This window comes from Aulonocara stuartgranti, assembly GCF_965226115.1.
Source record: "Aulonocara stuartgranti genome assembly, chromosome: 6".
NCBI classification, from domain to species: Eukaryota; Metazoa; Chordata; class Actinopteri; order Cichliformes; family Cichlidae; genus Aulonocara; species Aulonocara stuartgranti.
Genome location: NC_138944.1, coordinates 38,301,690 through 38,519,367, shown reverse-complemented (window position 1 = coordinate 38,519,367; position 217,678 = coordinate 38,301,690). Strand labels below are relative to the sequence as shown.

Genomic DNA, 217,678 nt, shown 5'->3' with positions numbered 1-217,678 from the left:
TTAGGGACAAAGGCTGGGTTAGGCCTCAGGAGTGTTTTAGTGAGTCCCGGGGCCAACTGTAGACAAGAGGGGTGAATAGACAGAGACTGTAATTCACTAACTCGCTTGGCTGTGGTTAGAGCCAACAGCAGAGTGGTTTTAAGAGAGAGAAACTTCAACCCCACTGCCCCAATAGGCTCAAAGGGGTGGTGGGAGAGGGCGTCTAAAACGACTGACAGATCCCATAAAAGGGACCAGTGGTCTAGAAACTGGGAGCGTTCGACGTGCCCCTCTCATGAAGCGACTTACAAGGGAGTGCTGCCCAGCAGGTTTATCACCAAACCCCACGTGGCAGGCTGAAATAGCTGCTAAATAAACCTTTATAGTGGAAAAAGCTTTCCTTTTGTCCAGCAAGTCTTGAAGAAAACACAACAGCTCCACCACTGAACACTGAAAAGGGATAATCTGCTTTTCATGGCACCACTCTTCAAAAACATGCCATTTACTGCTGTAAATGGAACGAGTGGAGGAGGCTCTGGCATTCTGAATGGTTTCAATAACCTTCGGAGGCATGCCTGCTGCCTTCAAATTCCACCTTTCACGGGCCAGGCCCAGAGAGCAACCTGGTCTGGATGGGGATGGTATATCTCCCCCCGCGCCTGAGACAGAAGGTCCCTGCGGATGGGGAGTGGCCATGGCTCGTCCACCAGAAGCTGGATGATTTCTGCTATCCAGTGTTTGGATGGCCACCGTGGAGCTATTAAAATCAGAGACAGCCCCTGATCCCTCACTCTGATCAGTGTTGGGGAGATCAGGCTGAGGGGAGGGAAAGCATACAGCAGAGTTTTTTGGCCATGGATGGGCCAGCGCATCCACGCCCAGTGGCGCGTGTGCGTCTGACAGGGAGAAAAACAGGGGGCACTGTGTGTTTTCTCGCGAGGCGAAGAGATCTACGGCAGCCCGGCCGTATCTCTGCCAAATCTGCTCCACCACCTGTGGGTGAAGCCTCCATTCTCCGAACAGTGGATTTCCTCTGGACAGGAGGTCCGCCCCCCTGTTCAGAATTCCTGGCACGTGAGTTGCCCGAAGGGAGAGGAGCCGAGTGCTGCTCCACATAATTATTTCCCTGGCTAACCTGTGTAGCTGCCGGGAACGGGTGCCGCCCCGGCGGTTGATATAAGCAACTACAGTGGAGTTGTCTGTTTTCACTAAAACATGTTGACCCCGGAGATACGGCAGAAAATGCCGTAAGGCTAGGAGCACCGCGCGGAGCTCCAGCACATTTATGTGATTCAGAGTAAGTCTCTGTGACCAAACGCCATTCACTGCTCTGCCCATCATAGTTGCACCCCAACCTGACAGGGATGCATCTGTGGTCAGCGTCACCCTGGATGATACTGCCCCGAGCGGTGCCCCCGCCGCGAGAGCTGTCGGGCTCCTCCAGGGCCGGAGAGCTGCGATACACGGCTGCGTTATTTTTACACCACGACTGAGATGTCGGCGAGGGCACAGCTGCAGAGAAGCGACCCACCGCTGAAAATCTCTCATCATAAGCAGCCCCAAGTGTACCACCGATATCACCGAGGCCATGAGGCCGAGGAGGCGGAGACAGAGTCGGAACTGCACGACTTTCCCCAGCTGAAAACGGGAAAGACAGTGAGTGAAGGATGCGATCCTCCGCTCTGAACGTGCGATACGATAAGAGATGGAGTCTATTCTGAGCCCCAGATACTCTGTAGACTGTGCGGGTTCCAAGTGGCTCTTTTCCAGGTTGATAGTGAACCCAAGCTCCGTGAGGTGATTCACCACCACCCCGGAGTCTTTGATCGCCTGCTCGCGCGATCGTGAGCATATTAGATAATCGTCTATGTAAGAAAATATTCTGATGCCGCTGTTCCTTAACGGAGACAGCGCTGCCTACACACATTTGCTGAACACCCTCGGAGCTAAGGATAGCCCGAATGGGATAGTTTGAAACTCGTACGCTACGCTCTGATAACCGAACCTGAGATATTTCCTGTGTGGAGGATAAATGGTGATGTGAAAATATGCATCTGATAGGTCGATTGTAACAAACCAATCGCCTGTGTGAATTGAACGACAAAGCGTCTTGTGTGTGAGCATTCTGAACGTGTACTTTCTTAAATGCTTGTTTAACACACGCAGATCCAGAATAGGACGGAGCGACGTTCCGTCCTTTTTCGGGATGAGGAAATACCGGGAGTAAAAGCCCTGCTGAGCTTCTTCGCTCGGAACCGCTCCGATCGCCTGTTTGTGTAACAGGGAGGATATTTCCTCCTCCAGCACATTCGCTGAATCGCGACTGGCCACAGACGCTAACACTCCGCCGAATCTCGGTGGTTTTGCCGCAAACTGTAGTCTGTAACCATGGGAAATGGTTGACAAGACCCAGGGATGAACTGCGCATGCGCGCCACCGCTCCAGCTGCGCTGCGAGCGGGCCTCTGAAGAAGCGGTAGCGTGACGTCACCCCTGTCTCCCGGAAGGAGTTGGGGCTCTCCCCCTCGGGAAGAGCGTGAGCTCCCCCCGCTGGGAACAAAGACAAATTGAAGTGATTTTCTTTTGTTTTTATTTTGAAACTGGGGGGACATTCTGCCCTTGGCAAACTGCCTGGCTGCAGAAATGCACGTTTTATTTCTTTTGTTACCCCCAAACCACAGTGAAGTGTCTGATGACTCTGGGCAGTGCTTGGTGACACAGACAGAGTGCTTAGAAGTGTTTGGTGACACTGCGCCATTTGTCCACAAGTCTGTCCTCCCTGAACTGGAGGAGGAGACTGAGAGGGTGCTCCTGGTGAACTGGAAACTTCCGGAGACCCTGAACTTTGGAGTGATTTGGTTACCCCTTCTAACACCTTCCTTCTCTTTGGGGAAGAAAAGAGGGGTGACACAGAATGCTGCAGGTGTGCTAGGCTGACCGCTTCTTTTTCCCCTCTCCGGGGTGTGACGGCTTGTTCTTTGCAGCAACTGCTGCAAAGGAATGCTTGCCCCAAGGTCTTCGGTTCTCTACCTTGGCCTGGTGGGCACCCTGCTGGTCTCCTGCTCCTCTCTGCATTCTGACCCCACTCTGTCTCCCTCTCACAGCTGCTGCTGTTGCTGCAAAGCCAGCTCTTGGCGCCTGCTGGGGCTGAGAGTTAGGTTTTCTGGGTAAGCAGAGGTTGAATGCTTCACCCTCCTGCTTTCTGCGGGTGCTTGTTTCTCTCATTCTCTCCAGGGCTGGGCCAAAGAGACCCTTGGTTGGGTCATAGGTTGCATCCATGACCTCAGCCTTCTGAGCATCACCTAGGCCTGACAGGTTTAGCCACAAGGCTCTCTCACCCGAGACTGCAAGGCCCATAACGCGACCACACCCTTGGACTGCTCCCCTGGAGGAGCGAAGAATGAGATCATTAACCACGCAGATTTCATCCCAGAGGGCTGGGTTCGGGGAACCCGAGTCAAGCTGACGGCCCATGTCTTCCAGAATTTCTGCCTGATATGCTGATAGCAGTGTGACTGCATTAAGCGAGCATGCTGACTGTGCAGCATATTTGTATGTCCTTAGATAAATAGATGCCGTGAGGCGATCTATCTTGTTGGGCAAAGAAATGCTAGAAGAAGCTGAGATTGCCCTGCGGTTAGGGTGAAGGTGATACGCCACTGAAGGCTCCACTGCTGGGGGTTCGGTCAGCCCCAGTTCACCCATCCCCTGGATCTCAAGCTTAGAGCAGCCCTTGGTCGGAAGCTTGCTTTTAAAAGGGCTTGACCAATTGCGACTCATTTCTTTCATGCAGGCTGGGACTGCTGGCAGAAGCTGCTTTGATGGCGGCAAGGCTGGTGGGAGCCTCTTGCCGTCATACAGGTCGCGTTCTGCCCCTTCGGCATCCTGGGCGGCTGGCCATGGGATGCCTAGCTTGGCAGCAGCCCGTTTGCAGACCTCGTACAAATTGCTGTCCACCAGGGGTGCAACTTCAGCCCCACTCGGTGGCCTGGACTGCTGGGGAGGAAAGGTAGAGTCATCCTCCTGTTCCTCATCCATGTCCTCCAGGTCGAGGAGGTCGGAGTCGGCATCGCCCTCCGCATCCTCGCCACCCGGCTCGCCCACGTTTTGATCGAGGAGGTCCTCGAATGATGGGGGCATGAGCGGGGACTCTTCTTCCATCATGTCCGCCCAGCTTGTGGAGGCTCGTGGATGACGGATATCGCTCGCAGCAGTAGCAGCATACAGGCAGCAGTGACTGTTCATTACTGCTACTCTCAGCCTCATTTCCAGGACTTTCTCTGGCATCAAAGCACAGTGTGGGCATCCCTGAGGGTCCGCCAGTGAAGCCTGAGCATGCTTGGCACCCATACAGACGATGCACATTGGATGAGGGTCCCTGCCCGAGATGGTGGCACCGCATGATGCGGGGCACGGGCGGGATGCAGCCTCTTTAGCCTTCGGCTCCGACCTTTTGGCGGGAGTAGGAGCCGTAGACATGGTTAGCAGAAAGGGGTGAGACTAGGCTACACCAGGCTCGTCTCGACACGTTAGCCCGTAAGTAGCTAGGACTAGCAGCGGGTGTTAAATCCGATCTAGTCGCGGCGGGAGTCAGCTCGTCGTGACACGTTAGCTGCACTCCGCTAGCCAATATCGTTAGCAACTTAATGCTAACCGAACCCTAGGTCGACCAACAAGCTAATGCTAGTGAGACGCTAATGTGGTTCGTGGCCTGCTAACAAGTTAATGCTAGCCGGACACTGAACGAACAGCTCGCCGTAATGCATTAGCCCGAGTCACACAACGTCGGCTACCTCGCTAACTAAAACCAGGAACCGCTGGGACAGCTCGCCTGACGCGGTTGCTGTTCCACAGTGCAACTCTAAGTACACTTCTTTCGAAGGACTTACTCAGCACGATCCAAACTGGAACCGGAAAAACTGCGTTCGGCGACGTACTCCTACACGGGACACCTGAGAACTGTTAAGCAGCTAATCAAGTTAGCCTGGATGCGCTGAGGGAGCTCAAAGTAGTTTCTCATGGGAAGAAAGCGAGAATGAGTTAGGAGGAGCTGGTCGGCCGTGTTAGTACGAGGGGGCGGAGCCCTGAGCACGGCTCGACAGGTCTGTCATAGACAGACGTGGTGTCATTGGAGCTTCCGTAGTTGGTCACGCCGAGGCGATTCCCATAGTGAAACACCGAGCGAAGTTAGAAAAAGAACCACCAACATTTTGTCTTTAGATTAGATTGTCTTTTTGGGAATTCCTCAGTTTACTCTGCCCAGTTAGCTGGTCCAGTAGTCTTCCTTCCTTCTTTTCAGGCTATTTCACATGTATATTTGGCATTTTTGGCATCTCCCTGTCAGTGGACGAAATGTGATCCTGTAGTCCACAAAAACTTGAAACACAACAGTCAACTTAAATCCTGTCTTGAGATTGTCTTGAGAAGTCCAACTCCAGGTCCAGTCTTGTCTGCTGTAGAGGACTTGTTTTTGAGAACCTGCACTTTATTGGAAAGCTTTTTTTCCCCATCTAATCCAAATATCACTTTTTGAAGAAATTCAGATGTGTATCACAGGCTCTTAGGCTATCTCAAGTTTAAACCGTAGATCAAGTGTGTGTGTGTGTAGACAATAATATGAATCAAAGCCAAGTGATGATACCAGCATTTTCAGGGAGATCCATCTCATCTGCTGCCTCATGCCTCACAATGTAGGTGCCCAACACTATTTTCTTAATTTGTCTCACAGCGCCAGAATCAGTACTGCATGGCAGAAAGTGCACACACATTAACACTTATACCTATAATATAAATTGGCAGTATTAATGAAACAATTTACAAATGATATAAGGTTGGTAATTATCTATATTTTCCATTTTCAGTAAATCCTAAGAGAAGATCAGAACCATCAATGAATAAACAGTAAGTAAGATTTAGTGTATATTAACACTCATAACTTGTTTGCACCACAGATCTCGTCTTATTGTGGTTCATGGAGAAAAAATTCCATGGTTTACTAGTGGAGAAAAATGGCAGTATTAATAGCACACTGATAATAGTTCCACCTCAACCATAACTCAAAAGTCCCATTTTCTGTATAAACAATGTGGACAGGTTTTTAAAATCAAAAAATGCTGTGTAAATTTTTTTTTTACAGATTTTCTTTGTCAGTTGGGCTCCAACGGTGTTGCAACTTACAAGAACTCTGTAATACGGCTGTCAGGATCTTCATTTAATTAGAGCCGCAATGCTTTCAGTATGTTGCCCCACCTTACTTCAATTGTGTGAAAGACGGTTTTTAAACTAATTATTTTATTTACACTATCCTGTAAATGTACATAAATTCTCTGCACAAGACACATTTTATATATGCAACCTGTATAGCTCTTGTCCTATTTCCAGGATCATTGTTGCATTATTATTATTTTTTTAATCAACATTCTGTGCAGAAGAAAAATGAAGCATCAAACGCTCCTTTTTAAGTCCACAGATCCTTAAGCAGAAACCCTGGAATAAGAAAGTTTAGAATCACAGACATGATAGCTGCTACCTCTGGGATTTTACATTTCATCAAGCAGACTAAAAGATATAAAGCCTGGTTATGTCAAACTTGCTTCCTGAGGTTTACACCTCAGTGTCAAGAGCTTAAACAATCACAAACTCATTCAACATGCACACCTTGTGCATGGTTGCCATGCTCTGTCTGATATTGTGTCCTGCTGTCCCCCCTTCTTTCTAAACACCCATAGTAGTTTGCTGGAGTAATGCTCCAGTTGGACCAAAAAGATTTAGACTAGAGGACTGTGGTGATGCGGGTGAACTCTGCATTAACCTGAAAACACATATTAGCCAAGTGTATCTCAGAGCAAGCTAAAACTGATGTTGATCAGCTATAACATATTCTAGGTAAGAACATCTGGTTTTGGTTGGAAGTTTTCAGGTGCAGAGTCACTGACTAGTATGTTGTATGTTATACAGAATGAGTATTGTAATATAAGCAGAACAAGCGTATAATGCCCACTCTTTTTATCGTATTCACAAGAATTACAGCTACAATCAATTTCTGATGCCAGCCCATGTAGTATGTCTCCCTTAAGCTTGGAGCTTGGACTTAGAAGTGTGCTGTAGAACGCTCGATTCGCTCTCTCTAAACTAAATCTGTATCTCATAACTGAACTGAGATATTTTGAAGTTTGATGGCCATGGATGGGATCTAAGGGTAGAGCTGTGTCTCCTCCAACTCCTCCTCTTGCACTGAAAAAAAGGGATTGGCCAGCTCTAGGATTTACGTGAGCATCATGTATTTAACACAAGTGCCTCATGCTTTAAAGTTACGTGTAACTGTATAGCGTAGAAACTACATGATATGCAGAGAGGCTAGATTAAATTGTTCATATCATGTTCGAGTGAAGTAAGTCAATAATATAGCAATGTTAAATCCGGCGACACTGCACGGTATTTCAGTCTTGCGCGCTTTGGATCGTGGTCTCAGTCAAGTCGAGCAGCCACCTCTACTTTTTTTGGTATACCGAAAAAAGTAAATTGGCTGGTTGTTACATTAAAAAAGTCTAACTTGTAATTTGAACACAATAATTTCATGTTTCTATGAACGTAATTAAATCATGAAGGATCTGTACGAAATTCAACAACTTAATTTGTTCTTGTTGCGATGACATGATACAATCTAGTAAGAGTGGTTAGTTGCTGAACTCATGAAATTCATAAGATTGCATGCGATGTCAAACTACAGGAAAATCACTGGAGTTAGAGGCAGACAACCATACACACACAAAACAAAAAAATTCTGCATCAAGCCTCGAAATCATAGCTTTCCTACTTTTGTTAAGCCTGGATTGGTGGCATCGTGGTTAATGCTGTTGCTTCACAGTATGAAGGTCCTGGATTCAAATCCGCAATATGGCTAGTTTGTAGTGGTTTCTCTCTGGGTCTACTGGTTTCCTCCCACAGTTAAAAGTCATGCAGTTATTATAGTTAAGTTAATTGGTGATTCTAAATGACCTGTAAATGCAAATGGTTGTTTGTCATGTGATAGACTGGTGAGCTGTCCAGGGTGTACCCTGCCTCATAACCTATCACTTCAGGGTTATTTCCCAGCCAGGATAAAGATAGGAGGATGGTAGTTGTTGTAGATCCATTCAACTTTCATGGTAACCAGACTCTAGACTTTGTTGAACATTATGTAGTATTTAGGTGACCAAGTAGTACTGCAGTAAAAGTTATTGAATAGTGGTGAAATAAAATGACAAAATTGTGAAGGATTAAAATATTCCAAGAGCTCAACTTACTTCATCTAAACATGTTTCAATTGCGTTTTTGAACACAAAATGCACAGGTTTATTGAATATGAAAAAATTGTGTTGATTTAACTAAGTTGTTTACATTTCTGCCAAAGCAAAACATTTGTGTGCAACCAATGTCCACTACTGAATTAAGTAAATCCAACATGGCCTTTATTTCAGTGTGTCTGACTCATTCTGAAGGTAAATAACTTTAACCGTGCTCTTGTCTTTGATCTCTGAAGTTGCTGACAAGTTCACAAACTCATTGTCAAACTCACTGTCTCTATCCTTCAGTCTGAAATTGCCAGACAATGCAAAGTTCCTTCTAATCTCTTTGTTAAGGACTTCAGCTGAATCAGGTATTCCAGTGGGCAGAATTAACTTTGATGCATTGTCAACTCCAAGGACAACTCTCAGGACTGCAGCCATCTTGTGTTCACTCTGATAAAAAAGGACACATTTCTTAAGGAAACTGTTTTAATTTTCACCAGTTTTGTATTGAGTTTAAATTTGAAATGAGAAAACCATTGCATTTCTATATGATCTAAATTTGTTTTATTTCTTGTATCTTTCCTCTCTTCCCTCTTTTTTCCCCCTTCACTTTCATTTCTGGCATTTCCCCCTCTGCTTTAAAAACAGGTTTGTATGACAGCCAATAATAACAATATCATAATAATGACAAAAATATTGGCATTGGCCAGTGGTACCTCTCCACCTCCTAGTAGATAAACCTTTCAATTTCAAATCAATTGCAATATTCTATGTTGCTTTAGGCAAGTTACCTAAAATCCAATAAATCAGACAATATTTATGTTTCTTGCATGAAACAATAGATTGCAAACCTGGAAGTCATTAATATGCAAACACAATGAAATCTTTAAATCCTCACATGAAAAAAAGGATTGTTTGACCATCAAAACTTGTATTTGGTGTAAATTTGCAGAACAGGCTATATGACTACTAGCAAGCTTGTCCACTATATCATTGTAGTCTGTCTGTCAGTGCGCCCCAGGGTGGCTGTGGCTACAATGTAGCTTGCCATCACCAGTGTGTGAATGTGTGTGCGAATGGGTGGATGACAGGTTGTGTAAAGCGCTTTAGGGTCCTTAGGGACTAGAAAAGCGCTATACAAATACAGGCCATTTACCTTTTTTTTTTTTTTTTTTACCATTATGCCCAAGTAGCTGAAGAGACTTAAGTATGGGAACATATTGAAATGTTTTGTTGAACCTTGCCTCTAGAACATACTCAACAGGTTCCACAACATTAAACTTTTCCTCACAGAATTGCTTAAGTTTGAAATCTGATGCTAGTGGACGTCCCTTAGATTTAGCTTGGACCAAAGGACTGTTGCTAGAAATGGCAAGGCTGAGTTCCTTAATTATAACCTGAAGATTATACTTAAAAAAATCTCAACCGTTGTATTATGTGATATCAGTGCTGTAGCAGAGGCAAAAATGAAACCTTCAAGTAACTTTTGAGAAATTGGACAAGCCAATTTTTTAATCAATTTTTCATTTGGTACAACTTCACATAAATTATGTAACTTCTATGTCAGAGGCAATTTCTCCAAGATAAGTTGACTGTTCTTCGCATAACTGAGGTGCTCAATTTTCATCACCATCACAAGAGTTTGCAGTTCGTCTTGTAATCGGAAGGTTGCCGGTTCGAGCCCCGGCTCGGACAGTCTCGGTCGTTGTGTCCTTGGGCAAGACACTTCACCCGTTGCCTACTGAATCGATTCTAGAACGTAAATATCTGGTATTGGAAGAATCAAAATTTCAGTATCAATCCACACACCACTATTTTTCAATGTGTTTCCAGTCTGTGAACTGCAGGTCCTGAGCTAGTGATGAGCAAATGAAGCTTTCTGAAGCACTGAAGCTTGTATTGAAAAACTATTTCAACACAGTTCCCCTTGGTGACATCTGGTGGCCAAAAATATGAAGAGCAGCTTGAACCTACAACTTGTAATGAACTGCTTCATTATGCCCAGTTAACAGAGCTGAATTGACAGCCTCTGTTTGATATCATGTGACAGTTCTGTCTGATATCGGGCTGATATGGTGTTTTGAAGGTGTATTTTTTGTTGAAAAAATGATGTTATACCCATTTTAATAATATTGATGAATACATTTTCCTTGTTTAAACATGTGCCATGGTGTGTTCTCCTTTTGCTTGTGACTTCTTGATGGTTTTTTACTAATTAAAAAAAAAAAACCCACACAATAAATAACAATGTACAACACATTATAATAGCTTGGGAGTATGCTTGTACTGTGAGGCCACGTGATTATGCAATTACCAGCAGACAGATTCGTTTATATAAAATATACCAAGGGCGTAGATTTGGTTTTGGCATTGGTGGGGACGGATGATTCAACCACCGAACCCTGCCCTGTTTCTTTTTTTCCCCTTTTTGTCTTTGCTTCTTGATAAAAAGGAGAAATATACTTGCCTACATATGCTATTCTACATGCTTTTAAACCATTTAAAATTACAATTCATAGTTTTACATTTGAAATTATATAATGTTAAATTACTATTAAACAAATGACTGACTAAGTATTTTAGGCTTTAGTTTACTTCAGCCATATTTCATATAAATCAGGCATCATACAAACATAAAAATAGCTTCAAATACAGTCATGGCAATAAAAGAATATGACTTTAAGGAATTAACAACATTACTTCAGTTATAGTACACCAACATATCTTATACATTAGCACTAAGGGAACACTGAATGACCTGCTGGTTTTTGTCCATAAAGCTACTCATCTAAGATTACCACAAAGTAAAAGATCTCTCAGCAAAATTATGCAACATTTTAGGCACTGTTGCTCCGATCAAATCAGTGAGCTGGGATTTTTTATTCCAAACATGAACTACTGTTACAGCAACAGACATGGACTACTAGTGTCCCACACAACAACTCAATGTGGACTATGTGAAGGGGCCACACACATGCCTTCTCCTCTCGTTAACTGAGGTAAACTGCTGGCATATTTGTTTTACATCTATACTGTCCAGTCTCTCCTGGTGGACATGGCATACAGCAGCATTGTTTAATCTCATTCGAGTCACTGTTAATGATGAAAGATTTTTTAATTTTGTGATTATCGTCCATGTGTGCACATGTAAAAGATATCTTGAGTCTGAGTTCCTTTGCCTTCTACAATTTCTCCTCACAGTTAACCTTACCCATCTTTTTAGTCTTCTGAGAGCACTGAAGCTTCTTTTAGCCTCAGTACATGCGTTTTTTTCCTCAGATTAAAATTATTATTATTATTATTATTATTATTATTATTATTATTATGTGCTTGATGTGCCTCAGCTTTGGCCCTGGCTCTTCCCCTCTGACTGCACTAGGACATATTGCCACCTGATAAAATAACACATTGATTCATGCCATATAAAAAGTGAGACGTGTCAATTCAGATTCTTTGTCAAATAAACACTAATGAATCAATTTACATCAGCAGCTGACAATTGTCATGATAATAAATACTAGTTAATCTACAGCACCAAATCATCAGTCAGTCACCTGTGACCTCACCTCTTCACCTCTGTCTGAGCTACAACATGGCAGAGCTGCCTGTCACCTGATGAATAACAGTGAGACATTCCACATACATGCAGTCACACATGTGCTTCAAATACAGTAATTGAACCATCAAGTCATCATCCAATTTCACCTGTGATCTTGTGTCACCATTGTTGGTTGGAATATTTGCAAAATCATGACTACCATGATATTTTGTCTCAAAAATTAACCCTATGAATATGTCAGCACCATTAGGATGAAATTATTGTGTCACCAACATTTAACGTTAGATATATAATTTTAACAGCCTCTGTAAACTAATATCCTGGCTGCTCGAGGCTGCCGTTTTCTCTGACAGTTTCAATCAAAATTAGAAATGCTACTGTGGGAGACTGAGGTAACTAATAGTGCCGCCTGCATAGCCTGTAACGTTATTGTGACGGACACATTTTATGAGTGAACTTTGCTTTAAGTGACTTACAGGTAGTGATGTGTTTATGGGAGGAGCTGAAAATGATGACGTCCGAAGCCTCGCTGCCCGGCTGTACCACGTGACTGGTTCATGAAGTGGTTCGAATTTGCCGCGAGCTATGACAGCGATACAAACCCCTCAGACTTCATTCTAAATGTGGGTGTTTGATGGAGAGTTGCGGTTAGTGAGAGTTTGGAGACAGTTTGGAGGTTTATGAGAGTGAGGAGAGAAAGTCAGGAGAGAATGGAGCCAGCTAAGAAGAGGAGGATGTCCTCCCCTGTGTGGGAACATTTTGATCTTATATCTCCCAACAAGGTATGTAAATTTCTACAGAAGATGTATTTTCATAATACTGATGGTGCAATACAATTTATGTTAAGCGGCTTTACTTTTGTACAAGGTGAAGTGTTTGCTATGTGCCAGGGAGCTGGGATATAACAACAACACCTCATCCATGCTTAGGCACTACAGAGCTTTGCATGAGAATAGGGGGAACACTGATTGTGGAGCAAGACCAGGTGAGCATCAAATGCCATGATAATACAGCATGCAGTAATGTTACTAAATGAGATAACGATATTATACAATGCAATAAGTTACGTGTGTGATATTTATATTTGTGCTTTGTTCTGCTGAGGAAAGACAATAAAGACAATCTCAAATAGATGAAGACCTGGTTAGCATGGTGATTGAGGACTCCCAGCCATTTAGCATTGTGGAGGACAAAGGATTTAAAAGATTTGTTAAATCATTAAATCCTACCCATGTTCTCCCCACTAAAGGTTATAGAAGCAGTGAAAATTTAGTTTTTACAGAATAAAATGTGGGCAGGACTGACGCCTCAGTGTGTAGCTGTCCATACCTCAACGTTACAAAAGCACCACCACTGTCCACACCCCAACCACACCTCACCTCACAGTAAATGATCATTTCCATTTTAAGCATTTCCAAATGATCATTTTCCATACTGCCAGTATAAATATACACAGTATACTGCCATCACTACAATATAGATGCTTTACACCAGGGCTGCCCAATCCCAGTCCTCGAGAGCTACTATCCTGCAGCTTTTAGATGCATCCCTACTGCAGCACAGCTGAATCAAATGGTTTCATTACCTCGTCAGCATGCCATCGTGTTTGGCAAAGGCCTGATAACAAGCCATTCATTTGATTCAGCTGTGTTAGAGTAGGGATGCATCTAAAAGCTGCAGGATAGTAGCTCTCGAGGACTGGGATTGGGCAGCCCTGCTTTACACACTCCTTTTGTTGTTGACATTTACAGGCTGTGTGCAAAAGGCCACACTCTTCAAATTCATGCCAACTAATATTTTTACGTCCAGTAGGTGTCCTACTAGAGCAAATGAAGCTTCAAGACGCTTTGCGCTGGGGTGAACCAATTGGATGAAAAGCTTCAGTGCTTCATGAAGCTTCATCTGCCCATCACTACTTACAGGTTTCTTTGAAAAATACTTTCTTATATCCAAGTTCTTCCTTTTTGCTGCCGTCCTCCCCGCAGCGGAGGCTTGCCGCTGCTAAAACTAAACAGAGCTGCCTGAAAGGCACAGCCAATCACATTGGCCATATTTGTCACATGACGTAGGACTCCAGTAGAGAACGTAATTTAACTCTTTCTGCACCGCTGGGTGAATGAGACGTCGACAGATGTTTTTTTTTTTCTTTCTATCGGGTTTGTTTTTCTTTACTCGAAGAGATCAAATTATTGGTGGGGACAATTCAATAATCGCTGGATATTGGTGGGGACATGTCCCTTCCGTCCATGCCAAATCTACGCCCTTGAAATATACTATACCTTCTATAACTATGATTATTTCTTATCTAGACTTTAGACCTGGGAGCAGAAATGCTTATGAACTGTTTTTTATTTAGGAATAGGCAGAGCATCCTCTTTTTGTCTGGCTCCATGTCTCTGATTACGATGGACGGCATTGATCACGTGACTCTGTTGAGAAGACCTGAACCTCGACAGTTTCTGAAGCAGTGTTGATTGTTTTGACACATGTGCCGGAGCTTTGCCGTCATTATCCCGAGCAAACTGCCCCTGCCCTTTTCTCTCTTTCTCACTCACAAACACACGGACGTGCCACAGTCCAGCCGTGCACGTTCCTCATTGGTCCCAGGAAGCGAAAAACAGGTGACGCAACACGGAAGTATCGGCAGCAGAGTCTTCGGGTTGTGGTGTGTTTATCGAGGCTGTGTGTGTGAAGGCTCTTGGAGAAACAACGACGCGACATGAAGGTGTTTTTTTCCGGTGTACTGCTGCTCCTGTGTGCGCGGCACACCGACAGCTGGGATGACGGTGGGTTGGCGTTTAGTGTCCGCTTCTTTTACGCTGCTCTTCAGTTCCGGTGAACTGAGCGATCGCCTGCCAAAACTGATTTCCGGTATTTGCCAAAAACGGATTGTTCCTATTTCAACTGATATAAATAACTTGTTGATCTGTAACATGTCAAATGTATCCCCCATAAATGATATCAAGTCACAAACAACGCTCCTGTCACAAGTTAGAAGCCGCAATCAGTCTTTGGCCGTGACTTTTATTTATTTATTTTTATTTATCCAGTTAAAAAAAAAATCTCGTTGACATTAAAAATGTCTTTTTTAAAGAGTAATCTGACAAAGAGGACAGCAGAAATTGCAATAAATATAACAAAAAAAACCCTAATATAAACATATTTTAAGTGGACAAAAAGGACCAGATTGGTTATAATGTAGGTACAATACTAGGACGTTATAAAGATACTTGAAAAACAGGTAATTTTTAGATATTATATATAACCCCTTCGTAAACTCTGTTCACCAAAGTCTATTTACCAACATATGTAAAGATATTACACGTAAAAACAGAGGGAAACACTGGAAATCAATTTTTGGCAGACAATCACTTTTTGGCACAACACTGGTTACCGAGATGCTCCCCTGTTTAGGAAATACACCACAAACTAGTGACAAACACGCTGTGCATGCATGTTTGTCAGCAATGGTAGGTTATATGATGAGTATGGCACTACATGATGTCATAAAGAACAGCGTACAGAAAATGCTGGTTGATTCAGGACTAACGAGTCAAAGTTTGTTCCCGAAGAAGAGCTTTAGTGTGTCTAAAGCGACATGACTGTGATTTGTGTAATCCTAGTGTGGAAATCAGCCCTTGCCTTTTGTCACCTGCAGGCAGTGTACTGCTGCGGGACATCCAGGCACTGACTCTGTACAGGAACCGGTACACCACAGCCAGGCGCTCTAGCCCGATCCCTCAGCTCAAGTGTGTTGGAGGGTCAGCGGGCTGCCACGCCTTCGTCCCAGAGGTGGTCCAGTGTGTGAATAAAGGCTGGAATGGAGTCGATGTGCAGGTGAGGGACCTACTGGTGCTGTACTGTGTGAAATGAGCTCAGTAGGACTGATTCAGCTGCTTTATTTCAATTTTTGAAGAAATGACTCCTGTGTGTGCTGTGCATATTAAAATGTTCATCTCAGACAGTGGTAGGCCAACCCAAACTACAAGGACATTATTTCTACAGGCGACAACGAGGAGAGGTGGTTTGAGCCTTAATCTTTATTGTTGTTTCCATGTTTTTTTGGCACCACTGGCTGTAGGATGGTCTGCATGTTCAATTTCAGTAATATGTATGTGTTGACGGGCACATTCTGTCACATTCAGGCAGTTTAATCTTGTCAGCACAACTGCTCATGAAAAAAACAAAATCTGACAAATTAAATTGGGACTTTTTCTAATCTGAAATTTTGCACTTCGAAACTTGAGCAAGATTTGAGAAACTTGTGTGGGGAATCTCATCCTTGACAGATATGGGACACCTGCAAAATAGAAGACCTCACATTTTCCTTTTATTTTGTCTCTTTAAACTAAGTTCAAATGCAAGAATGTCTAAGTGGTGAGAGTGAAGTTTAAATGAGGTATTGTACCGTGTGTATGAGTAACCCTCAAACTTGTTATGCTTAAATACATTTTAGACTGATGGGGTGTCTCTTGTTCTGCTGTGTGTCACAGTGGGAGTGTAGGACTGACATGGACAACACACATCGATTTGGTCACATTGAGGTGAGCTGTGAGGGCTACAGTCACCCTGCTGATGCCTACATACTGAAAGGGTCTTGTGGGCTGGAGTACACACTGGAACTGACTGAAGAGGGCCAGAGGAGGTCTCACAGTAGTAGGGGTTCCCGTGATGGGTTTAAAGGTAGGAGGATTAGTGATGCAGGTTTTCATTTTTACACAAGGATTAGTTGTTTAAGAATGTTCTTTGTTGTTTTGTCTGTCAGATCTCTGGGGATTTGCCTCCAGTTTCTTTACTGGTTCATCAGAATATGGGCAGCAGCATGACCGTCAGAGCTCTTACACTGCAGGCACTCAGGACTCAGGAGGACTGCTGGTTGTTGCTGTGCTTCTGCTCTTAGCCTATGGCATCCATAAACTGTTCCTAAGTGGGAACACCACTGGGGGGCAAGATGGTGGACCAGCTACACATTCTGGACACAATTACCATGGCTCCATGGGTGGACCACCCCCACCAGGATTCAAACCAGACTACACAGGTAGTTGATGCAAAATGACGACGTGCGGAGATGTAGACGGTGTGGTCTGCACATTTGTCAAAGCAGCACATCCTTTTGGTAGAGCGGACCTTGTATTCTGTATTATTTTAGGGTCTTTACTGAACAACATAAAGCACCTTGAGGTGACTGCTGTTGCGATTTGGTGCTAAAGAAATGAGACGAGTCTTATTTTATGTAATTTAGGCTGCATTGCATGAAAAAAAAGTTTTGATCAGTTCTTGTTTTCTGCTCAGACTACCCTGGAGCCAACCCCAGTTATGGTTTCCACAGTGATTACACTCACAGACACCAGTACCCAGGAGGCCAGGCAGCTCCCGGCACAGGAGGTGGTTTCTGGACTGGAATGGGAACAGGCGGGTTGCTTGGATATCTTTTTGGTGGTCGGAGGTTAGTAAAGGGGTGGAAGGAGAGAGAATAATGGAAAACGGAGACTATGGACTTATGTTTCACCTTCCTGTCTTCAGGACATTCATGCTGTGTTCCATCTCATGTATTCTGCAGGAGCCAGCCCTACAATTCTAACTACTCCACTCACACTAACAGACCTGCCAGAGAACCTCCCTCTTCCGGGACACGCATTACTTCAGGTACCAAGACTGTATGTTATTAGAAGGGACACAGAAACAGTTTGCACATGTTACCTACCTACCTTTGTGATTCTTATAGCCCTTTTCCATTAGTACCTATCCGGGTCAGCTCGACACGGTTTGTCCAAGAAATCAATTTGTCCTATCTTTCCGATATAGTGTGTTAATCCTATCCATCAGAACTTTTCTGTGGTCATACGCCATAATGTTTTGGAGAAAGACACTTTTTTTGGTCTCTGTACACCACCACAGTGGATTGTAAATTAAAAAAAAAAATCAATTCATGATTGAAATGCAGACTTTCAGCTTTAATTGCAAGGGTTTTCCCAAGATTTGCATTAGAGACAGTTTTATAGACAGTCCAAATTAATGGAAGAATTGATGAGTACTTTCAGGGCCAGGTGAGACCTGGTCCCTTCTTATTTCATGACAAATGAAGCAGACATGACCATTCTGACGTTGATTTAGAGCGTTGAATTTCTATCTTTAAAATTACTGCTCATGTAATTTTAATGCATTTGAAATATGAGACCCACAGAGAAACTTGGGTAAGATGTGGCGTAAAAATATTGATAGTTGATAGTAAGGAGCCCAAAGTGTGCCAAGAAAATACCCCCCGCCATTATACCGCCACTGCCAGAAGCCTCAATGCAAGCAAGGGTGGATTTATGCTTTCATGCCAAATTCTGACTCTACCTTCTGAACGTTTCAGCAGAAATCAAGACGCAGGTTATTCCAGTCTTCACGTGAGCTGTAGTGTAAAACTTGGAGTGGTCTTCTGCTGGTTTGAACTTCAGCCTGTAACTGTCTGATTAGATACCTGGTTTAACGAGCAGTTTGAACATGTGAACTAGGGCTGCTCAATTAATCGAATTTTAATCACGATTACGATCTGGGCTTTCAACGATCATTAAAAATGACTGAGCCGATTATTAGCCCCTCCCTCATTTATCCGCGACACCTTAAAGGCCGGTCCGTGAAAATATTGTCGGGCATAAACCGGTCCGTGGCGCAAAAAAGGTTGGAGACCGCTGATTAAGAGGACCCGAGGGAAGCTCGGAAAGCTAAGCAGAAGTTATTTGGAGAGGAGAGTGACTGCCGTTGGTTGAAAAGAGAGGTAAAAAAAACTTCAGTGGTGTTGCACACTATTTTATATTATTTTTTAAAGTCATTGTTAACCCTTTAAAGCCGGTCAGAGCAGCACGCTCCGTTTTGTGTAACTATTTTTAAATCCCTGTAGAACCTGAACCGTGTAAGCTAGCGCAATAATTTGTTTTGCATATGAAACCGGAGGAGTTGTACTTACATCTTATGCCATCAGCTTGTCCTCGGTCACGGTTTCCTTCCACATAAAGCTTTGCAAAAATTGCATAAAAAGCGCTTGCAGGAACAAAAACATAATATTCCAGAAACACGCTTTGCCGATCCGATCAGCTGTTCGTAACACTTCCCACAGTGTAACAGACGTCAGCGCGATCACATGTCCGCCATTTCCTGGCCGAAACCGGAAGTGACGTCATTTTCGCGGAAATGTAGTTTTTTTTTTTACTTGTAGGCCTTAAAAGCCTATACTGGTCATGTTTGACTTTTCTGAATAGGTTCTGGGATGCTTAGAACTCGAATTGCACATCTGGAAATAGTTAATTTTGATGCACCTGCTGTTTTCTTTGCAAATTTGCATCATAGGATTGTTTTTTTGTTTTTCCTGCTGTATCTCCAAAATAACACTATGAAGACACTCAAAATAAATTTCTTGTTGTTGTAAACTATTTTTTGCAACTTTTTTGTATTTAACGTTTTGAGGGATAAACCTCTTAAATTTCTCCAAGTAGAAATATATGTAAAAAAAACAAAAACGATTTTCAATTTTTTTGTAGTTTATTGCACTTTTTTGCAATTAATGTAGTTACTGTGGACTTGATACATAGATATTATTAAAATATGGGCTATAACAGTTGTATAGCAACTTGAAATGCTCCCACAAATGGCACTACAACATGTAAAAAAATAATATATATAAGCTCTGGCGGACTTGGTTCTATAGTAGGTCTTAAAGGGTTAAATAAATATCGTCAAATAATCGTGATCTCAATTTCAGTGAAAATAATCGTGATTATCATTTTTGCCATAATCGAGCAGCCCTAATTTGAACCTAATAAAGCGTCTGAGTGTGAATACCAGTCTTAGCTGATCAGAGCAGGATATTAAATGGTTTTTAAAGCTGTGCCTCCATGCACACGGTCACATTGATCTGCTGATTCACCTGCTTAGTTACGTGAATTACATTTTTTTTTCTTGGTTTAAAAACTAACTGAGAGAACCATTAGTGCAATTAATGTCATGCTCATGTCAAGCTGCGTACCACAGCTGATGCTAGCTAGTTTGATAAATGATGTTAGACCAGTTGATACATTTTGCTGCATGGCTGTGTGTCTGAGCCATTAAGCTGCTGGTTTAGCTGCTCTTAAGTGAATGAAAAACACATCAGTTACATCCATACAAACAATCCCAAACAACTTTATATTACATGTTATAATGATATAAGCATTAATATCTCCAAGCACAGAAGCAGGATCACCGCACCCACAATAAAAGAACAATTCCTCCCTTTTTTCAATGAGCATGCCAGTAAGTGTTCAGTGCAAATGGCTACAACTGACTGACTCCTGTTTGTTTTTTGTTCTTTAGGTTTTGGAGGAACCAAAAGAAGATAGAAGCCCCCCCCCCCCCCCCCACACACACACACACACCCCCACACTTTCTGCAGTGGACAGAATATGACTAAGTGCATTGATCTGTTTGCTGCTTGCAGGCTGTAATCATTTCTTCAAGCAGAGACGTCCAAACGTTACTGCTCGGTTGTGTGTTTCTTGGAGAGCTTGCTGTGGTTCAGTAGTTTCTGTCAGCGTGTGGTTTGGATTTTAGCCTAAAAGTTTTAACGTCCAGCATAAGAAGCTTGTAGGGCTTTATTAAAACAATAATAATGTTTCATTGATAATTACTAGATTTGGGGGTTTTTTGTAGGCAAGTTAAATATTTGAACTCTTTAACTGCAACCTTCTGCTCAAATGTTTGTATCTGTTACGGTGTTCCTCTGCTGATGCACCTTTTCCCTTCCAGTAAATGAAATATTAGAATTGACAAAATGGTTAATAAAATGGTGTGTACTGCTGCTCTCTGGCTTTGTGCATCAGCTAAGAAAAAACCTTAGTCTTTAGACTCATTGAGAAAATCCACCTTTCAATCATCTGTGCAAACTCATCACTGGATGAGTTTGCACTAGGGCTGTGCGATATGACCAAAATCTCATATCCCAATATAAAACATTTCTCATCCTGATAAAGATATATATCACAAAATAGTGGTTTTTGTGTAAATTCTGTGAATCTCAGGCAACTCGACTTGTTTTTAGCTAGGCGTCGTGTACCTGGCATCGAGTGTTTTGACAGATGCATGAAACTATATATTTTTAGATATACGTTGTAACGGCCATCATTTTCTTTGTATTTATTACATAGTGTGTTGCGGGGGAAAACCTGGCGGCTCTTTTTTGCTTCTCATCCATAAACTCTCTCCATACTCTTTCACGTGATTCTTGCATAGGTGGTAGAAGAGGTTTGTTGTGTTTGAGTCTGTGGTGGGGACTGGTTTGCGGCATAATTTGCACAGTACAGTTTTCTGGTCAGACTGTGTCAGACTTTTGCATAACCAAACCATGTCCCCTTGTAGAGCTGGGCGATAGAACGATAACGATATGTATCGCGATATAACTTTTACTCGATAGAGAAATTAAGCTATCGCGATAGACCTCGCCGCTCTTGTCCTCAAAAAAAAAAAAAAAAAAAAAAAGGTCAGCCAATCCAAATTAAGTAGCGCAGAGCCGAACCAATCACAGCCGCAGCGTCACGTCGCGCGACTTGTTACGTACAGCACAAGTGCCAAGCCGCACGTGTGTTTGTTTGGGAAGCAGCCAGCGGGTAATGGAGCCAGCGCGTAATGGAGGAAATGAGTGTGCCGACTAGAAAAATCAACCGAGCGTGACCGAAGAGAAAACAGATGATGGTTCCAATGCCGGAGAGATTGTCGAACGGAAGAGCCATAGAAGTTCCGTAGTGTGAAGGTATTTCGGCTATTTCAAGTCTGACAAAAAACAGAGTAGCGTGCACTGTAAATTGTGCCGAAAGCAAGTCTGGAAATACACTGCGCCACGTTATTGTTTCGGTGAAATTAACTTCTACAATACTGTTAATTCTACTCTCTGCAGTGTTTAAATGCTTACATATACACACAGTTACTGTCCCTCCACACATACGACTCAGTTCTGCTTCTATGCCCCAGCTTTGTTTACGTTTTCCCACCGAGGCTTCTAGACTTCTGATTGGCCAACATTTCTGCACGGTTAGGAATCTAGCGCCACCTGCTGCTTTGGCATGTTCATAGCAGCGTTTTCCTTCATTTCTCCCTTTGTGTGTGGACGGGATTATTTTTTAAAACGAAAACGGAAAATCTCAGTTTTCAAAAATACCCGTGTACGTGTGGACGTAGCCTCAGTCTCTGACTGGAAGCGCTAATTCGTCATTCGGCTTTTGTCAGACTAAAGTAACTGTTAAAACTGTTTGAAAAGCTAAGCTATACAACAAGGAGAGATTGAGAATTTCCTTTTAGTTCTCAGTTTATTTGATATTGACAAAAGTTAGTCAGTTTTGTCTGTTCTTCTGTAAAACAAACTAAGATTTATTTTTAGAATTAATATTTTGTTTCTAAGTGGAATTGACAATTTAGTCTGTTTCGTTTGTTCTATTTTGAAACTTAAACGCTTTAGCGGCTGCCTTTTGTGTAGTTTGCAATATTTGCCTTTATTTATCTGAAAAAGTCTCATGTTCCTTAAGTACATCTACCCTGTTGAACTTATTATGGGAAATAAATATTTAAATAAAAACAAGCTGCTGATTATTTCACATTTTACTTGTGAGCAACGGCACATTTAAATCTTACAAATATAGTTATTTGGCTTATATCGTGATAGATATCGTTATCGCCTGAAATGAAAAAAACATATCGTGATATGAAAAAATCTCATATCGCCCAGCTCTATCCCCTTGTAGGAATAAGGTCCTCGATCGGTTTTGACTGGTCCTTCGGTTTGGAGCTGCCTGGTTCTGCCTCATCTTCACTGGCCATGCTGGTATTCTCTGTGAGTGTAAGCGCCATTTATAGTTCATGTTTTTATTTGAGGTAATTTGTTTGATGCACATTCTGAAATTTGATGTTTGAGGATAATGTATATCATTTCAGTTTATTTTGAAAACTCATCAGGATCTTGAGCTTTATTGTGAAAGGTTTATGTGGAAAATAAACGAGCGGACGGCGGAGCCACACAATGGTTTTACCGTCGCTGTTGCTAACGAACCAACGGCTAAGAAGTTGATTGTCCGTCTGTAGTGTGGTTATTTTAAATATAAGAGAAAGAGAACTTAACATATAATATGAAATGATCAATGTTTTCATATCGATATACTTATTTTGATACATATCGTCATATCAAACAGCCTTAGTCACTTGATAAGGAATCCCTTGTCATCCCCCCAGCCGCTGTTTGTGAGGCCCTGGTTGTGCCTTTATAAAGCTTCACAGGAAAAGCTGTCGATATTTAAGAAATGTTTCTGATCACACTCAACAACACATCAAGGTAGAAAACTGATTTCTACAATCCTCATTTTAATTGCATATTTAAAATATCAAAACAAAGTGTGCATACTTCCTGCTTTCCAGAACGTATGAGACGTACAGGCACAGATGGGCCCACACTAAATACAAATAAATACAGTGCAGGGCACTGGTGTGCGCCCTGGTGCCTGTATTATGTGAAAAAAGGTTAACATTGACTAGTAATGGATCACTTTTATTCAGAGTAGTGAATAAGTATTTAGACTCTTTACATAAATTATAATCCTACAAAACAGTCTTACATTAATTTCATATGAAAATATATTCAAAATAGCAAGTAAAGTAAAACATTCTTTAACATTATGTTCCTTTTCACGATATATTAATTATTCAATGATAAATGCTGATTGGCTAATGTACTTTAATGTTTCATATGACACAATACGGTCATATTAATATGACAGCACTGGTCACAATGATGCAAACGAGCTCCAACATTTAATGTTACACTGATGATCTGACACAACAAATGTTAGCTGAAAAGCATCAGACACAAAGTCTTTTACAATTGTGTCAGCCTCTCACATATGTTCTCAGGCTGATCTGCTTTCTTGCAACTTGTGAAATTTGTAAGAAAGCAAAGTTGGTTGCATTTAATAGACTTACATTTGTTTATATTAGCTAGCTACTGACGGGACTAAAACTAAAAATTAGTCACTTTCGTACTGCCCCTCACTGCAACAATGAGTTTTATGTTAAGAAACTAAGGATATACTGTTTACTTTCACTGTCTGTCTCTTTGGCAGTTGGTGGTTCATTACATTACATTAAATACATAACATTACATCTACGGGTGCAGCTAGTCAAACAATGACACTTGCTGTTTAAGAGATCATATGACTGATGGGGTTTTGCTGACTAAGTGCCTTTTTTTATTTTGTGATTTAGGGCTATATAAATACAACTGAATAGTAGAACAAGACAGAGAAATACTTCTACATCACAGCAGTCTTTTGCCCTCACTATGTCCAAAAGATTAAAGTGTCAGAGGGCTTATGTTAGCAGCTGTGCAGAGATTCTGCACAACTGCTAACATAATATGGATCGCACGAGAGCCCACACAATTTGCAAATCATGTTCAAGATATCAAATCATCCTTTTTGCTGCTGATTCCTAAATCAAATAAGAAAATTACACTGGATCTTGCGGGAAGATTTATTTTTAGAGATTAATAGAAAGATGTGGATGTAATGCATCTGAACGGTTGCTTTGGGGATCCTCATCCTTATGTACAGGTCAAGAGAGGAGTTGACTGTATGTATGTGACAGGGAGAGAAATTTTTAGAGCTGCAATGTCTCTAAAGAGATTTTATTTATTCTCAAGGATCATTAGATTTGATGACTGGGAATCAAGATCGGTTATAAGGCAGGGATAATCTGCACTGTGGGACAACTTCATGACACTAGGCCCACGAATGGTTTAAAGGCAAGGCAAGGCAATTTTATTTGTATAGCACACTTTCAGCACAAGGCAATTCAAGGTGCTTTACATCAGCGGTCCCCAACCCCCGGGCCTCGGACGTTTGGTACCGGCCCGCGAGAGTTGAGGCTCAGATGTGAAATGTATGGTTTTCAGGGTTTTTATCGGTTTTCAGCGTTATTTTGTTATCGTTTTTATCGTTAACTCGGTTTTCCTGAAAATAATGTCGGGCATAAACCGGTCCGTGGCGCAAAAAAGGTTGGGGACCGCTGCTTTACATGATTAAAAATAAAACACTATAAAAGTAAAATACAAGAAAGCATTTACAATAAAACAATAATCAAGACAATAATTTATATGAAAAATTAAAACAAACAAGTAGAGAGCCATAATATGATCAGTTACTCATAAGCAAGTCTAAATAAGTAAGTTTTAATTTTAGACTTAAAAGAGTTCAGTGTCTCTGCAGCTTTGCATTCTCCCGATAATGTGTTCCAGATGTGATGAGCATAGAAACCAAAAGCTGCTTCTCCATGTTTAGTTCTGGTTCTAGGGACGGTCAATAAACGAGAGCTGGAGGACCTAACTGATCTGGATGGTTTGTACCATGATAGCAGATCCCTAATGTACAACCCATTCAAGGATTTATAAACTAATAAAAGCACTTTAAAGTCTATTCTCTGAGCTACAGGGAGCCAGTGTAATGACTTTAGAACTGGAGTAATGTGCTCTATTTGCTTGGTTCTAGTGAGAACACGAGCAGCAGCGTTCTGAATCAGCTGCAGTTGTCTAATTGATTTTTTGGGTAAACCTGTGAAGATACTGTTACAGTAATCAAGGTGGCTAGAGATAAATGCATGGATGAGTTTTTCTAGGTCTCCTTGTGTCATCAGTCCTTTAATCCTAGAAATGTTCCTCAGGTGATAGAAGGCTGACTTTGTTATAACTTTTATGTGGCCATGGAGGTTCAGGTCTGAGTCCATTATTACACCGAAATTTCTGGCCTGGTCGGTAGTTTCTAGTTGGACCAGTTTGAGCTGATTACTGATATTTAATCGATCTTTTTTGGGTCCAAAGATAAGTACTTCAGTTTTGTTATTGTTCAGTTGAAGGAAATTATGAGACATCCAGTTATTAATTTGCTCAATGCATTTATTAAGAGTTTGGATAGGTTCAACATCACCTGGTGACATTGAGATATAAAGTTGAGTATCGTCTGCATAATTGTGGTAGTTAATATTATTGGTGGTTATAATCTGGCTTAATGGGAGTATGTAAATGCTAAATAAGAGGGGCCCTAGGATGGAACCCTGGGGGACCCCGCATGTGATTTCTATATTTTGTGATGAAAATTGGCTAATTGACACATAGAAGTTCCTGTTCTTAAGGTAGGACTTGAACCAGTCGAGTGCTGTACCAGAGAGTCCGGCCCAGCTCTCTAGATGTTCCAGTAATATATCATGATCAACGGTGTCAAACGCCGCACTAAGGTCCAGTAGTACCAATACTGTGGATTTCCCACGGTCATTATTTATACGGATGTCATTAAACACTTTGAGGCTGTCTCGGTGCTGTGGTGCCTATGAAAACCAGACTGATAAATATCAAAGCGGTTGTTCATTGCGAGAAAGCTGTTTAACTGCTGGAAAACAGCTTTTTCAATAATTTTACCGATAAATGGAAGATTAGAGATTGGTCTGTAGTTTTGCATTAATGTGCTGTCTAGGTTCTTTTTCTTTAATATTGGTTTGATAACTGCTGATTTTAAGGCTTTGGGAAAGACACCTGATAGGAGGGATGCGTTAACTATTTGGATCAGATCCTCCCTGATGGCTGGGAGGACCTTTTTAAGAAAACCTGTCAGTAATATATCCAAGCAGCAGGTGGCAGAGCTTAGATTCTCAATAATTTTATCGAGGCTTGATTGATTTATTGTTTGAAAGGGAGTCATTTTCTCTGCATAAGTGCTAATTGGGCTTAACGTCGGTATTGGGGTTGAAACTAATGTTCCAACTGATCTTCTGATTTTCAAGATCTTTTCAATAAAGAAGCTGGCAAATTCATTGCAGGCCCTGGTGGAGCTTAGTTCAGGGGCTTTTGCCACTGGAGGAGTAGTTAATCTTTCCACTGTAGCAAATAATGTCCTAGCATTATTGTTGTTTCTATGAATACTCTCAGAGAAAAATGACTCCCTTGCATCCTTCAGGGCTAGTTGATACTTATTCAGCCTCTCTTTATATATCTCGCAGTGAACCTGGAGTCGAGTTTTCCGCCCCTGACCCTTCAAGGCAGTATATGGCTGCATGTGATCTTACTGTATTTTAATGTATGGAACAGAACATTTATACACATAAGCCAGATGGAGGAGCTGCTGAAAGAAACTAGGGGGACAGTTTTTCACATCATACAACCTCGGATAGTAGCTTCTCAAAACAAAGCTGACAATGGTTGGAACGCATATTAATGCTAATGAGGACATTGTCTCAATTCCTTTTCTCCAAGATAAAAATCCACTATACTGAAAGCTTAAAATAAAATATAACCTTATGACAAATCACGAACCATACATCTGTTGCTAATTGTGTTCCAGTAAAGACTGATTGCAATCATTAAACATGCTTTTTTCTGTTTAAAAATGAGATACAGACATAATATGTTAATGGTTTATGAAGGGAAATTTTATTTCAGACTTGTTACTAAAACCCCAAATATGTTCAGAAGAATACCAGAAGGTCCCAAAAATGAAGACCATACACGGGTTAATCTGGAGAATTTCTGCATTTTAGGAAATTTAAAAAGGGTGAGCATGTTCAATAGTTATTTCTGTTAGATATTTTATGATTGATGAGACCCATGTGGGCCACTCAAGTCGTCCCATGATCACCATCACATTTCTATAAAAGTAATCACAGTATACTGATTAACTATATATTACTACTATCACGGCTAAAGTACTGATATTTCACTACCCTTATCATGTAACCAGCAGGCCACCTCCAGTCAACTAACTGCACCCCATGTTAGCCCTGATGCTGTGCTGTAGTGATGTGTTTGAAGTGCACAGGATACAGCACTTTATGAATGTGTGGTTGGGCTGATGCAGCTTGAGCAAGTATATAAGTGCTCTATCAATTCCAGTCTATTAGGGTACAAATCTCGGTGGGACCTTGTCCTTTTTGTTCTTTAATGTGTGCTTTTCTCTTGTTTTGCATACATTTCTCCAGGGGTCCGTTCTTCGTACGTCGCTCACTACATCCAAGATCAAATGACACATCCAAGACCAAACCATCGCCCTAACCGTGAGCTCGCTAATCCGGTTCCCCGAACACACCTGCTGTTGACGATTAGTACAGCTGGACGCAGTAATGTGACATCACTGGGTGTTGTAAAAGGGGCTACGCATCGATAGTAGAAACATTGATCGGCAACCCTCTGATTGGTCGGCGAAAATGTCGACGGAGTGCGCTCGGCTCGGTATTTTTCGGCAGCAGAGCAAGAACTCTTGAGTGAGGGATTTCAGGAGTTTCAGAGTTTAATCAGAACGCAAGGGAACACTGCAAAGGCTGCAAAAGCAAGGAGAGAGGGCTGGCAGAAAGTTGCTGACAAATTAAACTTGTAAATAATTTAATAATAACAATAATAATGGAGTGGATTGATATAGCGCTTTTCAAGGCACCCAAAGCGCTTTACAATACCACTATTCAGTCACTCTCACATTCACACACTGGTGGAGGCAGCTACAGTTGTCGCCACAGCTGCCCTGGGGCAGACTGACAGAAGCCAGGCTGCCATATCGCGCCATCGGCCCGTAGGCGGTAGGGTAGATTTATTATATTACACTATATTATCCAATATTATATTACATTATATTATAATATGTTATATTATATCCCCTTTCACATTAGAGCCACAACAGGACCCACTAGAACATGGGAACAAGTAAAAGTGAAATATAAGAATATTCTACAGAATGGTAATATTTATCACTTATATTGCTTTTCGTCTCTTGGAAAGAGACCCTGGAATAATCTGTTTGTTTATAACAGCAACCAAGAAAAGGGCAGAGCAAAAAAAAAGACAGGTGGTGGTCCTGCACCCCCTCGTCAACAAGTTGGTTAAGTAAATAATACCCTCACGGGAAAATCGATATCTCTCTATGAGCACAGTCGCGCTGAGCTAAAGGATCCTGTCTGTCCCGCAATATACGCTGAATTCTGAAAACTCTCCTTATCAATCTTGCACCTTCCGCAATGGGTGGCTCGCGTATACGGACAGGACATGGCTGCGACAGACTTCCCAAATCCACCTTCGCTTTTATAGCCGTGGTCTCTCATCTTGATTACACAAAGTAATTTGCAATTGCTACTCTGAAATATGAATTACATCTGTAATAATCACATACATGTGATAGAATGTTAGTAGTACATTTCCCTTTTTTAGGAAATGACCTGTATGTATCTGTGTGACATCAATAAAAGGATCAAGTGCTGCATTATCTTTAGTTACATTGATGTTATTTATTTATGGTGAAACAGTGGTGGAATATCGCTGTTGCTTTCGTATAAATGAAGCGGACATACCTGCGTGGCCGCGATCTAATCCTGTTTACATAAAGTAAACCTGCTCCCGAGCAGGTTTACGCTTACGGCTCTGTTGCTATGACAGCAAGTCCCGGATGAGCTTCGGGGAACCGAACGATCCAAGATCAGGCGAAATCGTCAACAATCAAATCCAGCTAACCTACTTAGCGAGGTACGAAGAACGGGCCCCTGGTTGCTGCTTATTCCTACTGTCTACTATTTATGTTTTATCCTGGCAAAGTTACTGTGGAGCACCCAATTTCATACAATGCCAATAAAGGGCTATTCAATTCAATTCAATTAAGCAGGTGACATCAAAAGTCTGCTAAATTCAAAGAAGTGAATCTTTTCACTTCTTTTTTATTCAAAATAAAAAGCTGGTTTTATGGTCCTGCAAATGTGTCCGACTGCATACATTTTTCAGTTGGACAGAGCAGGAAGAGGGGTTTTTAGAAGCTCCTGGGCAGTCTCCAAGATCCTGGCTGTGCACAGCTGGAAGCAGATGATGTAAGCAACTCCCAAAACTTATTTGGTTGACAAGTGGGCAGGTATAGAGCAGGGATAGCGGGTTTAACCGATAATAAGAGAACCATGAAAAACAAACAAACAAAAAACTTCATAGAATTTTAAAAAAGAAAAAAAAAAAATCTAACTAAACATGAAAAGCACAGACAGTGGCCGTTTTCCATGGTTTTTAAACACTCATCAGCTCTTTCTATGTTGTGAGTCACAAACCAACAACACATACTTTATATACTGCCTCCATCTGACAACAGAGCTCTCCTCAGGCAGAGACGGTCAGGCCCTTGATTGGACCCAACAGGCCTAGTGGTCAGATCAGATTTTTTTGGCTGTTCGCATTAATCTTTAAATGTGGCCATTAGTCTGGCCATTATCAGATTCTAGTATAAACCAGTATTGGCCCTGTCATCACCTACAAAAGAACAAAGGTATCACACGAGATTCCCAAAAGAGTCCCAAAGATAGCTCCAATAACAAGGTGTCCAGAGCTCTTATAGTGTGGGGGACATTTTTTTTCCCCCAATCCACTTGTCCCTTTAAACATCCTCTTTATCAAAAAAGTTCTTGCAAGTTATCAGCTTTGTCTAGGTATTTTCATCATGTCAGACATGTTCATTTGACACGTACATTAGTTTGTCACCTCTTTCTGTAGGTTGGAATTGGTCGAGGAGCAGCTCACCTCACTCTCTCTCTCGTCATCGTCATGTATTACAGTGCAGCGATGAGTCTTTAAGGACTGTGACCGAGTGAACAGTCTCTTGCAATGTGAACACCAATATGGTTTCTCTCCAGTGTGAACACGTAAGTGGCGGTTGTAACTGTATGAGCTATTGAAACATTTCCCACACTGGTCACAGCTGAATGGCTGCTCTCCAGTGTGGATGCGGAGGTGGCGAATATAATTGCTTAGACGACCAAAACTCTTTCCGCATTCTTTACAATTATAGGGTTTCTCTCCCGTATGAGTGTGAATATGTTGCTTGTATGTTTTTGAAATAGAGAAGCTTTTCTTGCATAATTCACACTGGAATGGTTTCTCTCCCGTGTGTATGCGTAAATGTGATTTATAATTACCCAGCTGAGAAAAACTCCTGCCACACTGGTCACAGCAGTATGGCTTCTCACCTGTGTGGACACGCTGGTGTATCTTGTAACTACTTAAGTCACTGAAGCTCTTTTCACATTGGCCACACTCATATGGTTTCTCTCCGGTATGGTTCCGCAGATGAAGACTGAAATGGCCTGACTGAGTGAAACTTTTTCCACAAAAATCACACTGGTAAGGTTTCTCTCCACTGTGGCTCAGCTGGTGCCGCTTGTATGAGCTTAAAAAGCTAAAACTCTTGGGACACTTGTCACAGCAGTATGGCTTTTCTTTAGTATGGACACGCATGTGTATTTTGTAAATACTTAAGTAACTGAAACTCTTTTCACACTGCTCACACTGATACGGTCCAGTGTGATCGCGAAGGTGTTTTCTGTAGGAACTCTGGTCACTGAAATCTCTCCCACACTTGTTGCAGCAGTATGAGGTGTCTTCAGGGTGAGTATACAGGTGTATCTTGTAAGCATTTAACTGGCTGAAACTGCTGCCACACTGTTCACAGTGGTATAGTTCCTCTGATGTGTGACTCAGTTCGTGTCTTCTTAGACTACAGATCCGAGTGAAACATTTCCCACAGGTCAGACACTGGTGAGGTCTGCTTCTGTCTGGATCTGACGGTTTCAGCTAAGTGGGGAAAAAAGACAAATTAAGGTCAGCTGAGAACTTGCTCAAATAGTCCCTGTATATCATGGAGTGTTAACATATAAAAGATGCAGTTTTTTGAGGTTTGTTAGATACAGCTCAGATTGTAATTTTAGGGAAAGTTACATAGGTTTTTGTGCTTAAATACGCTACTGCTTATTCTGAGATACAGTATGAGATTTGCTATTGCAGTGCTTAAACAATTATTAAAATGGAGGAAACACAAAACCTCTGTCCTGTCCATTGTGCATGCCACCTCTAACCCAAAGTCAGGTAGAACAGACCAGATGGGGGTGAGGGGTAAGAGGGGAGAGCAAAGAGCCAGGACACAATCAATCAATCCATACATCCATCCACTCAGAGAGAAATTAGCCACACCTCTGGCCAGTTTAGACTCACTAGTTAACCTAACAACATACATGAATGCGAGAAGAACCTGAAGTACCCAGAGAGAACCTACATTGAGGAGCCCATAGCAATTATTAAGAGTTAATAAATAACTTAAAAACATATTTGAGAATTGTTAACAGCACTTAATAATTTATAAAACAATATAGAACTTTAAGTAATTTATATTTCATCATTAACTACAAGCTTGGCCTGGAATCATGAGGTTGATATTCACAGGTGGGCAGACTTGAGCAGATAAGGTAAAGCATGTACTGGAGCCTGCAACAGGACCTGTGCTCGTAGGAAGTGGAGATAGGAGTGATTGAAATAATGCTGACTAATGGACCAATCAGAAAAATAATTAGCTGATTTGTCAACCCTCTCGTGAGGGTTTTTAAATCGGCTTTCCCACTCACTCCAAAAGGTCCTTGATTCTATGGCTCTGTAAAATCCCACTCTGTTTCCTTCGCTCTGCTCCATGATTTACCTCTGACCTCTGAGCATTGAAGGCCAAAACTCGGGAACTAGAGCATAATGCAGAAATCTGTGAACTCCAGTATAAAGATTCCATTAACCAGGCCAAACAAACCTTTTATTGTATTATCAGTTCAATTCAATTCAATTTTATTTATATAGCACCAAATCACAACAACAGTCGCCTCAAGGTGCTTTATATTGTACAGTAGATTCTACAATAATAAATACAGAGAAAAACCCAACAATCATATGACCCCCTATGAGCAAGCACTTTGGCGACAGTGGGAAGGAAAAACTCCCTTTTAACAGGAAGAAACCTCCAGCAGAACCAGGCTCAGGGAGGGGCGGGGCCATCTGCTGGGGTGACAGAAGGAAGACAGGATAAGGCATGAGGATAAGGCAGTTCTTATGAGGGTAACACCAGGATCCTGTTTTTGCTTTTCTACAAACTTCTTCAACCCCTCTGACGCTTTACCACCACACTTTTATTCATCTGAAACCTGTAAGTCCTTGATGCTGTTCTTCACTACGAAAATTAACAACATTCACCACCAACTCAGTTCAAATGTTGTGTCTAACCCCACTTCAGAAGGTTTTCTCCATTTTGAGCCTTTTTCCACCTTTCATGTTCCTGATATATGTGATATTTCTGAGTTTATATGTAAATCAAAGCGGGCTACATATCATCTTAATCCTATGCCTACAGGACTTATGAAATCCTGCCTCTCTTCCTTACTCCCACTCATCTCTGCTATCATTCACTCACCACCGGTATCGTTCCCTCCTTATTCAAGATTGCTTCAGTCACTCATATACTGAAAAAAAACCTTCTTTGGAGCCTGACAACTTTAACATCCTCTGACCAATTTCTAATCTACCCATCATTTCTAAAATACTTGGGAAAAAAAAAATAGTCATAGCTCAGCTTCATTCACACTTGGTTAATAATAACATCTACGACAGAATTCAATTTGGCTTTCGCTCATGTCACAAACTGCTTTATTTAAAGTTACTGATAATATTTTACTCAGAGCTGACTCTGGTCTTCTGAACATTCTCATCCTTTTGGATCCGAGTTCAACCTTCAACGCCATCTCTCACTCAGTCCTTCTAGCTGAACCCTGGTTCAGCTTTGATTTTCTTAAGCTCAATGAGGATAAAACTGAAATCCTTCTTATAGGCAATAAATCCAACCTACTCAAGGCAAATCATTTCACCCTCACTACTGATAACTCCATAGTTCTCCCATTAGAGCCTTGGTGTCATTCTAGACAGCTCACTATCCTACAAATCTCATATCAATCTACGGAACGTTAACCGATTACTAGGGATGGGTACCGGTATCGGTTCTGACATAAACGGTAGTAACCAGACCGAAAAGCAGCGCACATTTCGGTGCTTTTTTTTCCCTGAGATGTCACACACTTTGGATTCTAGCCAATCATTTTACCTTTTCGAGGATAGTAGGCGGGCCCAGTTACGTACGTTCTTTTAGAGCAGAGCTACAGATTAAAAATGCCCAAGGCGAAGCGGTCAAATTCTGGCTGTACTTCACAGCAAAAGATGCAAACTCAGCAGCCTGTAACAAGTGCTTTAAGGTGATACTGTGCATAGGAGGTAACTCCTCGAATCTGATGAAACACCTGGCGACGTATAGCATTTTGTTAAAAGCCGAGAAATGCGCCGTATTTCATAGCTTGCTGCGAGACCTCACACCGAGCACATCTACTGCAGGTGGGTTGTCTGTTATCGGGCCCGGAGTTAGCAACATCCCCCAAAAACCCAAAGAGGAGAGTCCTGGCCCCTAGCCCTGCCAGTGTAGCAGAAATGATGACGGATGATGATGCAGCAGCAGCCGTTCTTCTCTGCGTGAGTAGCTAATTTACGTTGAGTAGGCTAACCACGTTATTACATTAATGCATGTAAGGTGAACTAGCAAACATCATCATAGCTACATGCGGCTGTCCTCTTGTTTGATGGAAGACGCTCCTTTCACCCTGGCCAAAAAGGCTAAAATGACCAAAGAAAAAGTGGAAAACAGCTAAACATGAGAGGTTTTTGGACAAAGTTTGTGTTTTTTTTTCCATTGTTTAAGCACTGCTTCCAGCCAACAGTGATACCATAAATCCCCTATAGCTGCAGAAAAGGCACACATTGTTATATTTTTACAAAAAAAAAAAAACACCAAAAAACCCCCCAGCTAAACATGAGAGGTTTTTGGACAAAGTGTGTGTTCTCCATTCTTTAAGCACCGGCACCGTTTCAAAAGTACCGGTTTGGTACTGGTATCGGATAAAACCTAAACGATACCCATCCCTACCGATTACGTCCATCTCTTTCCACCTAGTCTGCGTCCATTCTTGTTCATAGTCATGTTACCTCCCACATTGACTATTGTAATTCTCTCTTGCATGGTCTCCCCCCAAAAATCCCTCCATAAGCTTCAACTGGTTCAAAACTCCACTGCCCACATTATTACCAGAATCCCCTCATACCAGCACATCACCCCTATCCTTCAGGAACTTCACAGCCTACATGTGAAATTCCAAATAGTGTACAAGCTTCTTCTGCTCATCTTCAGGGCCCTTCATAACCTGCTCCTCCTTCCTTTTTTTATTGGTCTTTGTTTTGTCATTTTTTAATATGCGTTTTATTCTATTGCTAGGCATTCTTGGGTGTCTTCAAAGGCACTTTTAAATAAAATGTATTATTACTATTATTATCACTGATCAAAAGGCGTTTCAGTGCATTATTGAACACCTACTGTAAAGAGTACCCTGCACAGCAGATAAACACCCACCCATATTTGTCCTGCAGGATGTTTGCAGCCAGCACTACATTGGAGCCATTGTCACAGACGCAACTTTGCTTGGTGGAATCTCAAACTTGTCTACAGTATGCTCAATCCAAGGAACAATGTTTGGCCCAGTGTGCAATTCATCAAGTTGCATGTTTATGAGGCAGAAGCTAATGTTATCACTTAGTGACTGATTTAAGAGTGTTTGATTCAAGAGCACCTTTAAGCTTACAAAGAGCAGTTTCATACTTCCCCTCCATTAGCCTTGTAAAATAAATTCTGGAAAGCTGTGTAAGCTGTAACCTGAATGATATGTGCCGATTATCATTTTTTAACTATGGATATTGGTCTCATGTTGTTGCCATGACAGAGAATCCTCTCTGTTAAGATGTCAACCATTTGCTGGTTGCGTGAGCCTGTCCTTCAGCGCAAAAATCATCTAGACACCCTTCGCTTATTACTATCAAAACAGAAAACAAACAAACAAAAACCAACAAAGCTGTTACTAATCTAGTAAGGCACTAAATTAAGTGCCTTGAGGCAACTGTTGTTGGGATATGGTGCCATCTAAATAAAATGGAATTGAATTAGTTATCAAAAACTGATGTCAAATAATGTTAAAGTTAATGCAAAAAAACAAACCAAAAAAGCCAAACCACACACACACACACAAAAAAACAACCCCAAAACAAGAACAACAACCACATCAAGGAAACAGCAACTCCAGGTCACTGGTTTACTATCGCAGTTCACCTGTTAGTTAACATAACTGAACTGGTGTTCACTTGGCAAGCAATTAGCTTGTTTCCAACAGGTAAACGAAGATACATTAACAGTAGGGATGGGTATTGATAAGATTTTCACGATTCCGATTCCATTTTCAATTCTGTTAAACGATTCGATTCTTTATCGATTCCGTTATCGATTCTTTTTAAAAAAGGAGAACACTAAGGTCGATTAGCTTAGAACTTTGTTTTATATCTTCTCTTTGAACAAGATAGAAATTTAGGAGTAACACGGCCTTACAAACCCAACAGTGAGATCTTAAGAGATCCAGCCTATGGCTCTTCAATGGGTGTCACAGGGTCCCCAGGGGAAAAAAACAAAAAACAAACTGTAAATGTAAACTATTAAAAAAATAAATATTCTTCTGGAGCAATAACAAAGTATAACATAAATTATTCTGTAGCAATTACACAAGAATATCCAGTAATGTCCCTGCCTACAATTAAACACATTCACTTACCGAAAATCATCTGCTGTGGCAAATGGATGCAAGCCTTTTACCCCAAACTTAGTCACTGCTCGGTGACATTCGTCTATCCTGGCCTGAAAGGAGACGCTACCTGTAGACTGCAGCGAGAACTGCCAGCGAGCGCCAGCCAAACTCTGTCTGTCTCTCTCATCATGGTCACCTAAATGCAGCGCACAGTAATGGCAGGTTTTGTAATAAGGCAGCTAACATAATATGCATTGTTAGTTGATTATTTACCTGCCGCATTAACGGGAGAGGACGTGCAAACGTTACCGCCGCTGCTGGGTTGAGATTCACGAGTCCGGAGCGGATTTAAAAACACGACATTCATTTAAGGTCATCGCGTGTTTTGTGAACAAATGCTTTTGCATATTCGTAGTGTTTCCTCCCTTAAATGAAATATCTACTTTGCAAGTTGACCTGTTGTCATCCGTTCTCGTGAAGTATGACCAAACTTTTGAGCGTTTGAGCCGCTTAGGCGCCGTGTTCGTTGCCAGGTAAATGACGCTCCGCAATGTGGTGACGTCATGCGGGGCAACTGGAATCGATAAGGGAATCGTTTGCAAAAATGGCAAACAATTCCAAGGAATTGAAACAGTGGGAACCGGCTCTCAACAAGAACCGGTTTTCGATACCCATCCCTAATTAACAAGGTGTCAAACTGACGCTAAATTGAAACAAACTTAATTCTCTAAAACTCTAGCGTTGACATGACGGCTCCAGAGTTGCTTAATGCTCATGCACTGCAGTCGCGCTACCATGCAAGGAACGCTCTGCTTTGCACAGTTTGCATTCAACTTTGTTTTTTGTGAAATGCTCCCACACTATTGAAAGTCTCTTTGAAACATCCACTATGTGACGTGTCAACATTAAAAATTGATCATTGCAGTAAAACATCATCAGAATGGTTCTACAGACATTGCAAACACTAATTACATTGTACAATGCCAAGAAAAACTCTACAGCAGGGTTAGACAATCATCAGATATGATGAGCCATACACACGAATCTGCACTATGTGATGCTCATTCTTATTTTTGTTGCCCATGTATCCTGAAACATGTTGGTTTCTTTTTGAGCTCACCTCTTCTGAACAACTCATTTTCCCTGCTCACTGGTAAAAGATTACGAACTTTTCCTGCTTCTTCTCAGCTGTGCTGCATCTAAAAATCACAAAAAGAAGATTATTTATCACTCAAACACAGGCATATGACATAACATTAAAATAGACATTTAATTCCACTATGCTGAACTTGAAATTGCTCTAAAGCAATTAGCCACATTCCACATGCTACTTATTTTCAACAATTCTTTTATTAGTGGAGATGAGACACTATTTCATCAAAGCCTTTTTGTCATTTCAAAAATACTCAAATTTTTGTAAATTTTGATTCAAATTTGCTGAGGACACGCTTGAAATTGAATTGGTGTTCATCAGATGCAGGTATGATCAATGAGAGCAATGCCTGAACCACAGGCAGATGGATGACAACGCATACGTCTCTTCCACCCTGTTGTTTGGGCCAACAGGGACAGCTTTCTGTGAGTGGTGGGCAGAAGGGAGGGGGGCTTGCTATTCTTTTTAACACTGAACTGTGCACTGCTGGAATTTACCCAACAGTGGGGGTAGGGGCTGGACAGGTTGTCAGTCTGTCATAGGACCAACACATAGAGACAGACAACCGGAGAGTGCCCAGAAAGAACCCACACAAACACAGGGAGAACATGCAAACAGAAAGGACCCAGCTGGTTGATAGAATCAACAGTGCTAATCACTGCGCCACCCACAGCCGCATGTGACATTATTCACTTTGCCACAGCCCGGTTATGGACTCAGCACCTAAGTGCCTTCATTGCTTTGATTTCAACTGTCTCAACTTGGACGCTACACTGCAACCTTTACAGTTTATGGTCTGATCCAGGAGATCATTTTATCTATCTTGGACTTCCCCAAAACATTTTCAGAACCTGGCTTTAAACCAGAATGAGTGGTCAGAACTCATTCTGATTTTATTTGTGTTATTTTATTATAACACAAATATACACGATATAATTTAGTCTTATTTGTGTTGTTACTCAGGTTCTCTCATTTTATGTGCCCTTTCTTAAATTCTGTCATCTTTTCCTGTGTTTTTATGTCAGTTGATTCTTTGACATAAATTTGACTTTGACCTACAGTATGCTAATGCTATGGATGCATACAATCTGACCCTGGGGTCACGGGTATAAACAGACTCAAACTCATCCACAAGGCTGGTTATGCTGTAGGGAAGGAGCTGAATAACTCTCCACCACCTCCACTACATTAACTGTACACCTTTAATACGTTCAAAATGTAAACTTCAAAACTTGCATTTGTTTTTTGGTTTGTTTTTTTACAAAATATATACAAATTTGTGTATATGTCTAGATGACCACTAAGTGATTAAAACCATTTAACACATCAGGTTTGAACTATGTCATCCATCATAAAAAAGTTTGAATGAAGACATATTTTCAAAAAATATAAACATATAAACAGCCATGAATCATTTTATTTGAATAAACTAATACTACTGATTGGTGGGAATGAGACTTAAAAAAATCATACAAATTAGGACCCGATTCAAGTGAAAAACTTCTCCACTGGGAAATACAAGAACGATCAGTCACCCAATCAGACATGGTGTGTTCCAGTAATGCTATATGGTGATGATAAATAAATACCCAATAAAACAAATTTTGCACATACCTCTGTTTTTCCTTGCCGGTGCAGTCCGAGGCCTGCAGAGACAACCTGAGCTCAGAGCGCTCGGAGCTCCGCGCAGAAGATCACTGTGCAGATCCCCTCCCTACTAGGAGTCAGTAATCGCCCAGATTTAGCCTAGCACACCGTTCATTCGGTATAACGCAGATCCTTTCAGGCCCTCATCTGTCTGCTAACGTCGAAACGCAATTGCCACCATCTTTAACAGTGACGTCAGCTTCTTCATCTCTCCGTTTGTGGGAGCTGTGACGTATTAGAGCAGCGCTACTGCCCCCTTGTGCGGGCCCCTGGTTTTCAAAATCTATTTTTTTTTTTTTAAAGTTGAAAACCTTTTTTTTTTTTCAATTTTGAATTCGAAAATGGTTTTTCAAATGAGGATTTCTTTTTTGTGAAACTCTTTTCTTTAAGTATTTATTAATGGAATGACAATTCATTTTTAAAATATTGATTTAAAAATAGTGTTTTTATTTTAAATTTAATTATTAAACAATAAATTACTTTAGTAATGTTTGAACAAATGAAATAATAAAAATGCAATTTACTAATGCATATTTGATTGATTGATTCATTCATTATTTAAGCACAGAATTGATTATTCCAAACCGTGTGGCTCTTGTAGTCCTACATACCTGTCATATTCTTAGGATTCAGCTGTTTATAATACTTTTAACTTTGGATTTGTAATCAAGAGATTTCAATGACTTTTTAGCCAATACATCTACCTCATTTTTCCAGACCAGCATCTGCTTGAACCCAAAGAAATCCAACATTTATGCCACCATTGCACAATCTTGACCATTGTTCACCTGTCCTTATTGCAGTCTGCAAGTTTCATTAGCGCTGATAAACTGTCAGATGCAATAACTATAGCTTTCTGAATATTTATGCCCACTGCAAACCTAGCATTATGGCTTCCAGCTCTACTGTGTTAAGATTGATTAAATGTCTCTTTTTAATAATTACTCTAAGTTGAGGAATGAAGACCGCAGCACCGGTCTTTTGATCCATCTGTAAATATTAGGACTTCATGTGTATATTGTTTCTCCAAGTAAATCTGTGCTATATACTGAACAAGTGTATGACTGGACTTTCCGTTATTGCCTTTTGAATGTATAAGTCGCTATATAAGTTGCTTTTACTGTGCTCATAGCACTCTTGCGTGAGCTTATCTCTTCTACTTTGGAAGGACATTTCTCCCATTTCCACCTGCATGGCTGTTACTGGAGATTTAAATGCATCACTGCAAATTCTGAGGGCTTGGCTTATTCTGCATCCAGAAATTCACCCCCCCCCCAAGTCCAACCTGTTAAACATGTTAGTCTGAGCCTTCCTGATCTCTGACTGCAGGCATAGCAGAGCATCCATTGCATTTTTACCTCTACTGAATCCATTTTGGTATGATGAAAACAGGCACTTGCTTTCTAAAAAATAAGTGAGTCTTTCAGTGACCATCTTTTCTATAGTTTTACCTAACTGAGACGTTAATTGGTCTGTAATTTGATGGATCTGATAGATCTTTTCTGGGTTTTAAAATCGGAACAATTGCAGGCTGTTTCCATGTAGATGAAATTATACCCGTTTCCCAAGCTGCATAAATAATCACAAAACAGCAACAACTCAGTCATTATCCATGTACTCCAACACAGTATAACATTTACTGTCTTTACCTGGAGAGGTGTGACGAACATTTGTTAATGCTTTCTTAATTCATACTGAGCAGTAAGTCCAAACTGCCTCTGAATTCATTTCTTTTTACATTTACCCTGCATCTAAGGTTCTTTGCCAGTGTCTCATTCCTGCACTGTTTAGGAATATCTGATAAATTACCAGAACTATGAATCTTTACAAACATTTGAACATTGAGCTCTGCCTTGTCTATATTATTAATCGCTATTCTGTTCTCTGTTTGTCCTCCTCACCACACCCCAAATGTCCACTAACCATGTCTCTCTGCCTATACTATTACAGTACTATTACATTGCCTCCAATATGTATGCTTTGTAGACCTTTTAATTCTTCGCTTGTGCTCTTGTAGTGAATCAATGCTTTTATTGAGTGGTAATTTTTCAGCTGTCTAAATGCTCTTTTTCTGTTCTTTACCGCTTTACTTACACTCCTCATGCCACCAAGGTACATACAGATTATTATATCAAGTTCCTTTACCATTATTAATACACACTAGCCCCACCCTATCCATAAAATCCTACTAGCACTGGACTACTAGCACTGGACTGACTAATCTGTACCTGGCTGTAGCTCAGGTGGCAGAGCAGGTCAGCCACTAATCAGAAGGTCGGTGGTTCGATCCCAGGCTGCCTCCGGGCTGCATGTCAAATATCCTTGGGCAAGATACTAACCCCATGTTTGCCTACTGGTGGTGGTCAGAGGGCCCGGTGGCGCCTGTGTCCGGCAGCCTTGCCTCTGTCAGTGCGACCCAGGGCAGCTGTGGCTACAATGTAGCTTGCTATCGCCAGTGTGTGAATGGGTGAATGACTGAATGTAGTGTAAAGCGCTTTGGGGTCCTATGGACTAGAAAAGCACTATACAAATGCAGGCCATTTACCATTTATTCCAGTCTCCACAATAGTGCAAGAATAGCTGTGGTTAAAAAGAAAATGAGGAAGAATATGTCGCAGAAGCCCAGCAAAGAGGATACAGTGTACTCCTGTAAGCGATGTGGTAGCAGACATGAACCTAGACAGTGTCCAGCTTATGGCAAAAGATGTTTGAAATGCGATGGAAAAAATCATTTTGCCAAACAATGTCTGTCGAAAGCCAAACCCAAATCAGTGCATGTAGTTGAAGAGACTGACTTAAGCGAGACTTTCTTTGTGGGCATAGTGTCACTTGAGGATGTAAAAAGTGAGCATAACGAAGCAGAGGACAGTGAGCGATGCTCAGATTATGAAGACACGTGGATTGTTTCACTCCCAATACAAGGAGCTTTGGTGGCACTAAGGATTGATACAGGTGCGCAGGCGAACCTAATCAGCATGACAGAGATCCATGCCATGAAACCAAAGCCCAAAATAATAAAGAAAAGAGTACCTCTAAAAGACTACAATGGAAAGTATATTGAGAGCAGTGGTCAATGCAGGCTTAAAGTGACAATAAAACATAAAGATTATGATGTATTGTTTAATGTTGTTCCAGAAGGTCGTGAATCACTGCTGGGTGGCGTGACATCCAAAAGATTGAACCTAGTAGAAAGAGTGTATCACATCAGCTGTCCAGAAACAGAAAGTGGACAGCGAGGAGCAGTTGACTCCATTGTACAGCATTATGAGGATATCTTCAAAGGTTTGGGATGTCTACCATGCAATTACAGTATCCAGCTGAAAGAGGATGCAAAGCCAGTGATCCATGCACCACGTAGAGTCCCCGCTCCACTGAAGGACCGTTTAAAGAAAGAACTTAACAGGATGTTACAGTTGCAGGTCATTACAAAAGTGGAAGAACCGACTGCGTGGGTAAACTCAATGGTGTGTGTGGATAAAAGGAATAAAAACAATGATTTGAGAATATGCATGGACCCTGGCGATTTAAATCAAGCCATAAAACGTGAGCACTACCAGATACCAAAGCGTGAAGAGGTTGCAAGTGAAATGGCAGGCGCCAAATACTTTTCAAAGCTAGATGCAGCACAGGGTTTTTGGCAAATAAAGCTGGATGAGAAAAGTTCAAAATACTGTACTTTCAATACACCTTTTGGCAGGTATAGATTCCTCAGAATGCCATTTGGCATAATCTCAGCATCTGAGATTTTTCATCGTGCCATGGACAACATGTTAGAGGGTTTACAAGGTGTTCGCTGTTATGTTGATGATGTGGTTATATGGGGCTCCACCCTACAAGAACATAATGAAAGACTGGTGAAGGTGCTGCAGCAGATGAGGGAGAATGGATTAAAGTTAAATCGTGACAAGTGTCATTTTGGTGTGAAGGAAATAACATTTCTGGGAGACAAATTCTCTGCTGGAGGTATTGAGCCAGATGAAAGAAAAGTAAAAGCCATCGCAACAATGCCACGCCCGACAGATAAGAGAGGTGTGCTCAGAGTGATGGGAATGATAAACTTTGTAGGAAAATTCATACCTAACTTGTCAGTGCGAACATCAGCACTAAGGGAGTTACTTCGTGATTCCATAGAATTTAAATGGTCAGCGAGGCATGAGCAAGAATGGAATGATTTAAAAACCACACTGACAACGCGCCCAGTGCTTGCATATTATGATCCAACTAAGAGTCTGAAAATCTCAACAGATGCCTCAAAGGATGGGCTTGGAGCTGTTTTACTTCAAGCTGAAGAGGGGAGTTGGAAACCAGTTGCTTATGCTTCTAGATCCATGACTAAGTCTGAAACCAGATATGCTCAGATTGAGAAAGAATGTCTCGGACTGGCATATGGACTTGATATTTTTCACTGTTATGTTTATGGTCTTCCTACCTTTACAGTTGAGACAGATCATCGTCCTTTGGTGTCAATCATTAAGAAACATCTGAACGAGATGTCACCGAGGATTCAACGTCTCATGATGAAACTGCAAAGGTACAGCTTTGACTTGATATACACACCAGGAAAGCATTTAGCTTTAGCGGATGCACTGTCGCGAGCATCAGAGGTGTGTCACGCAAGCTCCACTGAGAAAGAAGTAGACGATCATGTTAATATGATAGTGGAGTCTCTGCCAGTGTCTGACGCAAAGATAAAACAAATATGCGAGGAGACAGCTGCAGACAGGGAGCTGCAAACGGTGATGGAAAATATCCAAGGGGACTGGCCCAAAGGGTCTTGTTCAAAGTATTATCATGTTAGATCGGAGCTCAATGTGGTAAATGGACTGCTGTTGAGAGGCAATAGGATTGTGATACCACATAGTCTGAGACAGCTGATACTTCAAAGAATACATGAGGGACATCTGGGAATAGAAAAGTGTAAAAGGAGAGCTAGAGACACTGTGTACTGGCCTGGCATTAATAAAGACATTGAGACCATGGTCGGAAAGTGTGAAACATGTAACAAGTTTCAGAGCAGACAGGCAAGAGAACCCATGATGATTCCTGAACTTCCTACAGCGCCTTGGAGGAAAGTCGGAACAGATTTATTTCATTTTAATGGGAAAGACTATCTGTTGGTGATAGATTATTACTCTAACTTTCCTGAGATTGCTCTGCTTACAAGTACAACTGCTAATAATGTGATCACACATGTGAAGTCTATCTTTTCCAGGCATGGAATACCTGAAACTGTCATTAGTGACAATGGTCCTTGCTATAATTGCAAAGAATGGCAGAATTTCGCAAGAGAATACGGCTTTAAACATGTCACATCAAGTCCTCAACATCCACAGGCAAATGGCAAGGCTGAAAAAGGAGTGCATATCATCAAGCGGCTTCTGAAGAAGGCTACAGACAGTCGATCAGATCCTTATTTAGCTATGCTGAGCTACAGGACTGCTCCTCTTGACTGTGGTTTATCCCCTGCAGAATTGCTGATGAATCGTAAGCTACACACAACTTTGCCCTGCTATGCAGAAAGCAAGCAGAGTGAAGAAATTATAAAAAAGCAAGAGCATCTGAAATGGAAGCAAAAACTGCAATACGACAAGGGAACAAGAGCACTTGGATTGCTTGCAAAGGATGATGTAGTGAGAATCCAAGATCAGAATGCATGGAGCAGGAAAGCCATTGTTCTTCAGGAAGCAGGTCCGAGATCATATGACGTAAGAACTGAAGAAGGTCATGTGTTCAGAAGGAACCGTCGTAACTTGCTGAAGACTAAAGAGACATTTCAGGAGGAACAATATGGTGAGGAAGATGAAAATGTTGATGTGTCACATGCAGAGACAGTGTCTGGTTTAAAACCACTGGATGGACATGAGCATGTGGAGAAAAGTGCAGTTGTTTCAGAACCTGTATTGAGGAGGTCAGAGCGTAAGGTCAAGAGACCAGTTAGGCTTAATCTGTAAAGCTATGACTGGATTTGTTTTTATCTTATATTCTGATGGTGTTGAGAGAAAAAAAAATTATTGTTGTAATACAAATATGTGTATATGTTGATTCGTGGGACCTATGTTGTCAGAGAAAAGGGGATGTGGTGATGTGTGGGTGTTCATGTGCCAATGGGGTTTTGCCAGTAGGGGGCGCTGTATTTGAGAGGGCTCATGAATGCCTCTATAAAAGAAGACTGACTTGTGAATGAAAGAATAAAATGTTTGGAGCAGACGCTCGCAAAACACAAGTGGATACTGTGTAATTATTCAAAGCTATACGAAGACAACACAGTGACCACTCATTCCCCTTTACCATCCTTACTACCATTCCTAATAACCGTATATCCATGTGTAAGTTCCACTTTTCCACTGTTTTAACCATGTTTCCTGGATACATATTGCATGTCATTTTTTTGTAATTGAGAAATAAAATGACTATAATGAACTACCCTACGAGTTTGAGCTAGGATTCGTACCACTTATCATTTCCTCAACTCTCTCCCATTCTGGACTCATGATTCCCAGGTATTTGTCAGCAGCCTTCACAATTTAGGATTTGTTCAGTTTGAGTTGTGCAGTTTATTACATCCACCACAACTAACACAAAATCCTTCTTGCTCATAACCAAAGCATCTTTCTTTATTTTGGTAGGTCCTTCACAAGAGGTTGCTTTCTGTTTCAGCTTCTCTGACTGAGAAACTCTCTTTACCTCTTCTACATCACTTCTACAATCCCTACATCTGAGTTTTGTTTTGTTTTTGTTTTTTTGGACTTTGTGCATTGCCCCTTCTAATGCTAGCTAGCACTTCAAATAACTGACCCTGATTTGGATGGATGGATTCTTCATCATCTTTTTGCAGCTCCCTTCAGGGGTTGCCACAGCACATTACACAGGTCTGCAACCAAAAATTGTAATAAAGTATTGATTTTTTTTTTCATTGCTGCTGTGCTTTTTAAATGAAAACTCTTCAAGTTTTGCAAAAAAAGAAAAAAAAATGTATGCAAATATCCCATGCAGCTGAAATTTTTTTTTTTGCAGGCCTGTGGTATCTGCCTCCATCTCACCCTCTCTCAGCATCCTCCTCTGTGACACCAACCCTCTGCATCTCCTCTTTCACTACGTCTTTACCTCCTGCCTGGCAGCACTATCTTCGTTATCCCCACTTTCACTCCTCTGCACATGTCCAAACTGTCACAACCTCGCCTGTCAGACTTTGAGCTTTCTCTGATGTACTCATTTTTAATCCTCTCCATTCCAATGTGTGAGGAAGACTCCCCATTTATATGAACATACTGGGTTACATTAGACAGTAGCTTTAATTACTATGCCATGCATAATCTCTTTAGTGAAATATTATGGTCGGCAGTGTCAAACACTGCACTGAGGTCTGGCAGCACAAGCACAGAGATGAGTCCACTGTCAGAGACAGCAAAGACAACAAAGACAGCTGGGTCAAGTATTGACTTTTTAATTAATGGTTTAATTATTGCCAACTGTAATACTTAAGCCCATTAATAGAAATAATCATGTTTAACATCAAAACATGAACACTAGGACTTCTTTGAGCAGTCTTGAATGAATGGGATCTATTAGACACGTTGATCGTTTGGAGGAAGTGATTGTTGATGTTAGAAGTTTCAGTCTGAGAGAATGAAAAATTTAGTATCTGGTTTTGGGGGGTTTTCCACCTTTTTTCAAGCCCAGACTACTTGGATTATCTATCCACAGATAAAAAAACAAACACATTAAGATGAACTATTTTCTGCTCCAGCAAGTCATCTCCCTCCAAGTGGCAGATGACTTGCTTTATCTTCTGAGTTACAGCCACCCCATTAAATTAATTAATTAAAATAAATCCCTGAAAGTGGCAATGTTTCTCCCAGGGCTTGAGTTCAACGACATCTATGTGTCTCATATGGAGAATTGCTCAGCGGGATTTATAGTCCTGCAAATGTGTCCATCTGGGTACACGTCAGAAAGAGAGGGGGCGAGGGGTTTTCACCCACATGAGACATGCAGTCCTCCACAATCCTGACTGCAGTATGCTGGAAGTAGATAACATAAGAAACTGCTGTACATAATTATATATCTGTGAGATGATTATGAATATTTTTCTCTAACTGTTAAATTTTTATTTGTGGAGAAATTCATGACATCATTACTAGTTATGGTTAAAGTGATACAGAATCCACACGCATGAGGATATAAAAGAATATTAAAAGAATAATCTACTTCTCTGGGAGTAGAGTTTAGGTAGCTGCTCTATACTGTTTTGGCACATAGTATTGAAGCAAGTAGAAGTAGAAGAATTATATCCTTAAATTTAGTTACAACACTTTCTGAAAGACATTTCTTATAATGAAATGTGTTCCCCACTGCTGTGTAATCCATTACTGTAAAGTTAAATGTTATTAAGAAATGATCACATAAATAAGGGTTTTTGGGGAACACTATTTATGGCAGCAATGATTTAATAATAATAATAATGGATTGGATTTATATAGCGCTTTTCAAGGCACCCAAAGCGCTTTACAATACCACTATTCATTCACTCTCACATTCACACACTGGTGGAGGCAGCTACAGTTGTAGCCACAGCTGCCCTGGGGCAGACTGACAGAAGCGAGGCTGCCATATCGCGCCATCGGCCCCTCTGGCTAACACCAGTAGGCAAGTAGGGTAAAGTGTCTTGCCCAAGGACACAACGACCAGGACAGAGAGCCCAGGGATCGAACCGGCGACCTTCCGGTTACAGATGCGATTCCCAACCCCCTGAGCCACGGTCGCCCACCATTTGACAGTAGAGAAAGATGGAAGAATAGTTTTATGAATATCGTTTATCACAACTCTGTAACTTTAATCTCTGTTTTACCAGGTTTTTCAAAAAAAAAAAAAATCTAAAGAATGTCACAAAATATCACGTCTAGTGTATTTAGAAAAGTATATTTTAACTTTTGCATTCAGTTGCTGGGTGTAGTTAGGTGCTGCAGTTGTCTGCATTGCCTTTTGCCAACATTATGAGCAGTTCTTTATAATAATCATCAATAATTAAGGTTGTGTGAAAATTATGTAAGGTCTGTTTAATGCTAGGCATAAACATAGATATGATTATGGTAACCAACCATTGGGATAATAGCATTACTTCTTAAATAGCATTACTTCAAGTCTAGGTTTAGTTATAGCCTTTCCTCACCCATCAGTTTATCTCACCTTAGACAGCATTTTAATTTAATTTTCAAAGTCAAGTCATAATTTATATGGCCACAAAAGGTCAATATCATGAAAACAGAGACAAAACTTCTTCAAGAAACTGCTATGTTAAGTGTGTCCTTAATGTCTTTGTCTGTTTTTATTATGACATTTCAAGGGCAAGCATGTTTAATATATATCGAAAATAGTCAGATAATGAAGACCTCAAGAACTCAATACATGTTTATATGAAATATAAGCAGTATACAAAACGGAAGGGACTATGTTGGACATAATTTACACCTCGAATGAAATTAGCCCAGGCAATAATCTGTTCTGTTAAAAAGCAACTTACTTACATTTAATAGAAAATGAAGTTATACCAGAGGTAACGTTAAGAGTGATCATTTTCACATTTCCATCAGTGAAGGATGCGTTTTATTTTGCTGTTACTCGTTCATTTGACTGTAACACCATGAGAATATAATGAAAATTAACATGTGCTTAAGGTGAAAATGATACGAGTTCATAAGAAGAAATGGAAGCAGATGCCTTTATATCTTCAACAACCCTGTGTTTATCACAGTTTGGGCATTTTTCATATCGTATAAGAAGATTTTAAGCTAACCAGCTAGCTTCTAACCAGCAGCACAAACATCAGCTCTCTTGTGAAAAAAATAGCATACCAGAGTTCTTAAAAGCATACACTATACATAACAAGAATCACAATAATACTGCAATTAATATCGCTAATAGTATTCTTATTAGTATTATTATTAAACACTAAATGCAGCAGTCACAAAGCTTCAGACTGAAAATTTCATCAAAGGAAAAACTTAAAGTGACATGCAAACTTTCTTCACTCCATCCTCTTCCATCGTCTTTGTTGCCATCCTTTAGTGCAGTATATTTATTAAAACAAAAAGTTTTTCTTCACAGTTTCTTTTTTTTGTCCAGTTCACAGCAGTGAGAACTCCTACTGGCTCAGGTTTCAGTATCAGCAGCTGCCATTGACTGAGCATAAAGAACTCTGATTGGGTCTCAGTCTGTTTGGCACATCATCCAATTGACTTCAGAACTCTTATGAGAATACTATGCAGGTGCACATGCAAATGTGAAAATATATGTCAATGTATAAGCAAGGCGTGTTTGTGTTTATGCTGCAGTTGTGATGTGCTGACCTAGAAAGAGGGATGGGAACATATACTTCTCATATATTCTAAATATTTACAGAACCATATAATTAAAGGGAGCAAATTTAGTCCACCTCAGTTTGTGAAAACAGTATCTGGGGCTCTAAATAAAAGCTTTCATCCACTCGTCCGTTTTCTTCCGCTTTTCCAGTTCGGGGGGGAGCCTATCCCAACTGCCATAGGGTGAGAGCAAGATGTAATTTACACACACACTTTTTGTTTAGATCTTTGAATGCAAACGTTCTTATTCTCTTTTGAATAAATTATTTTTTTGTCTGATAGTCTTTTTTTTTTTGAAAGAAAATAGAGCGTGTCTTTAAAATTAAATGCAATTTTTAAATTCTAGATCTAGATAATAGACCATTTACTACACTACAGCAGCCAACAGAAAGTGATTGTTTATAATATGGCACTGATATGAGTAACATTAGCCTATTTTGCTGCCAGTGGGTTGCACTTTATTGTGCCTTTCAATTTTTATGTATCAGCAAGTTCAAATTGTGAATATACAGTCATAGATGCCATGCAAAACCCAATTACCAAGGAAGATCTATGAAAAAAAAGAGTGGTTTCTACAAGAATAGAAGAATAAAAACTGGTTTTTAACTGGTTTCAGATCAGTTTTAAAAAAATTATTATATTACAAACAAAGCATACTGACATGTGTAGGGTGTTACCAATTAATTGGGATTCATGAAATAGCCCTGTTGAATGCCTTATGAATGTGTGTTTCTGTTTTTAGAGCTTATTAAGGAATTGTAAATATCTTCACTTTGTGGAAGTGCAACAAAAAATGATTAAAGTACCCCTTCAGTGTCTTCATGACAAATGACTGCCAATAGCTGCCAAACAGCTACACAATTTATGCGACTTGTCTGTGTATTTTTTAGTCCCTGTTAGTGTCCATATTCAGTAAGGATACCAGTACATTAAATAACGGCACAAACTTAAAGTTGCTATTTTCTGTGTATTTATTTATAGATAAAACCAATAATATTTAGATAAGCACTAAAACTAACCTGGGGCTGATGCTTCACAGAACTTTGCTCTAAAACTCAATCTGACCTGCAGTTTTTGATCGTTTTAATTCACCTTCACTTAGCTGATTTTAATTCAAGCCTATGTTTGTGTGTGTTTTCCCTTTATTTGACCCAGCTCCGAGTGTATACCACCTATCTCAGTCTTTAACTGGCTGGGACACCTTGCATTGCAGTTTGCTTCTGCTAACATACATTTTTCTTTCTTATCACCAACGAGTAAAACTTCCCTTACTAACCACACCGTGTGATTTTTCCATAACCAGGGTTGAATCTCCATCTAGTTTTCCTAACTCTATTTTGTGTATATAATAATGGTTAAATCTATGATCCTGTAGTTAACAGTCCAGCATGAAAAACAAGGAATGTAAAAACTGCCAATGTGCTGTTTACACAAGGTGTTAAAATATATTTAACGGATTCAACATGATTTATTATGTCTATTTTATAATTTCATATGCTGATCATTAAACGTTTAGAGCTGTGTGTCACACAGTCAAACATAAATCACTGTTAAGCTATTGCCCAATGAACAAGAGGAAAGTGTAAACATATTTACAGTAATTCTGCAAAGACTATAAAATATTCATGTTACCAAGAATCCAATTAAAAATTTTAATTGGATTAAACACTAAATATTTGGGGAATTTTGTTTAATTATTTAACATATCTTGGAGTGGACAACATTTCATGAAATGCATTATAAACATTAGTAATTGCTTCATTTTAATCGTAATACTGATGAGTGGTCAGTTTGAGCCAGGGATATTCACTTTCTCAGATTGCATTTGTTGATGCTTTCGGTATCACACCTTGCTCAGGTACTTTTTAACCCATTTCAGCCCATTCCTGCATAAAATTTGTATGTTTTTGTAGTGTTGTGTTGTAGAAGTGTTTATACTGTGTACCCGTGGTTGCCAGTCCATGCATCCCTTAATCTGGTAAAAGTTTCCACTCATTAGGGATTTTCAGGGAAAAATAAGGAGAAAAAATAGGAACAATAGCAATATCATTATCTGCTACCACAATTACTAATATTTTATGGATGTGATATTTCATTTCATCAGTCTGCTTTTATAACTCCTGATCACATTCCTGATTAATATTGTTATTGCGTTAGCATCATTGTTTCTTGTTGTCTGTACAAGAGGGGGGGAAATCCATTAAATAATGATGTGTGTTTGATTAGAAAACTGTCCACTGTGCTTGATTGCTTTTCATGAATTTGTATATGAACAGCCATTCTTCTCACTGATGGTCAAGTGACTCTCTTCATTGATGGGCAGGTCATTGCTGAAGCCTGACAGCCAAGTGGTGGGTAGACATCTGTCCAGTCTTTCTAGCTGTAAGGCACTGGCTTGGATGTAGTCAGGAGAGATCAGTCATGCTGAGACTCATGGGTAATCCAGGACGGAGGTAAGCCACTGGAACACGACCATTCTCGCTGGTCGATCCTGTGATAGACAGACGGGCTTTGGAGCGCATTGCATCCGTGAATTTCATCTGTATAAGGACAAAAACACATTAGCCACATTTTCATCAATGACACGTAACTTAAAGCTGCATAGACAGGGTTAGAATCACCAGTTAACCAGAGTACTGAGAGGAATCTGCCACTGTACTTCATAGGCACTGGACTACTTGAATCTTTTTTTTGTTGCACTCACCAAACCCTTTAAGTTCCCCACTTATATACCTAATTTCATTTTTCAATCCTTTATTCACAGGTAATACTGTACAGCTGCTAACATAGCCTTTTTTAAGAGAACGTGCTTTCTCCTGGAAACCCTTTTAAGCCTCCTATTTCTTTAAACTTTAATATTTAACATACTGAGGAATGTAGAATTGTGCTATCGCTGGTACTACCTGCTGGACATTGTTGATCAAGGGTCCAATACTAGCTGATATGGCTGATATGACTGATTACAACAACCTTGTGAACAGCCTATTACACTTTCTTATATAACAACTATTGTTGGGGTACCAGGGTGTGCTATTGGCTGTATTGGCTTTAGAGTTGTGGCAGCCGGACTGTCACTGAACCAGTGACTTTGTCCTAGAGCCCCCCAGGGGGTCCAGACCTGGATGTAGCATTAGGAGGGAGCTGCTGAAGTTAAGGAAAGACTGTTGGACAGCTGTGCATTCAGCTGTTGCGAAACAAGAAGGAGCTGGGCTTTGAAACAGCTGCTGGACTAGACGTGGACAGAGCATAGATTGTGTGGTAATGCCTTGCTTTTTGACTGTTTTATTGAGATTTTAGAATATCCCCTCATCTGCTTTTTTTGTCTTTTTTATGGTAATATTTAACAATTGTTATCACTCTTGTTCCTATTACTATTTCAGGTACAGAGGTACTTCCAATTTATACTTGTGTTTTTATTTGTGGGGAAAAATTTCTTTGCCCCAATGTCTGTCTTTGGGCTCCTATAGGCTCTTTCAAACCTAGGAGGCATTGTTTTTCAGCATAATCTGCTACTTAGCTTGACCTTACCTTTACCATTTGCCCGCTTGGCTGGTACACATATGAACAAATCTGTGTGTAACTCGTGTGTCTGAATGTTTTTTACACAAGTACAGAAGTCCTTCAGACCATGTATGTGAACAAATGATAACCTGGTTGTCTTTTAAAATTTAATCACAAGGCTGAAATGAGTGCTTCTGCTACAACTGCTAATTGTTATTATTGATTTCCCAAAACATTGTATGCCACAAAACCCTCAGAATTACAATAACAATTATTACGGCATCAACATTTTAATAAGCACTTTGAGCGCTTATATAGATACAGCAGAAAAGCATTACACGAGAACCAGTCCATTTACTTGAGGCAGAGTGTCTCAGGGGAAACAATATTCAGCAACCTGTTGTTTGAGCTGGAGCCTCACTTTTTGGTTTATTTATTTATTTTTAAGTGGTCATTACTCCTGTGGACACATTCTGAAAAGCAGCCGTTTTTTTCTGGCTTGCTCCTTGGACCTCGGACACTATTTTAAGTTTCTTTCACTTCGTTTTTGCTTTAAACAGCTTCTTTCTTACATATTTACCACTCTCTCCACTTCACCTCCAGGTAACCTTATTTCCTTGTGTAGCAAAATAGGGGTGTGCTGCATGCAGCCCACTGACTGCTAATATGAGTCTAACTTAGCCTGATGCACAGCTGGACTGGCCACCCAGTGGGCTGATTTTTTGTTTTTACATTCACATGTGGTCTCTTTTCTTCATGATAGAGGTTTAACCTGCATTTTTGCAATGTACTGTGAACTGTATTCACTAATAGTGATTTCTGTAAATGTCTGTCAGTCTGAGGATGATGATCATCCAATATTGATTTCAGGTTCTTGTGCACAGAGGCTTCTCAATATTTTTTTGAAACTTTTAACTAAATTTACTGTAAATAATGAGATATTTAAGCTCTTTGCAATTTTACACTGAAGAACATTATTCTAAAATTGTCATACAATTTTACAAGTTTTTGTTTTTGATTTGTATTTTTGCAAACCTCTGATATCTTTCTTTCTGAGAAACTCTGCCTCTCTAAGATACTATTTATACACAATCATGTGACCTGTTCATTAACGTACATTAGCTGCAAAATGTTCCTCCTACTTTAAATACTTGATGTGTTTTCAGTGAGTGATTGAATAAAGTTGAGGTTTAATAATAACTGCATTCTGTTTTTATTTATATTTCATATAGTGTTCCAGCTTTTCTTTGACACTGGGGTTGATAAGTGCTGTATAACACTCAATACAGCACTTGATATAAGATTTTCAAAAGACTGCATGAAATGATATGAAATGTTTTGCTTTTCTTAATATTATATATTGTATATACTGTATATAATTCCATTGATACATTGTATTAATGGATAGTGGCTGTAGGCCAGTAAGTCAACTACTAATTATCTTCTATGGTTGGTGGTTTGATCCCTGGCTGCTCTTAAGTCTTCTTGCACAAGACACTAAACCTTAAGTTGCTCTCCAATGAATATATGAATGGCTAAATGAGGCATGTTGTATAAAGCACTTTGATTGCTCAAGCAGAGTAGAAAATCACTATATAAGAACAAGTCCACTTACCATTAGGAAAGAAGCTATGTCAAACTTTAAGTATACTATAAAGAAAATAATTAGTGGCAGCAACTAACCCAGCCACCAGGGCACGTGTATGTGACGAGGTGAGGCCAAACCAGTGTCCTCCTAGTGTTGGTCCCAAACCCAGATAAATGAGGAGGGTTGCAGCAGGAAGGGTCTGCAATGTAAAATCTTTGCTAAATCAAACATATGGATCATCAAGAATGAGATTTCCATACAGGAACAGTCAGAGCCTGGCTTAACAGCGACTCCCTTCTGTGCTATCCGGTCTTTAAGTCTGACATAGCCGTTTCCGGGTCCAAACTCCACTTCAGGTCCCAAAGTCAAACTAACACTGCGGCATCACTTAAAGTTACAAACTGTCTAAATTCTTTCATCTTTAATCAGTGATCAGTTGTACCAGGTGTAACAATTAAGTTTAGCATCCAGGAAAACAGAATTTATGAAATTTAATCGAGTTAGAAGTTAGCAGGAAGTTAGCTCGCTAGCTTCCACCTAAACATGATATAGCATTTTCTGACTGAGGGATTTTGGAAAAAATTAAAACGTACAGCTCTGCTATCACATCCAACATAAATGAAGACAGAAAACTAAACAGCAGTGACGTTTGTAGGGTTACTGAAGTTGGGCTAGTTGGTATATAATGATGTGCTACCTGATCGCTAGTGACACAGCTGTGTTAGCTTAACATAAACGCTGTGAAGCTGGAGGATGAACGCTAACTTTTTCCCCCTCGATAAAAGTTAACGTGAGAGTTCCTGATGGTTAGGGACAAATGCAATCCCATGGCAGGATGCTGTAAACAGACCAAACTTCAGTCAGAACAACTGAGATAATCCATATACTGCTGCATGGGCTGGGCTGTAGTTGCATCGTAAGGGTTTAAAAACTGAGCTTTAAAATGATGGTAACAGTAGTAATAAAAACTGAGAGAGGCCGACAGTGATCACTGACTTTTATAGGGGCTTGTTCAGATTAAATAGAACCGATACAAAGCATTAAAACATGTTAAAAACACAATAGCCTTAATAAATGCAGAGAGGTTTGGACCTGGAAGCAGGGTTCATACGTGATCACTTAAAGACCAGGCTGGCCAACAGGGTGTATCATGCAGGCTGAAATTTCACGACTCCACTTCAGCCAGAAGTTAACTGAGAGGCTCAACATCCGGTCTTATATGTGATTTAAGCACTCTGTTATTTGTGTTTTTTGCCAATAATATCCTTTTTCTTTATTCTTAATCAAAAAAATAAATTAAAATATGAGTTTGAACAGTATGTTAACAGAGAAATGTAGTCTGAGGATGTCTGTTCTAACATCTACACATTTTGTGTGTGTAGACATGATCCACTATAATTTTTAACAAGAAAAATAATGTTAAATGTTGTAATTAATTATGCTCACTACTGATCAGAATATAATCAGTTAAATATATATTGTTTACGTTTAGCCAAAAGGATGAGAGTAAGGCAATATAATAATGATTCTAAAGACAGGCCTAATTCAGGTCGAACTGAGAGGCTGGGTAGGTAAGGCCTTGAGAAACATGAGGGTGTGTGTGTGAGGGAATGAAGCAAGAGCCACTCTGATCGTTGAATTTCTGACTTTAAAAATACACAACTGAAGGGTGATGGCGTAGATCAGTGGGTGAGCAGGGCACTATACACCATATGGCTAGAAAGCAGTAGGCCTGGGTTTTAGTCTGACCCGCAGCCCTTTGCTGCATTTCTTCCCTTTCCTCTCTCCCTACTTTCCTGTCTGTCTACAATGTCTCTATCAAATAAAGGCTAAAAGCCCCCCACCCAAAAGAATCTATAAAATATATTCAATTTGGTGAAAAAAAGTCTTGAATAAATAGTGATGGAGAGATGTCTGTGAAGGTTCTCAGTCATCCAGGTCATCATAGTCAAAGGAGCTTGCAAAGAAAAGTGTCCCAGATTTAAACCCAGTGGGAGTATCCCCCCCAAAGAGGGACAAAAGGCCCATTTCCTGGGCCATCTGACCTCAGGAAATCGCATGATAAAGTGGGACAAGGTTTCACAATGAGCTCACCCGAAGCCCTGGCTGATTGGGACCCACACCCGTTTTCACACCTTGGCTCATGTGATTAGAGGATCATCAGGGGGTCCTTTTGTCCCTCTTTGGGGGTGTACTCCCACTGGGTTTAAATCTGGGACTCTCAACCATTTGACCTTAGAACTAGAGATGGACCGATCCGAGATTACGTATCGGCATCGGTCCGATACTGACCTAAATTACTGGATCGGATATCGGAGAAAAATAAAAAATGTAATCCGATCCATTAAATATCACGAAAGCACCTCACAAAACTTGCAACACGCCGTAACTCTCCTCAGAACGTTAGCACGTCGGAGCAGTGTGGTCACGTGATAGGGCGGCTGTGGCATGCGGGACCTGTCGGTGGTCTGGATAGCATGTGGAGCTTCGCTAGCAACCCGGCATTTCATCTCCGACAAAGTTATCCCGAGAGAAGTAAGGCAAGTGTGTAAGTCCATCTCTGAATGTAAAGCATTCCTGCGTTAAGCTTAACAAGCGACTGCCTCTTCTTGCTGCTACTTCAATTATGAAACTGCTTAATGATCAGATAATCGGCTTTTCTGTCGCGAGTCCATCTCTCTGGTTTGTTTTTGGCCCACTTTGCACCAGAAAGAGGAAACCAGCGGCTGAACAACAGCAGCACATTTAAGCTTGATAAGCTGTTGTTAGAATTGATTTAATATTACTTTCTACTCGAGGATCTTTTTCTACATAGCTGACGGCTGGTAACTGTGCAGGGGCGGATCTAGCAAAGTTTAGTCAGGGGGGCCGATAGGGCATTAACAGGGAAAAGGGGGCACAAAGACATACTTTTCTTTCTTATTCTCATTTAAAATGTCTAGCTTTTAATAAATAATTATCTGACACCCAAAGTTTTAATTTGATGTAAAATGAATAGAAGTCAATTACTGTATATAGTAACTATTAAGTCTAATATATATACCCTAGTAAGCTATAGTACTTTTTCCTTTGGGAAGGTACCATCTGTGCAGTCTGCAATTTTGTTGAAGAAAGATTGTCATGATCCTGGGTCCTTTTGACCCAGCATTTTGTGTTTTCTCTTCGATTTTGGTTCTGTTCTTCCTTTGTTTAGTGTTTACTCTGTTCTGCCCGTGTGTTCCTGTTTTATTGTGAAGGTCTGCGTCTTATGTGAGTGTTTTCAGTTTGCCTCCCTAGTCTCGTTATGTTAATCACTCCCAGCTGTGTTTCCCACCTGTGTGTAATCTCCCTGTGTTCTCTGAGTGTATTTAAGTTGTATTTTCTGTCTTAGTAATTGCTGGTTCGTCTGTGTTGTTTCCCCTTGGTCTCCCTGCGTCTTCCCATATGTATTTCTCCGGACCTCCCTGCACCCTCGTTCTGGTTTGTCTTATTAGTTTACCCAGTTTAGGTTTCCAGTTTCATGTTTTGTCGCCACCGCTGTTTGTACTTACCCACCCCTGTTAATAAACACTCACCTGCACCAGAGCTGCTGCCTTTTGGGTCCTTCCTACATTCCACACGGCTTGCCCCGGCAATCCGTGACAAAGATGTTGAATCTATTTAATATTTCTTGAAAAATAATTGATTTCTGTGCATTTTTTTTCACACTGCATCAAATTAAGGTTGATTACGTCGATTAAGCATCATGAGGTGGCGCGTGAGGGGTGGTTCCCTATTTTTTATTTATTTATTTTTGTTGTTGGAACCCTATTAGTTAGGTTGCTTAATATTTATGCTAAGTACTCTTTAAAATACCAGAATAGGGAGGATGGTGTAGGTTTAAGTTTATTAGATTGATCAGTATTGCTGAACTATGAAAAAAAAATTTTTTGCATACAGGTATAGCAGAATAGCTTTAGTGTAGTTGTTGTTTTAAACTTGAGTATGAACTTATACAAAATGCAGCAAGATATTTAAAAAAACAGTTTTGTTGATTAAAAAACACTGTATCGGATTCATATCGGTATCGGCAGATATCCAAATTTATGATATCGGTATCGGACATAAAAAAGTGGTATCGTGCCATCTCTACTTAGAACTGAAGAAGCTTCTCGGATGAGAGGTGAAACATTTTCAAGCAACTTAAAGAAGTCCAGATGCTTTTTTTGCAAGCTCCTTTGACAGTGATTGAGAGAGTTTTAAAGAGAAAAAGTATTTGGATTAAGAGGGATTGTGCTAAATTGAATGTGCAAATGAAACCTAAACTGAATGAAACATGAAATGAAGCTTATTCATATTGGACTGAATAAATTAACGCAATTTTCCATGTTAGAGAGATAGAGAGAGAATGAGAATGATAATATCTGACTGAAGATCGGTGGATCTCATGCAAACACACCTGATTGGTTGATTAGATACCAGAGAGAGAGGTGGAGAGAACGGGACTTGACAAAGCATAAATTGGAGTGCCTAGAGGAGTCCCTGCAACCTGTGAGATGAGCAGTTCAGAAGACTGAATCTCACAACTGTTTGAAATGTCAGACCACATCGGGATCCCCTTCAGTTCACTCACCAGCCCCACCTTGGAGCTGAGGATGCCGTGATCTACCTGCTCAATTGTGTCTACACCTATCTGGACCAACCAGAGGGCACTGTGAGGGTCATATTTTTCGACTTTTCCAGTGCATTCAACACCATCAGGCCAAGCCTCACAGGTGATAAGCTGACAAAGATGGAGGTGGATACTTCTATCCCAGGGGTCAGCAACCTTTAACACCGAAAGAGCCATTTGGACCTGGTTTTCACGCAAAAGAAAACACTTTATGTCTGCGCTATCTATGCTGTTGTGTTGGTATGTGTCGGGCTGTGAGCTGAAAAGCTACAGCCGGCTGTATGCGTCAGCAACCGTGTGGGAAAAGTTGTCAATAAAGAGATGCTGAAAAGCATGTTCATGCAAACATCGTCGTGTCTGCCGTGATATGTTTACAATGGGACTTCTGCTCCTGAACCTCTGCGCACAGCGTCTGCAAATCGGGGCTGTACGAAGTGACTTTCATCTTTACGCAGGACTGTAAGCTGCCATCTGTGAGGCGTGAGCGGTGTTTGTCTTTAACATAGTTCACGGTGGAGAATAGCTGCTGACATAATGTGGATCTATAATTGGCCTACCTGGGGTTGAAAGTCTCGATAAATGCACGGCGTTTCGGCAGGCATACCGGCTTTCGCGAGTGTGACGCTTATTTTGAGCGATGAAAAAATAAAAGAATATAATTTTATTTTTATATTTCAATATCACAATAATCTTCCAATTTAGAACTACAAGGTAAAAAAGAACTAACATAAGTAAAATACACTTCAGCTAAATACTTCTAATTTATTTTCCCAAACCACGCGGAGCTGCACTATAAGGACTAAAGAGCCGCAGATTGCCGACTCCTGTTCTATCCGGTCGTTAAGTGATGACGTGACGAATCCTGCTTCCGGGCCCAAACTACCCTACGTTTATTAAGGCTTTCGTGTTTTTAACATGTTTTAATGCTTTGTATCTTGTTCTATTTAATCTCAAAAAGCCCCTAAAACAGTCAGTGATCACTGTCGGCCTCTCTCGGATTTTCTTACCGCTATTCATTTTAAAGCTCAGTTTTTAAAACCTTACCATGTAACTACAGCCCAGCTCACTTAATTTTTAGTTTTTCATCAGTATTTGAATGACTAACCTCGTATTGTGAATCGATTATCTCAGTTGTTCTGACTGAAGTTTGGTCCGTTTACAGCAGCGTGCCATGCGATTCCATTTGTCCCTGACCACCGAGAATCCTCACGTTAACTTTTATCGAGGGGAAAAAAGTGTTCATCCTCCAGCTTCACTGTGTTTAGTATGCTAACATAGCTGTGTCGCTAGCGATCACGTAGCATATCATTATATACCAGCTAGCCCAACTTCAATAACTCTACAAACGTCACTGCTGTTTAGTTTCTGTCTTCATTTATGTTGGAAGTGATAGCAGAGCTGTACGCCTTCATTTGTTTCCAAAATCCCTCAGTCAGCACATGCTATATGTATTTAGATGGAAGCTAGCGAGCTAACTCCCTGCTAACTTCTAACTCAGTTAAATGTCATAAAATCTGTTTTCATGGATGCCTGGATGTTAAACTTAATTGTTACACCTGGTAGAGCAGCCACACTGATCATTCTATTACAGATGAAAGAATTTAGACAGTTTTTCAACTTTCAGTGATGCCGCAGTGTTCGTTTGACTTATAGATATGCAACGGAGTTAGGGCCCAGACACGGCTAATGATGTCAGACTTAAAGACCGGATTGTGTCATGGATTGTTGATTACCTGACGGGAAGATCACAATATGTGGGTCTTCAACATTGTGTGTCTGACAAGGGGATCAGCAAAACAGGGGCACCACAAGGGACAAGCCTCTTTCCTGTTCACCCTCTACACCACGCACTTCAGCCACTGCACAGAGACCCATGGGTCCCATGTGTGCGACTAATAAAGGTTTATCTTATTTTATCTCTTTTATCTTATGAGTGACGGTGATGAAACAGAGTACCAGGCTGTTGTTGACTCATTTGTCACGCAGTGCGAGCAGAATCATCTGCAGCTCAACGTGGCAAAGACCAAAGAACTGATTGTGGACTTTAGGAGGACCAGGAAATGTGTTACCCCTGTTTCGATCCAGGAGGTCCATGTAGACATTGGGGAGGACTATAAATACCTCGGAGTACACAATGATAATAAACTGAATTGGGTTAAAAACACTCCCCCCATCCCCGTAGGTCTGGTATTCTTCATGAGCTCCTGGTTCTCTCTAGCCTGGGGTTGTCTACAGCTAAGCAGCTTCTGGTTTTTCATTTTATTTTTTAATTTACTGGGAGTCACTTTCTGACCTTTCAGGTCATGCCGACGTCCCTCTCCATGCAGATATAATGACCTCAATATGGCCCAGTCTTATGCTGACCTGCCTCAATTCTCTGTTTTTTCTTTTCCAAACACACAATCATCTCCCACATTTTTGAGGCTCGTGTGGGTCATCAATCTTGTCCCATAAGGAATTTCCACCCGTTGATCTGTAGATAACCTATCATGTCTGCAGGCATTTCAGGGAAACTCACGCTCTGTAGTTGTTATTTCTTAGACTCACAGGCCTCCCTAATGGCTCGCTATTGCTCTGGACTCAGCATCCGATAAACTCTTGTGGGAATAAACCCCATTTCTTAGCTGGCGTCAGCCTTTATGTGGGTTTGGAGGATTTTGCTTTTATCTCTAAAGGTTTCACCCTCACGGCTATAGGAGAAGGGGACGCTGATGAAGTGCTTGTGGAAACTGTTTTACTATTTGCCAAAAATAAACGTATTGGCTAGGTATGGTGTTAAGAAAAGAAATGCAGAACAACACATGGTGATGGATTTTGTGAAAAAGATGGAAATAGCTGTGGTGAATATGTACTGTGAACATGATCGACTACAAACTCTCTCTACTTTTAAATCGTGTCTAAAACCCATCTGTTCAGAATTGCATACTCATCACTTTTAGTCTATTTTTCCTTGTTTAGCATTTATACTTACTTACATTATTTTTTTTTAATTTTTGTGTTTACTGTATGTTTTTATTTTGTTGTACTAATGTAAGGTGACCTTGAGGATCTTTAAAGGCCCCTATAAATAAAATGTATTATTATTATTATTATTATTATTATTATTATTTAAGAAGAGGGAGGATCATAGAGTGGCATATAAGAGTGTAGGTAAGTGTGCACAAGTGGACTTCACCTTACACAGATGGTGGGATCTTAAAGACATAGGAAGCTGCAAGGTGCCATCAGTGGAGAAGGTAAATTGTTTTCTTATATTGTGCAATGATGTTTGCATTACGTTTTCATATATGTTCAGGTAGGTAGGTTAATAGATGAAAAGTGGCACTTCCAGTTGATTTTAAACCAAAACTGTGAGCATGACCTGCTCTGAACCAGGCTTTGTACACAACAAAAGTTACCATGACACTGAAAATTCTGACTTAAAGCACAGCATAGCTTGCTAACTTTCTTTGCTTAATTTTGTTTTTTAGTCTAAAGCCAAAAAACAACAACCAAAACAGCAGCAACCAAAAAACAACTGTTATCTAACAAAGTCTCTCTCCCAAACCGTGAAATCCATGAGCAATTGTGTTAACATTAGGGATGTAAACAGACTCTGGGGCAAAATGTTGTCTTGAACTGATACGACAGGCTAAATGGTAAAGTTTTTAACACACACAAGCCTGAATCTAAAATCTGGGGCAAAACGAAGGAAGAAACTGAGATAGATGCGACTGTTTTTTTTTTATCCATCTTGGATTTGCTCTTAAATTCAATTGCCAACCAATTCCCATGGCCACTCTAATGCTGATTCTGTCAGAGTTCTTTGTTAAAAGGGGGTTTTAATTCTCCTCTGTTACCAAGGGCTTGCTCAAAAGAGAATTATTGGAATTTTCTCTCTTATATTCTAAGGGCTTGTGAACTCGGATAATCACAGGTTATCTATCATTAAAGCAATTATAGGGCTGTTTCCAATTAGGTAATTAACAGAATAACTCATATTTTGTGTTATTACCAGTCTAAATTATTAGGGCCACCGAATAAAAACTGACATTAAGTCACATAGGAGTACTCAGTAAAGAGGATGATTGGCTATTAAGACAAGAGTAGGAGAAAAGGATAACGTACAGACAAACATAACAAAAAGTAAAAGGGCAAACAACGAAGTCAGAGAGAAGGAAAAGGAGAGGGCAAGGACAGAAAGGAAAGTTTGGAAGAGGAGTGGAGAAAAAATGGGAGCCAAAGAAAATGAAGAGAGAAGGAAGGGGGATGAAGGAGGCAAACGAGCTGTTGAGAAATAAGTAAACGAAGGAAAAGAGTACCACAGCCATACATAGTTTTGATCTTTTACTTTGAAGTTTTAAAAAAAGACTTTATTATTGTCTCAGTGTTAGTATTGTTTGTTAGGAAAAATTGCTGCATTCACATCATACTCTGAACACACACTGGCTCATATCACAATGCAATGCGAGACTCAATGGCAACTTTTGTATTTATGTTGTTCACAGTCAAAACAGTTCATGTATGTGAACAATGACTAAACAATGCTTTATTAATTATAAAGTAAATGTCACTTAATTTTTAGTTTTTCATTTCAGAACAAGCATCTTTTTAAATTTTAAACAAAAAGTTTGCTCGTTTATAAACAAAATGTTTGCTGGTCACTGGTGTCGTAAACTTTCTGTACATAAAGATAAATTGCTACACTATAGTGTTATCATAATATAGATATATTATGTTTTGTAGAAAAATAACTACTATAATAATAATGATATTTTTTTTATTTTTAATGTATTAATTCATTCAGTAACTACCACCTCTTTTAATTTACCATGTGTATCTGCCAATTTACCACCACTAGAGTGATCAGTTAGCCTAACGAATGACAACACTGCAACTATATTAAAAGTAGAAATGTATACTTATATCTGAAATGGTAAAAAAAAATTATATGGACAACCCAAGATCTGCACAAGTGTTTGTGAAACAAAACACTATGCATCTGAAAAATTTGCCTGCATATTCTCTATGTTAGGTAACATCTACAGTATGACACAAGGCACAAATTCAGTTGTACAATGATTTGCAGATGACTAGATCTGGGTGCAGAAAAGTACAAATGCAAGTAGTTGTGCATTAACTATTTAATATACTTACTACTTATTTCCCTTCACAAGTTTTTCTTTACATTGGTAAATACAGACAAAATGACTGCACAAGTTTAACTCCAACTCTACGTTATTTTTGCCGCTGAGGCTGCTTTGCACCAGTTTGATATGAATACAGCTGTAAATTGAATTTAAATGGATGTTTGAAAAGATGATTTAACACCAATTAGTTGAATGTCTATGACACAAACATTGTCTATGGCTGTAAGGTAAGGACACTTTTAGCCATCAATCATCACTCTCCTACCCGTGTTAGATCTTGACGCTCTCAATGCCGTAAACGTTGTAGCCTTCTTTATAGGTGGCGTAGTTTGGCTGGTGGCTGGGGGACAGCAGGTTGTAGTTGGGGGGATGTTGAGGAGAAGGCAGAGTGTGTGTGTAGTTTCCTGTGTGCTGGGGTGATGACAAGGTGTTGGCTGCCACCTTCATAACAAAAATAAAGTCATGGTTATTGCTGCAGTGATTTTTCTAAGAAAAATTAGTATAACTGTTATTATTGTTACTTTAAGTTACAAAGTGACAATAGTAGTTTGAGCTATAAGACCAATAATAATTGAAAAAGCAAAATATGGCAGAAGTCAAAAGAAAGAAAATAGTCTCCGTGTCCATCCATGCAAAGAATGTGGTAAAATAATAAAAAAAAAAACATGACAGCCATTTAGAACTCTCTCTCTCTCTCTCTCTCTCTCTCTCTCTCTCTCTCTCTCTCTGGACTGGTCTACTGGGTATGTTCCTGGTGGCCAATGCACTTTTGGGCCGGTGGGTCAATTGAAGGGCTGCTGCACACTAGCTGTACAACAGCTCATACATTCATACAACTTTCATTACTTACACTTCATCATACCTTCGATGTGCACGCACCTTGAAGAAGAGTTTAGTGTGGAAAAAGTAGTGAAAAGGTGGAGCTGTAAAGCTAAATAGAAAAAGAAACTAAAAGTAGATGCAGTAAAATATGTCCAGTTAACCAACACGTTAGCTGTCGGGCCTGCTGCTGCACCGTCAACAGCAGTACCAGCAACAACTAGTAACAAGCCCTGGTTCACAGGAGGCTGCTGTTGGTAGCACCAGCTGTGGAGAAGAGTAGGAGGTGGGACAGCAGTCTCAACAACTAAGTGAGGAAGAGATGGAGTAAGGTGAAATTAACATAATTAGGAAAGGAAAGATTCAAGGATATAGGTAAAATGAATGGCTACTTTGACCATAAACCACTCCTAATAGCTAAAGTGTGGCTTTTAATTGTAACATGTTGCACTGCAGTGCAACTAAGATGTCCTAACAAAAGTACAACTGTACCAATAACAATTAATATCTATAATCAACATAATATGTGTATACATGACATATTTATTTAATTTATTTTTGAGTGATCATGGTGGGCTTCCTGCCAGGGCCAAATTTTTGTCCCAGTCCAGCCCTGTCCACAGCCCAAGGGCCAGAGTTACTAACCTTTGCACCAGTGCAAAGTGTGTTTTGGTGTAAAAATTAAAAGTAAGTATTTAAAGTTTAAAAAAAAAAAGTATTTACTAAGACAAAATTTTGTGTAAGAAGTGGGACCTGATATTTTTGTGACTCACCCTCTTGCATATGCATTTCTGTGAGTTCCTTTCTCACGGTGTGAAACATGGTGCCAACTACTAACTAATGTTTGCAACATGCAAAGTACTGCTAATTGCGGCAATATTTAACACTGAAAAAAAGCATGTTATTGTATTATCTTATGGGACTTATGGGAAACTTATTATTATTGCTTATAATATTTGTCTTTTGCTATTGCAGCAATTATTGCTGAGTGGTTAATAATTAATTTTCTGTTCTTTTTGAGTTACCTGGCTGCTGTTAGTTTTTCTGTATTATGTTTAGTTATTGTCCCCTCTGCTGTCTCTCATTTGGGCAGGTCAGTTTGTTGAGTTATGATATTTAGTTAAGTATTATTTTTTTGAGCAGAATTCTGTTTAGTTGACCTCTCTTATAGGCTCAATTAGTTCTTAAAATAGCTTATTCTGTGACTGTATATTTTTGAAATGGGGCTATAATAAAACTCATATTTTGAAGAATACACCTGTTCCTGTATGTTCTTGACTGCTTGGTCTCTAATACTCCACTTTAACGGCTCTCAGCCAACGACCCTGCGTCAGTGTGGAGGGGCCTGCAGGAAATCACCAGCTACAGACGCCCCCCACCCACTATTGAAGCAAACAAAGACCTGGCCAACGAGTTAAACACTTTCTATTGCAGGTTTGAGACGGACAGACTCCCACGCCCCACCCTCCCCTCCCCAGGGACATTGCTTCAGACATTGACCCCCAACACACCTTCCACCTCTCCGCCCTTCACCCTCCCCCTCCCCAATCCAGTCTCAACGACCACCCCCACCCTCCCCAATCCAGACCTAACGAACACCACCACCCTCCCCAATCAAGACTCAACGACCACCCCCATCCTCCCCAATCCAGACTCAACGACCACCACCACCCTCTCCAATCCAGACTCAACGACCTCCACCACACCTCTCACCCCCCTTTCCTCCTCCCTGAAACTCAGAATACACACTGAGGATGTGAGCCGACTATTCCAGAAACAGAAGCCCAGGAAAGCCCCCGGACCAGACGGCGTCTCACCCTCCTGCCTCAAAACCTGTGCTGAACAGCTGGCTCCCATCTTTACTCGCATCTTCAACAGATCCCTGGAGCTGTGTGAAGTTCCCTCCTGCTTCAAACGCTCCACCATCATCCCTGTTCCCAAGAAACCCACCATCACAGGACTGAATGACTACAGACCTGTCGCCTTGACGTCTGTGGTCATGAAATCCTTCGAACGACTGGTGTTAGCCCATCTGAAAGACATTACAGGCCACCAGCTGGACCCTCTGCAGTTTGCCTACCGGGCAAACAGGTCGGTGGATGATGCAGTGAACATGGGGCTGCATTACATCCTGCAACACCTTGACCGCCCGGGAACTTATGCCAGGGTCCTATTTGTGGACTTTAGTTCGGCTTTTAACACCATTGTGCCTGAACTTCTTTCCTCCAAACTCTCCCAGCTCAGCGTGTCACCAGCTACCTGTCAGTGGATCACCAGCTTCCTGACAGACAGAAAGCAACAAGTGAGGCTGGGGGAGATCACCTCTGAAACCCGGTCCCTCAGTATTGGTGCCCCTCAAGGATGTGTCCTCTCACCACTACTGTTCTCCCTCTACACTAACGACTGCACTTCCAAGAACTCGGCTGTCAAACTCCTAAAGTTTGCAGATGACACCACTGTCATTGGCCTCATTCAAGATGGTGATGAGTCTGCATACCGGCAGGAAGTTGAGCGGCTGGTACACTGGTGTAGTCAGCACAATCTGGAGCTGAACACTCTTAAAACTGTAGAGATGACAGTGGACTTCAGGAGACATCCCTCAACTCTGCTCCCCCTCACCATATCAGGCAGCCCTGTGTCAACTGTGAAGACCTTCAAGTTCCTGGGTACAACCATCTCCCAGGACCTGAAGTGGGAGACCAACATCAACTCCATCCTCAAAAAGACCCAGCAGAGGATGTACTTCCTGAGACAACTGGGGAAGTACAGTCTTCCACAGGAGCTGCTGATCCAGTTCTACACTGCGGTCATTGAGTCTGTCCTGTGCTCCTCCATCACAGTCTGGTATGGAGCAGCCACTAAACAGGACAGGAGCAGACTGCAGCAGACTGTACGGGCAGCAGAAAGGATCATCGGCACCCCCCTGCCCTCCATCCAGGATCTGTACCTCTCAAGAACCAGGAAACGGGCAGGGAAAATCATCACAGACCCCTCACACCCTGGACACAGACTTTTTGATCTGCTGCCCTCTGGCAGACGGTACAGAAGCCTGCAGACCAGGACCACCCGACACAGGAACAGTTTCTTTCCCCTCGCCATCTCCCTTCTTAACAGTTGATCTGTCACACTGCTCCCACTGCCAGACTGCAGCTGCACCTTATGTACATTTTGTAGTATTCATTCCACCTCATTCATTTCTGTATTTTATGTATATAAGTTTAGATTCGTTATTTATAGTTGGTTTACACAGCTTTGTGTATGTATGTGTAATGTGTATATATAGACACGTGTGTGTGTGTGTGTGTGTGAGATTTACATTGCTGTGCTTGAGAGCCACCATCTACCGGAACCAAATTCCCTGTATGTGTCTGCACATATACTTGGCCAATAAACACGATTCTGATTCTGATTCTGATTGTGTCAGTTTATTAGGAATGTCAGACAAAAATGTGATTAAAACATATAGATTACCAAGCACAGGAACCAATCTTCTTTCAGCTCTTCAGCTTTTGGCGTTGAGTTCATTTCAATGTACTATAGCTTCTGTGGCAGGGATTTTATTAGCTTTGTTCCAGGTGGTGACGTTACTAATGAAAAGAGTGTAGAGGTCCAGCGCATTCCCAACTAGCGAGGATGCCCTTCAGCAAGTAAAACAGGAGTTTCAAACTAACCAAATACATGTATTGTTAATCCCTGAAACTGACCATGTGTTCCATAATAGGAAGTACACATTCTCAATTATTGTGCAAGTATTTTGCTAATCTATAAACATTATAATAAGTGTGATATCCAGGGGTGTATCCAGGGTCTGTTTATGATGCCTCTGATTTCCAGGGGAGCAGACTTTTTCAAAAACTGTAGGACGGAGAGTATAGAGAAGATTGGCTTTTAGGAGTATCTTTTTTATTTTCCAATGATCAGGATTTCATTATGATGATCATCTTAGTTCAAGGTGTTCATGGAAATTACCCCTTACACTCATGGATTATGACACAGGTTCAAAGCCTGACCACATCACCAGAGCAGCGCTACAACCATGGCCACATCTGTACCCGAAGCACGTCAGTTACCGAAGCCTGTTTCCATTATAATGACTCTGTTTGTCAGACTAACACCGTAGGCCTACATTTAACGTACACATGTGTGGCAATTGTTTAAAGGGTCATTGTGCTGGCTGTTTTACCATTTGACACTCAAAAGTGTTCCCAATGCCATATTCCGAAATCAATTCATTAAAATAAACTAACATCCAAATGACATCCTGACAAACTTGACTTTACTTGTAGAACTGTGATTATGTACAAATGTAGGTATAATATGCTTACATTTGCATCATGTAAAGTGTATGGTATACATGACCTATATGTCTGGTTTCTCTCTGGTCTCCAGGACACTTCCTTATCAGTCCATCCAATCCTTGTCATCCATGATGAGTGAAGCTTAAACTCAGTGTTCCAGTTATATTTCCAAGTACGCCAAGTATTTTTGCTAAACCAGATACTGCTGCAGTCATGCTCTTATGTCTGGGTCACAATGCTTTTGCATTTCCTTACGTCCTATACACTTCCTGATATGAGCTGGAGTTGACTCACCAAGTTTGGCAAGCTCTCTTGTAATGCCGATGTCTGCTTTGTCAGGCTTTGAGTATTTTCACGGCAATATCAGTGGGGTGGGTGGGTTTGTTGATTTTAAATATTTACACCGTAGCTGCGTCCATTCAGTAGACCTGGTAAAAAGTCACCTCTGCTGAAATGTGCACAGCAGTTGAAATTTTCCCTATTCAAGTCTAAAGCCCAAGTTCAAGAGTCACATTGTGTTTTTTTGCCCTGTCTCCCTCCCCTTATTCTCAACAAGTTTCATTTCAAGTCAATACAATTTTATTTATATAGAGCCAAATCACAACAACAGTTGCCGCAAGGTACTTTGTCTTCTAATATAAAAAAATTAATGCAAGGAAAACAGAGAAAATCCCTACAATTATGTGTCCCCCTACGGGCAAACACTTTGGGGACAGTGGGAAAGAATAACTCCCTTTTAACAGGAAGAAACTTCCAGAAACCTGCAGAACCAGGCTCGGGGAGGGGGAGCCATTTGCCGTGATCGGTTGGGGCCAGGCCAGGAATAAAGTCTATTAGATAGATAAGATGGAAGCCACCTCATACGCTTAATACCTACAGCATGCTGTAATCTGTAATAAAATATGGTTAACAGGATCAAACATCGCACTGACTGAGATGAGTCAACAGTCAGAGCCCACAAGATCATTTCATTAATGCTTTGCTTTGCTGTGATAAGCTCTGAAACCTGACTGAAACTCTTTAAACCACTGCTCTGCAAATCAGTAAGCTGTTTTACAACTACTCCTTCAAGAAATTTAGAGATAAAAAGAAATTTGGTGTATTGTTATAGCTAAGACAGTTTGGTTAAGTGATGGTTTTTCAAGTAACAGTTTAACTACTGCCCCCCCTTAAAAGCCTGTGGTATGTAGCCCATTAATAGAGTCAGACAGATTGTAATAAGACTGAAGCATTAATTACTTCCATTCCATTCTTAGAGCTGTCTTATAGAAATGGGGTCTAATAGACACAGGTTTGTATGAAGTACTTAAGTTAGAGAAAAGAATCTAAATGGATATCAGTAGTAGTAGAAGTGACAGTGCATAATGTGTCTGTGAAGGTTCTCAGACATCCAGGTCATCGTAGTCTACGGAGCTTGGAAAAAAAACGTCTGGACTTTTTAAAGTTTCCTTGAAAACGTTTCACCTCTGATCTGAGAAGCTTCTTCAGTTCTAAGCACAATTGTTAGAGAGTCCCATTTCTGGTCATCCCTAGTTGGAGTCTGGTCTTCTTTTTGTGCATCTTTGCTGACTTGATGAAAGACCAATTGGGATTACCACATGTTTTAAGAGCCTGGGCCATTTGACCTCAAATGGCCCAGGCTGGCCATGATAGGACTGGGCTAGGTTTCACACCTTGGCTCCTGTGACTCAGTAGAGGATCAATAGGGGGTCCATGACCCTTTTGGGGACACTCTCATAGGGACTCTCCACCAATTTTTCTTTAACCTGATAGCTCTTAGCACCTGTTATTGTGATTGTATTGTTCTGTGAGTCATGCTATTTTTCAATCTTTAAAACAAATAAAAAGATTTGAAATTTGAACACTTAAAACACTGGGAAGCCTTTTTTACTATTAATTTAAAATTCATTAATTTTTAGTACTAATTAGTATCAGATAGTGGAATCCACTGGTATACTGTTATCACTTTCACGATTCATTAACCGTAAGACCTTTCTGTTTGTGGAGGATTAATTCCATCATGTTTCACATCATGTTTTTAGTGAGAATCCTCAATAAACTTTATTTCAACATTGTTAATATATAATCTTATATTATTGTTTAAGATTGAAATTCAAATTCAGCTTGTACTTCTAAAGATCATATACCTTCATTTTTTTGGCTTCTGCACGACTCTTGTAGCAAAACTCGACCAGTGCCACCATCATGGCTAATCCCAGACCTCCAACCAGGATGTAGAAGACTCCTGCTACATTACTAAGAGAGAGTGCGCTGGTCTTCTCCTAGTATGCACACACACACACACACACACACACACACACACACACACACACACACACACACACACAAGGAAGAAAAATCATCAGAAACCCCAGAGAAAGTTCTAGCGGCATGCTCTTATATTAATAGCTAACTTTATTTACTGGGAAGGTCTACTCAAAAGTAGACTCAAACTGAACCTAAATCAGTCAAGCTAAATATATTATAAATGACCTAGATTAAAACTTTACATGTAGAACACTGTCTTCAACCTTAATCATTCTGTATCTCTGCATATAAGAAACATTTCAAGCCTTTTTTGTTTTATTTTCAATGATTATGGCCTCAAGTTAATGAAAATCAAAAAGTCAGGATCTCAGATTATTAGAATATTTCAAAGTGATTATTGCAACCTTGGTGTCAAAAAGGTCAGGAACTGGGACAAGCTTCACAATACTAAATAATGATAACAGAAATAAATTTTATCTGTCACCCCCTCCTTTGATTTTTTTACGTTACCATGTTGGAGAGGTTTGTATGCCCTAGTGATCCTGGAAGCTATGTTTCTAGGGCCGATGGCACCTCGTAGGATCCTGGGTGAGAGGCTAGACTAAGAGCAATTCAGAACAGTCTTATGATGATTGAAAAACCAAGGGCCCAAGTTACCTTTCTTGAGCTCCACAGTGGAGCGAGGGCAAGAGCCTGAGAACAAAGAGCCTGCAATGTATGGTATGTATGGTAATGGCTGGGGTGTTGGGAAAGTAGAGGCCCTGATGTTCTGAAATTTAGCTTTCAAATTTGGCTACAGGGACATGGAATCTGACCTCTTTAAAGGGGAAGGACCTTGAGCTTGTCCATGAAGTTGAGAGAGACATGAGGTTGAGTTGGACTCACCTAATCACGTAACTTGTACATCTTAGGTTCTAAAACCAGCTATATGTATTGAACACTTGGATGAAGAGAGGAGCTGAACCTGTAACTGTTTAGTATCTGGTAGTCAGTTGGATCACGTAGCGGGGGAAGAAGCCAGACACATCAGCTGCACAATAAAATACACTGAGTGAGCTGGCTACAACCCAGATCTGTGAGATCTTCAACTCCCACAGCAGCATTCCAAGGCAGGCTGGGTACAGTGTTTGAATGGACAGTATTATTCATCTAAGGCTAAAGCAGCTGTCGGGAACTATTGTCATAAGGTAATTGGTGGATGAGGGGAACAACTTGCACATCACTTGGGCCCTGCACCCAGAGAGACCACAACCAATCTGTTCACTCTGTGTTCCTCAAGGCTCTTGCCATTTTGGCCCAGAGTTGGTTGATATGCCTCTTTAACACTGTGAAGGTCTGGGGTGGTACCTCTGGATTGGCAAACTAGAGTGATGGTTCCTCTTTTTAAGAAAAGGGACTGGTAGTTGTGGTAAAACTTCAAGGGGTATCAACTTCTCAGCTTTCTGGTTGTGGAACATCAGAGCAGTTCTCCTCTTGTGGAAATTGCAGCAGACATGGGAATTTGCCCAATTAAACAGAATACATGCAGAAGTGTGGTCCATGGCTCAGCTGCAGGGGAGGGGTGGAGCAGTGAGCTCAAGGGGCAGTGACAGGGAGGTTGGTGGCACAGGTGTGTTTTATTTTAGTTATTGAGCTCTTTCTCTCTTCCTGTGTGATTTAGTGAAGCCGGAGCAGAGAGTGGAGAGGTGTGTCAGAGTGCAGCTGTAAAGCTGCGCCCATGGGTGCCGAGCCAGAATAACAACAAAGAAATTGTCAGCAGTGTGTGTCACAGCAATAAAAAGGGAAAATAAAAATAATAAACAGTGTGTCCACTTTTGGTCCATTTTCACACTGGTGCCAAAAACCCTGTTGCCATGTCGGACCCGCAAGCCATGCCACCTGTGCAGCCACTGCAGATTCCAGGCCTGCCGGATGACGGAGGAGGAGCAACCGTTTGCCTGGGCCTGGAACCTGCATGATGCGTCGGCGAGGTGGCTACAGCCCGGGAAGTCCAGAAGGGGAGGCCCACATGCTAGGGAAAGTTGTGCAGGAGCAGTCCATGGAAAAGGGCTGTCTGCAGACACATAGCGGTGGGTGCATTGCCACCAGTCCGCGAGTGTGGGGGTGGCTGTCCATTTTGCTGGCAGCCAGAGCGGAGGGGCCAGACAGCCAACAGGGACACAGGCCCCTGTGACAGTGCTGAGGCGATGGGTTACAGCAACTGCTCCAGTGGAGGGCCCCCTACACTGCACCCCAGTAACCTCTTTCTCTCCATTCTGCCTTCCCAGGGCCCGGAAGGGGCTGGCGCTGCACCCTAGCCATGGAGGGCGGGACATTGTTTATTGTTAGAAGACAGGCTATATCGAGTGAGTCGTGACACTCGCACGGAGGAGACACACACCCAGTTGTTGGTACCACAAAGCCGCCGAGAAATGATTTTCCAGGCAGCTCACTATAACCCTAAGACAGGGCATATGGGATTTGACAAGACTCTGGAGCAAATTATGACCCAATTTTATGGGCCAGGTATCCGAGAGGATGTGCACCGCTGGTGCGCATCTTGTCCGGAATACCAACTCATTAACCAGCCAGCCATACCAAAAGTGACTTTGCGAACCCCTACCATTGTTGGAGGTCCCATTTGAAAGTATTGGCATGGACCTCATCGGGCCATTTCACCGGAGTGCAAGTGGCTATCACTTTGTATTGGTTCTAGTTGATTATGCAATGCCAGAAACACCCAGAAACAGTGTCGTTGCAAACCATCACTGCAAAGAGTGTGGTGCAGGCACTGTTTCAGGTCATCTCCCGAGTCCGTATTCCGAAAGAAATACTGACTGACCAAGGCATGTGGTTCATGTCTTGCACACTGAAGAAACTGTACAAATCATGGGGCATTAAATCTATTCAGAAAAGCGTCTACCACCCTCAGACTGATGGGCTGGTGGAGTGGCTGAATAAGACTTTAAAGTCCATGATTCTGAAGTTCATACATGAGGATGAACACAATTGGGATCACTGGTTAGACCCTCTGCTATTTGCAGTGCGGGAGGTGCCCCAGGCCACCATGGGATTTTCTCCCTTTGAACTACTGTTTGCCAGGAAGCCGTGTGGGGTGCTCAACCTAATTAATGAAAGCTGGGAGGAAGGTCCAGCAACGTCAGCAGCATCTGTATAACAGAGTGGCCAGGCAATTTTCACCAGGGAGACAAAGTGCTTGTATTACTACCTTCTTCTAGCTCTAAACTACTCACCAAGTGGTAAGGGCCCTTTGTGGTCACACAGCGAATGGGGAACGTTGACTATGAGGTCTCGCGGTTGGACAGAGAGGGGGCCACACAGATTTGTCATCTCAACCTCCTTAAAGCATGGAGAGAGACTGAAACTGCGTCTCTGGTGAGCCGGGTCAAGGAGAGAGATAAGTTGGGGCAGGAAGTACCAAATTGCACCATTCCCACCTCCCTCCATTGCAACGACCATCTCATACAGGCCCAGAGAGCTGATGTTGCCACATTGCACCAGTGCTTTGCAGACATGTTCTCCCCCCTGACCAGCTGTACGTCTCTCATCAAGCATCATTTTGAAACACAACCTGGCGTGACAGTGCATTCATGACCCTACAGGCTTCCTGAACATAAAAGACAAATTGTTCAGATGGAATTGGCTGAAATGCTAAAAATGGGAGTAATAGAAAAGCCAAACAGCACCTGTTGTAGCCTCATAGTTCTTGTAGTGAAGAAAGATGGGTCTATATGGTTCTGTGTTGACTATCAAAAGATGAATAAAGTGTCATGCTTTGATCCTTAACCCATCCCCTGGGTTGACGAGCCCCTGGACCAGTTGGGCACGGCCCGTTTTTTCATGACACTGAATTTAACCAAGGGCTACTCACAGTTTCTCTTATCTGCAGATAAGAGGCAAACTGGTTTTTGCCAGTTCGGTACACTTCTTTTTGGCTTGTTTGGGCCCCGGCCACATATCAGCACCTCATGGACTGGGTGCTGTGGCTGCATGCTGCAATGCTGCCGCCTACCTGGATGATGTTATCATCTACAGTGACACCTGGGCGGAGCATGTGCAGTGGGTGGTAGTGGTCCTGGAGTCCCTGAGGCAGGTGGGACTCACAGCCAACCCGAAGAAGTGTGCAGTTGGACAGAGGGAGGTACAGTATCTGGGGTACCACATGGGAGCCAGGCAGGTGCGTCCACAGGCGGAAAAGACAGCAGCTACTGCACCCTGCCTGCGCCCCAAGACAAAAAAAGAAGTGAGACGGTTCCTGGGGCTGACAGGTTACTATCACTGGTTTGTGCCCGGGTTTTTTGACCTGACCAGCCTCTTGACTAATCTCACCCGAAAGGGTGCTCAAGATCTGGTCCAGTGGACATGGCTGTGCTAGGCGTTTGTGCAGGTGAAAAAATATCTCTGTGGGGAGCCACTGCTCCACACTCCAAACTTTTCTATCCCTTTTCTTCTGCAGACTGATGCCTCAAACAGAGCGCTGGGGGCCGTTTTGTCCCAGCAGGCAAGGAGGGTCGACCGGCCCGTACCCTACATCAGCTGGAAGGAAAAGGAGTGCCTGATGGTTCAGCCGGATGGCTCCCCAGCCTCAGTTGGGCGGTGGTGGTGTGTGGCGGAGGTGTGGTCCATGGCTCAGCTGCAGGAGAGGGGTGGCACAGGTGTGTGGTGTTTTAGTCAATGAGCTCTCTTTTCCAGCTGGAAAGCTGCACGCATAGGTGCTGAGCCGGGAAAAACGACAAAGAAACTGTGTGTGTCACGGCAATAAAAAGGGAAAATAAAATGGCCTGTATTTGTATAGCGCTTTACTAGTCCCTAAGGACCCCAAAGCGCTTCACACATTCAGTCATCCACCCATTCACACACACATTCACACACTGGTGATGGCAAGCTACATTGTAGCCACAGCAACCCTGGGGTGCACTGACAGAGGCGAGGCTGCCACCGGGCCCTCTGACCACCACCAGTAGGCAACGGGTGAAGTGTCTTGCCCAAGGACACAACAATGTGTTTTGTGGACTTGAAAAGGCATTTGACAGTGTCCATCGGGATGTACCTCCAAGTCTGATGTCATGATTTTCATCTGGAAATAGATGGACTGCCCACTATGGGTTAGGAATGAGTTGCTGCGTGGAGGAGTATTTTGATGTCTTGCAAGTGAGGGAAGGGTGGAGTAGGAGATTAACAACAAACTGGTAGCGCCTCAGTGACAGATCTTTTCCTTGATACCTATAAATTTTGTTTCAAAGATAGTTCCTTCCTCAATGGGCAGAAAAGGTCTGTTAATACACTTTTTGGTTAGCATTATACATGTGAATATTGTTGAACTGTCTCTGTTCTTGACATTACCTAAAGCTGCAAGTAATCCATACTAACTACTGTGGAGTCTTACCGTGTATATTGAATGTGTGAACAGACAGTGTGTTTGACTGACCCACAGACATAAAACTAACCTTATTTGTGGAGTCCTTGAAGCCACATTCTCCTTTATCGTACCACCACTTGTTTTTCATCTTGTCTAGGGTCCCTTGCTCATTCAGTTTCAATACGGCAAGGTTTACTGGCACTCTTCAATGGGAATAACATAAATAACATCATTATCAATGTTATCTTATGTTATTAATGAGGCAGCGGTTCTCAAACTCTGGTCTAGCCACCAAGACAGGTCCCTCATGTGCTACTAATTATTCATCATTAAAACTTTCATTGCAGTATTTGAAAAGATTACTTTCAATGTAAAGATCGTCTAATGGCTTTCTTTATTTTGTATGAGACACCTTTTAGCAAGTTCACTGTCTGTTGATTGTCAAATATTAAATACTAAAAGTATTTAGACATGACCATGAACAGGAAGTCTGTAAAGACTCTGTGGAATAATCTTGTTTAATTTGGCAAAGCTGCTTAAAGAAAATCTTGTGTTGTCAGGGCCTCTCTGCTTGGCCCTGGAGACAGAGAATGAGATGTGCTCAGCGAAAAGGCTTTCTGCTTTTTCAGTAGCAGTACTCCTCCAGGGCAGAGCCATTGATAAATAGAGTTTGGGCAGTTGCACAAACTCTTTATCGACAGCTCTTCTCCTGCACTGTTGCTACCATCTGGTGTGAGGTCACCTGACCCTGATCTGTAAGTCCTCATCTGCCTGCAAGTGTGCTCTGAACCTGACCTCAACCAAACAGGGGCAACATATCAGCAAAAGAAGCATTACAGACTACAATGCTACATGTTCTGGTTCCTTATTGCATCTGCTAAATCTAGTAGTTCTAGCGTATTTGTTTTTCTTTGTTCTTCAATTTCTGTAGGGGGTTACAGCTAGCTACTAGTGTTTGATGTCACATGTGGCATTGTAACTCTGTTTCTTCTTTACACTTTTTACATTTAATAACCCAGTGTCACCTGTGTGTTGTGTGCTGTAGTGTATGTGTGTGTGTGTGTATTAACCTTGCTCTCCCCTCCTCCGCTGCCGCATTCTCCCTTGTCATACCACCACTTGTTTTTCAGTTTGTCCAGCAGCCCCTGCTCGTTCAACTTTAACACCGCCAGGTTCACCGCATTTCTACATGAACACAGTGGCTGTTAGCAGTTCAACTCTTGCCAGTGTCTGTCCTCCTGCTGATATGCATGTTAATAGGATGTAAATAATAATAATTACTGTAAACACAATAGAGATAAAAGGAAATCGATTTTCTCATAACAGTTATCTTGAAGTAATATTTATATAATATGGTGTTTTGGTGGCTACACTCATGGAAATCAGAATGTTGTGTGGTATGTCAAATTTATATTTGTCGTTATAAAACAGAGATACACAGAGATGGATTTTTGGTTCTCATACAGTTGTCAAAAGTTTACATTCATCACTGAGATGAATGCCATAGTAATTTGGGACTTTTATATATGTATATATCAAACTAAAACAGTTTTAGATACAGTACCTGAATCTCAAATATCTATAAAGATTACTTGAAAAGATAACACTGAATGTGTGCAAGGTTATTTGTTGGCTTCAATATGTTTTTGTAGTGTGGGGCTTAAAATCTACATCACTGCACTGTTAGGATTTAAAAGTACCAGTCTCTTGAGCCCCACTTTTGATACAAGTTGAGTGAGCAGTGCTTTGTCTTCCTGCCAGGTCCTCTTAAATCACATCTATTGACTTCAGAGGGTTAAGATAGTGTTTGTATAGTTTTGAGTCCGCATGTAAACCTTTGACCATGTGGATTATAAAAAATAAATTTTTTTACTTGTGCATCCAATTCTTGTTTTTTTAAGTAATTGAAGATATATGCCGTACAATTATTCCACCCTAAAAAAAAAACCCAGTTGTTCTTGCTCTGTAATTAAAGTAAGTAGAGTGCCCCTGATATCTCAGTATATTAGGTGTTAGCAGTGTGTTACGGAGGATGAAATAGACTGTCACTCAAACCTCCAGTGTAGAATTTAGCACTTTTTAAATAGCTTTTATTTTTAATAAACTGCTGCCAAATCCTGCCCATTTATACAACTGCAATCATTCATCAAATTTTTTCGATTTCTCTATCTACACCTATGTAAAAAGTGTGAATCTGAACATAACATTCACACTTGAGATAGCTTTCAGGGTGATTCTAGTAAATGGCAATGATTAGGTCATTTTTTAGATTTTTTGTAAAAGTTACAGCAATGAAAAATGATTGCATAATTAAACTCGGAGTAGCTGGAAAAGTGAAAGTGAGAGGTTTTGTAATTTGGTAAGACATATGTCAAGGGCTAGGTTAATGCTTTTGCAGATTACCAGTAATACTTTATGGGTATTATGGCCAGTGTTGGGAAGGTTACTTTTAAAATGTATTCCATTACAGAATACAGAATACATGCCCCAAAATGTATTCTGTAACGTATTCCGTTACGTTACTCAATGACAGTAACGTATTCTGAATACTTTGGATTACTTAATATATTGTGGCGAGTTCAGACAAGGAGGAGACGGAGGTATCGTTTGGTCTTGCTTCCCGTGAGCTAGCCAGGGAGCACAGCCGTTTATTACATTTGCAGAAGAACACACTGCCACTAGCTAACTGCTCAGCGCGGCAACCAAAACACACATAGGGCGCCCTCTGACCCCGGAAGGACACACCGTCGCAGCGAGAGGGCGTCACCCGTCACCATGGCAACATACACAAAACATAACTGTACAAGCAGAACCCCGAACAGCCCTGACCCGCTACAATATTATCATGCTTTTTACAACAACGTGAATGTACTATTGCTGTGTGATTTATTACTATTACTGAAGGTCCGCGACTCCGAACTGTAGTAAAGGGACCTCTGACTAATGCTGGGCTCACACTGTGCGATTTTTGGCCCATTTTGAGCCGATTTTTGAGTCGTGCGATCGTTTTGGCGATCGGCCCGATTTTGGCCTTCATCGTGCGTCGTGCATCGTGTAGTATACGTGGGGTAACGAGAAGCGATTGACACCTCACGACCAGCTCCCGATCATCAATCGCTTGGTCGTGAGGGTGTCACCGCAGTTTGCCACACTGCGCACGCGCAAACACAAATGTCAGCGAAAAAGACGGCGTAGCACGGCAGTGCAGCGTGTGATCTGGACACAAGCGATGGAGGCACAACCTGTAGAACCATCCGAGCCCTTTCGATGTGGCCTCACAAAATTATCACGACCACAACAACCTTGAAAATAGTTGGATCGACACTGCTGCTCAATCACAGCTGCCTGACCAATGTTTTTCATTAGCAATTTAGCAAAGTTGATGGTGGTGGTGTGTCTGTGTGAGTGAAAGACGGAGAGGGAGAGCGAGCGACAGAATTTCTGTTATAACCTTCATTTTTATGGACGCACAGTGTGAGCACTCAGGTCGCATCAGAGCATCGGGCCGTATAGTGTGAGACCCTGCATCGTGACCTATGAACTTCTAACCCCTGCGAGTCAATCGTACAGTTTGAGCAGGAGCTCAATCGCGCGACTGAAAAAATCGCACAGTGTAAGCCCAGCATAATACGGCGGGGTCCCTGTCGGCTGGTAGCCAAAAAATAGCTCTACTTTGTTGTGTGGGTCAACTTTTCTTGCGACAGACAGAAAGAGGCGTTGAAAGGCTGCTCCAACGGAACTTGTTGTTTTCGGAGGAAAACACGAACACAGTGTACAGTCGAGTCTTAATACCTTACTTACAACTGGGCTCGTCAGGCACTCTTCTTGGCTGCAGTGGTTATTATTATATTTACATGTTTCCAGCTCCCGTTTTTGCTCGATGACTGCTCGTACCTTTCCACTCCCCTTTTTCTCCCTCCTAGCGCTCACAGACACATAACGTGTATGGCAGTCCATTCTCCCTGCAGCACGGACTACACTGAACATGATGCTACATTCTTTAGAGCTATGCTTGTAGCATTCTGCCTGTTAGCTTAGCACAACAACAACAACAACAACGAAAAGGCGCTCTCTCACCCAGGAAACACACAGTCGCAGAGAGAGAGAGAGCGTGTCGCCCTGTAACCATGGCAACCGTAACGCTGCCGCCTGGAACAAAAGAACGTAGCTGTCAAACAAAACCCAAACAGTCCTGACCCGCGACAAAATGAAACAGGAAAGTACCCCAGTGTATTCCATTTATTTCAACAAAGTAACTGTATTCTGAATACCACCTTTTTAAACGGTAACTGTAACGGAATACAGTTACTCATATTTTGTATTCTAAATACGTAACGGCGGTACATGTATTCCGTTACTCCCCAACACTGATTATGGCATACCTTAGAATGATATGAAATATATTTAGAATGGTGAGTTGCTCAAATTCCAATTATAAATATCCATTATAAACCAGCATACCTTTATTATAATAAACTAGTACCTACTCTATAATAATGTTCCACATAACCAGACTAGGAGCTGATTGCACACACATTGTCAGTGTCATCTCATACTGATGCTTGGTCTTGAGTCCCTTTTAATCATATTTGCATTTAATGGTAGTGCCATTTTAAAATATTTTCTACCAACTGGAATTGTACAGGCTTGTTCAGTTTTGGTGGTTCTAAGCCTGTATGTATGCTATATTTCCATCCTGATACAAAAACAGTCCCATTTAAAAAAAAATATATAGATCTTGGATTAGATTACCAGATCATTCAAGGCACTGGTTGCCACCAGCAGCACCGTTAATAAAGAGGGTACTGGTAGAAACTATGAAGCAACAGTCAAGGAGAGGAGGAAAGAATGTCTGAAGACAGCTGATAAAGTAGGAGTATGAAGTTGAGAATCTAAACTGTGACTATTGCGGTGAAGGGAGGAATGAGTCTGAAAGGATACAGAGAAGGAATTATTAATATATACATTTGTGCAAGTGATGAGGCAGAAGGATTAAAGCCAATAGCATAAGCAGCTATGGCTAACAGGAAGAAAAGGTCATCTGGTAATTCCGAGGTAGGTTGTTTGCACCCTGGCATTTCCAGTCAGCATATCAAAATGTCCTTTGGCAAGATACTGAACCAGTAAACACTAATTAAAATATATCTCAAATAATCAATGAACCTGCCAGGTCTATTATAAAGAACATTCCCTGATCTGTAATTTATCTTTTGTACTAATGGAAGTGACAGCGTCATTGGACAAGGTGTTAATGATTTAGGGCTTGAGCTACAATCCTATTGCATGTTACAGAAAAACCACCTTAAGGGAACCTAGAATTATTTTTAAGGGAAAAACAAGCTATTTCGCACAGTCTCACAGAAGCCAGTAGACCTGGGGAGAGAACTTAGAGGAGAATGCCTGGTGGCCGTGGCAACCCAAAGAGATAACCCACATAGCAGACAGGTTTGGCCTGGATCTGGTATCAAGCCAGCACTGCTGGCTGACTTCTGGCATGGTAAGTGGTATGTCATCCAGATATGGGCCAGGCCCGGCGTAGATGGCACTGTTTATGTGATGGCATGCCACATCTGTCCCAATTGTGGTTTGGTTTATGTGGCCCAGGCTCATAGAAAACAGGTCCGGCCCGGATCTGGCACTTCTGACTGACTAGTGTCATGGCAGGGTGTCTGTCAACCAGATGTGGGCAAGGTCTGGCAATGATGGCACTATTTATGTTCCTATTTTCCTGTTTTAGTTAGAAGACCCAAATGACATGTTACAATACTATACTGCTATGGTAGCCAATGTTTCAAATGCAGGTTTGACAGGTTTGTGAGTGTACACTTTAGCCAAAACCTAGTGAGGTTTACTCATGCTTATTACTGGGTGGTTGTAGCTCAGGAGGTAGAGCAGATCACCTACTAATCAAAGGGTTATTGGTTGAATCCCTGGCTTCTCCAGCCTGCATGTCAGGAGTATAAATGTAGTTAGGAATCACTCCGTTTAAAGAAAGTGTGTGATTGGGTGAATGTGGCATGTTGTATAGAGCACTTTGAGTAATCCATGAGAGTAGAAAAGTGCTATATAAGAATCAGTCCATTCACTGTCTGAGTTTTGTCATGTTACTTTTGCACTATTATGTTCCGGCACACGTTGTTATTACATGGCTTGATTAAGGTACACATCAGGCTGACATCTGGGGTGTGTGTGTCTGCAACTGGCCTTGTGCAGGCCCATGTGTGGGCCACCTCTGGCAAACCTGATCTGGGCCACCAAAGGGCCATCATTCTTTGCAGTATGTGGGCCATGTGTAAGCACATTGTGTGGGCCAGATCCGGGCCATACCAATTTTGCTATGTGGGAACGTTGGCCTGTTCTCTTGTGTGCTCGCTATCTGCACGAGGCATAATAGGGGTTTGGTGCAGCTGGTGTCAGGCGGTAGTCAGGGACTGAGGCAACAGGGAGGTCTCATCTGAGCTGTGCTGAATGATATTCAAAGTGCAAAGAAGTCTTGGAGTCATCCAACCAGGTGGGGCAGCTGCCAGTACCCCACCTGGTTGGGTACTTGGGTACATCCTAGATCACTCAATGATTGATTTTGTAATTGTATCATCATATCTGCAACAATGGGCTCTGGACACGTGGGTGCAGTGGGGAACTGAACTGTCAATCAATTGCCACCTAGTGGTAGGTTGGATTAGGTGGCAGGGGAGGATGGTAGACATGCCTGGCATGACCAAACGTATAGTGAGCGTGGACTGGGAGCTTCTGGCAGAAGCCCTGGCCTGTGAGATCTTTAACCCCCAGAGCTTTGACAGCATTCCAATGAAGGCTGGGGACACTATGTTCTGCACTTCCACTGTTGTGCAGAGCTGTAGCTGCAATGTGGTTCGTGCCTATATAAAAAAAAACTTGACCTTGACCTTGTCATAGTGGCAATCCCCAAACTAGATGGTGGAAAGCGGTTGTGAAGGGAGCAATCTACCTGAAAAGCAGTGTTATTGGGCTTGGTTAGTTTGTGTGACTGAAAACAGCTGACAAGTATCAGCAGCCAAAATGCACTTGGGCTCAAACAAAATCTTGGGTGTGGGAAGAATTCATTGAGGCCATAGAATGAGACTGTCAGCCTTGAAGTGATTCTGGTTACGTCAGGCAACTTAGGAGGAGAAAGCCACACTCTACACATATTTACATAGTGTACAGTGCAGCTGGAGCACTGCTGACTTCACTGATGATATGGTTTGGTGCTGAAAGTAATACTTTGAGGATCTCCTAAATCCCACTGACATATAACTTCCATCGTGGAAGCAGAATATGGGAATGACCTATGACCAGTGTTTGTGTTTTCAATTTATACAATTCAGTTTTATTTATACAGGGCCAAATAACAACAACAGTCACCTCAAGGTGCTTTATATTGTAAAGTAGACATTACTTTACAATATAAATATAATGTAAATATAATTTGTTTTCCTAACCCTACCTACACTAACAGTCATGCTCTTTTCTGGCATCTTCAACTCCTCACTGCAGGCATGTCATGTGCCTGCCTGCTTCAAGTCCTCTACCATAATCCCTGTCCCCAAGAAACCTAGGATCACTGGACTAAATGACTACAGACCCGTGGCTCTGACATCTGTGGTCATGAAGTCATTTGAGCGCCTAGTTCTCTCCCATCTCAAGACCCTCACGGCCCCCCTCCTGGACCCCCTGCAGTTTGCATATAGAGCCAACAGGTCTGTAGACGACGCCATCAACATGGCCCTACACTTCATCCTGCAGCATCTGGACTCCCCAGGAACCTACGCCAGGATCCTGTTTGTGGACTTCAGCTCTGCCTTCAACACCATCCTTCCAGACCATCTCCGAGGCAAGCTTTCCCAGATGAATGTGCCTGATCCCATCTGCCGGTGGATCACTGACTTCCTGACGGACAGGAAGCAGCACGTGAGGCTGGGAAAGAATGTCTCGGACTCCCGGACCATCAGCACCGGCTCCCCTCAGGGCTGTGTTCTTTCTCCTCTGCTCTTCTCCCTGTACACCAACTGCTGCACCTCCACCCACCAGTCTGTCAAGCTAATCAAGTTCGCAGATGACACCACCGTCATTGGGCTCATCTCGGACGGGGACGAGTCTGCCTACAGGAGGGAGGTTGAACGTCTGGTGTCTTGGTGCAGCCACAACAACCTGGTGCTGAATGCCCAGAAGACAGTGGAGATTATTGTGGACTTCAGGAAGCACACAGCCCCACTCCCCCCCATCATCCTGACTGACACCCCCATCACCTCTGTGGACTCATTCCGCTTCCTGGGTACCACCATCACCCAGGACCTGAAGTGGGAGCCCACCATCACCTCCGTCATCAAGAAAGCCCAGCAGAGGATGTACTTCCTGAGGCAGCTGAAGAAATTCAACCTGCCAACACGGACGATGATGCAATTCTACACTGCAATCATCGAGTCCATCCTCACCTCCTCCATCACCGTGTGGTACGCTGGAGCCACTATCAGGGACAAACAGAGACTGCAGCGTGTTGTGCGCTCTGCTGAGAAGGTGATTGGCTGCAGACTCCCATCTCTGCAGGACCTGTACACCTCCAGGACACTGCGGCGTGCAGCCCGGATCTCAGCTGACCCTTCTCACCCTGGACACAGTCTGTTTGACCTGCTCCCCTCAGGCAGGAGGCTCCGGTCCATTCGCACCAGAACCTCTCGCCACAAGAACAGTTTCTTCCCCTCTGCTGTTGGACACATGAACAATAACCACATGATTGTCCCCGCCACTAACACATGACCCTACGCTGTGTCACTGCATCATTTCATGTTTGGCACTGATCACCACCTGCACTCATGTATATATCTTTCTACGTAGCACTCATAATTCTTATTCTCATGTATATATCTTTCTTTCTACATAGCACTTTAATTCTTATTGTCTGCACTGAAGCACCGCAGCAATTTCCTAATGTTGTAAACCTCAACATCTGGCAATAAACCCATTCTGATTCTGATTCTGATTCTGATGCTTGAAACTTGAAGCAAGACATAAGATCCATCAGACTTTATCCTCCAACTGTCGCCAAAGAGCGACAAACTTTCTTTTAACAGGAAGAAACCTCCAGCTGGCTGAGTCTGACTCTTGGACTTTCAAGTTCTGTTTATTTCTTAGTTTTTGCATTGTTTAGATTTTCACCTCTGCATCTATGCATAGTCTTGCCAAAGGACATTTGGCATGCAGACTGAAGCAGCCAGAGATTGAACCACAAAGCTTGCAACTAGTAGATGACCGGCTCTACCTCCTGAGCCACAGTTTCCCGGCCTGCCTGTTTTCCCATGTGCTATTCTGTATTGCAAGGTATATATTATGTTGTATTTTGGACTTTTTTTCTTGTAGTCCCCTTCTGTCATGATGTGGAGTGTGATAGTGAGGAATGAGGACTTCAAATGCAGGATGCAAAGACAGAGTTTTAAAACAAAGCAATCCATTTGAATATAGCTGGATAAACCCCCATAATACAAAGTAACACAGTACGACATGAAAAACAGTACAACATAATGGAACACAGGCAAACTAAGGTAATGAGTGAAGTGGAAACAAAAAAAAACAAAAAACAAAACAGAAATTAAAAGTCCAAAAACACAAACACAGGGTCATAGGACGTGACAAGTCTACGTGTACAGTAACTTGTTTATCATAAACACCATATACTGATTAACGTAAATATTTTTTTAAGATTTCTAAAATCCTATGTTTGTTATGTGATCTAAAATCTTACTTATAGCCACTTATAGCAACTAATAATATAATCACTTATTGGTCAGTATTGCCATTCATATATTTTAAGTTTGATGCTTTGTATATACCAGTGTCCTACATTTTGTTTCTGAACAGAGCCCATCAGTGACTTAACACTGCTAATCTGTAACAGTGAAAAAATGAAAGAAAATCTGTATGCCCATGCTAGGAGCAGAGACCATGCAATTCAATACGGCAAGTAATTCAGTATTTAGCTCAAATCAAGACTTTTTCATAAGAGAAACTGTAGAAATGAAATGTGTGTCTCTGGTTCTACCATGATGTATACAGTGACAACAGAAATCCAATAAAGCTGTAAAGCTCCATTAAGCAAAGTTTAGCATTCATTTAAAAAAATGAAATGTACGGATCCTAACACTCAACACTGAACTCAAAACCTTATAAAGATCTCTAAATTCATTGTTCTGACTTATAAGTCCAGCGTGTTAAATCCTAGTCCTTAGCAACTAGCAACTGTTGGCTAATACTCAAGTCCTGTTCCTTACATATTGTTTAAAACATTTTCAAGGCCCATATCCTCATTGGGATTTCTTTGTTCCAATTAGCCACAATCTAAACAAACAATAGGAGTGAAATTTTCCTTCAGTCTTCTATAACTAGATAGCAGAGGTGGTAAATGTACAGAAACGTAGTAGAAGTATGGATATACGAGTGTTAAAAATTACTACAGTAAACGTTGAAATACTCAGTTCAATTCAATTATATTTATACAGTGCTAAATCACAACAACAGTCACCTCAAAGCGCTTTATATTGTAAGGTAGACCCAACAATAATATATACCAGGGGTCAGCAACCTTTAACACTGAAAGAGCCATTTGGACCTGGTTTCCACGCAAAAGAAAACACTGGGAGCCGCAAATACTTTTTGACATCTAAAATGAAGATAACACTGTATATATTGTTTTTTACCTTTATGCTTTGTTTGAACAACTAAAGTGTGTTGCTTATGAAATCCATGAAGTGCTACAGAGAAAATTACATTTTATTTATGTAATTAACACATTTTGAACTCTTTAAGAAATATAACGAAAGGAAAGACACCAACATGAATTAAAATGATCCATGTAGCAAACAAAAACTGTTATATCGCCTTCGGGCTTTTGGAGCCTTGACCTGACTTTTAAAAAATAATTGGGAAAAAAAGCACTAAAAACCTAAACTTCACTAAAAAATGAAAAATAGACATTTGCAAAATTCTGTCTAAATATGTATTTTACCTGGTTAATGTGTGTGGCGGGGGTGGTCTGCAGCGCCGCTGCAGGGGAGGCGGACTCACTTGAGCGGCACCTGCAATCCGATCACGCATTTATGTCTGTGCTATCTATGCTGTTGGGTTGGTGTGTGTCGGGTAGTGATGGGTCGGTCGCGAACAAAATGGCTCTTAGAGCCGGCTCTTTGACGTGAACGATGCGAGCCGGCTCCTTATCGCAAGCCGTGGGGTTTTTTTTTTTCTTTCTCTCACCCTCTCTCTCTCGCACTTTTTTTCACTTCACTCAGCATGCCAGCCTTGTGCTTTACGCTGGGAAGAGGGGGGAGGGGCGGTAGTTACACTGAGTAGCACAGGAACAGAGCGGGAGGGAGAGAGAGAGAAAGAGAGCCAGGGACAACAACCTCACATTAGAAAGGTATAGTAATCATCCACAGCTATTTTCAGTTGCAGCTGATAAAGGATTCAGAAAGTTTATTCATGCAGGTCCATGTTCTTTTTGTTTTCATATTATAATTTATATTTAATTGTGTTGTGGTTTGCAGTGTTTTGTGTTGTTTCACTTTAAATTTGTAAAAGGAAAAAGCTGAAAATTTAAATAGTTAAAAGTTGAAATGTGAATAATTGATTTTTGTATTATATGATTTATTTATCACATTTTATGTGGAGTGAATAAATAAAAGTATGTTTACGGTGGCCCCTACAGACAAAGCACGTACAAACTTCATATCACGTACGAACTCTGAAGCACGTACAAACCCTGAAGCACATACAAACTCCAAAACATGTAAAAACACGTAAAAACTCCAAAACACGTACAAACTCCGAAGCACATAAAAACTCAAAACACGTACAAAACACAACAGAAGTGCTCCACGATGCTAGGGGCAGTGTTGAGCTTTTGTTACCTAGTGGCTACACAAGCCAGCAAGTACCAACGACCGGATTTGGTGTGTGGTAATAACAGGTAAATGAACTTTTTTTTATTATTATTTGACTATATATGAATGCTTGTGTATAAATACACAAACAATACACATATGCTTTCATGCTTTCAATTGTGTAATTTAAGTGATCTAGGTAGCTCTGTTTTGGAAGTTCAGTTCATGCTAGAAATATGTTTTGGAGTTTGTATGTGCTTTGTCTCTAGGGGCCACCGCATATACCAGGGGTTTATGCGGTTTTGGCTGGTGTATCTGGCTCTGCCCTAGACTGGTTTTCTTCCTACTTATCAGACAGGACCTTCTCTGTTAGGACTGATAGGTTCTCCTCTAACACTGCTGCCCTGACCTGTGGTGTCCCACAGGGCTCAGTTTTAGGTCCATTACTATTTTCTTTTTATATGCTTCCTTTAGCTAGTATCATTCAATCTTTTAGCAACCTGTCTTATCATTTTTATGCTGATGACATTCAGCTCCATATGTCCTTTAAGCCTCATCAGCTGGATAGGCTGTCCACCCTAGTCCAGTGCTTAACCCAGGTTTCTGATTGGCTTTCAAGCAACTACCTTGTTCTAAATACTAACAAGACCGAGACCATGATCATAGCTCCTCCTGAGCTACATTCTAAAATCAGTCAGGTTCTTGCCTCTTTCTGTCCATCTGTCAAGTCAAATATTCGAAATCTTGGAGTAATATTTGACTCTTCTCTGGGCCTTGACTCTCATGTAAAATCTTTGTCTCGTTCCTGTTTCTATCATTTAAGAAACATATCTAAACTGCGACATATGGTTTCCTCAGCTGAACTGGAAAAACTCATTCATGCATTTGTGTCATCACGCTTAGATTACTGTAATTCCCTGTTTACTAGCTTGGATAAATCATCTCTCTCTCGCCTCCAGACAATACAAAACGCAGCAGCCAGATTACTAACTCGCTCTACCAAGCGTGTTCACATCACTCCCATCTTATATTCTTTACATTGGCTCCCAATAGAGTTTAGAATTCGCTTTAAAATTCTTGTTTTAACATACAGAGCACTAAATGGCCAGGCTCCAGATTACTTATCCAAGCTTCTTTTAAAATACACTACTGCTCGTCATCTCCGCTCACAGACTCAGAGTCTCTTAGTTGTTCCCCGTACACGATTGAAGACAAAAGGGGACAGAGCCTTTCAGTCTGTTGCACCAAGGCTGTGGAACAGTTTACCACTACAATTACGTTTGCTTGACTCTGTGGATTCTTTTAAAAAACAGTTAAAAACTCTTCTGTTCAAACAAGCCTTTTGTTGATCTACATATTTTATTTTTTTTACATTATTTACATTTGATCTTTTACATTGTATATAATGTCTATTGATTTTATTGTTTATTTTAATATTTTAATATTTGTGTACAGCGCTTTGTGATTGCCTGTCTGCGAAAAGCGCTTAATAAAATCATCATCATCATCATCATATATTTATATATAAACATATATAAATAAAACCACCTTTTTTTTACATTTACATGCAGTAAACGCCAGGACCACCTCCTACAACGCGGGTCTCGCCACTGGCGATATGAGCGCCTACAAAGCGGCCTCATACGGCGTGCGGCGCGCGGTGAGAGATGCCAAACGCAGGTACCGGGAACGTGTGGAGTCCCGCTTCCACCAGGGCGACACACGGAGTATGTGGCACGGACTACGCACCATTACGGACTACAAAGCCAGGGACACTGCGCCGATCAACGCCGACTCTGCATTCACCAACGAGCTGAATCGGTTCTACGCCCGTTTCGAGGTTAGCCAGGCGGCTAATGCTATCTACCGCCTGACTACCGAGGACAGTGACGTCATCAGCGAGAGACCGGTGACTAGCATCGCGGAGCATGACGTCCGAGCGGCACTGAGGAGAGTGAACACAAGGAAAGCGGCAGGGCCAGACGGCATCACCGGCCGTCTGCTGCGCTGCTGTGCTGACCAGCTAGCAGGTGTGTTCACTTACATCTTCAACGAGTCCCTGGCGAAGTCTGTGGTCCCCACATGCTTCAAAAGATCCACCATCATCCCTGTGCCCAAGAACAGCAAACCCTCATCCCTGAACGATTACCGGCCAGTTGCACTGACCTCGGTAGTAATGAAGGTGTTTGAGAGGCTGCTGAAGAACATCATCTCCTCCTCCATCCCAGACACCACAGATCCGCTGCAGTTCGCCTACAGATCCAACAGATCCACAGAGGATGCCATTGCCCACGTCCTACACACCACTCTCAGCCACGTGGACAAGAAACAGGGTAACTATGTGCGAATGCTGTTTGTTGATTACAGTTCAGCGTTTAACACAATAGTGCCCTGCAGACTGTTCACAAAGCTGAGGGATCTGGGACTTAACAGCCGTCTGTGTGCATGGGTGTTGGACTTCCTCACTGGCAGAACTCAGGTGGTGAGGGTGGGCAGGTGCTTCTCCAACAGCATCACCATCAACACAGGAGCACCTCAGGGATGTGTCCTCTCGCCACTGCTCTACTCCCTCTACACTTCAGACTGTGTGGCCACCCATGGCTCCAACACCATTGTGAAGTTTGCTGACGACACAGTGGTGTTGGGTGCCATCTCCAACAACAATGAGGCGGCCTACATGGATGAAGTGAAGAATCTGGCATCATGGTGCCAGGACAACCACCTCCAGCTGAACGTCAGCAAGACCAAGGAGCTGGTGGTGGACTTCAGAAGGGGTCAGCACAGAGACTACAAGCCCATTATCATCAATGGAGCTCCAGTGGAGAGGGTGCAGTCCTTCAAGTATCTTGGTGTCCACATCTTCTCAGACCTGACATGGGCTGCCCACATTCAGGTCCAGACCAAAAAGGCTAGGCAGCGCCTGTATCACCTACGACAACTGAGGAAGTTCAGGGTCTCTCCAAAGATCCTCAGGATTTTCTATACAGGCGCTGTGGAGAGCATCCTCACACAGAACATGACATCGTGGTTCGGGAACAGCTGTGTGAAGGACCAAAAAGCTCTCCAGAGAGTGATCCGTACAGCAGAACGCTGCTGCAGGATTGCTCTCCCCCCGCTTCAGGACACCTACACCAGGAGATGCCGGACTAGAGCAGCGCAGATACTGAAGGACCCGTCCCATCCTGGCAACAAACTGTTCCAACTTCTGCAATCTGGTAGAAGGTTCCGCATCTTCCGGGCAAGGACAGAGAGACTCAAGAGGAGCTTCTATCCCCAAGCCATCCGTGCCCTAAACACACACACCCGCCCTCTCACATCATCTATAATTGACTGAGACAGGACTCTTCCAGACACTAAACCAAGGCACAATGTACATTTCAATTCCTTTAATTTTAAATATGTTTATATTGTCTATCCTGTAAAATAGTCAGATGTCTATTCATATTAATGTACAGAATTCACCTGCTTGCTGCTACTACTGCACATTCACCCAGTGTGTATACTATATGTGTATATATATATATATGTATATATATATAATGTTCTTCCTCTACACCCCCCCCCAATATTTGCACATGTCGAGGAGCGTGTCAGGCTACATTTCACTGTGTGTTATACTTGTATAACTATGCATGTGACGAATAATAAAGAACCTTGAACCATTAGTAATTCCTTTTGTGCATAATTTTATATTGTTGTTAATAATAAATTAATTAAAGCAACAAAACAACCTGAAGAGCCGGTTCGGAGCCGAAAGATCCGGATCTTTTTAGTGAGCCGAAACGAAAGAGCCGGTTCTCTAAAAAGAGCCGAAAATCCCATCACTAGTGTCGGGCTGTGAGCTGAAAAGCTACAGCCGGCTGTATGCGTCAACAACCGTGTGTGAAAAGTGGTCGTTAAAGAGATGCTGAAAAGCATGTTCATGCAAACATCGTCGTGTCTGCCGTGATATGTTTACAATGGGACTTCTGCTCCTGAACCTCTGCACACAGCGTCTGCAAATCGGGGCTGTACGAAGTGACTTTCATCTTTACGCAGGACTGTAAGCTGTCCTCTGTGAGGCGTAAGCTGTGTTTGTTTTTAACATAGTTCATGGTGGAGAATAGCTGCTGACATAATGTGGATCCATAATTGGCCTACCTGGGGTTGAAAGTCTCGATAAATGCGCGGCGTTTCGGCAGGCATACCGGCTTCTGCGAGTGTGAAGCTTATTTTGAGCGATGAAAAAATAAAAGAATATAATTTTATTTTTATATTTCAATATCACAATAATCTTCCAATTTAGAACTACAAGGTAAAAAAGAACTAACATAAGTAAAATACACTTCAGCTAAATACTTCTAATTTATTTTCCCAAACCACGCGGAGCTGCACTATAAGGACTAAAGAGCCGCAGGTTGCCGACCCCTGATATATACAGAGGAAAAACCCAACAATCATATGACCCCCTATGAGCAAGCACTTTGGCAACAGTGGGAAGGAAAAACTCCCTTTTAACAGGAAGAAACCTCCGACAGAACCAAGCTCAGGGAGGGGCGGGGCCATCTGCTGCGACTGGTTGGAGTGAGAGAAGGAAGACAGGATAAGGACATGCTGTGGAAGAGAGACAGAGATTAATAACAAGTATGATTCAATGCAGAGTGGTGTATTAACACATAGTGAGTGAGAAAGGAAACTCAGTACATCATGTGAATCCCCCAGCAGCCTACAACTATTGCAGCATAACATCTATATTCTTAAGCAAAAAGGAAAGTTTTAAGTCTAATCTTAAAAGTAGAGCTAGTGTCTGTCTCCCAAATCCAAACTGGAAGCTGGTTCCACAGAAGAGAGGGGCCTGAAAGCTGAAGGCTCTGCCTCCTATTCTACTTTTAAATACTCTGGGAACAACAAGTAGGCCTGCAGGGTGAGAGTAAAGTGCTCTAATGGGGTGATATGGTACTATAACGTCATTAAGATAAGATGGGGCCTGATTATTACAGACCTTGTATGTGAGGAGCAGGAGTTTGAATTCAATTCTGTAACTAATGAGACACCTAGGGTTGTTCTTATTTACTCAATCAGTGATGAATAATAAGATGTTCTTATAAAGCACTAAACTATTTCTTCAGGCTAAATGATGATCTTCTACATTTGTGACATGCCATTTCCTCTCCGGCTTACGAGTTATCTGCTTTAACCTCCTAAGACCCGAACTCTTCCACGGCATGCATTTTTAATTTCTCTTTGATATTTGGGCATATTGGGCCCCAGTGAATGTAAAAACAAAGAATTGCCAGATTTTTTTAAAATCTTATTTTTGTTTTTAAGAAAAATAAGGTAGCATAGAACAGTAGCAGTATAATGTCCTTGTAAGTGGATATCAGGCCCTTGTAGAGCAAAATTGAGTATTTTGGTCTAAATAACCCAAAATGTGATGTCCACATATGTGGACGCCAGGTCCTAGGAGGTTAAGCTACGTGTTTGGAAATTATACCACAGAGTCAAATATTTCTGATTTGAGGCTCTATTTTTCACAGGAGCTATAGTATCCAGAGTCATATGTAGTGAGGTAAAATTATTAACAAGATGATCGACCTCTGTTGGAGTAGTGTCCAGGTGCAGTTTGCACTGTGCTGCAAACTGCACTCATAGCAGCAGTTTGTGTGTTTCCTGATGTCTGTTAAGCTGATAGAAATGTAGCATTTGAAATCACATGGATTACTTTAAAAAAAGTAATCATTTACATCCTTTATGCTTACTCCTTTTCTGTACTGGTAGCTAGATGCTGAAGTACCACAAGCGCAATTTATAGACAAAACAAACAAACAAACAAAAAGCCGCCAGCCCATATTAACACTTGAATATGGCACAAGGTTTTATCTCTTTCATCTCTTTTTATGTGATATCCCCTGGTGATTAATACATGAACAGTATTGTGTTGCATGTATTTGCTATTTAGACTCAAATCGGTTTGATGTTTGATAGCCTACAATGACGTGAAATAATAATTTCCATTAAATGTGTTTAATCAAAAGTAATGAGCCCGCTTTGAAAATGTAAGCGGTATAATGTAAAGTGCAGATAATTAAAAATTCTACGTATGTACAGTAACAAAGTATTTGTACTTCATTACTTCCCACCTACGTTATATAGTCTTTTCCTACATAATTTGAGCACTCAAAGCGCTTTCTAACTCCAAGCTTCATTCACCTATTCACAAACACAGTAATATAAGTACTTTTTGAACCTAACATTTATGCACTTATATTCCGATAGATACATTGTAGGCAACTCACAGTGGTTCAGAATGTTGGACAAGGATACTTTAACATGCAGGCTGGAGGAGCCACCAACCTTTCAATTGGTAGACGATTGATTATGAAAGAGTGCGTTTGTAGAGCATGTGGCTAAAACGGACAAGTGTCCTGGCAGGAAAGTGACATATAAACTGTCATGGCGTGACTGGGAGGAACAGCCAAGCCAACACATTGATCTGAACCTGAGTGGTGTTCTCTCACAAAACTTCTAGGTTCACAGATTGTCCATGATGAACATTATGATCAAGTAAAACCATGTTTGTGATAAGAGTTGGAACCAGGATGCCATCAGTCGCAGGTTGATGATTGATTTTGCAATTGTATCATTAGACCTGCTGTCATATCTTGCACATTTGGGTGAAAAGATCCATTCACCTGGTGGTGAACAGATCAGGTGGGAGGGGAGGATGCCAGACAGGACTGGTGTATCCACATATAAAGTGAGGGTGTGCTGGGAACCTCATTCTGATCTCCCCAGTGCAGGAGACTTTTAATTTCTGGAGAAACTGAGTCTGAATGGACCATGTTGTGCATCTCTATTGCTGAGGAAAGTATGGGGCTGTAGCCACCAGGGAGCCAAAAGGGAGCCAACACGCTGAAGGAGTCTGCTGACCTTGGCTAGCTTGTCGGATGCTGGAGAAAGGTACTAAGCAGAGCCCAGCTCTTGGAGTAGCTGAAGCTGAAGCATGTTGTATTATTGTAGGGTCTACCTTAAAATATAAAGCGCCTTGATGTGACTGTTGTTTCTGATGTTAAATTAGCTGGTATCTGGTGATAAAGTTCTGCTGATCTGCAGAGGGTGGTGAGATCAGCACAGCGCATCACCAGGACTGAACTGCCAGTCACGCAGGATGAGGAAGATGCAGCGGATCCTCTCTGATCCCAGCCACAGACTTTTCACACTCCTGCTGTCCGGCAGGCGGTTCAGGAGCATCCAGACCCGCCTGCCGGACACAGAGACTGTTTTTACCCACAAGCCATTAGGCTTTTCTGAACTGCTGACATTCTATACACACCATTACACACTCACTACAATTACAGGACTCTACACACTGTCACTTCAACTAATCCCACTTAAATGCTCATTGCACAAGTTTTGCACAAACTGTAAATACCAAAACTAGTCTCAAATTCTCTAAATATTTAATACTTTTTTCCTCTTTATCATTATTATTACTGTTATTTCTGTTATTTTCTTCTTCATTTAACTGCACACTTTTATATGCTCATGTAAAGCTGAGGAGCACAAGCCAAAGAATTTCATTATGGGTAAATGTGGCTACACTGTTTATCTGTACATGACAATAAAACTTGAAACTGATCTGAACCGAGAACCTAGTTAGGTTGAATATGCTGAGGATCTCTGTGACCTCACCAACAAACCTTTTGTACTGAAGGAGAGTTGAAGTCACAAAGATAGTTTAAAAAAACTATTTGTGGTCTGCTTGGTGCAGCTTCTACAGTAATGTGGATAAAGTCTAAGGAGCTTGGAAAGAAAAGCGTCTGGACTTCTATAAGTTGCTTGAAGACGTTTCACCTCTCAACTGAGGCTTCTTCAGTTCTAGGGTCAAATGGTGGAGAGTCCCAGATTTAAACCCTGTCGGAGTATCCCCCCAAAGAGGGACAAAAGGACCCCCTGATGATCCTATACCTAATCACATGAGCCAAGGCGTGAAAACAGGTGTAGGTCACAATCAGCCAAGGTTTCGGGTGAGCTCATTGTGAAACCTAGCCCCACCCTATCATGTGATTTCCTCAGGTCTGTAAAACCTCTTACTACCTGTGCGCCCTGTCACAATCTTTTGGACATGGGCTTCAGTTGATATAAAATACTCGAGAATCACTTTACTGACTTGTGAATCATGATTCACAAGCCCAACTGACTCCTTCACTGACTCATCCCTGTTGCTGTTAGCAAACTAATTTCAATAGTAGAAATATATTTCGCTTATAATTAAAATTGTGGGGGGAAAAAAACAACAGCCAGTTTCTTAACAGAAACATTTCTGCTCTGAACTGGAAGAAAACACCCTGAGTAGAAAGCTCACATCAAGATAATAGCTCCTCAGTTCACAGTAGCATCGCTCTGCTAACAGCACATTTGAGTTACTCACCCCCTCCCTTCCTGTGCTGAATCGTAGCATGAACGAATCACTCATTCACCTCCTCCCTTCCTGTGCTGAATTGTAGCATCAATGAATCACTGGTCATGTCCAAATTCATGGTCTGCATCCTCCTGAGGACGCATTTGTAGACTCCTCCGAATGCAGCCGGTGTGTCCTTCGTGGCCCACCATATCCCAGAATTCATAGCGCGGCCCAGCCAAACTCCTGTTTCCAACAATGGCGGCCGCTGCTATGTTTTAAAATTACTCTTATTAATCTTTCTGGGTCACAAAATAAACTTTTAACATATTTTCAGGGTGTGAATGTGGGTGTGTAAACTGAAAAAATATCTGCTCGATTTATCAAGATATCGCATATTTGCAAAAGTGCTTTGACGTTTTCGGAGACGTCTGTTACCCACCAGCTCGATAGCTGGCCGAGAGCTCGAGGGTCACTAGAGCCACTGAGAACGGCACAACTCCCGGCACATCATTTCAGATCACCGCAGACTTTCACTACTCAGGTTAAACATAATATATAAGTCACTTAGACAACCTAAAAATGTTATTGTTTGGCTTTTTTCAGTGTTTTATTTGTTCGTGAGTAAATCAGTTTGGCTGAGATTAAAGTTATTAGATTAGATTAGATAAAATAAAACTTAATTAATCCCCCGGGTGGGTTCCTCCTTGGTTTTCACACAGCTCAATAAACGTCAAACAGAAAACTGATCAAACAGAAGTTTGAGATGGTCGAGAATTTACGCCAGTGTCCTGTTATATTTTCGATAGCAAGGAGCAGACAGCCGAGTTTATTAAACTCCACCGAGACAGCCTAGACCGTCCAATTTCACAGCCGTTTACTTCCGGCCTACCTGACCTTCTGAGGACCTGGCCCACGTAGACCGTGAAAGCCGGGTCCTCAGGAGGATGCAGCCCATGAATTTGGACACGACTACTCACTCACCCCCACCCAACCCCCCAACCTTCCTGGCTCACAGCTTCTTCTTCTACTTTTTGGTTGGCAACCACTGTTAAGGCACATTACCGCCCCCTGGCTCACAGCCCAGTGGACATTTAGATGAGAAAATATATATTTGACATTTGAGGAAAAAACTAATAAAATACAATAAAAATAAATAAAATAAATTTTCCCTTTAGAAATCATAATTTTTTTTGCTCTTTTTTGCTCTATAAAAATAGTTGTTATTCTTTTTCAATCATCTTAACAGTAGGATATACATGAAAAGAGAAACACATTAAGTTTGAGTGAAAATGTAATTTTTTTGCACTCTCTGGGCAACTGACTCAGTGACTCAAATGACTCAAAAAATCCGATTCATTTTTGTGAGTGACTCATTCAAACTCGATTCAGTAAAAACAATCAAATTTACCATCACTACTCCCTGCATTGCTTTTACTTACATTTCACATAGTTAACTTTTTTCTTTGTGGAAATGAGGCTATGGATTAAAATGCCATTGGGTGTCATATGAATACGAGGCCAACAATGGTGTAACAGCCTAGAAACCGGAAAGATAATTTTGATAAGGACCCAATGTTTGCAATTTTGCCCCTATACACCACCAGATTTTTAAATGAAACAAGATTTAAGGAGGTTAACAAAAATACTGCATGAACAGTTTAAGAATTACAGTAGTTTTATACTGAATCTCTGAATCTCACATTTTAAGAGGATTTTCTAAACTTGCTGACTACAGTACGCTTCGGAGTACGCATTTTGAGACCTATTATGTCACAGCGACGTGACCATGGCTGTCCCAATCCGAAGTGTACTCCAAATGCGGTCTCCAAATACGCCGTCGTTTTCCCCAAATATGAAGTTTGGTCCGCTGTGGACTTTGTGGTCCCATATATCGCAGAATTCATAGTGCGGCGGTGGGTGTGGATAATTTTGCCGAAAAAAGCGGCAGATGGGTTAAGCAGAGCGGCCGAAAAAGTAAACTTTCAAAAGTAAGTACTGAATATTATGTCACTTATTTATGTGCAAATGTTTAATAATGAAGAACATTAAAACATTACTGTTAGCCACATGTCGGCAAAGTTGCAAACATTAGCAATGTTAGTACTATAGCTGACCTTAATCTTACAGAGAATGTGATGATTTTATGGATAATTAAAGTCAGTCATATATCCACAAATACAACAAGATGAAAGTCAATGAATGCTGCTCGGTTTGCAGTCCTGAACATCACGGCACAAGCAGGATTCACTGCACTGTTAATGTTAGCTATGTTATATTGCTGCCTCTGTTCGGTGGTGTCGAGCCAAACGGACTTTAACGTGTTTTTGAACGAGCTGACGGTTCACTCGTTAAGCTGAAAGAAAGATGCTTTAATCACAGGACCATCACTGTACCATCTGGGAACTCTTCTTGTTGAGCACTCGTAATGACACAAACACTAAATCCTCCTTCTCTTGTGCTGTTTTGTAGCAGTGTATACACCTGAGACTGTCACCTGTCTGTCTGTCCTGCACTCTCTCTTTTTCTTTCTCTCTGATTGTGTAATAAAAGTATGAACATTCATTTATAAGTCACACTTGTGTTTGAATCCTGCAGCTTATCACACATTTGATTTCCATGTGTGACAACTGCAAGAGTCCGGAGTGAGGACAGACTGAAGGACCCACTGCTGCAAATCATCTGTGAGGCTTTGCACCCCTGATGATCCACCAGGACAAACTCAGCAGTGTGTGAGGAAGAGGAGGAGGAAGAGCCAACAGACTGTTCCCTGTTTGTGAAGGACTGCTAGAAAAGTTTAAAATAACGAATTGTCTGTCCTGAATCAGTCTTATTAGGTAATGTTTAAATCATTTTATCATTCCAGTGTTTTCAGTGTGGGAGAAAGTACTCAGGGCCTTCAGGTTACACACTATGAAAGGCAGAAACAAGTTTAATATTCAGAAACCTAAAGTATGTATCAGCAGCAGAATGGACCTAAAAATAAATGTTTGTTTCAGTTCACTTATTGGTAATGCCACAAGAAAAACAATGGTGTGCTTGGTTTCAACGTAACTTTATTCTTTCATGAGTTATTTACAAGTTTCTCTTTGTTCACAGCCATTGACATGTCGAAGAGGTTAACACGTGAGGAGCGGATCGAAATTGTGTTGATATCTGGTGAACGCAGTCATTGCAGCAGATTTCAATGCAAGACACCCTACGAGACCACCCATCTCCCATGCTACAGTTAGCAAACTGCTTGCTAAGTTTCGTGAAACTGGTTCAGTGTTGGATTTGCCAAAATGTGGACGCAAGAAAACTGTCACTAATGAAGAAACATCAGTGGCTGTCCCAGCTTCATTCAGCAAGAGCCCACAGCGTAGCACTCGCCGCACGTCACTGGAGAGTGGCATTAGTCGAACATCCCTTCGGCGGATATTGGCTACTCACAAATGGCACCCTTACAAACTCCAGCTACTGCAGCATCTCAGCGAGGATGACCCAGATCGGCACACAGAATTTGCAGAATGGGCAAAACAAAAATTGGAACAGGACCCTCAGATCACGCAGAAGATTTTGTTCAGTGATGAGGCAAACTTTTATGTGAATGGTGAAGTTAACAAACAAAACCACCGCTATTGGTCTGACACTAACCCACATTGGATGGATCCCTCCAAGACTGTTGGAACAACAAAAGTGATGGTTTGGTGTGGTATATGGGGTACAACGATAGTGGGTCCATTCTTCATCAATGGAAACCTCAAGGCCACTGGATATTTGAAATTGCTACATGATGATGTGCTTCCCTCTTTATGCACTGAAGCTGGCACGTTCCCTGAGTTTTTCCAGCAAGATGGTGCACCAACACATTATGGGTGCCAGGTCCAAGCATTCCTAGATGAACAGTTTCCTGGAAAGTGGATTGGTCGTCATGGGCCAGTTGAAAAGCCTCCAAGGTCTCCCGATCTGACCCCCTTAGACTTTTAGCTTTGGGGTCATCTGAAGGCAATTGTCTATGGTGTGAAGATACGAGATGTGCAGCACCTGAAACTACGGATATTGGGTGCCTGTGCTGGCATTTGTCCTGCGGTGTTGCTATCAGTGTGTGAAGAATGGGAGAAGAGGGTTGCATTGACAATCCAACACAATGGGCAGCACATTGAACACATTTTATAAGTGGTCAGAAACTTGTAAATAACTCATGAAAGAATAAAGTTACGTTGAAACCACGCACACCATTGTTTTTCTTGTGACATTACCAATAAGTTTGATGTGTCACATGGCCCTGTTCCTATTGAAAAAACAAAAGTTGTATCCAAGATGGCCGACTTCTAAATGGCCACCATGGTCACCACCCATCTTGAGGAGTTTGCCCCCTCACATATACTAATGTGCCACAAACAGGACTTTAACATCACCAACCACTCCCATGTTATTACGGTGTATCCATATAAATGGCCCACCCTGTACAATACAGTGCATTGTTAGTAGATCACCCTGCAATTGTGATATCACAATAATTTGACAGTTGTGGACAGGTGTATTTTTATGGCTGGCCTTACCGCATATGTGTTTGTAAGAGTTTCATTGTCAGTAAGTTAAACTAAACTATGTTTAGTAAACAAACAGGGTGAATTATTGCCTATAAAATATAATACATCTTACATATATATATAAAAATATTTACATGCTTCCATCTCCCGTTTTTGGTCCGTGACATCTCTTACTTTTCAACTCTTTTTCTCCCTTCCTCGTTCACAGACACATAACGGGTATGGCAGTCCATTCTCCCTGCAGCACGGACTACACTGCCCATGAGGCTAGATTCTTTAGGGCTATGCCTGTAACACTCTGCCTATTGCCTTCATATTAAATCATTTTTGTGAATAATTTTTTAAAATATTTCTTCACGTCATTATGTGGGCTACAAGTAGAGGTGACATCGGCCGTGAGATTGAGACACAGACATGAGAGCCTCTTAATGCGTGTTTTGTTTGGGTTTCCACCGGCGTGGACACCAAAAATATAGAGTTCATAGCCTAATGAAACAGGAAAATACAGCCATGTAATCCATTCATTTCAACAAAGTAACTGTATTCTGAATACCACCTTTTAAAACGGTAACTGTAACGCAATACAGTTACTCATATTTTGTATTTTAAATACGTAACGGCGGTACATGTATTCCGTTACTCCCCAACACTGTTGCTAATCCACTTAATACCATCTGATTTTTTTTTTTGCTACATTTATTAAAGTGTTCCGTTCTGATTTTGCTTTGTTGATTCTGAGGTGTACATATTTTTTCTCATATATATGACACAAATATTGTTGAGCTATATACCATTCTTCTTATTTAAGCTATTTCTTAAGGGCCACTTTAGATAGGTCTATATAAAGTGCTAAATGTTGTTTATTTATGAATGTAAATTTGTTGTATTTTCTGTAGCAATTAAAAAAAAAAAAGGCTATTAATCTGCATGTGTAAACATGTATGTAAATTCTTGCGCAATTGCATGAGATAAAAGAAAAATATAAAACTACTACTACTTTCACATATTAAAAAAATAAGAGACAGCTCTGAGGGAATGTAGGGGGAAGCTAATTTATGTATAACTGTCCGTATGTAATTTAAACATTTTATGGTGACATATAGTGCCCTCCCTCCTCCCAACAGACACACACACACACACACACACACACACACACACACACACACACACACACACACACACACGTGTACACACTCAGACAGACGCAAACACACACATGCAAATTGCAAATTCCAACTTCAAATGGAATGCAGCATTAGGTCATAAACTTTGCAAAAATCCCTTGATCCAGGTCTTAAAGAGCCAAGTTATCAATGGAGAAAAGCCTGCAGCCAAAAATAATAACTAACACTTAAAAAAAAAAAATCAAACAGAATATGAAGACACTTTAATTTGACATTCACAGGTTTGTTTAGAATGTTTTACACTATAAATGTCATCACATTTATTTTCAAGATAAAAGGAGCCTATCTGAAGGGGTTCTTTAAGACCTGGAAGCAAATCAAACTCCCTATCCCCCATTTGTCATGGAAACCACCGCTAGCCATTGGTCAGAGGTGGTAACCATGGTAATAAATACAAACCACTGAGATGGTGTCATCAGGGTAGGTGGATTATTATAACAACGAGTTAACCGCCGTGTCCCATTCATCACACTCGCATACTGCGACACCCAGCTGGCAGTAAGCCTTGGGATGAATCTATCTGCTCTCCATAGTGAGTTATGTGTATAGGCACAGGGACAGCTTGAACACTGGCTAATTACCACCTGATAACAAGCAGTTTGTCAGCCAGGGTTATTACTGTGACTTCAAGTTACTGAGTTTAGGAAAAATCTGGATCTCTTTAAAGCTCAAAGTAGTTTAGCATGATTTTCTCTTTCATCTACATATACAGAGAGAAGAACTGTAGGAATTAGGAGAGGGATGGTATGCTAGGCAGCAGGTTAGTAGTGTGAATGGTACATGGCAGTGCAGGTTGGCCAGCATTGTTATACTGATCCACCCACCTTAATGGGGATCCTTTTGGTGTGGCGATGCCATAGCCTTTTGAGTCCAGGTTTCCTCCAACTTTCATTGTGTCACAGGGTTTCCTCTGCTCGATGTACTCATTCATGGTGGACTCCAGCAGGTAAGCGTACTTTCCCTTGGATTTCCTGACACGCTGGACACCCTCTGATGTTTTCTTGACAAAAACTGAAGGTTCTGCGATTTTCATGTACTGCCACATCTTGTCAAACAAGGCGATTTTAGAACGCTAAAAAAGAGAAACAGACACAGATAGTATGCGATAACTTAATTTTTATAACTTACCTTTAGATAACCTGTAATGTATGTAAAGAAGGCGTTTACCTAAAGCACTTTTGAAGGTAAAGAGAGTATGACTGTAGCCTGAATGAGTTGATGCATCATCCCACAAGACAATATTCTAAAACTAGCTCCATAATGCTCCACTGGGCAATGTTGTTAAGCCTAAATTGTAAAACTGTTAAAACCTAGTAATACTGTAGGTTCTGTGGGGATCAGGGAAATTATTTTACTGCTACTGTTCATAACCATCATCTTTATCATTGCATTAATCAGCATTGCATTAAAGCATTTATTGAAGCTGTTAACATTACATTAAAGTCTGTATTACAGGTGGTATCATAATCATGGAATATTCTTTCATTGCAGGAGCAACTGTAATCATTTTATACACATTGCATTTTGGTGCTTATTAAAGAGTTGAAGCTCGGTCAGTTAATTGATGGTCAGAAGCTTTGTCCGGCGCGATCTATTGAGCAAAGTGGCCTAGAGCTATGGAAGAATTGCATACACGTGTGTTCATTAAAATCATCGTTTGACTCCACCCGGCCGGATCAGTGTTGTTATTTGGATTTCCTCCTGTATCCCTCCTCAATATTTGAACCCTTAACAATATACATCAATACAACTATTATAGCCCAAATTTTAATAATATGTATGCATTACGTGCATAGTAATTACATAAATTTAAAAAAGTGCAATAAACTACAAAAAAATTGAAAATCGTTTTTTGTTTTTTTAACATATATTTCTAGTTAGAGAAATTTAAGAGGCTTATCCCTCAAAACTGTAAATACAAAAAAGTTGCACAAAATAGTTTCCCACCACAGGAAATTTATTTTAAGTGTCTTCATACTTTTATTTTTGAAATACACCAATTTTTATATACTGCAGGAAAAACGAAAATAAATATTATAATGCAAATTTGCAAAAAAACAGCATATGCATCAAAATAAACTATTTCCAGCAGTGCAATATGAGTCCTAAGCATCCCAGAAACGACACAGAAAGTCATAAAGTCAAACATAACTTTTAAAAACACCAGTACAGGCTCGCAAGGCCCTGATGGGGGCCCTTCATGTCCTGAGGAAGAATAACCTGGGCCAGAAGCTCCTGCTGGACTTCTACCACTCCTCAGTGGAGAGCATGCGCTTCTACTGGCTGGGTCTTTCGTACACAGGGGCCACTACTGACAACAGGAAGGCAACACAGAGGGTAATTAATACTGGTCAAGTTGGCTGACATCAGCCACCCTTAGAGGCCTTTGCCAGCTCCTCCTGTCTCAAGAAAAACAAGGTCATCACAGGTGACCCCTTGCACCCCGCCCACCACCTCTCTGACCCGCTCCCGTTTGGTCAGCACCTCAGGTCAATCGGGTCCCACACCTACAGACAGACTAAAAGTTTATTCCCCTGGGCCATTCGGACTTTTAAGAAACACTCCCCCCCCCAACCCACCCCTGCCCACTCACCTCACTAATCTGAGTACCCTGATCACTCAGAACACTCACATGTGGACTCTAAACTCAGAGCAAGTGCTTTGCACCTCTTCCAAGCACTTTGTTCTCCAATATGTGCTTTTCTCTTGCTTTGTATACATTTATTGGGGTGACCGTGGCTCAGGGGGTTGGGAAGCGTATCTGTAACCGGAAGGTCGCCGGTTCGATCCCCGGGCTCTCTGTCCTGGTCGTTGTGTCCTTGGGCAAGACACTTTACCCTAACCGCCTACTGGTGATGGCCAGAGGGGCCGATGGCGCGATATGGCAGCCCCGCTTCTGTCAGTCTGCCCCAGGGCAGCTGTGGCTACAACTGTAGCTGCTTCCACCAGTGTGTGAATGTGAGAGTGAATGAATAGTGGCATTGTAAAGCGCTTTGGGTGCCTTGAAAAGTGCTATATAAATCCAATCCATTATTATTATTCTCCTATTTGTTATTTATGCCTGCTGTCTTACTATTTATATTTTAGTCCTGCACTGATGCTGTGGAGCCTCCATAATTTCATTGCATGTACAATGACAACAAAGGGTCATTGGGATGTGACAGTGGGATGTGACTCTACTGTCACATCCCACTCTGGGCAGCGCATCTCGCATGTTCTTCTCTCTGCCTCTTCCTCATTTCAGACTTGCTGCCCTGTGGGAAACCTCCCATAGACTTTCTCCGCACATTTGCAAATAAGTTGAAACCTCACATATTCTCCCGCTGTGCACCTGTAAATAAATTCACCATCACATCAAAGTACTTTGAGTTGTGTGTCCGCCCTCCAGTACCCTGTTCCCGTTACCAAAGGAGCCTGCTGAGCCCATGCAAATCGGGCAATCCAGGCTCACTCCGTAGGAGAGAGAGGCGTTTTCCTGCATGGGAGTTTGTACTGTGATCGGCCAGGGCATTTCATTGGCACCTGAAATTTGGGGGTACTGGTGGGCGTTTCAGGTGCAGCTAAACTCCATCTCCCTCCCTGTGAAGCTCAAATACCATCAGACCTCTCATTCTCTCCAAGCATTCGTGGAGTCCGGTTGTGAGAAAAATTTAATAGACATGGATCTAGCCCGACAGCAAGGTTTCCCTTGGTGCCTCTCAAGCCTCCCATTCCGGCCTCCACTCAAGGTTTTGCCTATATCACTCATAAAACCAAGCCCGTGCAGCTAATCACATCGGCCAACCATTGGGAAACAATAACTCTCTTCATGTTTCCATCCCTTATCTTTGGTTTTCCCTGGTTGAAAAATCAGAACTCCCACCTGGACTGGACTGCTAGCAAATACTTAACTGGATTTTAACGTGTCACTCTCTCTGTTTGCAATCAGCTCTACTCTCAGTTTCCAGCTCCTGGTGCTGTACACAACCATCTTAGATCTATTTCTGGTCCTCGAGGAGTACCATGACCTCAGAATGGTCTTCAGTAAGGAAAAGGCTCTTTCTCTGCCACCACATCATCCCTATGATTGTGCTATTAACCTCCTCTCTGGTGCTGCTCTCCCCTCCAGTCCACTATACAATCTTCCTAGGCCAGAGAAGGAGGCAATGGAGGAATACATTCAGGAATCACTAGTGGCTGGCATGATCCAACTCTCAACTTCCTTGGTAGTATTCCAAGCCCTCGTCCATGATGTACTAAAAAAATTTTTACTCACCCCCTGGTTGCAGAGACATAATGCTCACATTGATTGGACCAGGTAAAAAAAATCACCAGCTGGAGCCTGTTTTGCTTGGCGAACTGTTTGAGGTCAGCCATTCCCACTGCAACAGCAGATCGAGCTCCACCCCTGTCACAAACACCAGACCTTCCCTCCAGAGTATCATGATTTACAGGAAGTGTTCAATAAAGACAAGGCTCGCTCTCTACCACCTCACCGACCATACGATTGCACTATTGACTTACTTCCGGAAGCCCCGTTGCCCTCTAGTAGACTGTATAACCTGTCCCGTCCTGAGAGAGAATATATGGCGAACTACATCCAGAACTCGCTGGCAGCAGGAATAATTAGACCTCCTTTCTCCCCAGTTGCTGCGGGCTTCTTCTTTGTATGAAAGAAGGATGGGTCGCTGTGGCCGTGTATCGATTATCGAGGTTTGAACGATGTTACTGTAAAAAATAAATACCCTCTCCCACTAATCAACTCTGTTTTCGAGTCTCTCCAGGAAGCCACAGTTTTGAGTTCCACACCTCATCTATTTCCTTTTTGGGCTACATTTTGGCAGGAGGACAGGTGAAGACCGACCTAGTAAAGGTCAAGGCGGTGCTGGAATGGCCGGTCCCAGAGTCACGGAAAAAGCTTCAAAGCTTCCTTGGGGACGCGGACTTTTTACCGCCACTTCATTCGGAACTACAGCCAAGTGGCTGCGCCTCTCACCTGTTTCACCTCATCTACGGTACCTTTCACCTGGCCCCCAGAAGCCCACTCAGCTTTCGCTAAGTTGAAGCACATTTTTACATCCGCACCCATTCTAATCCATCCTGATACTTCTAAGCAGTTTATCGTGGGGAGTGACGGACTGAGGAGGTAATTGACAGAAGTGACGTACAAGGTAAGCGACTCATGCTGTAACTGACGTCAGACCCAGAAGATTTTGGCGGAAAATTAAAGCGAATGGTAGTTTAGAATTGAACAAAGTTTCTTTAAGCTTCAGTATTACCAAATATACTAATAAATTGTCATATAACTAACAACATCTGTCCTAACCCTAACACCCTGGAGGACAACGGGGAGAATTTAGACGCTCTCCAAGATTACATCGACCGCTGTTTCCAAGATTTAGTCATGAAGAAGGCTCAGAGTGCATCTTCCCCGGCCAAAATTGAGACACGTCCTATTGTGGCCAAATTCGGCCACTTCAAACAAAAGGAACAGGTGAAAAGCCGCGGCAGGGAATTAAAAGGAACGGACTTCAGCGTGAACGACCAAAGAGATCCTGGAACGAGATAATTGATAAAAAAATAAAAAAAATTCTTAGTACAAAGACTACGCCTACAAAATTATGAACATGGTAATAAATCCGGTCAATTTCTAGCAAACCAGCTAAAAATAAAGAAAGAAAAAACAACTATATGTGCTGTTCAAGATTCATCTGGGAACACAATATATGAACCGATACAAATAAACAACATTTTCAGGGATTTCTATAAAAGATTGTATTCACCACAAATAAACCCATCTAAAAAGGAAATTGATCAGTTTTTGGACAACATAACTCTTCCAAAATTATTAGACACTCAAGCAATGGCACTGGATTCACCACTGACATCAGGTGAACTCCAGGAAGCCCTGATAAGTATGCCCAATAATAAGGCTCCAGGTCCAGACGGCTTTCCTGCAGAATTCTACAAAGAATTCTGGACATTTTCTAGCACCAGTTTTTTACAGAACGTTGTTGGAAATCAAAGAAAAGGGCAGACTTCCATCAAATATGAATTCTGCAAACATTAATGTCCTGCTAAAACCAGGCAAAGACCCTGTATATCCCTCAAGCTATCGTCCAATATCCCTTATAAATGTAGACCTTAAAATAATCTGCAAAGCTCTCTCAAAGAGACTGGAGAAAATAACCCCCTCTTAATTCATCCTGACCAAACTGGTTTCATAAAAGGTAGGCACTCATCAACAAATACACGTAGATTACTTAATTTGATAGACTACTCATACAGTAAAAACCTAGAAACTACAATATTCTCTTTAGACGCAGAAAAAGCATTTGACAGAGTTAACTGGAAATTTCTATTCGCAACTTTACACAAATTTGGTTTTGGATCCTCTTTCATAAACTGGTTAAAAATATTATATAATTCCCCAACAGCTTGTGTCAGAACAAATGACCAGACATCCTCCAGCTTCTGTCTCCTGAGGGGCACCAGGCAGGGATGCCCACTCTCCCCTTCACTGTTTGCAATTTTTATTGAACCACTAGCAGCAGCAATTAGACAGAATTCAGTAATTAAGGGCATAAAATGCAAGAACGTGGAACATAAAATCAGCCTTTATGCGGATGATGTGTTACTTTTTCTCCAAAACTCACAAACCAATATCTCTGGGGTGATTGAATTGATAAACTCTTTTGCAAGAATATCAGATTACTCAATTAACTGGTCAAAATCTACAGTCCTACCGATTAATTGCTCCTTCCATAATTCCTCTTCTACACCACTGCAATCGGGAAATATAAAATATTTAGGTATTAATGTTTCTCCCAAGCTTGCAGATCTAACTAAATTAAACCATATCCCACTTTTAAAGAAGGTAGAAGATGATCTGGCTAGATGGAAATGTCTACCCATATCACTCATGGGAAGGGTTGCCGCTATAAAAATGATGGTCTTACCAAAAATAAATTATTTATTCTCAATGATCCCAACTAAACCGCCACAAGATTGGTTCAAATCTCTAGATTCATGTATGTCCAAATTCCTTTGGAAAAATAAACCTCCCCGTATAAGCTTAAAAACACTACAAAAGACCAAGGATAAAGGAGGATTAGAACTACCTAACTTTCAGCACTACTTCTTAGTCAACAGGCTAAGGTTTATCTCAGGATGGCTAAAACATACCCTCTTAGATGAACCTTGGCTAGATGTAGAACAAGCACTTTGCAATAATCTAGAGCTTATCAGCTCAAACATCCAACGGCATGAATGCTTCAAAAGCGTCAACATCAGCTCTTCTCTGACAGCATGGTGGGAATTTCTAAAATTGACGGAGTCTTTTTAATCCCATGCAAACGTACATCTATCTGGAACAACCCTGACATATTATAAAACAATAATATGATAAACCTTTCAGATTGGAGTGGTAAAGGAATCAAATACTTAGAACATATACTAGAAGGAACAGAATTTATTCCATTTGACAGACTGGTTACACAATATGGGATCAACAAGAAAAGATTTTTAGAATATCAACAAATTAAATCCATAGTAAAAAATAAATTTAAACCGGGTCAAGTTGAACTACAAACACCACCAAGTGTGGTTCAATTTCTTACTCTTAAAATCCCCAAATTACTATCTAAAATATACAGAATGCTTTCTAAAACAGATGAATCAATATCACTTCCTATTGCAAAATGGGAAGCGGATTTATCAGTTAACTTAGACCTAAACTTCTGGTCTCAGATTTGCTTAAAAACCTTTCATCTAATTAGAAATCCCAGTCTTCAATTAATTCAATACAAAATATTACATAGAGTGCACTATACAGGTCATCGGATGTTCAAGATGGGCTTTACGTCTACCAACAACTGCTCACACTGCCAAACCAATTCAACGGACAATTATATCCACGCTCTTTGGTTCTGTCCACCAGTTCAGAGGTTTTGGCGCGAGATATGTGAAGACTTATCAAAGTGTCTGAAATGTAACATTCCAACTTCCCCTTTAGTGTGTTTGTTGGGCAGCTTAGATAATGTCACTACAGATAAGAATATAGCCCATATGGTTTTCACTGCCCTATGCATAGCCAAGAAAACAGTCCTCATGAACTGGAAAAATAAAAATAATCTTAATTCTAACCAATATAGAAATTATCTATTAGATTACATTAGTCTTGATACAGCCTCTGCCACCACATCAGATCAATTGCTCTGGGCTCCTTTGATCAGCTCCATCACCTAGCGGGGATGGGGGGTCATAGTTTGGTCCCACCTTCGCTGTTGTGATTGGTGTGGGGGTAGGGACAGGCTTAGGGCGTCGGGGGGTTCCCCAGGAGCATCTACCTTGGAGGGCTCAACCTGGGGTAGCGGTCATGGCCTATTAAGGGCTCTGTTGGCTCTTAGGTGACGGTTTCCTCGTGGCTGCGTGCAGTGGGGCTAGGGGAGGGTCTGTGCTGACGGACGTGGGTTACTGACCTGGTAGCCTGGCTGCCCCGGGGTGGGTCTGGGACGGGCGTGGGGTTGTGGGGGTACTCCGTCTCCGGGCTGGGGCCCTGGTTGGTGTGTTGCCGGGGTTGTGGGCGGGTGGGTGTATGGGGGCCCAGCCCTGGCGCAGGGTGCCGCTCCATGTCCTCCTGGGTTTTAAATGCACCTTAGAACACACATGCATCAACAATACATATGAGCGGGCAGACGGAGGTCTGGAATCTTCTCACACCCCCGTTCTCTGCGGCCTGATGGAGCGGGGGTGCTAGGAGGAGGATTTGGCCGTTCGACTGGCGTCTGGAATGTGGGGCCTCCCTGCTGCTGCGGAGTCGGGGCGGTCTGCATCTCTCCACCCCAGGGAAAAGGGTAACACCACCTGGGTCTGGGTGCAGTTTCCCCCTCCAGCGGCAAGGGTACCTAGACCTGGGGCTTAGAGTACGCTTGGGGAGTGTGATTGTGTGTACAGTGTCTCTTTATGTCTGTCTCCACGTTGGGTGAGTGCCTGACATATGTGCCTGTATGTCTGTGTCCATATGTCAGGTCGGGTATCAGACGCCACCTCTCTAGGGACATCTCAGGCCCTCCAAGGTATGGAGGCCTATCTCCCACCACCACTTCCCCTGCCAGTGGCAGACGCCCACAGACATCGGTGCGTTGGTGGGTCTTTGTGTCCGGAGATGGGCGTCACACCGGCTCACTCCTTGGTGGCTGCTTATCGGGGCCTGGAGCCTGGGGCTCGCTCGGGCCACTTCGGGGGTGGGGTGCCCTCGGCCTCGGTCACTCTGGCGCAGCTGGCTGCCGGCGCTCCCTGGGCACGTCACTGCTTATGCTCCGCGGCTGCTGAGTGACCCCTCATCTGGGACTCTCCTCAGCTCTTTCTGGGATAGTGGCGCGGCTGCCCCTCTCTTGGTCTTCCTTGGTCTCTTGTGTTCTGAGAGCCTCCGGATGTCTGGAGTTTTGATCTCCTCTATACCTGCTTCATGCCCTGGTGGACGGGGCTGTGGCTCCCCACACCCTCTAACAGATATGTAGGAACATGTAGGAACCTTTTAAAAACAAGCGCATTCATGCTCACAGGTGTACAGACGGGTGCTCATACACAAAAAACTATACCCTTATTGGCTACGACCTTAAAGCGCACTGTGCGCTGTCGATCTTACACAATAATGTTTAACATTTAGTATTTACTGTTATATTGCCATAGATCATCATGATGTTGTTTATTCTATTGCTCTAGTTTCCTTCTGCTTGTTTTCTTTTTTCTTTCTCAACAGGTGATCCAGGAAAAGAAAAAGAGAAAAAAAAAAGACAAAGGTGATGAAGCAGTCTTTTCTCACTATCTCTTTTCTCCTTTTTCTTTCCCTCTCCTTCTGTTAACTTTCTTCTCAACTGTTCTTCTTGTTTTTCTTTCCCGTCATCGGGTCCAGTCTGGCCTGATTACAATAACTAATAAAAATATAAAAATAACTAATAAAGATCAAATAAACTATGACAATCAAGATGACCAGTATAGCAAAAGGCCCACTTGGGAAAGTAAATCTGTTGGGCATTTTTCTTGGCCTTCAGACAATAATTCTGATTGCTACAGTGCCAGACAGGACACACACACACAAAAAAAAAAAGCAGTTTATCGTGGATGTTGATGCGTCCGACACCGAAGTTGGGGCAGTTCTCTCCCAGCGGTCCGGGCCACAAGGTAAGCTCCAGCCATGCGCCTACTCCTCATGCCGACTCACCCCCACGGAGAGAAACTATGACATTGGCGACAGGGAGCTCCTGGCTATAAAACTTGCCTTAGAAGAATGGCGCCACTGGCTGGAGGGGGCGGAACAGCCTTTCCTCATATGGACAGACCATAAAAATTTAACTTACCTCAGAACGGCCAAAAGATTAAACTCATGGCAAGCCCACTGGTCTCCATTCTTCACTCACTTTGACTTCACTCTCTCCTATCGCCCAGGGTCACAGAATGTCAAGCCTGACGCGCTCTTCTGTCAGTGTTCCTTGGACACTGAAGCATCCTCTCCCGCCACTGTCCTGCCCCCTGCCTGCGTTTTAGGCGCTCTCATCTGGGACATTGAGGAGACTATCTGCCAGGCCCTCGCAGGGGACCCCAACCCAGGTACCGGGCCACCTGGGCGGCGCTTCGTCCCCGCTACCGCCCATGGGGCGGTCATTCATTTGATTCACACTGCACGATTTTCGTGCCACCCTGGCGTGAGTAGAACAATACAACTCCTTAGACGACATTTCTGATGGAAATTTCTAATAAAGGACGTAAAGGAATATGTGTCAGCCTGTGCCGTTTGCGCTCACAACAAGCCATCCACTAAGCACCCCCTAGGTCAGCTCCACTCGCTCACAACACCTCACCGGCCTTGGTCTCACATCTCCCTTGATTTTGTTACTGGTCTCCCCAGCTCCTCTGGAAAGAGTGTCATTCTCACCGTCGTTGATAGATTCTCTAAAGCTGCTCACTTCATCCCACATCTAGCTCAGTTGTGTGCCGTTGAACCACTATGTGAAACTAAGTTAAATGAATGTGACATACAAAAAATTAACATACAAAGGGCCTGAAACCATGCTGACTTGAATTCAAGTTTTCTTTTAAATGACAAAATTTTGTTTTGGGGACAAATATATCTTTCAGCTTATAAAGAGGACAGGTTTCAGGACATGATTCAGTTGAACTCCAAGGAAAGATCTATCGGAAATTTTGGATTAAGTTGCGAGACTACAATCATCATATTTTGTCATCTAAGGATTCCCATTTGAAACAATAAATTTCATAAACACTCTAGGTGCGTGGAAGTGCTGAAGCAGGCTCTTCCTATTGTCCAGCTGATACTAAAAGTCCTTACCCTGAAAAACTCCTTGGTGGATCCAGAGTCCAGTGTTCCATATGCTATCTCCGTCTGCTTAGCCAAATCTTCAGCACTCTCAATGGGAGACACCATCCTCTCCACCGTGAGGAAGGCAGCCAGGTTAGCAGTGTATGATGAGATAATGATCAGAGTGAAAAACCACCACACCCCACCAACTATACGTCCTGAAAGAGACCTGCCCACATAAACACATGAATCAAATTAAACTGTTCTAGGACTCATGGCAAATTCATTCAATTACATCTTGAGGCACTTGTTGTTATGATTTGACACATTGTAGATTCTTACTGAAGGCATCAAAACTGTAAATGAACACACATGGAATTGTGTAATAAAAAGTGTGAAATAACTCAAACCATGTTTCATATTTAAGATTCTTCGTAACAGCCTTTGCTTTGATTACTGCTTTACACACTGTTGGCATTCTCTTGATGAGTTTCATGAGGTCGTCACTTGAAATGGTTTTCCAAGCATCTTGAAGGAGTTTACAGAGATGCTGAGCACTTGTTGGCCTGTTTACCTTTACTCGGCGGTCCATTCCATCCGAAACCATTTCCTTTGGGTTTTAGGTCTCCTTCTTGGTTCTAAAAGTTCTAAAAGTAATGATGGACTGATAATTCTCTTAGCTGTCATTTCTACTTAGCTGATTGGTTCTTGCCATAATATGAATTTGAATAGCTGTCAAATAGAGCTGTCAGCTGTGTACCAACCTGACATCTGCTCAACACAACTGATGGTCTCAACTCCATTAAGAAGGCAAGGAATTCCACCACTGAACCCTGACAGGCACACCGGTGAGGTGAAACCATTTCAGGTGGCTACATCATGAAGCTCATTGAGAAAAGGCCAAAAGTTTTCAGCACTGTGAACAAAGCAAAGTGTGGCTACTTTCAGGAATCCAAAATACTGCTACATAATTCCATATATTTTGCTCCATATATTTGATGGAGCAAAATATATGGAGCAGAGAAACAACATTAAATGAGAAGGTGTGTCCAAACTTTTGACTGGTCATTGTGGATAAAAAAAATATTTTCAGCTGACTGACTACAGTGACTTGCCCAACACAGCTAGCTACAGCAGCAATGCCATAGTGGCAACAGCCTCACCCAAACTGGACAGTTTAACAATGACCACATACATCTCTTCATGGCCATAGTTAACATTACAAACATGATGCTATACCAAGTCAGTGTAAAAATATTAGGGTTGAAGTAGAACAGAACAATTGTAGCATGAACAGAGTTTCTAATGCACTTTTATCTCATTCAGTCTATGATAAGAACTGTGCCTGTTTTACAGCCCTTAATTAGTATTAATATTCAGTTCCTGATTAACGAGGCAGTGAATGTATATTAATATAATATACTGATTACAACATCGGGAGCTAATACCGTATATGACTATGAAATGTCAAGGGCATACCAACCTTGGTGAGATGTCACAACCCTGCCGCATGAAAGCACCCAAAGAAAACCAAAGAGAATTAAAGATCCCAAACTCATTGGTGGATTCAGTGGTTAATGGCAAGGCTCCATCTTCTGGCTCCTCAAGCGTCCATTCATAAGGGCTGAACCTGGATACCTACAGCAGCAAAGCATTAGAATGTCAACAGAAATACACAAATTACATAGATTGTTATAACAGGGTTTTCTAAAAGTTTGCAAAAAACAAGGCATTTCATTTTTTCCACTGTTTCAAAGAGCCCAGCCACAAAGTAGGTGCCTAGGCTGTGAAGAGGAGCTTCTGTCTAACTATACTGCCATAAAAAGACACAATTGCTCTTTAAGAAATGACACATTTTTAACTAAACTGCTCCTCTGTAGTGTACCTCCTCGTTGTTAAATCAGATTACATGTAATCAATTGATCATAAATATAAAATCTTTCTGAATCGAAGCAAGTTTCTAGTTTTCTATTAAATTAACCCTAAAGTTGAGGCAAGGAAGGTTGGGCTTCAAACTTGAACTACACTTTTTGAGACATAATACATTAGTCTCAATAAGTGTCAGTAGGTATTATGTCACTTATTTCAAACATAGTATTTATGCCTTCTTTTAACATAACCATATTAGGCACTGATACTTATGAAAACAGGATAGCACCTAAAAGAGGATTTCAACAAAGCATGCAAATTCATAATAGCAGGCTTACTTACCAGAAAGAGAACAACACTAACTCCTATGTAGGCAAAGACAATGCACATCCAGATTTCATAGGCCAGTGGGTCCAGAAAGGAGAAAACACCTGGTTTGGATTTTTGCGGCTTTTTAATCATGATGGAGATTCCCAAAGACATGAAGGGTTTGGAGAAATCTATCACCTCTTCACGGACAAGAGTGATTGTCAGGGGAGCAATAGCTATATCTGCTTTCTGTTGGAAAGTAGAGACACAGTGACAGGGACAATGTGATTGCTTCATGGACTTGGAAGAGCTGCTGCTACTACAGCGCTTTGGCAGTCGTTGTGATCACATAAGTGATTCTAGCCTACAAGCCACATTTAACTATACAATCATATAGTGTTTAATTCTACACACTGTAAGGACGTTCACCTAACTTTACATCCATATCTCTGGACTGAAGGAGAAAGTACCTGTAGAATACTGGAACATGCACAAAGAAGACTTTAGAGGCATGCACCAGGGGCCACATGCCTGAAACAATAGTTTCTATGATTTTTTTTCCTATGACTTAATGGTGATTTGTGTGATTAACAATTCAAGTACAGGTAAAATTTAAGATTATAATGGACCATAAGTTCCTAGAGCTCCAGATTTTTTCCTAGAGAACCAGCGAGAAGCACACATCATTCCAGGCATAGCAGATGGCCCAGTCAGTGATTGAGGTCAAGGGTCATGCCGTTTGGGCTCCTACTGGTCACCTCGAGAGGATTCCAGAACCACAGCAATAACCACGAAGGGGTTGGCGGAAATCCAGAAGGACCAGACTAAGAAGGCCAGAAGCCCTGACTTGGCTGAGTCAGAGAAACACCCAGACCTCAAAAAGGGGGCAGAATAATCCCCCGGTCTGTGGAAAAAGACCTCATGGTGGTCCACCCATGAGGTTAAAGTAAGAAGAGGAGAAGAGCACAGAGAATTGCCCGTCCCAGAAGATTAGTTGTTTAAATGTAAAGAAGGTCAAAAGCCCTTTAGACAGAGTTTCTAGTTTGAGCACAAAGGTGGAAGCTGAAAAGTAATGGGAGGTCTGAGAGTATTAGCTTTACTAATAGTTTGTGTGATTTTTATGTTATGTTAATTGCCCGAACACAGTGGTCATCCCACATTTGGTCCAGCCGTTAAAGGGGGACAGACTGTCCAGAGAGGGAAAGCGCGACAACTAAGAGAACTGACAGATACTGGGTATAGAAATATCAACCTGGGGTTAGATTGGCTAATTCAAAATATAAAGGAACAAAAGGTGTCAGACTGTGTGGCGTGCGTAGCCACCCGCCCACACCTGTTCACCGAACCTGGCCCTGTCTATTCAAATGACACGCGGGGATTTGGTTGTGTGCTTATAATAACCAGAAGTGCAATTCCACCAATTGATAATAAAACTACTCCGGGACCTTTTACCCGAAGAAACGCTAACTATACCTGTTTTGATTTTACAGTGAGCAGCAAGGGAAGTCAGAAGTATGACGTAGGAGAGATCCCAGCGGACTGGTGTACGGTGGTGTATCCAGCCCAAGGGAATGCCTCCAGGGGTAAACATGACATAAATTGGCCCGTGGGCAAGAGCGGGTTTGTACTATTATGCTGGGTAAAAAGGGGGTAAGGGTCTCAGGAAACAGGGCAAGGCAGCTCACAGCCCAGTGTAGATGCAAGGTGCTGTTCTGGACGTACACTTACTTGTTTGACTTATTTGTGGGGTTTTTAACATATATGGATGCAATAGGGGTGCCTAGGGGAGTAGCAGCATCAGAAGTATGGTGACCTTCTTTCGAAGGTCAAAAGGGGGAATTGTTGAAAATATATCATGAAGCAGTATTTCAGCAAAGGCCATATTAACCCAGCCGCTAATAAAATGTGCTAGATCATAGGGTATTACCAGAAGTGCTTTGATTGTAATTGCATACGTGCTTGCACAGCGACAGTCAGAACAGGATGGACTCAGGATGTGTCATTTACTATTATAAGACTCATAACGAGAACAACAGGAAACAGGTGGGGGTGAAAGGCAGTTAAGATAGATTTCTGAGTAATTGTAGAAGATCACCAAAAAAGGAATCGTGTCTAGCTGTCACTAACTGTAACTGATGCATGTTATGTTATCTGCTTATGCACGAAGGGGCGTGAACCCTGACATATAAAACTGTGTATCAAAGTGCTTCCTCTTTGAGAACTACACGGAAGGTGGTATTGTGTACATCTCCCTTGCATGCAAGCTAAATAAATAATTGTGGATTGACTAGACCTGCTCTGAGTATTGGTTGTTTGTTCTCAACCCAACATCAAAGAATTCGGGACAACTTCATGACCCAATAGCCTATTTTGAATGGAGGGGAGAGTAGGGAACTGTCTGTTGGTCTGGGTTCTTGTTACAAAAGATAAGAATATAGTGTGAACAGGAACAAAACAATAAATCTGGGCGATGAAGCTGGAATCCACCCCATCCTCTCCATTTTATCTATAAAATGGGGGATTGGATGGTATTAAATGGTTATTTGAGTCTCATCCAAGAATCTCATGTAATGAATTTGTTGAAAAATACGTTGTAACTCACTAAATTACTAAAGTTATTACACAGTGTTAGAGATGAAACCCCAACAATCAGCTAATCTTATATGAGGGAATTTTCTGAACTGGTGCTACATAAAGCTTAATTTTCCAGATTTTTCAGACTGCCTCCTCTAACTTAAATGATCGGAGTGTTTGGTCAGTTACTCAGATCTTTAATGAATGTTATTAATTACTATTAATACCAATTTAATCTAATTAAAAGTAAAGAAAATTTCAAGTTTAAAGTGTCATTCACACTGCAGGACGTGCAGCTGCAGTTGGTTGATGTCCACAAATTTCCAGGCATTTGGTTAAATGTGCTCATGCAATTCTAAGAGAGAGGCTCAGCAGAGATAAAATCTAGTACTTAACAATTTCTATTCCATGTCTTAAGTAATATTTATAAACTTTGCTTTGAACATGGTTTTCACACACCATTTTTGTTTTGCACTACCACCAATATTTAATTTGTCTCATGCTCAAGTTAAATAAAACATTCTGCTGTTTATTGTGCCTGTGTAAAGTCTTACCCCATATACCAGCTCTCCAACCATACCATTCCAGATTTTGGTTTCAGCATCTCTTGCTCCATATTTGCCATCTCCCACAATCCTCAGCTGGTAGCGTATCCCACAGTGCTTTGCAATCTCCGCAGCCAGGTCGACACAGTAACCTTGCATCAGTACAAACAGCCAAACAACAAAGTCGCTTATATGAGATACAAGAGTAGTGTGTAATTGAATATCACATATCTTAATATCAAATTTACTCTAAATTAACGGCACCTTATGTGTCTTGAAAAAGTTTTAAAAGTAAGGAAAAACATATGCTATTGTGGTATCATTGAGCTATCTTCATGGCACATACTTCAAACAACAAATTATTTTCATTAATACTTCAAGTAGAGGAATGAATAATGAAAGGTTTTATATGCAGAATGCTATACACACTGGTTGCCACTCACATGGTGCTACTTTAAATGGTGGCAGTAGCATTTGTATGTAATCTATAAATCCAATCCAACTTTATTTATATAGCATTTTAATATATATAAACAAAAAAAAAAACCACCCAGCACGCCCCTGCGGGCAGTTTATCCTTCAAGCTCGGGTCCTCTACCAGAGGCCTGGGAGCTTGAGGGTCCTACGCAGTATCTTAGCTGTTCCCAGGACTGCGCTCTTCTGGACAGAGATCTCCGATGTTATTCCCGGGATCTGCTGGAGCCACTCGCCTAGCTTGGGAGTCACCGCACCTAGTGCTCCGATTACCACGGGGACCACCATTACCTTCACCCTCCACATCCTCTCGAGCTCTTCTCTGAGCCCTTGGTATTTCTCCAGCTTCTCGTGTTCCTTCTTCCTGATATTGCTGTCATTCGGAACCGCTACATCAATCACTACGACCGTCTTCTTCTGTTTGTCTACCACCACTATGTCCGGTTGGTTAGCCACCACCATTTTGTCCGTCTGTATCTGGAAGTCCCACAGGATCTTAGCTCGGTCATTCTCCACCACCCTTGGGGGCATCTCCCATTATGACCTCGGGACTTCCAGGTTATACTCGGCACAGATGTTCCTGTACACTATGCCGGCCACTTGGTTATGGCGTTCCATGTATGCCTTGCCTGCTAGCATCTTGCACCCTGCTGTTATGTGCTGGATTGTCTCTGGGGCATCTTTACACAGCCTGCACCTGGGGTCTTGCCTGGTGTGATAGACCCCAGCCTCTATGGATCTTGTACTCAGAGCTTGTTCTTGTGCTGCCATGATTAGTGCCTCTGTGCTGTCTTTCAGTCCAGCTTTGTCCAGCCACTGGTAGGATTTCTGGATATCAGCCACCTCCTCTATCTGCCGGTGGTACATACCGTGCAGGGGCCTGTCCTTCCATGATGGTTCCTCGTCTCCCTCCTCTTTCTTGGGTTTCTGCTGCCTGAGGTATTCACTGAGCACTCGGTCAGTTGGGGCCATCTTCCCAATGTATTCTTGGATGTTCGTTGTCTCATCCTGGACTGTGGTGCTGACACTCACCAGTCCCTGGCCCCCTTCCTTCCGCTTAGCATACAGCCTCAGGGTGCTGGACTTGGGGTGAAACCCTCCATGCATGGTAAGGAGCTTTCTTGTCTTTATGTCAGTGGCTTCTATCTCCTCCTTTGGCCAGCCTATTACCCCAGCAGGGTACCTGATCACGGGCAGGGCGTACGTGTTGATGGCCCGGATCTTGTTCTTACCATTCAGCTGACTCCTCAGGACTTGCCTGACCCTCTGCAGGTACTTGGTGGTTGCAGCCTTTCTAGCGGCCTCTTCATGGTTCCCATTTGCCTGCGGGATCCCCAGGTACTTGTAACTGTCCTCTATGTCTGCAATGTTGCCTTCTGGTAGTTCAATCCCCTCAGTTCTGACTACCTTCCCTCTCTTTGTTACCATCCGACTACACTTCTCCAGTCCGAACGACATTCCAATGTCATTGCTGTATAGCCTGGTAGTGTGGATCAGTGAATCGATGTCTCGTTCACTCTTGGCATACAGCTTGATGTCATCCATGTACAGGAGGTGGCTGACAACTGATCCGTTCCGTAGTCGGTATCCGTAGCCAGTCTTGTTAATGATCTCACTGAGGGGGTTCAGGCCTATGCAGAACAGCAGTGGGGACAGAGCATCTCCTTGGTAGATCCCGCACTTGATGGTGACTTATGCTATGGGCTTGGAGTTGGCCTCTAGTGTTGTACGCCACATCCCCATTGAGTTCCTGATGAAGGCTCTTAGGGTCCCATTGATCTTGTACAATTCTAGGCATCCAGTATCCAGCTGTGGGGCATCGAGTCATAGGCCTTCTTGTAATCAATCCAGGCAGTGCACAGGTTGGTCAGTCTGGTCTTGCAGTCTCGGCTGACTGTTCTGTCTACCAGTAGCTGGTGTTTTGCGCCTCTGGTATTCTTGCCAATTCCTTTCTGTGTCCCACTCATGTATTGACCCATGTGCCTGTTCATCTTAGCCGATATGATGCCTGACAGGAGCTTCCATGTAGTACTGAGGCAGGTTATTGGTCGGTAGTTGGAGGGGACCGGTCCCTTCTTGGGGTCCTTGGGGATCAGGACCGTCCCACCTTCGGTTAGCCATTCCGGGTGTCTCTCGTTAACTAGCAGCTGGTTCTTTTGTGCTGCCAGACGCTCGTGGAGTGCAGTCAGCTTCTTTAGCCAGTAGGCGTGAACCATGTCGGGCCCTGGTGCTGTCCAACTCTTCATACTGGAGACCCTTTCTTGGATATCTGCCACTGTGATGGTTACTGGACCCTGTTCAGGGAGGTCGCTGTGGTCTGCCCTCAGATCCACTAGCCACTGAGCATTGCCGTTATGGGTTGCATCCTTCTCCCATATGCTCTTCCAGTATTGCTCCATCTCCAGCCTTGGTGGTGCTGTTCTCTTATTATTGTTCCCTTGCCACTGAGAGTACACCTTTGCTGGTTCTGTGGAGAACAGCTGGTTTATTCTCCTGCCTTCTGTCTCTCTGGTGTACCTCCTCAAGCGGCTGGCCAAGGCTGTGAGTCTTTGCTTGGCAGTTTCCAAGGCCTCAGGTATGGACAGCTTGCTGTATTTCTTATGCACCTTCTTTGTCGCACCTTTCTGCAACTCCGTTAGTTGGCTAACCTCCCTCCGTGCTACTTTGATCTTGCCCTCTAGCCTCCTTCTCCATGGAGGGTACTGCCCCTTGTGGCTGTTCAACTTGTAGCCAAGCATCTCACTGATCACTGCTGCCGTATTGTAGATCAGCTTGGGGTAATGTGCTCACGTTTGCGTGTCCTTGTCAGCAGGTGAGCAGCAGTATTCTGGACCATTTGCAAGCGTGATTGTGAAGCCTGATCAATACCAATATAAAGCGCATTACAATAATCAAGGCGAGTGGGCACAAATGCGTGTAAAACTCTCTCGAAGTCATAAAAAGAAATAAAAGGTTTGACTTTAGAAAGCTGCCTCAACTGAAAAGACCTATTTCTCACCACTGTATTTATTTGTTTGTCCATTTTAAGAGCTGTGTCAATTGTTACTCCAAGGTTGGAAACAATTGGTTTCACACAGGAAGTGAGAGGACCCAAGTCAGATGGAGGCACACCAGGGCCACTCGGCCCAAATATAATGACCTCTGTCTTCTTTTCATTAAAATTAAAAAAATTCAGAGCCAGCCATGCTCTGATATCTTTAAGACATTCTAAAATAGGCCTGAGGGGGTTAGGGTCATTGTGTTTCAGGGGTAAATAAATTTGACAGTCGTCTGCATAAAAATGATATGGAATTTTATGTTTTTTAATAATATGGCCAAGGGGAAGTAAATACATGCTAAAAAGAAGGGGCCCAAGGATGGATCCTTGGGGTACACCACATGGGAGGGGGGCGGAAGATGAATAAAATTTACCAAGTGAGACAGAGAAACTTCTGTCAGACAGGTATGACTTGAACCACTCCAAGGCAGTGCCTCTAATTCCAACATGATGTTCTAGGTGAGAAATCAAAATGTTTTTGTAAACTGTTGCCACTCCTCAACCTCGGCCGTAGTCCTCGGTGAGTTAAAATAGGAACAGTCTGGCGGTAATAGTTCCGAGAAAGCGCTTAACTCACCGTCACTTAGCCAGGTTTCTGTCACACAGAGGAAATCCAGATTATGAGAAGTGAAGAAATCCTTCAATATGAACGTTTTATTTGCTAACAACTTAGCGTTACCCAGAGCAATCCGGGTAGGGTCCATCATTGCGGTGACAGCCATCCAAGAAACCTGTTTCACTGGATTCTGCGGATTTACTCCACCGCAGCGAAGACGAGGTAAGAGAAGGCGGGGACGCAGGATCTCCTCAGCCGAGCCGACAACAGGTACCAGCTAGGTGGCAATAGGTTCCAGGAAGCAACGGGGGATGAAACGCCAGTGCAAAGGTCGGATTTCCGCCAGAGTGCATTGGGAAACTGTTCTGTCTCTGCCAGATGAAAAACCTAAATATGATTTCAATTTCACTAACAGCCCGCTGCGTTTTCTCCGACGTTTAAAGCGCTTCTTATGAGATGGGGCAGGGGTGTAGCCTAGGTGAGCCGGTACTCCAGAGAGTAGCGGAGGTGGGAAAAAGTCCTGTCCATCAGCGCTAGTCCTTACCAGTTTCTCTGTGGCAAGTCGAATATTTAAGAGAGTTTCACGATTGTAGATCAGTAGAGAGTCAGCGTTGTTCAATAAAAGTGACAAAAACAATATAAACACGCAGAGCAAAAGTGGATCCGACAGCCATGGACGGCGAGCCATGCACTCCGGCGCCATCTTGGATGTAGGACTTGGCTCTACTTTACTTTACGTCTTAATGCATGCGCCATCATCCAGGCAAGGAAATCCCAAAGGTTGATTCTGTCCATGTGGACGTAGTGTTGTCATTTAGATAAATGCTTCATCACTCATCCAAGTGACACTTTCTCCCACTGAAAACACTACGTCCACATGGACAGAATCAACCTTTTGGGATTCTGTACTGAACGTCCAGTTTCAGTCAGTCTCAATACAGAATACTGATATGACAATTTTGGTCTAGATTTTTTGGTTTAAATAACAAATAAAACGTTTTACTGTACTGTAAATAACTTTTCAAACATTTTTTATGAGTATCATATAGACATATAGTACCTGATGTAACGTACCTTCATAACGGTCATTGTCTTGAAACAATTCAGCATTCTTCTTTAGCATCACATACGGTGCTTCCTATATACACAAACACATTGAAATGTTAACAATACAGTAGACTGGAGTATGAATGTGTGTGAGTATAGATAGAAAGCACTTAAAGGCATAAAATAGGTGCTTGTGTAAATGAGTGAATGAGTGCTCAGAGTAGTATCTTGCCCAAGGATGTTTGGCATGCAGCAGCCAGGAATCAACCAACAGTCTTCCAATTAGTAGATGAAAAGAACACTAAATAATACAGAATACTGAAATAAAATGCAAGATTATTAAAAATGCTAACTAGAATCCCCTAAACATCTCCAAAACTCAAAACCCTGGATCTAAACCCATGGCACTGTTTGTAACACAGTGGACCATCTCTTAAATTAGATCTCACTTTGTTGTTGTGAGATCATGCAAAATCTTGATGCTGTGTAAAAAATGTACAGACCAATCTCAAAGTAACATTTTACAGCAAAACTCTTAGAGAAGATTGTCTTCAGCTTCTTAAAAACAACATCCTTGAAAGAAATTCAGTCAGCATCACAATACTATGACTGTGTATTAGGTTACAAATTACATCTTAAAAACTGCTTGTATGGTGAATGTTCTAGTCTTGCACTACCTCACATAAGTTCAGCATTTCATACAACAGGACATCAAATTCTGGCTGCAGCACTGGGACGGTGTCTGGGACATCTCTGTGGTGGTTTAGACAAACTGTAAGTTTTTTGTTTCCATTGGTGACCGCAGGTCTGTGTAGTCTGGACTGAACTGTGGAGTCCCCCAGGGGACCTATCCTTTTTTTGATTATTTATGGTACCATTTGGTCACAATATACAGAGATACAACATTTCATTCGACTGTATCAAGAAGACTGAGATCCCTCAGCTCAGCTCCAACCAGAAATTAAGTAAATTAATTTAGTAACTCCAGCCTTTGTGGGTGTTATAATGTAACACAGAGCGACAGAGTTTTATGTATGCACTTTCAATGGGCAGTTATTCCTGCTGCAATCAAATCAGAAACCTGATCAAAACATAATCAAGAATTAACAAGCTGAATAATTTAATTTAAGGTGAATAAGAACATAATCATTACAATGAAATAATTCTAATGTTAAGAATTTGTTTTCTGTGCAGATGTGACCTTGAGCTCTGTGTGTGTGTGTGTAAGGAGTTAGACTAAACAATTGTCTGGGTGTGAGTAGAGTAGGCAGAAAGACAGAGAAATAGAAAGGTTTTTTTTTTTTAATCATGAACAACCAGAAAAAGTCGTTTTAAATGTAATGTGACTGCAGATCTTAACAGGTGTTAAAAAGAGAAGACAAGAAAAACAGATTTTTGGACAAAAAGAAGTAATCAGAAATGAAAAATACATAGAATGATAGAGGGAAACCACATATTTCTTTTTAACATGATAAGAAATCATGTTGGTATTATGCAAACTGAAGTATAGTGTTGAATAAACATGACAATTGTAATAAAATAACTTTTGCTATAGAGAATGAGGGGAGGGGAGGGGAGAAAGAGAAGAGGGAGAACCTCCCTCTTTTGTGAGGTTGTTATAGAATATTCTCCCTTTAAAAATTAAAAGATCTGTCACGGACCCGGCTCCGGGGACTCAGGGTCCGTGAGCAGTGTGGACTATTATTTCTATTATTTGATGTGTGTGTCTTCTGCACGATGCTGTCATGTCTATGTTCCACATGTTGTATGTGTAGGCAGGGTGTGTGTGTATATGTGTGTTTCTGCGGGTGTAGCCATAGCTGGACTGGCCATCGGGCATACCGGGCATTTCTGGTGGGCTGATGGTGATTTTTCGTTTTTATGGGCCGATGGTTTTTGTTTTGTTTTTTTCGTTTTTTCCCCGTAACGGTATAAACACTGAAAGGTGGTGGATTGGCCAGATGCTGGGAGATGTGTAAAAATAACTCAGTTGTTTGGTGGTGGTTATTGCGGAGCTTCCACAGATTCAGTAACATTAGCAAGTGGTGGAGGCCAGCAGATGCAACACGCTGGCAGGTGGATGACGGAAAGGCAGGAGGAGCAGAGACCCGAGGCGGTGAATTGAACTTCAGGTAAGAAGTTATGAGCTGCAGTCTATCTGGGTCAGATATAAACCAAGTTTAGGTGGAGTTTATTTTCATTATGCTGACTTTTTACAGTCAGTTACAATAACTCGTACTGCGTACTAGCTAGCATGACGGAATTTCTATACAGCTGGGCGGGTGCTATGATGTTAATGATGTTGAACTTGTTTCATCTTATTTTATTTATAACTTCTTACCTGAAGTTCAGTTCACCTGACACTCTCGGACCAGCGGCCGCTTTGGGTCTCTCCTCTTGCCTCCCTTTTCCTTCATCCACCTGCTGGCTTCCACCACTTGCTAATGTTATTGAATCTGTGGAAGCTCCGCGATAGCCACCACACAAAGTAACGAATAACGAGCCTATCTAAATTCCAGTAACGAGTAACGCGTTCCCGGTTTTGGCATAATAACTAGTTACCGAGCTCGTTACCACAATAATAACGTAGTTACTGTAAGACGCAACACCTGCACAAACAAACACATGGACATGCAAGTTCGTAACAAACGCGTTACTTAATAACGCGTTAGTCCCAACACTGCTGAATGCTTTCGGCAGATTTCCATGTGTACATCTGTAATGTCTGTATCATACAAGGCTTGAATAATCTGGTCCCATTTTATCTTAAAGACCTCATAGTACCATACTATTCCAATACAGCACTTCACTCTCAGACTGCTGATGTACTTGTGGTTCCTAGCGTATTTAAAAGTAGAATGCAAGGCAGAGCCTACAGCGTTCATGCCCCTCTTCTGTGGAACAAGATCCCAGTTTGGAATCAGGAGACAGACAGCCTCTTCAAAATTTCATGCTATTTTTTCACATTTTGGATCATCTTTACTACTGCACTATTAGAGAATAGAAGACAGAAAACGTTTGACATTGACTGACATGGTCAATTGTAACTTTATTCATGGGTTACCAGTATCGTTGTAACGATGACAGTCTTATTTTCCATTCCCATTGTGTCATTTGGGTAAAGGTCTGACTTTGTCAGAACCATCTTATCCACCTCATTCCAATACCCAATCTGTGAACAGACACAAGTAAGGTTATGCAAATATCTTGCACATACAAGCTAGAAAATGTGTTCTAATGATACATATTATGGCAACCTGATGTTTTAGTTACCTTAATAGGTCCATTGTTCCTAAGCTCCATGATTGTCACCGAATAGTTGATCCTTTTCCCGTACTGGTCAAACTGTATATTCCCTGTTAAACCATCTACATGCACCTGCATACACATTATTTGAATTATTAATGGCACAGCTTAAGAATGAAATTCAGTCAATTAAATTACAAAAATTAAAATGAAAATAGGCACTTTCTGGATCTCATGCACACCCACACCTCATGCACACCTGGTGGCTATAGTAGGATAAGTTAACAAAGGGAAACCCTACTTTTGGTCATCTTCACTGGTACCTTCACCACACACTACTTCCACTCAAACAAATGACTGATTGTGTTGCTAGAACAATTTTCAAATGATTATATTTTCAATTATATTTTCAAACATTAAATTTTAATAGCTTTTGACAAGTAACCAAATAAAAGACAGCAAGATTTTTCAACAACATCTCTGATCTAAACTCTTACACCTAGCTTTTATGATTTCTTCTTTGTGCATTCAAACTAAAGACATTCAAATCCTTTTTACCTGTTTGAGGGCACGCTCAATTTCCACCCCTTGCGCCCAGGGCACTGCTGGATTAGCTAGACAGTCCCCACTGTTGCCACGACGACTTATATCTATTCTTTGCTTGTGCAGGAATCGGAATGCCTCAGTCATCACATGGACTGCATCATAGGTGAGGGCTGAAGTATACTGAAGGACAAAAATAATGGCAAAAAATATAGTTTGGGGACATTTTACTTCATTTAACAGTTGCAATAAAGGCAATGCTGCAAGGGACCAACTGGCCAGGTGTCCAACCAGGGAGCTGTCTCTTAAGGAATTCTAACCTATGTCAAAATGTCTGATGTTGACTGTGAATCTCATAGAATTAACACGAAATTTCAGGTGATTGGATCAGTTTGAAAGGCAAAAGGCACCTGCAGGTGACGACGTATCGTCGACATTGTTGTGTTTGTTGGGGAGAAAACTTAGAAACATACAGTACAGCACTTCAGAGTCACACTGACAGCGATTGAAGATTTATGGAAATTTGACAAGCTGAACGCATTCTGTACTGTCAGGAGACACGGCGCAAGATTGACTGATATTAAAAAAAAGCATGCAAAATTGCAAACACAAAAAAAAAAATATGCGAAACAGCGAGACTGCAAATGGTGAACCACGATATAGCAAGGGACCACTCATCAAGCATCAGCCAGATCTTTCTAACATAGGTTAGAATTCAAGGGATGAAACTATGACAAGGTTTCATCCCTTGTCATAGTACAGACTACATATGGCATGAACTAACGAGCCTCCAAGCTGACATTTTTTATGTTGAATGTGGTGCAGTATTTTATTTGCCAGCTAAAAAGAAGGCAAAGAAGCTCTCAAACCCATTGATCATTTTCATATATGCCTCAGTCTAGCCTGAAATCTTCTAGAATTCCCTAGAAGTGCTACAGGTGTGACTTTTAATTTTAATGCACACCTAAGTCATGTACAACTCACTTTGATTAACTCAAGCTGTATGTATTATACTTGTTTATGTATTATACTAAAGATTACTTGATATTAGAATACATTTTTGCTGGCCTGATTCTTAGACCATCTCCCGGCAATCTTAATCCATTTCTTATAGCATATAACTTTTGCTGAAATAACTAAAACTCCACTAAATTAAACAAAAAAAAGATTGTTGGATGTCCAAATCTTACTCTAATCCTTATATCAGCTCCAGGATACTCCTTTTCTTCCAAAGCCTCCCATCGCTGATCAAACTTTGCCACCACAGGATCATCAAAATCTACAATCTGAAAGCCAGACACATTTGCACCTCCATACTGGATTTTAGAGAGGTCACCATCCACAAAACCCTGGAACAAGATCAACAAAATATACAATTACTGAAATTTACAAAAAGTTTATTTAATACTAATATGCAAACACTATTTTCTTCTCTGCTAAGATCTCATGCAGAGCAAATGATGTGCCTCCAGCAATTTTTCAGAGATTTACTTAGAGCAAAGGTGTTAAACATAAGGCCAGAATCAGCAACATCTAAAAATACTGTTGAATGACACTGAGAATAGTCACAAAAGCAATCTAGTCCGCATGCCAATAGAGAAACGAGATATGGAATGAGTTATGACTAGTATACTCAGCAACTACTGCTCTATTATATAAATTGCAGTGGTGCAAGCAAAAGGTAGTCTTCTCACAGCATGTCTAAATGTGACTACCTGCTTTAGGATCCCAGTTACTAAGTGTAAACCTGTTATTAGATCCTAATCTAAACTGAGTTATGTAAACCGTCGTTATTGTTAAACAGTCATACATAAATGGCCTGCAGTACATACATAAATATACTTGGTCAGCCTCATTTAAAGACTGGAAAATGACTCACCAAGTTTGCGATGATATAGTGATATCCTTTCACATGCCTGCCTATAGTGATCACCTGGTGAATAAGAGGAAGAGGTTATGTCAGCAATAAACAACAATTTTAAATGGTTAACAGGTTAATTATCCTAACCCAGAAAGAAAAACTAGATGCTTCAATTCACTGGAAAAAAAAATCATAATTTTTGGAGATACATGGTATGTAATTTTATTTATATAACACTTTTCTACTCTTACTAACCAGTCATAGAACATCACATTTTCAAATTCAAATTCAAATTCAAATTCAAATTTTATTTGTCACGTACACAGTCATACACAGTACGATATGTAGTGAAATGCTTGGACAACTGCTCGTGACCTAAAGAAAACAAAAAAGGAAAGGCTATGAATAAGATAGGAAATAAATATGAAAAATTAAAAAGGGTAAATTTAACTAGGAAGGAATAAAATATAAATTAAGGTTAAAAATGAAATAACTGTACAACACAAATTAGAATGAAGGGTAAATTTAACTGGGAAGAATAAGATAAAATATATAAATTAAAGTTGAAAATAAAATAACTGTACAACAAAATACACAATACACAATATAGAACTATATAAGAATGTATGAAGAAATCTAAATATAAATAAATATATACACAATAACAGCAGCTGTACAAGTATTAACTAGAAATGAAGAATATAGTGACCAGTGTTGTGCAAAAACAAAGTCCAGAATGTCCAGTGTGTGTGTAAGAACCATATGTGTGGGTCAGTACTGTGTGGTGGTGTGATTGAGAGACCGTATCGCCTGCGGGAAGAAGCTCCTCCTCAGTCTCTCTGTGTTGGTCTTCAGGGAGCGGAATCGCTTTCCTGACCTCAACAGAGAGAACAGTCTGTTGTTGGGATGGCTGAGGTCCTTCACGATCTTCCTGGCCTTGGTCCGGCACCGCCTGCTGTAGATTGAGTGCAGGTCAGGGAGCTCGGAGCGGATGGTGCGCTCAGCTGACCGCACAACCCTCTGTAGAGCTCGTCTGTCCTGCATGGTGCTGTTCCCGAACCAGGTTAAGATGTTTCCCGCCAGGATGCTCTCTATGGTGCACGAGTAAAAGTTCCTGAGCACCTTGGAGGGCAGTTGGAAGTCTCTCAAGCGTCTGAGGTGGTGGAGACGCTGACAGGCCTTTTTCACCACGGTGTTGATGTGACAGGACCATGACAGGTCCTGCGTGATGTGAACTCCGAGGTATTTGAAGCTGTCCACTCTCTCCACTGGGCACTCGTTGATGACGGGGGTCTGGTAGTTCCTCTCCTGCTTAGTGCTGAAGTCCACTATCAGCTCCTTTGTCTTACTGACGTTTAGAAGGAGGTTGTTCCTCTGGCACCAGTTCTCCAGATTCCTAATCTCCTTCAGGTAGGCCGTCTCGTTGTTATCAGAGATCAGGCCCACCACGACGGTGTCGTCAGCAAACTTGATGATGGTGGTGGAGCTGGTAGTGGCCACACAGTCATATGTGTACAAAGAGTACAGCAGGGGGCTCAGAACACACCCCTGGGGGGCTCCAGTGCTGAGAGTGGTGGAGGCTGAGACATGTCCGCCCATCCTTACTGCCTGTTGGAGATCCACTGACACATAGATGAGCTGAGTCCCAGATGCTCCAGCTTGGTGGTGAGTGTGGAGGGAATTATGATATTAAATGCAGAGCTGTAGTCTATGAAGAGCATTTTAACATAATTCCCCCTTCTAGTGTCCAAGTGAGTGAGTGATGTGTGGAGGAGATGAGAGATGGCATCGTCTGTGGAACGATTTGGACGGTAAGCGAACTGTAGTGGGTCCAGTGTGTCTGGTAGTGAAGAAATGATGAAGTCTCTGACCAGGTGTTCAAAGCACTTCATCACTACTGAGGTGAGGGCTACAGGGTGATAGTCATTGAGAGAAGCAGGGTGGGGTTTCTTCGGGACGGGAACAATGATGGACTCTTTGAAGCATGTGGGGATCACCGAGTGAGATAAAGAGATGTTGAATATCTCAGTGAACACAGGAGCTAGCTGGTATGCGCAGTCTCTTAGGATACGACCTGGGATGCCGTCTGGTCCTGCTGCTTTCCTGGTGTTCACTCTCTTGAAGGCTCTCCTTACTTCATGCTCGGAGATGACGAGCACGTTTCCGGTGCTGGCAGTATCTTCCTGTCTGCAGCCGTTAGCGCCGCTAACACTGGCATTGTTGGAGACCTTAGCTGCAGCCTCGAAGTGAGCATAGAAAGTGTTCAGCTCGTCTGCCAGAGTCACGGCCGCGTTCGTCATACCGGTTGTTGGTGCTTTATAGTCTGTTATTGTCCTTAGTCCCCGCCACAGGCTCCTAGAGTCACTCTGTTGGAGTTGTGACTCTAGTTTCCTCCCGTAGCGCTGCTTCGCCTCTTTCACCGCCCTCCGCACGTTATATGACGCGGCTTTGTATGGGTCCATGTCCCCCGTCATGAGTCCCGTGTTGTAGGCAGTGGTGCGGGATCTCAGAGCGTCGCGGATGGTTTTATCCACCCACGGCTTCTGGTTGGGAAACGTTGTGATAGTCTTTGTCTCCACGGTATCATCCGCTAGTTTCCCGATGAATCCCACAACCGCTTCCGTAAACACGTTGACGTCATCGTCGGAGCTGTTTCTGAACATGCCCCAGTCTGCGTCATCGAGTGCGTCCTGTAACGCGGCCACCGATTGATCCGTCCAGCGCGCGACCTTCCTCTGAACCTGTGCTTTCAAGGAGCACTTTATTGTATTGTCACCTTTCTCCCTTACTATATGTCAATAGACCTCTCTGCATGGAATCATACTTGTTATTAATCTCTGGCTCTCTTCCACAGCATGTCTTTTGTCCTGTCTTCCTTCTCTCACCTAATCGGTCAGGACAGATGTCCACCCCTCCCTGAGTCTGCTTCTGCTGGAGGTTTCTTCCTGTTAAAAAGGAGTTTTTCTTTCCCACTGTTGCCAAAGTGCTTACTTGTAGAGGGTCATATGATTGGGTTCTTCTCTGTATGTATTATTGTAGGATCTACCTTACAATCCAAAGAGTTTAATTTTGGTCTCTTTCTGACCAGACTGTACTCTCAGTATTTCACAGGCTTGCCTAAATGTTGTTCAGAACCTTTAAGCATGCTTCAACATGTTTTTTCTTCAGCAATGAATACTTGAATGGTGAGCGTGCATACTGGCCATGTTGGTTGAGTGCACTACTTATTGTTTTCTTTTAAATAGTACCTGCTGATTTCAAGTCTTTCTGTAGCTCTCTTCAACTGGTCCTGCCTCTTAGACAACTCTCCAAAAGTGCTCACTGGGACCTTAAGTTGTTTAGAAATTTTTCTGTAACCAATGCCATTAGCTGGTGATTTCAGCCGGTGTCACGACTTTCTATCTGTGTCATTTCTTATTATTACACATAATTTATGGACATATATGATCTGATTTCTTTGCATGTATGGATTAGAGTGTTACAGACATCTGGTCATGTCATGTCATGTCAATAGCACGTTTAGAAATATATCTATTTAAAAAATTGGTTTTGTCTTCATTACATTTTACATTACATTTTACCAGGTGAATATTTCCCCAAAATGCAAAAAGAAAATATTTTTAACATGAAATTCTTAGCCACAAACATGTATGTGTTTTAAACCTAACCTGAATTATAAGACAGCTCTGGGGCAGTAGGTCGGGAAGGTATTGAAGATGAAACAAATGCTCATATTTAACAATTTTTTTCTCAGTTATTATGCAAGTAAATGTGGATACTCCAAAATTTGTTTCTTTTCAGATTAAACTGCTGATAATTTTATTTTTCTGGTACAAAGTTGAATGAAAATAGAATTTTCATAATTTTCGTAATCTCCATGTTTTATTTTGTATTATTGTGAGATATAACTATCAACAATTCAGAAATTGCCACAAGTTGCATTTTGCAATGAGAAGTTTTTTTTTTAAATTTATGTGTGTTCAAATAATGGATTTTAAAGGAATACTTAATTTTTTTAAATATTTTAATTACCCAATGCTTAAACTGTCTTTAGTGTAGCTGCCAAATTACATTTCATGTTCAAGCATTGCTGCAGATTTAAAATTGGAGATGGTTCAGCAGATTTAAAAAAAAAAAAAATTTAAAAAAGAGAGGAAGGCACTCACATCACTTAGTGATGACAACAACATTATCATCCTTCCGGCAGACAAGGGTAGGTGCAGAGTATTGCTAAACCAGAAAGACTATTATGAGAAGATCTTGTCACTACTCAGTGATGAAAATACTTATGAGCCCCTGAAACAAGATCCAGGGAGTGGCTGCAGGAATAGGGTAATAGACTGTCTGAAGCAGTTAGAACAAGACAAGGCTATCGACTACACCAAGTCTGTATGGTTTACCGAAAATACATAAACAGGGTGCACCTTTAAGACCGACTGTCTGCATGATCAACTCTGTCACCTATAACATCTTTAAGTTTCTGGCTTCGATCCTCAACCCACTGGTGGGCAGCGCTGAACTCCACATCCAGAGCACCCTGGATTTTGTTGAGAAGGTGAGAGATGTAATTATGGAGGCAGATGAAACCATGGTCTTGTACAACGTTACATCGCTCTTCACTTGCATCCCAGTCACGGAAGCGTTGGAGATAGTCCGTAAGAGATTACAGGATGACACCAACCTCAGCAACAGGACCACTCTCAGCATCGACCAAGTGTGTTTGCATTTGCAACCGTGTCTTCATTCCACCTACTTCACATACAAGGGTCAGTACTACAGGCAGAAACATGTGTGTGCCATGGGTTCCCCAGTTTCACCCATCGTGGCCAATTTGTACATGGAAGAAGTGGAAAAGAGGGCTTTGCTATCCTACCCTGGAACACCACCAAGCCATTGGTTCAGATATGTGGATGACACCTGGGTGAAGATCAAATCTCAGGACGTACTACTTTTCACGGATCACATTAACTCGGTGGACCGACACATCAAATTCACCAGGGAGGATATGAAAAGTGGCAGGTTAGCCTTATTAGACTGTGAGATTTCCATCTGTAATGGGGGACATCTAAAAGCTGACGTGTACCGTAAACCTACACATACGGATCAGTATCTAAGGTTTGACTCTCATCATCCACTGGAGCACAAACTGGGTGTCATCAGGACACTACAACGAAGAGCAAACACCATCTCCACTGACACAGCGGCCAGGGAGGCAGAAGAACATCACATCAAGAAGGCCCTGAGTAAATGTGGTTATCCCAGCTGGACTTTTGTCAAAGCTGGGAAGGCACCTAAAGAAAGCTCCGCCAATCCAGGAGAGAAGGACAACCGCTGCCCAAGCGAAAACCTGTAGTGATCCCATATGTGTCAGGAGTATCGGAACAGTTGAGACGCATTTTTTCTAAACACCGTGTCTCTGTGGGTTTCAAACACCTCAAAAAATGCTGCGCCAAAAATTGGTCCACCCCAAGGATCAGGTCCCCCGACACAAACAGAGTAACATAGTGTACGCTGTTAAGTGCCAGGAGGATTGCCAGGATTTATACATCGGGGAAACCAAACAACCTCTGGCGAAGCGGATGGCACAACACAGAAGAGCTACCTCGTCAGGCCAGGACTCTGCAGTCTATTTACACCTACAGGCCAGTGGACACTCTTTCAATGATGAGGATGTAACATCCTGAACAGGGAGGAATGCTGGTTTGAGCGCGGAGTCAAGGAGGACATTTACGTGAAAAGGGAAAGACCATCTCTGAATCGAGGAGGGGACCTAAGGGTACATCTTTCGCCATCTTACAATGCTGTGATTGCAGCCATTACCCAACTCTCTGTGAATGGTACTCATGGCCATTGATCAGTGGGCTTTGATCAGTGGGTTTTGGTCAGTGGTTGTTGATCAATGGTCATGAGAATTTGCATAATTATGATTAAGGAACTGACCTCCCAGCCCATTGTTCCTTCAGTGGGCTGGTTTCAGTCATTATGCAAATGTACTGTTTATAAGATTGGGGAAACCTGCAGTCAGCTGAGACTGAAGAAGTCACTTGGATGAGTGACGAAACATTTCTCCCACAAAACGCTACGTCCAGATGAACAGAATCAACTTTTGGAATAAACAAAAAACATTTATCTGAAGTCTCACTTTGCTTCTGGTGATTCGACACATAATTTTTCATCACTGATCAAATAGAGTTGGTAAGATATACCACCACTGTTTCTGTCTAGTTGATAGTAGACTTTTCTCTCCACCTATCTGGGACTGTAAGAGGAACATGTTGCAAAAATAGTTGTGTTATATTGTTGAATGATCACTGTCTATTAACATTACAGATTACAACACTTTGCAGAACTAATAATACTTGCTGCCTAGCTCCCACATTAAGATTATTATTTTATTATTGGAAATAGCCGCTACTTTAATGCTAACTTAACAGACGGGTAATGTGGCTCTTGAATAACTGCTACAAGTTTAACAGTTGTGTGCAGTAGCCAAGTTAATGTTTATGATAACTGTTTAATACATTTTTTTTAGAAACACGAGCTTTAGTGACCTTTCAAAAGTCTTCATGACCCTAATAAACTTTTCTGGTTTGTAAAAAGTTTTCAGACTCAGATAGCACGTCTGGTATCAATACTACTGCTAATGTGTATCCAATAGCTATTTTGATTCATATCAGAGTATTGATTTCTATTGTAACCCTACTCCACAGAGTAACAGTGCTAACAACTGTACCACCATGCTATCCGTATAGCAGCTTCTATTTAGCTACTTTTCTTTGTCATTTTTTTTTGTCTTCTGTGACAGAGATGCAACATATAGGGTTCATACAAATATTTAAAATCAGTCAAAACAAGTCCCCTCCCCCAGAATTAACTGACTGTTTTTTATGCATTTGTCATATTTTCAAAATGTTTAACAGCTTGTGCTTTGCAGATTTAACTTGCAGCATTTGCAGATGTCATGAGCAACATGCCCAGTTCTGATAATTGTGACATTATCAAAATAGGGTTTTCCAAATTATTATCATGAGCTGGTACCGTAAAGCAGTTAGCAGATAGGGGTCTAATTTTAGTTTTGATCACAGTTTTGATCCAGCCAATCAAACCAAGCTGAAAAAGAAAATCCAACTGTTTTCTAGATTATCGTCATTACAGTGTAAGTTAACACTAATAATTATGTAGCAGCCATCTGCATGTGAACAGTGAAAGTTCTACGCGATATCATTTTGCTAACCATGTAGAAAAGACAAATACTGGATACTAAGCACACATCATTTCCATTGTTTGCCATCTGATGATGGAAACAGGCCAACAGTACTTACCGAAGAGGAAATTAACTCTGCCAGAATAGAATTTGAAAGATTTCAAAACACGTATAGTAGTTTCATTTAATTGTTATTTAAGAAAATTTAAATGACACAGACACCATCATGACTAGTTCATGTCTGGTCTGGTATCACACCTAAAAAACATCCAGGATAACCACAATACTGTTGGTTTCACTGAACAAAAGTCTCCAATAGTATGTTTTGCATAGTTTCATTACCTCTTTTACACAGACACACACATATAGAAATATTATCAGTTGACTCTGAGTTGGTTGGATGAGAGACATTCACTGTTTTTTAAGGAATGCCCAGTAAAGAATGGATCTATAGAATCAGCTTCATTTTTGATGGAGAGAAAATATTGCTCATACTGGTAGCAGCAGTAACAAGATAAAAATCAACCTGCTCCATGATGTCTTTCACTTTATCTTGTTCGCAGTCCAGTATGATGCGTCGTTCCTTACGGATCTCCAGGTCCTAAAAAAATAAGACAACAAGCATCCAACATTATTACACAGTCTTTAAAGATTTGTGTGCTCACAGTACAAGATCAAATTGCATCTTCCTGAGGTGCAGTGCTGCCACATACTGCTTGACACCATAGGTTAGACAAAGATATTTATTATAACTAGCTACAAAACCCTGAAAAGCTTTCTGGAAAATACAAACTAAAAGCTTAAGCTTATTTTAGTATTTAAAACAAGCATATGTAAAAACAATAGATAACATCAAAGCAAAGTATACTCTACAATGCTGTACAGCTGCTACACTGTACAGCTGACAAAGCCCTTTTCCCAAGACATCACAGACCAAGTTTTGGTCAGGACCCATAGGCTTCAAATTGTAAGGCACTAGCTACTGTGTCAGTATGTGGTGGGAGTGGGAATGTGCTGAGCTAACTTTAGAATAAGTGCATAAAAGCATGTTTTTATTTTTTGAGGTTTTTTTTATGTCCTTTCAATCAGCGATCAGAATTATTGTCTAAACACCAAGAAAAGTGCCCAACAGATTTGTTTTCCCAAGTAGACCATTATAGCTATTGCTATACGGTCCACTTAATTGTCATATTTGTTTTTATTATTATTATTATTATTATTATTATTATTATTATTATTATTATTATTATTATACGTTTTTATTTAATTTTCATTTTGAGTTATTACAATCAGAATGGACAGGACCGGGGACAGGAAAGAGAAAGAAAGAGAGGTTGGGAAGAGAGTTAAATGAAGGAGAGGGGAAGAAAAATAGAGGAAAAGAGGGATAGTGAGAGAAAAGACACTGAAAATCTGCTTGATCACCTGCTGAGAGAAAAAAAAGACAACCAAAAAGAAGATAACACAGTAGGGAAACCACAGGTAAATAATAAATATTGAATGTTACTGAGCAGCATACAGTACTAATAATGCATGAAATGTTTAGAGGCATCAGCCAACCAAAATAGTGTGTGTCTGTGAGTACCTGTTTGTACACCTGTGTGCACACCTGTGTGTGTGAGCGCGCTTATGTTCATAGGATTTCTCCATGTAAGCATCTAATAGTGGGTATTGGAAGCCATAGCTCTGCCCCCCAGGGCATGATGCAGGACAAAAAAACATCCATCCATCTGCTTCTGCTTTTTTCAGGTCGTGGGTGGGGGCTGGAGCCCATCACAGCTGTCTTAGGGTGAGAGGCAGGGTACACCCTGGACAGGTCACCAGTCTGTCGCAGGGCTAACACACAGAGACAGACAACCATTCACACTCACATTAACTCCCCTTTGGGCAATTTAGAGTTTCCAATCAACCTATCCTCACTAACTGCATGTATCTGGACTGTGGGAGGAAGCCGGAATACCCGGAGAGAACCTACGCAGACACGGGGAGAACATTCAAACTCCACACAGAAAAACCCCAGCCTAATGGTGGAATTGAACTCAGGAGCTTCTTGCTGTGAGGCAACAGTGCTGTTTGGCTTCTCTGAGTGTTTAGTCCATTTTAAATTCTGTTACCTTCTGTTAACCTACTTTCATGTGTTCCCTGGACTCCTAGACTCTGTTACCTTTCCTTCATGGAATTCCTTTTGGACTGCTTCCGCTACTATTTATTGTACATAATAAAGATGTTTTTTTTTCTGGAAAAATCATCATTCCAGAAGAGGGTTGTATATCGTTAGCTTCATAGCATAATTGCCTAAGTCAATGACTTAGGCACTTATGCTATGAAGCTAACGATATGATGAATGGAGGGTCCTTCACCAAGGGGAAGAGGTGGCTGTAGCTCAGAAGGATGCCCAGGCCATCAACTAATAAGAAGGTTGGTGTTCTGATCCCTGGCTACTCCAGTCTGCGTGCCAAATATCCTTGGGTGACATACTAACTACAAGTTGCTTTCTGATGCATTCACTGGAGTGTGAATGTTAGTAGTTAGGAAATAAAATGCTCAGATGCTCAGCACTATATGAGGACATTTTGCTTTTTAGATATTGATAAAATGTTTTCATATAGCTGGATTAATGTGACTATTTTATTTTCATGTCAAATAGTTGGACTGAGTGCTGGTGAAAAAAAGACTTGTTTTGTAAAAACACTTTTTTGAGAATTGTGAACATGGTTTAAATAAAATAACTGAAAAAACCATATGGAGTTATTTCAACATTTATCCACTGAACTGTGAACAAAAAATAAAAAGACTGAATTCTTGGAACAATTCTCCAACTCATTTGAAGAGAGAAAAAAAAGGAAAGAGAAGCTTGTTTGTTATAATCTAGCCAAAATAACTTAAATATTTCGGACTGTGTCATTTGCTAAATTACTATGGCATAGTCAGGATTTTCACATCAGGCCAACTGCAGTGCATGTACTTGCCAAAGAATAAATAACATAACAGAAGACACTGTTGAAAATGCTGGTTAGCAGCCTAAACTGATGAAAAAGCTGTTATGACCAAAACTTTAAATTTGTGTCTAAAATTTGATTTTCTCCGCCTCTCTCTTGCATTCCAATATAAGAGCAGAATACCAGTACCTGAAACAGGGACCGGTAGGCTTCATCCTTTCTCTCATCTTTCAGGTTTCCTACATTTATTGCAGTGACGACCCATTTTTTCTCTGCTGCAGTGTCCAGTATTACCTGAAGAGTCGAAAGACCTACACACACAGAGTCTCATTATTAATAATTAATAATTCATTAACTTATACATTTGTAGAACATATCTCTATCTCATTCTTTTCTATTTATATGAAGCATATTTCTCTGCCTTGCTGTGCTTTCTATAACTGTAGCAAGTTTCTGCATTTGCTTAACATTTTCTGTATTTACGATTATTTCAGTATCTTATCTTCAAAATTAAGCACTAGCAATATTTATGCGATAAATGATGAGAATTTCCTTACCTCGATCACTGTCATACAGATAGGCAAACTTTTCCCATTTGTAGTATTCCACTAATGAAACTAGTGGCCCCTTGATGTCCGGCCTCATTTGGAGAACAAACTGATTCATTCCTTCTGCTGGGAAAGAAGGTGTAATGAAGGAGACATGAAGTGTCTCACAAAAGGATGTGATGGTGTTGACCGATTTCTTGTCATAGAAGCCAAAAATGGCATAGACACCCCGAGAGAACTGGGAACAAACTAGGAAAGAGAGAAGAAGAGAAAGATTGTACAAATTAAACAGTGAGTTCAAAGGACCTGGGAAGAATATTTGCACTCATTAAGTGTCCCAGTGCCTTTATCCCAAATAAACACTAAACGCACACTTATATTTAATCACATTGAAGAACAGTTTTTTAAATTGGGGTACATTAATAAGCACAGTAGTTACAATAGGAGTGGGAATTCTGTGGTTCACAATAACAAGTAAAATAAAATATTTCTAAAACAAAGCAACACAAAAAATTTAAAAAAAAAGAAGTGCTTCTGTCCAATTAAAAGCTAGAGGGCTTTATATCTGATATAGACAGTGCTAAGTTTCTATAAGCTGCATAAAACAGTATAAGAGGCCAGGTGTAATAAGCTATAACCAGTTACACTTAAGAGAAGAAAATTAAAATGCCAGTTCCAATCATCTGTTGAGAAAAAATGTATGTATTTTGTGTCAGCATACATGATCCAGCTGTGTGGCTGCAGGAAGGTGAATTATTCTGAATGAGAGAATTGGTATTAAGTATCCCACTGTGGAAAGTGACGTCAGCGTGACGTCTTTCATAAATCATTTTCCAAATTTGGTCCACTGAAGGGGTTGTTTTATAACACCAGGCAACATCTTTTTTTTCCAAACTCTGCTGAAAGTATGTTGTTGTCAGCGGTACGGCCACGGTGTACGGGCTATTTATAGTCCAAATATGGTTGTTGTGGATGTCTTTTCAAAGTCAAACTTTGACTCACTTTAGAGATAATTTTTATAAACCAGCAGAACCAGCAGAAAAACCACAAACCTCTCTTACTTTCCATCACAACTTCTCCCACCTTCTCTCAACCTTAAAAATTAACTATATATAATGCAAATGCACTTTGACACATTGCTTCACAAATTTAAACGAGCAAAGGGAATTTCAATTTCAAAAATACTTAAGCATTATTATTTTACATTTTAAAATGGTTTTCATCGTTTTTAATATATCAACAGATTTTAATAAATGACATTTTTAACCTTGTTACAAACAAATAAGTTGATATACTAAAATAAATAAACCAGTTAAAGAAAAACAGAAAAATGCAAAATAACAAAAAGAATTACCCACGCGTAGTGAAGAAATCAATAGGCTAACACATAATAAATTATATTTGTTTATACATAATCCATATTCATTTGTATCATGTTGACAAAATCAATGTTAATATTTGTAAATTTAAAAAATTACATTTATTAATCATGCAAATTTCCTGCAATTGTCATAGACGTCAACATGATGTCCAAAAATATTACCCAATCCAAAGTTCAAATGTTGATCAACATATTATCATCCAAGTTGGGTCATGTTTAGGTGTCCAAATTGTGAAACTTGTTTGGAAGTCATATAGATATCTAGAATTGGTCATGGACTGAGGGACCCAATATACACATGGTCTCCATCTTGAATTAACTTCATTATTTATTTCCACCAAATCATTAATGTGTCTTTTAGATCCCATTTCTACAAGAAAAAACCCCATTTTGGACAATGTTTTCACCACTCAGAGAGGAGATTACAAAGCCCTCCCCCTCCACCACCTTGGTGCCTGTCTTCTATTCTGACTTCCTTCTCTCACCCCAACTGGTCACAGCAGATGGCCCCGCCCCTCCCTGAGCCTGCTTCTGCTGGAGGTTTCTTCCTGTTAAAGAGGAATTTTTCCTTCCCACTGTCACCAAAGTGCTTGCTCATGGGGGTGGGGGGGTTCGTATGATTGGGTTTTTCTCTGTATGCATTATTATAGGGTCTACCTTACAATATAAAGCGCCTTGAGGCGACTGTTGTTGTGATTTAATAATGATAATGGATTGCATTTATACAGCACGGTTCCGGGCACCCAAAGTGCTTTACAATTCCACTATTCATTCACTCTCACATTCACACACTCGCTGTACAACTGGGGCAGACTGACAGAAGCGTGCCATTGGCCCCTCTGGCCAACACCAGTAGGTGGTAGGGTAAAGTGTCTTGCCCAACAACACAATGACCAGGACAGCAAGAGCTGGGGGATCGAACTGGCAACCTTCCAGTTACAGATGAGCTTCCCAACCCCCTGAACCACAGTCGCCTCAATTTGGTGCTATATATATATAAAACTGAACTGAATTGAATTGCCTACCTGGAATTGGCATAACTGTTATGCTAATTCCAGCATACAAGCCCCTGGTCAAAGTCACCAAACCAGTTTGTAAGCAGGTACATATGTGGTCTCAGAGACAATGGAAGACTGTTTTTCCACCACAGACTGGGACGTCTTTAAACAGGCCGCCACACGTGACAACACCACAGACCTGCAGGAATAATCAGAAACTGTCATTTCCTATATCTCAGAGTGCATCGATGATTTCCCAGAGACCAGGACTATCACTATCCAGGCCAATCAGAAACCATGGCTCACAGGTGAGGTCTACAGGCTTTTGAGGGAGAGAAATGCAGTCTTCAAAGCTGGGGATTAGGTGAGCCTAAGAACAGCAAGGGCAAACCAGCATCAGAGAAGTGAAAAGGCAATACTCCAGGAGGATTTCGCAAAGCTGGACGAGCACAGAGGGACTGTGCTGCAGAACTCACAGATGTCTTCACAGACATCTTTAATACATCACTGAGCCAGGCTGTCGTTCCCACATGCCTCAAAGCCTCCACCATCATTCCTTCACCAAGGAAGTCTCCTCCCTCCTGCTTTAAGAACTACCATCGGATCACACTCACCCTCAAGTGCTTTGAACAGTTAGTCATGCATCCATTTAAAACATCTCTTGCCCCCAAACTGGATCCATTTCAGTTCATATACCGGTCAAACCACTTGACGGATGATGCATTCTCAAATGCCCTTCACTCAGCCCTCACACATCTGGACACTAGAGACTCATGCGTCAGAATGCTGTTCATAGACTTCAGTTCAGCATTCAACACGATCATTCCCCAGCAACTCATTCACAAACTGGATCTGCTGGGGATCAGGAACTCGCTTTGTAACTGGCTGCTGGATTTCCTGACAGGAAGACCGCAGACAGTACATGTCGGCTGCAACACTTCCAACACAAGAACACTGAATACGGGGGCTCCCCAAGGATATGTGCTGAATCCCCTTCTCTTCAGTCTGCTGACCCACGACAGCACGCCATCACACAGCTCCAACATCTTCATCAAATTTGCAGATGACACAACTGTGGTAGGTCACATCAGCAACAATGATGAGCCCTACTACACGAGTGAAGTTAACCATCTGGCTGAGTGGTGCAGTGACAACAATATGCCCTGAATGTGGAGAAGACTAAGGAGATCATCACACCCTGCACACCCCACTAACCATCAATGGTGCTGCTGTGGAGAGGGTAAGCAGCACCAAGTTCCTGGGTGTGCACATCTCAGAAGATTTCTCTTGTTCAAAAAACACAGCATCACTTGTCAGTAAAGTCCAACAGCAACTCTACTTCCTCCGCAAACTGGAGAGCAGAGCCTCATTCCCATTGCGAGCACCTTCTTCAGAGGCACCACTGAGAGCAGCATCACTGTGTGGTATGGCTCCTGCACTGCAAAGTAACGAGTAGTGAGAGCAGCGGAGAGGATTGTGGGCACTTCTCTTCCCTCCCAGAATCAAATGTAAAATCATTCCTCTCACATGGAAGGCCTTGAATAATCAGGCCCTATCCTGTCTTAAAGACCTTACTGTACCGTATCACTCAAATAGAGCACTTTGCTCTCAGACTGTGGGCATACTGTGGTTCCTAGGATATTTAAAAGTAGAATGAGAGGCAGAGCCTTCAGCTTCCAGGAGATTTCTTCCTGTTAACAAGGGTTTTTTGCTTCCCAGTATCACCATAGCTCTTGTTCATTGTCAGTCATCTGATTGTTGGGGTTTTCTCTGTTTTCTCTGTATTGTTTCCCTGTTGTGATTTAGTGCTATATAAATAAAACTGAATTGAAGGGTTTAGGGTTAGGATGAACAGCCACAGCACACTGCACAACTATTGCTACATATTGCCATGTTTGTATTTTTTTAAATTTCAAGTATTATTCTAGACTTTTAAATAATGACCCAATAAAAATAATTCTTTTTTTTTTTTTTGTTTAAAAATGAAGAGATCAATACTTACAGCAGTTAGTAACAGCAAAGCTGTTGGCCACCTCCAGGTTATCTATGTGTGGAGTTAGCCTGAAATCTGCCATCCCAAACTGAACCATGCCAACTCGGAATGCACTGTACTCCTGATCTGCGCCTCTGGGAAATAAACCACCTGAGAAAAACAGAGACAGAAAAGGTCGTGATCATAAAGAAAAACAAAACTAAGTGGAGAAACAGGTTTTCTAGCTACAAACATGTTGAGATAGGGACATTTTTACCACTTTATGTCTTAAAAAACAACAACAAAGAAATTGCAATCCTTCATTAACAATTGCTAAATTTTATATTCGTCAAAATGTTTTTATAATGTGATATGGAATCTCAGCAGTTTAGGCTCTCCTTTTTCATATTTATTGAGTTATTTACTTTTTTGTTTGTTTGTTCTATATTAGTTCAAATGTTCTGCATTTCTCTCATAAACTTCATACCTACCTGACACCTCCTCATCACCTTTCTTCCATTTACCTACATGTCCACTGAAGTCTGCTCCAATCACCAGTCTTTTCCACATGGGGAAACTTTCTACCACTTCAGCTAGCTTACTTCAGAATCCTTCTCTCTCTCTCTCTCTTGTCTGACAACCTATGCATTAAGCCAAGCGCTGGCCAATCCCATATGGAAATCTTATTATTTATCAGCATGTTTGATTTGGTAAATATTTTACATTGGGAACCCTTCCTGACCCAGAACTCCCCGGTTGTCTGGGTTTAGGAACAGCAATAGAAATACTAATCAGTAATTCTGAGCTAGAGTCTGCCTGAGACAGCGATATCTATCTCAGGCAGACATTGTCTCTCTAAAGGACATATGTCCAAAAAATCGGTACATACATTCACCACTCCACAGTTCACTCACGTTTGTCCTGTTACAACTCAAAACAAAAAGGCAGAGTGATGTTAATTAAAAGAAACATAAACATTACCATTAGTAAGACTGTAGCAGAAGTGGAAGGTAGATTTATAACACATAGCTCTCTGCGGTATTTCACCTTTAACAATGGTTTACCTTGCCTTCTTTCGCCTCTGTCAGTGCGCCCCAGGGTGGCTGTGGCTACAATGTAGCTTGCCATCACCAGTGTGTGAATGTGTGTGTGAATGGGTGGATGACTGGATATGTAAAGCGCTTTGGGGTCCTTAGGGACTAGTAAAGGGCTATATAAATACAGGCCATTTAACATTCCTTTCAACACAACCTCACATGTCTGAAGTTATTTTTTTCATTTCCACATACTGTATTACCACAACTGGTCTAAAAGCACACAAAGAACATAACATCGGAGTGGGTAAAATGTGATTTTGTTTACTATGATGTCTCTAATGAATCATTTTTATAATTTGAAATGCAAGTATAAATCAGAAATTTCAGAAATGTATGCACATCCAATGGATGTGCTGGGATGCATCATTAGCAGTGTTGGGTAAGTTACTTTAAATGAGTAACTTAGTTACATTACTAGTTACTTCTATCAAAAGTAACTGAGTTACTTCAAGTTACTCGTTACTTTCAGAGTAACTAGTTACTAGGGAAAGTAACTTTGGTTTTACTCAAAATTCTCTTGCTAATCTGTTGCTTCCGTAACTGGATACCCAGCAAGATTGCCAGTCTTCTAGCTTGCTTACTTGCCACAAGTGCACTGTGCCACCTACCAATAGAAAGGAAAAAATAATGTGCACATTTCCACCTGATTCTATCCTAGCCTGCTTTTTACATCCAACACAAAAACTGCAGTCGCGGTGCTTTCGATTGTACGCAGAACTCGGAAATTCTGCCTTCTGAATAGGACGATGTAGGTAACACCAGACTGCAGATGAGCTGCATACAGAGCTGGACTGGGACAAAAAAATCGTCCCGGGCATTTTGACTAGAGACCGGCCCACCATTATAGCAAATATCATAAAGCCTTTGAATGAAAACAAACGCTGTTGTGACAGTGATGTACACTGTTCTGATGGTTTATATGTATCAATCTATCAATTGTTTGTTGCAAGACTCAGATAATTATTTTTTTTAAAGTGAGACATTTTAAATGAGAATAAGAAAGTATTTCCTTGTGCCCCCCTTTCCCTTTTAATGCCCTACATGGACCCCTGGCAACACTTTGCTAGACCCGCCCCTGCACAGTTACCAGCTGTCAGCTACTTAGAAAAGGATCCTGGTGTTATTTGTCTCTCAGAAACAGTTCATAACTTCCCTTCAACTCATTCATGTCACCTAAAAGGTAAACCTGTTTCTCCATCACAGCTCTGATGATTCAGTAAGGACATCTCCTGGTTTCATCTTCATGTTTCCCTCTCACCACATAACCAAACCGACATCATGACCAGCAGCTTTACAGCTGTGGCTCCAGCAAACATCAGCTGATACTAGAAATTAATATTAAATAAATTCTAACAACAGCTGATCAAGCTTAAACGTGCTGCTGTTGTTTACCGCGACATCCGCTGGTTTCCTCTTTCATGGCGCAAAGTGGGCGATAAATAAACAAGAGAGAAAAGCCGATCAGCTGATCATTGATCAGTTTCATGATTAAAGTAGCAACAGGAGAGGGAGGGTGAGAGGATGAGAGAAGAAGAGGCAGCTGTGCAGCGTAAAGACGCAGAGTAACTCCAGCTTTGTGTCTTTTTCATTGTAGCTGAAGTCCGGGACAAACTGTTCCTTTTCACCTCAATACGAAACGCATGATATTTTCTCTGAATACGAGACGATTCCGTTTTTTACGGGACGTCTGGCAACTCTAATAATTAACCTTATGAACAAAACAAAGTTCAACATCAGTAACATAGCACCACCCAGCTGTATAGAAACTCCCTCATGCTAGCTAGCACGCAGTATGAAAAAGTCAGCATAACGAAAATAAACTCCAACTAAACTTGGTTTATATCTGACCCAGATGGACTGCAGGTTATAACTTCTTACCTGAAGTTCAGTTCACCTGACACTCTCGGACCAGCGGCCGCTTCGGGTCTGTCCTCTTGCCTCCCTTTCCCTCATCCACCTGCTGGCCTCCACCACTTGCTAATGTTATTGAATCTGTGGAAGCTCCACGATAGCCACCACACGAAGTAACGAATAACGAGCCCATCTAAATCCCAGTAACGAGTAACGCGTTCCCGGTTTTGGCATAATAACTAGTTACCGTGCTCGTTACCAGAATCCGGTTGTTCAGTGATGACGCGACGAATCCTACTTCCGGGTCTAAAGTAGTCTGCGTTTAATATGGCATTTGTGTTGTTAACATGTTTAATGTTATGTATTTTCTTCTATTTGATCTCAAAAAGCTCCTAAAACAGTCAGCGATCACTGTTGACCTCCCTCGGCTTTTATTACCGCTAATCATTTATTTAAGCTCAGTTTTTAAAACCTTAGGATGTAACTACAGCCCAGCCCATGCAGCAGTATATGAATGACTAACCTCGTATTGTGGATGGATTATCTCAGTTGTTCTCCTGGCTGAAGTTTGGTCCGTTTACAGCATCCTGCCATGCGATTACATTTGTTCCTGACCACCGAGAACACTCACGGTAACTTTTATCAAGTGGAAAAAAAGTTAGCTTGTTTATATTATGCTAACATAGCTGTGTCGCCAGCGGTCACGTAGCACATCATTATATACCAGCTAGCCCAACTTCAGTAACCCTACAAACCTCACTGCTGTTTAGTTTTCTGTCTTCATTTATGCTGGAAGTGATAACAGAGCTGTACGTTTTAATTTGTTTCCAAAACCCCGCAGTCAGGACATGCTATATTGTATTTAGATAGAAGCTAGCGAGCTAACTTCCTGCTAACTTCTAACTCCGTTAAATGTCATAAATTCCGTTTTCATGGATGCCTGGATGTTAAACTCAATTGTTACACCTGGTAGAGCAGAACGCTGATCATTTTTATTAAAGATGAAAGAATTTAGACAGTTTTTCAACTCTCAGTAATGCCATAGTGATCGTTTGATATATGGACCTGCAGCGGAGTTTAGACCCAGACACGGCTAGTGACGTCAGACTGAACAACCGGATAATAACGTAGTTACTGTAACGTGTTACTTAATAACGCGTTAGTCCCAACACTGATCATTAGTGATGTATCCTGGGTTCATTAGGTGTTAGGATCTTACAACATCTTACACCCTCGCCCAGGTGACCCAGCCGAGGTTGATCATGCCTTGAGACTGGCCGGTGACGCCTCTGCAGCCTACTTCCACAGGGCATGCTTGCTAACCCTCCAACACTCTTCCAGAACACCCTGGCATTTGGCCAGCTACCTTCCAAATGCCCTCTATGTGGTCTCCAAGGAACCATCAATTCTATCAGAGCTATCTGTCTTGAGGCCTCTGACATTATCACAATATCTGGGCACAAAGATGTTTCTGCAATGTGTGCTGGATTGTGAGCGTTAGGTTGTTGCTTATTTGCTGTTATCACCGAGGAGATGCTTTCACCAGCTACCATCAGCAGCTGGTCATGGTGCAAGCAGCGGTATAAGGACTCGGTAAGATATCATATACAGCTTGGATGAGGAACTTTTATCACTACTTCTTAGCCAGTAGATTGCTGTTCTTCAAATTGGATCAAATCAAGCTCAGTAGACAACCCATGGTTGGACCTAGGACAAGCATTCTGTAGAAAATTTAAAATCTCTGATTTGCCTTTTATTAGCTCTAGAGTTAAGAATCATAACTGCCTTAAAAGTCTTTGCAGAAACACTTCGAGTTGGACATCCTGCTGGGAATTTCTAAAAAAAAACAAAGTCTTCCTTTACCTCATGTAAACTGACAACCATTTGAAATAATCCAAATGTGTGTCCAGAACATGTTATTCAAGAGAAAACTTATTTTCATTCAAAGAACTTTTATCAAATTATGGAATCAGCAACAGTAAATTTCTTGAATATCAGCAAGTCCATCGTACAGAAAACAGCCGTCAGCTGAACTTAGAAATGCATACATGGGCAAGAGCATTTTTAAATCTTTGTATCCCTAAATTGTTATCAAAAAATGTTATTGTTAAAAATCGATGACTCAATTTTACTTCCAGGGCCCTATTTCAGGAAGCCGGTTTAGTGCAAACTCTGAGTAAGTATACCCTGAGTTAACGAAAACTCTGGGTTTTCGGTTTCACAAAGCGAGTTTAGATTAATTCTGAGTGAGTTACTATGACGACACACTCCGTGAAGCTAACCTGCCCCCTAGCAGGTTTACTTCAACTAACCCTGACTTTCTCCGCCTCTTTGTCGGAAACCTGACTGTAGGAAGTGTCAGACATGGCGTGCTCCTTCCTTGAAGAGCCAGTAGATGTTGAAGCCCAAATTCTCCGCAGAGCTCTCCGCCGGGAGAGAGTGATTAGAGCGCGTTCGGACATTTTATCATTTCCTGATGATTTTCTGTGTGAACGTTACCGTTTTTCAGCACAATCTATAATTCATTTGAATAACATCCTCAGGCCTAATATTGCTCATGTGACACATCGCCGACATCCTCTCAGTTCTGTACATATTATTTGTATTGCACTTCGGTTTTTTGCAAACGGGAGCTTTCTGTATAATATTGGTGACGCTGAGCACGTTTCCAAGGCTACCGTCTGTCGGGCAGTCAGGAATGTTACAGTTGCACTGAAACGTCTCCTGTACTCGTTTGTGGTGTTCCCCGGTCATAGACCCACAAGATTTATCAAAGAGGGATGCCACAAAATTGCAGGTATCAGGATGAACGAAACTTAATTCATGATGTGGTGATATTTGAACTACTACTTAAATTTTACATTTATTCTCACGGTTCCCTGGCACTCACATTCCAATCATTGCTCCTTCAGTAAATGAAGGAGACTATGTGAACAGGACGTCTTTCCACAGCATTAATGTACAGGTACATAGTTCCCTGTAGCATTTCAAACTAACAAATTATTTCATTATAGTAATGGATGCTAATTTGTGTTCTCTGCACTGTGAAGATCATATGTGATGCTGCCAACATTATCACAAATGTGGAAGCCAACTGCTCAGCCTCTGTGAGTGGTGGTGGAGGAGGACCCCCACCTGTTTTTCGGGCCTCCACTTTTTTTTTCCGTTGGCTATAACGGGTCACATTTGAGCATACAGAGTAAGCAAATATGTACTTGTAATGTGCTCAGATAATTTCAATAAGTGCTTACAGAAAGAAAATTAATGTAGCCTCTAACTGCAATTAATTTACATCGGACAAACAGACCAAGCACTATGGCTCATAATACAATTACACCTTACCTGTTTGGACTATATTTTTATATTTCATTTTTACTTGCTGCCAGGAACGTTTGGGGCCTGTTGGGTTGCACCTGCGCTCACATCACATCACAAAATAAAATGTATGAAATAAAAAATAAAATAAAATATAATAAAATAACGTGTTAAATGGGTGGAAATCCCTAGATCAATGTTTAAATTAACACTCACGCATTGACTCTGTCGGCTTTGTTTTGCCATGCATGCTCTCTTTCTTTTGCAGCTGAGGCTGCGTTACTTTTTTCCCGCAAAATTTGCATGTTATTGGCATATGCTGCCATCAGAATTTCGGCCTGTAAAATACATTGACCGCGCCTTCTTTCCCTCCGTCTCCATGGTGACTCGCTTAATCTGTGCTCCACTAATCAGGGCTTTATGTATCCTCGTGCGCGCGCTTAACTTGAGGTTAAAGCAACTCCGCGTTGATTGAACTAATTGTTATCAGCCTTTCTGAAACCGAATATTCCGAGTTGGACAGTTCGGGGTTACTCAACCCTGAGTATCGTTTTTCACTCTGAGTTTTCTAAACCGGCTTCCTGAAATAGGGCCCAGCTGACAAATGGGAGCGAGATCTCTCCATTAAGGTTACCTGGACACACATATGCTTAAATACGATCAAAATGTTGCAAGTCCCAACTTACAACTTACACAAACCTCTCCATAGAACACACTATACATGTTCCAAGTGGGCATTATACACTCAAACATATGCACCCACTGCACAGACAATTCTGGAGCCAGGAACCTTATGCATACACATAAACATACACACACACACACACACACACAACACAAGACGGTTGATTTGTCTTTCTCTTCCGGGTGCTGTTTGTGATTGTTTTCTTGTATGTTTTTTTTCTTAAACTTGCAGCTTTTGGCGATTTATTGCTTCTCTGTTCTCTTTATCTTTTTATATATTTTCTGCCCTTTTTTTCTCTCTCTCCTACTTTTCAGCTTTGACACTGTTATGTTACACGTGTACTGTAATAACAGAAATAATGTTCATAGAAATTAACAACTTAACATGTAAAAGAAGCACATGAACAAGAGTAGCCAAGAGAGAATTTATAGAGCTCATCTTGGAAAAGAAAATGTGTTTGTTACCACGCTGCATTCAGATCATAATTCTGATTGCAAAAGCTGCCAGACAACAAAGGCTAGAAATTTTTTTTAAACTTAAGACATAACTGACTCCATCTAAGAATAAACACACATAAACTAGCCTACTGGACACAAGAAAGGAGGATATGTTAGTGTTGGTGGTGATTAGCTCATGCCCATCTAGCTGTCTGTATGGAGTTTGGATGTCTGTGCGTGTTCTCTGTGGTTACTCAGCTGTTGTGCCACAGTCCCCACTTAGCAGGATTATTTTAACAGGTGATTGTAAATTGGCAATATGTGCAAATGTGACAGTAAATGTAGGGCTGGATATTCACAAATCTGGAAATACATACTGTATACATAATTGACAGTTATCCATACCTCATTTATTTCATGATTTTATTTCATTATATACCTGTGGCACAGTGATTAGCACTGTTGCTTTACAGCAAGAAGGCTTGGATTTCATCTCCACTATGTGGCCGGGGCCTTTCTATGTGGAGTTTTCATGTTTTACCCGTGTTTGTGTGGGTTCTGTCCGGGTATGCTGCATGCAGTTAGAGGTATTAGGTAAACTGGTGATTCTAAATTGCACATAGGTGTGAATGACAGTGTGAATTTTTGTCTGTATCTATGTCTTAGGTCTGCAACAGACTGGCAACCTGTCCAGAGTGGTACCCCGCCTCTCGTCCAATGGTTGCTGGGATAGGCTTTGGCCCTCATAAGGATAAGCAGAAGAGAATGAATGGATGGATCTGCACTCTGCACATATAAATATAAATATGCTTTATTTTCTGTGTCATGTTGCTATTGTCTGTTTGTCTACTCTGTTAAGGACACAAGCTAAATTACTTGTATGTGTACACATACCTGATATTCTACACTATAATCTACAAATTGTATAGAATATACTATATTTCTGAAATATTATGTTTTAAATTATGGCTCCACAGTGTAATTGTTTACACATTTGCCTACAAAGTGAACAATCCCCTGTTATATCCCGGGAGGTGACAAATCCCTCGGGTTGCATCAACACAGGCATCTGGCATAAAAATGTGCCAAATCAAACATGCAGAGGTTCCTGCAGTGGTGATCATGTGGGAATAAGGGCGCGTCTTTAAGTAGCTTTATACAAATATTTCCACTACACTTTGTGTAGTTTGTCTACTAGAACGATTGTCTCTGGCATCAAGTCATGCATTCCAGAACTTCAGGTGAAATGGAAATGTTCATACATGCTGTCATACCTCAATTACTGTCCAGAATGCTGCTTCAAGGATTTGCACGGAGTCCTCTATAAGGTAATGTGTGACGTCTTTACATAGGCTAGTCATAAAGTAGGATTGGTAAATGCACTGTTCTTGTATAGTGCTTTTCTACTGTACTTGAGTACTCAACAAGCTTTATACAACATGGTGCATTCACACATTCATGCAGTCACTTTTTCCTGTGCCTAAGTTCTTTCTATGTAGTATTCAAACACATTCCCACTCTCATGAAAGCATCAGAGAGCATCTTGGGGTTCAGTTTGCAGGTGGTGCCTCTGGTCACATTACAGAAAATAAAGAGACTGCTTTTGAGGTTGTAATATCCAACCTGTGGAAGTTGGTTCAAAGTTGGTATAAAGCTGTGTTGTTTTAATGTTTCAAATATATACATTTTTAGAACATTTTCTGATTCACTATCTGTGATTTGCTTAAAAATGTTAATCTTTTGGTTCAAAGTTTGAACATATGTGCTTTTACCTTCATATATCATAGTTTTCAGGCCATTTTGGCACATTGGAATCTGAGGCCATTCTTGAATATACCTTAAAAACAATTAAAGATAAAAGTATGACATTTATATTTCCCTTTCTTAATTTAGATCTATAATTTGAAAGAAATACATTACAATATCTGAGATTTCACTAGTTAAAATATTTTAAAAATCCAGGGAAGGTAATAAGGTAATAACCTGAAATTCTTAAACATGAAAATTAAGAAAATTATATTTTCATTCAACTTTTATGCTCAGCATTTATTCAGACGGTTATCATACCCTTTCTCTGATCTCGCCTTACCTCTGGCAGCCGTGGCATTGTGGTTAGAGTTGGGTTAAGGGGTTAGGTGTTAAGCTGAGGTATTTAGGGTTTGTGTCTTATTAGCATCAGACTACCAATTCTGTCATGTGGACACAGCAGCTGGGTCTTGCAAGACTACATTATTATTCTAGGGGCCATGTTATTCATTGCTAAGTATATAAATTACTTGCTTGATGTTAAATAAGGAAATGGACTTCATGCCTATGAATAAACACAATTTAGTCTATGGGAAGCACCAGCACAGTTTGGTAGATTTTTAAGTATTTTTTACTTCTTCTTCTTCTTCTTCCTTCCCCTTTAAATTAATAATTTTTTTTAAATTACTATTGATATTTCATGTGTTTTCATCATAGCACATGAAATATAAATCCTTTGAAGTATACATATATAATGTCTGCTTCTCTGTCTCCGTTAGGTTAGAATATATAATCATTTTTCTAAAGCTCCCATTCCTTAATCAGCCCAAAGATACTTCTCTTCTGCCTGATTGCATTCACAGACCCATATCAGCAGTAGCATCTGGAGACTTTGTGGAACTGTCTTGATGTGGCAGATAAGCTGCCCATTATAGATAGGTCAGCAAACCCTCTGCTTAAGAAATGTATAATTTTGTCTTATTTCACAATTGATTTTTTTTCTATTTAAGAGCCCCTTGCAGGTTTAGAGTAAATATTGTCAAATGGCCAGACTACAAAATCAGCAGTGTTTGAGTTCATATCTTTGCAAGCATTTATACTTTGAAATGCTGGACTAATTCGTCATATAGTAAAATGGAAAAACTTTGGGGAAAATACCTTTCATTGCCTCCATATAGTCTTTAAGTGTCATTAAGTGCCAGTCTTAATCCTATAATTTACTGCCCTCTTGATGGCCACAGTTAGTTGTTGTCTTTGGGAGCTGGACTTCTGGACTACCAGTAACGGAAATGGTGAGCTAACACGTTTAACATATTGATAGATCCTAAGTGTTTTACCATTTTTTAAGTAGTGTGTCTCACAAAATCAGTTATTTGGCAAAACCTTTGCCACCCAACACCCCTCTTTAGACACGCTCCTGCTATAGCTATCACATTATTAATGCCATGTCACTCCTAAATCAGACATCATCAGAAGCATACTACATGGGCTGAGGGCAAAAAGAACTGGAGTGATGCTTAGTGATCCATAGTCCTCTTTAGGGTGGAAGAGAGTGATACAAGAATGAGCCTTTAACCCAAAGGCTCATGTTTGCAAAAATAATATTGTAAAATGCCAGAAATTTAAAAATTACAGAGATATTTTTCTAATGTTTGCATATTTTCCAGAAATATTTAAGTAACATTTTCAATAACATTTTCAATACTCTCATAGTGAAATTATTGTTTGCAACGTGTTATTCGAGCCTTCTGAATTTTAGTTACATTAATAAATTTTAATAAACCTTAACCAAGGTGTGGAAGTAGCTTTTTGTGAAAAGCTACATTTTTAGACTTATGCAGTCCTCAGAAGACAGAATTGGTACAACAATGTCTTATAAAAGTTTCAAATATAATTTAAAATTTGTTCAAAATATAAATGTATGTTTTAGTCTACTCCAACCTTGTCTTACTAAATACGAGCCAAACAATCCAGCTGAACCAAAATTTTAAGTTCAGATGGAAAAACATACCTACACAGAGAAAGGGCTGCTGTGATATTTAAAAAACATTTTTTAAAAAAGATTTTCCAGCACTGTATCATGTATGTAAAGTAAATGTAAAGTATGTAAAGTGTAAAGTATGAGATTTATAGTTCAAATGTAAAAGCAGTGTAATGTGACTGAGGAGGAAAAACTCTGAATAGCATAAAATACTGTAGATTTGAAAGCTAACTAAGTGTAATAATGGAAAACTTTACACAAACAACCAGTAATGTTCATTATAGCTTATTCTAACATTTTAATGAAATGCTGAAAATCACCCACTTCCACTAAGGGCTTGATGGATATAGGTCCAACAAGAAATGCAGTTCAGGAAATAAGTCTCATGTGCTGCGTTTCAGTGAGCTTAGATCTTCACTTGTCCCTATGACAGCACCATTAAGACTTCTGTGCACACAGGAGCAATTGCAGATTGACGGAATGCTGCATTGTTAGCAAGACGTTTGGGACGCATATAATTCCTTTTATTTTTTGATCTATTTAGTTTACTATTTAAATGATGAACGTATTAACTCAATTAGAACACTGCAGCAGCAGCAGCAGCCGTGCAATCACGAGGCCTGGCGTTACTGACAGCAGTATAAAGAGGATGGAGATGAGAGAGGCCCACGGGCCAATAAAGAAGACACGAAAAGACAATGAAAAGGAAAGGTTTGAACGGGTAAAAGACGAGCTTTAATACACGCTGGAACAGGAAAGGTGAGGATGACAACGATCGGGCGACGACAGATATAAAAATCCTACCAATCTGGACGCTCGGAGATCCGCACAATGCCCCGCGCCATAAGAGTGCCACCAAAAATAGCAGCTTCATTGTGGTGTTCAGGATCCTCGCACAACACCACAGCATCTTACGATAGAGGTTCCTACCAAAACATCACCTCCATCAAAGACGATGTAATCTCATGGCGTTATTCCGGTGTTATTTAGAAACGTGTCGGGCTCTGCAGATGCGCGATCCTGTCGCCTGAGGTGCGCGTGCTGCTGCTGAAGCTGGACTTGAGGGCGCGCGCACTGAATTGCCCAGGAATGCCGATGAAGCACGAGAGAGAACCGAGAGCAGCCGACTGCTGCACATGAGGTTATTATAAACCTCCGCTCGAGGAGGCTGACACAAATTCTAACATAACAGATGCACACTGGGAATTTTTACAATAACTAATTTCTAATTGCATTAAGCAGTGCCTAAACACTATTATAATAATTATATTATATACATTATAATTATGATTTCCTTCTGTCTTTTTTTTATTATCGTAATCATTACATGCGCCTTTAAATATGTTACTATGTATTTTCACATTGCTGTATAGCAGCTGTGTCTATATATATTGCCGTGTTACGTAGGGCAAAAAGAGACTGAAGCCATCCCCACCCAACGCCCGGCTACCTCTATATCACAGCTAACGGATATAGATCTTAAAATCCAGCCTTATGTGACTGAAAATGATCCAAGTGCAAAAACAGAGCTTTTCTGTATGTCCTAATAATAAGGCATTTGGATTCTTACTCAAAGATAAATCAAAATTAGTTAGATCTATATATAAATGTGAAATGTTGTTTGAGTAGTGAAAATGTTCTAATGGCTCAGTATTGTGTCTGTGATTGTGCGTGTGTGCACATGAGCCAGGAATGCAGAAAGACAATAACTGTGTTGTCACACAAAATCCTGAATCAGAACAATAATTGTTAAACACAGAACCAGGATTTATATGAGGTTTTACTACTGCAATCGCTTAAAACTGATCAAACTGTAACACAGCAAATGTAAATATGTTCAATTGGTCAATACTGGCATGTTGAATCGAAATAAAATAAATAAAAATAAAAATGTTTAAGTTAACTAGTATAATAAATCAATAAATGTGATTCTAATAACTGGCCTCACTGAGAGCCTGTACAGAGTCTGACCTTGGTGTGTGTGTGTGTGTGTGTGTGTGTGTGTGTGTGTGTGTGTGTGTGTGTGTGTGTGTGTGTGTGTGTGAGTGTATGTATGTGTGTTTGGTGCAGGATGGGTCAACATGACACACTGGAGCCACTAATTTCAGTGAATGTCTGACTCACAAAATGTATGATTTTATAAAAGAAGTTGACTAAAATAAATTTTAAAAATAAATAAACGTTGACTGACAAACATTATGAAAAGAAAGTGTTATCTTCTGTATTTGAATTATAAAGGAATTATGTTACAATAAATGTTCATGTGAAAATGTGCTAAAAACAAATCTGAATTACATAAACTGAATGAAACAGAATAAATTATATCCATGTGTGACTGAATATTTAAATGTGATGTGAACTCTCTATACTAGAAATAACAAAGAATATGTAATAAAGTGGTTTTAAAGGTTAAACTTTGTGTTAAAGTTGGATAAACAGAGACTGATAGATAGGGTGTGGGTGGACACTGGATGATTAGACGTAAACAGCTTGACTGAATGACCAAAATATGAAGATGTGATGGCTAGCATGAGAGGGGGGGAGAAAAGTGGGCTGTAATAGAGATTTGGGTTCTTTCCTTTTTGTCTTCTGTGAGATGAGCAGTTCAGAAGATTAGATCTAAGAGGTTCAAGTTAAAATTCCAGCAGGGATGCGAGTGTGAAAACAGCAGCACAATCTGTGAACCTGTGAATTGATCTTGTAATTTTTGTCTTTCCATCGCATCTCATTTTTTCCATGTTATGTGGTTAATTCACAAGGATTTTGGTTTACATTATACTTCCACTGGATGGCCAGCTGTTTGGAGATGATCATCTACTTGGAAACAAAGGGATAAGTGCAACTTTAGGTCTGGTTGTGCTCATTCTCTCTCCAACCTCTCTTCACCAAAGATAAGAACAAAATCAGCATTAGCTCAGAGTAGGTAAGTTATATAAGTATAGATTAAGTGATTTGGTTATTGTTTTGTCATTATTACTATTTGCTAAATTGCTTTAGTATAATCCCCTGCAATTAAAGTTTAAATTGTGGACATTCACTTATTATCCTTTAGTGAAACACATTCGGCACAGGATTATCTGTACAGAACATGGCCCGGAAGTCCCGTTCCCTAGGGCAGTTGAGAATGATCGAGCTAACATCCTGTGGGACTTTTACAAATGGACAAATGGTGATGGTGGATGACCAGAGGAAGAAGGCTATAGTGTAGCAACATGTAGTGATGGCAACATGAGGAAAAGGAACACGAGATGCTTGTGAAATAACAAGGGCTGAGTGAGGAGCTCTAGGGTGGAGGAATAATTTTTATTATTGAACAATAACCATGTTCTCAATGAACCCAAAAAACTCATTAATATCAAAGCTGAATGTTTTTGGAAGTAGTTTTTAGTTTGTTTTTAGTTTTAGCTATTTTAGGGGGATATCTGTGTGTGCAGGTGACTATTACTGTGCAGAATTATTAGGCAACTTAACAAAAAACAAATATATACCCATTACAATTATTTATTTTTACCAGTGAAACCAATATAACATCTCCACATTCACAAATATACATTTCTGACATTCAAAAACAAAACAAAAACAAATCAGCGACCAATATAGCCACCTTTCTTTGCAAGGACACTCAAAAGCCTGCCATCCATGGATTCTGTCAGTGTTTTGATCTGTTCACCATCAACATTGCGTGCAGCAGCAACCACAGCCTCCCAGACACTGTTCAGAGAGGTGTACTGTTTTCCCTCCTTGTAAATCTCACATTTGATGATGGACCACAGGTTCTCAATGGGGTTCAGATCAGGTGAACAAGGTGGCCATGTCACTAGTTTTTCTTCTTTTATACCCTTTCTTGCCAGCCACGCTGTGGAGTACTTGGACGCGTGTGATGGAGCATTGTCCTGCATGAAAATCATGTTTTTCTTGAAGGATGCAGACTTCTTCCTGTACCACTGCTTGAAGAAGGTGTCTTCCAGAAACTGGCAGTAGGACTGGGAGTTGAGCTTGACTCCATCCTCAACCCGAAAAGGCCCCACAAGCTCATCTTTGATGATACCAGCCCAAACCAGTACTCCACCTCCACCTTGCTGGCGTCTGAGTCGGACTGGAGCTCTCTGCCCTTTACCAATCCAGCCACGGGCCCATCCATCTGGCCCATCAAGACTCACTCTCATTTCATCAGTCCATAAAACCTTAGAAAAACCAGTCTTGAGATATTTCTTGGCCCAGTCTTGACGTTTCAGCTTGTGTGTCTTGTTCAGTGGTGGTCGTCTTTCAGCCTTTCTTACCTTGGCCATGTCTCTGAGTATTGCACACCTTGTGCTTTTGGGCACTCCAGTGATGTTGCAGCTTTGAAATATGGCCAAACTGGTGGCAAGTGGCATCTTGGCAGCTGCACGCTTGACTTTTCTCAGTTCATGGGCAGTTATTTTGCGCCTTGGTTTTTCCACACGCTTCTTGCGACCCTGTTGACTATTTTGAAAGAAACGCTTGATTGTTCGATGATCACGCTTCAGAAGCTTTTCAATTTTGAGACTGCTGCATCCCTCTGCAAGATATCTCACTATTTTTGACTTTTCTGAGCCTGTCAAGTCCTTCTTTTGACCCATTTTGCCAAAGGAAAGGACGTTGCCTAATAATTATGCACACCTGATATAGGGTGTTGATGTCATTAGACCACACCCCTTCTCATTACAGAGATGCACATCACCTAATATGCTTAATTGGTAGTAGGCTTTCGAGCCTATACAGCTTGGAGTAAGACAACATGCATGAAGAGGTTGATGTGGACAAAATACTCATTTGCCAAATAATTCTGCACTCCCTGTAGAAAGTAATATTAAATAAATTCTAACAACAGCTTATCAAGGTTAAAGATGCTGCTGTTGTTTATCCGCTGGTTTCCTCTTTCTGGTGCAAAGTGGGCGATAAACAAACAAGAGAGACGGAGTCGCGACAGAAAAGCAGATCAGCTGATCATTAAGCAGTTTCATGATTGAAGTAGCAGCAGGAGAGGGAGGGAGAGAGAAGAAGCAGTCGCTCCATATATCGGTTGTTAAGCTTGACGTGGGAATACTTTACAAACATTCAGAGATGAACTTACACACTTGCTTTACTTCTCTCGGGGATAACTTTATCGGAGATGAAATGCCGGGTTGGTAGCGAGGCTCCAAATGCTCAACCAGACCGCTGACAGGTCTCACACGCCACAGCCGCTCTATCACGTGATCCATACTGCTCCGACATGCTAAGGTTATGAGCCGAGTTACGCCATGTCACAAGTTTTGTGAGGTGCTTTCGTGACATTTAATGGATCAGATTACATTTTTTATTTCTCTCCGATATCCAATCCAGTAATTTAGGCCAGTATCTCTAACCAAGACATTTTGGACAACTTCATTCTCCCAACTTTGCAGAAAATGTTTGAAGATAGCCCCTTCCTGTTCAAACATGGACCTGCAAGGTCCATAAAGACATGGATGAGCAGATTTGGTGTGAATGAATTTGACTGGCACGAAGTCCTGACCTCAGACCAACAGAACACATTTGGGATGTAGAATGGAGAAGAAGCATACTTTTAAACCTAGCTGTTAAAGCTGGGTTAAGAAGAAAGGTTATGATCAGTGAGCTGCAGTAGGCATTATATTGCTCCTCACTGATCAGATGCAATGTTTGCTGTCAAAGTGTTGATGCAGAAGTATAGAGAAGGTCAGAAGGAGCTTCATTGTATTTTTGTGGGTCTAGAGAAAGCACATATTAGGGTACCAAGAAAAGAAAAAGTCAGTGTTTAGGTGTGAGGGAGAAATTACAGATGGGTTCAATGTGGGGGTGGGACAACATCAGTGATCTGCTCTGAGCTCCTTTATGTTTGCACTGCTGATGGAAAGCCTGACAGATGTGGTTGGGCAGGAATATAGGATATAATATAGGATTATAGTGTTTGCAGATGACATTGTAATCTATTTTGAGAGAAGGGAGTAGGTGGCTCCACCAATCCTAAAATCCATATACAGTTTTAGAATAACATATGCGCCCATCCAGATTACACCTTTTTCAGATGTATAATTCATATACATGATATTCAGCAAGATAATGCTAAACGCTATACTGCATCCACTAAAACACTAAGGTTTCATATTAGAAAAGTTGTTGGACTGGTTTGCCTACTTCCAGACCTGTTGGCAGCTGAAAACATCTGGCCCATCATGAGCCAAAAAACATGACAAAGAAGACCCAGGACTGATTAGCAGCTCTATTTTTTCTTAAAATGGACCAGTTCCTCAGTTTAAACTGCATTCTGTAGTTTACATTTTACACACTGCCTGAAGTGTTTTGGATTTGGCTTTGTTTTAACAATAAAAATATTACTTAACCTCAGTTTTCTAATGCCAAAAACACTCTAAAGTCCAAATGCTACAGATTAAAGAGAAATAAGGTAAAGAGAGCTCAATTTCAGATCTTATACTAAAAATACTGAAGGACAAACAAAAGATGCTGAAAAGGCTTAGGGGACCTAAATGGTTTTGCTGTCTTCTTGAATTTATTGCCATTGTTACCATGGGTACATTTTCTTTGAGAATGTGAACTGCTTCACGTTGTGTTTATTTTGTTTGTGTTTAAAAATAAATAAAACAAACAAACAAAAAACAAGCAAAAAACAAATACAGCACATCTCTTCTTGGGGAAAAGAAATTTTTATTCACTTCCACAAAAATGATTCAAGTTCTTTGCAGTGCTGGGAAGACAGTACTTCTGAAATATATATCATGGCAATATATATTTTAAGAAAGGGCATAGCAAACAATTTAGCAACTGGCAGTCAAGCTTAGCTGGTACTTAAAACTGTGCAATCTAACGTCAAAGTACTCTAGCAGTTAGTTAGAACACTCCAGCAAAAAGATATATCATCGATCTTTAGTGAAATTTGACATATTGCATAATGCCATCAGTCTACTATATATGTATTTGATTCAGAGTCAGAGCCACATGGAAATATTTCTGATTCTTTTCCTGTTCTTGCCCATTCATTTAAATCACATCTCCACAGTTTTCTATTTGGCATTTTAAGTGAAGAGTTTCTTCCTTTTGTATGATTATATCTTTACATACTGGAATGTTACTGACTGAGCTGATTACACTTTATGTTACAAAGTACAGATAGCATGAAGTTATTCATAAAAAGCAAGGTGTCATAAGAACTAATAATTGTTAAATTAAACTTTGGAGTAGTTTTTCTGTAATGTTATGCTATGTAACATTAACTCCTTGCATTTTGCATACGGTTTTTCAAATTAAGAAAAAAAAGAACACAATATATGTATGTGTGTATTAAAAATAACAGAGAAATATTCAGCAGCAGCAATTGTTCCTTGTTTTGTAATAGGATTGCACACGGGACAATAAGCCTAAATGTCAAGTCTCTAGTGAGATGTAGGTATCAAAAAGATCACACTAGAACAAATAGTTAATAGTTACACTGTGCAAAAAATTAAAGCACCACTTTGAAAATGCATCAGATCTAAATATGGATTCAAACGCACCCTGAAAATCGAAGTAAAAAAATTATGGTGCTGGCTAGTTCATTTTGACAGAATTTAGTTCCTTCCACTCAACATGGTACTCAGTAGTCAATATAGGCCCCACACGCTTGTCATTCCTGACAGTTCCTAATGAGATTCTTCAAAGAGTAGTTGTAAAACATTTAACAAGATCATCTGCAGAGGAATGGTTTATTTGAAGAGTTTCAGTCAGGTTTCAGAGCTCATCACAGCACAGAAACAGCTTTAGTGAAGGTTACAAATGATCTTCTTATGGCCTCTGACAGTGGACTCATCTCAGTGCTTGTCCTGCTAGACCTCAGTGCAGCGTTTGATACTGTTCACCATAATATTTTATTACAGCAATTAGAGCATGCTAAAGATATTAAAAGTTCTGTACTGCAGGGATTTGGATCATATCTATCTAACAGACTCCAATTTGTTTATGTAAATGGAGAGTCGTTAGTTATGGATGCCACACTTTGTGTACTAACACCAATTCTGTTTACATTATCCATGCTTGCCTTTGGCAGTATCCGTAGTAGTAAGTTAGATAGCACACACCAATTAGATTGCAGGAATTTCTTATAAAAGTAAAGACCTGGATGACCTCTAATTTTCTTTTACTCTACTGTGGCCTAAAAGAATGTTAGAAATATGGTATCTAACCAGATTCTTGCTATGGATGGCATTAAATTACAGGGCACTAGTAGTGGACCTACCATTAACACTGTGAGGAATACTGGAGTCGTTTTTGACCAGGATATGTCCTTCAATGCACATATTAAAAACATTTGTAGGACTGCTTTCTTCGAATTGGGCAATCTCTCTGAAATTAGAAAGATTCTGTCTTAGAGTCACGCTCAAAAGCTAGCTCATGCATTTATTACTTCTAGGCTTCATTACTATCAGGATGTCCTGAAAACTCCCTAAAAAGCCTTCAGTTAATCCAAAGTGCTGCAGCAAGAGTCCTGACAGGGACTACATTGGCTTCTCTTCATTGGCTCCCTGTTAAATCCCAAATTGAATTCAAAATCCTGCTCCTCACATACAAGGTCTTGAGGACCCAGGCTCCACAATAGAGCATTTGTTTTCAGACTGCTAGTTTACCTTTGACTACTAGGGTAGTAAAATGGGAGACAGTGCCTTTCACTTTCCAGGCCCCTTTTCTGTGGAACCAGCTTCCAGTTCGGATTTGGGAGAAAGACACCCTCTCTACCATATAGCATATAGTTAAGGCTGAATCAGGTGACTCTGATCCTCACTTAGTTTTACTGCAATAGCCCTGGGCTGCTGGGAGCTTCCCATGATAGAAGTGTTTCTTCTTCCTCACTTTGGCATACACATGGTGCAGCCAGGAATCGAAACACCAATCGTCCGACTAGTAGATTACCCCCTGTACCCAGTACCAAGTTAAATTTTATGTAAGGTAATGGAATTTTAGGTAACAGGTTCACTTTCATAAATACCAAAGCAGATGATAGTGATTAAAAACCCTTGCTGCTATTTAAATGACCAGATCCATTTCCCAGAAGTTTAAGTGACTTGATGCTATACTCTGATTAAAACGTGTTCTTTTGAGCAGTGTATTTTAATCCAAATCCAATTTGTTTATATAGCACATTTAAAAACGAAAGGTTTGCCCAAAGTGCTGAACAGAAACAAAAGGGTAAAACACAAGATAAAACCACTGACACTCACATAAAAACATAATAATACACATAATATCGAAAAAAGGTGTGTTTTCAAAAGCAACTTAAAAACAGGAAACGAAGATGCCTGTCTAATATTTAAAGGGAGCGTATTCCAAAGCTTGGGGACCATAATTGAAAAGGCTCGTTTTCCTCTATGTTTTAGCCTAGATTTTGGGACAACCAACAGCAGCTGGTCAGCTGATCTAAGGGTCTGCGAAGGAATATAAGGCTGAAGCAACTTGGAAAGGTATGGGGGAGCAAGACCATTAAGGCATTTATAAACCAGCGTTAGGACTTTGAAAGTAATCTGTCATGAACAGGAAGTCAATGAAGAGAGGACAGGATAGGTATTACATGTTCATGCCTGTGGGTACCAGTCAAGAGGCGGGCAGCAGCATTTTGAATGAGCTGAAGACGTGCAAGAGACCCTTGGCTGACTCCAACATAAAGTGCATTACAGTAGTCAAGCCATGTTGAAATAAAGGCATGTATTACCTTCTCCATGTCACATTTTGACAAAACTGGCTTCAGCTTTGCTATTTGCCTCAACTGGAAAAAGCTTTGTTGCAACACAGAACTAATATGGTTGTTCAATTTAAAATCTGAGTCCATAATGACTCCCAAATTTGTCACATGCTGTTTGATATAAGACCCTAGCCAACCACAATTTCTAAGCGGGTTGCATGAAATATTATTAGGTCTAAATACAATCACCTCCGTTTTACTCTCATTGCAATTCAAAAAGTTCAGAGCCATCCAAGCTTTGACATCTTCAAGGCCGTTCAAAAGGATTTGGATGGAGCCTGGGCCATTTGGTGCTAAAGGCAAATAAATTTGGCTGTTGCCTGCCTAGCAGTGAAAGGATATTTTGTGTTTTCTAAAAATAGACCCCAAAGGGACCAGGTATAATGAAAAAAGAAGAGGGCCAAGGATTGAGCCCTGAGGCACCCTACAAGGAAGGGGGGCTGAGGTGGACTCCAAATTTTCAACTTTAACACTAAACGTTCTGCCACTCAAATATGAACGAAGCCAATCCAGTGCTGCACCTTTGGTGCCAACCAGGTGTTCCAAACGAGAGGTAAGAATATTGTGGTCAAGAGTATCAAACGCTGCAGTAAGATCTAAAAGCACAAGGATCACAGGACTTCCACAATCACAACCACTAAAAAGATTAGTCTTAGTAACAAGTGTCAGCCTTCCAGTCTGGCTCTGTTGCGCTGACGCAGTGATGAAAAAAAGGCCGTGAATCTAATATGACTTGGATTTTTTTTACCTTAATATGAAAACACGGCATCTAATTAAAAACATTAAAACGTTTCTTTTTTTTCAATATGGTGCCAATAAAATGTCTAAATTAAGACTGTTATAATATAAATAAATTTAATCATGCTTCTACTGTCAAACTTGAAACAACAGGGAAATTGCAGAAGAATATTTTTACATTTTTTATTCCCTTTGGATTATATTTTCATCATGGAATTTATTTTATTTATTATTCGCCACTAGGGATGGGATTTCATGATTGATTTCACTTATCGATTCGATTCCCGTATCCATTCTCATTTTCAGAGTCACCAACATCTCTAAGCACCATGTCAAAGACATTACTTTCATGCAAATTAATTACATCCGGTGGGTCAAATATTTGTGGATGTTGGAGGTATTTCCACTCTTTGTTACGATCAGGGGTCATTACTCAAAAGGAGGAGGAAGTACTTTGTTACACTATTTGTTACATTATAACTGCATTTCTCGGTCAAATGAACGAAAACATATTGTCTCATAATTACCATTTGCCAATATAAACCTGAATTTACAGTCCCACACATCAACACAAATCCCTGCCCTAATGAGGACACATATAATATTTCTCTTAGTATTTAGGTATGAACACAAAGCCTACAGCACAAAAAAAATGAAAACAAGCACAAAGAGACTTTTAAGTGATCTCCATGTTGATTCTACTTCAGAAACATGAACAGATTGTTGTGATTTTGGGCTATATAAATATATAAATAAATATAAATATATAAATAAAAACAGGTAGAAACGAAGCCTGCAGCCTAACTGCTCATCTGTTTGTTACTGGATGAAGTTCAGTGGCAGCTGGCTTCACGGCAGCTCACAAGTGATGGCTCAGCCATGGGCTGGGATCAGCATTCACTCAGCTTAGCATCGCTCTGGGATCTTGGATAGCTTAGCATTTGCATGCTGTTATATTAGCAACAACCTGTTCTGTCCTGGATGCAGTTTGCACTTCCTTTTTTTGCAATAAAAATAAAAATTATGTTCGTATCCACGCTGGAAACTGCCCTACAATTTGCTCCTCCATAACTGAAATCAGCTAATTGTAGAATACATGCCAGAACTGATAAGCGGGATTGACAGGCAGGCAGACTAACAATTCCAAGGAATTGGACTACTAGGAACCGGTTCTTGTAGAGAACCTTCTTTTTCTCGATTCTCATCCACATTGGCCACTCTAGAATACTATACCTTTAGCATGAAGTGTGACCAGTAATGTTACCCTCAATAAAAAGCATTTATTTCTAATGCACAGGATACAGTTATATTTTAAACTGCATAATTTAGGTTATAACTAGCACAATGTCCTGTATTACACAAAGACAAACATGCAGTGCCTACTTAATATACAGGCTTTAAGGGAACTCAAGCAATAGGACGCTAAGTTTTATATTTGTGAAAATTTGCAGTTATACCCGGGAACCACACTGGTTTTTGCAGCTTTGCAAACATGGCTCTAAACAGAAAAAAAGAGTTGTTAGTTAGCAACGACATGCAATCTTGTGTAGGAACTTCTGGCAATAATAAATCCAGCCTTCATAATGGTTGTATTTTTGACACCAGACAAACTGACAGTTTCCAGTCTGTTTTGATCGACTGGAATAAAGCTGTGATAGGCATGGTTTCCTTGGAGCATCAACACTGCTGAACGAGTAAGACTGCTCAGAGATTACTGTTAGTTTGTTGGAAACATGTTCTAGTTGCAGTCATTTCTAATTTCATCACATATGGTGGATTTCTGCAATAGCTTGTTTTATGGCACATATCCATTGTTAAAAAAACCAAACAAACAAACAACCCACCAGTTTTTGTGTTGTATACCTGTATAGCAGATGTGAACAGGTTGAAAATGTAGGTAAAAAGGAGACCTTCCATGATATAACTTGCTTTAACCCGATATCTAACCCATAGGTTGAGTTGACACTTACAAATGAAATTTCAAGCATCCATGTACCTTGGAAAATATTGACAGGATGAAGGTAATATTATTCATTGCTTCCTTGAAAATACTAAAAATATTGTACATGAAAGCTGTTTCTGACAGAGTAAGGTGGGAACTTTTATCTGATTAAACAGATTTTTTTTTAATGGAATGACCTATATATAAATTTACTATATGATTTATCAAAGAAAAGTGTACTTTTAATGTCAGCACTGTCCGCTCTGTACCCAAGATACAAATCACTTTCTTCTTCTTCCTCTTACAGATAGATTGACCAGTAGACAACATTGAAGAAGAGGAAAGAGAAGGGAAAAAGGGCTCTTGCATAAAGATCAATGCGCTTAGCAGCTGCCGGTATGACAGGTTTAGGTGGTGGTGGTTTCTTGTTGGCTTTGTTTTGGGATTTGAGGGCCCCTGTAACTTCAACTGGTTTACCATAACAGTCAAAGTTAGAAAGTTCAAAGTCTCGAGGTAAAGATCCCACGATGCTGAAGTCACTGGAGCGAAGGTCAGACTTCGAAGTGCAAACTTTCTTACAGCGGGTTTCAACGACCTGGTAAAAGACACATGCTGACTGAACAACATTAATAGATTTCTTTTTGCTCTTATAAAACAGATATTGCTATTAAGTCATTCCATCTCAAACAGAGACAGGCCTTTTGCTAAATAGTCTCTCATTTGCATAAAAAATTTATGACACATACATAACATATATAATGAGTGCGGTGGGGTTTTATCTTTATATTTCAAAATACTTATCAAGATATTTTTTTTCTTTGAAAAATGGCCAGTTTCAGGCCATTTTGTTGCACACTGAAATCTCTGGCATTGTTTGAATTAATGAATTAAAATGTTCTAAAAATTTGATGATTTGAAATGAAATTTCCCTCTAGGGTGTTACATGGAGCCTTTCAGCTATTTTCACACATGTAGCACAGTCTTTAACTTTTCTAAACATTTGAATGAGAATCAAATTGGTTGGCTTAGACAACAATTAATCAATTCCCATATATAGAGTCCATATAATATCTGAATGAGCTAATGCGAAAATAGAGCAATCACCACCTTTTATTAAAACCAAATAGAACGTTTGCAGTAGTGAGAATGCATTAAATGCATAGAATGCTCTGTTACGCATATGCAGCAAGTGACAAAACTTGGCTTAAGACAATGTTCATGTCCAGATTCTCCTCCAGGTGTCCATAATTCATGTGTGAAAACAGTTTTCAAAAACAGCGTTCGAGAAATAAGACCAGGGGTCTCATGAATAAACATAGACATAGAAAACCAGACCTGAAGAGGCATATACCACTTCCCAAGTAAGTTGGGATTTATTACAACAAACTTAAGAGGAGAATTTGTGCACTACTACAGAAAATCTGATCCATCAAAAGGAACATTTTCAAAATGGAAATTGGCAATGCATACTGGTCAAGTGCTGGACTGAAGTTATCTCTAGTCTATTTATCGCAGTCTAATGAGTTGCCCACTCAGTGTCGCTGTGTCCTGCTGTAATCCTTCTGGCGTATTTCCTGTGGTCTCACGGGTTCAGGTCTAAAACTGTCAGACCAGCAAGTGAGAGTTTTGTCTCCAGGCTGCAGAGAGAGCTCAGTGTATTCCTCATGGTGCCGTGAAGTTAGACATTAAGTGCTATTTCTGCTATTATGTGCTGCCTTTAAGCGATAAGCAAGCATGCTATGCTGGCCAGAGAAAGTCCTCAGTCATTCATAGACTGTTCTGTCTTGCCTGCATAAACTGGAGAGACCCATTCTTGTTTTTTGGGGAAAAGTGCACTGGCCCTCCACTTTCTGATATGCCTAGGGCAGTTGGGAAAGTGGCTGCCTCACGTGTGAGGGGGGAGCAGGGCCTAGGTAGGTGTCTCTACCTCCCCCTGATTGTGGCTTATTTCAGATTAGCCTCTTAGCAGCTCCTCTCTAGCCCTAGCTCCAGGGGAGCCGTTGACTGGAGACTGTGCTTCTCCCCTGATAAATACAACTTGTCTTGTATTTAGCCAGTAGCTAGTTCCCAGAGAACAGAGTTGGGCCACAATATTGGGAGGGCATCCAGGCTTATTGGCACATTGGTCAAGGGGTCATGACACGCTCAGTGAAACCTTGCTGTGGCATTGGGGACCTTACTGGGGTATTGTCTGCGGTCAGTGGTTTATGTACTCAGAAAAATATCAGAAAAAAGGTCCAGAACGAAGAGAGGAAGTGGATCCTGGTGGCTCCTCTTGGCCTCACATGCCATGGTTTTCAGCAATCCCACCGCTCCTGAACTGGACCGCATGGGTGCTTCCTGTCCAAAAGGACCTCCAGTCTCATAAGAGCAGGACCATCCATCTCTTCCCTGCAGGGCTCAGGCAGATGGCCCGACCCTTTAGAGAGAGAGGCTCTGTGCCCTAGGGCTGCCTGAGCCAGTGGTGCAAACTCTGCAGGAGTTTTGTGCACCATCCACTAGAGCTGCCTACTCCTACTACTGAAGACTGTTGCCTCCTGGTGTGCCGTCCACCAGTTGGACCCCCACGAGGCCATATTTTACACCACTCTGCGGTTCCTGCAATCCCAGCTGGATGTGGGCAAGTCTGCAGTTACAGTTACAATGGGAGGTGTGGTGGCAGCAATCAAGGCAGTTCGTATTGGTCCCCCAGCACTTATGGGACTGACTCCATCCTAATCTTGACGTTTCTTAGCGGTTCCCAGTGACTTTCAACTTGTAGACCTGGATGCCCAGTTCCCCCATGGAACCTGGTTCTTGGTGGGCTTTAGCCTATTCCCATTTAGCTCGGGCTGTGGTTACTTCCCTCTTGGGTCGGACCATAACGTAGCTCTATGCTAGGCTGCTCCCTGGGTCTTCACAGTGTATAGCAGGTGCATTCAGACAATTAGGAAGATGGAAAAGCTCTTGTTTGCTTAACGTGGGGTCTTGGGCAGACCCTTGCCTAGCCAAGGGTGTGCTCTGGGGATGATGCGTTCAGAGTGATGTGCAGTGTTAGTTTTCCGCCACACATAGCGTTTTGCATTTTAGCCAAAAAGTTCCATTTTGGTCTCATCTGACCAGAGCACCTTCTTCCACATGTTTGCTGTGTCCTCCACATGACTTGTGGCAAACTGCAAATGGGACTTCTTATGGTTTTCTGTTAACAATGGCTTTGTTCTTGCCAGTCTTCAATAAAGGCCAACTTTGTGCAGTGCACGACTAATAGTTGTCCTATGGACAGATTCCCCCACCTGAGCTGTAGATCTCTGCAGCTCGTCTAGAGTCACCATGGGCCTCTTGGCTGCATTTCTGATCAGCCCTCTCCTTGTTCGGCCTGTGAGTTTAGGTGGATGGCCTTGTCTTGGTAGGTTTACAGTTGTGCCATACTCCTTCCATTTCTGAATGATCGCTTGAACAGTGCTCCGTGGGATGTTCAAGTCTTCGGAAATCTTTTTGTAGCCTAAGCCTGCTTTAAATTTCTCAATAACTTTATCCCTGACCCGTCTGGTGTGTTCTTTGGACTTCATAGTGTTGTTGCTCCCAGTATTTTCTTAGACAACCTCTGAGGCTGTCACAGAGCAGCTGTATTTGTACTGACAGTAGATTACACAGAGGTGCACTCTATTTAGTCATTAGCACTCATCAGGCAATGTCTATGGGCAACTGTCTGCACTCAGACCAAAGGGGGCTGAATAATTACGCACACCCCACTTTTCAGTTATTTATTTGTAAAAAATCTTCCACTTCTCACGTGTGCACCACTTTGTGTTGGTCTTTCATGTGGAATTCCAGTAAAATTGATTCATATTTGTGGCTGTAATGTGACAAAATGTGGAGAAGTTCAAGGGGGCCGAATACTTTTGCAAGCCACTGTAGTCTTTTACTCTGAATCCCAGGGTTACAAAGTAACCATGCATTCTCATTAGTGTGGTATATCCAGTTATCCTATGATGTCTAATCGCTATATATATATATATATATGTATATATATATATATATATATATATATATATATATATATATATATATATATATATATATATATATGCTCATGTATTGCTTTATAAATCAAAAAAATTCCTGGATCATTTTTTGCTTTTTGTGCACATCCATACTTTTAGTATTCTTTTCACTCACTGCTGCATGCATGAAGCCTGAGGTGATCTTGACCTGCCATTTCCTTTATATGCATTAGACAATTTAAGTATTGACCTGCACATATTTTTCTTTATTAGACTCAAAAATTTTCTTTTTTTCTTGTATTGATTTTTAAGGATAGATGTGCACTTATGACAAACAATGTAAAATACACTATAGTTACAGATTTTAGAAGTCAGTTACCCAAGTTGTGATCACCTGCAGAGTGTTGACGTGCATTGGTGTTCCACCAGTGCCATTGATGGTGTTGTTAGGTTTAGTTAAAGGCTTCTTTCCTTCTTTCTCCTTCAAAGCTTTTTCTTTTGTGGCCATTTTGGCTTTCTCCTCTTCGATCCGTTTAGGACTGTTCAGCATCACCTTTATAACAAAAGTAAAAAGGAGTGAGGCACAGAAAAGAGAAATAGAGACAAGAAAGGAGAGAAAATTGAAAGGTTTTTAGGGTTCTCTATATATTAAGGAATCTTTTTATTTCAACGCTTGACATATAAATCATGCCAACTAATCAAACTCAAATGTCTGACTTGAGAAAATCATATCTACAAATTTGTAGATAACAAAATTGAATTGAATGTGCATATATACATACACACACACACATATACATATATATATATATATATATATATATATATATATATATATATATATATATATATATATACATATACATATATATATATATATACATATACATATATATATATATACATATACATATACATACATATACATATATATATATATACATATATATATATATACATATATATATATATATATATATATATATATATATATATATATATACATACAGCAAAGGTGTACTCTCAGTGGCAAGGGAACAATAATAATAAGAGAACAGCACCACCAAGGCTGGAGACGGAGCAATACTGGAAGAGCATATGGGAGAAGGACGCAACCCATAACGGCAATGCTCAGTGGCTAGTGGATCTGAGGGCAGACCACAGCGACCTCCCTGAACAGGGTCCAGTAACCATCACAGTGGCAGATATCCAAGAAAGGGTCTCCAGTATGAAGAGTTGGTGGAGTTCACGCCTACTGACTAAAGAAGCTGACTGCACTCCACGAGCGTCTGGCAGCACAAATGAACCAGCTGCTAGTTAACGAGAGACACCCGGAATGGCTAACCGAAGGTCGGACGGTCCTGATCCCCAAGGACCCCAAGAAGGGACCGGTCCCCTCCAACTACCGACCAATAACCTGCCTCAGTACTACATGGAAGCTCCTGTCAGGCATCATATTGGCTAAGATGAACAGGCACATGGGTCAATACATGAGCGGGACACAGAAAGGGATTGGCAAGAATACCAGAGGCGCAAAACACCAGCTACTGGTAGACAGAACAGTCAGCCGAGACTGCAAGACCAGACTGACCAACCTGTGCACTGCCTGGATTGATTACAAGAAGGCCTATGACTCAATGCCCCACAGCTGGATACTGGAATGCTTAGAATTGTACAAGATCAATGGGACCCTAAGAGCCTTCATCAGGAACTCAATGAGGATGTGGCGTACAACACTAGAGGCCAACTCCAAGCCCATAGCACAAGTCACCATCAAGTGCGGGATCTACCAAGGAGATGCTCTGTCCCCACTGCTGTTCTGCATAGGCCTGAACCCCCTCAGTGAGATCATTAACAAGACTGGCTACGGATACCGACTACGGAACGGAGCAGTTGTCAGCCACCTCCTGTACATGGATGACATCAAGCTGTATGCCAAGAGTGAACGAGACATCGATTCACTGATCCACACTACCAGGCTATACAGCAATGACATTGGAATGTCATTCGGACTGGAGAAGTGTAGTCGGATGGTAACAAAGAGACGGAAGTTAGTCAGAAGTGAGGGGATTGAACTACCAGAAGGCAACATTACAGACATAGAGGACAGCTACAAGTACCTGGGGATCCCGCAGGTGAATGGGAACCATGAAGAGGCCGCTAGAAAAGCTGCAACCACCAAGTACCTGCAGAGGGTCAGGCAAGTCCTGAGGAGTCAGCTGAATGGTAAGAACAAGATCCGGCCCATCAAAACGTACGCCCTGCCCGTGATCAGGTACCCTGCTGGGGTAATAGGCTGGCCAAAGGAGGAGATAGAAGCCACTGACATAAAGACAAGAAAGCTCCTTACCATGCATGGAGGGTTTCACCCCAAGTCCAGCACCCTGAGGCTGTACGCTAAGCGCAAGGAAGGGGGCCGGGGACTGGTGAGTGTCAGCACCACAGTCCAGGATGAGACAACGAACATCCACGAATACATCCGGAAGATGGCCCCAACTGACCGAGTGCTCAGTGAATACCTCAGGCAGCAGAAACCCAAGAAAGAGGAGGGAGACGAGGAACCATCATGGAAGGACAGGCCCCTGCACGGTATGTACCACCGGCAGATAGAGGAGGTGGCTGATATCCAGAAATCCTACCAGTGGCTGGACACAGCTGGACTGAAAGACAGCACAGAGGCACTAATCATGGCAGCACAAGAACAAGCTCTGAGCACAAGATCCATAGAGGCTGGGGTCTATCACACCAGGCAAGACCCCAGGTGCAGGCTGTGTAAAGATGCCCCAGAGACAATCCAGCACATAACAGCAGGGTGCAAGATGCTAGCAGGCAAGGCATACATGGAACGCCATAACCAAGTGGCCGGCATAGTGTACAGGAACATCTGTGCCGAGTATAATCTGGAAGTCCCGAGGTCAAAATGGGAGATGCCCCCAAGGGTGGTGGAGAATGACCGAGCTAAGATCCTGTGGGACTTCCAGATACAGACGGATAAAATGGTGGTGGCTAACCAACCGGACATAGTGGTGGTAGACAAACAGAAGAAGACGGTCGTAGTGATCGATGTAGCGGTTCCGAATGACAGCAATATCAGGAAGAAGGAACACGAGAAGCTGGAGAAATACCAAGGGCTCAGAGAAGAGCTCGAGAGGATGTGGAGGGTGAAGGTAACGGTGGTCCCCGTGGTAATTGGAGCACTAGGTGCGGTGACTCCCAAGCTAGGCGAGTGGCTCCAGCAGATCCCGGGAACAACATCGGAGATCTCTGTCCAGAAGAGCGCAGTCCTGGGAACAGCTAAGATACTGCGCAGGACCCTCAAGCTCCCAGGCCTCTGGTAGAGGACCCGAGCTTGAAGGATAAACCGCCCGCAGGGGCGTGCTGGGTGTTTATATATATATATTAGGGGTGCAACAATACACAAAATTCACGGTTCGGTTCGGTTCGATACTTTGGTGTCACGGTTCGATATTTTTTCGATACAAAAAAATGTTCATGCCTTTTTAATTTGTCATTTATTAAAATTATAAATATATATTTTAACTCAAAAGTACAGTTTTTAAATTTAACCCTAACCCTTGTGCGTGTTTTTTATTTTGACAGCGAATGCGCACCTGCGGACCACTTATGTGCAGCCCTGGTTATTTAGCTCATCATATTGCAGCCACAGAAATTCTTTTGTCCATGAAACCATAAAGCTGCACTTTCTTTTTGCCTTATAGTCTGATTTGTCATAACTTCTCCGTTTTGTGGTAAGCTTTTCTTTGGCTGTCACTTCTTCACCCCGACCTGTCTTATTTGGCTCAGCAGAACTGAAATGCTTTTACACACGCACTCACATAAGCTCAGCGATTCTCTGCGCGATCAACCTCTCACATGTTTAAGCTTGCTGCGGGAGATTTCACTTGTCATGTTTGCATAGTAAGCTAACGATTAATAAGACGATGTCAGAGGAATTGGTGCACAAATTATCATCACTCACAGATCAGTGCTGTCGCTCTCTATACACAGTTCGCACGATTGCAAAGTGAAAGCAAAAAAACAAGCGCAAATTCAAACGCGACTTCAATATGTCACATATTGACAGTGGCTCACCGATGCCAATGACATAATTACCCAGCTACATTTCTGAAAGAATGCAAAATCATGTGCTAACAGCTGTCTAAATGACTCGGCTAAAGTTAGTAGCATGCTTGTTGTTTTTGTCTTTGCACTAGGATGATGTCGGCGTAAATGTGCAGTCATATTCGTTGTGTTCCCACTAGTGCTTTCAGGTTAATCTCGTTGAAATGACCTTAACGCCACAACACGGCAAATCTCCGTTAACGAGCTACCGCCGATCGCTCCGTGCATGGGGCTAGACGGCCAACACGTTAACGAGCTAACTGCTCTAACACACTAGTTCACACCAATGTAATTGAGCATTGCATGGCACATCCAACATACTGTTTTACTTTAGTCCATGACTCGCTTACCTTCAGGGTCATACGTCACATGAAAACCAAAATAATTCCAAACGCCAGATCTGAATGAGGTTCAATGCCTGTTGCAAGGAGAGCTTAACTTCTGTCTCGCTAGCTTGCCCTGCGCTCTTCCTTCTGACTATGCTGTCTGTGTTGAGCGCTCAGTGGATCTGCGCTCGACAGTGCAGCCTAGGCGGAGTAGTCGAACACAGATTCACTGAGCGCTCAACACAGACAGCATCGTCAGAAGGAAAGTTGATAAAATAAATTACAAATGTTGTATTGTTCGATACATATGCGTACCGAACCGAAAGCACTGTATCGAACGGTTCAATATCGATACGAATATCGTTGCACCCCTAATATATATATATATATATATATATATATATATATATATATATATATGTGTACGGCGGAAGGTTAGCCAACTATCAGAGCTGCAGAAAGGTGAGACAAAGAAGGTGCCTAAGAAGTACAGCAAGCTGTCCATACCTGAGGCCTTGGAAACAACTCACAGCCTTGGCCAGCCGCTTGAAGAGGTACACTAGAGAGATCGAAGGTAGGAGAATAAACCAGCTGTTCTCCACAGAACCAGCTAAGGTGTACTCTCAGTGGCAGGGGAACAATATAGCTACGTTCACACTGCAGGCGAAAGCGCATCAAATCCAATTTTTTTGACCCTATGTGACCCATATCTGATCATGGTATGACAGTGTGAACAGCACAAATCCGATATTTTCAAATCCGATCTGGGTCACTTTCGTATGTGGTACTGAATCCGATACATATCCGATGTTTTAGAAAGCGACTGCTGTTTGAACGGTCATGTCGCATTGAATCTGTCTTTTACGTCACTGACACAAGACAGACGCCAATTATCAGCGCCGGAGAAGCGCCCGAGAAGACATCGTGAACGCTTCCTGGCCATCCAGTGTAGATGTTAGTGAAACTGATGGGAAGAAAACGTGAACATTTTATTTGTACTGTATAATCTGCAGATTCTGACAGAAATCTGCAACTATCCTTTGAAGCACCGCTCCTCTCTAAAACAGCAATAAGGATCATTATTAAGTTATCTACATTATTATGTAAATAAGAAAAAAACTTAAAGCAAAAATTGGGAAACGTAAAGTCCGAAGTCTTTATATTAAGGGCCATCAGTCAAACAATACTGTTTGCTCTGGGTCTAAACAGAGCGCGTTGTGTGTGACATCTTCTTTTGCGCATGCGGGCCACTTTGAGTGTTCACACTAGAGTGCGTTTGCTGTCACATTTTATTTGTAGTGTGAACAAGCAGACAAAAAAATTGGATTTGATCAAAAAATCTGAATTGAGCATTAAGACCTGCAGTGTGAACGTAGCCTATGAGAACAGCACCACCAAGGCTGGAGAGGGAACAATACTGGAAGAGCATATGGAAGAAGGACGCAACCCATAATGGTAATGCTCAGTGGCAAGTGGATCTGAGGGCAGACCACAGTAAACTCCCTCAACAGGGTCCATAATCATCACCGTGGCAGGCATCCAAGAAAGGGTCTCCAGTGTGAAGAGCTGGACAGCACCAGGAACTGACATGGTTCACGCCTACTGGCTAAAGAAGCTGACTGCAGTCCACGAGTGGCTGGCAGCACAAATGAACCAGCTACTAGTTGACGAGAGACACCCAGAATGGCTAACCAAAGGCCGGACAGTCCTGATTCTCAAGGACCCCCAGGTCCCCTCCAACTACGGACCAATAACCTGCCTCAGCACCATGTGGAAGCTCCTGTCAGGCATCATAGCGGCTAAGATGAATAGCCCAATGAGTGGGGCACAGAAAGGGATTGGCAAGAATACCAGAGGTGCAAAACACCAGATACTGGTAGACAGAACAATCAGCCGAGACTGCAAGACTAGACTGGAGAAATACAGTTGGATGATAACAAAGAGAGAGAAGGTAGTCAGAACTGAGGGGATCAAACTACCAGAATGCAACATTGCAGACATAGAGGACAGCTACAAGTACCTGGGGATCTCACAGGTAAATGGGAACCATGAAGAGGTCGCTAGAAAAGCTGCAACCACCAAATACCTGCAGAGGGTCAGGCAAGTCCTGAGAAGTCAGCTGAATGGTAAGAACAAGATCCGGGCTATCAACACCTACGCCCTGCCCGTGATCAGGTACCCTGCTAGGTAGGGCTGGGCCATATCATACCGTTCACGGTAATACCGGTATAATGTTGGGCAACGATAAGAAAATGAAATATCGCGATAGAATGTGGGTAAAACGTGCATGCGCAGTGCCTTTGTTTTCATACGCACATGGTGGAAAAAGCGTGGCGGCGACACAGAATGAGAAGGGCAAAGGCGGATGGTTGAAACGGATAAACCAGAATTGGTTTGTAAAAATGCTGCAACTTCAGTGGTGTGGAACTGGTGCCCCTTATAATCCCATGTGCCTTATGTATGAATGTATGAATGTATGCATGAATTCTGGTTGTGTTTACTGACCTTGAAATGATTTTTGTCACGGTTTGCGGGGCAAGCCGTGTGGATTTGTAGTAAGGACCCAAAAGGCGGCAGCTCTGGTGCAGGTGAGTGTTTATTTACAGGGGTGTAAGTACAAACAGCGGTGGCGACAAAACATGAAACCGGAAACCTAAACTGGGTAAACTAATAAGACAAACCAGAATGAGGATGCAGGGAGGTCCGGAGAAATACATACGGGGAGACCGAGGGGAAACAACACAGACGAACCAGCGATTACTAAGACAGAAAATACAACTTAAATACACTCAGAACACAGGGAGATTACACACAGGTGGGAGACACAGCTGGGAGTGATTAACATGACGAGACCAGGGAGGCAAACTGAAAACACTCACATAAGACGCAGACCTTCACAATAAAACAGGAACACACGGGGGGAACAGGGTAAACACCAATTAGAGAACAGAACCAAAATCGCGAAGAGAAAACACAAAACGCTGGGTCAAAAGGACCCAGGATCATGACAGTACCCCCCCCCTCAAAGGCTGGCTCCAGACAGCCCAACAAGAAACAAAACAGCCAGAAAAAAACAGAAAACAACCCGACCAGGGCGGGCGGCAGGGGCCCAGGAAGGAGGGCTCGAAGCAAAACAAAACCGGAGCACCAGAAGGCCAAAAGACTAAAACAAAAAACGAGCCCAAAACCAAAAGAAACGAAGCACACCAGAACACAGGAAAAAACAGAGCCCAAAACAGAAGAGTCCAGGGGGCCGACAGCACAGGAGTCCAAAACAGTTCAGGGGGCCGGCCAGGGGGCCGACAGCACAGGAGTCCAAACAGTTCGGGGGGACCAGACGAGGCTGAAGGCTCTGAGGCTGGACCAGACGAGGCTGAAGGCTCTGAGGCTGGACCAGACGAGGCTGATGATGAGGCTGGACCAGACGAGGCTGATGATGATGCTGCAGCCGGCGAGGATGATGATGATGCTGCAGCCGGCGAGGATGATGATGATGCTGCAGCCGGCGAGGATGATGATGATGCTGCAGCCGGCGAGGATGATGATGAAGCTGCAGCAGGTGGCTGGACGGGCTCCTCGGGCCCTCCAGCTGAGACAGGTGGCTGAACGGGCTCCTCGGGCCCCCCAGCGGAGACTGGAGACAACGGCCGGAGCGGTCCCTCGGACCCTCCAGCGGAAACAGGAAACAAAGGCCGGAGCGGTCCCTCGGACCCTCCAGCGGAAACAGGAAACAAAGGCCGGAGCGGTCCCTCGGACCCTCCAGCGGAGACACGAGATGAAGGCTGGACGGGCCCCTTGGACCCTCCAGCAGAAGCCATCACAAAGCCAGCAGGCATGGAGTCCTCTGGCAGACATGAAGGCAATGGGTGCTGTGCTGAGCACTGGCCCTGCTCAGACAGCACTGACACGGAGTTGTTCTCTGAGGGCTGCTTAATCTTCAGGGGTCCAGAATCAGCTGGGGACTGAGACCTAGCCTCTGGGGAAGCCCTGGAGTGCAGAACGGTGCCTGAAGCAGCTAAAGCGCGAGAAACTCCCTGACTGGACCTTAAATTTTCTCCCTGCATGGAGTGAATGAGTGGAACCGGTACTGCTGGAGCCAGAGCTACGGGTAGCGGGGGCACTGGAGCTACTGGGGCCTGCGCTACAGGCGGCACTGGAGCTACTGGGGCCTGCGCTACAGGCGGCACTGGAGACTGAACTGAGGGTGGCACTGGAGACTGAACTGAGGGTGGCACTGGAGACTGAACTGAGGGTGGCACTGGAGACTGAACTGAGGGGGACACTGGAGACTGAACTGAAGGGGACACTGGAGACTGAGCTGAAGGGGACACAGGAGACTGAGCTGAAGGAGGCACAGGAGACTGAGCTGAGAGTAGCACTGGCTGCGGGGGAGCTAACTGAGCTGAGAATGGCTGCGGGGGAGCTAACCGAGCTGAGAGTGGCTGCGGGGGAGCTAACCGAGCTGAGAGTGGCTGCGAGGGAGCTAACCGAGCTGCCGGTAGCTGCACAGGCGATAAGCAGCTCGCGTTGACATCCGCCACACAAAACGCAGCCCCTGAATGAACAGTCATGCAGTCTGAAAATGAAAAAGAGTCCTCACTCACCACAGCCGGCGATTTAGAAGCCCGAACGTCCGGCTGTGGGGTGGCGCGCTTGCGGCGCGATCGGCGTTTCCTCCCCGCAGACGGCTCCGACGGGCCGGGCAAGATCACATCCGGCGAGTCGGGCAGCGAGGCAGGAGTGGCTGAGAGAAGGTGAGGTGTGTGCCGGAGAAAAGCCTGTATGGTCGGAGGAAGTGAATTCAGTAGCCATGGCAGGCCGGAAAAGAGACATTGTAGCCGACCTTCCACGGCGCGGCGAAGCTCGTACGGAGGATTCTCCAGCCACAGCCCGAGGAGGATCTCCACATTGTAGCCGATGTCATCCTGGAGCTCCTCGGACGGATTGACTGCCGCTGGGTCCATGGTGGCTGGTTCGTTCTGTCACGGTTTGCGGGGCAAGCCGTGTGGATTTGTAGTAAGGACCCAAAAGGCGGCAGCTCTGGTGCAGGTGAGTGTTTATTTACAGGGGTGTAAGTACAAACAGCGGTGGCGACAAAACATGAAACCGGAAACCTAAACTGGGTAAACTAATAAGACAAACCAGAATGAGGATGCAGGGAGGTCCGGAGAAATACATACGGGGAGACCGAGGGGAAACAACACAGACGAACCAGCGATTACTAAGACAGAAAATACAACTTAAATACACTCAGAACACAGGGAGATTACACACAGGTGGGAGACACAGCTGGGAGTGATTAACATGACGAGACCAGGGAGGCAAACTGAAAACACTCACATAAGACGCAGACCTTCACAATAAAACAGGAACACACGGGGGGAACAGGGTAAACACCAATTAGAGAACAGAACCAAAATCGCGAAGAGAAAACACAAAACGCTGGGTCAAAAAGACCCAGGATCATGACAATTTTATATGGTACACGGCGCTCGAAAATCTGTCAAATGTTGTAGTACAACTTTGTTAAGCTATGAATCCACACCGCTTGATGGATTGTCGGAGCATTACAGCTATCATAGGCAGGAGCCTCGCGGAGTGATGCGTACTGTGCTTCAACATAATATTACCGTATTGTGTGTGTATAACCTCTTTTTAAGTTTTGTAGACATTATAAACGGTTATGCTGAGGATATGTCGGCCAATTTCCACTGGAAATGCCTTTTGGTTAAACTGTCAGTAAGGAATTTGCATTTGCACTGTTAAATTTTTATATAACTTTAATGCACATAAAAAACAGCTGCTTGTTTAAGTGAAAATACATTGATTTTTTTTTTTGCACTAATAAAGTTGTGGAGATGTAAAGTGTTTTGTCTAGTGCCAATTATATCATCAGTTATATCGTTATCGTAAATTTTCAAATGTATTTCGTGATAAATATTTTTGGTCATATCACACTGCTCCACTGCTGGGATAATGAGCTGGCCAAAGGAGGAGATAGAAGCCACTGACATCAAGACAAGGAAGCTCCTTACCATGCATGGAGGGTTTCACCCCAAGTCCAGCACCCTGAGGCTGTACGCTAAGTTTAAGGAAGGAGGCCAGGGACTGGTGAGTGTCAGCACCACAGTCCAGGATGAGACAACAAACATCCACGAATACATCCGGAAGATGGCCCCAACCGACCGTGTGCTCAGTGAATACCTCAGGCTGCAGAAACCCAAGAATGAGGAGGAAGAGGAGGCACCATCATGGAAGGACAGGCCCCTGCACGGTATGTACCACTGGCAGATAGCAGAGGTGGCTGACATCCAGAAATCCTATCAGAGGCTGGACAAAGCTGGACTGAAAGACAGCACAGAGGCACTGATCATGGCAGCACAGGAACAAGCTTTGAGCACAAGATCCATAGAGGCTGGGGTCTATCACACCAGGCAAGACCCCAGGTGCAGGCTGTGTAAAGATGCCCCTGAGACAATCCAGCACATAACAGCAGGGTGCAAGATGCTAGCAGGCAGGGCATACATGGAATGCCATAACCAAGTGGCCGGCATAGTGTACAGAAACATCTGTGCCGAATATGGCCTGGAAGTCCCAAGGTCAAACTGGGAGACTGGGTGGTGGAGAATGACCGAGCTAAGATCCTGTGGGACTTCCAGATACAGACGGACAAAATGATGGTGGCTAACCAACCAGACACAGTGGTGGTAGACAAACAGAAGAAGACGGCTGTAGTGATAGATGTAGCGGCATCAATGACAGCAACATCAGAAAGAGGGAACACGAGAAGCTTGAGGAATACCAAGGGCTCAGAGAAGAGCTCGACAAGATGTGGAGGGTGAAGGTAACGGTGGTTAATGGTGGAGTTTGAAGGATAGACCATAATTGCCTGTAGGCTGAAATGAAGGTGTGACAGTATGTTTTAACATGCATACTTATCTGCAGTGTGTGACTTTTATTCAAAATGTGAAGCACTTTGCAAGCCTATCTTTTAAAAAGTGCTATACAAATCAATTTATTAATAATGATTATTATTAATTATTATTAATATTAGTATTATCAAGGATGGGGCTCATAACAACAATGCTCAGTAGATAGGGAAGCTAGGACCACAGCACCACCTTGAACAGGATCCAGTAACCGTCACAGTGGCAGACCTTCACGTGTCATATATTCACACCTATTGGCTAAAGAAGCTAACTGCACTCCATAAGCAGCTTCCAGTACAAATGAACTAGCTGCTAATAGATAAGAAACACCCAGAATAGGACAGAAGGCCAGACAGTCCTGATCCCCAAGGATCCCCAGAAGGGAATGATAACCTGCCAAAGCACAACACGGAAGCTCCTGTCAGGCCGCATAGCAGCTAAGAGGATCAGGCACATAAGGAATTGGTAAAAAAGAAAGAGTGTTAGGGTTTAAAATGATTAAACAAAGCTGGTTTTATTGTTTTTATATACACAATGCAGTGTGCTCATAAACAAGTTAGCGCTCCATGTTTGAAGGTCAAAAGCTTCATCCAGCGGCATGTCTGGACTGAAATATTGAAGAGTTGACTTAGCGCAGAGGGTTTTGCAACATGCTTACACATCACACTTGATAATGTTAGAAGGATATTCTCTGGACCGAAGGGAGTCTGAACAGAATGTCCTGAACTAGACATGTAGAATCAGTAATATTAAAATGATCAGCGCTAGGCAGGGAGGTGTTTTTGTGTCTGTCTTTGTGATTCCAGGAAAAAGGAGCAGATAGGAGGTGGGGACAGAGTGAAGACTCATAAGGAGACAACAGGACTGCCACGTTGCTTCCGGAAGAAGATACCCATAATAGTACTTGTTATTGTTGTAGTATAAAACTGTACGGCCCAAACCAGGGTTATCCTGAGGGAGACAGCTGTTCACATCCATGTCCTTGTAATTTGAACAACAATGCTATAACCTATAGGCCAAATTCAAGACAACTGAACAAGTCACCATCAAGTACCAAGGAGATGCTCTGTCCCAACTGCTGTTCTTCATAGGCATGAAACCCATCACCCATACCTTTAACAAGATTGAATATGGATACTGACAGTGGAATGGAGCAACTGTTAGCCAATTCCTCTAAATGGATGACATCAAGTTGTATGCCAGGGGTGAACGAGACATCGATTCACTCATCCACACCATGAGGATATAAAGCAACAACAGCTAAATGTCATTCGGAGAAGCAGAGAGGGAAGGTAGTCAGAACTGTGGGGATTGCACTAGCAGAAGGCAGACATTGAGGACGGCTACAAGTACTTTGGAATCCCACAGGCAAATGGAAACCATGAAGAAGCCACTAGGAAAACCGCAACCAGCAAATACCTGCAGAGAGAAGGTAGGTGCTGAGGAGTCAGCTGAATGGGGAGAAAAAGATCCAGGTAATCACCGCCTACACCCTGCCGGTTGGTATAATCAGCTGGCCAAAGGAGGTGACGCCACTGACATCAAGACAACAAAACCTTCGGCTGTAGAGGCCCGAGTGCCACAAAAAATAAAAGCAAAAAAAAAATTCAGGAAAAAACAATAAAGAACCATGAATACATCAGAAAGACAGCCACAACTGATCATGTACTTAGTGAATACCTCAGGCATCAGAAACCTGAGAAAGAAGAGGAGGCAGGGAGAAGAATTATGATGGAAGGATCGGGCCCTGCATGTACCACTGGCAGATAGAAGTGGCTGAAATCCTATCAATCGCTGGACAGAGCTGGACTGAGACACAGCACATAGGCACATTCGAAAATAAATTAAAAATTATCCTTGAAAGTTGACCTGAAACTTTCAACACATTCTTACTGTCATCCAACTGCTGTAAATCTGTGCCAAGTTTAATCTCTATTGGCTGCAATATTCCACAAAAATTAAAGGACAATTTTGCTCAATACAGTCAACGCAATATGATCACATCACATCAAAGGAATGTGATAACATTGTGTTAAAAATGTATGTAATGTTCTGAAAGGCACATTCAAATAAAATGTATTATTATTATTATTATTAATCATATTATTATTAAAGATCAGCAGTTCAGCCCCTCCAAGGTTCAAGGTTACTGTATTTATACCTTTAGGTAAATTTGTTTTACAGAAAAAAAGATAGCATATGGCATCCCTTCACAAAACACACACACGTATTTAATCCTGACAGAGACATATTTGGTAAATAGACAAGATGACTCAAACCAAAAACAGTTCTTATTAGGTTTAGTGAGAGCAGCAGGGACAAAGCTGTTTTTATAATGCTTTGTCCTGCATCTTGTAACTAGAAACCTCCGTCCAGAGGGAAGACACTGAAATTCACCCCGTAGAGAATGGGAACCATTATAAAGAACTGATAAAGCCACCCTCTGTACCTGTTTAGAGTACAGAGAGGCAAAATCTGATTTATTGAGTTTTTCTCTGTGACAGAGGTCTGACCAAACCATGCCACCAAACAAAGAGATAAAACAGACTCAATAGAAGAACGATAAAACCAAAGTTAAAATTGATTAAAAGACAGTCTAATAGATGGGTTATGGTCAGCAAATCCCAAAGAGGGAGGGATTTACAAGCATTCTTCCACTGAATTTCATGTCAACTATTGAAGATGATTGTTTATGTACATTTTTATTTATTAAAATAAGCCTGTTGGCAGACATGTAGAGAAGGTAACCCAGAGGAAGAGTCAACTGGCAATTTCATGTCCACAATCACAGATAAATTTTTATGTAATATTATATTGAATTTGAACAGAAATGTCCTTATGTTTGTGCAGTGGATTGCGATGAGATGTCCAAGAAGAGGAATCTGATGAGAATTTGAAGTCGAGCATAATTGTCCTTTATTTTCTGTGGGATATTGCTGCCGATAGAAATCAACCTTGACAGAGATGTAGAGTAGCTGAAGGAAGAATAACATTGCCACCCAAACTGAAAAGAAGAATAAATGAACACCCAATCAGGAAAACAATGGTGCAGGAGCTTAATTTCTCTTAATTTCCTGAAGAGAAAAAAAGTGAATGTGTTCATTTGTATGTGTGTGTGTGTGTGTGTGTGTGTGTGTGTGTGTGTGTGTGTGTGTGTGTGTGTGTGTGTGTGTGTGTGCTTGCGCCTGTGTTTTCAATCAGCAACAAAGAAGAAGCGCTACTGTAAAGCTTAGTGCAGTCAGTGTAAGAAAATTGATGTCGGCTCGCTTGACTGCAGTGCTCTGTGTTAGCCACTGTTGACCATTACTAGGATTCCTTTTAAGTTCTGTCAACTTATTTCCATGGGAAACATGAATGAAAAGTTCTAGGTACTATTTTTGAATTTAAGTAATAAACATTTCATTTTTATTATAGCCTAGAGACTGGTGATCTGTCCAGGTATACCCTGTCTCTTCACCAATGGCAACTGGGATAGTCTCCAACTGCAAACGCACAAACAGATTCTGGTCGGTTTAATAGACAGTGTGTGTGCTGCAGCACCAAGCTATAAACCAGGCTATAAGCCTGGTGCTGCATCTCAAAAGACTGTGAGGGGACTTCACTCAGAGATGGAGAAATATGCAAAAACAGCAAACGGCAGCCAAAATAAACGCTTGCTTTTTGTTTAGAATTCCATCTCTGCACATCTGCATCTGGACCCTAAACTCTGACAGAAACCTCTACACTGCAAAATAGTATGCAAATATTTTGTTGAATTGCTGATGCAGTTATTGTTATCTTGTCCCAAGGCTTGTTCCCCAAGTAGGTTTTCCAACTAAGCTATGTGTACACAGATATTTTATATATAGCAAGATGTATTTTACAGTACAGTGTGAGTGGTTGTTTGCAAGAACTGACCTGGACTACAGCATATTCCACCAGGGATGAAAAACCAAAGAGCAGACAGGCAATGAGCCAAATATCAATAGCCTTTACATAGGAAACCTTTGGTAGCTCTGAAGCCAAGGACATGCTCTCACTGGATAGCGAAAGCACTGACAAAATACCTAGAAAAGCACAGACGTTAACATGTTAATTTTACCATTTTATAATAATCATTTCCAGGTAATTGAGATTTCTGATCATTTAATTCTGCTTGGATACATCAAAAAGAGGAGATTCAATTTTAAAAGTAGTGATCATTATAATACACCATATTGAATATACATATAACATCGCATTTGCTACAACTCAGTTACATCTGAATGCCTTCTTTAAGAGTTCTGTAAATTGAACATTATGATCCTTTATCAAGCACAGTATTAAATGTATGGCTGCATCATTATGTCAATCTGAGCAGAGGGAAACAGTAGTATTAAAATATGTTTTAGTGAGGTAAAGTTTTAAGAAGTGAATGATCAGTCTACAGTTACAGCTAGCACTTTTTTTTCTCATCATTCAATATTCAATCTGTCTTTGTGGGAACAGAGCAACGAGGAATCTTGACTGAAATTAGGTACTGATTCATAATGAAAATCTCATGCATGCATATAATAATGCTCTCAATAGGACTTGAAAACAAATTTAACATCAGGAAGAGGATGTTTCTCAGAAAATGGCCTGGTTAAAGCCCCTCTGAGACATGCATCTTGTTATTAAATTTGTTGATGTCATGTCTTATTAATCCAATTACAATTCTGTAAAGGCCAGCATAGTCAGATTTGCTTTATATTTGCCCGAATTACATGCTATATATGCTGAAATAACCACATGTTCATAGCAATTGATTACTGAACTAGGTTTGATAAGTATTGCTTTACAGTAGCTTTGTGAAGGTGAAATGTAAGAAACAAAATATATGGCTCTACACAGATAAATGACAAATTTATCAGTTTGTCTTCCAGTAACAGTCGTAGCCACAACAAATAAGAATATGCTCATGTACACACAAAGATGCCATACCATTTCTCTATTCTAAAATCTGGATGGCAAGCTTTATGGAACTTAATGGGGTCCATTTTATATAAAGTAACATGAGATCAGGCATTGCTGGGGAGACTGGATTCAATCAGAACCGATAAAGCTGGGGAGACAGGTGAGACAAGTTTAGAAATGATCCTTGTGCATTAAGGTTAGACATAGACATTTAATCTACATCTGCTTTTCTTTCTTTTCAGTACATGGTACAGCTTTCTCCCATGCTCCTTGTTTCTCATGAAAACACAGCAAAAGGTTGACCCTTGGAGCTACTCTCACTGGAAAGACATGAGACCTCTACACTTTATATTTTAGTCAACTGAATCAACTTTAGATTTAATCAACAATAATCTTATGACTTTTGGTTAACTAAAACTATACTAAAAGTAAAAGAATTTAGGTGACAATATTAAACGAAAATCATCTGTCAAAATTAACAAACTCTTGACAAATGCTTTTCATAAATTTAGTGTTTTCATGAATTCAGCTGCTGTTTTCAAGAAACCTATTTCAAAGCTGAGATTTTAAAGGGAAGCACAGTAATAGAACGTAATTCATTGTCCCATTAATTGCACCAGTATGTATTGACAATGAACCAGCATGGTCAATGCAAGACCTAAGTGGAAATTAACAATTATTAAGTGATTTGTATGTTTTTTTTCCTTTGAGGTGTCCAACTGTCTTGAATAAAGAAGCAGCTGTGTTACCTGCAAACACAAATAATCAATGCCTGTATTGAAATTTAAGCATGAGGAGTCTTAGGCCAAACACTTCTCTGTATAGGGTACCCAGCACTGAAATGCAAACATTTGGTTACAGTTTACTTAAATGTAAAGTGATTCAAACAAAGAATGCAAAATGTGTTTTTGTGGTACTCACCTAGTGGCACCCTTGCAGCTGAGGCATCAGGGTTGATCCAGAATGACAACCAGGACAAAACAACAATCAACAGTGTTGGAGCGTAAACTCCCATCAAGTAAAAACCGACCTGCCGTCGCAACGTAAATATAACCTCGACACAGGTGTAGTATCCTGGAAACAGAGAATGATTAAATACTCAAACACACAGATCTTAAATAGATAAGATAAGCTGTTCATATTCAATATTTTCTGCATTACTTTGAGACAAACTATCTTATTTTCATTGTAGTTAATAATGGCAAATTATCTTTTTAGACAATCCCGACAATCAGACAACTCCTATGAGCAATCACTTGGTGACAACGCGAACAAAAAAACTCGCCTTTAACAGGAAGAAACTATTTAGGGGAGGGGAGAGTAGAAGTGACAAAAGACACACTAGAAGAGAGCGATAGAGTTTAATCACTGCTAATGAATAAAAATAATAATGGTCGATAAATGCACAGAACACGAAAATGAGGTGAGCGAAGAAGAAACAATCAATGAATCATGGGAAGCCCCAAGCAGCCTAAGCCTATTGCTGCGTAACTATGGGAGGATTCAGGCTCACCTGATCCAGAGTTGTCAAAAAGGAAAATTTTAAGCCTAATGTTGAAAGTAGAGAGGGAAGCTGGTTCTGCAGAAGAGGGGCCTGATAACTGAAGGCTCTTCCTCCCATTCTGCTTTGAGAAACTCGGGTAATTCTGCAGTCTGAGAGAAGTGGCCTACTGTGACAATATACTACTATTATTTATTTAAGATAAGATTGGACTTGATTATTTAAGACCTTATTTAAGAAGGATTTTAAATTCTATATTTAACAGGTAGCCTGAGAGTAAGCGATGGAATTAGGAGAAAATATCATCTCTCTTTCTAGTCCCTGTCAGTACTCTTGCTGCAGCATTCTAAACAAACTGAAGGCTTTACAAGAAGCTCTTAGAGTGACCTGATAATAACGGGTTACTATAGCCTAGCCTAGAAGTAATACATGCACAGACTAGTTTTTGCCTGCATAGTATAATAAAATTTCAATTTACAGAAATTGGACATAGTCTTTTAATTCAATTACAGATTACTAACCTGTTCCTTGGTAGTACTTTGTGCAGTTTCCATATTTTATATCCTCTTGCTTGATGTCAAACTGTGGGAGAGCAATCTCATCCATTTGAACTGGGTCAGACTGCCACATGAACACAAGATCACTGGTGGTGTAGCCAACTAAAACATAAAAATTAGAATCATAAATTTTACAGCATCAGCATAATAGACATAAAAAGTACACAATATAATACATAATATGAATAGTTTACATTTTGACTTCAATTTATTTTTTAATTTCTTTGTTTCAACTAATTTTGCCTTCTCCCACTGCAGTATACCATTAGATGAGTATGTTAAAATGGGGATAGCAGCCCCAAAATCTGCTGGAAGTAATTTAAAATCAAGATTCCAGAAGCTACTGGAAGAAGAACAGAGCTCTTTATATTACAGCACATGTGGTAGTTTTCATGAAATATAACATACAAAGTACTGAGCACTTGTTGGCCCCTTTGACTTCACTCTATGCTCCTAAACCATCTTGATTGGGCTTTGGTTTCTCTTCAGCACTGTAGCCAGGCTGACAAAAAATCAGAGCACTGTTGAGCCAACCATCCCTTTAACAGCTAGTAATGACTTCATGAACTTCTTCACAAATAAAATTTTAACCATTAGAGAAAAAAAAAGACTTATAATCATCTCACAGATGTAACATTATCTACAGCACCATTGATATTCATTTAGATTCTTTTTCTCTGATTGATCTTTCTGGGTTAACTTCAGTAATTCATTTCTCCAATCCATCTAATGTCTTTTAGACCCCATTCCTATAAGACTGCTCAGAGAACTCCTGCCATGAATTTAAGCTTCGATCTTAAATATAATCAATCTATCTCTAATATTCGGCTATGTACTACAGGCTTTCAAGCTGGCAGTAATTAAACTTAAAAAGCCATCTCTAGAGCCAGCAGTGTTAGCTAATTGTAGGCCAATCTCTAACCTTCCTTTCATATCAAACATCCTTGAAAGAGTAGTTGTCAAACAGCTAACAGATCATCTGCAGAGGAATGGCTTATTTGAAGGAATGGCTTCAGTCAGGTTTCAGAGCTCATCACAGCACAGAAACAGCTTTAGTGAAGGTTACAAATGATCTTCTTATGGCCTCTGACAGTGGACTCATCTCTGTGCTTGTCCTGCGAGACCTCAGTGCAGCGTTCGATGCTGTCGACCAAAATATCCTATTAGAGCGATTAGAGTACGCTGTCGGCATTACAGGTACCACACTGCAGTGGTTTGTGTCATATCTATCTAATAGACTTCATAGGTTTTCACTGCTATGCAGATAACACACAGCTTTATCCATCCATGATACAGGGACTAGAAAGAGAGAGCAGATTTCTCCAGTATTGGCTTGCCTTCATTGGCTTCCTGTTTAATCCAGAATTGAATTCAAAATCGTGCTCCTCACATACAAGGTCTTAAATAATCAGGCCCCATCTTATCTTAATGACCTTGTAGTACCATATCACCCTATTAGAGCACTTCGCTCTCGCTCTGCAGGCCTACTTGTTGTTCCTAGAGTATTTAAAAGTAGAATGGGAGGCAGAGCCTTCAGTTTTCAGGCCCCTCTTCTGTGGAACCAGCTTCTAGTTTGGATTCAGGAGACAGACACTATCTCTACTTTCAAGATTAGGCTTAAAACTGTCCTTTTTGCTAAAGCATATAGTTAGGGCTGGACCAGGTGACCCTGAATCCTCCCTTAGTTATGCTGCAATAGACTTAGGCTGCCGGGGATTCCCATGATGCATTGAGTTTTTCATTTCCAGTCACCTTTCTCACTCACTATGTGTTAACAGACCTCTCTGCACTCAATCACACTTGTTATTAATCTCTGTCTCTCTTCCACAGCATGTATTTATCCTGTTTTCCTTCTCTCACCCCAACCGGTTGCAGCAGATGGCCCCGCCCCTCCCTGAGCCTGGTTCTGCTGGAGGTTTCTTCCTGTTAAAAGGGAGTTTTTCCTTCCCAAAGTGTTTGCTCATAGGGGGTCATATGATTGTTGGGTTTTCCTCTGTATGTATTATTGTAGGGTCTACCTTACAATATAAAGCGCCTTGAGGCGACTGTTGCTGTGATTTGGCACTATATAAATAAAATTGAATTGAATTGAAAAAGATATGACCTAAGTATTTCGCTGAGTATTTCCAATACTTGGTCAGGTAAATAAAAACATGGAAAATTTAGCAAAACGACTATCAGTTGTTATTATATACTTTTGAAAAATGCATCAAAAATGTTTCAAACTGCACTAATACCAAGAACCAACACAGTTGCCCTGAATGGGAAAAAAAATGTGTTTCTTGTTTGCGTGTTTATTTTCTTGTTGTCTTTTCCTCATTCTTAGGCTACGTTCACACTGCAGGCAAAAGCACATCGAACACGACTTTTTTGACCGCATGCGACCCATATCCGATCATGGTATGACAGTTTGAACAGCACAAATCCGATATTTTTAAATCCGACCTGGGTCACTTTCGTATGTGGTACTGAATCCGATACAAATCTGATGTTTTAGAAAGCGACTGCTGTTTGTGTCACAGTTGCCGAGGCGAGCCGTGTGGTGTTGGAGGGAAAGAGGACCCAAAATGCAGGCAGTAGATTGATGATGCTAGTGACGTTTATTTCCAAGTGACGGAGTGACAGAACAGGCAGTGAGGCATGACAATTAACTGAAGAAACCTAGACTGGAAAAACTAAATAACAAACCAGAGATCATACAAAACGGGGTGAGGGGCAGAGAGACGCAAACAAGGAACAGAACACCATGAAACACAGACGAGCTGACAACGAGCACAGACCGACACCCACTATCTATGCACACACACAAGGTAATCAGGTAATCACGCACAGGAGGAAAGAACAGCTGATCCTAATACACAAAGACGACTGGAGGATACAAGCTGAACACAATGACAACACACACAGACCTTCAAAATAAAACAGGAAATCCAGAACACAAACAGGGCACAAGGGGAGGACACAGAATACCAAAATCGGAATAACTAGAAGAGAGGAAAATAATCATATAAAACCCAAAACGCTGGGTCAACGACCCAGCACCATGGCAGTTTCATGTCGCCTTTAAATCCGTCTTTTACATCACTGACACGAGACAGACACCAATTACCAGTGCCGGAGAAGCGCCCAATAAGACATCGTGAACGCTTCCTGGCCATCCAGTGTAGATGTCTGTGAAACTGTTGGGAAGACAATGTTGGAGATATGTGAACATTTTATTTGTACTGTATAATCTGCAGATTCTGACAGAAATCTGCAACTATCCTTTGAAGCACCGCTCCTCTCTTAAACAGCAACAAGGATCATTATTAGGCCATATGTAAATAACAAAATAACTTTATAACTTAAAGCAAAATTGGAAAACATAAAATCCGAAACAGTCAAACAATACTGTTTGGTCTGGGTCTAAACAGAGCGCGTTGTGTGTGATGTCTTCTTTTGCGCATGCGGGCCGCTTTGAGGGTTCACACTAGTGTGTTTGCTGTCACATTTTATTTGTAGTGTGAACAAGCAGACAAAAAAAATTGGATTTGATCAAAAAAATGAGAATTGAGCATTAAGACCTGGAGTGTGAACGTAGCCCTAGCTGCACAGCTGTGACTTGTGACTGAACCTTTTTTATCTGATTCTGGGTCAACAAGACTGAAGATGTTTTGCTGCTCAACAGAGCTCTTGTGTGGTTGATTTAAGAATGCTGGTCCAGTCAGCCAAGTGGTATTAGTGAACTGAGAGGCTTGGACACTTGATGTCCTGCATGTGGTCTTCTGCTGGAAATGCTCTTAGAATATTCATGCTGTTTGATACGATATTTTTAAGGCTTAAATAAGACTCTGCAAGAGAGGTTTGTGTTCCCTTAATCAGGCAAATGGCTTCCTCTTTAGTTGGTTCATTTGGAAACCAGACCCTCATCCACATTCTCACATTCTCCAAAGTGTTTGGAGTCTGGCCCCTGTTGCATTGTTGTTGTTGTGTATGTGTGGCTGGCAGCCGGGACACTGCAGCCGAGAAGTGTTGTAACAGCAACTGTGAAATAATAAAAAAGTAAATGCTGAAAAGCATGCAAACATTGCTGGGTCTGTCAGGGTTATGTTCCATCTATAGCTGGACTCATCACATTTTAATGCAGCTTTGCAGGTGCGGGCAAGATGTCCAGATGATGAGCAGCATCTGAAACAATTTTGTTGCTCTTTTAAGCAGGCCTTCTAATCTTCAGTTGTTTCCAATCTAAAGCCACAGCATTTCCTCAGTGGGTGAGGCTTGTAGTGGATGGGACAATATTTATCTGGTTCATCGTTAGCTGTTACCTTCTGATCTGCATCCGACTAGACATTAGTCTTTTGCATCGACACTGGTTTCCTGAATTTTACAGGCTTTAAGAAAAGCCTCTCTAGCTTGGGAAAATAGTTGCTTTGATGTACAAAGCTGGGATCATTCCTTGTCTTGACAAGGAATGATCCCAACTGCCACCAGGCAGTTTATCTGCCACCAGGCAGATAAACTGAGTAAGGAAAGAGACGGGATGATAAGATATATGATACTCTTCCTTATACTTTGATCCTTGAGAAATCCATTTGTCCTGCAAGTTGCATGGCAGCTTCTGCACAATGGGGCTAATGCTGCAAGCAAGTCCAACTCTTAACTGGTGGTAAGGTTTAAATCCTTTATTGTGGTAAGGAAAGATGACGTTCATGATCTGTAGGTTTCTGGACAGTCATCAAATTGTGATAATTGTGACCGACCAGTTCTATATGTGCCAAAGTTTTTGCCATGTCCATCACACCTGCACTGGATGCATACTCTTCATCAGGGGACTAGCTGCATATTGGTTTTCATTTGTTCATGGTGCAGTCAAAGCACTTAACATTCACAAGAGCACTTTCTTCCTCACTGATCTTCTTCTATGATTAAAGTGCTTACGCATATTCATACTCTGATGGATGCATCAGAGAGCAGCTTTGGTTAATATCTTGCAATATTTGGCATGCAGACTTGGGGGAGCCAGGGATCGATCCACCAAACATTTGATTCCAAACCTTCCAGTAGATGACCTGCTCTGCCTCCTGAGCCACAGCAGCCTGCGGCCTTTAATGTGTCTACCTGGGCAATGCAGCTGCTGCCTACTTTTCAAAATGCAGGGCATCTAAATTAGCCTCCAATCTTGCTTTGGAAACCTTGATGGCATTTTCCCTTTCTACAAATGTTTCACAAGCTCTTGCAGCTTCTGCCAATGCTCTTGCTCATGCCGCTTCAATACCCCCAGATGATTTTGATGAGCATTTAGAACCAGAATGTTTAGAGCTGATGCCTTATCTTTAATGCTCAGTGATTTCTTCAGTGAAGGGCTTCTCCAGCATGTCTTGTCCATGTTTACTGTTCACGTCAAAAAACTGCGATGTACAGGGTGGGCCATTTATATGGATACACCGTAATAACATGGGAATGGTTGGTGATATTAAAGTCCTGTTTGTGGCACATTAGTATATGTGAGGGGGCAAACTCCTCAAGATGGGTGGTGACCATGGTGGCCATTTAGAAGTCGGCCATCTTGGATACAACTTTTGTTTTTTCAATAGGAACAGGGCCATGTGACACATCAAACTTATTGGTAATGTCACAAGAAAAACAATGGTGTGCTTGTTTTCAACGTAACTTTATTCTTTCATGAGTTATTTACAAGTTTCTCTTTGTTCACAGCCATTTACATGTCGAAGAGGTTAACACGTGAGGAGCGGATCTAAATTGTGTTGATATCTGGTGAACGCAGTAACCGGGTCATTGCAGCAGATTTCAATGCAAGACACCCTACGAGACCACCCATCTCCCATGCTACAGTTAGCAAACTGCTTGCTAAGTTTCGTGAAACTGGTTCAGTGTTGGATTTGCCAAAATGTGGACGCAAGAAAAATATCACTAATGAAGAAACATCAGTGGCTGTCTTAGCTTCATTCAGCAAGAGCCCACAGCGTAGCACTCGCCGCATGTCACTGGAGAGTGGCATTAGTCGAACATCCCTTCGGCGGATATTGGCTACTCACAAATGGCACCCTTACAAACTCCAGCTACTGCAGCATCTCAACGAGGATGACCCAGATCGGCACACAGAATTTGCAGAATGGGCAAAACAAAAATTGGAACAGGACCCTCAGATCACGCAGAAGATTTTGTTCAGTGATGAGACAAACTTTTATGTAAATGGTGAAGTTAACAAACAAAACCACCGCTATTGGTCTGATACTAACCCACATTGGATGGATCCTCCAAGACTGTTGGAACAACAAAAGTGATGGTTTGGTGTGGTATATGGGGTACAACGATAGTGGGTCCATTCTTCATCAATGGAAACCTCAAGGCCACTGGATATTTGAAATTGCTACATGATGATGTGTTTCCCTCTTTGTGCACTGAAGCTGGCACGTTCCCTGAGTTCTTCCAGCAAGATGGTGCACCACCACATTATGGGTGCAAGGTCCGATCATTCCTAAATGAACGGTTTCCTGGAAAGTGGATTGGTCGTCATGGGCCAGTTGAAAAGCCTCCAAGGCCTCCCGATCTGACCCCCTTAGACTTTTATCTTTGGGGTCATCTGAAGGCAATTGTCTATGGTGTGAAGATACGAGATGTGCAGCACCTGAAACTACGGATATTGGGTGCCTGTGCTGGCATTTCTCCTGCGGTGTTGCTATCAGTGTGTGAAGAGTGGGAGAAGAGGGTTGCATTGACAATCCAACACAATGGGCAGCACATTGAACACATTTTATAAGTGGTCAGAAACTTGTAAATAACTCATGAAAGAATAAAGTTACGTTGAAAACAAGCACACCATTGGTTTTCTTGTGACATTACCAATAAGTTTGATGTGTCACATGGCCCTGTTCCTATTGAAAAAACAAAAGTTGTATCCAAGATGGCCGACTTCTAAATGGCCACCATGGTCACCACCCATCTTGAGGAGTTTGCCCCCTCACATATACTAATGTGCCACAAACAGGACTTTAATATCACCAACCATTCCCATGTTATTACGGTGTATCCATATAAATGGCCCACCCTGTAGTTTATTCAGCTCCATATCCATCTTTTCACTGTACTGCTCTCTTTGTGTCTGCATGTGTGCGTAGGTCCACAATTCAGTAGCAAGCCAAAGAATACAGGAGTCAGGATGTAGCATCCCAGCTCCCGATGCTTTATTTTACATTGCACCGCCACATACCATTAAATCAGAGTGAAACTAAAACATAAAAACAAAAGAATACTATAGTAAAGGGATTAATATAATGATATAGTACAACGCCATATGCATATGTTTGACAGTGCTTTAGCTATTTAGTAGGGGTGCAACGATACACAAAATTCACGGTTCGGTTCGGTTCGATACTTTGGTGTCACGGTTTGATATTTTTTTGATACAAAAAAAAATGTTCATGCCTTTTTAATTTGTCATTTATTAAATTTTCACGGCACATTCCGCACCACATCTCTGTGCGTTCATCATTTGTTTGAAGCCAGCTCACCTCCTGCAACTACTTTTCTGAGAATACGTGCTTCTTTTGTGGTTCGGACTCCTGACATTTCTTTGGAGGTGGAGGAACATCACAGTAATTGCTTAAAGGAGCTTGCTTCTTCGACATCTTTAAGAGTTCTAAACAAATGTCTGTCCTCCTCCTGAAAATCTTATGTACGCAAACACGCGTTGCAACTTCTTATCTAGTGCGTGTTTTTTATTTTGACAGCGAATGCACACCTGCGGACCACTTATGTGCAGCCCTTGTTATTTAGCTCGTCATATTGTAGCCACAGAAATTCTGTTGTCCATGAAACCATAAAGCTGCACTTTCTTTTTGCCTTATAGTCTGATTTGTCATAACTTTTCCATTTTGTGGTAAGCTTTTCTTTGGCTGTCACTTCTTCACCCTGACCTGTCTTATTTGGCTCAGCAGAACTAAAATATATATCCTGCTGCTTTTACAGATGCACTCACATAAGCTCAGCGATTCTCTGCGCGATCAACCTCTCACATGTTTAAGCTTGCTGCGGGAGATTTCACTTGTCATGTTTGCATAGTAAGCTAATGATTGATGAGACGATGTCAGAGGAATTGGTGAGCAAATTATCGTCACTCACCAATCAGTGCTGTCGCTCTCTATACACAGTTCGTGCGATTGCAAAGTGAAAGCAAAAAACAAGTGCAAATTCAAACGCGATTTCAATATGTCACATATTGACAGTGGCTCACAGATGCCAATGACATAATTACCCAGCTACATTTCCAAAAGAATGCAAAAGCATTGACATATATTTTTCCTTCCTACGATAGGCCGACGGGCAGGGCAGAGATAGATTTTGGTAGCCCGACTGGAAAAATCGCTAGCCCCGGGACGTCGGGCAGGCAATTTTGCAAGCCCTGTATCTGATTGAGGAATCACTGATCTTTGGAAAAGAGAGTTTATTACAGAGAAATGGCTCTTTCCAAAATAAAAGCTATACTATACGCTTCTTCTGGGCTATATTCTCAGCAGCATATTAAACATATCAGGTCCCCATAAGGAGAATCATGTGCTAACGGCTGTCTAAATGACTCAAGTTTGTAGCATGCGTGCTTGTTGTTTTTGTCTGCTTCCACTTGTCTTTGCACTAGGATGATGTCGGCGTAAATGTGCAGTCATATTCGTTGTGTTCCCACTAGTGCTGTCAGCGTAAATCTTGTTGTAATGACGTTAACGCCACAACACGGCAAATCTCCATTAACGAGCTACCGCGGATCGCCCGTGCATGGGGCTGGACGGCCAACACGTTAATGAGCTAACTGCACTAACGCACTAGTTCCCACCCATGTAATTGAGCATTGCGTGGCACATCCAACATACTGTTTTACTTTAGTCCATGACACGCTTACCTTCAGGGTCATACGTCACATGAAAACCAAAATAGTTCCAAACGCCAGATCTGAATGAGGGTGGGGGAGGTTCAATTTGCCATGTTGCAAGGAGAGCTTAACTTCTGTCTCGCTAGCTTGCCCTGCGCTCAGTGAATCTGCGTTCGACTACTCTGCCTAGGCTGCACTGTCGAGCGCAGATCCACTGAGCGCTCAACACAGACAGCATCGTCAGAAGGAAAGTTGATAAAATAAATAAAAAAATTTGTAATGTTCGATACATATGCGTACCGAACCGAAAGCACTGTATCGAACGGTTCAATATCGATACGATTATCGTTGCACCCCTACTATTTAGCGTTAGCTGGTTAACAAGGAATGTTCCAGATTTATAACCATGTTCAAAGTTCCCCAATCACAGCCTTTGCATCAGAAATTTTGTTCTCTCATTAATTATTTCATTTAATTGTAGTTTTAATTTTAAAATATTGCAAACTTTCCAGGTCTTCTTCACATTCCTACAGAGTGCTGAAGTTTTGAAATGTATCATTAATTCTTATTTTTAATACCTTTTAAGTTGTCAAAGAGTAAATTGGCAGAGAGTTAGTAATTAAAATGCAATTTAGTAGCACGCTGTGTTCAACGCTGCTGATATATTTTTCGTCTCATCTCTACAGCATAGCTCTACTCACTTACCTTCCACTCCTCACCCCAATAAGTGAACAAAGCTGACCAAGTCCGTCAGAAGCAGCTATACCTATGGCTGCATCGGAGCTCTACACTGTAAAAACTGTGATTTGGGTTAATTAGTATCTAATAGGAAAGTAATAGTAACTATTAATCAGTAAAAACATGTATGTGTTGTTTTAATTAAATCTAAGAAAAATTAAACATTTTTGAGATGTTCAGTTATTTAAATTTACACAATTTTGTTTGGGGTAAATTAAGTAATAGTTTGTTGAGCAGATTTAACAAAAATGTATGAGTACCGTGAAAAATGAAGAAATCTAATAGATTTAACTAATGAAAGCATTTTCATTTCAATCATTCTACACTTCTGCCTGTAGTCTGTTGTGCCACATGCAGGACACACACGCTTCAGCAGTGGATGATCTCCATTTTGTCCGAGGTAAGATTATCTGAATTTGTACGAATATACGACACGTTTTAAACAATAACGTATAGCAGTTTTGAGTAAAAGTTCTAAACAGTATGATACGTCAAAATTAGATTAATAATGACCACTGTAATGACAGTATTGTATTTTTACACAAAATGGCACGAAGTGGACTGCTAGCATAAGGTCACTTTCCAAGCTTTCGCAGCTGTGTTACTTAAGAGCTTTGACTAACCACGTTTTACCATATTAAAAAAATATATCAATTATGTATTTCGATGGGCTGTAACCTCCCTCATTTACTTTTAAAATTTTATGAAAAAGTTTTGCACTCAGCAGTGAGTGATGTAATTAAAATCATTTGTGCGGGATTTTGTCAGTCACGGTTTTTCAAAGCTTTTGTCTCCACGCAGTGTTTTTCAGTTGTGGTAATTAAGCTAAAGTGGCTCAGTCCAGCAAAATAACTGGTTTTCATTTTCATGCTGTCGGAGCCCTGTGAATTTAGTGCAGGCACAGCTCACATAGAGGGATAATGCAAGTTTCCAGTTAAACTTGGTCGGTGTATCAGTGAGACCCATGCTCAGTCACAATGTAACGATCTTCAAGACAAAGGTACATTCAGGAAATAATATAGTAATACGTGTTTAATCTGACATAAGTCTTTCATAATTTCTATGTTTAACACCCAATGGTGTTTGGATACAGAGATGACCTTGTGTAGATTAAAAGGACATCTTTTCAAATATGGGAAGATATATACGTATATAAATACACAAATAGTGTTATTTCATGTCATGATCTGTCACCAAATCGGTACAGAAAATAGAGTCTATTCCCTTTTTAATCTAATAAAGAGTTTCATTGTTTTATATGTGAATCTCACCTTTAAAAATTTTAGTATTAATTCAAATTTGTCTTTAACAATTTGTGTGTGTAAAATTTTTACTTTGGAGAGTGCGATTGTTATTAATGTTGTGTTCTTTTCAGTTGTTGGAAGATCCCTCAACTTAAATTCAGCTGATCAGTATGTAGACTATGCATTTTGAATAGGTTTTGATGGATGATTGTATTGAATTAAACTACCAGTTTTGAAATTGAAGCAGCAGAAAATGACAAAGTTGACCCTACTTAATCTAACTTAACTCTGTCCATTTACATTTTATTCTAGGTTGAACGAGATAAAGCTCCATGTAATCACTGATGACCAAACGGAGAAGTTGGTTCTTCCATCAGGGATCCCACCAACAGTAGAGGAGCTGCAAGGTGTTGTGAAGGATACCTTTGGGATTTCAAACAACTTAAGTCTTCAGTATTTTAAACCAAAATTTCAGGACTACTTCACTATTCGCAGAAGTGACCAGATAAAAGACAAAGACACTGTGAAGGTTGTTGGCATCACCCTGGTCATCCTGCCAGTTTTCGGCAGCCCCTCTGATCAACTGACTATGACTCATCATCCAATCCAGTTGTATCCAATGCAGACTCTGCTGCAACCACATCTTCTCAGGACACCATTATTCTCAAAAGGCAGAAGTTCACAGAACGTTGTGAGCCCTGGCCAAAGCTGTTCCCCATTCCACAGTCTGCACATGAAACTGAAATGTAACTGGAAAGAGCCACCGAGGAGTATAAAAAGAATGGAAATCTTCTGCCCACCTCCAAAGTAAAGACTGACATTCTCGAGAAGTTGGCTGAAACTGTATTTTCAATTATGGCCTATTCTTCCTATTATTTTGGGGCAAGCACTAGTGAAGAATTTCAGTGCATACAATCTAAATTAATCAGAAAAATATTATATTATAAATTTTGTATATGTTTTAAATTCCACAATAAAAACAATTACTGTTTGAATGTTGTCTTTGCGAAATTGATTCATTTTACTCAGAAAAGAAGTTAAATTAATTTGATTTTCTCTTACTATTCAGTCATTAATTATAATGTTTAATTGGAAAATTAGTGAATCCAATTAGAGTTTTAATTAAAAACAAAAAGTTTTAATTTTTTTGTAATGGATATTTTAGTCATTTTTACTAAACCTTTGCCAGATCGTTAGTAAATTCAAAGTAATTTTTCTCAGAGATTCATTTCAAATGAACTAATTTTTTGTTACAATTAGGCAATTTTAACCTTCAATTTGAGATTTTGTCCTTAAATTCAACACATATTTAAAAGACAATGTCAATAATATCTATTATTGTTTTTTGTTGAAATTTAATTAACATTTTATCTAAATTTTACATAAATCACTTGAAATTAAAATCTACTTAAGTAAATTAAGTGTCACTTTGTTGCCATAGGTTTTTTAAGTAACCTCTTGTCACAGTTTTTACAGTGTAGTTCCTCTTATAGTATATTTAGTTTTTTGTATTCAGACAGACAAACTTCAGATGGTTAATGAACTCGAGGAGTAATGGTGGACAAGCAGAGGAAGACAGCCATAGATGTAGCTATAACAAGTGTCAGCAACATCAGCTGGAAGGAAGGCGAGAAGCTCAAGAAATAACAAGGGCGGAGAGAGCAGCTAGATCAGGAATATACTCACAACTCTCCAGCTGCATCTTGCATAGCTGTGTGTCCATTGGGAAAAGCGTAAGATCCAAGGGACAAGACAGTGTCACCGACAGCCTGCATGTGTAAACGGAAAACACACAACAGGCTCAACAGGACAAAGAAAAAATTGCCCTATTACTGTATAATCCTTTTTTAAAAATAAGTTAATTTACCAGCTTTTTATGTTAACAACACATCCTAAACTCTTTCTTACTTATTCCAGAGATATGTAGAGCGAGATAGCAAAATTACAATTCTATGAAAAATAATATTTAATATGTTATCTAATAATAACACAAATAAAACATAACATTTTAGACAAGTTGTTAGGTGGAAATTTTCTCAAGTATGAAGAAAAATGTCCTCATGTGTTGCTCTGCCCCTCTTTCCCCTCCACTTCGTGTTCGAACATCCATACTGCCTAAACAAATTTCACAAAAAAACAAAGGTTCTTAGAGTTTTAATTAAAACTTAAAACTTAAAATTAAATTAAAGCTTAATAGCTTATTAATAGCTATTAATATCAATAAACACATACAAAAATTGACTTTTGAACAAAAATGTTCTATGGAGAGATTCGTTTTGTAAAGGAAATTACATTGTGATTTTTATCAGTGCTAAAACATTTTGTGGCTTGTAAAAAATTCCCCTCTCTCACAGTATTCATCCTTCAAACTCGGGTCCTCTACCAGATGCCTGGGAGCTTGAGGGTCCTGCTCAGTATCTTAGCTGTTCCTCGGACTCCACTCTTCTGGACAGAGATCTCAGATTTTATTCCTGGGATCTGCTGGAGCCAGTCGCCTAGCTTGGGGGTCATTGAGTGCTGCAATTACCACTGGGACTACTGTTACCTTCATCCTCCACATCTTGTTGAGCTCTTCTCTGAGCCCTTGGTATTTCTCCAGCTTCTCGTGTTTCTTCTTCCTGATGTTGCTGTCATTTGGTATCACTTCATCTATCACTACAGCCGTCTTCCTCTGCTTGTCCACCACTACTATAACTAGTTGGATAGCCATCCCATTTTGTCCGTCTGTATCTGGAAGTCCCACAGGATCTTAGCACAGTCATTCTCTACCACCCTTGACCTCTCCCATTTTGACCCCGGGACTTCCAGGTCATAGTCGACACAGATGTTTCTGTATACTATGCCGGCCACTTGGTTGTGGTGTTCCATGTATGCCCTGCCTGCCAGCATCTTGCACCATATGTGCTGGATTGTCTCAGGGGCATCTTTACACAGTTTGCACTTGGGGTCTTGCCTGGTGTGGTAGATGGGTCTTGTGGTCAGAGCTTGTTTTTGTGCTGCCATGATTAGTGCCTCTGTGCTATCTTTCAGTCCAGCTTTATCCAGTCACCGGTAGGACTTCTGGATGTCAGCCGCTTCCTCTATCTGCCGGTGGTACATACCGTGCAGGGGCTTGTTCTTTTATGATGGTTCCTCCTCTTCCTCGGGTTTCTGCTGCCTGAGGTATTCACTGAGCACACGGTCGGTTGGGGCCATCTTCCTGATGTACTCATGGATGTGCATTGTCTCATCCTGGACCGTGGTACTGACACTCACCAGTCCCTGGTGCCTGACCCTCTGTGGGTTCTGGGTGGATGGGACTGGCCCCACATGGTGCTGAGGCAGGTTATTGGTCCGTAGCTGGAGGGGACCTGGGGGTCCCTGGGGATCAGAACTGTCTGGCCTTAAGTTAGCCATTCTGGGTGTCTCTCATTTACTAGCAGCTGGTTCATTTATGCTGCAAGACACGCATGCAGTGCAGTCAGCTTCTTCAGTCAGTAGGCATGAACCATGTCAGGACCTATTGCTGACCAACTCTTATCTCTCTAGTGTACCTCTTCAAGCAGCTGACCAAGGCTGTGAGTCTTTGCTTGACAGTTTCCAAGGCCTCAGATATGGACAGCTTGCTGTACTTCTTAAGCACCTTCTTCACTGCCCATTTGTGCAGCTCCGATAGTTGGCTTACTTCCCTCCATGCTACCTTGATCTTAGCCTCTAGTCATCTTCTCCATGGAGGGTACTGCTCCTTGTGGCTGCTCAACTTGTAGCCAAGCATCTCACTGATTACTGCTGCCGTAGTGTAGATCAACTTGTTAGTCTCTGTAATGGCGGCGGTAGGTATAGTCAGTAGTGCTGCATTTACATCATCTAGTAGACCTTCAGAGGGCACCTCACATAATCTTGGTAACCGGCTACAGTAGCGAGCTCCTCTCGCACTCAACGATCCTTCTTCCATCACACTTGGGGCTTTGTACTCAATCCCGGGTGGGGGTGAAGATATCTCCCCCCTGACCTGTCATCTGTGATTTATATTTACAGAGACAATACTCCACAGCATGTGCTCCTATATTAGAAACATACTATAACCCTGCAGTTACACACATGTTGTCAGCACACTGACAACATGTGTGTAGTGCTATACTATTCAATGAAGCCTAATCACTCTTTTTCCCAAATGTGAGAAAAATAAAATATTCATATTTTGCATGATCTAATTTAAATTCAAAAAACCTGTCACATTGATAGATGCCTCTGATTTTAAGCCTCTAGCTGTCAGTTACTAATACTTGTCACCTACCATTTGACAATTTTATAGGCTATGCCAGACCATATATTGCCACCACTGTTCTTAATAGTGATGCATGTGAATTATTTAATGCTACAACAGTGCCACTGTTACTGTTCTAATCCCTCAAAATAGAAATGGTTCTGATTTTTTACATAAATTTTTTTTACATCTTATTCTTTATGAAAGCAAGAGCAAGTTAAGAACCAATGTAAAAACAGAATTCAAAACTAGGTCTGCCTAACATTTCATATAAGCTCAACAAAGAAAAGGCTTATGTGCTCCCTGAGCACATAGGCCTTTTCTTTGTTGATATATCACCATATAATACCTAAAAGTTAACCAATTTTTTCTAAAAACAGCTTAGAGTCACTGAAAAAAAGACAAGATTAAAGTCACTTCTATGAATCAATAATTTCTCCATGACCCTCAGAGAAAGACAAAAACTTTAAACTGTCTCTAAAGTCTGCAGACTCTGCTACAAACTGAGGTCAGTGGGCTTTTCTGAAAATTATAACTTTATTTTCCAGACAACTGATTAGTTCTGCATGTATTAATGACTTCTATGACACTGTTCCAGGTCACTTTGGGTGTACAACGAACGGGTACTCATGAGAGCTTTCAAGAGAAACAAAGCTTTCTTGCTCCCCTTAAGTGTTTGCACCCTCTTGATTTACACACTACAAGCCACCTTTTCATGCACCATACTAACATGTTAACTTTTTGTAGGGCTAAATATGTATGGCTGAGGCTCATGAGAATCACTCACTTTTTTTAAGAGACCAAAATGTGATTTCTTAAACATAAGTCATGACAGGATAATCACAGTGATTGTCCAATTCATGGCAATCCATTCAGAAGTTATTTTCTTCAGAATATTAAAAGGTATTCATTGTTTAAAAAGAATGAGGCAAAAAATGGATTATGGGTCCCATAGATTGATTAAAACAGATTTAAAAGCACACCTCATGCTGATCAGGACGTCTCCATTCCTGAAGATGAAGAGCAGTATATTGTCTTGTGTGACATCATGAAAGTTTGCATTTTTTTCATTTGCAAAGAAAAGATCTGGTTTCCATAAACACTGGAACATTTTGGGATCAACAGTTAGTGCTTCACTCTTATAATCTGTAGGAAGCTGTAGACGAGGGTCATTCCATCTTTGTCGAAGAAATATATTTATTCTGTAGTCCTGCAAAGACAAATATTGTATTAATAATTTGCACTACATCAACTCCTACTTGTTAGGGCTAATATTTAAAATGAAACATATTGTGAAACTTTTCTTTTTTTTATTCTGCTATTTTTCTTAAGTCTGGTCATACTTGTGCAATCCTATTTTTTTCCATATGTCGCCAATAAACAGCTGTATCCTGAGTCAGGCTAAAACAGTAACATGTAGCAAGTGTCTGCTCAATTCTTCAGTATTAATAATACTAATGTAGTTATGGTGATTCATTCATTTAACAGAATACAGTGAATGACTATCATTAATGCAATGCGTATTTGTAAAAATATACAATCTGCATCTTTATCTTATCTGCATCTCTCCAACATTTAGTAGTTTGAGCCAAATTCCATTAATCTAATATGCATTGTTTGTAGCTGTATTACCATAGTCGTCTCCTGGATAGACCCAAAGCTGTTAATGAAGATGTTCACTCTGGACTCAACTGGGATACCTGAGATATAGACACAAGGACACAAAGCAATATAAAGTAAGATGATTCTAAAAGAAGGGAGTGCATACTGAATAAATTAGTAAACATGCTTTTACTGGTCAGCAAGTTACCCCATGTGATCATGCAAACACAGGTAAACACAAAACAAAACAAAAAAACTGTGCATTTTTATAACTTTAAAAAATGATTTTTTTGTCTTTTGCATTGGTACCAAGCAGTACACCTACACTGGAATTTTACATAAGATTCAGCCTTTTTTGAAATAAGAAGACACAGCACAGCAATAAATACCCAGCCAGCTGTCAGCTAACAGTCCCTCCTCCTTCCCTTTGGGCTTATCTATTTTCTACTACAAGCACACCCCTTTCACTCAATTGCGGTGACACTTTAAAAAAAAAAAAAAAAAAGCCTCAGTATTATTGTGAAGTCTTTGCCTTATAATATAAAGCCCATTGAGGCCACTGTTTTGATTTGGTGCTAAATAAATAAAACTGAACTGAATTTCACATTGATATGAAAGCTTTCATTGTAAACCTCTTCACCCATTAAAAAATGAAAATTTAAAAATAAATGAAGTCAGTTTGACAATTCAGACATTTTATACTGCTAAACTACACCAAAACTATTTCCAGTAAACAGTTCTTCATGTAGCCATTTCAATCCAATCCAATAAATGCATACAATTCATAGAAAAATAATATTCTTGTACACAAGCTTTCACATGTATCTCAAACAGATGTTGTTTGGGATCTGGTTTCTGAGAGTGGTAGAACAAATTTTTTCATTTAGCATTATGAGACTTATGAGCATGTCCTTCATTTTTTCTGTTAGGTTGCAGCTTAATATTTTCACTAATTCTCTAGATTTATTTAAACTGTTATATTGTGTATAAAGTCTTAAGTGACCTATAATTTCTCTATAATATTTCTCTGCACTGCATGAGTGTCTGTGTATATATATGTATGTATTAGGGCTGCACGATTTTGCATAAAATGAGAATCACGATTTTTTGGCTTAGAATTGAGATCACGATTTTCTTTTCCAGTATAAATATTTATTGCACTTATTAACTGCACATCAACTTCGTAACAGTTGAGACTGAACATAAAAACAACAAATAAACATAAAAACAACAAATGTCTCACATTTTGTTGTTGCCGCAAAATGTTGTACTGCTTGAAATTCCGTCTCCACCGTTGCTCGACACTGCGTGTATAGAGCAGGTAGTGCAACAATAGAAAAATAGTTGCGGGACGGCACTGTGTAGCGTTTAGAATAGAATAGAATAGAATTCATCTTTATTGTCATTGCAGGTACAGGGCAACGAAATGCAGTTTGCATCCATCCAGAAGTGCTTTAGTGATATAGATATATTACAATATATATTAGCAATAATATAGATATGTAAATATATTACAGAAATGGGTCTATTATGGTATGTTATAATGTACACGGTATGAAGTATGTTGTGAATATTTTATAACTATAAGTATGTACAGGCTGTAGTGAGTACAAGCTATGTACAGGCTATGAACAGGATATAAATATGAAAAACTATACAGAATATGAAATAAATAACTTTACAGAATCTGAGATATACAGCTATACAGAAATGGGAACTATGCAAGTTGTAAACAGTTGTAGGGTTAAAAATTATCGAATGTACAGAATGATTATTTACACAGAGCTATACAGTAGTGCAGTTAAGATAAGTGAGATATAATTCCTACAGAGGCTATATAAAGTGCTAGTGGTTGTGAGTGGTGGTTCAGTCCATGTTATTATTGTGTGTTTGAGGGTACAGTTGTCCATTGTGGGTGTGTGTATGTCCAGTCCATGTGTTAACGTGGGTCAGATGTCAGGAGGCAGAGTTCAGGAGTCTGACAGCTGTGGGGAAGAAGCTGTTCCGGTACCTGGTGGTCTTAGTCCGGAGGCTCCTGTAGCGCCTCCCAGAGGGCAGGAGGGTGAAGAGTCCATGTGATGGGTGACTGGTGTCTTTGATGATTTTCCCAGCCCTTTTCAGACACCGCTTCCTGTAGATGTCTTTTATGGCATGAAGTGGTGCTCCGGCGATGCGCTGGGCAGTTTTCACGACCCTCTGCAACGCCTTCCGGTCCGAGGCAGAGCAGTTCCCGTACCAGACTGTTATACAGTTGGTCAGGATGCTCTCGATGGTGCAACGATAGAAGTTCACCAGGATGTCTGAGGACAGGTGGTTCTTCCTCAGAGTCCTCAAGAAGAAGAGGACTCTGAGGTGTTGTCTAGGGTGTTGATCATTTTCCTAAATCCCTCGTTTTGCACAGTGTTGATGGGAGCCATATCGTTGGTCAGGTGATAAGTGATAGCCTCCGTAATTTCTTTGTGCCTGCGGGAGTTCGACGGGTATAGGGAAGCGCTGTATAAGGTTCCCGTTATTGATGTTTGGGTGGTTGACCGGGACGGATTTTCTCCTGTCACTTTCTCGTCATCCCTGACGTGCTCTCCGTTGTTTTTTCCTGCTAATTTTAGCATCACACGGCACAGCTTCTGTATCACGTGGTATAAGGCTCCGTCCTTGTCATTTGTTGAGCAGGAAGAGTGAGCGCTTGTTTTCATGCAGAGTACGTCCCGGATCAAAATGCGGTACAATCGTCGTCGTCGTCTTTTTTTTTATTTTTTTTAATCGTTGTCATTTGGAAATGAGATCGCACATAAGTATGAATCGAGATCGCGATTTTCTAACGATTAATCGTGCAGCCCTAGTATGTATGCATGTATGTATGTATGTATATATATATATATATATATATATATATATATATATATATATATATATATATGTGTGTGTGTGTGTGTGTGTGTGTGTGTGTGTGTGTGTGTGTGTATTATTTGTTCATGCAATTTGTACTAATCTCTTGCACAATCTCAGTCACACTTTTACCTCTTTAACTTAAAAAATAAAAATTAGGTTATCATTCTCAGGGGGAGAAGCAAACAAAACACAACCCACATGTATTTAATGAAATTGGCAGACTTAACAATAGCAATTATGATGGACATGTACACTTGTGCATACTAATGTACTCATATAAAACTATTTGTATTATAAACCAATAAACTTTTTCACTAAAAATTGTGTTTGAAAACACCCATCTCCCTGTGCAGTAAGTAATACGTGAGAGGTATATGTAGTACTTAGTACTATAATGTTATAATGATCACTTTTAGTATTATTGCATTAGTTGGCATATGTCAGCCCATCAGTTATTAGACCACAAATAATATCCCTGCAAAAACCTAATCTGCAAATCTTTAGTAACTCACTGTTATTCTGATTAACCATTTCCACTAAAGAAACAGAGCAAAACATTCCAGAGCAACCTGTGGCTGGTTTTTAAGTGTATGTTGAACAAGGCTCCCTCCCATTAACTCTGTCACCACCAGTGTTGGTCAAGTTACTTGAAAAGAGTAATCAGTAACTAATTACTGATTACCTCCCCCCAAAAATAATCCCATTACTTTACTGATTACTTATTTTCAAAAGTAATTAGTTACTTTTTAAAACATGATTGACACCCTAAATAGGTGATAAAGCAATAGATCTTTCAGCCCAATTCTACTTTTTCTGCATAATCCTTCATATAAAATGTAATCAAATAAAAATATCTCATTTTAAAACTTGTTTTATTAGTTTTAATCTTTTAACTTTATGCATCAAGCAAACATTATAAGCAACATTCTCTGACTGGAAGAAATTTGTTTAACATTTAAACCTATTTTCTGCATATTCCAGCATATAAAATAAAATCATTTTTTGTGTTTACCCTCACTCTTTCAAATAGATGCATGTAAAATAAATAAAATCAAAGACTGAGCGGTCCTGTTGCTCTATTTTCACCTGTATAGCAGGAGTGGGGCAGGCGGAGGCCGCAGCGGTCAGTGGAATGATACGGCAGTTTCTCTGTGAATTTCACATTCCAGTGGCAGCGTATTTGGTGCTTGCTTGGAAGTTTAGGGGTTTTTTTCGCTGTAAAAAGAAGTTTTCTTCCCACGCAGTGAGCAGCGGACGCTAATGTTTTTGTCACTTTTTACGGAATCAAACTCAAAGTAAGGTCAGTACTTCCACACTTTAAATGTTGCACACTCATACTCTCTCCCGCTCTTGTTATATTATCCATTTTTAATCTGCACACAGCTGTTGCCACGAACGTTGCACTCGCTTACCTCATTGACATGAGACACTCTCGCAAAAAAATCACGGTTTTAGTAACGCAGTAACGCAGCGTGCTTACGGGAAAGTAACAGTAATCTAATTACCTTTTTTGCAATGATAATCCCTTACTTGAAAAAAGTAATCGGATTACCCATCTCTGGTCACCACTGTCCCATTGATAGATAAATAAATAAATTAATTTAAAAAAAAACCCACACTATTTTACTTGATTTGACTCATACTGTTCAATCTAAAATATCAAAAAACCAAGTAAAATTTAATGGAAGAAACAACACAACAAAAATAATCCTACTGATCTTTCCATCAGAAGCAAGAATTCTGTGGTGTTTTATGTTATTATTTAGAAATCACTCTATAGACTTTGACTGCCATAAGAAACATTGATGGGACCATGTTAAACAAATGGCCCTGACTGCCTTCTTTCACTTAATCATCACTAAATTTAGAAATATCCTGACTCCGTGATGCTGACAAATTAGTTCATGCATTTGTTTCTTACTGAATTATTGTGATTCCTTACTATATAGCGCTTGTATTAATGAGGACTCAAAAGTCTTATAGTATTATATCATCTCAATATATCATCCTGCTGTCAGACTAAATTAGGGATTATACTTTCTGTCTCCACTAAGGTCCGCTTGAGTTCCAGTGACGTAAATTATCATCATAAGACGATTAGTATGAGGATCCATGCAAACACAACTGCCTGTTTTTTGTGACCATGTGAACTCCTCCGCAGAAAATTTACATTTCAGTAAGTATGCATTCACTCAGAAGCAACTTTTAAGGTGGGATGTTTTGATGCATATCAATAGAAGAATTGTGATTGTTCAGTTGGCCTTAATCATTGTATTAGTGTTGTGTAAATGATGACAGGCGACATCAAAATGACAGAGCAAGCTGTGTTTTGGGATTTTTCTTTTGAAGACTTTGAAATTCATCTTCATGGCAAAAGTCTTTCTTTACATTTAATGAAATTTAGATTGAAAAATCTATATAAAATTTGCATAAGATGATACTTGTCAAGATGTTGTTGGTGTGTAGAGAATGCTGATTGGACTGAAAGACAATAACCTTTTCTTCCTCCACTGACGGTGCCATATTGACATATGACTTTATTCAACAGAAAATCAAGGAAGTTATGAAACTAGTTATAAAACAGCTAAAGCCTTCCTTCTCTTTGCTTATGTTTCACTGTCTTGCCCACCCCACCCAGATCACAAAAAACATTTTCTACATGCTGTCTACCAAAAGACACAACTCAGCAAGAAACATGTATATTCCTCCCACTGACCTGCCCAACTCTATCCATTATCAGTATAATATTTTACTGCCAAAAAAACAGTAAAACAATCTCGTGAGCAATGTCATATCTAGATAACTAGAGCAGAAATTGCCAGGCTGTAAATACTGTTGAACAGCTAGCAATGCATACACATATTCTAGAGTACTTTAAGTATAAGTAGTTTGATAGCATCTCTTCTTTTCTGTATCCATCTTTCAAAGCTTGTCTTTAGCCTCCCTCCTTTTCTGGCCCTATTTAATGATTTGCTTGCACGAACAGAGCTGCTAATGTTAAAGTCATATCCTGCATTCTTCACTGGCTCGTGTCTTTATCAGTAGTGGCTTTCAAAGGGTAGACTTACTCATAGTAGTGACAGGACATTCGCTCTCCCTACCCCCACCCCTTTTCAGTGAGTGCTTGAATTACAGTGCCTGATAGGAAAGCTGTCACTCGAGCAAGGATTTTCTTTTTAGCCACTATTTCATTTTCTCCCACTCTGAAAATGCATTCCTTATTGCTAGTAATGGTGTTTGGTGGTTGATTTTATACACCTGTGGCAATGTGGCTACACCATCTCTGAATCGAGTAGGGGGTCAAAGGGTACATCTGTCACCATCTCACAATGCTGTGATTGCAGCCATTCCCCAACTCTCTGTGAATGGTACTCATGGCCATTGATCAGTGGTCTTTGATCAATGGTCATGACAATTTCCATATTAATGAAGAAACTGACCTCAAAGCCCATTGTTTGCCAGTGGTGGTAGTTTCAGTCATTGTGCAAATGTACTGTTTATAAGGTTGGAAACCTGCAGTCAGCTGAGATTGAAGAAGTCAGTTGGATGAGTGATGAAACGTTTCTCCCACTGAAAAATCCATGCCCATGTGAACAGAATCAACTTTTTGGGATTTACTTGCCTGATTGAGCATGCATCAAGACAAGGCTGACATGGTTTGGGCATGTACAGAGAAGAGATAGTGGATGGAAGGAAGGAACAAAAGAAAGAGACCTCAGAGGAGGCTCATGGATACATACAGAGGGCTGATGTGACAGAGGAAGATGCAGAGATAGGATAAAATGCAAGATGATCTGCAGTGGTGACCCCTATAGGAAAAAGCTGAAAGATGTTTGCACTATGAATAGTTGAAAGTGTTGAACTTTTTTCTTTTTTTGATACTTTATTTTTATGGTTTTTTTAAACATTATACAGGGGAGATAGAAAGTATCAACAAAACAGAACATAAAAAGATAAAGAAAAAAATGAATAAAATAAAATAATAATTTAAAAAAAATGGACTGGAAAAAAATTGACTTTTTCCTATAAATTAAAGTAAAACTTTTTTTCACAGAACTGTTGGACATCATAACAATTTAAGTTCAATGGTAAATTTCATATCCAACTTTTTTTCTGCTTTGTTTTTTAATATACAGGGTGGGCCATTTATATGGATACACGGTAATAACATGGGAATGGTTGGTGATATTAAAGTCCTGTTTGTGGCACATTAGTATATGTGAGGGGGCAAACTCCTCAAGATGGGTGGTGACCAGTGTTGGTCAAGTTACTTGAAAAAAGTAATCAGTAACTAATTACTTATTACTTCCCCCAAAAAGTAATCCAGTTACTTTACTGATTACTTATTTTCAAAAGTAATTAATTACTTAGTTACTTAGTTACTTTTTAAAAACACGATTTACAACCTGAATAGGTGATAAAGTGATAGATCTTTCAGCCCAATTCTACTTTTTCTACATAATCCATCATACAAAATGTAATCAAATGGAAAAGTCTCTTTTTTTAACTTGTTTTATCAGTTTTAATCTTTTAACTTTATGCATCAAGCAAAAATTTAATTATATGCAACATTCTCTGACTTGAATAAATTAGTTTAACATTTAAACCTATTTTCTACACATTCCAGCACATAAAATAAAATATTTTTTGTGTTTACACTCACTCTTTCAAATAGATGCAAGTAAAACACAGCAGAAAATAAATAAAGTCAAAGACTCAGTGGTCCTGTTGCTCTATTTTCACCTGTAAAGCAGGACTGCGGTAGGCGGAGGTTTACCCTGGTGCAGGTGTGCCGCGGTCAGTTGAAGAATCCGCGAGTTTCTCTGTGAATTTCCCATTACGTCGTTGCGCACTCGGTGCTTGCTTGGAAGTTTAGGGGGGTTTTTTTCGCTGTAAAAAGAAGTTTTCATCCCACGCACGATGGACGCTAATGTTTTTGTCACTTTTTATGGAATCAAACTCAAAGTAAGGTCAGTACTTCCACGCTTTAAACACTGCATGCTCATACTCTCTCCCACAATCGATATGTGATCCATTGTTGATCTGCACACAGCTGTTGTCACTAACGGCGCACTCGCTTACATCACTGTTGTGAGACATTCTCGCAAAGAATCACGGTTTTAGTAACGCAGTAACGCAGCGTTCCTACGGGAAAGTAACGGTAATCTAATTACCGTTTTTGCAATAGTAATCCCTTACTTTACTCGTTACTTGAAAAAAGTAATCAGATTACAGTAACGCGTTACAAGTAACGCGTTACTGCCCATCTCTGGTGGTGACCATGGTGGTCATTTAGAAGTCGGCCATCTTCGATACAACTTTTGTTTTTTCAATAGGAAGAGGGCCATGTGACACATCAAACTTATTGGTAATGGCACAAGAAAAACAATGGTGTGCTTGGTTTCAACTTAACTTTATTCTTTCATGAGTTATTTACAAGTTTCTCTTTGTTCACAGCCATTGACATGTTGAAGAGGTTAACACATGAGGAGCGAATCTAAATTGTGTTGATATCTGGTGAACGCAGTAACCGGGTCATTGCAGCAGATTTCAATGCAAGACACCCTACGAGACCACCCATCTCCCATGCTACAGTTAGCAAACTGCTTGCTAAGTTTCGTGAAACTGGTTCAGTGTTGGATTTGCCAAAATGTGGACGCAAGAAAAATGTCACTAATGAAGAAACATCAGTGGCTGTCCTAGCTTCATTCAGCAAGAGCCCACAGCGTAGCACTCGCCGCACGTCACTGGAGAGTGGCATTAGTCAAACATCGTTTCGGCGGATATTGGCTACTCACAAATGGCACCCTTACAAACTCCAGCTACTGCAGCATCTCAACGAGGATGACCCAGATCGGCGCACAGAATCTGCAGAATGGGTAAATCAAAAATTGGAACAGGACCCTCAGATCACGCAGAAGATTTTGTTCAGTGATGAGACAAACTTTTATGTAAATGGTGAAGTTAACAAACAAAACCACCGCTATTGGTCTGATACTAACCCACATTGGATGGATCCTCCAAGACTGTTGGAACAACAAAAGTGATGGTTTGGTGTGGTATATGGGGTACAACGATAGTGGGTCCATTCTTCATCAATGGAAACCTCAAGGCCACTGGATATTTGAAATTGCTACATGATGATGTGTTTCCCTCTTTATGCACTGAAGCCGGCACGTTCCCTGAGTTTTTCCAGCAAGATGGTGCACCACCACATTATGGGTGCCAGGTCCGAGCATTCCTAGATGAACAGTTTCCTGGAAAGTGGATTGGTCGTCGTGGGCCAGTTGAAAAGCCCCCAAGGTCTCCCGATCTGACTCCCTTAGACTTTTATCTTTGGGGTCATCTGAAGGCAATTGTCTATGGTGTGAAGATACGAGATGTGCAGCACCTGAAACTACGGATATTGGGTGCCTGTGCTGGCATTTCTCCTGCGGTGTTGCTATCAGTGTGTGAAGAGTGGGAGAAGAGGGTTGCATTGACAATCCAACACAATGGGCAGCACATTGAACACATTTTATAAGTGGTCAGAAACTTGTAAATAACTCATGAAAGAATAAAGTTACGTTGAAAACAAGCACACCATTGTTTTTCTTGTGACATTACCAATAACTATGATGTGTCACATGGCCCTGTTCCTATTGAGAAAACAAAAGTTGTATCCAAGATGGCCGACTTCTAAATGGCCACCATGGTCACCATCCATCTTGAGGAGTTTGCCCCCTCACATATACTAATGTGCCACAAACAGGA

The 217,678-nt window shown here is 41.3% G+C and overlaps 4 protein-coding genes and 1 long non-coding RNA gene across 8 annotated transcripts in view; 1 reads left to right on the top strand and 4 right to left on the bottom strand.

Moving 5' to 3' along the window:
• Nucleotides 1-9,728: 9,728 nt before the first annotated feature.
• Nucleotides 9,729-13,835, bottom strand: LOC309708452. Of its 2 annotated transcripts, none has more exons than XR_014277271.1 (2): nt 13,728-13,835; nt 9,729-12,424 (listed from the first exon to the last, which is right to left on the bottom strand). It is a non-coding gene; the product is annotated as an uncharacterized lncRNA (long non-coding RNA). The 2 variants fall into 2 exon arrangements; XR_014277272.1 differs by having other exon boundaries at nt 9,729-12,390.
• A 583-nt stretch (nt 13,836-14,418) lies between these two features.
• Nucleotides 14,419-20,625, top strand: saraf (store-operated calcium entry-associated regulatory factor). The gene is made up of 7 exons (XM_082536501.1): nt 14,419-14,593; nt 15,466-15,644; nt 16,301-16,490; nt 16,573-16,845; nt 17,100-17,253; nt 17,368-17,453; nt 20,142-20,625. Exons 1-7 carry the CDS (start codon nt 14,527-14,529, stop codon nt 20,165-20,167), a joined length of 975 nt encoding a protein of 324 aa, XP_082392627.1. The 5' UTR covers nt 14,419-14,526; the 3' UTR covers nt 20,168-20,625.
• Nucleotides 20,626-23,137: 2,512 nt separating this feature from the next.
• Nucleotides 23,138-39,374, bottom strand: LOC309708444 (uncharacterized protein). Its single transcript, XM_082536500.1, has 3 exons — nt 39,100-39,374; nt 37,453-37,531; nt 23,138-31,431 (listed from the first exon to the last, which is right to left on the bottom strand). Exons 2-3 carry the CDS (start codon nt 37,468-37,470, stop codon nt 30,331-30,333), a joined length of 1,119 nt encoding a protein of 372 aa, XP_082392626.1. The 5' UTR covers nt 37,471-37,531; nt 39,100-39,374; the 3' UTR covers nt 23,138-30,330.
• An 8,556-nt stretch (nt 39,375-47,930) lies between these two features.
• Nucleotides 47,931-157,862, bottom strand: LOC309708433 (glutamate receptor 2-like). 3 transcript variants are annotated; one of them, XM_082536485.1, is made up of 20 exons: nt 157,388-157,862; nt 145,502-145,642; nt 141,130-141,369; nt 140,762-140,883; nt 138,160-138,234; nt 130,448-130,501; nt 129,759-129,917; nt 128,584-128,751; nt 128,053-128,157; nt 127,844-127,951; nt 124,807-124,870; nt 119,675-119,817; nt 116,580-116,795; nt 115,852-116,006; nt 114,399-114,597; nt 103,894-104,141; nt 78,153-78,267; nt 71,603-71,737; nt 64,604-64,779; nt 51,943-52,030 (listed from the first exon to the last, which is right to left on the bottom strand). In XM_082536485.1, the coding sequence occupies exons 1-19, from the start codon at nt 157,491-157,493 to the stop codon at nt 64,609-64,611; spliced, it is 2,724 nt and encodes a 907-aa protein (XP_082392611.1). In that variant the 5' UTR covers nt 157,494-157,862; the 3' UTR covers nt 51,943-52,030; nt 64,604-64,608. The 3 variants fall into 3 exon arrangements, with proteins under 3 accessions (XP_082392612.1, XP_082392611.1, XP_082392613.1); XM_082536487.1 differs by lacking the exon at nt 157,388-157,862 and adding an exon at nt 148,447-148,619; XM_082536486.1 differs by lacking the exon at nt 64,604-64,779 and having other exon boundaries at nt 47,931-52,030.
• Nucleotides 157,863-163,281: 5,419 nt separating this feature from the next.
• LOC309708442 (glycine receptor subunit beta-like) overlaps nt 163,282-217,678 on the bottom strand; it is an 80,124-nt gene continuing 25,727 nt past the window's right edge. Inside the window, exons 4-11 of the mRNA XM_082536498.1 lie at nt 208,067-208,134; nt 207,418-207,644; nt 203,875-203,957; nt 191,308-191,445; nt 190,207-190,359; nt 188,269-188,417; nt 173,389-173,547; nt 163,282-169,606 (exon numbers count right to left, since the gene is read on the bottom strand). Coding sequence (XP_082392624.1) covers nt 169,313-169,606; nt 173,389-173,547; nt 188,269-188,417; nt 190,207-190,359; nt 191,308-191,445; nt 203,875-203,957; nt 207,418-207,644; nt 208,067-208,134 — 1,271 coding nt within the window. The 3' untranslated portion in view covers nt 163,282-169,312. The remainder of the gene's footprint in view (nt 169,607-173,388; nt 173,548-188,268; nt 188,418-190,206; nt 190,360-191,307; nt 191,446-203,874; nt 203,958-207,417; nt 207,645-208,066; nt 208,135-217,678) is intronic.

What these genes read in the sequence shown, in the direction of transcription:
- saraf (XM_082536501.1), top strand. Translation starts at nt 14,527, where the DNA reads ATGAAGGTGTTTTTTTCCGGTGTACTGCTGCTCCTGTGTGCGCGGCAC. An exon ending in GGAATGGAGTCGATGTGCAG is followed by an intron (nt 15,645 to 16,300) that starts GTGAGGGACCTA and finishes TGTGTGTCACAG; the next exon opens with TGGGAGTGTAGGACTGACAT. An exon ending in TTCCCGTGATGGGTTTAAAG is followed by an intron (nt 16,491 to 16,572) that starts GTAGGAGGATTA and finishes TTTGTCTGTCAG; the next exon opens with ATCTCTGGGGATTTGCCTCC.
- LOC309708433 (XM_082536485.1), bottom strand. Translation starts at nt 157,493, where the DNA reads ATGCTGTGGTGTTGTGCGAGGATCCTGAACACCACAATGAAGCTGCTA. An exon ending in CCTACCGGTCCCTGTTTCAG is followed by an intron (nt 138,235 to 140,761) that starts GTACTGGTATTC and finishes TTATTTTTTTAG; the next exon opens with GACCTGGAGATCCGTAAGGA. An exon ending in AGACAATGACCGTTATGAAG is followed by an intron (nt 119,818 to 124,806) that starts GTACGTTACATC and finishes TACTGATGCAAG; the next exon opens with GTTACTGTGTCGACCTGGCT.